At 34.8% G+C, this 243,793-nt stretch overlaps 11 protein-coding genes across 24 annotated transcripts; 8 read left to right on the forward strand and 3 right to left on the reverse strand.

Annotated features, from left to right (window-relative positions):
• Positions 1–54,702: 54,702 nt before the first annotated feature.
• LOC120633900 (peptide chain release factor 1-like, mitochondrial) lies at positions 54,703–57,562 on the forward strand. The gene is made up of 4 exons (XM_039904295.1): positions 54,703–55,285; positions 55,404–55,646; positions 56,053–56,189; positions 56,708–57,562. The coding sequence occupies exons 1-4, from the start codon at positions 54,703–54,705 to the stop codon at positions 56,942–56,944; spliced, it is 1,200 nt and encodes a 399-aa protein (XP_039760229.1). The 3' UTR covers positions 56,945–57,562.
• A 103-nt stretch (positions 57,563–57,665) lies between these two features.
• LOC120628524 (voltage-dependent calcium channel subunit alpha-2/delta-3) lies at positions 57,666–72,779 on the reverse strand. 10 transcript variants are annotated; one of them, XM_039896919.1, is made up of 28 exons: positions 72,460–72,779; positions 72,080–72,161; positions 71,631–72,006; positions 71,419–71,550; positions 71,072–71,331; positions 70,763–70,909; positions 70,524–70,637; positions 69,627–69,809; positions 69,403–69,537; positions 69,131–69,223; positions 68,543–68,599; positions 67,851–67,877; positions 67,010–67,090; positions 66,685–66,759; positions 66,508–66,612; positions 66,223–66,294; positions 65,865–66,070; positions 65,459–65,613; positions 65,102–65,161; positions 64,576–64,669; positions 63,217–63,318; positions 62,433–62,700; positions 62,215–62,340; positions 62,006–62,131; positions 61,595–61,706; positions 60,924–60,941; positions 59,805–60,205; positions 57,666–59,044 (listed from the first exon to the last, which is right to left on the reverse strand). In XM_039896919.1, the coding sequence occupies exons 1-28, from the start codon at positions 72,570–72,572 to the stop codon at positions 58,943–58,945; spliced, it is 3,822 nt and encodes a 1,273-aa protein (XP_039752853.1). In that variant the 5' UTR covers positions 72,573–72,779; the 3' UTR covers positions 57,666–58,942. The 10 variants fall into 10 exon arrangements, with proteins under 10 accessions (XP_039752853.1, XP_039752843.1, XP_039752925.1 ...); XM_039896909.1 differs by having other exon boundaries at positions 70,518–70,637; XM_039896991.1 differs by lacking the exon at positions 70,524–70,637.
• Positions 72,780–74,035: 1,256 nt separating this feature from the next.
• On the reverse strand, positions 74,036–94,285 carry LOC120633851 (voltage-dependent calcium channel subunit alpha-2/delta-3). The gene is made up of 19 exons (XM_039904224.1): positions 93,647–94,285; positions 91,492–91,573; positions 90,432–90,542; positions 89,473–89,734; positions 88,591–89,114; positions 87,108–87,333; positions 86,194–86,330; positions 84,414–84,452; positions 79,115–79,261; positions 78,168–78,242; positions 77,800–77,981; positions 77,494–77,697; positions 77,272–77,426; positions 76,468–76,738; positions 76,028–76,322; positions 75,380–75,640; positions 75,112–75,235; positions 74,551–75,002; positions 74,036–74,183 (listed from the first exon to the last, which is right to left on the reverse strand). The coding sequence occupies exons 1-19, from the start codon at positions 93,721–93,723 to the stop codon at positions 74,076–74,078; spliced, it is 3,732 nt and encodes a 1,243-aa protein (XP_039760158.1). The 5' UTR covers positions 93,724–94,285; the 3' UTR covers positions 74,036–74,075.
• A 17,013-nt stretch (positions 94,286–111,298) lies between these two features.
• Positions 111,299–139,298, forward strand: LOC120632904 (protein rolling stone-like). Of its 3 annotated transcripts, XM_039902942.1 has the most exons (7): positions 114,869–115,020; positions 117,267–117,341; positions 127,107–127,257; positions 127,851–128,062; positions 131,374–131,514; positions 132,935–133,162; positions 137,179–139,298. In XM_039902942.1, the coding sequence occupies exons 1-7, from the start codon at positions 114,996–114,998 to the stop codon at positions 137,328–137,330; spliced, it is 984 nt and encodes a 327-aa protein (XP_039758876.1). In that variant the 5' UTR covers positions 114,869–114,995; the 3' UTR covers positions 137,331–139,298. The 3 variants fall into 3 exon arrangements, with proteins under 3 accessions (XP_039758883.1, XP_039758876.1, XP_039758890.1); XM_039902949.1 differs by lacking the exons at positions 114,869–115,020; positions 117,267–117,341 and adding an exon at positions 111,299–111,460; XM_039902956.1 differs by lacking the exon at positions 117,267–117,341 and having other exon boundaries at positions 114,870–115,020.
• A 6,878-nt stretch (positions 139,299–146,176) lies between these two features.
• Positions 146,177–173,972, forward strand: LOC120632259 (protein rolling stone-like). Its single transcript, XM_039902084.1, has 5 exons — positions 146,177–146,310; positions 155,273–155,670; positions 163,206–163,313; positions 163,879–164,074; positions 171,334–173,972. Exons 2-5 carry the CDS (start codon positions 155,358–155,360, stop codon positions 171,527–171,529), a joined length of 813 nt encoding a protein of 270 aa, XP_039758018.1. The 5' UTR covers positions 146,177–146,310; positions 155,273–155,357; the 3' UTR covers positions 171,530–173,972.
• A 3,779-nt stretch (positions 173,973–177,751) lies between these two features.
• LOC120633126 (protein rolling stone-like) lies at positions 177,752–180,675 on the forward strand. The gene is made up of 4 exons (XM_039903241.1): positions 177,752–178,129; positions 178,534–178,647; positions 179,679–179,865; positions 180,465–180,675. Exons 1-4 carry the CDS (start codon positions 177,817–177,819, stop codon positions 180,646–180,648), a joined length of 798 nt encoding a protein of 265 aa, XP_039759175.1. The 5' UTR covers positions 177,752–177,816; the 3' UTR covers positions 180,649–180,675.
• A 4,283-nt stretch (positions 180,676–184,958) lies between these two features.
• Positions 184,959–192,594, forward strand: LOC120630762. Its single transcript, XM_039900058.1, has 9 exons — positions 184,959–185,317; positions 186,056–186,166; positions 186,494–186,683; positions 187,119–187,334; positions 188,552–188,640; positions 189,066–189,410; positions 189,806–189,916; positions 190,876–191,065; positions 192,375–192,594. Exons 1-9 carry the CDS (start codon positions 185,002–185,004, stop codon positions 192,592–192,594), a joined length of 1,788 nt encoding a protein of 595 aa, XP_039755992.1. The 5' UTR covers positions 184,959–185,001.
• Positions 192,595–198,406: 5,812 nt separating this feature from the next.
• On the forward strand, positions 198,407–212,870 carry LOC120631145 (protein rolling stone-like). 3 transcript variants are annotated; one of them, XM_039900605.1, is made up of 5 exons: positions 198,407–198,540; positions 198,678–199,165; positions 202,889–202,999; positions 206,196–206,385; positions 209,948–212,870. In XM_039900605.1, exons 2-5 carry the CDS (start codon positions 198,871–198,873, stop codon positions 210,165–210,167), a joined length of 816 nt encoding a protein of 271 aa, XP_039756539.1. In that variant the 5' UTR covers positions 198,407–198,540; positions 198,678–198,870; the 3' UTR covers positions 210,168–212,870. The 3 variants fall into 3 exon arrangements, with proteins under 3 accessions (XP_039756539.1, XP_039756530.1, XP_039756547.1); XM_039900613.1 differs by having other exon boundaries at positions 198,436–198,465; XM_039900596.1 differs by having other exon boundaries at positions 198,407–199,165.
• Positions 212,871–219,522: 6,652 nt separating this feature from the next.
• On the reverse strand, positions 219,523–232,334 carry LOC120634750 (zinc finger E-box-binding homeobox 1-like). The gene is made up of 13 exons (XM_039905526.1): positions 231,992–232,334; positions 231,507–231,881; positions 230,272–230,339; positions 230,084–230,195; positions 229,818–229,996; positions 229,258–229,493; positions 228,064–228,256; positions 227,202–227,385; positions 225,623–225,765; positions 224,501–224,755; positions 222,967–223,058; positions 221,633–221,771; positions 219,523–220,213 (listed from the first exon to the last, which is right to left on the reverse strand). Exons 2-13 carry the CDS (start codon positions 231,832–231,834, stop codon positions 220,139–220,141), a joined length of 2,004 nt encoding a protein of 667 aa, XP_039761460.1. The 5' UTR covers positions 231,835–231,881; positions 231,992–232,334; the 3' UTR covers positions 219,523–220,138.
• A 680-nt stretch (positions 232,335–233,014) lies between these two features.
• Positions 233,015–235,964, forward strand: LOC120634082. Its single transcript, XM_039904477.1, has 5 exons — positions 233,015–233,462; positions 233,955–234,137; positions 234,445–234,769; positions 235,000–235,261; positions 235,661–235,964. Exons 1-5 carry the CDS (start codon positions 233,355–233,357, stop codon positions 235,935–235,937), a joined length of 1,155 nt encoding a protein of 384 aa, XP_039760411.1. The 5' UTR covers positions 233,015–233,354; the 3' UTR covers positions 235,938–235,964.
• A 1,639-nt stretch (positions 235,965–237,603) lies between these two features.
• On the forward strand, positions 237,604–241,774 carry LOC120634091 (lipid droplet-associated hydrolase). The gene is made up of 2 exons (XM_039904486.1): positions 237,604–238,569; positions 239,195–241,774. The coding sequence occupies exons 1-2, from the start codon at positions 238,389–238,391 to the stop codon at positions 239,896–239,898; spliced, it is 885 nt and encodes a 294-aa protein (XP_039760420.1). The 5' UTR covers positions 237,604–238,388; the 3' UTR covers positions 239,899–241,774.
• Positions 241,775–243,793: the final 2,019 nt, after the last annotated feature.

The raw sequence follows: 243,793 nt of genomic DNA on the forward strand, positions 1-243,793 counted from the left end.
ATTTGGGACCTAACAAACGAATTATCGCTACAAGTACTTAATTACATAATTTTTGGTCGGGCCGGGAGGGTATAAATAACCTCTCAACTGTTTTATCATGTGAAGTATAAACTTAAAGCAATGCGTGGAGAACACAGTAGAGTACCAATGTATCTACAATTCAGTGATACATTTTAAAGGCCCCAACTAACTACGACATAAAAGTTATTTCAGAACTATGTAATAGTAACCATCAATGAGTTGCAACGTTATGGGTATCAAGCACCGATACAATCTCCCAAATATTAAACTAATATTTAGGCAACGCTTTGCCCGAAGCCGCCTCATTTGAATAAGGTACAGTTTCACTCTATACAGCTCTATGCCGTAGGTCCTTCCTTTTTTTTTACAACTGAAATACAAAGAAATAAAACTTTGATGTCGTAGTTTTTTAATTCCAAAGTTCCAATGTTGAATTTTAAGACCCTAAATTCCTTTGAACCGCATTAGGCATCAGAGAAGCATTAGATCTGAGAATTTGTCTGTTTGGCGGTATCCCATCCCACTTCTGATATGGAAACACCATTGAATGTGCAAACGAAATCTTGAATAATTCAATTTAGCCAGTGATTTTTATCAGCATTTAGCTGGTGCCTTCAATGAAATGCCTAATGGATCAAAAACAATATTTATATATTTTTTTCAAGTAAAACTCTTATTTCTTTAGAACAACGCACACGATACGATAGACGTTCCATTATATAAAATATTGAATATAAACTTAAAATATGATCCATTTACATAAAACTCAATTTATGAACCTTGCGTAAGCCAGAAAAATTATTGTAATGAACTCTTCAAAAATCATATATTTCGAAATAAATGCGATTTTTTTACACAATTGCTTGATTTTTTTTTTTGACATTCTCTTAGTACCTCACACAATGTACCTAACAGGTCTACGAATTCACAATCACACAAACAACATTTTTTTTTTTTGTTTGTATAATTTGCTATTTTCTATTATGAGTAGATACCTCATGTATGTGAATTATTGTAAGAGCAGTGTGACCAGAGAATACTAGGGTAGGGAAAAATTAGAAAAAATAATCACAGCCAAGGAAACGGAGCTTAAGTCGGTCGGGTGTAGCTGTAAATATCATAATCATAACCCATTAGTCGGTTAATGCTATGTCTCTGCGGCAACCTTTGAGCGAGGTTTATTACGTCGCTATTAATTGAGAACGGCCTAAGAATTAATACCGAAATAAAATGTTTGGTATCGGAGGCCCACGCGGGCCATAAGGTCTTTCAGCCTGCTAATATTAGGAACTAAAAGTTTTATGAATTTTTTTCCTGTAAAGTTTACATAGTTTTCGGTAAGCAAACTTTGAAGATAATGTGGGACGATAATGCATACAACTATTCCAAATTTCATGTCATATCTTGGCATGCAGCTTTATTACCTACTGAAGCGTAGGTATAAGATTATTAAGTTAAAGCACCGTCCTCGGAGGAAAAATATTTTACGTCTATCTCCAGAATGGAAGCTTTCTCTATGCAAAATTTTGTCGAAACAATTTTGCTGTGCCTACATAATTTTAAAATTACCTTTATGTACGGTACGGTCTTTATAAGAATCTATATACAGAAGAAGAATTAATTTCTTCTGCTGGCCCTGCTATGGAGCTGTTATGGTGTTATGTTATGGTGGGTGTAACAACCAAAAATTAACCCCGCTAAGTTTTTTGTGGGCTCTTCTTAGATCCACGACAAACCTTAGCCTTATGTTTAAGTTAGCGAACAAAGTTATCACCATCCCCTACCTAAATAAAGAAATTTTGAAATTCAAAAATATACTAGAACTTAGATCGACTAACCTTAACGATTAATGTCTTCTTCATCTTCAAGTAGTTCTGAATGTTTTACGTCACAATATCAAATAGCGGACCAGGATTGCTTAGGTATGCAATTTACACAATATCTACTTCAGTATAGCTATATGATTTATATAGCTCAATAGGAAATTAGTTATTCTAACTTTTCACGGTGATTTTATAAATGCCACAATTAAAGAAATTTTTCTTTAATTTTCCACACTTTTTGATAGTTTTTAACCTGGTGAAATTTGACGCAGAAATAGTTTGCATCCCAGAGATTATTGTACCGCACTTACTTTCCCGGAGTACCAGAGTAACATTTTCGGGCATAAAAAAATATTTGGTCCTATCCTATGCACAGCTTCACAGTTAAGTCATTTTTGGCGATATTTTGCATAGATATACTTGCAACAGGGACGGGTAAGATACTTTTTATGCCGTGAAAACTAACGGGTCCCGCGAGATTTTCTTTAGACCGAAATAAACGTTGACGAATTTACAGGCTGCATAAGTTAAGAATATTGGAAACTGATTATATGCGTGACACATACGCTAAATAGGTTCTAGTTGATGAGTTTCAGTGTACAAGAGGCGTCGCGAACGAGTCCGCCCCATTCTGCTGAGCCAATCGGATGCATCTGAGCTGTCTCCGCGGATCAGCACGAGAGCGGCGGCCGATGCGAAACGGGGTGACGCTGGGTGCAAGCTATAAAAGAAAAGCGATAAAGCTGTATCCCACCCAACAGACAAGTGTGTGTACAAAGTTTGATGTCGTAAATTCTTCTAGGTAGACAGTCTTCTTAGCTGGGCTGATACTCGCAGGTAAGACTGTGATATTATATCACTAGCAATATACAGTAATAATTGTGAATGCAACTGACTCCTTTCATCGCGGAAAGATCGAAGCAGCTAAAACAAAAATAAACATGATTAGTGTACAGTGTTTTATTAATTTCGAAATTGGTGAAACGAAACGTACATGCTAATATTTTTAGTATGGACAAAATAAGTAACTTCTTAAAGGCCTTTCGTTCTGTTTAGAGACTTTACGTCAATGCGTGTGGCCCCTATTGTGATGCTTGGCGCCCTTGCGTTGTATGCGATGTGGGTAACCCACTGGCTGCTATGCCGCCGCCTCTATAATGAACATTTCGGACAGATTTTACTTATATACATGTCACTTTAAATTTTACAACTACTTCAACTTTTGTCTAATTGTGAAACTAATAATATAGTCGTTCTTAGAAGGTTCCAATTTTAGTTCTTTGGTTAATCTAATTGCAGCGTCACGTTAATAGTGCCAAAATGACGGCAATCATTTGGAGATAAAAACAAAGTGACAGCAGCCTGTCCTGTGGTAGAAATAGAGGATATTTGCTCAGGGTGTTGACTCGTCAGGAAATAACGCTCGCGTCGTGCTCTTGTTTGCTACCTGGATTTGCGGGTTGTCACGCTGGTGAGGACTTACCTCGAGAGCTACTACGATCAGTCCCGTAATCTTGTGAGTAACGGTAGTATATCGTGGAGGTAAGCGCTATGTGTGGAGTTCGGGTTGTCAAGGTTGCGGAACCAAAATATCTTAAGCTTTTCCCAGAAACTGAAAAATTTATGGTACAAGATGTAAGATTAGAGCGATGACGACGGTTACGAAATCAAATGTGAATAAACGTGCTTTAATGCTCTGCTTATAATATTTCTATTGAAATACAGAATTATTATTTTACGTACACCCATAGATGTCAGCATTTATACATATCGCCATCTAGCCCTAAAGTAAGCGTAGCTTGGTATGGTACGGGTACCAAGATAGCTAATGAATATTTTTCTGAATATAATACACATAAATACTTATAATATATAGATATATTATATAAATCATATATATATATATATATTTATTTTAATGTACCTATAATCAAGATGAGAAATAGAAAGCCCGAAGGACACTTTAGATCTATTTGGTAGGCAGTTGCGTGCACTGGGTTTCTAACCAGGGTATGCATACGGCAGGGAAATTGCATAAAATGGAAAAAATCCTTCTCCTTTACGAGTTATATATAAATTTGAGGGTAGGCAGTGTTTTTACGAATGTATGAAGTGCACGCCACTGTCGGTAGATCTGTATCAGATCTGTATTACAAAGCGGCGGGTATTCGCGGTAGTGAGATAAAATAGTGCCATGTCCTTTTCCCGCGGTTGTAGTACGAGGCGACGAAGACGGTAACGAAAAACGCCCCCAACGGAAGGCCTCTAGACCAGTAGTGGGCTGTTATAGGCTATATTAGAGTTATCGAAGGAAATAATCCATAGATCGTACTTTCGGAAATACACTCGTATCTTGAATACCGATAGTTATTTCGCTTATCGCTATTACCATAGCCCCGGGATAGCGCACCGCTTTCATAATCCAATTAAGAATAATTGTCGATAAACTGACAGCTCGGATATCGATTTATGTGGTGATATTTTAGGATCGTTAATAAATTTATGCTTGTTCTTGGCGTTGCTGTTTGATTGCACGCCATGTTTCCATTAACTTTATTCGATCCGCACTTCAAATGAACTGACGTATCGACTGCTTATGTCACAATAGTTATTAATGTTTGATAGTAACATTTATTTAACACTTATACCTATTAAAAAAATACGACTATTTAAAATAAATAATAGCAGATAAACTTATATTTATTATATTATATAGTTTCTTGATTGTTTTGTAGAGAAACTTATAAGATTTAAGTATTAGACATGTATTAACAAACATGTAGTTTCTTTGCTTGTTATATTTATAGATTTACTAATAAAACCATCCCCGTTCGTAAGACGGTGAAATGGGAATTGAAAGATTGTACAAAAACCCTTCTGTATTTAAAGCTCATGGAATTCATTTTTATAAAAAGGTAGGTCCCTTTTTGAGTGTAGGTCAGAGAAAGAGCTTAACTGTAATCCATCCCAAAAAAGATAAAATGCATAAAAGTCTTCCTTTTTGAAATCTGGATTTATATTCCTACATAATTCTAAATAGATCTGTGTTTTTGTGAGCAACCCTTAAATGAGTGCTTGTATGAGATTACCAAGTTTTCAGATCAGTAGTTTATGAACAGATCGAACGGTTCTGGGTAGCAAGTACCCTAATCGGAGTAAAGATGACGTTAAGTGTGAAATTATCATCATCATCATATCAACTGACAGACGTCCACTGCTGGACGTAGGTCTTTATTAGGGAGTTCCAAATTCCACGGTTCTGTGCCGCTTGGATCCAGAGGCTAACTGCGGAGCGCTTAATGTCGTCTGTCCACCTCGTTGGGAGTCGACCAACGCTGCGCTTACCAGTTCGGGATTGTCATTCCAGCAACTTGGGACCCCAACTTCCATCCTATCTCCGAATTATAGCCCATTGCCACTTCAGCTACGCGACTCGTTGAGCTATGTCGGTAACTCCGGTACTTCTACGAATCTCCATATTTCTGATTAGATCGCGTAGAGATACTCCGAGCATAGCACTCTCAATCGCCCACTGAGTGACTCTGAGCCTTCTTATGAGGCCCATGGTCAACGACCATGTTTCAGAACCATATGTCATCACTGGCAAAGTGGCAACACGCACTGTTCGAAGACTTTCGTCTTCAGGCACTGATGGATTTTTGACCAAAAACGTGAACTAACACGAAAAGATAAATCATACATGATGCGAGAGATTTTGAATATATGTTTACCTATTACCAAATGTTAGGACCCACGTAAAATTCTGAAAACCAGTTGTCCAATACATATTCCGCAAAGAAATATGGCGCACAGCTCTATTGATTTCGCGGCACACTGAGCTTGAGTTACGAGGCGCGACGTTGCGGTGAGCGCCGATTTATTAGTTACCGCGTCGCATCGGGGCGATCCAATTCCATTACATTTTTATCCCCGTATTTCATTGTGACAAATTCCGGACTTGCAGATGCGGGTATGCTGGCTTGCGACATGAAATATTTGCTTTGATTTTTTTTTGTCGTAACCGCAATCCATTGTTTACGGTCATTTTATTATGCCGGCGCTATAATTTATTGCGTTGTTTGACCAACCGATCAACATACTCAGTTGGTTGATGCGGTTTACACTTGCATTGAGGATATAAACACAATACTTAACGGTACCTGCACTTTTTTCCTTTATTATACAAAAAAGACATACCTTACTAACTAACCTTATAAGCAAAAACAGACAGAATGAGAAGCTTCAAGTGACTCTCGCGCAATGATACCAATTCAGTAAGAGTAGTGGCATCCCTTTTACAACTATTTTATCTGTTGAAAACGATGGCACTAATTTTAGAACTAAAAATTTTGGGATTTGTAACAAGTATTTACTAATTTATGTATAGTTCCTTGAAATAGTATTTATATAAATGTATTGATTTTAGGAATAAGTTTTTGAACAGTGTTTTTTTATTACTTACCATCGGATTATCCTCTCCTCTTCCTTTGAAAAAAACCTTTGGAAATGGGAATGATAATCATCATTATTACCGGTCGGTTAACTCATTACCGGTCCTTTACAAGGTAAAGGTCTCTTTTCAGAATGAGAATGGATTAAGGCTTTATTCCACCAATCTGGCCAAGTACGGATTGGTGGTCTTCACACGGAATTTGTAAAACCCTCACAAACACATTATGTAGAACCCTCGGGTTTCCCTGCGATGTTTTCCTTCACCATTGAATTGTTAGATGTACGTATCAGGGATCGAATTCAGTACCCCCAAAGGACAGCTGAAGTATTACCAAGTAAGCTATCACCGACTTTATAGTCCTAGTTTAATAATTCATCGATAGAGCAAATAAGCTATGCGTATCACCCAGTCACATTAGAGAAGTAATTTCAGTTGTATGACACGGTTATTAAACCTTTATTTACTACATTGTTGTCTGTTATAAATGTACGCATTTTGTCATGCGGGAAGAGCTGTCACAATAAACATTATTTCATTTTATTTTATGATTTTGTAACGCGCCGTGAAGCGAGTCTGGCGTTTCGGAAAAAGCTATTGTACAATGACAAAGATTCACAAAGTTTTACCGCTTTAATAAAAGGGTAAATGGGCCTGTATGATCCGCCTAATGTTTCGTTACTAATTGTTTTGAGGTTTTATCTCCCTAGAATATTGAATAGAAAGCATAAAAATAGAGGGCAAGTGAAAAATTTCAGATTTATAATATAAATCAAGATCTCTTAGGGACGACAATGGTGCCGAATCTGCTATACACATATCATCAAACTAAACGGTTAAAACAATGTTTTGTTGTAGAAAAAAATACCAGCCCGGAGTTAGGACAATGGCACTGTCAATCTCCGTGCCTATGGGAGCACGTTAAGGTGCAGGGGTTTCGATTCAAAAATCGCCTCACGTAATCAATGGATACTCCTTACCAATCAGACATTACTTTTAAACTGGTAAGTTTGGGTAACTTCCTCGTTTGTCTAGTGGTTAGCTCGTTCAACTACGGATCACGAGGTCCTGGGTTCGAATCCCGGGTCGGGCCAAATTATATTATAAGGTGTAGGGTGTTTTCTATTAAATAATTTACGTCACCAACCTGCAGTTAACCAACACGGAGGAAGTTGGCTTCCGGTTTTTTTTTCGGTTGAAGTGAAGCCTTCGCTTCCGGTTTTTATCAGTAAATTGTGGTCAGTTAATCCGTATTGGTCGTTAAAGCCCACCAACTCGCATTGGAGCAGCTTGGTGGATCTATGCTCTAAAGCCGTCTCATTTATGAGAAACGAGGCCTGTGGCCTACAGTGCGAAGTTAAAAGGCAGCGGAGGATGATGATTATAACGTTTGCGTTCGTCTATAACTGCTTTGGCAACACTTTGATATTTCCCGACGAACTTTTATGTTGTGTGTATAATTTTCCAATGAAAATATATAGTAAAAATTCTAATAACGTTTTCGGTGAGACTGTGAAATCGATCACTAGGAATTTCGAAGACGAAGCGTGAACCCATAAACACATTCAGTACTCCCGTCGCATGATAGAAACCAATAAAAACCGTAAATACAAGATGATCCGGAATAACAACAGTATTCAAATTTCCGATTCGACGCGGATTTAAACAAAAACGTTCTATTTAATAGTAGATGTTCGTGGTGCTTTCGAGTAGGGTAACCATGAGCCGTGAGTTTTGAAAATGGTATTTTTATATGAAATCGGACAGAGGGTACTTTTTCGAAAATTTTTATTAGGGAACCGGTTCCGTGGGTTCACGAACGGAGAGAAGCAAAAGATAATGTTTAGGCCGGGATTTCAAAAACCTGACAAAACGCTAACGAAACCGCAGGCAACACTTCTGTAAGATGTATTTATGTGTGAAATAAATTGTTTCTGATTGATTTTGTGTTCAAAAAGTCACAAAAGTAAAGTATTTAGTTTTTGATAACGCTTATTGAATAGAGGACACAAAAAAGTAGATTGTACAGTGAATACGATGAATTTGCTATATTCTCGGGTAAACAAAGTCACGTAGGATATAACTGTGACAATTGACGTTATAGTCATTATAGACTTTAATTAAACAAGTCTGTATCTTTTATAAGATAAGCCGTTGACTCAAGCATAGTGAGTAGGACTGCCCCGCAAAGGGACTTATAATGGGAATATGGAGTCTCTACGTAGTTTGGGGTAAGCTTCTCGAATCGAGACGCGTGCTCGGACGAACTCGCCGGAACGAGTTCCGGTTACTTTAGTAGAGATATCGTGTTAGTAATTTCGATCGTTCGATCTAGCTCGGACAATCACTCGCGTGCCCAACGTCCACTTCGGTAATCAACGATTAACGAAGTGGACGGGAGTGTTCGTTTGAAATTTTTATATCGTTTTTGTAAGTAATTATAGTAAACTATTGTTTTCTCTTGTGTTTGAAAAATACATAAAAATATAATTCTGAATTTCAGATTAAAACCGTCTGGACAGATACCTATAGAAATACGTATCAAAACAAAAACAACAATGTATTTATATTGTTTATGAATACGCATTTTCTTTGCACTAATCGGTATTAAGTACCTCTTCTGAACCTGCACACCTTTTCTACAAAACATTATAAACAATAGTTAAAGAAATGTTTGCTTCTTCTACTCCGCTAATAAAGTTTGCCAGATGTGTTTTTGTAATCTATAGGTAGGTAGTTTTTTATAATGATATGCCGATATTAAACCCTATCATAATCGATTAGTGTATTTATTTTTATTGTATTTATCGCAAATCGTTTCGTAAACTTTAAACTCCATGAAATCGTAACACACAGTGACTCAGTAAATAATATTTAACATACCATCTATATAAACGTGTGCATATTACAATACTATACCGAATGCCTGCGACTTCGTCGAAAGTAAAAAGTTATCCCGCATAGCTTTATGCCGGAACAGTTTTCATACCAACTTCACCCCATTCTCCCATTTTACCCCCTTAGCGGAGGTTTTATGAAAAACACTTTTTTAACTGACCTTTTCAATCTGTCTGCTCTTTCTTTATTGAATCCGTCAGTGACGTTTCGCTTACATACATTGATTTAATAAGTTACGTATTTTTAAACTCGCCGCTTTCATATAGTCGTATCTAGATTTTATAAATATGTGCTATCATTAGAATATAGCTACCAAGTGACCCCAGTCAGTAGGAGAGCATGCGTTGTAGGTACATTAATAATAACAGAATTAAGAACATACAGAAGAGACCGTGTACACGACTAATATTGAAACATCAAAAAACCACTCCATTTTAGAGTTGCTTCACATACCATTTAGCAGTTCAAAGTAATTATTTTACCTCTGTTGTTCTAAACGTTTACCATAAAATTGGAAAATGAGATAAAGTTAGGGGTGTAAAGTAGGACTTGCGCGGGGCGTTTTCACTGTTTTTCGACACAATGCGCAGCATACAAAAATGGCTGAATGAGGATTCTGTACGTTCTTAATTCTGTGATAATAACATCATTACATACGTTTTGTAGGTAAAACTTTCATATTGGGGGCCGAGCTTTTATGTTAGAAATTGAACAATTGCTGATTGTTGACATATGCTTGTCGGTGGAAAGTACATAACATTAGCAAATCAAAACTATTTACACTAATATTATAAATGCGAAAGTGTGCTTGTCGGTTTGGTTGTCCTTACTTTACGCCTCAACTGAGCCAACTAAATCAGAAAGCGGAGGGTTAAATAGGTTACTTTTTATCCCAGGGAAACAAACGGTTCCCGCGGGATTTGCAAAAAAACGGTGATAAACGCGGACGAAGAACGCGGTAATCTAGTAATATTATAAATTCGAAAGTGCGTTTGCTTATCCGTCCTTTACTCCCTATATGAGGCTTAGCGATACTACATACTTTAATTCTTTTTAGATCTACAACTAAATTTAATGCCACATCAAAAAACAAAATCCAACGCAGACGAAGTCGCGGGCAACAGCTAGTAAGTAATAAAAGTTTCAAAAACAATCAACTTTAGTATCAATTCAGTTAATACCGGTGCCAGTGGTAAGAACTTCGGCTTCGCTTTCGGGGGTCCGAGTTCAAATCCCAGCACGCACCTCTAACTTATGTAAATTATGTGCGTTTTAAGTAATTAAAATATCACTTGCTTTAACGGTGAAGGAAACTATCGTGAGGAAACCTACATGCCTGAGAATCCTCCATAATGTTCTCAAGGAGTGTGAAGTGTACCAATCTGCACTGGGCTAGCGTGGTGGACGGCCACAACCCTTCTTATTGTGGGAGGAGACCCGAGCCCTGTAGTGTGTCGTTAATGATAATAGATTCAGTAAGGCATGCATCCTAAACTCTTTTTTTTGTTTGAGTAGAAAAAGAACCTTTATGAACACAATGCTCACGCAATCAACTACGATACTAATTGAAAATCAAAATTAATCAATCAACATACCAAGTCCATACAAATAAAATCAATATTACAAACAACGCGACCCGTGTGGTAGGTTTAATAATAAATATTTAAAGAGCTTTGGTAGCAGGTGCTGTATGCCCTACCACAAAACCAACTCGAATAAGCACTTATAGTGTTAGGTTGGCCAAGATTGTTTTTTGAAGAAAACTTATTTCCTTAGCTTTCTAGTTAGATTAAATTTCATACATAGAATATATTAGTTAAAATCTTTTAGTATATCAATTATGACAATTTTTTTGTAGTTTTTGCTGTTCGATAGCAGTAGTAGTAACCTCACAAATGTATTGATGATGATGTATTATTGTAGTGGGTTATTCAGGGACATATCTTTAGGTTGCTCTGGCAGGCTATGTATGTAATAAAGATCAGCTAAACGGTCTTCATTGAGCAAGTTATTAAATAAATATACTACGACAATACACACATCGCCATCTAGCCCCAAAGTAAGCGTAGCTTGTGTTATGGGTACTAAGATAGCTGTTGAATATTTTTATGAATATAATACATAAATACTTATAATATACATATAAACACCCAGACACTGAAAAACATTCATGCTCATCACACAAACATTTTACAGTTGTGGGAATCGAACCCACGGCCTTGTACTCAGAAAGCAGGGTCGCTGCAAACTGCGCCAATCGCCCGTCAAAATGACGGTACCCTTACATGTCCTCACTGTGCACGCATATTTAGTGCTAAAATAGGGTACTTAAGTCACATTAGGGCGCATATAATTTAACATAAAAAATAAAAAAAACCAGCTGAACCAGGCAGCTCAGAGCTGTTGTCGCACGCGGCAGTGAATCAATAATGATGATGATGATGAATGACAATGTTGTACATATAAACATATACAATATATCTTAATATATATAAATCTCCTGTCACGATGTTTGTCCGCGATGGACTCCTAAACTACTAAACCAATTTTAAATTAAATTGGCACACCGTGAGCAGTCTGCTCCAACTTAAGAGATAGGATAGCTTCGATCTTTAATTATAGTCGCAATTTTATTTTATTGCAAATTATTTGTCTTTAATTAATTGACAGTCACATGTTATACATATATATACTACTATACTCATTTAAGGCTTAACGATAATGAATACTTTAAAAACAAAATCAAACGCAGACGAAGTCGCGGGCAACAGCTAGTTGTATATAAATTATGCGAATTATACTGTATATTGACAATATATGATGCGAATCAAATGGCGAAAATTTTCTATTTGCATCATCTCTCTTCCTAGATGTCTGAGAAATTAAAACGCCCTGTTCAAGTCTGTGGATAGCCATATTTGCCCACTAATCCACTATGTAATCCACTATTCAAGAAACTGCGAGCATTTGATTGGCCTAAAATTTAGCATTCCCTACTATGCACCTAAGTGACAATGAAATTAACAATAGACCTTATAAGTTTCAGTAGCCTTCCCCTTTAAAGAGTTTCCAAGGAAGGTCTCCCGGAGAGACAACCACTCCATAGAAAGCCTTGTTGTGCAGGCCAAGATAGAAGGCACTAGAGCACGCGGTAGGTCACCCATGCGATGGACCGATCAGATCAAATCTTCAGTGGGAGGTCCCTTGCATGAGTGTACCAGACTATTTGCAAATAGGGAGAAGTGGAGAATGATCGTGAGGCGAGTAACAACTGCCACAAACAATGCCCCACCGCGATGACCATGACCACTTTGGTAGTATGTATGGCTACGACAAAGAAGAAGAAGGAAGGCCAGAGAAGACTGATGAGGTTTCAGTTGCCGTCCCCTTTTAAGAGTTTCCAAGGAAGGCACGTACCAGGGAAGACTGGCGATGGATAATCAAGTGTAGTGGCACACTTAAATCAAGACCACAACTGCTTTAACAAGAGCGGACCGACTGCGAAGAAGTAGTGACAATTTAACCATGAAGCTGGTCTGATAATGCATTAAAGAAGACATATTAGGACTCCCGTTATAGATAAAGTTGACCCACGGAGTTGATTGGAAAGATAATAATTCAGCTTACAGATGGTTGTCAGTGACTGATGAGGAACAGCAAAGCATTTTTAGAGACTTATGCCCGTTTTCACTAACGAAGAATAAGGCAATGCCTAAATAAGTTACGCCTAATTTAACGAGATTCTTAGGCATACATCAACCTTTCACCACTAGTTATCACCTTAGAGTTAGTGATTTTTTTTTTCTGGACCCATCGCCTAAATCATTGGGCATTCCATTTAGGTGATGAATGGGTTTAGTAAAGACGGGCATTAGATACAATAAAAATCATGATTACTAAATAATAAGTAATGTTTAAAACCATCGTAGAATTCTATAAAATAAATTCACAACTCAAATTTTTATCATATTATTTAATACGTAAACAGGGCCGAGCGCGGAACTCTAAAAGCCATTCTCCGCATTTGATACAGCAACCCGGCAATTTAAAAATTAATTCCATCACATTTCATCCGACACAGGTTTGTATTTCCACGACACCGCAACAGCTGATTAAGTGTAAAACAATCCTGCGCCCGCGCATTCGTTTCACAAGCCTAATCAACAACAATTTTTCATCATTGAGATTATTTTAAAACGATGACAGGTCGTTTTATAATCGTATTATTGAGTAGTAGTTGTAAGAGTTATTTGTGACAGAGCACGTCCATTACGAATTAAGTACTACGGCCATGCTTATTTCTGCCGCATTGCTGTGTTCCGGTCTGAAGGGCGTGGTGGCCGGAGTAACAGGCACATGAATCTTAACATCTACGCCTCAGGTCGATGGACACAATCATTACTATAAAAACATAATTTAGTATATTTTAACGTAGGTACTGACATATTGCTGCGGTTTGGTCGTGCGGTGATAGCCTAGTGGGTTTCCCTTCGTGGAGACCGAGTTCGTGCCCCGGCACGCACCACTAACTTTTCGGAGTTATGTGCGTTTTTAATTTAAGCAATTTAAACATCTTTTGCTTTAAACGGTGAAGGAGAAAATCGTTAGGAAACCTATATGCCAGAGTTCGCGTTCTCAAGCTCATGTGAAGTTTACCTATCCACACTACCAGCTTGGTAGACTAGGTACGGTCTAACCCATTTTGAGAGCAGACCCGTGCACTGCAGTGGGCCGGTAATGGATTGACGATGAAATAAATAATAAATAAATATCCTACGAGAATACACACATCGGCATCTAGCCCCAAAGAAAGCGTAGCTTGTGTTATGTATACTAAGATGACTGATGAATATTTTTTTGTATAATTTATATAATATACAGATTAACACCCAGACACTGAAAAACATTTCATGTTCATCACACAAACATTTTCCAGTTGCGGGAATCGAACTCACAGCGTTGGACTCAGAAAGCAGGATCGCTGCCCACTGCGCCAATCGGCCGGCAAATAGTTGCCGATATAACCGTTTTAAACAAATATGAAGTGACCGTGACATCCGAAACCTGACTCTTGCCTTTCGATCTGAAAAATCAAAAATTATTTATCAAATATTTTGTGTTTGTAAGTTTTTATGTTTATTTCAATCACATCAAGTTTAGTGTAAATCTGTAATTTTATATTCACGAGGCTTTTTGACATAACTTAAAAAATTTACAACTCGTTATAAAGTCAGATTTACTTTACTCCGATTTTAACTGGATAAGTGGAGCTCTATACTGTAAATAAAACTGTGCTCGCAGCTGGGCCTCTGATATACGTTTTCTATGGGACCGCGGGATATAGCAAGTTTAAATCTACCGCGCTTCTTCAATTACTGAACAATTCAAAAGTTCCATCATCATAAATTAAATTGTTATTAGAGAGTGGGTAATCTACAATAATAATTTTATGTTTGAATGTTTGTGAAATTTGTATTATTTTTGAATATTTGGTTATTGTTATTATTTGAGTTGTTAATTTTGAAACGAACTTCGAAATGTTAAAGGTGCGTGCCGGAAAAAATGATTTACCTACTACTTAAGGTAAGGTACAAGTATAACTCATGTGGTAGCTTTATTCTTCATGTGTTTTGATGCAACAAAGATTCATCTCTAGCAAAAACATTTAGCGATGCTTGTTTTTGTTTTGGTTGGTAGTCTGTGTGATGCGACGTGGTTGTTTTCTGTATTCATAACATTTCTACTCACTTTAAGTTGGTATGTATTCGGCTAAGACAATTTTAATGTGGGCAAGAGGTACAAAAAAGTACAAAGTTATTCCGATGGATCAAATATTTCATCTTCTAATTCGGAATGGTGCTTAACATTCCCAACCCCGATACCCACTAGCCTCATGCCATTCGTCGTGGTCCCCATTAGGTAACCAATCAGTACAGCGTGTCTAAGATACTGTTCACGTTAGATTAACACCAGTCGACGTGATGCGAGGGTCAAGGACACCGCAAAGCACCAGTGATGGCCCATAAATTACATAATTTTATTGGTTCCAATCAAGTATGGTCTCGATTAAAAAAAATGTATCGACGCCGAATTCGGATTTTTATTGATTGCCACGCTCGATTCTGTTTTGAGTAGATTTTTTTTGTTTTGAGTTTGGGGCCCTAAATGTGGGTTTTTGTTATGAACGGGTCACTCTTAAAATGTTAATGTAAAGATATGTATATTAACTTACAAACACATTCATTTTCGCCAAACAAAACAGGGTTTAGCAAGGAAGGATTTTGGCACCTTAATCACGTTGACCGATTGGCACTTGGGAAAAATCCAAGAATATTTTGGATGGAAATTCTACTGCCTCAGCTGCTTGTAGCCAGCGACTCCTTGCAATTATATCATATTGTCCGATCTGTATTGGGCTACCACTCCAGCACCTTGAAACCCTAATCCAATTGACAGAACCCTAAGCTACATGCGATTATAGGAATATCATCATCATCATGGACCTCAGAATGACAAGGGTTGGCAGTAGTCCACCAGACTGTCCAATTGTGGATTGGTTTAATTCCCACATCTTTTAGAACAATTATGAAGTACTCTCAGGCATGCTGGTTTCATAACGATGTTTTCCTACGATGTTGAATTAAGTGATATTTAGTTGCTAAAAACGCTAAGAAAAGTGCGTTTCGGGTATCGAAAGGGAGACCGAAGACAGACCGAGATATTAAATCCTTACATATGAAATTAGCGTATTGTATCGGAAGAACATAAAGTTTTTTTTTTTTAATATTACATATTTATTTAACCAAAGTAGGTATGTACCTTTGCACATTTGCCATCTCATAGGTACTTCATTGACCTCTTTACTAAAAAAAACATTCGGACGGGATTCAATAAATATTTGAAGGCGCTTTGGACTGCTCCATCGGTGTTGAATTTTTCCCCTTGCAAGAAGCTATTCTAATTACGAAAAAATGGTAATCTGATGGAGCAAGGTCCGAAAAGTAAGGTGGATGTCTTAGACATTTCAATTTCATTCCAATAAGAATCTCCTCTAATTTGGTAGAAATGTTGTGCAGTGGTCTAGCGTTGTCCTGAAGCAGCAGAGCGATTACTCGTAAATAGCGCGATATTGGAAGTTTTCCATTTTGTAAGCTGAGTGACGCAAAGAAGAAACCAAAAGAGGAAAAAACAAATGAGTTAAGGTTGACATTTGAAATTAGGAATCCTAACCGACGTGGAGATATTTGAAATCAAAGTGGCCAGTGCCAATTTTATAAGTAAGGACCTAATATTAATCGTAATATATTGCACATACAATAAGCTCTCGCTCGCGCTCTACGACTTATAAAGAGGAAGGAGAAATAGTAGTCAATATCTAAAAATATCTAATATCATTGAACAAATATAAATAAACATTGGCCAAATCAAACATTTGCGCAATAGGTTGGTATATTTATCAACATAAATTACTTTAAATAAATTAAATTTGACGAAACAAATTGGAAACATCTTAATAAATCAGGTTGTCGAAATTAGCATACAAATTACATTAATTCGTGTTAGGTATTAAATATAAGCTTCAACCGGAGATGAAATAGTTGTGTTTCACGCCATCTTTGCGAGGTGAATTGGGTCGTTTTTATAAACGTGATGTGAAAATATAAATAAGTGGTTGTTGCTCGCGACTCGACTGCTTTGGTTTCTACTTTTTAACTTTAGATTTTTTTTCTTCTACTACAAGTTAGCCATTGACTGCAATGCCCCCTGGTGGTAAGTTACGATGCAGTCTAAGATGGTAGCCGGTTAAGGAGTATGTCAGTTACATTCAACCCATACCTCATAATCGGTTTCTACGCGACATCGTAACGAAACGCTAAATCGCTTAGCGGCAAACTACATTACTTTAACAAACGCATTGCCACATTTAAAAAAAATTATAGAAAACAGACAACATTATAATAAAAAGTGTTGCATTTACTCGTTACTGAGAAACCATTGTTAATAGCTTTGCTAATTCTTAAATGCTCGACTACTACCCGCTGCTATTTTAAGCTTTGTTATAAATTCGTATTCAATAATATGGTTTTACGTTAATTAATACATGTACCTTCATGTGGTAATTAACGTAAAAACAACCTTTACAAAGCGATAATGAAAAACAGCTGTTACATTTCAATTACGGATCGCAATTATCATGTGCTTTCAATGGTGAAGGTTAGCATCGAGCATCGAATCTAGCAACACATGAAACCGACAATCAACCGTAACAATAGGCCACAACGGAAGCGTTCGAAGTGCTAATTCGAAAAATACAAACCACATAGTAATCAGCAAAAAGACGCTCTTCCGAGTTGGCGATGAAATGACTACGAACCTACAATTAGTGGCTAAGGCAAAATGGCTGCTTATAATATCCGCTTGACCACTTTAACTCAACCCTCTAAAAACGCGACGATACGAACAGAAGCGTGCAAATGAGGACAATTTGAATTTAATAAGGGGTCTCGTATGCTAGTTGCGTACTCACCCCCCCAAGTTACGTAGTGCGTGTGTGTTAATTTAATTTTCTACTTGCAGTAATTGCACGGCCGGGACAGGCGGGCCGCTTGCACGACAAAGTAAAGTGCTATTTGTATATTAAAAGTACATATTTGCATGAGCTCACTGCTCCGCAAATGTTATACCTCGCTGTGTCCTACTTGCTTAATGCACTCTTCAAATTGCAAACTGCGAGTGAACATGCCAGCTTGACCTAAGAACTATTACTGTGAAAGTTTTAAGGGTTTTTTTTAAGTATTAAAGTTACTTGTTTGCCTATTTTACCTACTAAAATGTTATTGTAGAGATTTAAAAGTATTTCAGATTTTGTAATTATCTATACCTACTTATTACTTATAATAAAACTGTAACTAGAAGATTTCTGTACATTTCCGATTTTGTGGATAGTTTCGATTTTTATTTATTTTTTGGATTGGTAGTAACGATTATGGCTATATAACATCACGCTTGGACCAATGGCTACTATCGTTAATGATAAATGTTGCAAAAACTACAAAAAATATCCTTTTTGAGAGATTCTGATGCGTGCGATGCGTGAACGGTAAACGTTACGCCAAACGACGGAAGTACGTAGGTACTAAGTATATCGGAATTGTCGAAACTGTTGTTTCTTTAAAGTTCTATAAAACTGTCCGCGACAAGTCGACTCATTCGCTGACGAAGGCGTGCGGGTCCGCTAGTTACAAAATAATATTGTATTTGTTATTGTCCACCAATCCGCACTGGGCCAGCGTGATGGACTTCGGGCTTAATCCTTTCTCATTGTGGGAGGAGACCCTGTAGTGGGTCGGTAATGGGTTGATATGATGAATATTGTATTTATTGGTTTAAGTTAAGGGAAGCCGTGATAGCCCAGTGGGTAGCACTACGACTTCACTTTCGGGGGGACGAGTTCGAACCCAGCACGCTACTCTAACTTTTTAAGTTATGTGGGTTTTATACAAAATTTAAAATTACACTTGCTTCAACGATGAAGGAAAACATCGTCAGAAAACCTGCATGCCTGAGATTTCTATATAATGGTCTCAAAGGTGCGTGGAGTCTAGTAATCCGCACTGGGCCAGCAACTACGTTTAAAATGAGTTTGTTTTTGTCAGTGACGCTTTAACACCCTAACCGCTCAACCTATCGTCATGCAATTTTGCATACGAGTTGTGAGTGGTACAGAAAAAGTCGCATAGCACATTTCATTCAGAAGATGAGTAATGTTCATTTAGCATGGAAAGAAAAGCTTTCAGAAAAGGGCGAAACTGATTAACAAAATCTACCACAACACGAGCAACGCCGCGGTAAAAAAATAGTAATCTATAAACAAACTGTGTAATAATTTTTCTAATTTGTCAAATATTAATTAGAGACATCTGTGTGGTCTTTTTTAATCGAGGTTTTTCGAAGAATTTTATTTTGATTAGCATAAAAACACATCTAAATAAAAAAATTCTTCTCAATCGCTACAGCCATGTCCGAGATAGAGAGATAAAGAGATAAATTTGAATACGATCAGAAGTCATGTAAATAAAAAATCAAGAGTGACCGAAATTAACACTTTATGCCATCTGCATTAGCATTATGATTTTTTCCCACAAAAATCGCGACTTTTTACTTAATAACCTAAACCGAAAATTTAAGAAGCAAAACCTGCTTAATTCAAAACTTGATCCAAATATTTAGAGCCTTTTTCAAGATCCACGAAATGCATTATATATACAGGAATAACTAGTTTCAATCGTAGTAATGTTGAAATACTTGATACCTAATCAGCAGACTACAAAGTACCTTTAAAACACCAGGTTCAGTAACGGTAAACTATTCTATCCGGATTGAAAACCGAACTTTGGTACATCATATCAATCCATTACCAATGGATATAAAATTAGATTCATACAAAGCCGCACAAATTCGTTGTTTGCTGTTGACGTTGGTGCATAAATCACTTGGAAACTATTCAATGCTTCGATTGCATGAAAGGACGTAAAGCATATTGGTTTTGAAAGCAAATAAAGTAAAACAGCGCATCGCGCGCGGTCCCACAATGGACACAATTGGTCCGAGCCGACATAATCTTTTCCTCATTAATAACCTCTCTTCACACGTTTAGTGTTAACATGACAAATGCGGTCGGCACAAAGCGGCCGATCGCCGCGGGGCGTCCCAATGCGCACCCGATTTTCATTTTCGTTTTGCCACACAGATAGATAGGCAAACCGTATTGTTGCCGCATCATTTGTCTATTGCCTAGTATATTGTCTAGACTATTGTTCAGAAACCATCTACGATAATAAGATAAGGTAAAAACAATCCTATTTAAGATCTAGCTTTCCCATCTTCGGTGAATAATGTAGGTTTTTGATATGCTGTCACTTTTTGCAGTGTTAAAAAGGTAACATGAAAAATTTAGGATATCCGACACATTTGTTTGCTTGGAAAAAAATCTGAAAACCTTAAAAAGCAATAAAAGTGGCGTAATGTCTTCTTACGAGTACATATATACCGGTGAATTCTATTATCCTGGTAGACTCGATAACCCTTTTTAATATTTCTTTAAAAAGAGGTCCCAGAGTCTCTCTCAAATAAAATGACCTTTAACCTAAAAGCTAAAAGTAAGAATAAACAAAACGCAATTTCTTTTATATATTTTGAATAGGACTGCATACCTATCTAGCACATAATTGATCGAAGGTGTCGGTAATATTCTGCGCAAAAGCGATTCAGTAAAATTCCATAAGTCTCCTATCTTATAGACTGCATCGACACACGAGTAGGTACGATAGATCGTAAACAGCACTCACTTGTTGCTGAATAAAAATAAGACAGTTATATTACAGTTATATATACAGTGTGCGCCGCCACCAGTGTAAGAAAATTATAATATTAATATTCTAATCTACTTTTTAGTGTTAGAATATGCATAAGCTATAAAACAAATTGCGTAATAATTTTTAAAATATAAAAGTATGAAGCTTAATATTTATAGTTAACATCTAAAAATGTAGTTAAAACATAATGAAATACGAGTTGTATGACTTCGAAAGCGGGACGTTCGGAAAAACAGTAGATAATAATTATTGTATGGATTCATTTAATTTTTTATGAGTGTTTTTTGACTAATAAACCGCTCGGTTTACGAGGCTTTCATGAAGCAATTACCAGCAGGGGTCTATCCCAGAGCGAGGTGTAATGCTATAAAATCATAAACTGAGCCTTCAAGCACAGGTGTGCCACTAACTTTACCCAAACTATTCGTTAAACGAATCTCTTGATTAAAACTTATTCCATTGCCGGTCCAATGGGAAACCTCTCCGCCGTTTTACTTAATAAGTCAGTAATATGTATCATCTAAACTGATTTTATGTTGGGTCCATTTAGGTATCCAGTTAGTTTCTTACACAGTAGTTATGCGGTATCGTTTACAAATTTATTGTCTAAAATTCTGGGAACATTGTCTTCACTCATTGAGGTTTGTTGTAAAAGCTCCCAATTATGCAATAAAGTTTTTTTGTTTTATTTCGGATGACTTGTAAACTTTACTGTGTAGGCAATAAATATGTTTAACTAATCTTAGAATAAATAAATGACTGTACCTCGATAACAAATTAATATTTAACTTATTTATTTTATAATTACAGACTAAGCATATTTTCTTAGATTTTTTATTTTATAAGTGCTTTAGGGCCTACAGAATGGGTTAGTTAGCTTTCCAGCAGGTCTTTGCAAAATGCTGTTGCTACTGCCGCGAATCCTGCTCATCAAAGATGCAGCTCTCTTCCTCATTATACCATAAAAGTCATAATGATTTGCTTTATATCATGCTTCATAATTCTAATACAAAATATTTTATACTTTTCCAAAAAGATAAATCAGTATGAAATTTTTGTTAACTGTCGGAAACTAATATTCTTAAAATATTATTAATAAGTAAATGCCTTAAACGTGGCATAACGTTGGAATAGTTTTGTAGTGCTTCGACACAGTTTAACTGACCACTCAATAGACAGCGCGTTCCAAACACGTCGTTAGGACGTAAAGAAAGGAGAAACACACAAAGACACTTACGCGTTTCAAACATTAGTTCAATAGACATAAATGAAAGAGTCTGATACCTATGTATAATCATTCCTATTTGAAACAAGTGAATCACGAAATGCGAACAATTGAAACGTATTAATGCATCGTATAAATACAGAACGAGGTTCGGTGTAAAGAGGCATACAAACGGATCTAGTATTTCGTGATGGGGGCGTGGTTATTGCGTATTAATGCGCCTTGTTTGTAGGATTCATATGTGTTGTGATTTTTCCGGACTAATCTCTATATAGTATTAAGCAAACTCGATGTGCGCCTCGGCCTGTTTATCCTCTAACTCCTCCCAAACCACACATTTAGATGCGGTTTTCGCCATCATTCAGATAATTTTGCACATATGGGTCATACATAACTAAGACTGATTATTATAATAGCAAAAATCAATAAAGTTTCCAAAACATTGCGTAAATGGAGTAAGTTTTGTAAGTAGAATAGAAGAATAACTTTCAACCATCGTAAAGTTGTAAAGTAAAAAAATATAATGTACTAGAAAATTTTAGTTTTATGCAAAAAAACCCTAAAAAAAACCCCCGCAATTTCATCATCTCAATTAATATAGATAATTATTGTTCTTTACAGTAATATCATTCTGATACTTCAGAAAGAAACATAGGTTAAAGCAACCGTAAAAAAATCACGGACCAGAATCAGCCATCCTTGTTGTTAGTTGTTGTTAACAAATAATAAATAAATTATATTTTAGCCACGGCTTCGCAAATGTGGTTATTTGAAAAATTTTTGCCTGGAGGATAAAAACAACCATGAATACAGTGCAGTGCACTAATTCAAGACGCTTGTGTTTACACAAAACACAACTTCACAAGACCAGACCACTTCCATTAAAATGTGTAGCCTATGTTATTCTCCGTCCATTCAACTAACTCTTTGACCAAAATCAAGTCGACTGTTTGCTGAGCAGGACTTAAAGGGGGAAAAAACTAGTGTTGCCCAAATTCAGTCTTGGTCTTGCAGTCTTGGTCTTGTTCTTGCGTTTTTGCAAGACCAAGACCAAGAACAAGACCGCGTATTTTTAGCAAGACCAAGACCAAGACTGACCGTGCAAGACTTGAGCAAGAACAAGACATAGCCTGCAAGACTCTTGCGTCTTGCAGCTAGGACTTAGCGCTATTTCACGGAGTAGTTAGGTGTAACAGTTCGGTGTATAGGTAGGTGTATAGGTAGGTAGGTACGCTTAGGAATTCTATGAGACGCAAAAAACTATATCAAAGAATATGAAAAACTGGACCTATGCGCATTACGACTAATACCATAAACATAGCGAATAAAAAAATATCTATTAAAATCAAACTGAGTGCATGCATAGTTATGTTTTAACCATCGGCACTTTGATAATGCGGCATCAAAGGTTTTGTACTTACTTCTCAAAGAAATTTGCCGCTTTTCGGAAGTACATGGTTATGATACACGCGCCGGCGGCTTCTTTTGAAATCTAAAACAATCGTTGCCGCCGCGCCGAAATCATAACATTTGACACTATTCATGCAAAATAATTTCGAATTTTAAGAGTACCTACAGGTGTTCCAAAGAATAAATAAGTTTCAGAGTGCTTAGAATGAAAATGAATACATTATACTGATCACGCAAGTAGTATTATGATTAGGATAAAATGGTGAGGATAGGTAGTAGATGTCATAATAATTCATTCTAGTAAGTAATTATAATATTGATTACTTATATGCTTTTAAACTAATTACTTAGGTACTATTATTGTACATTTAGTCATTATATTTCTTAAGTTTTTACAAGAAAAAATAGCAAAAAAGTGTTCGAATATCTCTGAGAGAGATGATGAGAGTAAGTATTTACTAGCTGTGCCCGCGACTCCACGAGGAATAGTAACTTTGGAGGTATAGTGACGTTCAGGATTTATTTATTTATTTTAAAACTTCTGTCATCAAACATACAAACGAACTCTTCAGCTTTATAATATTAGTATAGATGCACGCCAAAACATTCACTTATATGTAAAGAATAGTGATTGGCACTAATTCTTTACATATATTTTATTCACGGGTCGCGTCTGTACAAGTAGGTAATATTTAGTGTGTGTTTGTACGCCGCACGCGGCATCGTTCGATTTGCGGCGGCATCCTTTTCATAGAGCCGGCACGTGGCGAGGCGGCGCGGTAAAAAGCAAGGAAACGTACTATAAATGAAGAAATTATTTTAATTCCAGTCATTTCCAATTGAGCTGTGCTTTGATTCTAACTTAATAATTGTTTTTACTAATTCTCGTTGTTTTCTAAAAACGTATCACGTGTACAATTTAATATGAGTGACGAAGATTCAAATTATTCTAGTCCGAGTAACGAGAGTTTGAGTCACAGATCTAAAAGACCCAAAAGCAAATTTGAGGAGTTTTTCGAAATAATTCATGCATCCCAAACTGCCTTGTGTAAATTGTGCCAACATAAAAAGATTGAAATAAAAATGAAAAACAGAAACACTTCAGGCTTAAGGAAACATCTAATGTCTTTCCACAAAAAGGAATCAGAAATATTTCTTCCTGTTAAACCAAAATTAAGTGGAGATATCACAAGCTTTTTAGTAACCGCTGGAAGAAGTGGACAGGTAAGAATATTTTTTTAACAGTTAAAAGAATTTTAACTCCGCGTAGCTATTCATGCGATACTTTCAAAAACGCCATTAACTTACGTAAGTATTTTTGAGTTAGTGGTGTTTTCATCTAGGGGTGCGACATATTAAGTATGTAATTATCGTCTTAAATATTTTTTATAAACACCCATATTTTCATTTAATCGGCCAGTAACAACTAAGTACTTTATTTTGGTAAATTACAGTACAGTGCAACCTTAATATAACAAATATCAATTTAATGATTTTCTCGATTTAACAACAACAAACCTCCTCCTCTTATACGCTCAAACCTAGTATGTTTTAAATAATAACACAAGATTTATTGTTTTGTTTCAGTCGGAAAACAGCAGTGACAACATCACGACAGCTACAGTTGATTGGGTGGTGAAAAAATATCTTCCCTTCTCATTTTTCGATGACGAAGCTACACAAGTATATTTTCGACGTATTTGCCCTAATATGGTGTTTCCTAAAAGGTCTACACTTAGAAGGAAAGTCAAAGAGCGATTTGAAGAGCTCCAATTGAATCTCAAGGAACGACTTCAACCATTATCATCTAAAATGTCGTTTACCATTGATGGGTGGACGTCAATTGCTGGTAGGAGTTACTACGGGGTTACTATTCATTATATAGACAACGAATGGAAGTATCGATCTGTAGTTCTTGATTTTATACCATCACGCGGTCGACATACTGGGGAAGATATTGCAACGATTTTCCATGAATGTTTATTGGAATATGGCATAATTGATAAAATACAAGGTATCACGGTCGACAACGCAACTGCAAATACCAAATTTATGTATGAACTGGGCAAACAGCTGCCGCCACACTTTGATTCAGACAATCAACATTTCCGGTGCTTTGCTCACATTTTAAACCTTGGTGTACAAGATTTATTAAAGACCTTAGCATTACACTGTGAGTCTGACACTAACGCGCAAGATCAGCAGTACGAAGACTATGCAGACGAAACTGAGGATGAGGAAGATAAAGAATCTGCACCAAATATTGCTGACTCGCGTACATCTGTAACAAAGTTACGCAGTATTTCCAGTAAAATAAAAAGAAGTGAGATAGTGAAGAAGAAGTTTCAGTCTGCTTGTGAAGCAGCTGGCGTGCCATCAAATCTAAATGCTATTCTTGACTGTCCAACGAGATGGAATTCCACACATGATATGATTGGATTTGGTTTAAAAGTGAGAGCGGGCATTGACATATTGTGCAGTTCTGTCACCGAATTGAATGATTTTCAAATCACAGCTAATGAATGGCAGGTACTCGAAAAATTACATAAATTTCTAATAAACTTTAAACTTTTAAGTACAAAACTTGGTGGAGACAAATATGTTACGTTACCGCTAGTCATTGTATCATTTAATCTCTTGCTAGATAAAATTGAATCCATGGTAAAACAGTTAGATGAGAAACCTAATCGATCTGAAGTGGATGAAAGGCTCATTCTAGCTTTCCAAGCAGCTCGAGACAAAATGCTTAAACATTACAAGAAGAGCAACTGGATTTATTGTACTTCTTTAATTTTAGACCCAAGGCATAAGGCTCAGACTTTTGACCTGACAATGTGGGGGAAGCAACTTAAAACAGAAAGTCTGCGCAAGTTCAATGAACTTTATGAAGAATATAAAAGTCTACACTCACTGAACAAATCTCTGGAATTACCAGAAAAAGACAATAAAGTATGTGATGAAGATGAAGACGTAATAGACTTTGATAAACTCTATGAATGTCCCTCGACGTCATCTGGATCTTGTCTTCAAGGCTTAGTGATAGACGAGTTGGAGGAGTACCTGAGAAAACCAAGAACTGCCAGCTCGGAAGACATTTTAGATTGGTGGAGGACGCATGAGACAGAGTATCCGATTTTATCGAAAATGGCCCGTGATTTTCTCTCAATACCTGCAACTTCAGTACCTGCTGAGAGGTTATTTTCTAAAGCATCATTAGTAATTAGAAAACATAGAAATAGGTTAAGTGATGAGTCAGCCAGATGGTTACTTTGTATTAATTCTTGGTCAAAAGAATTGATATAAAGTATCATAACCTAATGATAAAGCTGTTGATTTGTGTTGTATTTTATTTTTTATTCAAATAAATGATAAATCGTAAAACTCTTTTATTAAATTTCTTATAAGTTGAGGGTTCAATCTCTTTCTAGACAGATAAGTATTGTTCTTTAAAATACAGTCAAGTTATTGTAATTAATTTGTTTTTTTACATGTTTTAGCAAATGTAAGCTTATAAATCAAAAATATTTATTAAGAAACAGTTACTTCCATGGAAAACGACATATAGGTCAGTTGATTTTTCGAATTTCTTATCAAATCTTCAGTTATTTATTAATCTGCTTGATCTTTACTATGGCTATGTTAATTCAAGCTCACAATGTTCCAATTCTAATACGTTTTTCTAAGATTTAAAGTAAACTTTAATAAATAGTAATAGACTAATAGGTAATTGCAAGACTTGCAAGACTCTTGCTGCAAGACCAAGACCAAGACCAAGACTGGGAGCGCAAGACCAAAACCAAGACCAAGACCAGGTGTATTGGCGCAAGACCAAGACCAAGACTGGCTAAGTCTCGTCTTGTTCTTGCATTTGGGCAACACTAGAAAAAACGCACTTTGACATTTATAAAATTAGGATTCTATTATCAAAGGCAGTAACTTCACTCTTTTCGTCTAATTTATACCAGTACGAATATTACCTACATACAAAAAAGTTGTTTGATGGTAACCCTACAATAACATGATAAGTATCTCTGCTTTGAGTTGTGCCGATGCATTGTGCGCCGCCGCGGCCGCGAGAAAAGTAATCCTTAATAGACAATGAGCCGCGTTTAAGCTTTATTTATGTAACGAAGACTTGCAAAACAGTAATTTTCTCTGTAGAACAGTTAATACTAATAAATCTTTAATCACCATCATTATCATCCGCAGCCTATTAACGTCACTGCTGGGCGCATGCCACGTCTCTCATAGGAGAGAAGGTTTTAGACCATATCTGCTCCTGTAAGGTGATAAAGTGATAATAACCGGGACCGATGCCTTTACGTGCTCTCCGAGGCACGGGGCCTCACACGCCAACGTCCCAACTCACGGCTAATACACAATACCTTATATAATATGGCTCGACCAGAGATTCGAAACCAAAACCTCTTAATCCATAGTGAAACATTCTAACCACTAGATCAACGAGGCAGTTAATCTTCAATAGTTTTTAATGAAAAAAATCTTTATTCATACTAATTTGTGAACATTATTCCATAATAGAAACTGAGCAGCTTTTAAGCTTTATATATGTACAGTTGCAAAACAGTAGTTCTCTCTTGTAGTACGGTTAATACTAACAATTATTAATACTAATAATTAGACGGCCGACTGGCGCAGTGGGCAGCGAACCTGCTTTCTGAGTCGTGGCCGTGGGTTTGATTCCCACAACTGGAAAATGTTTGTGTGATGAACATGAATGTTTTTCAGTGTCTGGGTGTTTATCTGTATATTATAAGTATTTCTGTGTATTATATTCATAACAATATTAATCAGCTGTATTAGTACCCATAACACAAGCTACGCTTACTTTGGGGCTAGGTGGCGATGTGTGTACTGTCTTTATTTATTTTATTCTTCCTTACATTTTAAGTACAACATCTTCATTCATTAAGCTTTTCACAAGCATCTGTGAAACGTAAATACAAATTCATTGGCATTATTGTGAAAATGAGATTGAGATTAACATTAAACTAAAGCTACAACGGTTCAGACGCGCCCTGGTCTAAGAAGAAGCCCACAAAAACTTAGCCGGGTTTTTTTTTGTTAACACCATCTCACAGTCAGTTCTTGGGAGACATCTCAAGGATTTCATTTAGAAAGTAATTTGTTTTAAAACATTATAAAATTTCTCTTGAATGAATGTAGCTTAATATTGTCAATTAAAATGAAATATCATTTTTTTATTTTTGTTTTCGTTGACATTTATTTTTCTTACCAATCACAATCAACAAAATAAATACTTAGTCCACTGCTGGACTAAATGCCTCTCCTAACGGGAGAGTTTTCTCAAAATCAGATCTGCCAAGAATTTTGAATAGAAAAAGAAGAAACACATTTTTTTTATGATTTTACATCCAAATTTACAGTCAATACAAAACCTCAAAATACATACATAGTAAGTAACATAATCTTAACAGTAAACAATATCGTTAACATATTTCATTTCAATACATTTATGAACCCTACTAGGTGTTGGGTTCACTTTTAACGGAGTTAAGAGGTTTTTAACGTCATCTCAACAATAGCCAGGGTAACAATGATCACAAAGGGTTATGCGAATCACGATGACTGTAAGCGGCGATCGCTTGCCAAAGAGAGTTTGAATCGATAACTTTGAGACGATTGTTTAGATCGCCTAATAATCATTCGTTTTGTAGCACCGCCGAGTTGATGTCGATAAATTAGCCGGTGAGTTGCGCTAATCGCACTACAACACAAATATTTAATAACAATCCAAGTTCCTCCGACTCCACTTATCTGGATAGCGGGCGCAGCGAAAAATATGGAGCCACTTTCACCTCGTTTTTCCTCACCTATAAGTATAAACTATTTTCTAATTATTTAGTAAAAGTGGTAAAAGTAAGTAGTGCAACATAACTTATTTAAATTACTTTAATTACTAAACTTATTTAGATTCGAACCTTATAGGCTCAGTCTAGCAATAATAATTAATAGTTCAAAATAACTAAAAAACACGCGTGCTATGAAAAAAATATATATGTTTATACATATTTATAAAAGCGTGTTTTTTTAGTTTCTCTTAAATTATTATTTTTATTAGAGCTAAATTAATCTGAAACCCATTCACCATCAAATTTGTTAATCAGACCGTTTGATGAGTGTCAAAATCAAGTCCAAAGTAGTTGGTTTCAAACATACAAACAAACATACAAGCGAAGCTAAAAAAGGCTTGCAAAAAGTATGTAAGAAATAATGGCAGCGTTTTGCGTACCATGCCTGTAAATAAACATTTTGGCGCCATACATTTTTCCATACAACCTATATCTCAGTATCTCATATTTGTTTATAAATACTTAAATTAAATTTATTAAGTAGTTCCTAATACATATTTTTGCACTTACTTAAACAAGCCAAACTGAATGAAAGTTACTTAAAATTTGAAATTAACATTTTAGTTTAAATAAAATATTAGATAGCCCAATACTTACTCTTTCCCAACAAGGATCTCTACTTGTTAGTTGTTGTGGTAGAGAAATATTATAGTTAGAAAGGGTTTAATGACTGCTCATAACTAATTTTTTGTTAACATAAATCGTAAAAGTTTAAACCCCCAAATCTGAATATCGATCTCATCAATAATTCCCCCAATTATTTCTTAATTGCAATATAAACAAGAACGCTCATTAAAACTTTAACATCAAACGACTCTATAGATTTTTCTATCCAAATTATCGCTGCACGATTGTTAAACATTATTACGTCGGATGTTGTTTAATAGAAACAAAAATATCTGTCGGCGCGCCTCGTGTTTGATCTCGAGGTGTTCGTCCGTCGAACGCGATCAGCCTTCTCTCAACGTATAATCAAAAGTGCCTTGGGCCACCTCTACTATGCAACCTATATAATCGCTGTAGCACGCATTCATTGCTTCTTTCATTCGGGTGGGGCTTAGCGACGGAAAATACTAAATTGCGAGAGAAAAACATTTTGCAAAACCATATCGTTTGTATTTAATAAAGTTTCGTTTATATTGCAATATCGGTTTCTTTAAATATTTTGATAGCCGTAGAATAAATAATCAATAGACCAAAACAATTGTATTACAATAAAAATGAGTGAAATTGAGTGTTTCGAATTTTATAGACTCAGCAACTTTCGTATGTACGTATTTATCAATGGGCTTAAATTTTCCTTCACGTCCTTCCTCTTTAGCCTAACATTTACATCATACCTTATATGTTAATGTTAGGCTATAGAAAAAGAACTAGAAATAACACAAGACTGCAATTCTGCGTTGTAAAGTTAAAATCCCTTTAGGATGCTTCAGTAACCTGGTTGGATACAGTCTTATATCCCGGGAGCGTATTTTCTAAACGATGATATTTAATAATTATTTATCAAAGCAATTATTAAATATCATCCTGTATATATCTATTGTCTGAGTTTAGCTGTGCTTGAACACACTAAAAATTGACCACCGAAATATAGTTCCAGTGACAATAAAATACGAAATAAATGCTCAGCAATGTATATCGTGAAGAATGAAGCGTACGTCTATTATCGATCAAAAGGCGGTCAGTTGAAAAAAGCGGCCGGCACCGGCTGACGAAGCCTCTCATTTGGCCCCCATTTGTCGGCCATTTCGGTACACCGATCATAAATGGATCCCGCTCCAGGTCACGTGAGCCTCCCTGGAAATTTGAAAAATCACACTCAGGCGCGTGAAATTGTAAATGTTCCTTTGCAGTTTATATGTTTGCGAATTTGCTTTTATAACGCGCTGAAGTATTGGAAGAAAGTAAAATGAAACCTCAGTAGACATATCCTCATCAGCCTACCTTTGCGGTGGTTATATTTTCTTTGTTTAAATTATATTTAATAAAATATAGATTTATTTACAAAAAAAAACTACATTCTAAACCAATAAAAAACTTGCCTGAAGTTTTATGCTTTATGAATATTTTAAGATTAACCTTTTAATTGGTCAATTGTATTTGACAAAACTCACAATCCAAGGAGTGATAAGTTACATTCAGTAGATTAAGATTAGATTACCCACTTTCATACTGAAATCCCGCTGAGCTGTAGGGAGTATGATGGTCCTTTCTAATAAAACTCTAAGACATCGTCACAACGTCTTTGATCGTCGTACTGCATTTACCGGAATATGGCTGATTTCCCACTTAAAATCATTAAGAGAGTTCCGATTTACATCACGATAAAGATCACTTAAAATGAACGTTAACCGCTAAATACGTTAAGCTTATTGTTCTTAACACGGGCCGATCACCGTCGCACCGACAACGGGCCATGAAATCCGCCTTGTGTTTTGCCCGCGGCCGGTTGTATATCAATTGTTTTGAAGGGGAATCCTTCAAAAATTACACACTTCGCACTCAAGCTTCGAGCGCAGTCTAGTGGTAGTGATTTATTTATTTCACTTAAAAGGCATCGTAAATACAAGCTTTAACGTCGTGTTAAGCCGGCGCGAGCAAAGATCAATTTATGCGACTAATTGCCTTAAACGCCGACTAAAATTTTTTTTTTTTTCGGTGTGGGTAGGTTGAATAGTAAACATCTAAAGTATTAGTGTCCTCTGTTTTTAAGCATTTTTAAGTATTTTTACAGTAATTAAACACTTATTTCACCTCTAAATGCTTTAATAATTACCTGCATCATTCGGCACAATTATTTCCCCTCACTTTTAACATCAAATAACAATAATAATGGATTTACACAGTCAACTAGCAAAAGGCATGGATGACATTGCAAAAATGGTTGAAGAGAGAATGAACCGTTTTGACAAAGCACTAGCACAACAATCTGGAGCAAAACCCACTGGTAATGTGAACAATTTCAATGATCTTGCTTCATTGGCCGCCGACTATGCTGATTTTAAGTCCATGGTATGCAACTCTCTATCAATGCTGCAACAGCAATTGAAGCTCCTTCTGCTGGGGTTTGACAACCATGAAGCGGACTCACGCAGAAAGATTCTTCTATTTCATGGCATCCCTGAAGACAACAGCGAGCAGTTGGATAACAAGATAATCTCTATACTCAGAGACCAATTAAAGTTAACCAGTGTGGATCACATGTGTGTTGATGTTTGTCATCGTTTAGGCATGAAGAAAGATAAGCCCAGGCCCATTCTTGTTCGATTTACTGGTTTAAAGAGCAGAAATGCTGTGTGGATCTCTAAGACGGCTCTTAAGGGTTCAGGTATAACGATTTCAGAGTTTCTAACTAAGCCGAGGCAAGAAGTATTCATCTCTGCCAGGAAACACTTCGGCTTGAGAAGTTGCTGGACTGCTGATGGCACCATCATTATAGCGTTGCCAGATAAAACTCGGGCGAAAATCGTTTCCATGTCGGAGCTGGACTTGCTGAGAGTTAAATATCCCTCTGTTCTGCAATCTTCACAGGAACAGAAGACCACAAGAGTGCGTCGTAATGTTAAAACATTGGCTAAGTGAAGTTTTTGCCTGTGATTGTTAGTGATATTTTAACTCAGCCGGGTTATCGCCACTAGGCATCGGCATCCACTTTTTTGTATTGACTATGATTTTGACGGTATTTTAATTATTAATAGTGTTAGTTTAATTGTTGTTGCCACTTTTATAAAAATAGTTTACTCTGACATTGTTCCACAATTGGTTGTCAGTGTCGCTGTCGCGAATCGTCTGTCATCTGTCAGTTATTTAATAATATTGTCAAGCAGTGTTCAGCATGTTTTCCAATGAGGATATAAACACTGATGATTCTTACATGTTGCGTTACGGATTGTTACTTGCTGTGTTAGTTGTAATTAAAAGTATTATTGTTTTCCTTGATGATCTCCTTCTAAATGTGCCAGTGAATGTGGGTAAGTTGTTTTTGATAAAGTTTGTTTTATTATTATTGTATTTATTTTTGATATTAACTGGTTTACCTATAATTATATTTTTTATTAGAGTATTTTGATAATAATATATATCTTTATATATTTATTTTTATTATTAATATTATTATTACTTTTCTTTTATTTAGCATCTTACTATGTGTGATATACTGTCGGCCTATGATGACGAATATTTTTCATGCTCTTCCTCTGATGAGTTCCAAAGTGTCACGAGCAATTTATCTTCTGATGATAGCTTCTCCCTTGATCGTAAACTAAACTCAATTTTTATTTCTGATTCACGCTGTCTTAATTTTGTTCATATAAATGCACAAAGCATTCCAGCTCATTACTCTGATTTTCTGGCATCTTTTAGCGGCGTCCTGGTTGATGGCATTCTCGTCTCGGAGTCCTGGTTGAAACCATCTCTTTCCTCTGAACTTTTTACTCTACCCGATTTTACACTGATACGCAACGATCGAACTGGCAAAGGAGGTGGCGGTGTTTGCATCTATCTCCGAAACAATCTACCTTTTAAAGTTATTAGTCGATCCCCATCTGCTTACTCTGGTAGTCTAGAGCATCTTTTTCTCGAAATCTGTGTTCATAACTCCAATCTTCTTCTAGGTGTGGTATATATCCCTTCTTCTACTATCAACTATTTCGTTTCGTTTGAACAGCTCCTAGAAAATCTTACTCCTTCGTACACTGACATTATCATAATGGGTGACTTTAATACGTGTCTCCTAAAGAATGATAGTAGGTCTCAAAAATTAAGATCGTTAGTGTCTTCTATCAACTTAGATATCCTTCCTCTCTCAGAAACTCACTTCCCACCTAACTTTGATCCCTCTCTTCTTGATCTGATAATTAGCTCCAACCCTCAGAAGGTTCTTGCACACGGACAGCTCACCGCACCTTTCTCCTATCATGATCTTCTGTTTCTTCGCTATAATTTGCATTCTCCAAAACGAAAGCATAAGGTTATTTTGCAGCGTAATTTCAAGAAAATCAATATTGAACAGCTAAATAAAGATGCGTCGAATATTGATTGGACTAGTGTATACGAGGCTACAGATATCAATGTCAAAGTCAAACTTTTTGCTTCAATTCTTATCGGTTTATTTGACAGTCATGCTCCAGTTAGACCTGTTACTATTAAGCACTTACCAGCACCCTGGCTCACTGACACAATCAAGAAGTTGATGGCTAAGCGTAATAAAGCTAAGGCAAAATGCAAGAAAGATCCGACGGTTGAAAACGTTGCTTCCTATAAAAGGTTGCGTAATCTATGCAACAGGATGTGTAGAGATGCAAAGCGCCGCTATATTCACTCTTCAATTGAAAACTCTTCTACTACTGAGAAATGGAGATTTCTTAAGTCCTTAGGTGTGGGTAAATTTCGAAACACGTCTAATATTCCATTTGACCTAAATGCACTAAATACTCATTTTTCTACTCCTCCTGTTACGCTTTCTGATTCAAAAAAAAATTTAACTCTACAGAAATTATCCAATTTCACCCCATCTTTGTGCGAATCTTTTAGTTTCCATGAAATCACAGAGAGCGTCGTTAAGAAGAGCATTCTTTCTATCTCAACTAAAGCTATTGGAAGCGATGGCCTGAGCCGTGACATGTTAGTTCTTGTGGTGGATCATATAGTGCCTATAATCTCCCACATTCTAAATTTCTCCCTGGCCTATGAGATCTTCCCTACTGACTGGAAAATGGCTCATGTCATTCCTTTACCAAAATCTCCTAATCCAAATTCTTTTTCACAGTTTCGGCCTATTTCAATTCTACCTATACTTTCAAAAGTCATTGAGAATGCTGTATTTATACAACTGTCTTCTTTCCTTTTCACTAATAATCTTTTAAGTCCCTTTCAATCAGGTTTCCGTCCTTCCCATAGTACAGTTACTGCACTACTTAAAGTCACTGACGACATTCGGTTTGCTATGGACAACAAACAGCTTACTGTTATTACGTTGTTGGATTTTAGTAATGCGTTTAACTCAGTGGACTTTGATATACTCCTTGGTATTCTTCGCTCTCTTAACATATCGCCTTCTGTGATTAACTGGTTTCACTCTTATCTTCATGGACGCCAGCAGAGAATTCGCACGGAAGAGGCAGTTTCTGACTGGGCTGACCTCTCCGCTGGTGTTCCTCAAGGTGGCGTGCTTTCTCCTCTTCTTTTCACAGTCTTCATTAACGAAATTACAAAAATTCTTACTTCTCACTACCATCTTTACGCTGATGATTTGCAGCTTTATAGGCATGCAACTTTAACGGATCTGGACGCTGCAATTTTTGCTATTAACGAGGATCTGAATGCAATTAAAGACTGGGCCGAATCGTTCGGCCTACTAGTTAACCCTAATAAGTCACAGGCTATGATCATTGGTAGTAGACAGCTAAGGAGTCGTGTGACTTTTAATGATTTGCCTCCGATTTCTTATAACGGTATACCAATTGTGTATTCGTGCACTTCAAAAAATCTAGGACTTATAATTGACAGTAATTTAACTTGGTCAGCTCATATAAACCAGGTAAGTAAACGTATGCACTATGTCGTTCACTCATTGAGGAGGCTGCAGAATTTTCTTCCGCTTCATACCAAAATTATGTTGGCCCAATCTTTATTGCTACCAATACTTGATTACGCCGACGTCTGCTATTTGGATGCCACTGAAGAGCTACTTGACAAACTTGAAAGACTTCAGAATTTGTGCATTCGCTTTATCTTCGGATTGCGCAAATTCGATCACGTTTCTGATTTTCGTCGTCAATTAAAGTGGCTGCCAATTCGTTTTCGCCGGAATGTGCATATTTTAACTGTCCTTTACAACATCCTATATAATTCTTCTTCTCCTGGATATTTGTGTGAGCGTATAAAGCTATGTCTTCCGCCTACGAGACCCTTGCGGTCTTGCGTGTCAAAAAATCCTCTTGATGTCCCCTCATATAATACTATTTTCTTCCAGAAATCTTTCTCCGTCCACGCTACACACCTTTGGAACTTACTACCAGAACATATTAGACACTGCCGATCGGTGCACTCTTTTAAACACAATGTAAAGGAGCATTATCTATCGTTGTCATAGTATATTTATAGTATATTTATCACTGTTTACTTATTATAGATATATATTTATATTTATATTATATAAATATTTATTATATTATTTTTATGTATTTTGTATATATAGTATATTCGAATGTTATTGTATTAGTATGTAGAATTTTGTTATTATTTAGATATATTAAATATACTTAGTAGTTATGAAATATATTGTACCTTTATTTGACCTATACCACAATTAAATCATCTTACTCACATCCTGGGGTAGCTGGAAGAGATCTCTTATAGAGATAAGCTTTCCTTTGTACACTTCATGTATCTTATGTTCACAATCACAATTTATGGTACATAAATAATAAATAAATAAAATAAATAAATAAAATTCTGCAAGTCATTTCTAATCTACATAACTGAGACTATTAATAATTGTTTTAAGACAAACAGGGAGAAATTATGAGGTATCCTATATAATTAGGAGCATCGTGCACCTTGCTATGTAACTGGACCGGAAGGGTGTAGATCCTTGCGCGTGGTAAAAAGGGTTGATGGACAAGATCAAATATTCTGTAGTAGTATACACTCCGAAATATATCGTGTAAAAATGACAATACGTAGGCAACATTGCGCTGATGTTTTTTCGGAGGTTTTATTTGGCTAGGTCGTATGTATCAAGCTGGTACATGCCAGCCCTATCTACACACTACTTAATGCGCGATCCAAGCTGAGCTTGGTTTATAATGAAGAGCTGTTACGGAGTTAGTACCGCTTGATGTTATTCAGATATATTGTATTTTATTATTCCTAGTACTTTCCTTACATTAGATAGTTATTCTCAGTGCATGCAATCAAGCTTTCGCAAATATTATACAAACCAGACTTCCGACAATGGATCTGTACCTACTCATATTTTTTGTTGGTAAAGGTTTTTAATTTGAACAAATTTACACTTTTATCGTCAGTATGGTCTCTGAAGACAATAGAATCCGTTTTTGCCTGATGCGGCGGGCGTTTATAGCGCTCTCTCAGACTTGTCGGCGCGGACACGATCAGAGCGAGACAGAGCTTTTATCGAGAGAGAGATGGAGCTTCGGATCAGAAATGGCTGAAGTTGAAGTGCGATTCGAGATTTAAAATTTTAGCAGAAAGAAGAAGAAGGTTTAATATAACATTTTCTTAGTAAGAAGTTAAATGAATGTGGACTGTGTTTCATTATCATGATTTAACATATCGTCCACAGCCTATAGCGTTAGCATCCCACTGCTGGACGGATGTCTGCGCTCATAGGGCAAAAGAATTATTTTTGAGATATCAACATTCAGTTTAGATTGGGAGCTAAACACCGTTTAAAAATAAAGTCAAAACCATAATTAGGTTTTGAAATTGATCTGCTGATAAGTAAACGATTTCATAAAAGTTAACAAAAGTCAGGCTGGCAAGTGGCAATTCCTTCATCCATCATACATAGATAAGAAGAGGGAAAGCTAGTTTATATAATTATGTTGTACATACTTAAAGATCACAGATCTAGAATACAAATCTATAACCTCAAATGTTATGAATGCGAAAGTGTAAATGGCTCGGCTTGAAAACTAATCTTGTCAGCATTTTGCATAGAGATAATGCGCATGGAGACAGAAATGAAAATACTTTTCATATCTCGTGTTCGGAAAATTGGCGTTGTTTATCGAAATTGCGGTTGGAAAACACCTCATTACTTTACCGCCGGTGTTGAAGTGGTTCAATACAGTGAAACTAAAATATTTACGAGTATACAAAATAATTTAAGACACAATATTGTCATTTTAGCATAGATACTAGAGATCTAGTGTGGCCAGAAATAAAAAAAATAATATTTCTGTTTCTAGACTTTTTTCCAAGCTAAAACAGGAATCAAAAGATTGACTTTTTTTAGTACTAAGTCTTCAATGCATACGGACAAAAGACCAGAAGAGTCAACCTGCCCAGTAGAAGAAGGAAAAGAGAGAGATGACTTTAGGAGGTCAAATTATTACTGAAACAAATGTGATGAACGGATGCTTTGAAACATTTGTTATAGTAATAATCCTATAAATAATATATTTAAAAACCTTTAAACGCCAAAATGTATCTTTTTCTATTGTATACATTTGAATCGACCTTAAGGTCATTTGAATAGTATAGCTTTCTTACTGGAGAAAGGCATATGAACCACACGGCATCTTCTCAAGCCCACGGGAAATCAGGAAGTCTAAGCGAACTAAATCTCGGGCATCAGCTTAAATCACCCTGAGGAACACATCAGATGTAATTGATTGATGATTTATACGTTATCAGGTTTGTGACCTGAATACGTGTAAATCATGGAACTAATTTTCAGGCAGGCACTGCTGGAGAAACGCGGTCCCGGTATTTCCTTTAATTTTAGGACAAATTTTAATTTTATCGCGAATGAAGTTGCGGGCAACAGCTAGTATTGTTATACGACGGAATAGGCTGTATGGTCAATCATCATCGCCTGTCCTGAAGCCTAGAGGGGACGAGACAAAAAAACAGAAAATATTGTACGAAGTAGCGCGACGAAATAAGAGTGAAATCTTTTTAAGGAATATTTTAGTATGTTCAACTCTGGAATACACCTCGTTTTCGCCCTCAAACTCGGGTGTTTTCTATTATCTCGAAAAATCGGCAATAGCTATTTTAAAGATATAAACAATTATTATTCCCAAGTCTCTAGTTACAAAGAACCAAACAGACGAAGATGCTTTCTATAAACATAGAGAAAAGAGAAGATAATCTCGAACTCGAGCCATTAAACTATACGTCGTCGGCCTAATGAAAAACGGATTAATGCGGCTTATGTTAACCTAAACGGAGCTTTAGATGGTTATTCCCTCCAAATGAGCTTCTTGTGAATTAACGCTTACGCTTGACATGATGGATGAGATTTGAGAATTTGTTTGATTAGTTGCGGGAAGGATGGCTGTTATTATATTTTGAGACGGTAATAGCCTTTTTGCCTCAACTTAAGAGGCTAATACACTATTATAAAACCATAAGACAGGTTTTTATATCTATTTAAGATCTTTTAACAAGATAAAGTTTGCAAACTATATCGATTGCAACTTATGAATTATGGTTTATAAAACTCAAACCTCAGTCTATAGAAATAAAAAAAAAGTAGAAATATGAAAAAAAACTAACTGAGGTCTGCAGTGGTGAACAAGTCATAAGGTGGCTTTGTTAGGACGATATTTGGTCTAAAAATACGAATGTTCCTGTTCTGGTTTTGGTCCTGAAAAATGGTTAAGTTCCTTGAAAATACGATGGTTTTCCAGGACCAAAAGTAGCCTATGTCACTCTCCGTCTTTTTGACTAGCTCTATGCAAAGAATCAAATCGATTAGTTGCATAGTGACAACGTACAATCAAACAAATAAACACGCTTTTGTTTTTGTCGAACTTACTTAGTCCATCATCAACCAATTTGGCAGATTACATATTCAAAGTCATTGCAGATAGTTCCATCATCATTCATCAATTACCAATTTGGTACATAACATATTTAAAGACACAATTGCAGATAGTTTCATCATCATTCATCACTTACCAATTTGGTAGATAAGATATTCGAAGACACAATTTTAGATAGTTCCATCATCATTCATCACTTACCAATTTGGTAGATTACATATTCAAAGACACAATTACAGATAGTTCCATCATCACTCATCGCTTACCATTTTGGTAGATTACATATTCAAAGACAAAATTGCAGATAGTTCCATCATCATTCATTTTTTACCAATGTGGTAGATTACATATTTAAAGACCCAATTGCAGATAGTTCCATCATCATTCATTCCTTACCAATTTGGTAGATAAGATATTCGAAGACACAATTTTAGATAGTTCCATCAGCATTCATCACTTACCAATTTGGTAGATAAGATATTCGAAGACACAATTTTAGATAGTTCCATCATCATTCATCGCTTACCAATTTGGTAGATTACATATTCAAAGACATAATTTCAGATACATAGTTCCATCGTCACTCATCGCTTACCATTTTGGTAGATTACATATTCAAAGACACAATTGCAGATAGTTCCATCATCATTCATCTTTTACCAATTTGGTAGATTACATATTTAAAGACACAATTGCAGATAGTTCCATCATCATTCATCCCTTACCAATTTGGTGGTTTACATATTCAAAGACATAATTTCAGATACATAGTTCCATCGTCACTCATCGCTTACCATTTTGGTAGATTACATATTCAAAGACACAATTGCAGATAGTTCCATCATCATTCATCCCTTACCAATTTGGTAGATTACATATTCAAAGACACAATTGCAGATAGTTCCATCATCATTCATCTTTTACCAATTTGGTTGTTTAAATATTCAAAGACACAATTCATAGTCAAAAAATCTATGCTATCACTGCCTACTATAAAATGAAATCTTTAATAGATAGGTACATATTGTATAAGTATTTGGAAGACAGTAACAAAGAGATTTATTTTTTACCTATACCTATATCTAGTTGAGTATATTATTTTACGTTGTATATTTTATTTGTAGCCAATGATTTGTAGGTTGAAGATATTAGGGTACTTGTTACTGTAATTTAAAATGGATTGAGTGTGGAATAACACTTATGACAAGTGCCAATTTACTTATCCGTCTGCAAGAATTTATCTCAAATTATTACGCTATTTATTAGTACCTATCGACAAGTGTACCTAGGTTGTGTGACACACAACGATTTAGTCAAATTTGGTAATATTGCGTTAAATTGGTCCAAACGACGTTTGTTTGGTTTAGTTCACATTGCATTGTACCTAATGAAAATACCGTACCAGCTGAACCTATAGGGTAGGATCTGATCGTCCTCTTGGATCAAATTTGATTAAATTCCATCAGATTGGACCCAATTAGGCTTGATTCATGATTGTGTCCGATTACTCCCCAAGTGTGCCCAAAGTTTTACTTTTATAGCTCATAATAGGTGAAAATACCTAATTGTTATATATTTTAATTAGTTTTTAGTTTATGTATACAAAATCATTAATTTTATATCTTACTAAACTGGTCAATGTTATTAAAATCTTTATGGTTAAATGAAATTTCTTACAAGTAAGCAAAACAAGTATCGCCATCTGTTATTAAGTAGAAGAATCTTGAGTGGATAACCGCATGTGTGAAATTGTACACTTCATTGCTAGGAACTAAGTTACAAAATTATAAAACAAAATTTGTAAGAAACTTCAATTAGGGCAGAAGTTTATTTAATAAATTGTCTAGGGAAGGTATTTAACCTTTGCAGCTAAGTTTTTTTTTGCTTTGCGCAGGTTCTTAGGTATCAAACTTTATGGCCGCCTTAAAATGAGCTTACGCATAGTTCTGGGAGATCAAAAAGAGTGGTTTGCAGGCTATTTAACCGAACTGTAATTAGTTTACGTGTAGTTCCGGGCTATAGCCGGTATAAAGTCTGTTTTTTTTTGTCTCTTTGTATGAGTACTTGCTTGTTGATTAAATTGTTTTTCTGATTTTTTTAATGATATTATAATAAATACGTATATAAATACTAGGACGAGCTGAAGGAAAGTTTAAATAAAAAATATGAGTAGATAAACGACAGTAAAATAGACATTATTTTTCATCACGCGGAGGGTTGGGGTCATTGTGTCCTTTACCTATTTATAATATAGGGTCCCACGTCACTACATCTGAATCCATACTTAAATATCGATATCCAGCATAACATCTGTTCGAAGTAGGAACAACATAAAGTACGTAAAAAAAAAATCATTTTCTGCCAAAGGTAACAAAAATAACTTTTCACCACGGCATTGCATGGCACTTCGATATAGAATGCCAAATTTTCCTGCTGACGTACTCAGCACGCAGCATCCTTAGGTAGCGCAGCGGCATCTGTGGCAAAATTCGGCACGGGCCAAGACGGCACGGCACAAACGCGACCGTTTCTAAGCGAATGGACTATCGTGCACACTAAAATCGGATTTATATATATATATATATATAATATTTAAATACTAGAACAAGCTAGATATATGTTTACAAACTAGATCGCTGCTAGTTCTTAACAATACCGCCATGTAAATTATTAAAATAACAATGACTTTTCGTTACATCAACCAATATTAATTTTGTTTGATTCAGTCACAAAGGCATACAACAGTCAACCGCATAGGTGGGTACCGAGAAGGTAGCTATCACAATCGTAATTAAAGACGGGTAAATGCTGCTTTCAAACCATTCACACGGCGAATAAAGAGAAAATTTAATCAAAATCAATTTGCTACGTAGCTATTCACTGGAACCCCTTTTTAGCCCCCAACTTGACAATATGCTGAGTCGCGTTACGGAGACTTCTCGCCTCTTTGCGACACCGTAATCGAAGGGGACGTTCCGCGTTTGTCATTCTACCCCATGCAAAACAAGGTAGAGTAAAGTTAACCCTATTTCTTTGTAAGTAAAGCTTAAAATACCTTGTGAATGAATTTGCAAGCATCATAAATTTTATGGCACTTTAATACAGCCGTAACAACATAATAATAATAGGGTAAATGTTTTGGTAAGCCATAAATAAATGGAATTACGTTTCGCTGCGGGGAGACAAATTTGGCGACATGAATGACTCCGGGAAACTTTGATAGTGATTAAAGTCCTGCTTAGGCTATGATTTATCTTTTTTTATTATAAAAGTAAGGTTATTGTAGTCTAGTGTTCACTAGTTAATTTTCTTTTTGAAACTCAAAAATGACGATGATGAGATATCAATACCGTTTATTAGGGAAGGTTAAACTAAATTTGCAGATTATAACAAATATAAAGAAAAAAGATAAAAAAGCAATACCTAGATATTTATTTAGTTTACTGTCAAAAGGGATCATGCCATCATTCGCAAAACACATTTTTTTAAAGAAGGTAAATTCTATAGGTTAGCAGGAAATAACAAAACATTGGACATGCAAACTATTTTGCATATGCCAGCCAGTAAAATCATTATATTACCTACCTACCCATGCAATGAAAACAATTTATGCAAGTTTCGTGTTTAGGACGCAGACCGTAGAATTTCGTGTACTTACCTATCAGCCACAAAATAAACATTTGACTATTAAATTCCGTTTAAAGAAGAAAACTTACCGATTGTCCCTCCATTTGCATTGCTCAGAAAAATATTAAATTAAATCTATAGATGAAACAGAATAGCGACAGGCCATACTTTGCGAAAGTACTCGTAGGTAAGTGAAAAAATATGCCTTGTAAAGTCATCATCCGAGCGTGCAGATTGTATTTCGTAGGACCTGTTTAGTATTGCTTATGAAACTGCTTCTTTTCTTAGTATAATGGCTTTGAACGTGCATAGAGCCCAAATATTTTGCCAACGTCACGTTAAGGGAGAATACACTACTAGAGGCTTGGAGCATTATATATATACATAGTTTGGTGGGAATAAAGAGTTTTGAGAGCAGTAATATTTTAAGTTTTGTTTCGGCACATAATTTGATTGCCATATTAAAATTGTGTTTCCTATTATTACCAAAGGTTTTAGCGAAATAAAGGATAATATCAATTAAATTTAAATTTAAAAACTCTCGACACATAATGCATTTTCATTTAATACCGGTACTAAGGGAGATATGAAAAAAAATTGTGATCCGCCATTTTGTGGCCATATAGCACCGATTTTCATCAAACATAGGGACATTTCCGACTAATTCAAAATTCAAATTGATTCATCCGTTCGGGAACTACGATGCCACAGACAGACACACACAGACACACATACACCCACACACAGACACGTCAAACTTATAACAGCCCCTTCTCATTGTGGAGACCCGTGCCCTGTATTGGGCCGGTTATTGGTCGATATGATGATGATGATGATGATTAGATGACAGAAAAATTATCGGAAAAATGTTATCATCAGCTATTATAGACAGGTCACTAGACATGAATACAATACACTTTGCAAGTTAAGTAAGTTCAACAAAAACAATCAAGCCGTTTACTCGCTCGGCTAATGGGCTATTAACCTGAGCTAGCCCAGAGCCCTACACGCGAGCAATTTCAGATAAGAAACACACTGTGGACAGGTTATTTGCACTGTACGCGTAAACTAAGTTAAGTATTGCCATTTTTTTGCAAGTTTAATGTTCTTTTAATCAACTTGCTGCGTTGCTTTTTAATAGTGTAAGTGGTCAGTTGATTAATGCGGAACTACTTGTAGTCACAAAAAAATAGGTCTAACTTTGTAAGCAAATATAGATTCTCGCTAAGCTATATCTCTAATGGTAATATACCAAAAAAACTAATTTGATTATTTTCAAGGCGGAGGGAATATATTTATCTACTTCTATAGTATAACTAGTGGTCCCTCGCGACGTCGTCCGCGTAAAAGTCAACCTTAAAAGATAGACATGCTGTCGCCTGTACCAGGCTTTTTTAGAACTTATAAAGGGAGAAACTTTTTTATGCGTGATTTTATCGAAACTTTAACCGTTTACGCAGCGCACGTGGCGTAAGCTAAGTGGCCGATTTTGAAACATTCTTTATTGGTCCTATGCTCCTTTTAGTCTTAGCGTGATGATATATACTCTATAGCCTTCCTCGATAGAAAGAGTTTATCAAATCAGACTCGTACCTGAATAAATCAGCCGTTTAGTTGCAGTATAGGTAAATAACCTAGATACCGACTGCAGCGCCATCTTTCGGGCTGATTTGTGAATCTAAACCATCCAGGATGCCACCCAAACGCTTAAAAAATAATTCATTGAAATCGGTCCAGCCGTTTAGGAGGAGTTCAGTGACATACACACGCACAGAAGAATTATATATATAAAGATATTATGACCCATTTAAAATTACGCATATTAGGATATATATTTATTTACAAGCTACTCTTATTGTACGGTATAGGAACAGAAATTCATAAGATGAATCCTCCTGTCACTGGCAATAAATCATTGCACTCATGAATCATGAACCAATTCTCAACAAAAGTTTTTTTTCCTTTACTGTTGAACAAAGTGATATTTTAATTACTTAAAACGCACATAGTTTGAAAAGAGAAGTGCGTTTTAGGATTCGAACTCGGCCCCCGTGAAAGTGAAGTTGAGCTCCTACCCACTGGGCTATCACCGATTCACATGCTAGGCACAAAAAGGTTTTTCTTAATTCTAAATTTTCAGATATTTCGCATAATATGTTCATAATGTTACATCAGCCCTATATAGGTACATAATAAATACTATAATAGGAAATTATAATAAATTACAGACACGTATATTATTATGTTGTTTAATACTTATCAACAGTAACTTGTAAGTTAATGCAATTCTCTTAAGCACATACATAAATCTAACGAGACCCTAACAAGTAATAAATTTCTACACAAAGTGTAAAGTAGTGTAAGAGGTGATATTGCGCAAACGTGTGATATTTATTTAAGTGGCAAAGTAAAGCGGAATGGGCTGAGTGCGAACGAGCACTCTGCGGAAATGGTCCACGACTAATGTGGTACCCCACTGCCCGCTGAATATCTGCCTGCTAAATTAACCTGGATTTGCCTTCCAGTGGTTTTTTTTGCTTTTCTCTTTGTTTAATCCATGAGAATTTTGAGGATAGCTCAGACTGTTTTTTTAAAGTTATGAGTTAGTGAGGCTAGATTGCACGCCTCATAAGCGAAGCGTTGAGGTGGGTATTACTGTCAATTTACGCACACCGAGTGATTCTCCAACTTTTTAAATATCTTTTTATTATTTAAAGTAATTAAAAAGTTGTTTAAAAAAGGTCTGTCTTGGACGTCCGTGTATCTGTATGTGCGGATCCCGTATCTAGTGGTCACGATAACGAGCGCAATACTTTACTTATCGAGTTTTTATAGGCTTCAGTATTTTGAGGAATACAAGCCTATTACTTTTCACGGTATTATTAGATGTAGTTTAATTATTATTTAAAAATAATCTTAATTTTATTGTAACGAATGAGATTATGAGGCGTGCACTTTTGGATTTTCCAACTATTTTAGATAGTTAGCTAGGCAGATGTAGGATGCCTATTGTGGATCATATAGTTACTCCCCTACCGTCAAAGACGTGCAACTAATGCCTGTTTTAACTAACGTCGAACAAGGCAATGCCAAAATACATAAAGCCTAATCTAAGGAGATTTCTAGGCATACATCAACTGTTCACCAATAGTCTCCTAAGAGTTGGTAAACGTTTTTTTTTGAAGTTATATGTACTTCTTTTGGCGCGTTAGGGGAAAATGATGAGAGTAAATTTAAAAGATGCGCGCGCGTCACAAAAAACCTACGTCCTGAAATTAGCTATAAGGTTTGACAGTGTAAAACCTTATAGCTAATTGTTTTGTGTGTCTCAAATTATATATACATAAGTAAACACACGTTTTTTTTTCTACAGACAGCCTAAATCATAAAATATTCGACTAAGGCGATGCCTAGATTCAGTGAAAACGGGCATACGTTATTAAGCGTTTATGTAAGTACTTATGCGGTTACGGGGTTTAATACAACTGCCCCTCACGGCTCATAGGCTAGCCTGTTACCATCTCAGACTGCATAATGATTTACCAAAAGGTGAGAACTTGTAGATGCATAAAAATCATATTCTATACTGAGCACAGTATGATTTTTATTACCTCCTTTCCATTTTATTGCAGGAGAGTAAACTAAGCGAGCCAATATTTGCGGGATACGGACGGGTGTTTCCATTACTCCCAGGAAATGGTCCGCAACCCTCTACACTCTACAAGATTAAGGACTCCGAGCAGGAATTATCGCTCGGGTCCATTTTGCTAGTATTTCGTTTATGAATAGGTATAAATATTAAAGTATTAACTTTGGCTTTAAATAACTATGAACGTGAAAATGCACAATGCAAAAGCTAGTAAGCTGTCACAGATTCATGTACCGAAACAAATGAATTACGTCATTTTGTCAATTATTAAATATTTCCCTTTGTTTCTTCTCATTTGATTTATTTTTCTCTGATATTTTTCCTTTTTATCTTATGTACTTAGGTACTTACGCTAAGCAATAATCCATTATTGAGTATCGTAAGTACTTATGTTATATCTTTAAATATTTCTTCTCCTACCTAATCTTTCATATTTGTCTATTTAGACACGAGTGAAATTTGTTTAGATAGAAACCATTTTCTCTGCTATTTCTATAGCGATTTTCCTTTTTTGTAGCTATGCACAAGCCCCAATGTTATTTATATAAAAAACGGTAGCAAAATTTTACTTTATAGTTTAATAGGTAAAATTTCGATAGCTTGTCGACAATGAGCAGGTGCCTTGCACTTAACATAAGAGACCTAAAGTTGTAGCATAATCAGGAATACTTTTAAAGATACCTAGTGTAAACTAACACTGGATTACAAAGGTTTGCCAGCAGACTGGTAATTAGTTATTCCATTAGCCCTCGCAAGAAGTATAATTTCTCTTGTACTTATTTTGAAAAAATAAATCACTATCCGTGATTGCCTACTTGTCAAAACGATAGCATGGTTGGCTTTCATGTATAAAGACATTTTTAATCGACTTGTAAGCTCTTTCAGACTGACAAGACAAATTTACTCATTAATGTGACTGTAACATGTTAGTAAGGTGGATACTAAAGGCACGTCCACTTGTGTCGGCGACGATACGACGTATAAGACAGGACTGACGTTCAGTCTAAATTTTATAAAACCCTGTTATAAACTTACCACTGAACAAAATAAAAGTCTAATCATATTTCTTTCCATGTTCAATGAAGGTTACACTTTTGTACGGCAAAAGAAACTTACGCGGCTTTACATACTAACCTAATGTTATATACATTAGGTTAGTAGTAGTAGTAAATTAGTAGTTAAGTAACTACTAATATACTTTACCGATTCAAATTTTCTTTAAAAAATACTATAAATCTATATTATATATTGTTATTGAACAGTGACTTTTTACGAGATAATGCATCGTTTCATCTGAAGGTACACGCATTTTTTAGAGTAATTACTGTTTGTGTGTATTGTTATCACTCTTGTTTCAGAAATTATTTTAATCCTTATTCTATAGACTTAAAGGTATGTTATAATAAAGCGGACAAATCTGTCAAAATCTGTTTTGTGTGTTGAATTTGGCGCCAACTCAAAAATGCAATAAACATTTTCTGTACCACATAACATCGGCAAGAATTTTTTTCTAATAAGCTAAAGTAACAGTTTAAGTTGGTAATGAGTTTTCGTGGAAACACACCCTCGTAGCTTTAGATTTAAGTTGGCGAACGAAGTTATCACCATCCCGTTACAATTATGTAAACAAATATGAATGAACGCTTCATAAGTGCCTGTGATAGGCCTATCGCCTACATGAATAAAGAAATATTGAATTCGAATTTTGAATTTTGAATTTTCAGGAATAGGTCTCATGACTCTAATAGTCTTATGAACTCGCCCTTAGCATCAATTCGCTTATAATTATGTTGCATTAGCCGCCATTACAGCATATAAGACGCTATCAATTCAATTCAATGCCGTTTGAGCAAACGAGCGGATAGACAACGAAGCTACCGTGTCATTTGCTATTCTATGTTACGAGTGTTTAACAAGCTGAGCCCGCTACTTTAGTTTCTTTTTAATTAAAGTCATTTTAGTCTGATATAATGGAAAGTAATGTTAAGTGATGGTATCTAAGATTGAAACGCGCTAATCTAGAAGGTTTACCCCTTCTAGATTAGCTTATTGTCATGGCATTTATTAGTGTTGGAAAAGAGCAACTGCTGAGTTAATTTTCGACTTCTCGTCAGTAGAATCTGCCTTCCGAACCGGTGGTAGAGTCAATACAAACTGACATACTCGACGTTTCAAAAGTGCTTAAATTAGGCCCACTGGAAATAAATGAATTTTGAATTTGAATTATATAATTTATTCACACCCTTATATATTCTGAAATTATAAATATCCAAATTGACTCTGCCGGGGCTCGAACCTTGGACCTCCCACATACAAGACCACAGCGCTCACCACTGCGACAGGAAGGTCGAACGTTAGCTTAGTCACCAATGGCAAAGAAGCGGTCGACGCACTGGATTTGACAACCAACACACCCTCACATACAGTGGCGTGCATAGAGGGTATGCACAGGGTATGCAGATGGTATAAAATGAAGAAAACGTCCAGTAAGAGTTATAAATACTTAAAAGTAATTAGTTAACTCTTACAATGCCTATCCTTAAGTTTTTTGTAACTCGTACTGGAGATTTTCTTCATTTTATATCATCTGCATACTCTGTGCATACCTTCTATGTACGCCACTGCTCACATACACCCTTGATTTTTCTAAACCTAAGGTTGCCTTGCAGATATCAGTTCTAAGCGATAAGGCCGCCTTTTATATCCTGCCTCTGTCCTTGTTGTTCTACTCTTCTTTTGTTTTTTCAACTTATAGTATGCAAATAAAGGGTATAAATAAATAATAAATGATAACATAAGAAATTTATGTAAAAATATTCAAAGCATTGATCCCTTCATGTGGTGACTACGAAGGGCTATTTTCATAGACGCCATAAGCCCTTTTTTAAACTACTGAATTTCATCATCCAGGTCTACCGACAATGTGTTCCGATTAGGTAACACACGTAACGCCTGCACAGTATCTACGCCAGCGAAAATTATTGCTCCGATTTCTGACGTCATACTCAGTCCGAAACATCGTCTTAAGCCGAGGTCTGACCAAGTGGTCGTCGTCCCCCATTCCTCCCCGATCGCGTTGAGCCATGGAGCTCAAGTCCAGGCGAACTTCACAGTCGCCACTATCCCCCGGTGATGCAGCAGCAGTTGCAACCCTTAAGGTGGTTATCAGCTACGATCCTTCCGAAATAAGAGTCAAGGGCAGAATCTGCCTCTGAGAAGTCCGGGCTGGCAGCCGGTCTCGTAGCCCGCAACCCCGATTAATCTAGGCCAATTGGAGAAGACCCGAATGTAACTGTCCATATTAGATATACAAACACATTATTTTAACAGGTTCACTGTATATAGTTACGTGTTCTGTGAATGTGATGTATCGATTTTGTTACGGTCTTTAAATAGCCCCGGGGGTTCGAACTTGATAATGCCTGTGATAAACGACAGCTACGGGTACCTATGTGAATATATAATGTTCTAAAAATATAAGTATGAATCCATACTAACCATATTACTTTAGGGCAAGATGGCGATTTGGTATTGTCGTAGTAGATTTATTTATTTATTTATTTCCACACGTTATAACCAGCCAACGCTAAAACAAAATCAAAATAAATTAACTCATCTTGTCTGTTACCTTTTCCCGCTTAAACCGCAAAGCGATATTTCGATATAATTTGGCTATGAGATTGATTGCACCCAGAAGTCGGACAAAGACTAAGTACTTATTTTTATCCCAGAAAAGAGTTCCCTCGACTTTTTTTTTAAACTTTAGCGCAAACAAAATTGCAGGCTGTGTTGAGGGCATCGGCTTTTCTTCAATATATTTTAGTACTTAGGTGTTTAACTTAAATACACAACTTTAAATCTGGTTAGGTATAGAATGGCAATGTGTACATAGCAGTGCCTTTATATTGGAGATTCTGCCATCTAATATCAGCTGTCCCATAACATAGTAACAAGGGGATCAAAAGCACCGATTTGACATAGAATTAACACGATTTTTTACATTATACCCTTAAGTACATACTTTTGGGTACCCTCGAGTATGAGAATACAGTTGTCACTACCCGTCCTCTTCTCGCGGGCGCTGTACGAGGTGACTATGTAAATATAAAGAAGAAGGGGCAACCGACGCCCCCGCCCCCGAAGTCGAGCCTAGGCGTCAACGTCATAAGAATGTCATTTATGACCCTGACGATCAAATAACTACCGACAATGTGTCCAACAGCGTCTTCGCCGGCGAAAACGAGGGCCCCGAATTCTGACGTCATCCGGACGTGGATCCTTACCACGGTCACGGGGGCGTTCGGACTAAACAATGATTAGTCCAAAAGTCCACCAACACTCAGATTAACGTTGAACCGAGCCGAGATCCGAGCCCTCGCAGGAGGCACCCTCGAGTCGACCTCTCCCACATCCCCCCTGATGTCGTCGAGCCCTGGGACTTCTTCTCATTGCGAGCTTTCGCGGTCGCCCCACTCCCCCAGTGACGCCGTAGCAACCTTTCAGGTGGTTATCGGCAAGTGTCCATCCGAAAATCGAATCGAATCGCTCTCTCTGTGCTACCACTACCATTTACTGCGATCTCGAACACGACAGCTTTACGCAAAGTATTACTATGGTACATAAAAAGAAAGGAAGCGATGTGGAAATTAAAGACAACAATGGCAGTCCGTCCGTCCGTTCGTCATTAGCACGCGAGACTGAAGCAAAACGCAAAAATTACGTCCTTGCGGTCTACCAACGTTTCCATTGTACTCCTACCTTTGTTCCTACTAATAATTTCATTAGGTAGATAATAAGAAATGTTGTAGGTATGTAGGTACCTATACAGGTAGCCGAAGGGTATGCAAGTATTACTTCCTAAAGGTATATAAGGTAGTAGGTACGTCATATAACTCGATACTAGACCAACCAGGCAAATCATACGATTTGTATCGGATAGGAATAAAGACAAATAAAATGTCCTACTCGTTTAGGACATACCTATGACATGACTATGAGAATGGGTTCAACAGCTTTAAGTTACCGAGTTGGCGACCTATTTAACAAACTTACAAAGTATCAATTATATCGATCATGTAAGTAGACCTATGTGGACATTATTATCTGTATTTTATAAGTATTTGTGTACTTATATTATTCATAAAATTCGGGCTTGGGGCTGGATGTGTTTATTGTTGTAGTATATTTATTTATTATATATTTATTATTGCATTCGATTTTGTGCTACCTAATCCTTAGGACAGATCTTCACTGAAACAATGAGTATTAGATGAGATACGTATTTTTTTTTCTATTGAGCTAAGTAACTTAAATGCTTTTACTCCCGAAGACTGAAAGTATCATCATCTTATAATCTAACTAACGTATTTTTGGCTTTTCGTTCATACAAAATTGCTCAATAATTATTATAAAGCGGTATTTAAAATATCGAATTGACTTTTCAGCTGTTAGCGTGTAGGTAGGCAATTGTGGTCGATGTGGTAAACGTCGAAAGAAATGCTGCAATTGTAATACCGCTACCATTATACTTAATTCACTTTCCTGTTACATTTGACACAGAATTAGTCTGTCATTAGTTCCATGCAACGGAAAGGTTATTCAATTACTTAATATGTAATACAGGACCTACTTTGTAGTAGGTATAAAGCGAAAAACGACGGCTGAGATCAGAAATAAGAATGTCCGTCAAGTAATACCATTAAAAAATCTTTGGTATCAGACCAAACACTCCGCCATCGTCAGTACCAACGATACCTTAAGTCTGAATATCACAGGGACAGTGACAGGGGGGGTTTTAGCCGGTAAAAGTCCGGCACTACCTAGCGCTGCGGGTGTCCATGAGGATTTCCCCTCCTGTGTAGAAAAAAAAAAAAAAAAAAAGACCAAACACTCCACCATCGTCAGTACCAACGATACCTTAAGTCTGAATATCACAGGGGTTGTCCCACACGAGTTCTTAAGGCGCCTTCAGAATCACTGGCTTTGTTTAGCTGCTGCGCACAAATCGATTAAAGCCATCTGGAATACTGCATTAGCATACCTACTCGGGCATTCAATGCTCTTTACTTCCAATTGACTAGGGTGATAGCATACTCTTTGAGGAAAGAGTTCAAATTTTAAAATTCGCAGGCTCGTCAAACGTAGCAATATCAGTTCATTTTTTTTTACATACTTTAACGGTACCTTTGTTAAACTATTATAACCTGCTTGATGGAAGAAGTATTTTTATTTAATTATTTTCCTTAGCTTGGAACTTGTGACTCTTGCACCGACATTTGTGTTTTCACACGGTCGGCTCTCCCGTGTTGCATGGCATTTGAAAGCAGCCTGAATTTGTTAGGGAATTTAATTACCTTTTTAATTTATCTATTTTAGCTAAAGTAAGGAAAATTCGTGGGTTAATTTTGTCTTCAAATTCTTGTAAGTATAAATGAATCGGCTACTATTCAAAGATTTCGAAAAGTAAACGTATTGTAAAATCAAACTAGGTAGTTCAATTATACCTAATTTTGAATTATTTAGTTTTAGCATGCTTCGTTTAAAAAGTTATGATGAATTTGAATTTCAAATTTGTTTAACCAAGCTTTTTTGTTACACTATAACAACTGTGCAGAAAAGAAATGTAAATATTTTTCTGACCTAGGTCGATACATACTTTCAGTTTTTATATAGACGGTTTTTTATATCGATAACATCAGAGAGCAGACCATTAGAATTTTAAAGTGAGCACCCCCTGCCGATCACATGGACTCCATAGCCTACTTTTTCCGTAGTCCGATCCTCCACTCTTTTTTTTTATAAATAGCCATTTGGGCTATTTATAAAAAAAAAACAGTCTGTCAGTCAATCTAGTTAAGTCGCTATATAACGATGTCAAATATTACGAAGAACGTACAAGTAGATACTTCAAAAACAAGTCTTATTATCATATAAAATAGGAAAGAATGTCTCTGAAGAAATGTATCAAATGACGCTCGGAAAGTAGCAACGTTTCTCCATAAACTGCAAGAAATCTATACCAATTAATAAAATATACAATAGTTTCAAATTGTTTTAAATTTGTAGGTAGGTACCTATAAATTGAACAATTGGCTCCAACTAAATTTCATTTAATTACCTAAAACAATGCCAATCTTCAAAGCAGCAGGACAAAACACCTAGGACAACAACAACTCACATGAAAATCTCTTTAGGGAGATTTACATCAAGAGTTATCAAAACGAAATCAGATTCGATATTTAAAAAAAAATGCGTGCGTTATGGGTTTAAATTTTATTATGTTAAATTAGAAACAATATAAGTTACGACATCTACATTTTGTTTACCATTCTAGGCTAAACTAAAAGAAAGGCTATTCACTACTAGGTGGCGTTATAAAAGAAGGTAATAAAGATAAATACTCACTACTAGATGGTGCTTTAGCCAACCATTAATAATATTTACTGCAAACAGGAGATTAACGAACAGGAACAGGCGCAGATAATGAATGTGTAAATAAGTAACATTTAAAATAGTGTATTTTATTATTATTATTACGGTCCTTTCTAAAAAAACGACGTGACGAAAACCAAAGGGAAATAACTACGATATACCCAAGACAAGAAATTTGAATCGTCTATGGTATAATTCTCTAGCTCCCTATTGTGTCAAAGTCACTGAAGCCGTCGTTCAAATATGAAATAAATATAATGTCAATTACGTAAATTTTGAATTTGAGGTTTATGAATTTATGTTTTGAATTTTCCGGCGTTCCAAATTGAGAAAAACTGAAGTTAGTAAAAAAATCACCTATAATAATAATTATAATATGTCTTTACCAAGATTCACATTAATACGTTCTGTATCCAAGTTGGAAAAATTGATTTTTCGGCGATATTCAGCACAGAATACTATTAACCTATCTGATCAAGCGGTGCAAAGATATTTAAATCATTTGATTCTGGAACATGCCAATTTGGAAACAAAACCACGCAGGAATTTTGAAGAAGCGAGGAGGCTTCAAGAAATAAAACCCATAGTCCTTGCGCTGGAGCAGCGCATAACTCTTTTCGACAGCATAGACTCGCTGAAGGACTTAAATAAGCGTGAAGGGCAAGATGAAGAGATAAAGAAAATGATTAAGGAGGAGGCGCAAATATATTTAAAACGTTTGAAAGAAGTTGATGGTGAACTACAGTCAATACTGCTAGAGCCATTTTTAACACAAGGTGGAGTGCTGGTTGAGGTAACAGCAGGAGCTGGAGGGCAAGAAGCTATGCTCTTTGCGAGAGAGCTTCTTGAGATGTACCAGTCATATTGTGAATATAAAGATTGGGAGGTGGATGTTGCATCCATAGAGAAATCTGATCTTGGGGGAATAAGAAAGGCTTCCTTGCTTGTAAAGGGACTAGGTAAGTTGCTTAATTTTATTTCCCTTCTCCCATTTTATTTGGGATTGAGCAAACTCTGTGAAGTTGTTATATAAACAACAATAAGTAAGTTGAATAAACATTTGCCATTATTATGCAGGTGCCCCTGAACTGATGAGAATGGAAGCTGGAGTACATCGTGTCCAAAGAATACCTGTGACAGAGAAGGGGGGCCGCATTCATACAAGCACAATATCAGTGGCCGTACTACCTCAGCCCACAGATGTAGAATTGAATATACCTGAGCGAGACTTGAGTATTGAAACTAAAAGGGCCAGTGGTGCCGGAGGCCAGCATGTGAATACCACTGACAGTGCTGTACGCATCATCCATATACCAACAGGTACTATTTGTGACACCAAAATGTTATTACTATATAAATTTAATTCTTTAGGTATCTACTATCTACTTACAGTTGTATTCAAACATTGATTTGCTAGTCATCCGAAATTTGCTACCAAATATTGAAATCTGCATGTTTCTATGTGCAGAATTCAATATCAGACAGTTTTCATATTGACAGTATCAGCCTATCCGCAGAACAGGCAGGTACAGTAGACTATCTGTGCAAAGCACTGTTCACAGCAAACTTCTGCAAAAACATAAAGTTTGAATCTGACCATACTTAACTAAATGTAAACAATATTGAAATATTTTTTTTTAATAAAATGTTAATTTGAAGAATACTATTCAAGTTACTGAATAATGTTTTGAAGATTGTGGAAAAAATATTTCGTATTTAATTACAGGGACAGCGGTAGAGTGCCAGGAGGGTAGATCACAGATAAAGAACAAGGAAATTGCTATGCAGAAATTACGTACACTATTGCTACAGAAACAGCTAGATGAGCAGTCTTCAAAAATTAATAGTGAGAGAAAATCACAGGTAATAAGGCTATTTCAGATCACCTTTGATCATTACTTTATAATTTATAGGGTGAATTTTCAAGTGTCATAAGAGCCAAATCTGAATTTGAAAGGCTATTCCTTATAAGTTTGGATTTGGCCCATAAAACACAAAAAATAATCAAACAATTAAACAAACTGTTTTTGGTCAAACCCATTGTCAAATAGGAAATGAACTGATCATTCTCAAATATCTGAAAGGATCTTTATAGAACCATGTGAAGAACATGTTGCTTTCAAACAGAAAAAAACTATGACAGTCATACACAACACAGCTCTTTTTACATTGTGGTCTATAAATTTACAGCAAGCTAAAACAAAAGCATTTTTTTTAAAAAAGAACAATTATATTTTTCCTTCATTAAAAATAATAATATCCAATGTGTTGTTGTTTATTGTAAATGATTTATTTATAAGATGATTAATTATTAACATTTTATTAAAATTTCCAGTTGAAGGAAAGACAACATAGAAATAAATGTCCTTTATTGCTTTCAGGTAGGCCAGAGCAATAGAAATGAGAAGATAAGAACATACAACTACCCTCAAGACAGAGTAACCGAGCATAGAGAAGGAGGTGGGACAACTCACAGCTTGAAGATCTTCATGCAAGGAGGCGAGCCCCTAGAACAACTGCAGGAGTCTCTTCTTCGACAGCATAAATATAAGGCCATTATGACTGAGATTAATGATTTCATTGTTAAATACAAAGCTGAAAATATTGGAAAGAGCTAACAGGTTAAAAAAAAAAGTATTAGTATACATTATGACTAAAAATTGGTGTTTTAATTAACTACTTCTTTTTAAGTTGATTAATAATGGGCAAGATTAAATACATTGACCATTGCCAAACTATGTAACATAAAAGAATTGGAATATTGGATTGGATTGTCTTTAAATATTCTTTAATTCTAAGCGACTGAACCGCCTAGATTCTTGGATGTCACTGAAGATGTGATTACTCTTTTAAGTTGTAATACACGGAAGTCACGGAAAAGAACATTAATGTTGTCAGTTCTTTTGTTTATTTTCAGTGAGTTCTTTTAACGTCACACAACGTTAGGCTTAAAGTATGAGATTTTTATGGTCACATTGGAAACATGCGTAGAAGCTTCGCTAGCTGTAGAAATGTGAAGAAAATTAAGCTTTCAAATAATATAAAGTCGAGTTTACTCTAACAGGTTCTCTTTCTGTCTGGTTTTAGATGTTTTGTTATGTTTGTACAACTGTCTTAAGATTTTAAAGTTGTACAAACATAACAAGAGTAAGTTTAAAGCTGTATAAATTAATGCTACAAATAATACATCAAAATATTGTTATGAATTATTATAGTTCCAAATAAAACACTATAAAAATACAATAAATATTTATTTTGTACCACAATTTTTGTAAAGGAAAGTGAAATCGATTTAAATATTTAAAATTCACAATATATTTTAAAACTTTTATATTTTTTACAACCTAATATATTATGAGATTCAAAATACTAAACACTGAGAATTATTAATTCCTTAAACTTAGTTACAACCTAAGGGTAGGTAAAACATTAGGTATTCTTTTAAAAAAAAACAAAATAAAGTATTTATTTGACTCACTAATCTCGAAAATGGTAAGACTGACTTGATCTCTTTCCGATTTGGTCAAGAATTTTTAATAATTAAAAAAAGAGCTGTAAAAAGAGCACGGGAAATATTGTAAGAAGGACAGTACTTTTAAATCTGACAATTTAATTTAATTCGAAAATTTTTGTTGTAGGAGCCGACTTGGCACCTTAAAATTCAAAATTCATTTATTTCAAGTAGGCCTAGTTTATAAGCATTTTTGAAACGTTAAGTTATATAATATTTTAAATAAATAGGTTCCTACATTGTAATTTTAAGTTGTAAGGAATTCCAAACAATAAACCTACGTAAGTAGATAGATAAAATTCTGACTGATATGATTTAAATATGACGCTGTTCGTATTTAATAAAGCCTTTACGGCTAAGTTCAAACCCGACTTGACGTAATAAATGTATCTATATTTTGTAGTTGAATACTACCTGTCACGTAAAAAGAGAACGGTTGTACAAAGTATAATTTTAACAAATAATAATGAATAAATGTGACTATAGGTATTAATAATTTCTAGTGTGATCATGATCATCATCAGACTATGAATGTCCCACTGCTGGGCATAAACCTGAGGGTTCTCGTAACCCCCTCAGGCTTATGCCTTAAGGCCTTGTAACGAACGGCTTTAACGATTATTATAAAATGTTAATGATAATTAACCAGGACTGTAAACCAATTACTTAATTCCGGTGCAGATAATTTCCTTACAAAAAATCCAATACCTAACAATCGTTAGCCAAATCCCAACCCGGGATTCTTATCTGATCGGCACAAAATTAATGAAAGTATTAGACTGATGAGGCTGTAGCGTAATAAACATAAAATTTAGGTATATTATACAAAACAATAGGTAAGGTGCATTCACATGCAATTGTATTACCCAACGCACTCTTTTCACGTGACACCTACAATACACAATTATTTGATGCTTATAACATAGCTGATATGTGATATGACATGTATTTTTTCCACTAAAATTATAAGATAACACTACAAAGAAACAAAATTAAACGTTTTCTCCACAAAAATAACATCAATTAAACTATTGCAAATATTTAACAGTTAGGTACTGGTAACAATTTTTTTTGGGCACAATAGATAGATATTTTTGGCTAAGTTTTAACATTGAAAATATTGAATTAGGAAAACTACACTCAGTGGTATCCATAGGAAGCTCTTGCCAATTAGACTGCAGCGTCCACACATATCGATGTTGCTCTCCTGAAATGTTTAGATCATATATCATCGATCAATCATCAATAGAATATAACAGTCCACTAACTGAACTTAAGACCTCTAACTAACACGCTAAGCACTCGGATTGGTGTTCGCATTAGATGGTAGTTTTAGCAGAGGACGCTGATGCCCGTTCTCTGTTATATTCCCTTATTCGCTTCGTACGATACCCGCAGAAAGAGGCGGGGTGGCGACAGTTTTATCTATCATGTAAAAATAATTCATAAATAAATAATTCCTTATTAATTCTTTCCTTAAATAATAACCTATTCCTTAAGACCCGTTTCGGGTTAAAAAGCAGCCCACTTTCATGTTTTGCATGGATATAGTTATGGGCTCCAGCCTATGAAATATCTCCGTGCACGACAAACCGTTGCTTATTTGCTGTTTAAAAATATCTAGAAATTGACAATAAACTTTTGCATTTCAGTATGTTAATGAATATAAAATATATAATATTTTTATAGTTATTATAATTATTGCAGGACCAAGAAAAAACAAAGCAACACTTTACAGGCCATACAAAGAAGACGGCCTACAAAATGCATCACTATGTCCATCAACCATTGGCGTAGGTGATAAGCCGCAGGTTTGCTCAGGTCATAGGCGATGGTTTTTCACTTAGGTACCATCAGGTGGGTCATTTGCTAGATCCATCCAAAATATACTTAAAAAAATGCTTTGTAACGATGTTCAGTTCTGTAAATGTCCATTATATACGACATAAAATTATGTGTTCAGTTACCTCAGTGTGATTTCGGATGCAAGAATTCGGAGTTTTCCTATACAACGGATGCATGTGCTTCAAGCACGGCAGCGATTCATTGTACTGGACTTCTGTGGCGTCTATCGGGTATATCGGCACATCTTGCTTGGCGCACATCGCATCTACCACCACCAACAACATGTTGGTGTAATTCACCAACTGCGCGTAGAACGGTCGGTCGCACTCTTTCACTGGCTTGTTCAACTTCTCGTCGAGATTCTTGTACTCCAATTGGTACAGATACATCTCCCTGTCACATGGTGTTGGTCTTGTTCTATTTATCAGTACAAGTTTCTCGAAATCTCTTTCCAGCAATCTGGTCGTCGCAGGTTTGGTCATTGTCGGGTCGTCAGTTTCGTCGTTTTCGTATTGATAAGCCCCTGTGTATTATAATATATTTTACTCACATTATCATATTATTTGGGTCAGTACCTACATGCAGATGATTTATAATTTGGAATACTCTTGTCAATTCCTGTTAGATGACAGGGATGCAACTGATTGAGATAATTTTTACACGAGTTCACTGAATCCTAAATATGGAGGTATATATGCAAAAGACAATATTAACTTATATAAAAGAGTTGAATAAAAATATTAATGTACATACTATTTATACAAGAAATATATACGCCAAACAGATAAATATCATGAAAGACGTAAAGCTTAAAGAAGAAAATTATTTAGCAGGATAAAAACGTCGCGGTATACATGCCATAAAACGTAAGTTAAAGAAAATAATATGGCAGAAGTTAATAATAATCAAAATAAAATGAATATAAACTTTTGTTTAAGATCAGTTTAGAAAACAATTTAATACTATTAGCGCCTAAAGAGTAGCACATACATTTGGCAAAAAGCATACCAGATTTTCGGCATATCATGCACGTTAACAACATAAACCACTCCCGCAACTATAAAAATCAATAGATCAAATCCAAAAAATTCCGTGGATAAAGGACTTCAAATATGTTTGTGACAGAAAAGTATGAATCATGCGCATTCCAATTCTGTATCTACGGGTCAACATTAATGTAACAAAGAATTTTATAAAATCCTTCTGTGCCAGACTCTACTGTGTTCGATCTATAAACTCACCAGTGGTTGAAACAAACTCTGAAAATAAGATGGAGTCGTTACTACTGTCATAAAACATTTGGCTACATCCAATTGATGACTCCATGAGATAATTTTGATGTTGCTATGAACTAAAGGAATCCCGAGTTAAGTTTAGACCACTCGCATGCATTTTGATCCTAATTGTGCGACAGTGACTTGAAATTGGGTGAGAAGTCGGAAGTTAGCAAAGAGAAAGATTTCAACTATACCTAAAGCTTCACATTTAACATCAATATAATTTTTCTTATTCTTATGTTGTATTCTGTATTTTCATTCCTTATTTTGATTCCATACAATTATTTTTTAAGCTTTTAACGTCAAAGTAACTGATAAATTCATACGACGAGGAAATTTTTTGCCAGAAAATCTTTATACATGTAGTTTGAATAATGTCGAGTTAGCAGCACACAACAAATAGTATTATTTTGAAACAACATAGAGTTTTACAAAGTTGCAACGCCCGTTGTCATGCAACATTATACAGTTCATGCTGACAACGTTGAGAGCAACATCAATGTGCGAATACTTCTTAATATACTAACTGAAGACGTCTTGTCTATTCAACATTTATTGATTATGCAACGAGAATGCAACGGTAACTATAGATGGTACATTGAATATTGTAGGCGATAATGGAGCATGAAACATACCGTAGTCGAATGTATAGCTCGAAGCTTGAGCTAAACTGAGAGCAATCGAGTTGTAAAACCAAACCGACGTGGCGATGAGCCATACCATAATCAGACGCAAATTTTCAAGTGGCTGAAATTATTAAAATTTGGAATTACACTTTTAATTTTTGTAGTCCATTAAATCTTTTGTAAAGGAGAATACCCATTTGGAGACCCACGCCCGACATGTCAGAGACGAAATGGATGGACAAGAATTGCTATGTGATACTTCGCCTGTATAAAAACACAAGGCTTATTATGTTAGCCACTGATATTGTATATACAAATTTACATATTGTTTGTTGATCTTTCTTGTAGGGTCTGGGTGTCTTTCCATGTGTTATGAGCATTCTCCTTTCAGTTTCTCGTTAAAAATAACTTGAACTTTACGGTCAGGATCATAGATGCAGGATTCGTAATCTTCTTCTCCCTAAAGCAGACAGCTTGATAATCTATAATGTGAACTGTTTTAAAAACTTCTTCTTCCACAAGTTTCATCATAATATCTGGTCGTACCTGCAATATAATCATAAAGATAGAACCGTAAGATATTTAATTCTTACTTACGCTTACTCTCATACTTTTATTGTTTTACTTACTTTGCCAAAGAACTGCCCTGTTTGACTGCTATCTTCACTTACGATTATCCAACCATTACTATCAACTAAATAACAGTCCCAATTGTCTGTAACGTTGCACGTTATACATTCCTTGCTGTGCTCGCACTGAGAATTAAAGAAGGATGTAATTTTTAGAGAGACAGTTAATGTTAAAAAAGAAGGAGAAACTAAGCGACTAGTAGCAAAACTATACGAACGTTTGAAGTTATATTCTGGAACCACTCAGCAAGACGCTCGTGTTTGAACTGAAATCCAACAACTGCTGCTGGCGCTTTTCGATGGCCATCTCCGTGGAATACGGCGTGTGCAGCCGTCACCATAGCATTGCTAACATTGAGAGGAAATTTTTCCGTGCTTAATTCCACACTATATACAAAACTAAGCGGATCTACATAGTGTTGTTCGACGGCGCGTCGATACCAAACTTCATCTATTGCTCGAGGCCATTGTTTGCCGAACTCATTCCTGGACAAACGAGAAATAATATATATATATATATATATATATATATATATATATTAATATTATAAATGGATAAGTATGTATGTTGATTTGTTACTTATGTTCGGCCCTACCATTTTACCGATTTTGGCGGTCTCTAAATCTGGCACAGAGATAGCTTGCATACTGAGATGGATGTTGATTATTTTTAATCCTGGAACATTTGTTATGTATCTGTTGCCTATGTTCGGCTGAACAGCTGAACCGCGGCGGAATTCGGCACAAAGCTAGCTTGCATCCTGATACCTTCATGGTATACCCAGTTTTATTCTGGGGAATTAAAGGATTGCGATGGGATTTAGAGCATTTTTCGTCAGATGTCAGTGTTTGTGCAAGTAAGCGATATTTCGCTTTTATGAATAGGTATATATTAAAAACGGCTGATTACACAAGGGATAAATGCGGGAAAAGCTAGTCAGCTTATGATTCTAGAAGTGGATGTGCTTTCGCGAAAAGGCGATATTCTTTTACAGATCTTACTTGTCATCGTGGTCCTTAGGAGGATGTGTTTCCCATCTTGTGAGGCCACTGTGTGTAGCAAGGAACGCGGTGATGAAACCAAAACGTTGAATGAACTCCGCCCTACGACCAAACACACGTATTGGTAGGTAATATACAAACTTTATTTAAAAATTAAAAAAAATATCTAGGTAAAATTTAAGTGTTATTTAGTTAAAGTAAAAGTGTCCTATCGGTTTTTTCCTTCACCGTTAAAATATCCATAACCCCGAAAAGGTAGATCGGGCCGGGATCAAGCTCGGTTACCCCGAAAGGTATGCTTTAGTCTTATACATGAGGCTAATACCGCTTTATTTAAAGGCCCTTTGCCATATTTTTATATTTGTGTGCAGAGTTATACTTAAATAGAAGACAAATAGTTTGCTATTTACACCGGTATTTAAACACAAGATTATCGATCTTTTTATCAAAGAAAAGGATCTAATCTAAGTAACGGATGCTCGTTAGACATGATAAAGATGGTATAGATGGTTCCCGAAACCTGTGCTTTAGTGTGGTTGTCAACATTGGTAACCTTTTAAGGTCTTCTCGAATCAACTGATGGTGTAAAAAGACTAGTTGTAGGGTTAACTACACAGTACTAGTAACTTACTTATTCCACTTGCTGCATTACAAATTAGGTACACATCCATATAAAAACCACACAACTTACAATCCTTGGAAGCATGTAATATGGACATGATAATATCTTTTAATATGGAACCCTGGAAGCACATCCTTTCTCATATGTGAGTGGAAAAAAGAGCTTAGAGCCACCACGACACTGTTCCATTCCAAAGTGATTTAAATACTTGCTTTAAATAGATTATCAAGACCTTCTATTTATTTAGTTTTTGAACCATTTATGTAAAGTTTAAATATGGTGTATGAAATGCCTTTTTGTTCAAATTGCAGGTAACATTTTCTGTTACTGAAAACTTCGCACGGGTTAAATTAAATTTTTAAAATGCAATCGGATAGTGAGACATTTATTTTGAAGCAGTATTAAGAGACATATTTTATACCAACAAAAACTCCTTTGAGAAATAATATATACAGATGTATCCATTTGAAATACTTTACCTCGGCAACAATCCAATCACTTTTGTTAAGGGGCTATCCAGGCAGATAGGTAGTAACATAAAATATTATGCATAATGAGTTTTTTTTAAATCATCAATACATCTTTATTTCTTAAATTAATAATGGTAGGCAATAGTTACTTTGGCCAAGGTTTTAATAACACGATATGTAACATTTAATAGAATAATTCTATGAACTCCTTCAAACTTGTTATTTATAAAAGTTCTTATTTGTAAGTAGTAAAACAAGTGCACTCACGCTTTCTCATCTGTCGCAGACTCCGAAATACTCTTGTTAAACCACGCTGTGTTCCTGGCATCGTACACTAATGCCTGCATTAGTCCGTGATCGCCTGAATACCAAATAAAAATAAAATTAACTATGAAATTGATAAGACGGTCCAAGCTTGTATATTACGAGTTTCGTTTCGAAATTTTCTTGGCAACTTTAGACCTGAAATCTTGCTGTCTTAAATTTGCGACGCGCCGCGTTAAGCGAATATACTCATGCATTAAGTCTCCGGAGGAGCTCGAATCATCATCATCATCATCATTGTGGTCCACATTCACATCCACAGCCTTAGTGTAGGAGTGAAGATGTTGACTAAGTATACACCGACCTTCAATATTATCATCCCATTTACCGGTCCACTACAGTAAACCCTACAATAACACACGCTAACTAAGTGCGGCTTGGTAGACTTCACACTAAGCAAATATTTAGCGGTATCCTCAAAAACTTAGATTCCAGCCCAACATGTGTCCAGCTCAATTCGGATACTTACAATAATATTCATTTCGTGGCGTGACGTTTGGTGCCTTGTTTCTTTCTCTCACTTCTGATCCTAAAAATAATAAAATTATTTAGTCTCCAGTATCTATATGTCGTCAACATCTGCTGTTACAAAGTTTATTGTATTAATTTCGCGGGAAAGGTTCTTCCGTGCCTTTCCAGGTTAAAAAATATTCTTTGCCTATCTCAAGGACACGCAAGCTACTTCAAGGCTGTCCAAAACTTTGAGACTACTGTCAACATCTAAGTTGTCACAATTGTTCGCAATCTTAACATCAGTTTTGAGTAATTTAGTTTTATGTATTTATTCTGGTTTAAAATACTACTGCGGGGTAAAAATAATGTTTACCTTCGTTATGTTTCTCGTGTCCCTTGTTCTTATGGTGTTCGGGCGGGCGCGGTTTGGCCGGCCAGCGCCAACCGGGCTTCGCCACTCTTTCTAGGAAATATGACAGCTCTTCCTCGGGAGAGGAAAATGTGCGTTCATAGTGACGGCAGTATAGCCTGCAAAGAAAGGTGTATTAGGTAATTATAGATAAGTTTATTAGATAATCACTAGTCCGCCTGCCACTTTGCCTCGTGATGATAAAGGCCATTAACTGCAAAATCCTTTACCAATTCAAAATGTAGGTACTAATTGTACTCAAACAATACGAATCTTAAATTAAATAATAAAATAATATCTCATCGAAAATTTTCATAGTGATCGAGATTTCATGTGTCTTGGATACAGATAATTTAATCATATTGCTTACCAATCCGGATGTACACTCCATTTCTCTGACAAATACTGTCTAGCGGATATGTTTTTAGACGTCAAAGACAGACGGTGGATGTCGTCTGTTGGTGGTGGTGTGATCCGATGGCGACCATAATTTTCAGGAATGGAAACAACAAGTGTGAATTGTGAATCGCTGATGCCGGTCCAAAAATAGTGCCTTTTGCCTCGAGACACTCGTTTCTGAAAAATGATAAATATTAATTGTGCTAGTCAGCAGCGTTGATCAATTCATTAATCTTGGCGAAGTCGTCGGTTTCTATCTAATAGTTGTTCAGCATAATTTATTTATTCTGTTAAAAAAATAATGTTATTTCTTAAATAAAGCAACTCACCATATCCTCCATATGATACTTAACATTCATGATTTTATTCCCAGTTTTCTGATCGATTATCTCTTTTCGGAGCTGCAATAAAAAATAGAAAAATACAATCCGATACAAATTTTGCCAAGTTTATCCAGTGTTCTCTTAACGCGTACATTCAGGATAATCTAGAATTATTATATTAATTAAGTTAAAAATTAGTTTAGTAACATAAAAAGTATGTTTAATACTAACAAATTGAGCCTATAAGATGCTAGAAATAAAATTAGGATTATTATTATTGTTACCGCTTACCGCTGTCAGTTCTTTGCTGAAGTTCCTTGGGCTCCGTTCATCGTCAAAAAGTTCAACTTCAATCATATCAACGCTGTTGTAACTTGGTTTTAATATCTGCTGAAACTGCAAATGTAACATGTGTCAGTAAATGAGTTAAGTTTAAAAAAACATACTCACATAACGTTTTATACTCACCACAGGCCTCAAATCCGGATGTATTAAAATATATCCATTATTTGTTACCATGAAGGCGTAACCATTTACCCCAATCTGTACAACATAAAATGTTTGATTTGTTATTGTTCGAAGATCATATTGTATTTAAAGTGAACTTTACATTACTCATCGTTAGTATTTAAATACTTATTCATTTTACTGCATTTAATCAACTATACCTACCACTCAGCAATGTTGTACGACTACCTATAGCAATGTACGAGTATATAAAAATTTCAAAACATAATTAAATTTCTAGATTAAGGCTGGGTAATTCTTACGCAAAGCATATTGTCCAATTTACCTTATACGGTGTCATCAATGCTTGTATTTCTGACAGAGGAACATCTGTGCCTGCGACTCCCAATAATCTAGCGATACGCATCTGTAAACGTTTAACAACTGCTTTGTAAAATAACCGGTATTTTTTTTTACAAATTTATAATATAGAGCTTATTATTATATAGGAAACAATTCATAAAAATCCAAGAAAAGTTGCTACACATCCAAAAATGGTATCGTATGGTTATTATATATTAAAAAATATACTTCAATGCATAAAATATAATGTTATGATACTACTAGACCCATTTAGGTATTTTTATCATTAATGTCTACTGAATAATCCAAAATGTTTAAAAGTTTGCTTATCTCTAGCAAATATTAATTTCGTCTAGCATCTACGCCCCGTTAGGTATAAATATGCTTACGAACTACTTGATTTGAAGATTTCTAATAAATTATTCTTCATTACAGGTTCTAGCATTCTACACAATCAAAAATTACTGTATAAGTATATTTCATCAAAAACACTACACTTTTAAACTAAAACCCACTACGTTCTAGATGGGCTGGTAGTTGGTAACCTTTCCGGTCCATTGTAAGAATCTGTTGACATTGCAAATTATTAATCATATAATAGATATATGAACTAATTTTATTTTTACTTTCAGTAGTAGATTTCAAAACGATACTTCTCGTGAATAATGGTCTTTCTGATATCTGCAACTTGTTTTCGAACATTTCATTACACCGGGTTAAACATATGTTTCTCATTTTGGTCACAATAAGTTCTAGTTTTCATAAGGCTTACATCACCAATCATTCGTCATCAATCAAGCAAGTCTAAGAGAGCGTGTGCCTACCTCCTTTTGGCCGTTCTCCTCTACGGACTGCGATTGGTTGTTGACGTACGAATGCAATAAAATTAACAACATATAGGTAAATGCATTGTAACAACCTGCACTAATTAAATATCTCCTCTATAAATGAGAAAACTTATATTTACACTAAAATATATTTAGTATATCAAAAGTTTTGTCATTCTTAGAAACAGTACATTGAACTTAGTAAATACTCAAGTAACAAAAGCCCCATTCGTCTCTCGTGGCGGGCTGCATAAAACTTTGAATGAAAAATATTTACATTTACTGTCATAATACAAGTCAATCTTTAAAAATGTCTCTACAAAGACATCACTAAAATCAGGCAAAAATACTTTGTATCGATTAGATAGTGTGCGTAATATAGATGATAATTCTTGCACAAAAGTAGTAACCTTGATAGAAAAGTTAATTCATAACACCCTATTGGTCTACACCTACTATCTAGTAGAAAACTACTATACTACGGTAAGCCAAAAGGGTTAAACAACACATTATTCGGTCAGTAGCGACCGAGACCGCGATGCGGTCACATCTATCGAGGACAGATGCATCGCTAACGGGGCCAAATAAGAATTTACCGTTACTGAAATCCAAAAACTAAATCTTATAAAATGTCTTTTATCTTGCAAAAACTTTACATTAAAATCGTCAAAATTTTCTAAGTGTAGTACCTCTTTTGTAACTGATACCCAGTAAGCTTCATTTATCAGTACATTCTCTGTGATGTTCTGAGGGGAAACCATCAAACAAAACTGAATATTATTAAAAAGGTAGTTGAATATGAAACATACAAATCATGAAGAAGAAATATAATGGTCACAGAAATTGTGTATAACAGTAAAAGGATAGCTTACGTCCAATCATAAAATATGTAGAAGGAAACGTAACAATCTGTAAAAATCTCCATTAATAAAATCTTTCTCGGTCATGCATGAAAGAATTTTAAATTTAGAAAAGTTGGTTTACAGTCAAGTTGTATTGAAAAAGAGACTTATCATCTGTTCAAGGCTAAAATTTAAATTAGTCCTATAGGGTATAATCTAAAACCTCAACCATGAGATTAGATTAGGCCTACACGATATTTTGAATCCCCAAGAATGTCACTAAGCGCGACCATCTAAGTCTGTCCGTAGATCTAATTTTTCAATATTCACCGAAATTTACTTTAACAATGACTAGGCTCTTTTTCTATATAAGACAGTGTTTGAAGGGACAAGTAGAATCAAATTAATGGCTTAAAGATACAAACGGGAACGTACCTCGTTATGTCGTAAATCGTATACAGGCATTGACACAGAAGTCATCAATTGATATTGCGAATTCCCGAGCTCACTATACTGACCCTGTTTCATCTGAAAATCAAATTAAAACTTTAGATCAAATGTCAATTTAAATTTTAGCTGATAGACTTATTTATTTGTTGAAGAAATCTAAAAGTAAATTGATATATGTCTTCAGCTTGTTTCTATGTTTTATGAACTTTTTTACAACTAAGGGAGAATAGATTATCGTACGATTGATGTATTCTGACCTGCGTTATTTTCCATCTCCTATTTTGTTCCTGTTCGGAATTGAAGAGTACCTTGTCACGTCGTTGGCTCATAAACCTTTCCTTTTGCTCTGCTCTCTCGCGTTGTTCCCACAAGTAATCTGCAACTTTTGGATCCTAGAAATTGTATAGCATAATAATGTTCTTCACTTAGCAAAACAACAAACATTATTTGAATTTAGTAACTAATTATGTCAACATATTACCGTAACATTTGCATAAACAGGAGTCCACACAACTGGATGCTTCTCTCGCTGCAACACCAGCGGTCTTGCGAGCACGTTGACATGTTCCAATACTCTCTCCCGAACTTCTGCCAGCGTGCTCAGGTGCACATAGAACCCTCTGTTTGCACACGCCATCCACTTCACTTCTCTCACATCCGCCACCTGTTACAACCTCATAAGATATTATGATACCCTAAACAACGTGGTCAGAGTGCTCGTTTCTATATAAGAGTGATATGATGTCCGTGTGGCAGCCTTGTGGATAAGCGCCAAATAAAAGGCTACATTTTTCTTGTTGCTAAACGAGTAATATTTCTATATACTAAAAGCCATAAATTAAATAAGTAGTAAACTATTTAAAATAATTCTCCTCTTTTTATAAGAAATAAAGGCAATATTAAATTAAATCATATATTAAGCACTTATCTGATCCTAAGAATTGAATAAATCTATACAATTTTATCTAATGTTACAAAAAGAATAAAAAGTTTCGAACATACCCCAAAAATCTACTTTACTGCTTCGTCGTAATAGGAATAAGGAACATTTCAAACCACACGTGCAAAAATCAGAAGCAGAAGCTAAGTAGTCAAAAGAAATCGATATATTAAAACGTAAATTACACACACAAAAAATTGTAAATACATAATTATAAAAACTACAAAATATACTTTAAAAGCCGTAAGATAAGCTATACAAATGGAAGATGGTATTTGGACATATATAACTGGTACAGACATGCTTGACTGGTAGAAATAGAAGAAAGAAGAGTACCACATTCAGGGTGTACTGGTAGAAGGTACGACAAGGAAGGCATTATGCAGGTCGCACAATGACTACAACACACAGTAATACCTGGAATGGTACTACCTTTACCTCGCGACCTATCAGGTACGTAAACACCCGCACCGGGGTATCATACTTCCAGTTGTATTTCTCGAACAATTCTTTGTAATTATATGGAACGCCATCGGTTACCAACATTATAGCCTGACAAGAAAAACATTTGCTTGACACATTTATATAGACTAATGAAATGCTGCATTTTTGTATGATTTATTAGATAGATATCATTTTATTTATGCTTATCTCATTCATACTATCAACATCGGTACCTGATTACAGTTGGCTCCACCGCTGTTATTTCTATAAATTTCAAGAAGTTCAAACGCTTTGGTCAGTGCAGCTGAAAAGTTCGCTATTTCCATAGTTTCAAAATTGTCTAAACCTAGTTTCAACTCTCGGAGATTTGCAAGTGTTGCCTGAAACAAGTGTGCAAATAAATAAGCTCAAATAATTAAATTGAAAGAATTTTAGTTAATGTTAATACAAGCATTTATTTTTCTGTTCAACGAATCGAATATTATTATCTGGCATATTAGAATGTTTTTTTTTATAATTCCCAATGTTGTCGGACTACTTACTTGGACAAGAGAATCTTCAAAACAAGGAACAATTTCTTCAACAGTATCAGCAAAGGTCATAACACTAACAAAATCGTTATTGCCAAGAGTGTCTAAAATGTTTGTTACTACATGTTTAGCTATATCTCTTCTTTGTCCAGTCATAGAACCACTTCGATCGACCAAAATAACAACATCTTTCGGACTTGCAGCTGCCTCCATGTACCAGGCTCTAGTTCTACAATCATATATGTCTACAGGATCTGCTCGCCATTTCATCGCTGTAATATGTTTTTTTAACATTTAAAAAAATATTTCCCACATTTTAAAAACCAATTAACGTATTAAAAGTACTAAAACAATCTCACCTGGGTAATGTCTCATGAATCCCGTCGAACTACCAAAATACTGCCAAGATAATGTCGGATCGCTTTGGTAATTATTGATAAAATGTGTATCTAAACCTTCTGACCAGTGAATCCCTTTAATAACTTCCGGAGCTGTAACAATGTTCTCTGTCAATATGGATCGCAAATATCTCATACAAATAAAGTTTATTTTCTATAAGGTACCTACTAACCCCAAGCGTAAACATTTGTCGGCACGTGAACGCTACTAAAATTAGTATTAACAGGTATATGAGAAAAGTGATGATTCTGTTGCAAATGCATATTCTTCGATGCCGGTCGGTTTATCCAATTTTCCATAGTGAAATCAGGCTCCGGTGTTGTAGTCAGTGACATATCATCATACAAGTCTTCCATTTCCTTGCTGTTAAAAAACTGAAAATCTTCGTTGACGGGTTCATTTTGTTTGTCAAAAGCCATATTTTCAGCCGCTTCCACTATTCTTTTGACTGCACTGATTTTGAGTTCCATCATCGCTCGTATGTCATCTGCCATGCTCTGTACCAATTTCTCACCGTCTCTAGACTCGATTTGCGCAGACTTGAAACTCTAAAAACACGTATGTTTGTTTGATTAACCTTGAACATAACTATTAATAATATAATGGGTAAAACATTCTTACATCTTGTACTTCTTTTTTTCTGGTAATAAATTCTCCAAAGTGATAAAGTTCAGTCCCAAGCTTAACTGCCCAGGCTTGTACCCTACGAAATGATTTAAAAAATAGATAAATGTATTTGTGTCGCTAAAAGCGTGTCTTACATATATGTAATTAGTATTCGTTAAATATTTTAATACGGTAATAATTTAAGCATTAGCAGATTTTAACTCAAACAGAAATTATATAATATGAATAAGATCATTTAAATATTTCTTGTTATTCTTTCTAATTTCTTGTAGTTCTAATCATTAAGAGAGAGTGCATTATTATAAAATGTTAATTAGATTAAAAATACCTACAAAACTAATATAATTTTTGTTCAATATACTATAGGAACTTACGTATTAAAGGATATTTTACTAGGTACGTCATATTGTATACTGGACGAGCAATCCCTGGAATCCAGGGACAAAAGAATCACGAATAAAGCAGAAACGCAAACACGGTAGCACATTAGAAACACTTAATCCGATTCGCCCACCTACTTCACTGTTTACTTTTAATACACCTTCATATTAGAATATCTTAATGGACACGAATTGATTAAATATTTTAGGGGATTTTGTCACGGATATGTTCCCTTGTTCTCGTTAGCACTCGACATTGATAACGGTGGAGGTGTGCGCAGTCGTGATGAGGCCGGGCATGCGCCTTGCTCCTGTTGCGCGGACATACTGTAGCCTTAGTACAATATTTGCTCGCTCGAAAGTTTTCGCATATCATTCTTTATCGTCAAACTAAAAATTACGTATTACAAATCGTGTTAGAGTCGCAAATCCTTTACTTCTGATTTTTATTTTACAAACGTGCTGTCAAAAGCCCCTGTTTGAGAATCGTAGGCAAATTTGATTTTTAAAACCATGTGAAATAAGATCAATTTTACTGCGATGGTCCATCATTTCCATGCTCGAAATCGACTCATTGATTGCGATTGAGCAAATCTTGTACTAAGCCTACTAGTACGTTCTGAATTGGATTGCTTTCGAGATATTATGAGCGATGGTTGTGTGAACACTACTTGTAGTTTCGTTTCAAATGCAGAGCGCATCGATTCGTCCATGTTTTCTCTGGGTCATTGTGTCAAAGGGGCATGCGTGGGGCATGCACATTAAAATATCGATACTAAATGCCTGCTTTATGCAAAGATTTACTTTATTTTTTGCATGTGAAATTTAAAAACGTTTTTATGTTTAATATTTTGTTTAAAATAGGTTTTAATTTGAATTGATAGTAACAGAAAAAATAAAACGACATTACCAACCTATATACTATTGTAGGTACCTTATGTACTTTATACAATAGAATCAGGCTTATAGTATTGTTCTACATATTCGTTTGTTTATTTGTTTGTTTTTCTTCAGGTTGCATTGTTTTACAAACAGTTTAATAGACCGAGACCAATCAAACACATACGTATTGGATAGAAGCAGGCGTTACTTTGCGGAAATCCATGATATATTTTCAAAATTAAGCTTAATTTGCTATACTCCGCGAAAAGCAGGAGAATCTGTGTGGTGTAATTTATAATTTCTTCAATCCTTATACCCCACACCAAACAGATCTTCGGCAATATACCCTCTACGCACGTTTCGCTCCGAAACCGGAGCATCATCAGGAGATGTTGACTTTACAATGAATAATTGTAATTATTCATTGTAAAGTCAACATCTCGGAGCGAAACGTGCGTAGAGGGTATATTGCCGAAGATCTGTTTGGTGTGGGGTATAAGGATTGAAGAAATTATAAATTACACCACACAGATTCTCCTGCTTTTCGCGGAGTATAGCAAATTAAGCTTAATTTTGATAACAAACACATACGTGTAATATAAATGGTATTAAAATAAATAATCACAATGAAGGAAAAATATATTTATTGTGAAAGTAAGAAAGGTACAAATCTACCTATGGGACGAAATATATAATTTGTAATTTACAATAAATAACTTTTATTTTTATCATAAGTCTAGCTTTGACATTAACAACGCTAATAGGATCATACATATTTGTGTTAAAATATAAGGTCTCGTAAGGCTTCCTATACCGCATTCCGTTATGTTTCTTTCCTGAAAACAAAGATATATTTTAACACCGGCGGCATATGTTCAAAATATGGGCTTCCTACCATCGCGTATTATTTGCAGTATTATTTTAAATTGACAGTTTATATGGCAAATCTTGACTTCCTAAAAATTAAGATTAATTCAATAGTTCTTAACAGTGTGTAAAGTCTACTCCGCACTTGGCCAGCGTGGTAGACTAAGACCTAAAATCTTCTAATTCTGGGAGGAGACCCGTGCCCTGTAGTGGGTAATGGGTTGTTGTTGATAATGATGATAATTCTAAAACAAATCGGCATCAATATCATTATAATACTGCTCTAAGCGATGGCAGTATGCCCATAGAACAGCCCAATTGTATCAGTAAAAATACCTTATCATGATAAGTATAACATCCTTCCAAAGGTCTACGGGGCAACCGTCCTAAATCCAATTTATGGCAAGGCTCACTACTTTTCCGTGATGCAGGGGTGGGTATTGGTTCGACTTTTGGTGGCTCCTTGCAGCCTTCGTACGTCAACGTCCCTTTTTCAACTACCACCAATAAAAGATTTGTTTTTGTCACCAGGGCAGCCCAATATTGTGGATGGCAGTCCCCTCCATCTTCACCATTTACAACGAGATACAATCCTGTCGAATCTAAGAAGTACGATTGATTCAAGATGTACAATGTGATGCTATGATCGCAAGAGAACACTTTCTCTTTTTCCGGTTCCTTTCCTCCTTTTGGTTCAGTTTCGTTAATGCCAGGTGGAAAATTTGTGGTAGTACTCTCGTAGAAATCTGTTTCACTTTCTATGTCAGAAAACTCGTGGTCATCTGTCACTGTAAAATGTAAAAAATGTTACACACGGTCATTTTAGATTTTATGTACCAAGCTTTTATGTAAAATGAGGGTTCATTTGAGGTAAATTCTTCTCGTGTACCTACTTACCGTAATTGTACACGTTCTGCAAACTCGCTGCGTAAGTATAGTCATTCCAATTTAATATATTAAATAATCCTAAAAAGGCCTCAAATAACAACCATTTGAAAAAATTCGATGCAAGACGTAACGGCTGAAATGAAAGATTAAAAATAATTAGTTTACGATTTGATTAATGCTACAAATCGAAACTAAAATCACTGCATAGATTGAAGAAATTAGTGAGATTTCATCATTGCTTCTCATTTTTTGTACTAAAAGTATTTGGTTTACGTACTGTATCTATAGAGAAACCACAATTCGATTCTGAAACTCCTCGAATACTATCAGGGCATAAAGCTTGATAGTTAAAGACTTCCGTGTATTCAAAAACTTTCTTGTCGACGAAGGATTGCATGACTTGCTGGGTATGTTTGCCTTGCCCCACGGATCCGAAGAACTGGCCCACATCTTTACCCTCTCTGCTCATTACTACGTATCCCGAGCTGTCTATGAGATAACAGTCGTAGTTACTGTTCTCGTCACATTTTAACTCGCCCTGAAATTTTATGTTTGTATAGTAACAGCTAATGTCCCGTGCTGATATATTTAGCTTAGCGATTGTCGACTGGTAAGAACTGCTAAGCATCATATATCTATCTAATAAAATCGAACCCATTATATCTTCCGAAACAAGCATATCTATTATGTTTCTTGCTGAAGGAACTATTACGAGTAATCTTCTTCAGCTAGAAACACTTTATAACAGAAAAATATAGGATAATTTTTGTCATCATCATATCCACCAAGTACCGGCCCACTGGTGGACTTATATGACTAATATATAAGGGAAAATATATTCACGTAAATCTTTTAGGCTTCCTCATTCCAATCGCTGGGCCAACACAATTTTAAATCTTTGCTATATAAAACTGGTATGTCATACCTCGGTGCTTTCCGTCATTTTAAAAAATAAGTCTTGAAAGTTATTAAATATAAACTGGAAGCCAACCACCGCCGCTGGGGTCATCGAGTCTCCATCTTTATAGAAAATAGCATAACTAGCCGTAACAATAATATCGCCGTCTTTATTAGCAACAGTTGGGCGTGATTTAATAATTTTATCTAGCACAGGGAGTTTCGTGGCTATCACTAGCGACTCTGTATCTATCATGTGTTGCAAAACGGCAGCTTTGTACCACGTCTCTTCAATCGCATTATAGTGCAAATCACCAAAAACCCTGGAAAGAAAGAAAGCAGTAAGGTCGTAAAGTCTTTGTTCGAAATAACCTGGAACTTCACACATTTGAAAAGTCGCTTATCGCTGTGTTTCACTAAACTTTAGTTCAATACTCAAAAAATTAAGAAAAATAAAAAAGTACTTACTCGCCAGTATAATCCTTGTTCCTGTTGCCTTCCTTATCCACCTTTTCATTTTTAGAATCATCAAAGATATAATGCCATCTAGTTAAGCCACTAGACGTGGCGATAAAACGCACTTTCACATTGTATTTTTCAGCTAAACTCTTTTCCTCGTCAGTGCTTTCCCATGTTCTAAAGTATGGAGTTGAGAGCTTTGCGTCAAAAACTAGTTGTTTTACTAAATCTTCGTTACAATAGTATTCATCTTTACCCAGAGGCGTCGTGCTGCAATGCTCTGTAAAGAATCAATTTATTTACAAATATCAATAAATAATAATAATAATAAATACTGTATACATAATAAATATTGCAGCTGCCGAATCTGCTCAAATGCTTAAGCACCGTAAATACTCTGTTATTTTTAATGACTACGTTTTTACGGATCTTGCGTTTGAGACTCGGGCCCATGGTCTTCGGACACGAAAAATTTTACTACATACCTTTACCCATAAATTGTTCCTTACGTCTGGAGACCCAAGAACTGACGCTAATTTAGACCAACGGCTATGTCTAGCAATTCAAAGAGGTAATAGCGCCAGCATTTTGGATACCATGCCCCTAAGTGAACAGTTAGACGGCTTATATTTATTGTAAATATAAATTTTAGTTTTTAATTTTTATTTCCCTAGAAAAATATATTTTTCGTTGGTTCATTAATAAACAATGAAACTCCTATAAAGAATATAACCAAATAAATGCTCGATGTCTCAAATATATTATGTTTGACTGATCACTTTAAATTTCTTGTGATGTGTAATAAATACTTACCGCTAACATTAAATTCAACGCTTTGTGTTTGTTCTCCATATTGTTTTTTAGTTATATCTATTTCGTTTCTGGATATATTTACTAGGAATTTAAAAATTTCAATCTCTGCGTTTTGTGATTCATGTCCTTCTAAATAATGGTATTTGCAGTACACCCTGAAACAAGCCATAAGATTACCTTGAGGAACTCTCAAAATAAAATTTATTGCTACTACCTCCTTACCAGTCAGGATGAACCCTGTAAGCAAAATCGAAGTATGTAGTGACATTAACACCGATAAGCTCTTGTCCTTGTTTCGCCTCTAGAGGATTGTCTTTTAGCATGAGTTCTGTATCCCCATATCCCATGGGTAACGATATACCCATTGAAAACGGAGTGCCTTCCAGTTTATTGAAGAAATAGTCGTGTTTTACCCGAGCGATCCTCCTGAAAGCAGAAAACGCAATACTTTTAGTATTATTTTATTATGGAATCATGCAATTTTTACTTTTTTCTTTCTATTTTTCTTCTAGAAATAATTTAACTTACCTCATACTATCATATTGATAGAGAACCTCAACTTCTGTCATACTGCCATCACTTCCATTGACCAAATTTTCTCTCAACTCTTTAATCTTGTCTCCTAGCTCTCTGGGTCCTTTTCCGTCATCCACTTGCTCCACTTCAACGAAATCGACACTATTGTAGTTCTTTTGCAGATCATTGTTGATCTAAAAGAAAAGTATCGTGAACTCATGTAACTACTTGGATATACTGCTGATGGTCTTACGTGGTTTATATTTAGCACTAAGAATTACACTATATTAAGTATATATATAACAAAAAATCTTGTGGAAAGACTAATGAAAAGATAAAGTAACCTTCAAACAATTTAACTACTAAAGAATAGTACTTACGGTAGTTATTAGCAATGGGTGTAGCAGCAAGTATCCATTATTGCTCACAATAAACGAATATCCATTAACACCAAGCTATAATGAAATAGAAATATTTATTACTTAACCTTTTTATTAAGTCAAGATAAAATTAATCAACACTAAGTCGCAAGAACGTAAGTAGTTGACATAAAAGCAAATGTACTTTTGAATTTGAAAACTAATAATAATAGCTTTATTGACGTGCAGAGTTTTTGTATACAATAGATTGAAGAAATAGAAAGCCATATTAGTTTGATCTGTTTCTTGTGCCTAAATTAGGTTTCGTCGTACTATATAACGATGTTGACCGTATAGGTTAACAGTGTAAGCCTTCGTTGGATTTGCCTCGATCAGTACTTGATACTCGATCAGATCAGATATCTCTTTAGTGTTCCTCTGCTTTTCACTTTGGGAGGAAATTAAATGTAAATGTCCATAAAATCATCATATCATCTTCATATATCCTATTTACACAACATTAACCTCGTGGTTGTATTAAATGTCGATGTTTAATGTAAGTAACCGTCTTTACCACAGACATTCTTATTTTTTTTCATATTCAAATTATTATACTATATTTTGGTAAAATTATATTTTTTGCATTTTCGTTTACAAGATCATGAGAAGTGAAAACTTTCGCCGGAGAGTTGCAGGTTCAAATCCTGCTGATTCCGAAATGTTTATATGCGTTTTATAAATATGATTTAAAAATAAATATACTGACACAAATCGCCATCTAGTACTAAGATGTTTAATTTATATAAAATGTGTGTGTGCAATAAAGACTTAAAAACAAACAAAAAACATTTTCCAGTTGTGGGAATCGAACCCAAAGCCTCTCATCCCTGTCACGCAGAAAGCAGAGTCGCTGCCCACTGCGCCAATCGGCTGTCCCAATACTTGTAAAATCTGCATATAATGATCACCTGATGCGGTTGTGCGAGCTTCGCTATACTATCTATAGGCACATCAGTGCCGGCGACTCCCAAAAGTAACGCGTTACTGCGAAATTCATCGGACTTGTAGTCAAATGCAGGTATCGCCACTGACGTTACCAGCTTATCTTCGTCCGGCTGAAAATATTAATTAATTAATAAATAATTTGTATTTAGGTTAATTATTTAAAAGTTATAATTGACGGACAGAGCAGATGGGCCATCTGATGGTACGCGGAAAACCATACTAGTCTATAGACAGCAATTCGCAGCGCATGCAATGAACTCTCCATACAAACCACCCTGCGGCCTTCAATCTGCGGGGTAGGTTTTAATACTCATGTGCCTGTTATACCATTGGCAACCAACCCTTTCTGACCTAAACACAGCATTGCTACCTGGTGGCGTAATAAGCATAGCGGCAGTATGTAGGTATATGCCCGGAGGAACTCAGTCACAAAAAGCTACTATAACTATTTACTTCTCTATGGGGCTTCTCTAAAATATATGCTTGAGGAAAACTAGTATATAATGTTCAGTTGTGTGCATTGGGTTTCTTACCAGGGTATGCATACACCAGGAAAATTGCATAAAACGGCACAAATTCTCCTCCTGTTCGAGTTATATATCAATGTTAGGGTATGCAGGGCTTTTGTGCAGGTATGGAGTGCGCGCCACTGATAATGTTTCAAGGGTACTAGCACTAAGTAAGGATAGTCAAACAGAGTTCCGACGAAGATGTCTAGACCGACATTGCTCTCTCGGTAAGTGCAGAGCGAGACAGTAGCCATGCTTGCCCTAGTGGTAAGTGACCTATATTCACTGTCGCGACACGGTCTAGACGGATGTCATTTCGGCAATAACCACGAGAACAAAGGAATGCTGGATCTCTTTTTACTGTGGTACTAAATTGTTTAAAAAGTGTCTCAATGTACAATGTAACAACTTAAGTTTAAAGTGAGGGTATTAGAAACATACATTAAGTACTTCTTGAAGTTATTACGATTTTCATTCACCTAGTCGATTGCAATTGCTTTCAAATAAAAGTAGTCACACGGTTTATTTTATTTGAAAGCCTGAATAAAATATATACATTATGGAATTAAATGCCAAAAAAATATATTCAGGGTGATAATTTAAGATGCATCAATATATTTTTACATAAATTATTGCAACCTGTGGTTAATTTGATCTGTCAATACACTTAAAAAAAAAAAGTCAAAACCTGCTTTAAAAGAAAATCATTATTCGACTGCGCCAAAAACAAAAAGCGATTTTCGTTTTTGGTTACAAAGTCTGAAAGTGTATTATGGATCGAAATTACTCGCTGCCTAATTATAGTACATATAAGTTAAGATGCCACAAAATATACAAAATATCCAATTTTCTTATTTCTTTTTCAATAGACTCCGTAATAACGGGGCGTTTCTTTGTTTATGAATAACAAAGAAAGCTCTGTTTTACCCTCTGGGTATGGAAGCGTATCAATAATTCAGGGAGTGTAGAAAGAAAGCATCTTGTCCTAATCCAAAGGTTGTCTGGCAGAAAAAAAAAAAAATTTACCCGTCTAAGTTTGTTGTGGGCTCCTCTTAGACCAGGGCGCGTTTGGAACCCACGTAGCTTTAGGTTTAAGTTGGCGAACGAAGTTATCACCATTCCCTTACAATTATGTAAACATTTATGTATGAACTCTTTATAAGGCCTTTTATAAGGCCTGATAATAAGGCTACATGAATAAAGAAATTTTGAATTTGAATTTGAATTTGAATCGCTACTAAGCGATAAGGCCGCCTTTTGTATTCCTTCTGTCTTTGTATTTCTATTGTGTTTTTTTATTTTCCTAATTTCATAGTCGTGTACAAATAAAGAGTTAAATAAATAATAAATAATAATAAAAGAGGCTTTTTTTTGTTTTTTTTTATAGTATGTAATAATTGACGGTGCTGTCAGATGGCCCATTTTATGGTAAGTGGAAACCATCGCCTATAAACAGAGCAAGACTACGCAGAGTGCAATAAACACGTCCTGCTAAGGGCTGTCCTGTGTCCATTACTAACTCGAGGCGAAGATTAGTGGATGTAAGGGATTGTGCCTGTAATTACACCGGCAACCACGGCCTTCAGACCGCAACAAACATGGCGGTACTTCCCCGGAAGACCTCTGTCACAAAAAGCTGTTCTACTACTACTTACGCGTTACGCGTAAGTAGTAGTAAATTTGAATTTGAATTTGAAAGTTAACAGGCCGCATTAGGGCTTGCGCACACAATTTAGACGCGTCGTATCGCTATGCATTGCTAAAATCCTGTGGCCTTAGATCGTAAAATTCGTTCGATTAGCGTCTGCCATGAGATCAGATGAGACACATGAAATTGTAGCGTGAGAAAATCCCTGCTAAAGGTATATATATGCCCAATGTGAAATGATGATGATGAAATAATACAAGTATTAAAGGACTCTAACAGACGGATCGTTGAAACAAATGCAAACTCAAAAGTGAATTCTTAGTGCGTCATAATTGGTTTGCAGTTTGCAACATAAACTGTTCCAAAACTGATATTTTGCAGGTGGTGTGCGGTTCTAATGCATACCGTGTAACACTTAGCCTATAGTGGTTAGGACTTTTTTCACTTTCGGGGTGCTAAGTTTGAATCCCAGCACGCACCCCGCACTTTTCTAGGTTATGTTCGTTTCTATTACTAATTAAAGTAGCTTCAAACGGTAAAGGAAAACATCATGAGGATACGTGTATGCTTGACAGTTCCCCATAACGTTCCTAAAGACGTGCGGAGTCTACCAATCCGCACTGGGCCAGCGTGATGGACTACGGCCTAGACCCATAATTGTGGAGACCTGGACTCTGTAGTGGGTTGGTAATGATATGATAATGGTAAGACATCCACTTCACTCTAGGACGGAATAAAAAATAGTTATCTACTTTTTATATTAAAAAGTTGAAACAGAGAAACCACAAGTTTTTTCAGCATTCTCTTTTATCAACTGTAATTATGAAAAGCTCGTACCGCGATGAGGGGATGAGGGCCACTCGGCGCATTTTGCCGTTTTCTTTTTATGAGGAGCACGTGTCTAGAAATAATTGGATTCGCACTCAGGAAGCGCTTCTTTGTTGTTACATCAATTCAAACTTCAGACAATTTTTTCAGGGTTTCCTTTTTAACCCCCGACGCTAAAAGAGACTGTCTCTTTGTAAATATAGATGTGTTCCGGTGACATCAAAAGGTTAAAACTTTTTTTTTCTTTATTTTTGAGAGCGAAATTCCTACGATGTGAAGAAGAACGAGATGCAGCCATTATAGCCAGGTTTATCCAATTCAAATAGGTACGCGTCATTTCAGCGCCGTAATGCTCTTTTATATCGCTTAGTAAGCTGATAAATTCATGTATATCATTCATAATCATTTTAATTAGGAGGTATTTAAGAAGATACACTTCTATCACACTATACAAAAAATCTTGAAGAATTAAGTACTCTAATCCCCTATGTATTTTGGACTTTTTTATAACTATAACCAAAATAAATACAAAGTTTTATTCATACGAAACTTCATCCACTATTTTCTCAGAATTAAAAAAAACATTTCTTATTACGCGCAAACGGCCGATTGTTTCCTTTCAGTAGTCATTCAGAACAAAGATTTTTATAGTTATAAATTAGAACAGAACCTCAACCTTGGGTTTGTGTACCGAAAACTTCAAATGAAACCTAACATCGATGTAAGGTTTGTTTTTTGAAAATTTATAGTCTTGCGGGAGGCTTCGGCCGTGACTGACTACCTAAGAAATTTAGCGTTCTGGTACGACGATGCGTAGAAACTAATTACGGGTATGCAGTCAAAGATTACGGGCTAGCTTGTTAATAGTTACCTTATGTAACTAATAACAGGCTAGCCCGTAAGCATCATGGACTGCATACCCTGCATACTGCATCTTCACTTACTACCAGGTGATAATACAGTCAAGGACTAGCTCCTAGAGGAATAAAGGAATTAAAAAAAACTTATACTGTTATAGCAACACTAATAAATAATGTTATTACCAACGAGTTGCAATTAAAGTTGATTAGCACATAAAAGTTATTTAGTTAAAAGCTACTGTGCAACTTCAGCTTTACAGCTTTAAGGCTCTGCGCAAACATAGACACTTTAAAGTTATCGACACGGCATTCTATTAGAGGAATTTTGATTCCTGTGACCCGTAAAGGGGACAAGGTCGCTGGTTGCTACTGATGGACACTGGTAGCAGTATGATTTTCTTTCTTCGAGTTCTTTTTTCTGAATTTCTTAGCTCGATAGATTTATAATTAATCACCGACTGTATGTTTACTCGTACTAATGCATGTAAACAAAGTATTGTTGCTAGTGTGAAAACAACATTTAGCTTCGTATTGCTAACAGCAATCACTCCTTGAATAGGAATGTGTTTAAACGAAACAAGTGGACACCAATTCCCTGAATAATAAACTTTGTTTAATGGTACTATAGTTATACAATCGTTTGTCTTCTTTAGATTGTCCAGTTCCCGGTAACAGAAAGAGTACAATCGGTATATAACTATTCACGCGCTATACAAAGTTTACTAATACAAGTTTTTATACGTCTGCATAGCTAATTGTTCATTTCATATTGACTTGTTGAAATGTAAATATTCAAAGATAGGCAACTGTGGTAGTAGAAGAGATTATTATGACAGTGCTCGTCGGAGAAAAATATCCGACATGCTTCTTTATGCAGCATTCAAAATTGCTTTGTTCCGGTCTAAAGGGCGAAGTTGCTTGTGTAGTTAAAGGCATATGAGGCTTAAAAGCGCATGATGGCGGCACTTTGTAAGACGTGCGACCTTGCGAGGCTTTGTTCAGTTCATAGGCAATGGTTTTACACTTATCATGTCGTGCGACTTCTACTCGGTACGTCAATTACTACTACAAAGAACACATACACACCAGACATGATAATTACACAATATGACTAACTCTTAACATATTAACTAAGGCTTAACTATACGTACGAGAGCACAAAACAATAGAATAAAATATTACGAAAATTCAGCTTAATTTGCTATACTCCGCGAAAAGCAGGAGACTCCCGTGACGTAATTCATAATTTCTTCAATACTTATACTCCATACTAAACAGAAATCTGTTAAACAGAAAAAAAAACAAACCTTTCTGTTCGGTGTGGATAATGTATCATGAAATTGCGCAAAGTAACCCCCGGTTCTATATGTACTAATAGAATAAAAAAAAATACAGCGTGTATAATTTTTAAACGTACCTTGTTGACATCTTTGCTCACATTCCACGTTTTTGTTCTCTGTTGACAAATAATTAAAAATTATTATTTGGACATGTTAATGGATAGACCGGATTGGTTTTAGTCTTAAATTGTTTATATGAATGTTAACACAGAGGATTTATCTAATCCCATAACTGGATGAAAAATACTATAATGAAGATGAGTTCTCACTAACCACGGCCATGAGTCTAAGTGCATTGCAGGCCTCATGGCAGATATTATATAAAATTAAATAAAATTCACAGTATATAAAGAGTTGATAAAAACACTTATAAGTTGACCTAAGTAGATTGTAGTAAAATAATATTAAGTCACTGTACGTATTGTTCGTAGGTAGCCTTGCTACACGTGTCTACGTCGTAGACTCTAAGCATAAATTATCAATGTATACTCTTATTTTTCTAACTTATCTTATTTTGTACACATTTTTGTTACCTTTTATTTTAAAGTATTTTGTTAAAATAGAAGTAGAGACTTCCAATTGAAGTATCATCAAAAAAAAAATTGGTATTAAGTAAAAAATTAACTTCTGTCTCCAAAACTCATTACATTTACATGGAACCATTAAATCATTTAAAACTCATTTAATTAACACACTTTTACCTTAACCTTAGAAGTCGGTTAAAAAGTGTTTATAATATTAAATTAACTTTATTTCTATAACTACACGATGAAAACATCCAAACTTTCATCATGCCTACAAAGAAACAATCCAGATATTCAATAAATACTTCTCGAATTACAGAATGTTATTTACTCGCAAACTTCGTCTCGAAATTAATAGGAAAAGCAATAAGAATTTACCATTGCTAAAGTGAAGTAGGTACATATTGATCCAGCTATTAACCTTGTTTTAAACAAGTTTACTAAACTTCGCGTAACGGTATGAGTAGGTACAAAACCGTATTCATTATTCAAACACACACAAGTCATTCCCTACTACTTCATGTATGAAGTAGTTGGCTTTTACGTATTTACTTAAGGACACGTGAACGAGAATAAGCTTATTTTTAAACAAATTTGCCGCTTTTTTGGGAGTAAAAATGGTTCACGTTTTGTTGAAAACAATTGTAAAATAAAAAAATGTAACTTGAAATCAACATTGAAACAAACCTAAAAATTCCGATAGGGTGGAAAAAGTAATGAATGTCAGACATTAATATACTTAATAATTGGACTATATTTTTACGGGAAAACAATTCAAGAAAATAATGACTATATCCGGCGTTCAATGAAAAATATAACAAGCCATTCCCGTTATTTTTAGTATCGATACAGGTTTCTATTAACCCCAACGCATAAAGGTTGTTGTAAGTTTATTTCAAAGAAATGTTTTAATAACTAATGAGAAATGAAATAACAGTATGTATTTATACAAGTTTGCAGTCCCAGTATTTTAGTTAGTAAAGTTATCATGATATTAAACTTACTCCGCAATTGTAAAGTAGCTATTAATTTTCAGATTTTGAATAATCGTGCTATCCTTTTCCAAAAAGAACATTGTGAAAAGAATGGTAATAATTTAGATCTGCAACTCTCGTTTAGGTTAGAATCTTGTGTAGGTACAACTAAATTGGTACTACTATACAATAAGCCTGTATCCGTCTGTACTAAACTACAACAGTAGGTTGACCAAAATGGGTCAACCTACTGTTTTAGTTTAGTATAAGGAAGAGCATAGATAAATGTGTTTTAATTAGAGTTAAATGTGCGATCAAAGTTCAACGAATAGAACGAATATAAAACATAGAAACTTTACCGTGTGGTCGATGTTCGCATGTGTCCAAGTAGGTGGTGGGTTTTTTCCTTCTAGAATCATTGGGCGAGCGATCACGTTGATGTATTTCAGCACCTGCTGCTGCACCTCCTCTACCGAGTGAATGTGTACGAAGTAACCTAAAGTAAACAAAACAAATTGATTAGCCCACTTAATTACTATGCCTTATTTAACAGATGGATAGGAGTAGCTCATCATAATCAGCGCATTAAAATCCCACTGCTGAAAATAGAGTGATTTAAAATCTTCGGTTGTAACACCTGATCCATAGAAGCGGCGAGGCGGCACTTATGGTGTATGTAAAATTCACGTTAAGAGTAGCAGGTTCTTATATAAGAAAGATAAAGTTTTTGCACGCGGAATTATGAAAATGTACACGACCGGGAAAGACAGAGGTATGCAAAGGTAATATTGGTTAACAAAAGTAATTAATGATTTAGTAGTGGAAGCTGCGCAATATACAAAGTAAAATAATATATAAGGGAGACCTCTCTTTATCTATACAAGCACCTTTTTATCTAAATATTAATATGTAAAGCAAAAACTTTGTTTTAACAACAATTGCGCGGGCGGAGAAGTATAAAAAGTACATTAAATCAATAAAAAAAAACATTTAACACACTACCATGTATTTGAAACACACACGTCAAACATACTCGTTTTGAATATTTTCTTGGATTATAATTTGTTTGAAAAAAAATGAGACAAATTAACAGTGTAGCCTTGGCACAATCTGTGACAGTAGAACCTTAACAATGTGCAAACTTATAATAAAAATGAATTATGCTCCTCACCAACAAATTAAAAATATCAGATTACTCAACATCATTGTCATTCTCAGCTAAATAATATCCCACTGCTGGGAAAGTTATGTGCATAGAAACATAGGAACTTACCTCTATTGAGGCACGCCATCCACTGTATTTCACGGACATTAGTCACCTCTTTTCCAATGAGGTAAGTGAAAACTCTTACTGGTATATACGTCTTATTATCGACAACTTCTCTATTATGTTCCTCAAACACCTCCGTCAGATTGCCTGGCACATAATCTGTTATGAGCATCACGAGCTGGTTGCAACCTTGTGTACTACTCACGTTACACTGCTTCCTCTCCCTCTCCTAAGATAAGGACGCAGGAAAAATGTGTAGAGATGAAATCCCGTATGATGATTGAAAGTACACAAACTTAATTTATTCAGATCATGTGATTTCAAAGATAAACAAGGAAACTAAACATATTCCAATCCGAAAAGGGAAATCTAAATAGCATACGCAGTGCTTTATGCAGTGCAGAAAAAGGAAATAGAACGTCGCACAAACAACCACCATGAGTGTATAAAATGTCCTCCCTACGAACTTCTCAGTGTGTTTCTGGCAACTTCAGCAAAAACACTGTACTTATGCTCATAAATAACCACAAAGGAGCCAATAAAGAAGAGCTTTTTATTTTTAGATAAGATACAACAATAACCAAACAACGGAGAACTTCTGTTTAGATTTTTTCGGTATTATCACTTACTCCTCCGTTAATTTACCAATCCCATTTCATAGTCAATCCAGGTGACTATGAAATGGGATTGGTAAATTAATTGCATGAAAACGAAAATATGTATTTTAATCCTTGACAATAAAAATTCTAATCGTGCCTACTTGGCTGACTTCCAAAAAAGGAGGAGGTTTTCAATTTGGTTGTATTTTTTTCAAAACATTTAAAATATACATAATTTCAACGCAGGGATATAACTTTACCAACCCTACGACCAGAAAATAAACTCTATGGTAAAAAAATGTGTAGTATCTTTTTTATCCTTCGTATCTCAAAAGCCTTACTTATTCGCATTTCAATGTACCTTTAGACAAGGACTAAGTGTAAAATCTGATTAAAGAGCTGAAGAGCGAAATCTCACTTTGCGAGATAATTAAAGCAATTACCTAAGTAAGATAAATCCTTGATTGAGTACGGCAATTAATTGCTGGGGGAAACAAGTCTTTCGACGTTGTCACTCTGCTAATAGCGGGCGCTGATTAAAATGTAGATGAGTTTTTATTTTTAGCATTCCGTTGGAAACACAAAACTAAAGCTACTCAAAAAATATGACTTATGAAATATGGTATGAGAGCCATATACTACTACTATGATATGATTGAGACTCTTAATTTTGTTAAGACACTACATATATTGTGGCCAGTGGCCCATTTTGTTGGAAACAAATGTCTTAGTTAAACTGAATTGGCCGGTTTCAAAGTAGTGCCATCCTTTTCAGATGTTCTTTTTATACAAGGATAGCAGTATTTTTAGACTTTTTAATTGAGTTTAGTCAAGGAAATTGTGTACAACAGATACGGCACATCATAAAAGCTACATTCTTTACTCACCTCTTTTAGTGTCTTGAAGGCTTTAATATAGGCAGTCGTTAGATTAGCATTGCCTTCTAACACAACTTTTGGTTTTTTCCCGTCATCCATTGGTTCAAGGGCATCTGTTATAGTCGCCACGTTCTCCGGTGTCGCCTGAACCAAGCCTTTGAAACAGTCTACGACTTCCAAAGTCGTCGCATTGAACTTATAGACGTTAACATAATCATTATTTGATAAAGTGGCTAAAAGAGCGTCTAAAGTCCTCCTAGCCACGTAGTTCTTAAAACCTGTCATAGACCCAGAAACATCGAAAAGGACAATCACGTCCTTGGAACATGTAGCTGCTTCTATATACCAAGACTTGACTCTACAGTCATAAGTGTCAACTCCCTTCTTTTTCCATGGCATTCCTGGGTAAAAACGCAATACACCGTGTGAACTACCAAAATACTGCCAGACAAGTGACGGATCAGATTTGTAATTATTTATGAATACTTCATCTAACTGTTTCGACCATAATATTGCGTTTAATGCAGCAGTCTCTGAAAAACAGAATATTTTGGTGTAAGTCATTAATTCCGCTTGCTTAAGTGTTGAGCAGATATCATAAATATTTATCTAAATATTAAAAATGGAAAAGAGTGTCTGCACTTCACAACAGCAATCTTGCCAGAATGTATGGCATAATCCCGGAAATAAATGAAAACCATTACTTACCTCGGGATTCAAAACAATAACTACACTTTTTTATCGCATGGTAATAACGAAATAAAAGTCAAGTGCATAACAATTATGTTAGTAGGGTTGTGTTCTATTGTATTATTACTTTAATGCCAATGCCACGGACCAACTAAGAATACTCCAAAAAGATTATTCAAGAAAATGACATTGTAATATTACCTTGATAGTAAATATTTGTCGGTACATGAATACAGCTTGTGCTTGTATTAACATTTATATCATAAAAATGGGAGTCCTTTTCCAGTGACACCTCGGTGTAGTGCGAATTATTTTCTGCAAATTTAGGTATATTCTCGCTTCCCTCGATTTTATGTTTGCTTTCATTATAAAACTGCGAGTATTTTGCGGAACAATATTTGTATGTTGTGTTGTTATCGAACTCAAAATCTGCCGCAAGTCGTTCAGCTGTTGCATGAATACACTGCGAATTAATAATAAAAAATAATAATAAGTTTATTTCAATCACAGTAAATTAATATGCTATAATAAATAAATAATAATAAACAAATATACTACGACAATACACACACCGCCATTTAGCCCCAAAGTAAGCGTAGCTTGTGTTATGGGTGCTAAGATGACTAATGAATATTTTTTTATTATGAATAATATAGAAAAATACTTATAAAATACATATAAACACCCAGACACTGAAAAACATTCCTGTTCATCACACAAACATTTTCCAGTAGTAGGAATCGAACACACGGCCTTTGTCCCAGAAAGCAGGGTCGCTGCTCACTGCGCCAATTGGTCATCAATAATGCAAGACGGAGTCGTAAAAAAATCTTAATAATAAACTTGAAATAAAATAAATCTTAAAGATTTTTATAATAATAAAAACAAGTTTAATACATAACATATTCAATGTATTGTTAGATAAATATTTATAATATATATATCAAGTAAACAAATAATATACATCTAATATGTATTTATTTTATATAATCTATCTACCTTCAGCATATCATCAGGAGATGTTGACATTACAAAGTACGATGCCAAACATTTTAGATCTTCTAATAAGTATGGCAAATAAAGCTTAAAAGTTCTTTATAATATAATATGAACTTCCGAGAACTAACGCCTGTGTCTATATAACAAAAAAAACTAAATACCTTAACGGCATTGATTTTTCTTGTAAGCATTGTACTGACGGAGCGCAGTGATGAGTCCAAAATTTGCTTGCCATCTTTCTTCTTAACACTTGCGTTCATTTGCTTATATTTCTGTAAGTATTGAATTATTTTTATTATTTCTTTTAATAATTGAACATCATATGAGTAATGGTAAATTATTAACCTTGTCAATAAGCAGGAGGAGGTACCTTTAGAGTCTGAATAAAGTTCAATATTTTAATAATCAAATGACGTAGTCAACTTTTACGGTAATATGTAAAAGTTTTAAATGTAGGTACTTGTTTGTTGTTATATCATAATGATTATTATGAATTGCAATCGCATTTATATCAATTTGGTCAAAGCTTTTCACAACCGTAGCTATATTATTGAAAGTTTCACAAATTTTTTTTTATAAAATAAAATAATTATTGATTGCCGTTGTGTAAAAAAGTAAATACAGCTATAAATGTAACGAAAGGGTTTCCTACCCGTCGTTACCAAACAAAACAATAATCGTTCAAATTATTGTATCGCCATCGTTACTTTATTAATTGATAAAGTGTCGTTGAGTCGCATCAGTTAAACTATGTGACAGATTTTGTCATATTTGTTAGATCTATTTAAAAGGGTTCTTTTTAAAATAATATTTTTTAAAATGTCAACTTCAGAGAACACGAGTTGGCAAGTTATTACAAAGAAAGTGAAATTTAAATATCAAAATAATAAAACAATGATCGATAAATATAACAAATTTTGTACGCCAATATTTACATAACGACTATACGAGAAATATATCAACAAAAAAACTAATTTTAATGATTTGTTTTAGAGGTAGAAGTTGGAGGCTATTTACGTTTAATACGCAGGGGACAGATATTAGTAGAAAAAAATATATGAAACAAAAAAGAACACAAAAATATGCACACACGCAGTATTTTAAGATGCGTGTAACGATTCGGCAGTTACTTCGAGTCGGCCAGTAAACCCATTACTCCAGAACGAATGCATAAGGTTGAATAGCTCTAAAAATAAACAAATGTTAGTAATCTGTACTTACAATTCTGATTTGGTCTGATTTCGTCAATGATTCGCTAAGCCGCCATAACTCTTCTCCCAAAGTTCTTGCCCATATTTTTACCCTAGCAAAAACAATTTTCCAATACATAATTGTTCAGAACTCATCTAATTTAATCTAAAGCTATTATATACAAAAAACTTTTGCAGAGTAGTAGATATAAATATGGATTTTCATCCAATTAGGACCGGAGCCCTAATATAATAAAAGATAATCTTATTTACGATACAACACTGCTTAATTACATCCTGTCGTAAGTTCGGTTTAGTAAGAGTAAGTATGTGATACATTTAATATGAGTGTATATTGTGTATACCTACAGTGTATATACCTACCTTGCACACATGAAATGGAAAACTTCTTGTTATTTATTAGGTCTGTTTAATAAACATGGAAAAGTAGGTCTGTTAATTATTAAGACAATTTTCACAATTGTTTTTTAACCACAGTAAACTGTTTCGTTAGTTTATTATTACGTTTGATTGTCGATACATATATAATATATATGTATGTATTTATAATAAAACTATAACTGCACATATGTTGTACATTAAAATGATTAATTGTAGTTTTTTTAGTAACATCGATGTTGGACTAAAAGATTTTTTTTTTTTACTTTTGTCTGTTGAATTGTCTGTTTCAGCGCTTCTAACAAAAACTTCTTAACGGATTTAAATGCAATTTGCTATACCTATAACTGATACTCTAGATCAACATTTTTTTTTATATCGCATAAACAATATGGTTCTTTCGAAATTGAGAATGAAATTTTTTATCAGATTTACACTATAACTCAGTCAAATCTGGATCTATGGTAACAATATTTTTTTTATTACAAAAGTTGTATCATCGATTACAAATAATTTATGTGAAGATCTGTTTAATATGAGCAGATATACATGGCAGAGCTCCTCTGCGAACAGTAGCGAACTCCTCTATTTATACTTAACGATACATAATTTATGCAAACATAACACACACATAAATGTTCTATATCCTTATATATCCGACGAGTATAGATTACGAGTCAACTCAGAAAACGATTTTAGTTCTTATTGTACAATTTCTATTCGTTATTATTTATTGCAGTTGTGATAAAGGGATAACTCTACTACCAACCGTTAAAGTTGGTCGCCCATATACATATTGATTTGAGTCTACTTTGCTTAACCCAACCAATTCACTAAAATGCAATTCTGCTGCTCTGCTAATAGGATCTATAGATTGTCGGCAGTATTTTGACTTAGTTAGTTATTTGCCGATTTTAATGAATGATAATGAATGATTTAAACTCATAAAGTCATCGCTATAATTATTATCAATAATGATTCAGCTGACTATGTTTAAACATCTTCTGACTGCCATACATGATGATGTATGAAGAAGAAAATGTGAAAGTTTGACGAAAACGATAGAAAGCATGAATTTGATCACTTATTCCCAGAAACTACGAGCTCATAAACTGCACCTATAATTGGCTATATAACCTATTTGAGAACTAAATATCTAACCTAACGGTTTCACTTATCACGAAGCCTTGTCACCGTAGCTGAAATCGGTAAGAAGGATTATAATACTCTCTCGTAACAAAGTGATTCTCTCAGGCATAAATTTTGGAACGCCAAGTTTAAGTTTATTTCTGTTTGACGACTGTCCTTGTTACTCGAATGAATATTTATTGCTGAGCTCTCGTACACCGTTTCAAATTCGAATTCAAATTTTTTGAAACATTTAGTCTGTTTGTTTGTAGTTACTCTACCACCGGCTCGGAAGACAAATTCTTCCCAGAAGAACCTGGCAAGGATCTAAGCAGTTGCTCTTTTCCAACATTTGCTTTGATTTTGGTAAATATGTAAATAGATTGGTTAGGTTATTGATAGCAGTAGCGTGCATAGAGGGTATGCACAGGGCATGCAGATGATATAAAATATAGAAAATCTTCGGTACGAGCTATAAATACTTATGGGTAGGCTTTTTATAACTCTTACAATGTTTATCCTTAAGTTTTTGGTAACTCAAAACTTTTCTCATTTTATATCATCTGCATACCCTGTGCATATCTTCTCTGCACGCCACTGATTGATAGATATTTATTTCAAGTTATTCTTGGAACCTAATGAACATAAATAAAGCTTACGTGTCAGATCTCCAAGCAGGTGTAGGTTCTGGCAGAAGAAGCAGAGAAGATAAAACAACAAACTTGTAATACTGCATATTCAGGCGGTGACTCAATCGCACGTAAACTTTCGGAGGTAAAATTTCACGGCCACAGTATAAATTAACAAAGCACAATATTAGTTAATAAGGCACATCGTTGCGTATCTTCGTTGAAGCTTATAATAATCTATTCACCAAATACACCTCTAAACTATATTTAACAACTCTAAAAATGTAAACTCTACAAACCGCACAACTTTTACAGAAATAGAACTATCACATTGAAGTATCGAAAACGTGACAATAAGCTTTCACCGGTGCGAGATAACAAGCAAGGCCACTACGATAGGAAAGCAGATACAAATGTTTACTTTCTCTAACTCGATCGAGGTTATAAATAATCTATTTATTTTTGGAAGAAAAACAGATGTAGGATTTAAAGACGGAACATTTTAGTTTATTTGTGCTATAAATTTCACTAGTAAGCTTATCACAACGCGGTTTACGGGAAGTTTAGTCGGTTCAAGGTAGCGCGAAGTAGTATTTTGCAGCACGTAACTCGGCGCGGAGCCGGCGGAGCGAAGTGGACGCGGCCGCGAGCGACGTTAGTCGCGGCGGACGCACGTGCTGCGTCTATTCTGGGCGGGCGGGCAGCGCTCCGCATCGAGCGGGCATGAAGTAGGTCGCTCACTGTTCCACCGACACACTGCGACTAAACCGATTACACAGTATACAAACATTTCGGTTCACCTATGTTGCTAACAATATCGCGACAGCTGTTTGTGATATAAGAGCAATTCACGTTCTGCACGGTTTTCCTGTATTTACCTTATTTGCAAAAAATGTGGATAGAATCTAGGTTTAATTTTTGTTTTAATAAATTACAATTTCAGTATAACAATTTGTTATTACACTGAAATTATAATATTAATTAATAAAATTATATAAGACAGATTTCCTAGATTTTGAAAATTAGTTGGTTATTGAAAATGATTTTCATTTGTAAAATTTCAATGTTTAAATGAAACGTTTCGCAGGAAGCTTTTGTTTAATTAATCTCTTTCTGTGAAATCGTATTTCGAGACCTTCTTAAATTATTATAACTTACGATGACGAAGTCCCTCAATAATAATGCTTTTATTGCACGTTTTTTTAATGAAATTTCTTGACATCCTTTCGCATTTACAATATTTAACTATAGATTAAAAGTGTAATAAAATGTATTCTTTTTCATGGAGACGGTATGGAAAAATCCGAAACCATAAGTTTAATCTGAGGGGCAACTCACTTGACAAAAAATTACTCGAGAAAGAGACGAGAGAGAATAGTTTCTAATACGATTTTTTTGTATAGTTATGGTATTTTTCCTGGTAATGAAGTTGTTCAACATGACTACCGTAGAATTAACATAACATTGCAGTATAACACGGCCAAAACTTTCAGGCGTTTTATGTTTTGACGATAAAATGTTCGTTGAAATTAATTCTGACGTTGAATGAGTTGTCAGAGAATTTTAAAAGTTCGTTTACAGTGTTCAGTATCAATTAATATTCATGATTCATGCTGTATTTTTAATTTCTGAATCAAAATTACCTACCTGCTAAGTGCTATTGAATGAGGATGATATTGTAAATTTTATCAATCATAGTTTTTAATTCCTTTCGTTCTTAGCCTCGTTCTTAGCGTTCACACTTATAAAGGTTATATACCATTATTAAATAGGAGATTTTTTTTTTAAATAAATATTGTTTTAAGTACTAGACGCATAAATTTTTTTTGCAGTTTATGTAATGAATAAATAAATTAAGTATTACACTTTCATTGTGCATCAAACACAAGTGAAAAAGAAGACAGAGAAGCATTTCTTTCTTGATCTGTGTCCGTAGTAGCGTCTATATAAAGTTAATTTACAATTTTTTTTTCTGTACAGTTACAGAGAAAGGAATTTCATTCATCTACGAGGTCTCGCAGAAACACAAATACAGCAGCGTAAAATTGAAAGAGCTTTTCTTTATACGTACTTCAATTTGTTTCACGGAATTGAGTCGCAGCGTTTAACAAATCTTTATTGAAATCCTCTTCAGGCTAAGTAGGTATTAAAGGGGCCGCTGGTTGTTCTATCTCAAACTAGCTTAGCCCTGCGGTTTCTCCCGGCTTTAACAATGTCATTTTTAATCAATTTGTAGTGACATAAAGATATAATAATGTATGTTTTAGTGGCAGAAAGAAACGCATTTGCTTGACTATTTTTAGGGTTCCATACCCATAGTGTAAAACGGGACCCTGTAACTAAGACTAACTTTCTGTATGTGCAATAAAGACTTTCTAACTAACTAACTAAGACTCTGCTGTCCGTCCATCTGCCTGTCTGGCTGTATCTCATGAACCGTGATAGTAAGACCGTTAACATTTCCACAGACGATGTATTTCTGTTGCCGCTATAACAAAAAATAGTCAAAAACATAATTGACTAATAAAACTTAGTACTAGCGCGGAGTTACTAAAATGGCGATGTTTATCAATGTCCCTGGTTCCGGTTATTATCAGTAACAGATTATAATAATTAGTAGTTAAAGCCCACCAAACCGCATTGGAGTAGCATGATGAGTCGATGCTCCACAACTCTTTATCTTTCGAGCGTGGTCCCTTGTGCCCAGCAAGTGCAGGGTCCCACTGGACCTGCTGATACTAAAAATTCCTTACGATTCTTGGCCAGATCGGGATTTGGACCTAGACCAACGAGGCAGTGAAGTGAAAGCTCATATTCCTGTAATTAAATCGGCAACCGCGCCCTTCAGACCGAAACACAGCAATGCTTCTTGCCGTCAGAAATAACCATGGCGGTAGTAGCTTCTTAATTTTGAACTTTCCCCGACGAGCTCTGTTACATAAAGTTCTACTACTACTACTGAATATACCAAGAAAAGCTTTTTCATTTTAGAAATCCTAACAGCTCAACAACCTATTTACATTTTAAAACAGTTAGGTACATATTAAAACGAGAGCACTGCACCAGACGGATTAAACCCTTATCTCTGGTGGCTAGTAATATTTAAATCTTTAATAGAAATGTACTCCAAGTGCAGATAACATTTATATTCAACGGTTTATTTTTTTTTCAATATTGTATAGATAGATACTTTTAAAAGTTTTCACTTTAGGTAAGTTTAATGAGTGCTCTATTTAAAAGAGAGGCAAAAGTATTATAATCTAATAAATCCCGGGAAAACGACGTAGACAACGTACGCGTACGAATAATCGAGGGTTTTCGCCGTAACCTCGTATTTTTATACAACTTACGACTCAAAGTAGGATTAACTTTGAAGTATTCTGAGTTGTTTTTATCCAATAAATCTACCCCACCCTTCGACCCTTTTATATAATTTTCAAAAGGGTGAACTTTTCATGATTTCAATGTAGTCCCAAATGAACCCAGCCTGATTATTTCAGTATGAGATAATTTACTCCAAATTTTCCTTTTATGGCACTTTCACATATTTTTTTTCATTCTTTGAAAGGTTGATTCGTTTGAATTTACTAAATATCATTAGGAAATGGAAAAGTAATATGAAATATATTGTGTAAATTACTGGCTAAATATATGGTAAATTGGCACGAATCACGTAAGTAGCAAATCGTTTATTTTAAGGAGAACCTTTCTCTTGATAACGAAGTTGTTCGAAAGTCACAGTTTTTTCTCCTTTTAACTTTTAACATTTATATAATGTTATAGTTTATATTTTCGGTAGTTGGCTTACAAAATTACTTACGTGGTATACCCGTAGGGTGCCAACGAAACCCTATTAAGTACGCTGTTTATCTGTCCGTCCGTCCATTGGCGTTGGTCTGTTTATTGGCGGGCGACTACAGTATATCATGAAACATAATAGGTAGAGTTGAAATTTCCACAGAGTGTCTATTTCTACTCCGTCAATAAAACAAAAAAATGGAAAAATAAAAAAAAATAAAAAATTCATGTTAATTAAATAATACGGGAAACGAGTTATGGTGGTTTTAAATTCCTTATGTAGTTACTTATGAAGTTTTTAATATTGCGCCTTGGTACAGAATTATCTTGAGTAAGTCCCACTGGCACCGGTTATAATAAACAATTTAAAAAACCTTATGTATAAATAAAAATCTATTTTAATTTTATGTAGAACACTTGTTTTATATTTCCAGAAATAACAAAAAGACACGGGAGAAAATGGAGAATACCTGTGACCTCGCCTGGATAACACAAAGAGTATCTATCTACTTGAACCTTTAGTATAACCCCTACTCTCTATAGGAATGCTCTACACTGAACAATAGCCCTTAAGCAAAATGTAGAAACCTTTTTTTACATTCATTTAATATTTTATCATGTCCACCGGATAAACGTACCCTAGTCGTCAATACATATTGGACTATTCAAATAAACATATTCGAGTAGGTAAATAGCTTTACCCTCGTATACAAAATATTACTCAGTGAAAAGAAGCAATTTATTAGGGAATAATATATTTAATCCCTGGCAACATCATTATTAATATCGGGTATTCTCGAACAATGAGAAGGGTTTAGGCCGTAGTCCAACACGCTGTCCCAGTGGGAATTGTCGGACTCCACATGTCCACATGTGCAAGTTTCCTCACGATGTTGTTTTCAAATTAAGTGATAATCCCCCCCCCACGACGTGGAATGGTTTGTTATAGCCAGACACTGAGAGTGGCAGCGGACGAATTAAATATTAAATGAACAACAATTTACAGGCTGCTGTGGTTCTGACAGACCCTAACAAGTAATGCCGAGAATTAAATCGATTCCATACTTCCAGAGATTAATCCCTAAGTCCATACAATGGCTTACACAAATGTAAGCCTTTTTTCAATAGGAAACTAGAATGGAATTTTCAATAGGACGGAAGGATTTAAAAGTATTCAGACTTTTGCTCGCCCCCATAACGCGAAACGTTTGAGGGAGCAATCTTCTGCACTTAAATTGCTTCTATTTCATTACTTCTGCATTTATAACAGAATATGAGTACACGAACATCCGCAGAAATCCTCATGCACTCATGTCTACCACATTCATTTTGTTTCGTAATTTAAAAAAAATCGCTTACGTCCAGAAAATGGATGTGCCACATAGCTTCAGAGCTCATTCTACTTTTCCTTCTACCTTTAAATATTCGAAGAAAAAAAAGTTGTTCAAAATGGGAATGCCAAAACATGATTTAAAAATTAAATGAGGGCAGTGAATTTATTTCTTTAACTCTTTTAAATTATTTGTTTAAAGGTAAATACATACGAGTACTTAAATACGACTACTATAATATCTTCTTTTTAATATGTAGCTAATGTTTACCTTAACATGGGATTTCGGCGTCTAATATAAATTCGGGGACATTTCGTATCTATATTAAATTCTTAAGGGCAATAAACCAGCGCACGACAATTTTACGATATGAGGTAGCTTTTCAAACTTATTTTGTATTTTTATCTTTTGTATTTATATGTATCGTTTAATCTTGTATGATTAAACTTTATCTATTTTTTATTATAACTTAATGCATATTTAAACAACCAAACATGAAAAGGTGAATGCTCTCTTCAGCCGCTGTATTTATTTAAACCGATGTTTTAATCTGTCTGTCATTAACCGTCCTACTGTTGGATCAAAGGCCTAACCCAAAGGGAGTTACCCATAAACACCACAATGCGCTTGCAGACGGGTTCGTGACACACAGTAGATAGTAGTAGTAACACAAAGGACACTGCTACCGCTCTGCGATGTATTTCCTAAGTCACCGCATACGACACCCCTGGAAAGAGGATGTCAACTATATTCTGATCACAGCACGGCACCTAACCACAGATTAAATAATACTACAAGTCTATCGTAATGTTTGTATACCGATAGGTACGTCCACGTGTACGTCCTATACTAATCCGCATTTTAATCCACCTATGCCAGTCTTATCAGTATTTTTGAAGTGAAACTTCTTTAGAATCGTTGTGATGTCAAACCGGATGCAACGGAAAAAACGACAGGTTGAGACACAAATACAAAAATATGTAGGATGAAACCGGCAAAGAATGAGACAGAAATATACATACTATTTTATCTGTTTTTTTCCTATTTAAGTTACCAAGGAAACCGAATAATATCCAGATAAAGAAACAAACACATGAATGTATAGGATAGAGTGAGATAGAAAACATTATACATTTTTTTACCTATTCTAGCTACCATGGAAACTAAATAATAAACCTTACATTTATCCTTATAGTTCTGATACTCTACATCCACCTAAATCTCTCGTAGGCTACTTTTCAGAAGTTACACTTCCACCGTGTGTGAATAAATTGCACAGAATTTTTTATATTGTTTTTTTTTTCTGTTGGATTGATGTTCTTGTTTTGCTATAAAACCTTTATGGATATAAAAGCAGATATTGTTTGCTAATATGAAGGAGCATCAGGAGTGAATAGTATATTGTGTGACTTTTAAATCGCATAGCTGCTTGTGATACATGCCCCCAATAGCCCGTACAAGGACAAGACGGTGGTGGGTCACGGCATGGCGTGGGCGGAGGCGCCGCGACGTCGGGTCACCCTCTTTATGGCGCAGAATATTCTAGATTGTGATCGTATATTTAATCGTATCATATATAAAACATTGTTCATAAGCGTTTAAAGTCTTACGCGATTTCTTTAAATATTAATAAATTTGAAGTATCGTTTAAGTTTGTGCGTTACTATTGAACACTAACTACACTACACTAAGGGTTAGTGTAACTTTATTTTCTTTTTTGTTGAACCACAAACTGAATTACACATATTTCATTAATATAAAAAAGACTATCAACCAGTTAAGATCGCAATGGGCAGGATACACATGTTTAAAACATTAATTTTTTTTAAAAAATAGTAGGTGCGATGGCTCTTGGATCAGAAAAGTTCTTGAGTGGAGATCAAGGGCAAGCAAGCGTACGTAGTGTGGGACGACCTCCAGCACGATGGACCGACGACGTAAAAAGAGTGACGGGGATGGATGAAGGCTGCGGGGCCGGGAATGGCCAATGTTCAGCGGGAGACGGCCATCGGCTGAAATGATGAGGATAAAAATAGGCCATAGGCGCTTAGTACACATGTAACTTATAGATGGTAACAGCAAAACCAAAAAAAAAATTCGTACGGCCACAAAAAGATTCAAACACGTATTAACCTAAAAAACTTCATTATAGAGAAAGTAATAATATGTATTTGTTAATTTTGTATGGAGGTTTTAAATTTAATATAAATAATATAAAATTACAGATTTCATTAAGTTGGATGTGACGTTCATTTACATGAAAATTTACAGGTGCCTTCCCTGAAACAATGAGATAAGAAAAAGCGATATATAAAAGATTGTTAAAAAAGATGGAAAACATTTTAACCCATTTTCAAACGGGAGTACATAGTTTGAGGATATGTTCCCGAGTTAAACATGCTACTTTTCATATTGATTGTGAGGAAAAATAATGAGATGAGAAAACGATTTAAAAAATCAGAAATAGATTTCACTCCTTTTCTTCTCGCCACTGCATATAATATTTTATCGGTTTTAGGTACCTATATTTCTTTGAAATTCCGGTAATAGATTGAAGAATTGCTTCGTACTTTAGTGGAACCTGGCGTTAAATTTAACAGGATTGACGGTTTAACCTGATCTCCGAGGCACTTGGGCAGAAATCGCCAAATTCCTAACTCCGGATTGGTACTGAAAATTTCTTATCATCCAATAATTCCTAAACGTTTCCTTGGGAATCGAACGAATTCACCTTGTGATTCACAGTCAAACTTGCTAACCCAAAGAACAAGGAATCAATAATGGTAGCTTAGCAATCGGAAAAATAGAATATTGACTTCGCAATGTGTTGTGTAAGAGGGGAAACTGTGAACCGGGTCAAGTAGGTATGTGTTTACTTTGTTCTTTCACAAAAGCTTTGCGATTCTTTCAAGGAAAAATATTTATAATACGTAAATACTAATATTAATAATTTAAAAGCGTGTTTGTTCGTTTCTTTTTTGTTATCTGTTTTCAGCACCACGACTTGCGACCATGATGAGATTTAGCACATAGGTTTTTTTTAACTTGCATCCTGGAGACAAACAGGATGCAACTCATAACAGTATTCTATACTGTAATGAGGTGACTACTTACAATTTTATAAATTTTTTAAATGCATATAAAAATAACGAAACCGACAAGATTATAATCTACGATTCTCTGGAAAAAAAGTTATAAAATTTATATTACCTCAAAGTGTAGTGTAAATACTAATAAATATTAGAAAATGACTACAGTTTCCATGGATTTTCTTAAACTTAGTAAGACGCAGACAAGTATAGTGTAGTGTTAAGATTATAATACAAATGCGATGGGTGCACCGGAACGTGAAACTTGGTACGTCTTATTTAGGCGATAACTAGTTGCTGCACTCTGAGATCTACTGGATATACTGTATTTTAACATACCTACTTACGTTACGTCAAAGTTAACAAACTGAACTTCGGAGTAACATAACGTCTGTAGATATTTGTATGGAATTGTATATTATTTTGATTCAAGTAATTTAAATATCACTTTCTTTCAACGGTGAATGAAAACATCGTGAGGAAACCTGCATGGCCGAGAGTTCTCCATAATGTTCTTAACGGCGTGTCGAGTCTACCAAGCCCTACTTGAAGAAGAACGTGCATCAGATGAAAACATAATTAAAAGCTTCACATCAAATGGGAAAACAGATCAATGTGAGATCAGCTAGGAATTTAATTCAATTACATAAATTATTTTGAAATTTATTCACTACTAATTAAATCATGAAGACATAACTGTCCTGTTAATAATCCTGAATCCTACATTTTACTGAAAGTCTCACCAGTTTATAATTTATCAAAATATTTGTCTATATTACCTTTCATGAAGGGATAAGCAATCGCTGCCAATCTTCGTAGTGTTCGGAAATCTCGCTAATAAATAATAATGGACTATCAGTTTCAGCAAAGCTATTTATTATAATTTACACTGGTTTTACCCACGCCCCTCGGAGACATGTCGCGCCACGTCGTCACGCCGTCGCGCCCCCTGTTGTCACATAAGTACGTGCACATTTAAAATTCTGATAGTATAACTTACTTAAAAAGTAGCCTATTTCGCGACCCAGCCGGGCCCTACCTAATAATTTAACTATTAATATACTAAGGACTAACATTGGGAATAAAAATAAAAAAATAAAATATTCAAATAGCCTAACCCAATTTTTTTAGCACTATATGCAATTAATCGCGTCAATCAATTACTTTGTGGCTGCGAAAGAATAACTAACAAACTAATAACAGAAAATAGTACAATTTTCACCAAGGCAAGAGAGTGACCGATTACTAACGATGGTTTGAGGCCCGAGGCGTAGCGAAGGGTTAGGCCCATACTCACGCGATATTGGAATCGGTCATTGACATACCTAGGAGGAAACGATTTACAATAAACTACCGCAATAAAATTGCACATGAGATGCATGAGACATCATTAAACCGAAAATAAAAACAATGGCTTATTAAAAATGTTGTTATTGCATACATTGTTTTCCTAATGAATTAATAATATTTCCAAATGTCCCCATTAATTCCGCGACTTTTGGATTAATCTAAAGTAATAATATACACAATTATTTAACCGAATTCAATTAAATTTTATTTGGTTTTATTGTTTTTTATTTGATTTCATCTGTCGGGCTGATTTGTGAATCTAAACCATCCAGGGTGCCACCCAAACGCATTCCAAAAAGTTCATTCAAATACGTCCAGCCGTTTAGGAGGAGTTCAGTGATATTCTAGTTGTATTTAATTTAAGTTAATTGTATAATATTATTATTATTTAAGTAATTTATACATTAAACTTAGCATAGCTTAGCTTGTTAAAATTTAACTTAGCAAGGGCTCTGACAGGGTCTTCGTTCCATCACATAGATTTAAGGTTATTCGTAAGTTCATATCTATCTATTAATGTACATGAAAGGAAGTAAAAAAATTAAAACTGAATACTCAAAAAAAATCCGGCGGTGTTTTTAACTTCTACTAATTGTGTGTGTATGATGATGTTTTATTTTCCACGTAGGTGTAATATAAAACACTATGTAGCATTCGGGTGAAATGCGATTCCATACTCGTGCCTGTTGCCTACGCGTTAGGTCTCAAACTACTAACAACAACTATAAACAACATATTTATCAGCAATGGGGTTATATTGAACGAGACCATATCTACGCTTTTGGCGGGACAGTCTCCCTTTCAAGTTGTCCTTCCCGCTGTCCGCACCGAGAACAAAAAAGTTCTGTTTTCTCAAATGAACTAGACAAGGTATTTAAATTTATCTTCGTTGTGGCTGCAAACAAAAATTTTATTTTCTAAGGAATAGAATAACTTTGGGCCAGCGATAAAAACAAGTAGTATCAAAGTGTAGCATAATTCAAAGCTACTTTGATTCATCATTATCATCATATTAACTCTTTACCGGCCCACTACAGGGCACGGCCCACAATGGGAAGGGTTTAGGCATCGAGCACGCTGGCACAGTTTGGTGTAGATTGGTCACACCAAACTGTGCCAGCACACAAAGGTCACACGCCTTTAAGAATCTTTCAGGCATGCAGGTTTCCTCACGATGTTTTCCTTCTCCGTTGAAGCAAGTGATATAATTGCTTAAAACGCACGTATACATTTGCTGAAATTCTAACTCGGCTCCCCGAATGTGAAGCCAGTGTTCTAACCACTAGACTATCGCCGCTTTCATTATTATTTTGATTACCAAGACTTTAATAATAACAAATCATGTAATGAGAACCATTCCTTCTTGAAACAGATTTTTCTTGCTGACAAGTACAAAACAATTGCTTAAATCTTTAGGGCCTATCTAATAAAAGACTTATATTTTTAACGCCCTGGACTGGCTGTCCTTATACTCGAAATTACAGCTTATTTTTTTTTCCTATCAGAAGTATTAAATTTGACATATACCTACCTGTACGACTCTGTGTTATCAATAAAATGGTGGTACGCTCCAATATGATATCAATCAGTTAGAGACAAAAAAAGTGACAGCAACCTATATAGTGGTAATATTAAGGTCAGTGATGAATCATGTAGTATAACCGTCTTACTTGTATTACTATAGTTCTTCGTTTTTGAACCAATACGCATACGTCCCGATATAGAGAAAAAATAAATAGCCACAGCAGATACCTTACGTAGCGTAGTAAAGTAAGATCCAAGGTATTTTATTACAAAGCATTGATAGGTCTGCGACCGAGTACTTTCAACCGAATGGTTTAATTTAGTAAAAGAGCCTTCTATCCTTGTAATAAAACTGTAACTGGAAGACTTTTTATCGGGGGATGCTTTATAATCGATACTGAGTCCAAAATAGATTTTTAATTAATTTTTGTCTGTCTATCTGTCTGTCTGGACATGAAGTGAATTTAAATCAAATATGGTACAGTGTTAGCTGGTATACCGGGTCAACATATAGGATATTTTTTATCCCGATAAACAATAAGTTTCCTCCGGGAAACGGGATGAAATTTTGTATCAATTTTACTTCATAACTCCGTTAAATTTGAACCGATTTTAATAAAGTGTATACCTACTATCAAGCATGTATTGTCTAATTTTAATGAAGATCTGATAAATATTGTCGGAGATAAAGGACATAACTCTTCGCAGTTACCAGCGAGTCGCAAGGCCTATGATACAACGATCGAATGCATGCGTACCATCTTACTAATTTCGTTCGTTAGGTACTTAAAGTTCGTATGGATGGATGTATGGATTGATGGATGTATGTATGGATACTATGGTTTTCTGTAAATTGGCTGAAATATAACGATGTTTTCTAAAGATGTCATACCGACTTAGAGTTTTACTGGCGTACGCCGCGAAAATGATTGATGGTACATTAAAATAATGTAGCTACTACATGTAGTAATCATGATTATCTACGAAATAATCCGCGAGGCTATATGTCTTACTATTATGGTTAAGTCACAATAACTGCTTTTTCTATAATTTTTCGTTCAAAACACGGGTATAGGTATTCGTAAGATGTCGACATTTATATCATGATATTAATCCTTATCCAACTAAAAAGTTTTATAAATATTAATTTTTACCTTTAACCTGCAAATTCCTTTTTAAATTATTCAAATTGAATCTATCGCTTAGAAGTTGCGACGGGTATCGAATCGCAGATAGCAAGAAAAATGCAGCCGGCCGTCCGGTCGTAAATAACATAGTTTAGAAATAAGACTGGACTTGGTTGGTAGCGTTTTTCAGTTCGTTTCTAGGTTTTTTTAAGATATTTAAACCTCTAATAACCGATTCGGTGCAGACGAAGTTGCGCGGGTCAGCTAGTAATGTATAATTTTAAGGTATATTTTGAAATAGCTCAATAATTGGTTCATCTTATCACATGTTCTTGGCTATATAAATTTAATATGGCTAATATGAAAGCCGATCGAGTTTATTATGAATTGAGCGCCTGTGTAGAAAATCTATAGTTTTTTAAAATATTTTATGCTTTTTAATTATCACTCCAATCTCTTAATTCTGCAGTAAATAAACAAACAATCTAAATTCGACTGTCGGTGCCAAAACTTTGCGTCCAAATGCACTGATGGACTTTTTATAAAAAATAATTAATAAATAAACATACTGCGACAATACTCCCATCGCCATCTAGCCCCAAAGTAAGCGTGTTGTAAGTTGTGTTATGGGTACTACTACTAAGATGACTAATGAATATTACCTATTATATGAATAATATAAATAAATACTTAGAATATACGTATAAACAGTGAAAAAGTTTCAGTGCTGGGTGAAAAAGTTTGGTAATATAAATACATAGTTAAAAAAAATGAATATTCATCAGTCTTAATATTCATCATGTAATATATTCAATATTCCTATGAATAGCACTGTTTGAACTTCTTTTAGAACTTTGCCATACATGAATTTACGGAACGCACGTAGGCGGAATCTCTCAAAAGGAAAAGCCAAGATATTGAAACATTCTTCTTTCATGCGTTTTATAGTGATGATATATTATAATAGCCATCCTCGATAAATGGGCTATCAAACAATAAAATAATTTGTCAAATCGGACCAAGGGTTCTTGAGATCATCGCGTACAAGTAAACAGAAAACCAAACTCTTCAGCTTTATATATAAGAGTATAAGATTAGTAGATTTTCGGTAAAAAAATGTCCCATAATAAAACACCATTTTCATCACAATCCATTCAGAGGTAACAAGATAATTATTGTGATGAAATCTGTCCCATAGAACGCGTTCTTTTTACGGATAACACAGCATATTTCAGTCTGCAGCCGAATTAGAATGTTGCTAAGGATGCAAGAATGAATGAAGTGACCAAAAGATTATGCCGCGTCAATTGAATCGGCTTCATTGGCTCTTTAGGTATACAATGTTCGTCTCAAATCCTTCTTTATGTATTTTACAGTAATAATTGACGGAACAAGTAGATTGGCAATATTGGCAACCAAGGTACACGTCGTACAAAGTGGCACCGTCTGGCGACAGAACTTTGCATGTAGTATTACCCCGGACAAGCTTTGTCATAAATATTTTCGTATTACTAAAAAACTTACCTAGTATATAGTGCTTTTATACATTGATTAAATATGTTAGTTTTATAGCCATTTATTCTCAATAGAAAAAGTTTCACTTAATGAGAAATTAAAATTAACAAAGTGGTAATATATTATCTAGTCATTGTGATAAAAAAACTAGCAGCTTAAACTAAGAACAGCTTTTAGTTTTAAAATAAAATAATAGATGGTGCGTTTATAAAAAAATATTTAAAAGAACTCATGCACAAGATCTCGTTAGGTAGACTATTGCATAGTAGTGCTCCCTCAAAATAGTTTTACTGTCATACTTATTTCTAATCTTGGGTAATCTTAATTTATGCTCTTAAATATGTAACTATTGTTATAGTTTAACAAAATACATGGAAGAAAGCTAAAGAAGGCCAAATTGACAAGTCTAAAAACAGCGCCATATAGTTCATTGTCTTCCTCGAGGAAAAGTATAGCACTTTTTTTAATTGGTCAATATCGTTTAATTTTGAGATTTAGAATAACAAGATTGGCAACCATCGATGGGTTCTGTTCACTTTTGAGATAAGTGGTCCTTGTGCACGACCTGTCCTTTTTCATTTTAATTTATATCTTTGGTACTAAATAAATAAGTAAATGGGTACTAACTACTATTTATTCGTTTATGTCAAAGACACACAAAGTTTGGGATTTAATTTTCTATATTTGTACAAAATTTGTTTCACAGTTTGTATTCCATAACCCGAATCAACAAGGCGAACAGCAAAGGCCTTTTCCCATTAAACATACATAACCTGCCCTTTTCTTTATTACTTGGAAATGGGAAGGAAGAAATGTTGCAAAGACAGGGAACATAGTTAAGAGCGGATGAAAAGTAAAAAAAAAATTTAGAACTTTTCAAATCGTTATATTATATTTCGGAAATCTTGAGTTAATTGTTTTTATAAAAATATGTCAGGATTTTTTTTGGTTGACGTTTTATATACGCGTGAACTAACAATGCGATCTTTGTTAGTGATAGGTGAGACTGACAGCTAAATTCTCTTTCGAACTCCAAAAGTCGGGCAGTTGGTGCCCAAACCATTTATTAACTTGGGTCAACTTTGCTTACTCAGCACTATCGACTAATACACAATTGACGCTGCTTCTAAAACTTTAATAGTTAGGTAGGTAACTAGGTAAGGATCTTGGGACTGCCATTTGTGATTTGTAACCAAAATATACTCGTAGTGCGTGATTGAAACGACCAGAGCCCGAATAGATTAGGCATAAATCATTTTCACACACCAAAGTCGTTTGTCTGTAGTTAACGCGGGTAAAAGCAGGGTACAGTTCAGATACACTAAAATTGTTTCTTCTTTATTTTTTAATTCAATTAACAATTCAATTAAGTTATCTTATTTGCGTTCCAAATGTATCGTAACTAGAATAAATAAGTAATTACTGTCACCTTAAAAGATCAAAGATAAACTCCTATCTTTTAGATTATTAAATTAATATTAAAAAATATATTATTTGCTTGTCTATGATCTATGCTTGTATAATATACTAACATAATTTTTCTATTTTTATTTTTATAGCTGTTTGTTTTCAGAATAAATAAAAACGACATACTAGTAGTAACAACATATTGCCAAAGAAATACACTTTGAATTAACAATATCCTCCGTGGACTAAAAGTGTTTATAAAGTAGGTAGTTTTTATAGAGGGTAACCATACGGTCAGACACAGGTAGCGCGTGGCATAATCGAGGGGTGGGGGTGACTGGGTGCACCTGGCTACCCCTCGTAACCAAATAATGCCTTGTAGTTTCCCCTGGCTTATGTTGCGTTGCGTTTTGGACGAATTTATTGTTATTCTGATACATTTTTTTTCGACCATATTCCTCCTTTTCAGGAGAATCGAGTTCGACCCGCGGCATGCAGTTTTAACTAGAGTTCTGTGCGTTTTTAATTTATGGAAATAATATAACTAGCTTTAACGGTGAAGGAAAACATCGTGAGGAAACCACACCTAAGAGTTCTCCATATTGTTCACAAAAGCGAGTGAGAAGTCTACCATTCCACACTTGGCTAGTGGTGGCCTATGGTCTAAACTCTTCACTTTCGGAGTGGAGACACATGTCCTTTAATGGTTTGCTATTTTCATAGCTTGAGATATACTTAACATTGTGTTAGGATTCTATTCAGAAACTGTTTTAGCTTATTTAACTCAAATTTAAATAAAATGTCACTTCTGTCGCATGGACTAACTAGGTGGGTCGGGGTTTCAGAGGTCCACTCTAATTCTGTTTAAATTTGACGGCCGATTGGCGCAGTGAGCAGCAACCCTGCTTTCTGAGTCCAAGGCCGTGGGTTCGATTCCCACAACTTGAAAATTTTTGTGTGATTAACATGAATGCTTTCGTGTCTGGGTGTTAACTGTATATTATAAGTATTTATGTATATTATTCATAAAAATATTCTTCATTCATCTTAGTATCCATAACACAAGCTACGCATACTTTGAGGCTAGATGGCATTGTGTATTGTCGTAAAAAAAAATTGTAAAGCGTTACGCCATCATAATATCTATATAAAGTTGAAATTTTTAAATTAATCATGTATAATCATCATAATTTTAAAAAAGTGGGTAAATAATTAAACTTTACTTGATATTTGCCAAATAATTTATTAAATTTATTGGCATTTTTACAAATGTGCTAATAAATTCTAATTAAATTAATGAATAGTTTTTAAGAAATAATTCAACATATATTTATTTACAGCGAATACTCATGGCATGGTCTCAGGGGGTCATCATCATGTCGATGGGTATATTGATATAAATACGGCTACATTTTCAATACACTTCTTCGGTCTTGCATTGAGACTCAGACGGCGCAAAGATACCTCATAGTTTCTTAAGTCGCTACCAAGAAGCGAAATTGTGTATTTTTTGAATATCGAATTTGCCTAGACGCTTACAATTGTTATACTTAGCATGTTTTCATTAAAAGTACAGTTTCAAGTGTACGGAGAACGGTGTTATTTCCAATTGTATTTTTATCTGAAGCACATATTAGTAGTAGTAGTAATAAAGGTAAATAAACACACACTTTATACCCATATAGCTAGAGGAAGTAGTACCTACCTACTGTTTTAATAAAAAAGTGCGGAAATGTTTCCGCCTATAAAGCAGGGATTCGCAAACTTTTGTAACATTTCCTTAATATTATTTACTATGTTCACAATTTGAAATCAAAAATTAGCATAATATTTTCTTCGAACCTGAGTGAACGCTGAAACGTTCTAATAATAGCAGATTTTCAATATTATTTGAACTTATTTGATAAACATCGATGTATTAAATCTCATGCGAACTCAACAGTCTGTAAATATAACTTCGATTCAATAAAAGCTTGCCGCTTTTGATAGCGAATTGCGATAGGACTCATCCCCGTCACGTTCAAGTCGTTTCATTTTTTCTTACTGAAAGATAAAGAATATTCTTTCAAGATGTTTTCTTTTACCATTTTTTTTCATAAATAAGTCTTACCCTTGACACAATATGTCCGTATCAAATTTGAAGATGGACTTGTTTTGTTTTTGTTATATTCTTTATTACTGCCCGCCTATCTGACCATCCCTCCTTGGAAAGTTGTAAATATTTTTTTTAAATACATATTAAGTACCTAAACAAATTTCATCCGAAGACTGGAGGCTTAATTAGCTAAAGCATTAAGGCTGCAATAACCAGATAGATGCCAAACCAGATAGTTTATATCCCGTCTTATCTTTTATATATGTTGTTATTCTTCTTCTAATAATAAGGCCTTGTTAACCCGCTATTACGCACGCGCCTATGTACTAAGCCGCTGGATGGCGGTCAAATTAGCTTTTTAATTTTTGTGGTGTTCCAACGCACAGGTTGGAAATCACTGGCCTATTATATTGCCAGCGGGCGGTAGTCGGTCGCAGTGCGGCGTCGGCTAGTGCATATGCACACACGCGCCCGGCTCGCCGCTACCGGGAGGAACATGTGACACTGTGTAAACTGCGCGAACAAATTGTAAACAACACGAAATACCGATTGATATTTAAAAATGTGTAAACATTTAGTGCTCGTTCCCTTGGACTCGTCCGATACAGGTATGTGTGAATCGTAAAATATTTTAATTAGGTTACTCTCCATGATCTAATGACAGGTACTAAGAATTTTTTCGTAGTACCTGCCCAGGTGGTTTTATGTAAATCTTTTTGAAAAAAAATTATATGAATAAATCTTGTCTGTATCCTCACATAAGTACCGTAAATATGTATGAATTTAAAAAAAATTAAGAAGAAAATAATTTTAAATAATAAAAAGGAAATTCTATTACTGAAGAATTATGACAAAATTAACTATTATTAGCAGAATAAATACTACTGCTTACATTATAATTAGTTATAGTGTAGTATGTATATGAGTTAGAGTTTAGACTAAGACTCAGTATTTGTAAGACTATTAATAGCAAATTTAGCACTTACGAACCTAAACCTTTTTCAAAAATTCATTATAGCTATTAAGAGTTATTTTTACTGTACAACGAAGGTGTAGGCGATATAGAACCATATATTTCAGACTTAAAGTTCTTAATAACTAAATAGACTAGGACCTACTTAATTTCGGTTGTTGCTCTCCCACGTAGTTCACTAGGTGAGTATGTCCTAAGTCAGGGATGGCAAACCAATGGCATGCATACCAAGTGGAATGCGAAAATATATTTCAGTTTAAAAATTAATCGAGCTAACTAATCGAAAACATTCATGTATAAAAAAAATATTTTGAAATACTCGCTGAGTCTTGGCAGGTATTTGGTTAAAGTAGTTCATTTTGCTTTCATATTTTGTAAACAAAACATAAAATAATAAGTATTCGGTAGCAATAAAGACTAGTATATTACGTGGCAATGAAACTTAAATCTGACAAAACGATCTTAAATCGCACTGCCTCAGTTACATGAAAGAAAAGAAAAATGTAGAGGAGATAGAGATAAATATGGAGAAAAGAAATTAGAGATTTTAGAATATTAATCCAGAATATAAATCGCGCATGCGCTCTTTGTCACCGTTAGACATCAGATGAACAGCTGAGGTGCCCACCACGCGTTGTGTAATTAAATCAATAATGTTCTTCATGCTGGCATAATAGGCTGATGAAGCTGATGAAGGATAGGACTTCGGCTTCTCTTCCGGGAGGCCCAGTTCGATTTAGCACACACCCCTAACTTTTCTAAGTTATGTGCGTTTGAAGCCATTAATATATCTTGTTTTAATGGTGAAGGAAAACATCGTGAGGAAACCTGCATGCCTGGCCGATCTCCATAATGTTCTCGAAGGTGTGTGGAGTCCACCAATCCGCGCTTGGCCAGCGTGGTGGGTTATGACGTAAATCCTTCTTATTGTGGTAGGAGACGCGAGCCTTGTTGTGGGCTAGTAATGGGTTAATATGATCATCATGTGAACTCATTACCGGCCTGATGCATAAGCTCATGAGTTTAGATAAAGTGCAAAATTCAATGTGACACTTTATAATACCTAATACACTTAATAATACTTTATAGTACCTACTTTATCTTCTATCATCTATATATTATACGAGTATAAAAGAGAAAGTGTGTGGGTATGTTCCGTATAGGCTCCGAAACAGCTGGACCGATTTCAATGAAACTTTCAGGTAATCTCCGGATTGACCTGGCGAGTAATCCTGTAAAGTTTGGTGACGATCGGAGCACACCTATTTTCGAACTGTCACAAACAGCTTTTATTTACTATGATGATATTCTATTGTTGGGTGTACATGGGTGTAGATAATGATCTTCACCCGCTCGAGAAAAGAATAGAAGAGAAGAGAATAGTTTACTGTTTAAATAAAATAAAGCAAAATCTAGTCGGTACGCTAGTAATATATAAGTAAATTTACTTGGTGTACATGGTGTTGCATGCTGCAACTTTTTTTGAAAATTTTTCCTGATGCCTTTCTGATAAGATATAACAAAATATTAAGTACCTATCTAACTCTTATCACTGTAAGAGACATGGATCAGTTATATTAATTAATGAGGTTTCTTTTCAAAATGTCAACTTAATAAAAAAGCCCTACTACCTACCTAAGCTACTTTGACTTTAACCCTATCAAGGGTAAATTGATAGGGATAAAGTCAAAGAAGCGAAATTTAAATGGGACCTATTTCCTTTTCGTATTTTATAGCTTCCCGTAGCGAATGAAAAAAGGAGCTCGTACCTCGATTTAAAAAAGGAACACAATAACTAGCTCCTTCTTTTTAAAGTCCGGAATAGCCTATTATAGCTCTAGCTTTGTAATAATTAATAGGGGCCGCATATTTTTACGCCGGATTCATGGAGTTTATTCTTTCAGGAGCCAGAACATCTCACTGGCTCATATTGAGTATTGATCCAGTTGGTAGAATAATCAATACCTAGTCTAAATACAAGCTACACGTGTCAGCGGATGTATGGACCCCCTCGGGGTAATAACAACTTACTGATTATAACGGTTACCAATTCGCGGTCACACCAATTGTAACAAATCAGAAGCCCATTTGTTTTTATTAGAGCAAATATGCTTATTAATCGATTGTTTGGAAAAATATTTGTAGGAATTGACTGGAGTTGCCGTGCCATTGCCATGAGACCACTTAGCCATGGAAGAATTAATACCAATCGAGGCGGCAAAGCAATAGAGGGTTATTATAGCTTGAGAGCTGGTGACTATACGTACGGCACTTTGGCACGGTCTAATTTTCAAGGTCTTATTTCACTGGGTTATCTGAAGACCTACCAACTACCAGCTACCAACTTTACAAGTTTGTTTCAAAAGTTATAATCAAATTTACCTTTTTGTATATTTCATTCCTCATTTGTTATTCGAAACGGTTTATTCAAAGTAGGAAGCACGTGATTTCCCAAGAAGCTAATCAGTGAAATTTAAAAATAAATTGCTTCGACTGACTGGGATTCATATTAGTTTATGGTCTAAAATATTAATCTGACCCGGTGTTGCTGTTATCACGTGAGTATAAAGTGCAGAAAAACTGTGGTTTTAGCTACAGCAGGACATTTCTCTTAGATGAAAGGATTAAGGCGTTAGAGACAATATAACGTTATAGCGCTGTTTTGCTATTGGATAGAAGCACTTTGCGGAAATCCAAAATATATTATGAAAATTAAGCTTAATTTGCTATACTCCGCGATCAGCATCTTTAAGTCAATGGCAAGTGCCGCAAACAAACGACATGTCAGCAAAAAGACCTTCCCACAAACAATTTTCATAGAGTAAAACACGCTATTCCACTACTACATCCGAGTATTATATCAATTAAGTATGAAAACTCTTGATTAAAGAAGTTTTCCTAGATGGTTGGCCCGACGCTGCACGCTCTTAGACTATGCGCGATATTGACATCCCGGCTCACGCCGCAGTGGGTTTCGGGCTGCGCGCCTGCGCGCTATGACGAATGTCCTCCTCAATTTATAAACAACACGGAGAAATACGAACACTTGCTTTTTTAGAAATACGAATATTTGGAATAACATAATATATGTTGTTGTAGTTGTTGTTGTTTTGTTTCCGATACAGCGCAATTCTAATGAACTTGATAACTGAATAGGTACAATACGAAGGATGAGGTTCCCGAAATTGGATCTGTGTAAGTCTAGATACCTACGTTGTATTGTGTTGCATTGTTTGCTACCGAATAACATTCTTGAAAATATTGTTTTGATTCTTACTAGAACTCATGCACGAAGGTCGTATTTCTTTGGCCAATATCTTTATTTATACCTAGATATTTGTTTACTTAAAAACTGTAGCTTTCCTTCACGACAAACCAAATTGAAAATATGAACAGAGCATCCTTACTTCTATTACTATGTCAGTCAAACATGATACACTGTGAGGTTGCTTATATTTGGTTAACTTTTACTCAAGATACTTACTATAAACGTTGGTTGGCTTTTACTTGTCATAGTTTTCTTTAATATAAATTCAAGCCAACAAGTAGCTCTGAAGCACGTTTCCGTAAAACATCGTAGTGCCTTTCCTACAACTTTATATTAAGGATGATACGAAAACAATATTATTAAATGAACTAGCAGATCAGTTTAATTAACCTAAACACGCAAAAGAACATATCTTAATTCTGAGACTGCACAAATAAATTCAAATATTATAAATCATGTATAAAGAAACCCGACTACGCAAGAATGGCGAAAATTACTATAATTATTACTAACTATCAGCTGCCCGCGACTTCGTCCGCGTTTGTTTTTATTTTTAAAGCATCCCGTAGGAACAGTTCATTTCAGAGATGTCTGGCAGTAGCAGTAGCAGAAAATTGTAGATATTTCTGAATATGCAATGAAACTGAAGTGAGTACATAGGACACACTTTGAAGGATTGAAGGTTAATTTAATGTTACTTTGATTACAGCTTTTATAATTTACAACGAATAGTAGCCGTGAATTATATTAAGAAAGAACATCGTGCTCTTTAGTTCACTCAAATAGTTAAAAATATATACTAAAATTCGATTTCGACGCAACGCACGCCAAGATAACTCTAATGGCAGTTTTTTTTCAGACTTCCTTAAAATATATTGTGATACTTTACCTAATATTACTTTATATACACTACCTAATATTACTGTAAAGTTTTTGTTGTGGAATTTTGCATGAAAGAGTAACAAACATCCATACATTCATCCATCCATCTATCTTTACAATCTGTCGCATTTATAATATTAGTAGGATAGTTATCCTCACGGCTCACAGTTATTTTATTTTCAACGACTTTATTGTACACATAAAGAAGACAGATGTATATATAAAAAATATAGATCGTTTATCATCAATTAGTGGAATACATACATCATACATCATACAGTGGAGTACATCATACATTATGGAACCCTCACTCCGCAGTCAGCGAATCTTACTTGCACATGGCCGTTTTTTACAGCTTCACCTGTATGTATGTTTGTAACGGACTCCTTTGGACTTGATTTTGAACCTCTTCAAATGGTCTGATGTCGTTCAAACTTACAACATATCGAAAACCGATTACAATACACTAATTTGATAAGATTTTGACATTTGACACGAAATTTTGACAATTAAACTAATAATACAGCCATTACAGTGAAAAAAGAATTGTGAAAATCGGTTTAGGAATGGCAGGTCTATGAAGTAAAATCCACATAAACTCTCATTGCATGTCCCGAAAGAACCCTATTATTTTCGGGATTAAAAGTATTTTTTATTTGAATCCAAAGTATAGGCTATAAATGTATTATATTGCATTCAATTCGTTCAGTAGTTTTTGCATGTGGCATGCACAAACCAATAGACATACAGACAAACAAACACAGAGACACATAGACAAAGAGAGAAAACTTCGGGAAATTGCATTTTTATCGGCTTCGCACTCTCGGGTAGCCGTTAAATCAGTTTTATTGATAAGTCCGCCTTTGCACCCTAGCACTAAGTACTGTTACGTTCTATTGCTTATTTCTAACGTGACCCAGTTATCCTATTGCAAAAATATGCAATGTACCTACAGACACGGCTAGTCTACGATTTTATTATATGTATAGATTCTACCTACCAATTACCAACAAAATTAAACTTAGTGGATTCAGTAGGGTTTTTAAAAGGTATCCACAGTATGCGACACACAAAACTCACAACTAATAAAGTCTGCAACACCTTTTTGACACTTTAATTTATTTGTTAGCATTTAACTTATCCCTTGTACGTTTGCGTAGTCGAGTTTTTAAGTTATGTTTTCGTTGCTAATTTGTTTTTGTGATTACAACACCTTAGTATCACTCCCAGAACTTCAATAAATATAGCTCCTAACAGCGACTCATTTATTAAAATCCATCCACCCGTTTAGGTTACAGCCTGCACCAAAGGAATAGACATAAATACATACATCCGAGCAATGTTACCCTCCTTCAAGTGAAATCAGGTAAAATTAAATTTCCATATGATTGTATGTGTCCAACTTCTCTTTATTTTTGATAAGCTTCTCTTAGACTAAGTTAAATGGCAGCATACATAGTAACATATTAAATCAATGCAGCATAAATATAATTTGTAACTTGTAGATTGTCATCAACATCATCATCATGATATCAACACATTGCCGGCCTACTGCGGGGCAAGGGTCTTCTCCCACAATGAGAAAAGGTTACGGCCGTAGTCCATCACGCTGGCCCAGTGCGGATTGGTGGATAATAGTAGATACTTATTAAAAGACAAATTTCTTTAAGAAACCTGTGTAATTCGATTCATTGTAAAGAACTTTAAATAAAAGAACAATTTTTTTTCCAATAATTTAACATAATTTTTACATAAAAAACAGCTCCGCTTTCATCTCCCGCAAGAAAGAAAAATGGTTGTAAATGTTGATATTGGAAAAGAGCAACTAAATTATTGTTGTTTATTTTTATCTGAGTTACCTTTCTTTCTTTATGTTTAGTTTTAATAAAGAGGATTGTACAGCACACCGAAAAGTTGTGAAGACTCATGTAAACATTTTTATCTCTTTTTTGTAAACAAATAAATAATAATAAAACTGCCGAGTTTCTTTCTGGCTCTTCTCGGTTAAATCAGCTCTCCGAACCCGTGTCACTACAAACAGACATACTTGACGTTCTAATAGTGCTTATGAAGTAGGGCTACATAAATAAATCAATTCAGAATTTTAATTTTGAATTTGGAAACAATAATTACTAACTATTTTTTTCACTTTCTAAATTATCAACCACAGGTCACTAGTCAATATAGGTCAAGCCTAACGTCAACCCAGTTCCACTGACACTAGACGTAGACAATAAGAATTAATATTATAAATTATACTTATCAGTATAAGAAAAAAATAAAAGGGTAAAAATTAAAATAGACTTGCCCTACCTAGATTAATTAGAATGACGGAGTAGGCAATACTAAAATCATAAACCAATGAAAGTAGGTAATACATACAGTATTTATGAAAATATTAGATTCGCCTTCTATAGGTCGAAATACGGTTACAAAAAATTTATATCTCCTGATGTAAAGTGAAATCCGTTACTAATATCTGAAATGTAAGAACATTCAATTTTCCACGCATATTGTAATTGAACGAAACAAAAATAATGTGCCCTTGTGGCAATTGAACGAGTTATAAAAAAACGTCCCAATGAATAAAAATTAGTACATCTAGTTTAAGAATTTGGGTCACAAAATTTTTAGAACCTAACATAATATGTTACTCGCCGGAAATATGTAGGAGTTAGGTATATTGCACTAACAATAATCTAACAATTAAATGTTAGGTGGTAAATTAGTAAACTATTTTAATCCTATTACGTACTTACTTCGTTAAAAACTATAGCAATAATTTCAGAGATGAATGGTTCTACAACAGGTAATATTACAAGTTCCATTGTACGTGTGAAAACAAATCTGGTGAAAACCAAAGTTAATAAAACCTAAAAAAATTACTCTATACCAAGAGTAGTACTATTTCCGATGAACTAAATTAGATAAACTAAATACCAACTTAAAAATGTTATAATTACGTAAAAAACAGACCAATGATTAAATTAATTTCCCCAAGAATCTGAAAGGTAGCTCAAAGCAGTTCTCAAAAAACGATCAGTTTTTATCTTGTTGGAGAATTAAAGATCAGCGTTTCAGAAACCGGTGCTGAAACCGTTTGTTGCCAATCAACACGTGCCTATGGATGATGTTTAAAATAAATTGCGAGAATATATAACACACACATCGAGGTCAACAATAATGCTGTACACAACTGTCACGCACTCGTCTATAAAAAACAAACGTTTATTTCGCGAAGCTTTTTAAATCTAGAACACAAAATAATTACCTCATTGTATCTATACACAGTACAACCCAAGTAGCACCAACTGCGCCCTGCGGTGTTACCCGCGGTAAATCAGTCTATAATCTGTACACGTAATTGCAAGAAATTATTAATTCACCACGGGTAATACCGTGGCGTGCAGCTACAAATATAATAAATAAATTTTGTCTACAATCTCTAATTTATTTTAGTTATATTTTTACGTGCATTATTTTTCCGTTCAAAGAAGCAAAGGAGATCGAACAACTTTCCCTTAAATCTCCCTTGGTAAATTCATGTTTCCAGAATCATAAGTAGAAGGACAGAAAATAACATATATTCTCTGTCCTTTCAACTTTGTATATGCCAAAAAAAAAAGACTAGTCTTTCGATACTATGGCGTGAAAAAAGGACGATATTTGGTGTAAAATACGAAAGTTTCTCTCTATATCAACCCTTGAGAAATTGATGTTTTTCCAGGACTAAAGTAGCCTTCACCAATGCACCCCCAATCTGTACTGTCCACCAATCCGCACTGGACCAGCTTGGTGGACTACCCTTCTCATGTGTAGGAGACACGTGCCCTTCAGTGGGTAATGGGTTGATATCATGATGATGATGTAGCCTTTGTTGCTCAACGTTCTTTTAACTATTTCTATGTGTAAAACCAAAATTCAAGTTGATTGATGGCTTAGTTAGGACGTGAAGGAAGAACAAAAAAAATTACACACTTCGCACTTATAATGTTAGTTAGGATTTTGCATAATGTATCAGTTAAAATAAGCTTAGATAGATGCCCAATATGTGGTTCACAAGTAAAATCATTGATTTAATATGTTACTTATTTGTGAGCTTACTAGGTATAATGATCATATTGTATATTAGATCCTAAGTTCATACATACAATTAATTGTCGAATCTATAAAGAAATCCGATGCAAATGATGGGAAAGTTGGATATCTCTTCGTTTATAAATTCACACTGCGTTCTATACTGATAACTGAAAACGATCCAGAATTTGCAACAATACCGCTTTGAAGAGAACAATCTAACGGAAACGTTTACTTTTTAATAATAAGTTTATGAGGACAACAATGTAGCCTTAACCATAACATCAGCAGGCCACAGTGTGTCAACTGAGATACATATCTCAGTTGACACACTGTGGAATGTTATTAAACGGCTTAGAAGTTTATCTATATATAATATGTATTTTTGTGTATTATATTCATAAAAATATTCATCAGCTATTTTAGTACCCACAACATAAGCTACGCTTACTTCAGGGCTAGAGAGCGATGTGTGTAATGTCGTTTATTTATTATTTATTTCAACATGCAAAATATGGATTTTTACAGGTTATTTGGTGGTAACTTTCTACAGTGGCTAGCTAAATCTGGTTCTACTGAGATACAGAATCAGCCTGAAGCTTCTTCATTAGTTTTTTTGGGTTTAAATTGAAAGTTTGTCTGCTTTCAACTTCTGTCGTAGAACAGTTTATTTGCCTTTTATTGATGATTCTATACATGTATTAGGAACAGGTGGTCAATTAGTTGTTTCTTTCTATTAGCAACCGCGCAATTGGTAAGAGCCAATTAAAACCGCAATTCAAACACTATTACTCATTTAGTCATTATACTGTCTGGAGTCTGGACTGGAGGGCCTAAGTTTCTACGTACTTAACCTCAATTTTATTAGAGTACCGATCTCAGTTGAACAACTAATATAATAATCATGTTATTAATAATTTTATCCTTGTCAATTCTAGTACGGAACTCGAACCAGGTGGTCAGTCTGTAGTAATTCAATCATTGCCAAGTGTTAATCCAGGCATTTGTTAGTGTGCAATCACAACAGGTATTAAATCTACGTGTATCAAATATAAAATCATTATCATTTCGTTCAGATTCCATTTCAAAGTCAATTTACTTTATAAGCACTTTTGAAATGTCAAGTCTGTCTTAATGTGATCGACCACCGGTTCGGGTTGCAGATTCCAGCCAGCAAGAAACTCAGCAACTGCTTTATTCTTCTCCAACATCAACAGTTGACCATTTAATAATCCTTGTTCTTCTCAGACTACTTCCAAGCAACTTGGTCACTAAAAAATTCATTAATTGTAAAAAAACCTTGATGTTATAAATGAGTTATGTTTCAAGAACATTAAAAAAATTTCCAACCATATGCATTTATGGTATGTATAAGTATATATGTATGTTTCTTATATTTATTCGTGGAAAATCTACTTTATATGTCAGGATAATTTATGCAACATTAAATACGAGGCTAACTATAAACTCAATTTAGTCCTATGAATTGGAGTTACCTTTTCTAATCATATTACTGCCCTAGATTGGATTTGTATTATTCGATTTGTATTTATTCACTTTTAAACTAAAATGTTAAGGAAATCCTGAAACTAGATAACTTTTAGAAAACCCAATGCGATGAGCTGTTTCCTCTTTTCAGACGTATAGACAGGAAAATCCCTTTTCGAGTTTCCTGCTTCGTCTTCCTGATGATTATAAACACAGTTTTCCTGACCGATTTCGGCCACATCTCCAGAGAGATTTGCTAACTACGAACACACATGCACTCTCTATTCCCTCACTCTTATAGTCCTATATTCAACACGACCGAAAAGATCAAGTGCACAAGCTTAACGTGCTCTCTGAGGAACGAGGATGAATCACCGCCAATTTCCAAACTCCGGGATGGTACCTACCTACTTACTAAGAATATTATGATAAAAACCCTATAAGTACTTTCCGTTATCCTGACCCAGCGATCGATGCCTCATGATCTGCAGTCTAACATAACGAACCCTAGACCCTTCTTAATTATAAAATGAAGCGGAATACTAATATTTCTTGCCTACTTTACTAACTTCGTAGCGCCCTTAATGATTAAGGTGAAGCTTCAGTCCTATCATTGAATAAATAAAAATTGTGCCGCAATTACGACTAGACTAATTGCCCTTTACTGAAGTCGGGTCGTTTACTGAACAATGTCATAACTGAAGCTGGAGCAGGTGGCCAATTGGTAGTATAGTATCTATCGGCAACCGCTCAACAACAAGTGTAACCAATTGACTGCAATTCAAACATTGACATTCACTTGAACTGTCTCGACTCACAATCAACAAGTTATGATAGGCTTTGGGCAACGGTCATTTTTTACCCTTAGAGAGATGAACCACATTTTTAAAAGTCCACTTTTAAAAATGTTTTAACAACAAATGTATCAACACAGTATTTAATCCGCAACTTTGTTGTATAACAGGGTTTTTCGATTTTAGAATAGGTCATGTGACGCAAACATAAATCCTACTCGCATATCATTTTATCCAAAAAAAATAATTACTATATATGCTACTTAATAATCAAGTATCTTTTTCTGTTTGCAGTCATTTAAAACAATCAATAGTTAAGCGATATCAAAGTACCTAGGTAGAGTTCAAAACAACAATATATTTTTAATTTAAAACAGTAGCGATATCTATTAATGGTATTTCTGCATTTAGTGACGATTAGTAGAATTTCCTGATACTCTTTAGGGATTCTACAATTGCGCAATTCTGTATGAGTTTCCGAAATATCACGATCATTTTTGAGGGAACGCTCTTTCATAAACACTAATATAAGAGGAAATATTAACGTTTCCTTTTAATGCACATCCATCTCACTTATTGCGAATTATCACAACTCCTACCATCCGCTCGCCAATGCTGAATCGATTGACACTGGTATTGTGCACATTGTCATCCATTTACACTTAATTCTACGATCTATACAAATATTCAATGGAAGAACTACATAATGCAATATCACAATAGAATGAAGTATGTATGATTCGTGTCGATGTATAATTTCATCACTACGCTTTATTAACCATTGAAGTCTTTCCGCTGTCGATCATTGAACTTTAAACACCAAATTAACAACTATATGAAACTATACGTACTGAAGCATGCAAAGAAGATAAAAGTTGGAGACACTAGTGTAACTGGTAAGTTAAAAATTATAATTATTGCCTACGTACTGTAACAATGTCAAAGTAGCAATCGATCATGCTTAATGTTTGCTCCGACTACCGACACAGGCCTAAGAACTGGTAATTCAGACTGTCAATCGTCTATTATTTCAGCATAGTGTTGGCAAGCCGTAGACATGTATGTATTCATACTACGTTTTGCTTGATTAATAAAATGTAGGTAGATAACTTGTAATGATAGAAAGGTAACAATTGACGAGACAAGTGTGAAAAGTATCGATTTAAATGTAAAACGTATTTACTGTTTTTTGACGTGACAACGTCTTATAATTCGATAGAGCCGGCTGCACGCACGAAAAAACATGACAACATGCGGCGTTACCCTGCACTGAGGCGTTCCATTTAAGACTTGAAGTGCAAGCAAGAGCGCGGAACGAGCGACAAAGAGGCACAATCGGCCTCCGCGCTCAGCAGCGTTCGACATCAGTCTCTCTCTTACTTGAGTGAGCGATGCGTCCGCGTGGATAGCTGCTATACAATAATACATTTACATGTTTTCGTCAAGTATGAAGTGCAGTGAAAAGTAAATGTGGTGTCAATTGTTTATAGCAACGATGATGATAGAAACTATGTACATTGTAAAAACAATTACATAATTGTATTCATGCGTACAAATAAATGTAACTTGATCAATTCAATTGTGATTTCAATCTATTTTCTTTCTATATCCATACAAAATATCTATCAAACAAATAACAATTAAATTTTCTTTTGAAAAATGCAACCATTCCATCAGTATTCTCTTATGACGTTGTCACGTTTAACTATCGTCAGTAAACCGAATTTACAGACAATCAACTTTTTCATCATACACATAGCTCTAAGTCGGAATGCTTATTTGAAAATAATTCGCAAGACACTATTAACAAAAAATCGAAAAATTTATAAATAAATCTAGACATTAAATACACATATTTTAGCAGGCAATTAGCATCGCAGACATGGCGTTGCTAATATTGTGACATGGCACGGCTAGCACTCTTAATTCGACACGCAATTTATTTGGTTAAATCAAGGCTTAAGCATATACAACACATTGCTGTCACGGTTCACTATTTTACCACAATCCCCACATCTAGTCTAAGCGTAGGAAACGATTATCGATATAGAACAAGAGTTACTGAGAAAAATCGTCATTTCAGCTGACAGTCATGAGTCACTAACGAACAAAAGTCGAGGAAGGTTTATCTTTTCATATCACATGTGAGGGAAATTATGCAACTTTAAAGCTTGTTACAAGATACGTCGTTGCATGGTTAACGGCCGATAGACGCAATGGACAGCAACCCTGCTTTCTGAGTCGAAAGCCGTGGGTTCGATTCCCACAACTGGATAATGTTCGTGTGCTGAACATGCAAGTTTTCGGTTAGGTTTGTTAGTGTTTATTTGTATATTATAAGTATTTGTGTTTATTATTCATAAAAGTATTCATCAGTCATCTTAGTACCCAACACAAGTCTATGGACTAAATTCCACGCGGATGGAGTCGAGTAATTAACTACTGATATGAAATGTACGTTTTTAAAACACATCAATGAAATGGTTTCCTTATTACAATCTCTACATTCGTAACGAGAAAGTCTGATTCAAGTAATTACAAGTGTCTTATGAATGCCACGTCGTTGTTTTACAGCCCCATCCGTTGTTATCACTATGACTTTAAATCCAATAAAGCTTTCAATACATGTCTTTATCGATATGCAAAATGTATCTACCATCGGAATTTTGCTTTATGTGAATTACAAAACATACAAGTTCAATATCACTGATGCCATCATAGATGTATATATTCTAACTGGGTCTAGGTTCTAGGGCGAACTTGGAAACATAGTTAAAAGAGAGTACACAATATGACTACTTATTGTTATGTTTTTAACTCAGTGTTGCTTTCTGGTGTAAAGTTGGTATGTTTTTAGAATTATAAAAACGCACATTCATAATAGATAGATATAGATTTTTATTCAGTTTTTCATTCTATAAATAATACGTAGCGTTCTCTATGTATGACGTACAAATGGCGCTATAAATTAAGCCTTTTGTATGAAGACAACAGTCTGTCAACTTATTGTCGTATCCGGGCAGAACAATCATCGTTCCCTTTGATCCAGAATTGATTTAATATGTTAGTATCAGCCAGCCTGTAACAAAAAGTATGTATAATTGCGCAGCGCCGGATTATATGTCAATTAAATTACTAAGAAGGATACAAATCTAAAAATAAACTACTATTAATAGTCAATAGTCAATAGTCAATAGTCAATAGTCAATAGTCATTTATTCATAAATATTAATATTATACGTCACAAAGTAATTATTCAATAATAAATTGTCTCATGCAAATGTATATTATAATTTTATAAATTCATTATAATATTATTCTATAATAACAAATAAGTAAAGTCAATCTTCACAATATTTTACTATCCAAGAATTCATTATAACTGTAGAAAGCCTTCTCGACAAGCCAAGTCTTCAGTTTTTTCCTAAATAAATTATTATTTGGTGCATGGTTAAACAAATATAGTTGATAATAGTTTAATAAAGCAAAATAAAGACGGCTTATATTTATTATAAATATTAATTTTAGTTTGTAATTATTATTTCCATCTATATGTATTATTACTTAAATAAATAAATAAAGCAAGATTGTTATTGGTTTGTAAATGACGATAAACTCAGGAAAATTACTAAATATATAAAAACCAAACCAATACCAATATATACCAAATTATTTCATTCAGTTTTCCCTTTTATGGAATCAAATAAAAACACAGGCAAAGGGAATATAAAAATATGTCACCCCAAGTGGCTAAAACGAAAATCGTTTTGGGTGTCAGTAATTTAACTTCGTTAAATAAGTTTATAGGAGAGCATTTTACGCATTTTAGTAGCTTTGCGACGAACAAACTTTATACTGGATTATGGCAAACCTAATCAATGGGAACATTATTTTACAAAATACTTACAGGTATGTTTTTCATGTAAATATAATCCAAATTTGTATAAATTGTTTCGGTTTGGTTATAAAAAGTTTCAGTTCAATAAACAGTGGGTATATCTAAAATTAAAATGGATATACTAAAAGACTGAAATCATTTGCAAGTTGAACTATAAAACCTACGCAATCAAACAGCCACAGTTTTACATAGATTCTACCACATTACCATCACTATCTCAATCAGAAGAAATTTCCACACGTCAGGACCTTGGACCAGGTGTCTGGCAGTTTCTTGTAATGTCGTATTTCTATCTAGTATGAGTGGTTTACAAATGCTGTTTGTTGTTTATGGGTGTATTTGCTGTGTGTTTCAACACACCCATACATCTGGACTAGCTAGTCCAGAACCTTTGGAACCCGATTTGCCCTGGAGCTATATACACGGAGTATATAGCTACGGGGCCAATGGGCGGCCTTTGTCACTTAAACTTAATAAGTTATCATTATCAATACATTTTCGACCTATTGCAGGGCACAGGTCTCCTATAAAAAGGTTATTAAGAAGGTTAAGGCCATAGCCCTCCAGACTGGCCAACGCTAGACTTCACATAGCTTTGAGAACAGTATTGAGAACTCTCAGGTATGCCAATTTCCTCGCGATGTTTTCCTTCAACGTCAAAGCAAGTGATATTTAATTGCTTAACACGCACATAACTTCTAAAAGCTCGAGGTGCATTACGGGGATAGAGCTCGATCCTGAAATAGGAGGGGGTGCTGGGTGGCGTTCATTCACAGTTTAGTATTAAAAAATTACTGGTGCAACTCTGAAAACTCTTTGAATCCTTGACAAAAGATTTGATACATTTTAATTAAAAGTTTATTTTATTCCCCAGCAATGAAGAAAACGTGTAAGCCGGCAATGCTGGGCAGGATTTGGCAGGCCAGCAGAAGGGCTCTCAACTTGGAGCATTCGCCACCTCATGTGTTTGCCTGTTGCCAATGGCAAGACGGAACACGCCCGGCTACATTTTACCTCGTTTATCGGTGCGAACACTTTTATATGATCCAAGCTATTTTATAATGGACAACAGCAAACCTCCTTTCGCTCTTGTGATTAAGGTTAATACTTTCCAAAGAAACATCCTTTTGTATTATTCTAAGAACTAGAATACCTCAATATCGAATGTAAACAAAATCCATTCAAGCATGAAGAGTGGTCCCATAGGAACCTTGCATTTCTTCTGAACCAATAAACTCTATGCAAAAAATCATTTTGATGTATCGCTTTATTACTGCAAGGAAGGAATGATCGTTCAATAATTTTTCGATTCGTTCTTTAAATATGTAAAGTATATATACTGAAAACTATTAGTAGAGTTTAGTTTTATTGGCTTATAACCAATATTTGGCTTATAACAGAGATTTAGCCATCCTTGCATCCAATTCGTCAAATCTCAAAATTATAGTATCATTTTCCACTAATAACACAATAAAAGAATGGCACTTTAAACTAGTCAACGATATATATTAGAAATTGACACTTCTAATAAACATCGTTATTATTCTTATACTAGCCATCTATCTATCAGCAATCAAACAATTAACATATGTATAATATCCTTTCTAATTGTTTACAGGTGGCTACTATTTCTTACTGTACTTTCAATCGGTATTTCAAGTTTTGCCTGTCAACGTCTACCGCGTCTATATGAAGGACCGAAAGTCGAGTTGAACTACTTCAAATGGTTCATCTATTTCACAAACTGGGGGTACTTGCTCGTCGTGATGCAAGCTGGTCTGGCACTGGCGGTTGTCCATCGTTACAGAAACCATAAAACATTTAATTTACGTAAGTATTATCTGATATAAAGCTAAATATGGGCTCTAAAGAGACACTGGACTGTCACTGTGGTGATTGCAACAGTTTACGATTTGCTGATATTTGTCCTAACATAAAAGGTTGTAATAAACACAATTTACGCAAATATTATTTACTGGTAATAGATATTTATTATATTATTATTAGATGTAATAATAATTTAATAAATTTAAACATAAAGATCGACTTAAAACTAAACAACTATTGTTTATTTTTTACCCTAGAAATCCAATGATAAAAGTAGAAAGGCGGCCGTATATCGCTTTGTATCGATCTTCGCCAGGCAACCTTAGGATTAGGGCAATACGAGCGTTATCAGCCATGAAACCGGTGGTCAAAATAATTAAAATCATACTAGCTATACGTTCGAGGCTAATTATATTATATGTTCTTTAAAATTGCAATTACTCCTGCAATAGTGCGAGGATAAATAATTGAATGCATGGATAGATATATTATTATGATAACACAATTGCTATACCGAAGCTGGTTGGCTTATTATTTGGAACGAGAATATAGAGAAAGAGATCTTTAAAAGTGCACTTAATTCAATGGCTATGTTTGAGCGTATTTAGCGATTAAAGCAATGTCAAGGATTTTTGTGTGATTTCGTATGATAGCATTTCAAAGAATTCCCGACAATCATTCGGAACAATTAACTTGAATTATGAGTCGCGTGTCAACACAATCATCAAATGCTGCTTTTGATACTGTGATCACGTGTGGCAAATATTAAATTAGTGTGTAAAGCGAACTTTCGGATAGCTGTGTAGGCACACAGTTTCCTTTGTAAAAAAATCCTTTGGTCCACGGATTATAAGATTTCAATTATTTTTCTTTATCACTTATATCCCAGATTAGTCCTGATCAGGAAATCAGCCAGTCTTGTCCTGTCCTCTAGGCTTAAGATGAAAACTTTTATAATTTTAAATATTTTATTGCCGCTTGGCAGCTGTTATTATAATTATGGTCATTTGTTTTAGTTCATTTGCTATCAGTCTATATTTTAAACTTATAAACGAAATTTTTCAATTTTCAGAAGGCCAAAAAAAACATAGAGAGTTTACCAATATCGTTCAAAGTAGTAATGTTTTAATATTGTTGATGTTTTATTTAAAAATTTAGGAAGCCAAGGTGTGTCAAACACGTATCATTTCGAAATAATTGTATCTTAATCGGTGGTCAGTTCATAATTGCGCGCGTCTACTCTTTTGGACACTACTGTATTGAATTTAAAAATAAAAGTGCATGTATTAAATGCATAGTAGGCTCTATATAAGAATAGCCAATTCATCATGTCTTTTCTTTCAATTCGTTATTGAATGACCTTTATTTCAACATTCGCAGAGTACCACTATAGTACACTATTTTTATATAATGTCTTTTAGAACATTTAATGGTCATCTTTTATTCATTTGTGTTATAGTTATCCATAAATTATGTAGTTTCATCTAGTCAGTGAACTTCAACAGTGAACTTGATTAGTAAAATAATCGAAATTAGGTATGATATTTTTAATATATTCTTGATTTTAAAAATTCTGATGTAATATTTAAAATCAAGAATATAATAAAATAGCTATTAATTATTGTTTACCTTTCATATTAATAATTAATTATTTCTTTCGCATAATAAAATTTCAAAATAAGTTAACAGTAAACTGACCGTGGGAGTTTCTAAACAATATATTCAATGTGATCATATCAGTTATTGCAACTTTTGTGTATCCGCAAGTATGCGTGACAGTGAATTTCATCCAATGTCATGGCTACAGTTGTATAATAAAATATATTTCATCATTACTTGTCAGTATAGCATTGGTCTCTTGTACTATAAAAGTAAAATAAATATATGACGATTGACGTTACTTACACTTGAAGTCATAGTCGATAGGTGAACAGTACCTTGAAATCTAAAATTCAACATTTATGTAGGTTTTGAGAGTTGGGCGAACATTCTTTGTCTTTCATAGACAATCGCTGAAAACCCCTAACTAAATGTTTTATGATAGGAAATTCTAATTTGACAGTTTATGCCGTAATATTCAAAATTCGGCCGGCATGTCTCAGAGTTCTCCAAACGGTTCTAGAAGGCGTGCAAAGTCTTGTGATTCCCACTTGGCCAGCGTGGACTACTGCTTTAACTCGTCTCATTCTGAGAGAAGACCCGTGCCCTGTGTGAGCCGTAACGCGTTCATAATGATGACTAGATGCCTAGTGTAAGATTTTGTATTCCTTTTGATTCCATATAAATAGAAGTTAACTTTCACGTGATCGAATATGTAAACGTAGGTAAAAAATCACCTCAACTATACGGTTACTCCGAGAGTTTGAATTTAGGCTATTTGACAGCCCTACAATGTGCTGTTGATTGATACAATTTCGCGTCAATTAAACTCCCAGTAAGCGGCCACCCGTCACAATTATCCTTATTGGTTCCTCATTCCTGTACTGACGTCCGAACCGATGCCGTAACAAACGGTAATTGATGTGCCGGCCGCATGTGGGTGACATGTCATCCGGTTAGTTGTTACTATATGAGCTGTATTTTACAACGACCTTAACTAGAAAGAACCTTACTTCGTTATAATCCGCAAGAAATAGAATATCTCTTTGTTACCTACGTACGGCCTCGGACAACGAACTCGTACAAATAAAAATCCATGACATCTTCTTGCTCAAAATCCCTGGCAGAAGTAAGATTAGAACAGTTTGTATCGGTAATTTTAGCATTTGTTACAGTAATTTTATAAAGTGGATAAATATCCAACCTTTTGATAACTATAAATTTATATTTGCCAGATATTTTATTAAATTGATTAGGATTTTACAAAAACAATAATAAATATTTAATAGTTAATACATAGTTTTCAAGAAACAGTTAAAATTATATTTGATTAACAACCAATGTTCATGACATTGAGTTGGTGGGTATTTTGATGTACTCGTGTATACGACTGCATTATCGATGCACCTCGGTCCTACATGGGCTCGAAGGATGCAAAGATAACTCCCGGTGTCTTAGTCGTTTATCACATTACATGGCTCGGAAGTATAACAAAACACAAATAATACAGCAGAGTCGTTTTTTGGTAGTATACCTCCATTTTTTTTTCCGCCAAGCAGCATTATTGCAATTTTTTATTCCGGTCTGAAGGGCGTAAAATACACAACACCACGCCCTTATACCTGAGATTTGTCTATTTATCATATTTTAAATATAAATTGCATATCAAGAACTCGTATTCCTATCCAATATATTAAGTTTATCTGCATTTTTAGCATGCGAAGACGAAGAAATCCCGATGCCACGTAGACAGAGAACTCCCGCACTGTGTCGTGCCTATTGGCTGACGCACACGATCGCGACCGACCTGGCATTCGTCATCACGCTCATTTACTGGACCCTTGTGCACGATCCGAGTAAGTTTTATTGCTGGAGAGATAAAGTCGAGAATTCGACTATATGGGAAACATGATACTCGACTTTATGGGGGAGAAATCAGAGTTGTTTTTAATCCACTACTAGTTAACCCATGACTGCATTCTCACATAATGATGAAGTCTGAAATAGCAGCGGGCCCCAACCCATATCTCCATTACGCAACCAAAGTCTCGTGGCATTGTACCTAAACGCTAAATCGCTTAGTGGCCTCTCACTAGACGAACCAGACGGTTATTTGGTTATCTTACTAAAACCTCACTTAGTAGCAGCTTTAAGTAAATTTTGGGACTTCAGAGGCTCCGGTATCTGCTAAGCATCGATGTCTACCATGCACTTCGACCTTTGGTCTTGTCTTGGGAGAAACCCATCCAATCCAACATTCATGTGCCTCGTCGCAAGGCAGCCTACACCACGTGAAGACGGGGTCACATGGAATATTGAAAAGTGTATAGCCAAAGCCCCATACTCATACCTATATTATAAAATATTCATAAACTCTCGTGTTTCGCTTTAACCGGAATTCTTAACCATATCGATTATCGCGATAAACGTGTTCAAATATTACGTCATATTGTGACGCAGAACGCGAACTCGCAGGTTAAATACGTAACACAGGTGCATTATTTGCGTTAGTATGCAGTTTTTGACATGAAACATTAATTTATTTCTTCTGCCGATTTATTATTAAATTATTTTCATAGGAACCTGCACTTTTTTTTAATTAGTAAGTACCAGAAAAATAATTATAAAGACATCCATAGACAAGGAGACGCATCTGTATGTATACTTATGAGATCTCTTTCCATTACCCTTGGCAGTGGTAGAGATTGATAGGCAATTAAAAATTAGTAGGAAACAGTGCTAGTTACATAAGCAATTGTAATTAAGTAATTGTTTAAAAAATATATAGATACTGTAAACTTACATAGAAATAACAGGATGGAAAGATGCTTAAATCGAAGTTTAAGAGTTCTATCAAGTAAAGAGTTTCATAGGTGCTTTGCAACTTTATTTTTTTTAGATAAAAAGGACTTAAAAATACATATTTTATTACTTACATATACTTATTATGCGCTCTTACAAAGATACATACAATTATTTTTTTTTCCCTTGGTGTACTTCAAGAGTTTATTCATTAATTCATGCACTCTATTGCAACATCGCATGCTAGAATCCGTGAAATAAGAAGAACAAGAGTAACGAGCGAGTCGCGAAGCTAAAGGGGCAATAGGCGTCGCACGTAGTTCGGAGACCCGATGGACGTTGATAGCCCGAGGTAGCGGCTCCCAGCGGCCTAGGACCGTGGTTTTTGGAACTCCCTGCAAAAGAACCTATGTCCAGCAGAGGACTAAAATCGAATCCATTTATGTTAAGTGAGGATTATATTGAAACTTTTAGGAATCCACGAGATCAACACGTTAAACCTGCTAGTACACGGTGGCAATTCACTTGTAATGCTGCTGGAGTTGGCTTTAACAGCGCACCCAGTGCGTGCCGCTCATGCCTTGTTCGGAGCTGGTGCAGGCCTCGCGTATGGCGTCTTCAGCGCGTTTTACTGGGCGGTTGGCGGTACAGATCGAGTTGGGTTGCCAGCCATATACCCGGCACTTGATTGGAATAAACCGGGTAAGTTACTTTACCATGTATGATGTAAGTAGTAATAGAGACAGAGTAAAGCAGAGAGAGAGACCGGAAGAACTTACTATCGGCATGCTTATTTCTGCCACCAATCGGCATTGCTGTGTTCCGGTCTGTAGGGCGTTTTTCGCGTTACCAGGCATTTGATTGGAATAAACCGCATAAGTTACTTAACTATGTAAGTATTAGTACCTACAGCTTTTTGTGACAGAGCTCGTCCGGAGAAGCACTAAGTACCGCCATGCTTATTTTGCAACCACACAGTATTGCTGTAATCCGTTCTGAAGGTGGTTGCCAGTGTAATTATTGGCTCTTGAGGCTTAACACCTACCACCTACCTAGGTTGATTAACACAGGGCGGCACTTTTGTAGGTTATTTTAAGATTTTTATAAAATTGTATTTGCTACGTATAATTCGCGTGCCGACAATTCTACAAAACTGTGTTTATATTCTTTTTTATTTAGGAATAACCTATATTTCACATATTCCATATATGTAAAACAGCATAAATAGTATGAACGTAGCCCTCTGCTACACAATACCAATAGCTGTAGACTTAAGTAAGTTGTAATCGTACTTAAAAGAAAGAAAGAACATTTTACGATTAATTATATGGAGTAGTATTCGTTCTTCAACAATAGAAAATTAAAACTAAACAATATAAAGATTCATGTGAAGAATAAGTAACCTTTATAATAAAGCCATGTTTGAGATAGACCCCGGGACAAAATATACCTGTAGGTAACTCTAAAATCTCAATCTGGTTCCAGCGCCCTCCCAGGGTTCTATTTCAAATGTTAACATTATATTGACAGTCTCTTTTAAAGATATAACAATTATTATCTATAAGACATTGTAATGGAATTGTAGTTGAATAAATAAATATATAAACCTGACCGATTTCAGCGGAGGTGGCCAGAGGTATTTTACAACGACGCGGGAGATTTATTGTCACACACAATTGTGTGCTCAAAAACAAGTGCACTCTCTATTCCCTCAGGCTCATAGTCCGATAGGACAGTAGATCCGACACGACCGGAAAGAGACCAGGCGGGCTTAGCTGTAGGTATCTCTAAAAACAGCTACTTTGGCAGCCCTTTAACTCGAAAATTATCTGAGTTTATTTAAACTATTGACACTTAGCTCTGTTCAAAAAGTCCTTTCCTTGATACGCTATTATTTATTTACTATCCAACAAGCTTATATCACGCAGGTAAAAACCCCTGTTAGCTTTTTATATATACTTACGAGTATACTTATTTTTCTGTGGCCTTGGGCTACATAACATTTAGAGCTACTGTTTTTCATAATTTATAATTGTTATAGCCATGGCGAACAGTAAGAACGTCCAGGGGTATGATACAGTGATGTCAATTAGAACTGGTTAGGTGATGACTTGTCATCGTGATCTCTAACATTATATTTGACATCAATTGATTTAATGAACTTAGGTGCCGCCTCTTTGTGCTATTTATCTAAATATACCTACCAAAAAGGTGTATCAAAACTTACCGAAACCAAAATCATTTCAAAGTATGAATTAAAATTCATAGATATTAACAACCAAGCGGTTCATTGCAAATTACTAGCACTCATCTATTCCTCGCTGAATATTAAATTACGTTAGAAAACAAAACTTTTGATCTGCAGGACTTATTGTTAGACCAGGGAGTTTATGAGACCCTCATAGATTTCGTTTTAAGTTGACGAATGTAGTTATAACCATAGTCTGACTCAAATGGACAAAATATTTGGTGTACATTACATCAGAATAACGGTGGAAATCTATTCTTGCATTGTAACGAAAGTTTTTAACGAAATAACGTCGTAGGAAATAACGAAATAACCTTTGTTAGAATGTATTCTACGGTTTATCACGCAGATTCATACAAAGTAAATCTTCTATCCAATATCCAATACAAAGTAAATGGCATGACAGTTCATCATACCAGCATATAACACTACGTTTTACCAGTAAGATAAAAAGCCAGTTAACTAGCCGCGGCCGAGGCTTTCTCTAATGGACTGCCGCTATACATATGATAATTCCAATGTTAATTAAATTACATCTAGACCAACTGTTTCTTTGAACTACGGAATTTTTAACTTCGGATCATGGATTGGTTTGGTTTTGGTTCTTGCTATCAAAATTATTCTCGGCAAGTAATAGCAGTCTTAGTATAGATAAAAAAAGGCGATTTCCACCCCTTGCGACTGAGAGCACGCGTCATACCAATAAATACCACTTGATAACAACCATCAAACCATTTTGGAGAAGCGTAGAACTAAGCTCTGAAACTGTCACCTATAAGAGAGGCAGGCATCTAAAAGAGAATTTCCAGTTGTGGAACATTACAGGTTGATGGAGTGGCTATATTTTTGGAATAACATGACTAAACTTTTAAGAAACAACTGATATGAAACTGCCAATGGTTAAAATTTCATTATAAACACGTACACCCATACTAGGAAATCATAGTACCTATTGACTATCGAGTTTATTTTTCGCGATAGCTAGCAAATATTTCAATGGTGACGAATGTGATTGTGTTTTGATACACCTGAGCGAGGAGGTTTAATAAAATTTTATTGGTAGGTACAAAAAGTAGATCAAAATGTTTTGTTTCATTATTTCTTAAGAGGGATGTTTTTCATAATTGCAATAGACAGGCAGGCAGGGTTTCCGTTATATCCCTAACAGTAGAGTTACTCAGTGACTTCCTTATTTGCCTGTGACATAATTTATAGAACCTATTTTGACGCCTATTAATAGCATAAAATATTGTTGTTAGATACTCTTTATTTTGGTGAGTTTTCCCAACACGTCATCCATTATTTTTTTCCATAGAGTTACACCTGTTACTTGTTGAGACTTTTCTTTAATTTCGGTAGTGTGCATTATTGTGAACTCATTTTTATTTAACTGAAACATTTATAACATATGTTGTCGTCTACTCATTAGAAAAATCCTCGATGCTACTTAATTCCCTGCTACATATAAAATATATTTTGACGACTACTTTTATTAGAAATTCTCTTTGGTACTTTTTCTGCCACCCGCGTATATCATAAAACTACTTTAGATAATAATCCTGGAACATATACATTTATGCCATCATTTAAAAATGTTAAATGGTCATTATCATTTATTGCTTATGTACGACCAAATGCAGTATTTTTCAGCTTATAACAGAAATCCAATCTCTTTATTCCATTACGATAAATAGTATTGTTTTTAGGTCTAGTTAAAACAGCAAGCCTTTTCAGTCCTCATTACTCCTTATTTGCTTACAACATAAAGAACAAAAATTGACGCCAGCCTATAACAGAAATGGTATTTAACAAATCTATACTAATACTTATAACAAATGCGAAAGTTTGATTGGATGAATGTTTAATATATTAATCACCGAATAGCTGGAACGTTTGATAAAATTTGGCACAGATATAGATTATAGTCTGTAATATTTATTATATATTTTATTTCTTGCAATCAGTAGGTTATATCATATAGTATTATCGGTATGTATACATAGGTGACTTAATGTCCTGAAACTCTTCTGAGTTTGTATGAACATTGGACAATCCTCTAATGTTAATAGCGGCTCGCGGCAGAGGCTAATTTTAACATCGGGAATATGTACGGTTCCTGTAGGATAGATTTGTTTTGGTTTGACAGAGCAAGAGATCGGTTTTGTTGCATAGTGGTCAGAGAATAACAAAAGCATATACCATAGGCGTACTATAGCATGTTGTTGAAGTGTTCATGGTTAACTTTTTTTTTAATATGTACGATTTTTTACACATACCGGGGAACCCTTTTTTTTCTGGGATATAAAGCAGCCTATGTTACTCTCCGTCCTTTCAACTGACTCTATGCAAATAGTCGACTGGTTTCTAAGTTAGCACGTAAAGTAAGACCAAAAAAGACAAACAAACACACTTCGCATATTAGTACCTATGGATTTTGTAGCCTTGACAATAGAAGTCCTTGTTATTACAGGGTCAGCGTTCGGCTTCGTCGCACTCTGCGCAGCAGTGATGATGTTCGCACACGGCGTCGCTACGTGTATTGCCTTCGGACGCAGCAAACTGGCTTTGAGGATAATGCCTGCTCGATCCAGCGCGGACCGATTCACTCTACCCACGCACTGAGCCACGAGGAAACGGATCTAAACTACTGCCCTTAGTATTCCAATGTATGGCAGCACTTGCACTATTCCAAGTCCGTGGATTTTAAACGTTTAAGGGCATTTGATCCGTTAAATTATTCTGCATTTGATAGCGTCCACTGTCCACAAGGTCACGGACTTTGATGGTATTTGATTGGAAACGTGCGAAATTATAGCTTAATTTTAAATTATTATATTTAATGTCGTTTGATGTCGTCTGTCCACCTTGTTGAGGGCCGACCAACGCTGCGTTTGCCGGTGTAGGGTTGCCATTCTAGCACCTTGGGACTCTAACGTTCATCGGCTGTCCGTGCTATGCGCTATCAAACGAGTCTCTAGAAGCCGCTGGAAACAAGCGGCCCAAGGCCGTGGATATTGGAACTCCCTATGGCCAGCAGTGGACGTCTATCGGTTGAAGTAATGATTATGATATTTAATGTGCGATAGATGTTATGTCGTACTTTTGTAAAAATTTTAAAGATGCAAAGAACCGACGATAAATTCTAGGTAGCAAAACGCAACATGTTAAAAAGCATACCTACATCATACTATGCCCGTGTTGTTTATGTTTATTGTGTAATGATGCTTTTAGTATGGTTCCATACTGTTAATTATATTAGAATATTGCCTTAAGCTGTACACAAAACGTATTTTAAGTAAGTTTTAGTAATTGTAGAGCTTTTTGCGTCAGAGTTCGTCCACTTCGCAGGAGGTGTTTCTGTCATGCCTAGCAAAGTGTAGCTCTGTTCATACACGATGGTTTTCCACTTACCATCAGGTGGGCTCTCTGTTTCGTCCATCAATTATTAATTATAAACAAACAAAATAGATGAAACAGTGTGTTAAGTATTTTGCTGATGCTTTAAAATTATGATGCTGGTTGATGCAGAAGTCGGAACTCTCAATACCTTTATATTTTACATTCCTTTCAAGGTAGCTCAGTTAGAAAACCTGGTAAAATAAAAAGTTGATTTATAATAGATAGCAATATAGCAAGGAGACGGTCCAAAAATGTAGTTCTATATGGAGTGAAGTGGCTCGTAGTTCAATGCAGCCAAAAAAAATTTGTTCTCATGTTTCTAAGCTTTTCTTATCTCGATTGCCATAGATTCTAAGTTTCTAACATTAGTGGATTTTTTGTCAAGTTTCAAAGAACTTCTTTATTTATTAATTCTCGTTTTGCATGACAGAATCGACTGTCTCCTTTGGTGTAACGAAAGGGCGACTGTGTAATAAAATGTATAAGATAGGATAATGTTATATAAATGTTGGGTTGAAGCATGTTTCAAAGTAATATATTTCAGATCGTATTTTATAAGCATGCCCTGCTATACCTAAAGGATTAGTTGGCTTACTACTATTGCTTCAAACAGTATTATGTAGTTTAAAAAAACATATTATGTGTCACAAAAATTAGTTTCTAAAACAAAAAAGACAACAAAAAATATTAAAATTATAATGATTTAAGCAGTCCTCAGGTCACAAGGAAAGGTCGAGAAAAAGGATGCTAATGGAATCAGTTTGTGATAGATATGTAATGCATTTATTTATAGTTACTGTATACGTTTTTAACTTAAGGTTGTACTTTACTGAAATTAACGCCAAACGTTTAATGGCCAAAAACTATGTGTACAAAATACCTATCGTTTAGCACTAGAACTTTACTCTAATGAAACCTCTTTTCTCTTGTTGCTTTTCTCAGAAAAATTGTTTTCTTATTTAAGCTACCAAGAGATATCCGACATCCAAAGTTTTGTATACAACGTGTAAATGAAATAATACTTAACTGGCTTTAGAGGTACATAAATTATCTGTGAAACCGGAAACCTAATAATTTTTGAGTAAACCACTGCCATAGTTTTTACGCAAGAAATCAGACATAGCCCTAACAACACATGCAAAATTAACATTAAATTACTACTGACACTTTATTGGGTACGCGTCGCGTAGCGTAGGTACTACACGCGTGTCGGTCCTTTATCTTCAATAGGGTTGTCACAAGAAAACTAAATATGCTTCTTGTGATTTAATATTTTTACAGGATGCTTCTAATGAAATATACTTATGCATCCTTCAACATTATTTCATAATTCGGTTACACTCTGTATATGTAGATTATTCATAATATTTAATCGCATTATTACTCCTAACGGGACAGTTAGACTCCGTGATCATTTTCTTCAAGCCGAATTGAAGATGGATTTATCCATGTTATACCATCTGCCGGTCTACCCTGGTAAAAACCTTTTGAACCTACGTATAGTCCGAGTATTTTCTTAGCAGGGTTAATACCTATTGTGTGGGAGGTTGTGTTTGCATTGTTTTCTTATGTCCAGTATGCCTGTTCAATTTTAGTCATAAATTACTAGACTGATTTTTATCCAGTTCTTTTGAATTACATTGATTACCCATTTATTATCAGAAGCCTATTAATATTCCACATTTGGGTTGTTCACGTGCTCGTGATAATAACCGGGACTGACTTAAAGTGCTCTCCGAGCCACGGCATTTTCCTAACTCCGGTCTGGTAAAGAAAATTTCCATTTATTAGCCCGACTCGGAAATCAATCCCAGAACCTCGTGACCCGTAGTCGAGCACGCTAACCACTAGACCAAAGAGGAAGTCCCATTAGAGACGGTATATAGACTAAAATATAAAACGAAGTAAAATGCAACCCTTAACTACAGTCGTCGACTTTTAAAATTATTAGAAACCCTGCTTCATCTTCAAGTCACAACTTTTTATGTTCCAAAGAACCAGTATTTAGTTAAGTAAAATCCGAAGGCTGTGGCCAATAATATATCAAACCATTATTTAGGTTAACTTAGACGTAAACCTTATGTAAATTAACATAAAAAAACATGAAACCAGTATTAAATACTAAATTTTTATTTGCACAATGCACTTTCTATGTAATCATGTAAATCATTGTAAATTATTGTATCATCGTAAATCATGAAAGCTTTCGATACTTCCGTGTCAGTCATTCATTGTCGTAGGATACACAATATTATTTGTAGTAGGTTAACGAATCATAAACTTACAAATACTAAATGTTGCTCTATTTATGTATTATATACGAATCGTTTATAAGTATGAATGGATGACGGCATTTAGTGGCATGACGTATATCATATTCCCTGTAATTAATGTACGTATTGTTCAAGCTAATTAACGATTAATGCTAATCACATGTTGCGAGCGATCCAAGCCACAACTGCTGAATTTCTGCTGGCTGTTTGATGACGTCTTCAGCAAGCATTATCAGTACCTACCTTCTATTTGCTTTAGCTTCGTGGCGCAATCAGCCACGAAGCTCAAAAGGCAGAGGGAGACAAAATGGGTTGCGTTCTTCGATGTTGAGCGTTCGCCTAGCATCGAAAAAGTGAGGTATGAATTATATTCATTTGATATTGAAATGCATCCTAAGTACATCCTATTTTGCTTCTGCTCTGTAGAAGAATTCCCGACGTCTTTGTCCAGTTTTTTTGCAATCTCAGATAGGAAAGACGGCGGATGGATAGGAAAGTGGGCGATGCGAATGCCAAGTTTTGCTCAGATTTGGTAAGATTGTATTATATTAGGATTAATCCCACTTCTGATTTGTAACATTATTACACTTATCAAAGTATCAAAATAAAAAAAAATGATCTTTCATATAATTAATATATGTATTTGTATGAATATAGTCTTCATTCAAATATAATTTATGTCGGTGGTACGAAGTACTTTCCGTGTTAGCACATAAAAGTAAGGAAAATATTCGCATATATTACCATACCGTAGATCTTTATACCTATTGTGTTTTATACAATTAAAGGCTGCTATTTGAATACCAAAATGTTACTAATATTACAAAAATGGTTAAGTTATTTTTTTTATATTTATTTAGATTTTTCCAATTACATTTATATTTTTACCCAGTATATTCTAGCTGTTTGAAATGAAATTTTATATGTAACTTTTTGAAACTCATAAATGGTGTGTGTAGTTTTGGGTAAGAAACACTGTCCCTATTCTGAAATTTAATCTTTTGGTATACTAAATCGTAATAAAGAATAGCATAAACAATATAAATATTATATAGTAATTTCGAATGCGCATGTGTTATAACTCTTTATAACTTTTATACCTAAAGTAAAAGTTTTGGTAGTGAATTTGGCAATGCCAGTTTCCATATAGTTATAAATGTGCTTTAGGTCCCTACACCTATTTTTGCTGAAACACCTCGTAGAATAGACGTATATTTTTTAATATAACTCAGTGATTGTATGTGATTTGTAGGCATAATTTAATCGTTCCTAGCCTGAATATAAATATTCTGGTAAAACTGTGATGCGATTTTCACGCAAGTAGTATTTTAAATTGCATGTTTAGTTTATAAGTTTGTAATATTCGTAAGTTCGTGTATACTAGCGACCGTGACAGCGACAATTTTTGCTAAGACGATTTGTTCCTACCTCAAGCATAGGTACTTCACCCTTCACACTTTAATATTGTAGCGTTTGTGACTCTAGAGACACAAATTCAATTAGTTTTATAAACTGAAAAAGAAGGCATTCCTTCTATTTCAGTTTATATAATTATTCCTTACTAATATATAAATGCAAAAGTGTGGTTGTTTGTCCTTCCTTCACGCCCGATTTAAATAACTAAACAATCGACTCGATTTAACATAGGTTACTAACTTACTTTTGGTCTTGGCAAAACATTAAAGTCCCAAGAATGGTATTACATGAAATTCGTGCTTCAAACACGTCCAAACAAAACAAACAATTATCTCATTGTTGGCATAATTTTGGAATAAAATACGCTAGTTTTGGTCCTGAAAATATCAAATTCCCAAGGGTGGTTTACAGGAACATTTGTATTCTTACACCGAGCCGCGCAGTGCGCTACCTTCCATGCCGCGGTGTTACCCGCGCTAAATTTGTCTTTACTACACAGTTTTTTTTTATTACAATTACATGCAAAGACTTATTTTTTATTGATCGCAGGCAACACCACTGGATGCAACTAGCTGATTATAAACAGCGGAAATACATACAATAGGCCAAAACTAGAGTTATTTTGAAAAGGCTTACACGTCTATAAACAATCGACACTCATAAAAAGATCACGGCAAACAGAAAAAGTTCACCATCGATGTTACAGTTGTTTGTACACGCTCTAATTAAGATAGCAAAGTCGCACGGATTCGCTAGTTAAGCACCTATATCATTGAAAGCAATACTTTTGTATGGTATAATTGTATTTTAGTTAGATAGTTCTAAAATGTATACCTTGTATGAAATGTATTGGAATAATGAACTGGTACAAATTTTTAGCAGAAACTTGAATGTAATAAATGTATTTCGTATATCATTCTGATTGAATAGTAATAATATAATTATTATGATAATTTATCGTGATAATAGAAATAATTTCCTCATGATGAAGTGTTTCATTTTATTGGTGACTAATTTCTGCCCCGACTTTGTCTGCCTGGACTTAAGAAATCTGGTCGCCCTCCGAGTGATCTAGAATGAAAGGTATATTTAAATATTTATTTTAAAGCATCAAAACTCATAACCAAGTTTGTTTGTAAATATATTGGTCTAGTGGAATCCCGTCGCCGTGGCTAGTTTATACCTTACAAATAAAGAAATCCCGTAAAACCCGATATGGGCTTAATATAAATAAAAGGTTAGCCCGCTACTATCTTCATCACCACGTAGTAATATTGCAGTCAAGAGCTGAATTGGCGTCCCCCAGCGGAAGGAATTAAAAAAAGCTATTTTATTACTACCTAACTATTAAGGACTTTATTTAGGACGTAGTACTAACTCGTAAAATCCCCCGGCCTGAACATATTTTTAGAGGATTTTAAGGTATAGATATTTATCATTGACGCCTTACAAGAAAACAAGGCAATTGTACGAATAATACATTCACTAATCATAAAAGCAGGCGAATAAAAGTGTTACTGCGTCCTTATCTGTTGTCTACTAAATAATACCATCACACTATTACGTTTTCATTTCCTTGTTTTGGTTTGCCAGTTTGGTGCCTTTCTGAAGTAAAATGTAGATTTCGAAAAGACAACGAGGTAGACAAAATTTAGTATATTAGGATTTTGCTATCGATCAAATAAGAATTATAATATAATATTGAAAGCAACTAACTACAGGTATGCAGGTTTCCTCACGATTTTTTCCTTCACCATTTAATCAAGCTATATTTAATTGCTTAAAACGCACATTACTCCGAAAAATTAGAGGTGTGCTAGGCCATCACACCAGTGTGGTCATCACTCATCGTTTTCCAAAAAAACACTAAAAGTTTTAAATTTTTTTTAGTATTTTTTTACAGCTTTATGATTATTTTATCTCTGTTCACATCATTACATCGACTGGGTGGCTCATTTTTGTATAAATCTAAACCGTTTTTCCCAAGATATCTATTTTAAATAATTCATAAATAATCCGGTTTTCCTTTATTTTATTACGAACGATTTACAAAAAGATGTAATAAAAATCATATTTTTGTAAGAACTCGGATTTTATGTTAATGGATTAAATATTCTTGACTGTTACAACCAGTTCTGAAAATAATAAGAATTTTTCATCTTTTTTCTTAGCTGATTACGAGGAATAATTATTATTAACTTGTAGATACTCTCTATTTTATTGTAGTAAAAGAAAAACCGCTTTGCAACCATCCGATCAAAGGCTTATCAAAATAAACTATCCCAAAATAAAAACCTAGTACCAATCGACTGAACAATGAGCCTGTGTCTCAACAAGAGGTTGTGCGAGATTACTCAATAAGTGTGGGAGTCTTAAGGCTGACCACACATTGGGTACCTACTCGTTATTGTGCCAAGAGCTTTAATCGCTTCAAAAGCTTCAATCGCTTAAAGTTTCCTATGCTTCTTTAACTTGTCAAAGAAAAGTCTATAATACGTCATGTTATGATTGCTTACCTGGATTAGCCTAGCAGTGGTTAGCCAGTTCCACAGCTGAGAGCCTCAGAATTTCTGGGGCCGTGACAAAGGTAATAAATGGTCTTGTTTTGCTTTCAAGAAATTCGCAAGACCATAACTAAGTAAGCAATTTGGCGCTTTCCACCTTTGTAGTCTCTGAGATCGCATTAAATCGTCGTGTCCGCTTCTTATCACTAGCTGTGCCCAGTAAATTGAAATAAATAATGATAATTGCGATCATGATCCGCATTTTTGAAACCCTCGGAAATCCTAATAGCTCATTAGAGTCGTCGCTCAGGCGAACACATTTCATTTAAACATTCGCGAATAGTGCACCATTAAATTAATATTACTTTAAATTGCAATTTTAATTTTAATTTTAATTTTGATTTGAATTTAATATGAGTTATTTATTTTCTTATCATAGTCTTGTATATGGGTAACCCCCGACCTGCATTTTTTTATATTTTACTAGCGGCTTCGCTCGGATGCAATACTGCATGTGGGGCAGTTTGGAGTGATTAATAATGATTAAGATAAGACGCGCGTTTTTCATAGGCACATTATTTAATTTCTTGACTTTTGTCTTCTATAATATGCACGTGTACTGCATATAAACCATCCTTTAGATTTACTCAATCTATTAATAAAAAATGCATTAAAATCCATTGCGACGTTTAAAAGATCCAAGCGTTCAAAAAAATGGAGTGACTTGGTTTTGCACTATGTAAAGATTTTGACTCCTTGAGCCAATTAAAAATGGATTGTGACAACTAAATAGTTGTTCAGGCGATAGCAGCTAATGTGCGGCCAGTCTCAGCCGGCATCGGAATGAGTGGCGATGCGTGAAGGCGATACTTTTCTCGCGCACCTTGAAACCACGGTAGGCGCACACGCATGCACTGTTTCGCAGGGCTGCTCCAGTTACTCCGAGCCGTTACAGCGGCACCTTGAACTTGGTTATGTAATAATAAGTATAATAATTTGATAAAATAGTTTAACGTGTGTTATAAAGTAAACCAACTTTTAATCACTTTACGCTAAAAGTATGATTTAAAATTATAAAAAAACAACTACCTTGAAATAGATTAAAAATACACAATAAAAAGAGACTTTTTTTTACGTAAGTGTAGTAAAGAAAGAGACTGGAGAATATATATGTTTTTTTTATTCCACTACATTACTTGTAGTGAAATAAAGAAAACCCCTAGCTCTTTACTGACATCTGCAACTGTCAAAGATAGTAGCGGGCTTACCTGTTTGGGCTTTGGCACCCTGACATTTTACCAAAACTCCAAACTTTTAAACCGCAGGGCTTTATCGATAGACTGGTAACTAGGCACAGCTGAAGCTTCCCACAAGACAATACTAGAGCTAATTCGGAAGCTATGAAATCCCAAATTACCTCGACCTTGAAGACAACAGCGCTCACAATTATGCCATGGAGGTCTTCACAAACAAGATCTACAATGGCTTTACTTACGTCTAGGTACCGTATCACTTCTCTTTCTCCACTAACATTATAAATTCCAATGGTTTTACTGTTTTTAATTTAAAATAAATTGAAACGTGTGTTATAATTACAAATCTTAACACGTACTAAGTCGAGAGAATAATTATTCGATCAGAATACGTAATAACATCCGGCCCTGGTTGACAGCCCTGATATCGCATCTGCTAAATCTTCGGTTCAGCATACGCTATACAGTGCGCGTAGTAAATCTGTTAAACCGCAGTCGCACGCTGTTAGTGCGGGCGGCGCGGGCGCGCGCTTTATATTCTTTATTAATTAAATAAAAAGTTATATAAACTTAAAATATATAATAATTATTCAAATAAAATTTAATTTTATTAATGTGTCAAAATTAAATTATTGCACAGTAGCTGCGTGCTTTCTTTTGAAATAAAATAAATTCAATTTTTGAGCAGTTTATGATTGAAAATAACTTTGGATTTTGTTCATCTAGAAAGACTTACAGCTGCAGCTGTAATAAAATGGTAAGCATAAATAAGAATACAGCAATATTTTAATATATTATTCGATACTAGCTGTTGTCCGCGTTATTTTGGGTTTTAAAGAATCCTGCAGGAAGGCTTTATTTTCCTGGGATAAAATGTATCTGTGCCCGTAAATATTAGAGTAGGAGAGTATTAGGATATTGCAGGAGTATTGTCTGTGTCATCGACCATCGTAAAGCTGAAACCGCTCGTAAGATTTTAATTCGGTTTTCTGCATAACATAATATCTACGTATCACTCACTTTTGGGCATTGTCTTAGAAGTGGTTTTACGCCGCAAGGGCTATAAGCAAGCAGTAGAGTTTTCATTTTTATCTGTATTAGCATATTCCTGAAAATCCTGAACTGCTTATGATTGAGCTATTCGAAATTATATTTTAAAGATTTTAGACTACATATTCTCATAATATATTCACTTGTTTAACACATGATTACGATGTATAAATTGCGTCACGTAAAAAAAGTAACGTCTACTACCGTACTATGGGTACTAACGTACTATGGGTTATTTATTATATCACATTCCTTGCCAAACCTGTCCAAATATTACATTAATGTCTTATTTTTTTATGGCGATCAAAAATGTCCCGAAATCAGTATTCAGTTACGCTTATATACTTATTAATTTGAGTAAACTTAATTAGCCGGTTCACCCGCTTTTGAGCAGCATGGAGCATATACACTCCGTTTTTCTGACTTGTCTTATAATGTAAACAATCTTTTTAATACTTTTTAGTGTAAAGTTTAAAATATAAAAGAAACAAGTATGATAACATATTAAAAAGCAACAAGATAAAAAGAGATTTTCTTTGTTTAGTTTGTGTTAGCGTAAAGATTGTTTACATTATAAGACAGGTAAGCAAAAGTAGACTTTAAGCTCTTCCATATTATGAGATAGTACCCTATGCCCAGCATTGGGTATTGCAAACTAATTGTGATGAATCATGATAGATATACACAATATAATCGCTTTATTCGCACGTATTCGCATATAACTACTCGTATTTATATTTATTTTCCACTGCGCCTGGCCAACGTCAATACTCTTTTTACGTTACACTGACGTGACCTTTTAAAGTCTATTTTATTTACATTTTATTGCAGTTATTGTATATTACGTAAACTTAATATGTACTTAAGCGTATTTTTACTGTACCTCAAGGTCGGCGGAAAATGCTCAAGGGTAATAAGTTTGTTTTGTACCCAGTATCTACTGATTGCATAAAAATCGTTAATTGAATTAATTATACCGTTCTGTGTAGTTCGATGTTGTTAACGCTAGAGCAGCCGTTCACAAGGCAATCTATCCTAGGGTCGGAAATTAATTAATTATATTTTATTATTTTTAAAAAGTTCAACATTAAAGTACCAAAGTAATAAGCTCTAAATTCAATTGCAAAAATAAATACATTTACAGTTGATTATTTGTTATAAAATAAATATTAGAAAGTGAAGAACTCGAGCTGATTCGTGTTTTGAAAAGGTTTACCCCAAATACAAAGGTGTTCGGGTGCATGGAGCACCACTTGCTGATAACAAATAAGAGCCTATTAGACCTTTTTAACTAATAAATGTGTTAGAATGATAAATTTCGACCATATGCAATACTCTGACAAGACTTCATGTTCGTCTACCTACACAATAATGTATTGTGTGCTGTATATTAAGCAAATATATAGATGAAATCTATGCACTCGCAGCTACCGATATTTCAGCATTTCGAAAGGATAACGAATCCAAGTAATTTCTTCAGATCATATGATTTTCTGATCTGAAAAATTTTAGTAACAAGTTAGTTAGTTTCTTTTTTGGCAATTTCTCATTTATTTTTTATGACCACTCTATCTAATACAATTAAACAACTCCATAAAAATAAGAAAATCAATCTCTGTATTTCGAGTGAACGGAGACCTCAAAGCTTTTTATCTGCATTAAAATATAGTAAAAATATATTTTACTACGTGGTGCTTACGTAAGAAAACGTTGGTACTTCAGTTGATTAGTAGGTATCAAATATAGTCTAGCGAATTAAACTGAAATTAGCACTGGAAATTAATAATATAACTTTACAATGGACCTATATATTTTTTTTTGATAAATGCTGAAGAGTTCCTACTAAATCAAAAACTTTAGTTAAATTTTTTACCCCCGACGCCAGAACGACGGGATGTTATAAGTTTGACGTTTCTGTGTTTGTGTCTATCTGACGCATCGAATTTCTCGAACGGATGAACCGATTTTGTTTTTTTTTTTGGTTTTGAAGACACCTTGTAATAACTAGTCGGGAGTGTTCTTAGCTGTGTTTGATAGAAATGGGTCCGAGATGGCTGCTGCCAGAAAATGGTGGATTGAATATTTAACATCCTTAATATAGGTTTCAAATGAAAGTGCTTGACTAGTACAATAATGTAGATTCTATTATAAGTCGGGGGTTTTTAAATTTTATTAGTAAATAAATTTTAGAAAAAAACTAAATTCCATTCCTATACCTACTTTACTTTTTAATTTATTGTCGAATAAAAAACCTCCAGCCAGCGGACAATGGGTACAAGTTTTGTAATGAATAATAAGATAACTGTAATTTTTTGTTCATTAGGTTTGTTTTCCCACGGAGCTGTGCAAAGTAGGTACTCTTTTCATGGAATACAAGCTAACATATAGATCAAATATCATGATCAGTTCTGTTGTGAATTGATAATAAACAGATATAACTACCGATGGAACCTCAGACTGGGTGACACAATAATCTATTTCCTTCTCCCTTCATCCGAATATTTTTTCCTTAAAATTTCGCACTTAATTTTATAAAACAGCGCGCAAACTTCTTATGGATATGAATTGATCATAGGTAATAAATCGCAATACATTTAAAAGCAATAATAGTAAAAAAAATCGCCACGAAGTAATCTAGAATAGAACAGAATGTAATATGTAGTTACTACAAATAGCTGACATTTCACCAGTAGATTATAAATAATTCCTGGCAAGCGGCCGAATCTAACCTATATCTATCTATTAGGTACCCATTTTAGAATTACATCCACAAATAGTCGTCGAAACAAATATACAGCGAACTCTACATCGCTATCCTTTGCAATAGGTACATTTATAGATAAGTGTGCTATGGAGCGAGCTGAGTTAGAAGTGTCTTCTCGGGAGAGAATTCGGAACGAGAAATTTAATAACCATCTTGAGGTACCCAGCACCAATTAAAAATCTCACTTGAGCGGTGAAGGAAAGCATCGGGAGGAAACTTGCATGCCTGAAAGTTCTCCATAATGTTCTCAAAGGCGTGTCCACCAATCCACACTGGGCCAGCTTGGTGGGCTACGGTCTAAACCCCGGTAATGGGTTGATATGACGATGATGATGACTTTAGGGACAAGGGAAATATATATGAGAAAAGTTGACTAATAACTTTTATCATTATGAGTTGTTACACAATTAAAATATTCTTTAAAAAAAAATTATCTCTAAAGGGGGGAAAGTTGTATTTCTGCCTTTTTAAGATGTTCTTAATAAATAGTTTTAAATAAGGATATTGCTGAGTATCTATACATCTTATTGTTTTAATATGACAATAACGTAGCTATAGTAATATATCAAGCTATGTAAAAACATTAACGCGATTAAAACCGCCTTAGGTACTCATACATTTTGACGTTAAGCAACCTCAACAATCAAATGTTTTCTTAGCTATTCTAATAATGTTTCCCAGGTTCCAAATAACACCAAATGTCGCTCTGCTAGTAGGCACATAACTTAGACAATGAATGAATGACTAATAACTAGCTCGGGTATATATATACCCGATAAAATAAAATAAAATATAATTTTATTTATTAATTAGTTTGGTCATCCAAAGTTACGATATTATGTAATGCTTCCCATAGACAGCAATATGTGGGAACACAGTAAAGCACTAATTTATTGCATAAAAAAATATAACTGCGATCTTTTTACACTTAACACCCACTTATAATACCTTAAGGGTTTAGTGTCAACTATTTTATTATTAGAGCATCGTGGTGGGTCTACGACAAACCATTATGACAAAAGGCCAGTGCCCAGTGTTGGGAGTTCAATGGGTTAAGGATGATGGAAAATTTTGGCTTGGCAGCCGACAGCGAAAACTGACGCTACACCACTCATTGTTTACATAACCTATCTTTAGCTATCCTAATAATAAAGCTGAATTGTTATTTAAGAACGCTCTTAAATCAGGAACTAACGAATCGGTTTTCTTGTTGTTTTCATAAAAACGATTCTGCAATCTTACTTGTAGTAAATGATGATGCATCCTTAGATGGTAGCGGGCTATACTAATAGAGGTACTCGTATAGCAGTCACATTAAACTCATACCCATAAACGGCGTATTGGAACGCTAAATCGCTTGGCTTCGTTGGTAGGTTACCACCAGACCATACCATAGAGAATTCAGAAATAATCAATGCCCTAATTGACCCGCCGGGGATCGAACCTGGGACCTCACAGCAATCATCAATGCACATTTTTTCACCAGCCTCTCGCCAGCCTCTCGCCAGCCTCGCCTCTATCTTAAGAAAGGTTAGTTAATCTTAAAATCACTCAACATGACCTTAGGAACCGAACATAAACAAAAACAAAGTCAAAAAGAACGCGAAGCGAAATCGATATAAAAGTGCAGTAGGCGATGTGACGCGGTGAGTCGGGAGCGGAAGGTGGTTAAATAAATAATCCTATTAACTTTAAATTAAGTGGCGCGTGAAAACGCGGGGCACAGCTAGTTCATTAAAGCAATTAGTTAAAGCATTTCCAAATTATTCCCAGCACTTACACCATCACAGAGTAATGAACTCATTGCAGAACATCCTCGCAACCCTCAAGTCAGTTTTATAACGCATTTCCCTCGATTTCTATGACCGTGATTAAATTACCTAAACACAGTTTATATTTTGCATTGCACGCAACTTGTTTAAACGAGGGAAACGTAATGGAAAACAATTTAAATAAATCTCATCAATGCAATTTTCTCAATCGCTCAACTGATAAACGGATATCCTATACAATCAAGTTACTGATATATAATAATATAGTTACCAATTTGTTAAATCAAATTATAAAATTCATTCGGCATTAGGCATACCTTTTCTTACCTACTGGGTAATAGCAGATGAAGCGATTTCCTTTTCTTAAAAGCAAGCTACAGTCAATGAGTCCTCAGTCAATGCGTCGTCTTGCTATTAGTTTTATACTTTATACGTTAAATGGCCACATTCAGACATAAAAACATACTATTATTATACTCATGCCGATATTTTATAAAGGAATCCGGCATGTTTAAATGTCTCTAATGTAATTAACAAAGAACTTTCATACAACCTTGAAACCTCCATTTCATCCCCTCAGGGCTGGATTGGTACAAAGTCAAAGTCAAAGTCAAATATTTCTTTATTCAAATAGGCACATAGAAGGCACTTTTGATACGTACATTACATGTAAAATATGACATAGAAGTGAGTTGATGGCGGTAACTACATTCGTCAGCTTAAAACTATAGCTTTCTTTTTATTCCACTACAAGTTAGCCCTTGATTGCAATCTCACCTGGCGGTAAGCGATGATGCAGACTAATATAATAGCGGGCTAACCTGTTAGAGAGTATGGTAGTCATACCCCTAATTGGTTTCTACGCGACATCGCACCGGAACAATAAATCGCTTAGCGGCACGTCTTTGTCGGTAGGGTGGTAACTAGCCTCCGACCGGACAAACGAGAGTTCCAAATTTTTGTTTTGTTTTTTTTATAAAATAATCTTCTTTAATGTTAACTAAATGCATTAAACTAAAAATTGCAATTTTTTTTATATCCAGTTTCACCACCTTTGAAAGGTGGTATTCATAAATCTTCTACAGGAAGTTTTTGACTGCTTGTTTTCGTGTCTCTAACTTCAAAAACATAGGATTTGTAAACAACCATCCCACCCACAACCCTTGGAATAGAATGTTTCAATGTTTATAAAATATTAAAAAGTACTGTTTATTTTATAAAAAAAATGGACTTGTATGTAATTTAATGTCGACTTCGTGAACTTATTTTATTATTTCTTTGAAATGTAATGTTTGTACCTTGTTTAAACATTTTTATCGTTTACTATTCAACCCTAATAAAAGTAATTCCTATTAAAAGTAATGCTCGGTCGTGTTGATTAAATGGATTGGCGACACGAGGCCTCCCGTCCCATTTCTATAATAATTTCGTTCTGTAATTTCATTGTAAACTAGGTAGTTGAACTTGAAACTAATTGTTTAAATCTTTCCAGTTATCGCGTGTTTATTTTTATTATTGATCTCTCAGAACGTAACTTTAAAATTACCAACAATGGCGTGACACAAGGTTTTTAGTGTTTATGAACCTTACTCAGGAAAACGATTGATGTAGTGCGGTGGCGAAAAATACTGTATTATTGGAGGGTAATATAATTTTTTTTTAATAATAATAGTAATAACAAAGGCCAAATCTCGCGGGACCTGTTGTCCTTTCCTGTTAGTAAAATATTAACGTCTCTATATTCACTTTTATACTTTTATATTATTTCCAATTGTAGTTTAACCCTTATCGCCAACCCTTAGTGGATGTTTTACACCTAGGATGAATCTGCGTTGAATTTTTCTCTGTAACCTATTTCAACCGAAAGTAACAAAAATCGTTTCACGTAATCATTCTTTTACATAGATAAACAATAAAATTTAACGGAGAGCCGCTAAAATCCCATCACAATCAATTGAGCCTTTCCAAAGATTAGCTCGAAAACAAACATTTAATTTAAACAAGAAGTTTGGTAAGATGCTAATATACTTGGTAACAAATTATTTTTATTTCCTAATTTATAGAGACACGGTTACCTATAGGCTGAATTATTTATAGATGAAATGAAATGATTTATGAAATCATCAATCATGTATATAAAATTTTAATTTAACTGATGTAACCTCGACATTAAAAAATTATAAATACCTTATTAGTGAAAGGATCATGGCAAATCATAGGTAGGACGGACTTATAACAGAACGTAAATGTAGGGTCTTCACTGGTTGGGGACAATAGAGGGTCACGGTTGTGCCCCTAAGGTATCATCTTGGGTATAGATCTGGTATATATACTATGATAAGTAGCTTTAGTTTTAAGGTCGTAACCTTTTTTATAAGTTCTAACCTAATAAATAAATAATAAATAAATATACTACGACAATACACACATCGCCACCTAGCCCCAAAGTAAGCGTAGCTTGTGTTATGGGTACTAAGATGACTGATGGATATTTTTATGAATTATATATACATAAATACTTAGAAAATACATATAAACGCCCAGACACTGAAAAACACTTAATGCTCATCACACAAACATTTTCCAGTTGTGGGAATCGAACCCACGGCCTTGGACTCAGAAAGCAGGGTCGCTGCCCACTGCGCCAGTCGGCATATAATAAAGCCATACCCATCATCTCACTGCCATATACTTACACATTTTGATGTAAGAGTCATCTATGTGCCTTGAATAGCGAAATATTTGACTTTGACTGTGATTTACCGTGAATGATTAAAGTGTTTCTCTTAATGCCACACTATGCAGAGCTATTTCGCCTGCTGCATCGTTCAAATCTTCTCAAATGCGCCTATTTGTAATGGCGATTATTTTAAGAAAGTCAACCAATTTCCAAAAAAAGAGATTTATTAATTTATTTTTCTACTCACTCAATCCCTCTTGCTATTCACCTTCATCACATATTGGCAGTAATGTGCACTTCATGCAAGCACAAAAGCACTGTCTACGCTATTTTTTTACATAACTTTTATAAAAGAAGGGTTTTTTTTCACTATGCCGAACCTAGCCAACCACCATCAACGCATATTGGCAGGCTCCGGGATCTCCGAGAAAAATAAGGATACCTCACTTATTGAACAGGTATCAGGGGAAAATTGTTCCCGGTACTACAGCTTCTGCTACAGCTAGCAGCTGTCTTCCCACTTTCGTTCTTCAATTGCACCTGCGAGTTAAAGGTCGTGCAAGTATTAAGTAAGGAACTCAAAAACATAACGTCATTGGTTGGGCCATAAAGTGATACTACACTCAGTTCAACTGACAGTATTATGGTCATGTGATTAGTATTCACTTATTATGTTCATAACTTACTGTCTTGAATAAATCATCATTCTTCTTAGTCGATTGTACCTACTATTTTTAACGTCTTGTCAATTTATTAACAAATACATAAAGCCATACGGAGTGAGTAAGTTAATTGATGTAAAAGTAAGTATCGCCGTCCACCTTAGTGATTTTATTTATCTTCTTTATTTGTGCACTGCAAGCAGTTAAGGACAAAAATAAAACACGTAAAACTTGCTTGCCTTGAGGAATAAATTGAATTATTGATTTTCTACATGTCATTTTCAAGTTTAATTTAATTTAGTTATAACAGAACTAGTTAGCACCTTTATAGAATACGAAAATCGGCTTTATCACTAATATGAATGGTGGTCACTCAAATTGAGGGTTAAGAAAAACGGACTGCAGGTGGTGTAGAAATTAAACAAATATACGGTATAATATTTAAATACTTACGCCAGATAAATGACGCGTGAGACAAAGAAAATTTAATTTAGAAGTGCAGGCGAAATTGTAGTCAAATGCTAGTCTTGCGGTCGGGACTTGGCGAGTCTAGACGTCGGGTCGCGACTATACTAAAAGCAACTTACTGATAGGTTAAATCATTTCTCACGGTCGTTCACACAAAATACATGTATACTTTTTAGCCAAACTCAAAACAATTGGGTTAAGGCTAAATAACTGAATTATTTTGTCATTAAGGCTCTACCTTAAAATAATTTTAATCGCACCATTCGACAAGGACTTTGAGATTAGATTAAGATGAGATATAATGTTACGCAATTTGTTCACAGAGTCATTGTACGCATGGGAGAATAACCACAAGAATAACCCAAAAGTGAGCAAAACGGAACGAAGTGCAGAACGTATTTATTGAAAATGGCGAAATTTGAAAAATGGAAGGAAGAAGCGCCCGCAAATTGTTACGCATGCTGTACAGCTGCTTTGAAAGAAGAGAATGAGACAGCAGAACTTTTCGGAAGGTCTTGGCGAGGAAGGTTGTCACCGTTGTTCTGGCGAGTGCCAATATTCATATGGTCTGTAGCCATTATCACCTGGTCAACGGCGTACTTCTGGGGACCTCGGGAAATGTTTTTGCTGTACATGACGCATTGGGGCCTGATTCTCATTTTCCTCGAGTCGCTTTTCGGCATCATCGTTACTGTTAAGAAAACACGAGGCAGTTTACCTGGTAAGTTGACCTAGCCTAGATCTTGTAATTATAGATAAGTAACAATAATGGACCGTATTTAAAGATTTTAAAATAATGACAGTGTATAGTCAGTACATATTTGAAAATTTAATGTACGTTCATAAAAACATGTCTAAATTTAAGAAAAAATGTGACTGCAATAATTTAAACATTAGAAGTAAGAATAAACTTACAGTGCAATATACTAGGTTACATAAAATTCATAATTCGTTTAAAGGAAATTGCATACAATTCTACAATAAACTACCAATTGTCATCTTGGAGATGTCTCTTAAAAAGTTCAAAGTTTGTATTAAACGTAAGCTTATAGAAAAGTCCTATTATAGTATAAAGGACTACGAAAACGATAAAAAAGCTTGGGTGTAAATTATTGCTCTAACCAGGTTGCTCTTCTAATAATTTAAAATGACATTGTGAGATGGTGATAACAAAAAAAAAAAACACCCGGCTAAGTTTGTTGTGGGCTTCTTCTTAGACCAGGACGCGTTTGGAACCCTCGTAGCTTTAGTTTTAAGTTTACGAATGTGGTTATCGCCATCATCTCACTACCGTGTGGTTCTTATGTACGCATCAAAAGTGCCACCTGTGGGCCTACTTGAATAAAGATATTTTTGACTTGACTTTGACTTGACTTAGTATACAGGTCTTAAATACGAGGTACCTAGTAAAGCATGTTAAATGTGAAACATGAATAATGCTTTCAGTATTCGAGTTCTGCAGGCAAGTTTCTTTTAATTAATAGCAACCACATATAGAGCAGGCTCTTGCTAGCAACAACATTTATTGCAAAACGTAAATAGCCAATGCTCCCATTCTGCTAACAAAATTAATGCTATTGGCACATGTTGACATCAATCCCGGCAGCTACTGCCGTGTATGAACTAATTCGTGTGTAACCCACACACGAATTAGTTCATCTTCTTCCAAAAATACTATTCCATTGACATCACAATTTAATTTCTACATAATCAACTTTACAGACAGACGACAGATAGTAAAATCCAGCAAAAAATAAAATGTTTACATGTCGAGAGTAAGAAAAAAATATATACCGTCTTTGAATGCTTCATATATTTTGTATATCTAAATTTCCGAGGAATTAAATAATAAATAAAAAGTGTTACAAAGTCTGTACACTGAACTACTGAAGGCACAACACTGGAGTACAACCAGCTCGGCCTTCTAGGTTAATTTCTTGACGAGACGAAGAAGTCTTATCCTGCAGAGACAGCGCAAAGATTTGTCCTATGTTGTATCCGACTGAATTTTTTGTTCAATCGAGTCAGTAGAATAGTTACGTATCAGTAGATAATTGAAATAAATAAACCTTTATCATCATCAATCATTAATTTTCAAATATTTACCAAAAACAAAACAAGAAAACAACAACAAAACAAAAAACCCTTGCTTTATACCTCCAAACAATTAAGCATTATGGTCAAAGGGTCACTCACCTCAGTGTTTAAACATAAAGGAAATTAGGAACTTCAACGCTGATTTTGCGTTAACCTAATTTAAATCAGTATCTATTTAAAATATTGTATCATACATAGCTAGCAAGTTTTTAATTATTATCGAATCATTTTGATTCATCTGTATGTGAACAAAGGTTACTTTTATAATAAAAGGATAACGCTACGATAATTATTTAATTAATTCTTAAAACAATACGATTTTATTAGTTTTTATAGCTTAGCAAATAATAAGTTATAAAATTCTTATAAGCGCTGATAACGCAGTGGGTTGGAGTTCGACTCCCAGCACCTATAACTTTACTAAGTTATGCACGTTTTCAGTAATTCAATATCACTTGCTTGCACGGTGAAGGAAAACATAGTGAGGAAACCTGCATGCCTGAGAGTTCTACATAATGTTCTCAAAGGTATGTGGAGTCCACCAATCTGAACTGGGCCACACTGGCCCAGTTCAGATTGGTGGCAGCCTTGACCCCTTCTCATTGTGGGAGGAGACCCGTGCCCTGTAGTGGGCCGGTAATGGGTTGATATGATCATGGTGATGATGAAACTTATTATGAACTGTTTAAACATGGATAAGGGCAATACAAAAACGCCTGCCATTTATCGGAGCAATGCGGAATAACATAAACTCAAAGTAAGAAACTACGTCAAACAACTGATGCGGACGTAGGTACGTGACTTGAATGTTAAGATCGGCCTCGCAGTCCGTAAAGATGCAAGGTCTGTGACTGACCGTTTATCAATCCGTGACGATAGAAATACGCTCTGCCTCTACCGCACAGATATTTCGGCAACTGTCCCATCTCCTATTATCAATCTCCCATCAGATGTGTTTCCCCCAAAATACAATCTAGGGCTATTCAAGGGGCGGATAAACAAACTACTTAAAAACCGGCAACGCATCGGGAGCTCCTTTTGATACTGTGATACTGCAGATGATTATGGGCGGCGGTGATCACTTAACATAAGGTGACCCACTTGCTCGTTTGCCCGCTATTAATAAGAGAAAAAAAAGTTAAGTGTTAGAGGAATGCAAATTAATGCAAAGGGCACAGGACTCCTTTCTTATAAGAAGGTAGGAAACATTAAGCACACACCCTCGCTGCAAAATGCAGGAAGCTTTTAGGAAGTTAGTGATAAAAACGAGACCGAAAGATTTGTATATTTTATACTCCGTGGCAAGGATGCCAAGAGAGGAAGATGCTCTTTGAAATAAATTCACAATAATATTGTATGGAAGGTATTCTTTATTTTATCTTAAAATTCTAATGGTGGCAGAGTCACTACTACAAACTATAAGACTTGACATTTCCAAAGTACTTTTATTAGGCATACTTGAAGAAATGGATTAAATTTGAATAAATTGCTCAGAAAACCTTACTGGAAATTTGCTAGTTTTTTTTTTATTAAGTCAGAAATACGGTTAGGGGCCATCCATAAAGTACGTCACACGTTAATGGGGAGGGAGGGTATCATCAATACTTTTGTGACGTCACATGTTAAAATTTAAAATACTAAAACGCAAAGTTTGGATGTGAATTAAAAATTTAAAAAATTTACGAACTTGATCTATATTTATTAATAATTTAGCATTCTCGCTATGCGATAATCTCTCATGCAACGTCATTTAACTTCTAGAGCGGTGTTGTAATGCAAGTGAGGCACTCAAATTCACGAGAATTTTGATCGGTAACGATTTAAATAGTTTTTTATCTTTAATTAATATAATTAATAGTTTATTATTTTCTAACTAGTCGTTTCTTTTTTCGGTTTTATAAAATGTTGGATTTTATGTTGATTTTATTAGATTATTATTTAATAAAAATAAGTAAAAAATGAAAATAGCTGTTTTCTCTCGATTATTTTTAAATACATACATAAATTTAAAAAATGTGTGACGTCACATCAGGAGGGGGGGGGGGGGGTTATAAAAATGTGACAACCTGTGACAAGGACGGGGGGAGGGGTTCAAAAGTCCTAAAATTCGTGTGACGTACTTTATGGATGGCCCCTTATGAACAAAATAGTTGTCTTTTCTTTTCGATGTCAAATTAATAGTTTATGTTGTTCGAAACTCATTTTGGAATACTCAGCATCTTTTTTGAATTAATTATTGTTATTCGGAATAAAGAAAGCTAATATTATCTTTTAATAAAAAACTCTCTATCCCCTATTTTTGTCTATTTATGATTATTTATGAACCTGATGAGCGATCAGTCCTAAACAATAAGTTTGTATATCTGTTAGCAAAAAGGACAATAAAACATAATGATAGTTAAAATCTAAAACCGTAATTGCCCTATAGAATCGAGAGATTTAAATCGCAACATCAATTTTAATGCAATTATGTTACATTGCAACACCAAAACCAGTAATTATGAGAATGTCAGAGACTGGCTGACCGTGAAAATGGTAGCACGTTTGAACAACACGTTTTTTTCGAATACATAATAAATAATCAGATAGTTACCTATCTGAGTCGATCTCGAATAAGAAATCAATAAAAGTTTTAATTTATAAAAGTTTGACTAATTATATTAATTAGTAATGGCTTTTCTTTATGCTGGACGACCACATTTGATGATAAGTCCTTATATTGAAAATACTAAAAGCCTTTATTAGATACATTATGCTCTTTTATCATCATCATTGCACTATTTTATTTATAGTATTAATTGATGGGTCAAGCAGATAGTAACAGGGGAAACCATCCCAACAGACCAACACTTCACAGGGCGTGCAAGCAACACTTCCTACAAAGTACAGCTATAAAAATGAAAAATATGATAATACAAACACAAAACACCGCATCTTGCGGCAAGAGTCATGAGTGACCTAGATATGAGTTACCTAGCGAAAATCGATTGATGTAAGGTAAATGGATGCCTAGGAATCTTCTTCGATTATGCGTTACTTAGCCTATTATTATTGTGCCTCTGTTGGGCAGAGGTCTTCTTTAAATAGAGTAAGCCGACCCAATGCAGGTCGACAGTCTTTGGTATACTGCGTGGTCATAAGAAAATGTAGGGGATCGTAACGGAGGACACTACTTTGTTTATGTTATAACACGCACGTTTTTAGTCCAGTGAGGTATCGTTATTTTAATACATTGAATTTATGTCTGTATCATAGATGAATTTTGCGAAGGTTCCTAGTTATATTGTCCCGTTTGCGGCCTTAGGCACAAGGGAGGGTTGTAACTGATGAAGTTTAAAATTGTAGTCCAGGGTCGATAATTTTTAAAACCAAAAAAAATCATAATAGGATGAAACCCATTAGAAAAGGAGGGAAATATGATAAAAATGAAAGGAAAAATAATTTACGGGCGATCTGAGGTTGGGAAGGGGAGTTTTTAAGGGTAAAAAGCGGTTTTTCTCGATTTCCGGCAAAACTAAAAGTCCTATCGAAAAAAGTCAAATGGAAAAGTTGTAGATAATAAAAAGATCTAAAACTTTTGTATTTACACTTTTTTCACATAACCTCAAAATTTATGTGAAAAATTCAAAAATACCACGAAACTTCTCCACGAAATACCTTTTGATGGGCTACAATTTTTCGTAGGTATATATATAATTTATCTCAAAATAGTTATAAATAAGCATCTACGCATATAATTTAAAGAAAATTAGACAACTTTCTCCAAATATTGTAGATGTCTTATTAAATATTAATTTAATTAACTTATTTGTTTGTTAATTATAGTACTATATTTTTATTTGCAATTTTTTTGTTATCAACGTCACAAGTAATCTAACGTTTTTCGAGTAATTAAAGTCTAAATTTTAATAAATAGCTCAAAATTATTTATAATAATTAAAAAAAAAAGATTTACCATAGTAACATATATTTTTTTTTTCACCACCGGAAAGTAGAGATTTCAACAAACAGAAACCACACCAACTTTTTGGAAAAAGCTGATATTTTGACGGGTGAATTTTCGATTGAAAATTAGGGTGTTTTTTCGATATTAATTCAAAATAAGGAGAAAAAATAAATATTTTTAATTAAATAAATTACAGCGTATTTGGGACATAAAAAGGTAAGTTTTCACAAAATTTCGTTAAAAAAAAAATTTTTTTGTAAAAATAAAAATAAAAAACCAAAAACTTTGTTTTTTGAATTTTTCACATAAATTTTGAGGTTATGTGAAAAAAGTGTAAATACAAAAGTTTTAGATCTTTTTATTATCTACAACTTTTCGATTTGACTTTTTTCGATAGGACTTTTAGTTTTGCCGGAAATCGAGAAAAACCGTTTTTTACCCTTAAAAACTCACCCCCATCCCCTTCCCAACCTCAGATCACCCGTAAATTATTTTTCCTTTCATTTTTATCATATTTCCCTCCTTTTCTAATGGGTTTCATTCTATTATAATTTTTATTCGCTTTTCATTATTTTTAAAGGCTTCTACCCTGGTCTATTGAATGAATGAATGAATATACTTTGATTGCAAACCACAAAAAATACATAAAAAAAGAAAAGTATAACAAAACAACAAATACAATTTGGCGGCCTTTTCGCCTAATTTGGATTGTACGTTTTTTTTTTAAATTTTTTATTTTTGTTAACAAATAGTCAACCAGCGTATACTTTGAATTTGAAAGTATTATACCAGTTTATTATAGTGTGTTAATCTTTTTGGCATGACAAAAGTAAAGAGCATGAAGCCAAGAATTTTATTGAAAAAAAAAAGTTCTATGAAAACATTAAAAGCGAATAAAACGTGGGTGACAGTTAGTTTTAAATTTCAAGATAGTGTTTGTTAAACGCCGCTTTATAAGTTCTCTCGATCAAGGTAAAGAGCACCTTGTCCTTGCGTACGCGTAAACTTGGAATGTTTTCGGCTTTAAAATGACGAAACACGTAAGGCCTCCATTAAAATAATATACTTAACATAAACAAACCCAAGTTCGATGACGTTATTTACTATTCTGAATTGGCTACTTTCCTCTCCATTTATAGCTGACATCGGAAGGAAATTTACCTATATTATAAGATTTTAGTGATTAAGAAAAAAAAATTATCTGAGTAAAGTTTTTCAGTAGGTATTTGTTGAAATAAGGCAAGTGCTAGGAATTCATCGCTGATGTAAGCTGAGAAAATACAGATGACTTGGTTAGAATACGAATGGAAAAAAGCCGGCCAACCGACCATTATTAAGAAAAACGAATGTCAATATCGAAAAAATAATTGTTGTATGGGAGCCCCTTAAATTTTAATTCTATTCTGATTTTAGTATTTGATGTTATAGCGGCAACAGAAAGTCATCTACTGTAAAAATTTCAACTCTCTAACTATTCATTCATTCATGGTTCATGAGATACAGCCTGGTGACAAACAGACAGACGGATGGATAGTCTTACTTAGTCTATTTACTTACTATACTTACTTACTATAGTCTTACGTAGTATAGTCTTATTAGGGTCTCGTTTTACCCTTTGAGTACGAAACCCTAAAAACTGCGTAGTATTGTCCGGATCTTTTAACGACCTTCTTGGCGCATTCGTATGTGCTGCGGTCCTATAAGTGAAGGTCAAGGGTTCTCTGGTGGGGGATTTTGGAACCCTAATTGGGAATTTAAAATTTCTAAATTTTCTTAGGTCTGGTCTAACTATGGCCGTTGCTAGTGACCACCCTTTTTTTGATTATGGGGAGGAAATCTTCTGGTGGGATACTAAGCTTCCTTGGGGAAAAGATGGAGTTATGTGGGATTCTTACCCACAAAAACCCCCTCAGTGGCAACCCTCAAATTGGGAAGCCGCGGGATCTGGGAGCCCCGGGATCTAATTACCACCTTACCGACAAAGACGTGCCGCCAAGCGATTTAGCGTTCCGGTACGATGCCGCGTAGAATCCGATTGGGGTGGCAAACCCCAAACTGATTAGCCCACTAAAGCTGAATTATTACTAACTTACTAACTAAATCTAATGTTGTCTCTACGATAAAAACCTAAACAACTTGGGTTGAAAATTATTGTACTTCTTTTTATAATGTTTAATGAGTATGTATAATAAATAAAGTACATTATATTACAGATGATAAAGGGCTGCCTTGGTACGTCAGAACCTACTGGGTGTTGTACAATATCACTGTACCGGTCGCTTTCCTCGTCACGCTCTTCTACTGGGCTGTCTTAAGAGCTCGTACGTATCTCGAATTGTTAATTAGTATACCTTTGTTTCCTATACACTTAAGTTCATGACCTTTTAGCTTAGCGGTGATAGATGCGGCCTTATACATGAGAGAGCCAAGATTCAGCTGAAATCGAAGTATTGGAATGTGAGGTGTATCTTAAGATTTAACGTACTAAATTGATTACCGACAAAGACGTGCCGCTAAGCGACTTAGCGTTCCGGTACGATGTCGTGTAGAAACCGATTAAGTGTATTGGTTTAATTACTGCCATCCTCCCTTACAGGTTAGCCCGCTTCCATCTTAGACTGCCTGCACTTACCACATGGTGAGATTGGAGTCTTTTTTTACGAATAAAAATGACCTCATTCAAGAAAATCGATTACCAATCAATTCTTATAGAATTTTTGTTACATAAGTATCTGTCCACCAACCCACACTTGGCCGGGGTTTGTAGACAATGGCTTAAACCCATCCCGTATTTGGAGGAGACCCGTTTTAGTTAGTGGACCGCTATAATATGTTATTATTATCAATGATTAGTATCTCAATAAATATTTGTGTTCATCTTCATAGCGGGAAAGAAAATCAACTACGCCCCAAATCCGATACTAGACATAATGCTGCACGGAGTCAACTCGGGGCTTATGTTCGTGGAACTGGTGTTGTCTGCGCACCCAAGCCGCTTGCTCCACGTCATGCAGCCGCTGTACTTCTCACTGGCGTATCTTCTCTTCAGCGTCGCGTATTATATTTCTGGAGGACTTGACCCGTAAGTCTACATTACCCATTAAGTTCAGGTTATGTCAAACCAGCTGACGCCCGCGGCTCCTTACGCGGTTCTTTTGTTTTTCGTGAATCCTGCGGAAACCGTTCATTTTCCCGGGATAAAAAGCAGCCTTTTTGTTATCCAGGGTATAATCTATCTCCATTCCAAAATTCAAACAAATTGGTTTAGTAGTATTTGCATAAAAGAGTAACAAACATTCAACCATCCATCCGACCATCCATACAAACGTTTGCATTTATAATAAGTAGGATTGTAATTTTTTTCCATAGTAACAGTTTAGTTCAGTTTTTTCCATAGTAACAGTAGAACAGAACCTGGGTCGATCCGTGGCAGGGGCAACTTCGGAATTTATAATTTCTGAATTTGCTCGTCTGGTACAGAGGGAGGCTTCGGCAATAGCTGTTTACCACCCTGCCAACAACTTTCCGCCCAAGCGATTTAACTCCCCGTTACGATGTCGCGCAAAAACCTTTTAGGTTAATATAACTGCCGTATCCCTAACAGGTTAGCCCGCTACCATCTTAGGCATCATAACTTACCACCAGGCGAGATTGCAGTCAAAAGCTAACTTGTAGTGGAACAAAATTTATAAAAAAGATATCCTTCTAAATATTTTTGATCTAAGTTCGATTGACCTACTAAATACCAGCAAGAAAATGTAGGTGCCCATGACTTAATATTTCGTAGTATTTAAAATACAGGTTGCAACATCAAAACCTACTTTAGACTTGTTCTTAGGACAAAATGCTCGCAAATATACTTAGGTCGGAAATAAAAATTTGCATGCAAAATTGCATCCGATCGACCCAAGCTCACATCGCAAGATCTCTGATACAGATTTCTATTAGGCACGGCAACTTAAGGCAATGGATGTGGGAGAAAAACAAATACTTTCTAATGTGATAAACAGCGGAAGCTGTGATAGCCCCGTGGTTAGGACTTTAGGTTCACTTTCGGGGGCATAGTTCGAATTCCAGCACGCACCCCCGACTTTTCTAGGTACGCAGTTTTAATTAATTAAAATATCACTTGCTTCAACGTTGAAGGAAAAATTGTCTGCATGCATAAGAGTTCTCCATAATGTTGTCAACGGCCTGGTGAAGTTCACCAATCCGCACTATGCCAACGTGATGGACTGCTTTACCCTTCTCATTGTGGGTGGGTTGATATGATGAATATGATAAATGCGAAAGTATGGTTTTTTGTTTGTGTCTCTTTCCTTCACTAAGCATCCAATCAACCTTATTTTCGGCATAGAGTTACGTAGTTGAAACGACGGAGAGTAACATACGCTTCTTTTTCTCCCAAGAAAACCAGCGGTCGTTTTTAGTAGGTATTTTTTTTAAGTTAACTTACCCTGGGATTTTATAAAACAGCCATATTTCCGAAGCTACGTAACTAAACCGATTTTGGGGAAATTATGCATAGGGATAGCTTGCATACAGGAGGCAGTGGAAATTATAAAGAGGAGGTCGAGGGCAACAAAATATAGCATGAAACCTAAAAATAACACTAATTAGTTAATTTATAATGGACATTGGGCAACGAAGCTACTGCATATCTTAAAACTATTAAAAAAAATCAATATTTTACTTAAGCACATAGATGTCTGGCATTTATTTACTTGCTAATTATCTAGCAACCTCTTGCGACAAACATTAAACTATTTGTAGGTCAAACTGTATAGTTACTAAGTGCGTTTAAAGGACTACCACGTGATTTAAGTAGGTTCTTAGAAACAAAACGTAGGCAATTAATGTGTGTGTGTTTAAAATGAGGATATAATATGGAAGTTTATTACTTAATTACAACTCTCGTGACGAGCAATTTGTATCAATGAAATATGTTTAGGTACCTCCCTGAGAGCCTGACGTAGAGGTCTTTTAACAGAGAGGTCATAGGCTCAAGCCCCAGCGTGGCTAATAACAAATGTATTATTTCTTAATTTGATGGTGGTCTGTTGGACGGTGTCGGCCGTGGCTAGTACCACCGCATCGAAAAAAACTGGCCACTAAGCGATTCCGGTACGATGATGTTTAGACACTGATTAGGTGTATGGTTTAATACAACTGCCGTACGCCTAACAGTGAAGCCCGCTAACTCTTTAGACTGCATCATCACTTGATTGCAGTCAAGGCACATCTTTAAATAAATAAATTAATAAGCCATTTAATCCCAAGTAACAAATTAAACAACGAATTACAAAAAATAAATAAATAAAGAAATCTAAGTAATAAACATGTTATTAGTTAGTTGGGCACATCTTTAGTCGAATAAAATAGGTAGCCAGTCGAGGTTGTCAGTGCCCCACTTAATGATTTTAAAAACAAAACTTAGAACTAAAAACCTTTTAATAGACCTTTTTAACACGGACTCTACCTCTGTTTCCTTCAAAATTATTTTGATTCTTTAAGAATTTAGAAGAGAAAAAAGAAGCTTTTACGCCTAATTAGCGTAACCGACTAATAAAACAATTTCCCATATTATTTTTATTGAAATATTTTTTAAATCTTTTGGAGATTTTTTTTTGTTATTACGCTAATTCGGCGGTAAAGGCTCGATATAATTATTTTTTTAAACCAGTATAGGTACTCAAAAGCATTAAATATATCAAGTATAATCATCATCATTCTCAGCCTATAAACAATTTATACCAAAAACCGAGAAACTAGCGGTCCGTCTACGAACGTACTAACTATTCGATCAACAATGTTATCTCATTTAACTCAAGGATCTTTATTTTCGTTCGCAAGTATGTACAAAATGCCCCATTGAAAATGAATGTTTCTTTGCATTTGCGATGTTTACCTGTACCGAACTGTAAATACAAATGCGATAACAGACTACACTTCACTATTCTGCTTTACAGCGTAGTTTGCGTATTTAGTACGCACGATCTAACTTGGCCGTTCTGAAGAGATATTCTGGTACAATGTAGTACTCTTATACCACCTAAGTAAATGACACAATTATTGAATTTATAAAAAGTATCTCAATATATCAAAGTCACTTGTGACTTATTTCAGTCTGGACAACTAATGAACCCCACACACGTGCCAATTTTTGTCAATAGTGGAGGCTTTGGCCGTGGCTAGTTACCCCCTTGCCGACAAAGACGTGCCGCTAAGCGATTTAGTCTTCCGGTTCGATGTCGCGTAGAAACCGATTAGGGGTATGACTACCTTACTCCCTAACAGGTTAGCCCACTACCACCTTAGACTGCATCATCACTTACCACCAGGTGAGATTGCAGTCAAGGTCTGACTTGTAGTGGAATAAAAAAAATTGTGTGCAGGGCGCGTATTGAAGAATTATTGAGTATTGGTAAAAAATGTTGTCAACATTTATATCGACTATAATATTGTCTGTGTGTGTGGGGAGTTTAGGTTCGCCCGTTACGTAGCTACGTCTCATTGTTTTTGTTTGAACATCTAGCCTAGCAGACTTAAACCATGATGCAGTGAAACATCAGATTTTCAATTCAAGAGACCTCTTGTACCTACATTGCCTTTTGCCTTCCACGGTTTCATTTGTTGTTTGTTGTTCGGCGTAAAGCATGGCTTATCCAGTTCCGATATCTCTCCAAAAGTCAAGCTCTTCATAAACAAGCAAAGATTTATTAGAAAGTTGTAGCTTTTTATTATGGAATAGATATTACAATTTCTGCAGTTTCCCAATTTGGCTCCGTAGGCTGTATGAACGACCGTGTCGAAATTAATAAATAGCATGCTTTACTGCAGTTTTCTATATTATTTTTCATCCTTCTTCAAGGGCACTCTAGCAAAAACGGTCACAAGATGTTTAGTTACAAGCTGTTTACATAAATAATGTATCTCTTTGACAGTAGATACGTAAACGAAAACCTTGTTGGTATTTGAATGTTTGAATCGTCTTTATTTGTATAAATTCAAACGGACAAGTATACCTGTAAACGATTTATTGTCTTGCCTAACTTTATAGTCAATTCAACTATTCGTGTACGAGTACATTTTGCGACTTGTAGTGATATTTTTGAAAGCATCATTATGATCATCGTGCATGTCAGATTAAAACTAATGTTATGAAGCTGTAGAAGAATACCACAACAACCTTAGCCAAGTATTTTTTTTATGATAACAATCACAGTGCCAACTTGCTTATTTTTATGCAGTTTACCGGCACTACACACTAAACAAAAACCTTGCATCCGTAGTCATGAATAAAGAAAAATTTATTACAGAGTAAAATAGGTACTGAAAGAAAGAAAGAGTTGTACAATTTATTTACCAGTTATATAGTTTAGTAAGTGAAATGATAACGAAAAGTCCGTAGGTAAGTACTATTAAGTATTCATAGTCAAGTGTAAAAGTAATAATACCTTATACTTTTGTGATATCTAAAACTCGCAAAATTTGCCTACAGTCATCAATATCCATTTTTTATGAAAGATATTTTCTCCGGTTTTTCCAAGGAGGACCAAATACCAACATAGGGCAAGTTTACCGTAAAAAATGCAAAAAGCAAAATAACAAGTCTATTATTAAGATTGAAGACGGGCAAGAATACCAAGACATCTCAAAGCTTTAGAAAGAACGTCAAATAGTAACATATTTAATCATCATCTAAACAATAAAATGCCTGAATTGATTGTAAACAACAATGACCTTAACCTATAGATTGAAGGCATATGGAATTAGATTGCACAATTTCGTTGCAAAACCGACACAAATTGGACGTACGACCTACTCATATTAAACATTAATAACTTCTACGTCCCGTTTTTGACCTTTACACAAATATTTTATTAGGGCTGTCGACTTAGGTAAATTAAAAAACGTGGGTCTGGAAAATGAATTATGCGAATGTGTTTTCTAAAGTATTAGAAAATACATTTGCATTCGGAGTACCTAATATTAACATTTAAAAAAAGAGTTGTAATAAATGCTTTGCAAATAACAATACATATTACTTTACGTTTATTATTTCCAATTAACGATTACATACTAGTACCTACATTAATCAAAACTTTTTTTTTTTAATGTTTTTTTTATTGAGACAACTTTTCGCACGATATTTATCTGAACTATAAAAAGCGTGATTCTTGTTCGTAAGTAAATAAATGGAAAAAAATATTAAAATTATATTCATTGCCCCAACTCTGCTTTGTGTTCGTTATCGTGTCTTAATTACAGCCACTATTAAAGTATAAAAAACAGTCTTATATTGCTTTAAGGAAAAGTCGACGAGGCCATGATTTATTTTATTTTATATTACCTTATAACAAGGTTAAATAGAGGAAATATGTTATTGGCGATTAAACCACCTACCGTGATATAGGTAGGTAAATTTATTTAAAATATAACACTTACCTATCACGAGACACTGATCAATCTTTCGTTTTTATTTTTCAAGCCTTTTTAGAGCAGAATATATTTCTTAATCTATATAAAATTTTGAATACATAAATATTATAGTTTGACACTAAGCTAAAGTTAAATATATTTTATGATACAGACAACCCTAAGCGATATCGTTAGAATAATGTTTCTATCTGCTGGAGCTATTATTAAACGAAAATCGATTGAATACAAAAACGTAGACCTATGTAGCAAAAAGGAATCTCACAATATATTATTTTTCAACAACAATTATTAATCTAGCGTATATAAATAACGAACTATTTAACCTATAAGTTTCTTCATTTTAACTTTTACGTCTACTTGGGTTTAGGCAAAACGTATAAAATATAATCCAATGAGTCTTTTAGATAAATTTCAATTTCAATCTGTCTCTGCATTTCATGAGCTCAAAGGGTTTTATCATTGTAAGAAGGTTTATTTTATTAATCTTGGTAATTTTATTTAGAAGCTATTCACAAACATGATCAGCAAATAGTATTTAAATATAATCATATCGACATATTACCGGCCCACCACAGGGCACGGGTCTCCTCCCACAATGAGAAGGGGGTAATTAAAATTGTATTTAATATTGTATTAATGTAATCGTATTTTTTGATCAGTCATGACAATATTCACAATTTACTAATTCCCGGGGATTGAAACCGGGACCTCTTAGCAACAGTACTACAGCGCTCACAACCACTGCGCTGGCGAGGCCGACCAAAATTACAATAAAAAAATTCCCTATTTTCTGAGATCAGAAAACGACTCTAAGAAAAATACTACTTAGTTTGAAGATAGAGGCGACCTTAAATAGTACCTACTAGGACTAATATAATAATAATAATAATAATAATAATAAGTCAAGGCGAAAAATATAATCTCATTATAAGACTATTGCATACTAATGCGACAAGTCATTGACTGTTCATCACGCTCCGTATGACATCATTCAGTTAGGGCCAAATATTAGATAATTATAATTTATACCCGTAACCTTTTTTACATAGGTACTTCTTTTATCCATAGTTTTTCAATTCAGGACGCTCCTCGGATTTTATGTATTTCGTTTTCAAGCTAGACATATAAGTAACCCGTCAGTTACCATCCCACAGGAAGTCTTCTCTCAGGAATTGTGCATTTTTTCAGGACAAAAGTAGCCCGTGTTACTTTTTGTCACATAAACTATGTATCTGCAAAAAAATACGTCAATCGGTTGATATGTTCTTGCGTTCTTTTTTTAATATAAGAAGGAATATTTCAAATCTAATATTAAAAAAAGTAATCTTGATAATCGTAGCAAATATTATATTTTCTACGATTACCAAGACCGTTGCCTAAGCGCGCACTCTTTTTCTTTTGTTTTTATTATAATAAAGGTTAGCCGTTGACTGCAATCTCATCTGGTGGTAATTGATGATAGTAGATGGTACAGTCTAATTTGGTAACGGGCTAAACTTTTAGGGGGTGTGGCAGCGATATTAAACCCCTACCCGTAATCAGTTTCTTTGCGACTTCGAACCGGAACGCTAAACTTTACGGTACATCTTTGTCGGTAGGGTGGTAACTAGCCACGACCAAAGCCTCCATACCTGACCCGAGAAAAATTCAGAAATTATAAATTCCAAAGTTACCCCTGCTGGGAATCGAAACCGGGACCTCCCACTTAAAACCACAGCGCTCACCACTGTGCCAGGGAGGTCGTCAAAAATTCACTTCAAGTTGATGCATAAGAAAATCCAATATCTAAATTTTTGCCCTGACCCAAAGATTAAGCCTAGAAGCTCCTACTCCGTAGTGAAGCATGCTTGACCAAAGAGGCATTTACTAAATATAATATAAATATTTGTTTTATTTCAGATGGGGCAATGCATTTATTTACCCAGTTATCAACTGGGCTAAACCGATACAGACACTTGTTGTGGTGACCTTGACTGCTCTTTTCCTGGCTTTAATGCACATTCTCACGGTGGGCATAGCCACAGCCCGCGACTTCATCGTCAGAAGATGGCTTAAAGACAAAAGTGGAGAGTACAATGATGGCTTCGAAGCCTAACCACGCTATTTACATGTTAGTGAATGGTATTTTCTAGACATTACCAACTATAATTGAAATAGTGAGTTCTTAACGTCGAATATACTATTAGGACGAGAAATTATTGCAATAATAATCTCACCGAATTTACTACCATTCTCCAGCGAAAACAGCTCCGTCGCTACAGCCCCAGGAGAGTACTGGAGAGTACAATGATGCTTTTCAGCTTATTCACACTCAGATCATTTGGTTATTTACAACAAATATAAGCTAGTATAATAGTACGGACGCCAATTTAAGAACAAAAAGAATAAAAAGAATTACTTGTATCTGTCGAACCTATCCCAGAAACTTTACAATCTAATGATTTAAGGAGCAATGACTGCAGATTGGTTTGAAAATGGTCAAAACTTACCCAATAGTTCGAGGCCTAAGGAAAAGATGATCATGAACATTAAGTCTGAGTTCGACAATGATTCAAAATATTATCAATTAACAAAACTGGTTGAGATTTAGCTGGAAGCACATTCTTCGTGCCTTAAAACTCAAACTCAACTTTACATATTAACGTTGTTATACACTTTGTATTCTTATGAATCTTTATATAATAAAGTTTCATTAGAATAAAACGATTAGAAGAAGGACAGACTCACTGAATATTGAATTATGGAAATAAGGCAACGATGCTCTTATGGAAGATAAACTACTAACGATAGTAACCCAAGGACGTTAAGTTACTAAAATAGTTCTTGAATTTATTGGAGCGTTGAAAAAATACCTACTTAAACTGAGCTCGCTGGAAATCTTAGAATGTTAAAAAAGATTTATAAAGATAAAGTTATTTGCCGATATCGATATGTCACAAATATTTATTCGCTCACTCTACAGATAGCTAATCATTTTGTTTGATTTACATGATTCTAGACACATAAAGTGAAACCTTTTTATTGTTGGTTGGTTGATTGGCCTAAGCTATGTCTGATGAAAGCATGGATTTGAATCATACCATTGATATTTATATTACTTCTTATAATTGGCTAATAAAATTAAAATTGGATAAATTAATTAAATAAAAATGTAGTGACATGGTAACTTCGAACCGATTGTCATTCAGAATTCCTATCTGACTCGTCGAGAACTTATAACTTCTGATATGTATTGTTTGGGCTCGATAGAAACGTGTTAATGCAGCGCACAAAGACGCACAACAGAAATTTAATGCAGTCAAGGGTTTCTTGATTATAATTATTATTATGATTGAAACTACAGCACACCCAATTGGCTTCGGAATATTGCATTCAAAAGCACATTCTTTTTAAAGTTCAAATTAATTGTGAAATGGTGACCGACGGGTAATACCTATCAGCAATGAACTTTATCGAATAATAAAAATAAACAAGCTGTACAAAGAAACCAGTACCAATGTATAGTTGAAACCTGTCTACTTAGGTACTTGTTCGTATCGGACTTATTATTTTGAAAATGTATAGTGCTTAGGTTTATACTTTATTAATGGACTTATAACAAATACTGTGATTCTAGTGTAGATTTTTAATTATTGTAGTGCGTGTTAGTTATAAAATAATAATATTGCTTTATTATATATAAAATCTTGGGTGTTGGATTTGACCACAGAAGATTTTTTTTTATGTTTTGTAGATATAACTGGTGATAATGGTATGATATCTACTTTGTTCCGCCACGATATGGCCATGTTTGACGCTATTACATAAAGACTCAATTGTATAGTGCAACCAACTTATATGTGATGGGACGAATAAAGGACCTTCATGTAACAAAGTCTTCTTATCACCAGCACTGCTACCCGCTAATAAAATTGAACAAGATGAGGATGATGACTCGGACATTACGGACTGATACGAAAATACTTCAGCGCGAGGAGGCTAGCTCATCGCCCAAAGCACGAAAGTTTCAGATACGACTCCAAAATGACCTTTAGGCAAAATAAACTCTATAACACAGTAAATAAATACACTTAAGCAGTATGGCAACTAGGCGCGAGGTTAAAGAGCAATTTATGTCAATTTAACAAGCTTTTTTTACCTCAGCTAGTTAGTACAATTATTTAGCTAATGTATTTATTGAGCCTACTATTGCTGCTTTTTAAAATATTATATTATAAAAATATTAGGTTATACAAAGGCCAACAACAGCTGGCGAAGACTTATTTCCCTAAACATCTCCAATATACAGTTGGTAAATATACGGCACGCAAAAACGCCGACGAGATCCTTCACACATATGTTGACGGTACTGTTAGGTCATTATGGCACTGTAAATGCAATTAGCAAATATTTTATGAAGAGATGTCATATTTGATGTAGCAAAATGCATTTTCCACGTGATTTTGATATCAATAGTAAACAGAAAATTGTGTTTGTGCAAGATAATTATTAAGATAAAAATAATAATTTTATAATATCAATTTGACAACTGGTTTAATTTGTTAAACAAAAGAAAAACTGCTGAAAAGAGCAACTGCTGAGTTTCTTGCCGGCTTCTTCTCTGTAGAATCTGCCTTCCGAACCGGTGGTAGAGTCACTACACACGGACAGACTTGACGTTTCAAAAGTGCTTGTATTAGGCCTACTTGAAATAAATGAATTTTGAATTTTGAATTTTGAATTTATACAGCTAATTCAAATTGTGTTTGGGGTTCATACAGCTTTGCGATTGGGATTTAAAAAATGGATAATATTAATCTCATCCATCACTGCTATCCATATCGATACGTAAGAGTAGGGAAGATAGAATAAAACTAGATACTAAATTAAATTTTTCATCTGATGATTTTGGATTAGATTGATTATTTATATTAATTCGGGACGTTAGTCTCCGATTTGAATGAAGTTAAGTGACGATTATTTGATTACTGAAGTAGCATATTAGGAGATATTTTTATGTAGAATTCAATGTTTTTTACATGATTACTCATTTCTTGTTCTATTTTTTTTGTTAAAAAACATAAGTTATGACTTAAAGGACAGTTTAACTCAATACGAATTCGCCTGTAACGATCAATGACCAATTGTATATAAATTAACGATGCATAAACAACCTCAGAAAATCGCACTCCGTGGATAAGATTTTTCGTCAACATCCTCGCATTTCTATGTTTTTGGTACCTGCTCTTTTCAGTTTGATAATTCTTATGATTTTCCAACCAAGATGTCTATTGGTGCAGCCCAGTGGTAGTTTGGCCTAGTAGACCTTATCATACTGATGTTTGCAATATCCTAAGTCAGTAATAAGACATATTTATTCCAACTGATACAATATTTTAGAATAAGCAAATTTTATGTATTATGATTTTTGAATAAGTATGAAACATGTATTTTTCTTGTAAATGTTTATACATATTAAACAATTCCTAGTGATAAAGTATAATTTCTTTCAATTCTTTATACTTATTATTCTCTTAGAATTCTATTTAGAATTAAGTACACAGGAACACTTACTTTAACGTAAATTATGTGCAAAAGACGGCCTTATTACTAAATGCGATCTCTTCCAGGCTACCTTAACTAATGGAATAAGGCAATGAAAGACGGGAAATCGCAATTCTTTAAAAAATATATACATAAATAATAAAATAAAATAATAAATGTAATAATATATATAAATTTATGTATATGCATAAATACACATACATATAATATTAACATGTTTATAGTGACAAATAGTGCCTCCTTACACGACTTTTAAAAATCGAAAATTTTTGTAATACCTACCTCTGAATTTTACTTAACATGGGGAGGCCCGGATTGGGTCTATTTGAGTTAGTATTGTACCTACTACAATTTCTGTGTATTTCTTTGTACCTACGGTATATTTTTAAATTGATCTAAGTAAACTACCAGGCTAACTTTCATCCCAGTCTGCATCTTCGCTTACCACCCGTACGGTTGTACTGTTTTAAGTAAAAGTTATTAAAGAATGAAAAAATTATTAATTTGGTTGATGGATTATTATTTCCTCGTCCTCAGTATTTTATTTTTTATTTGACAAACAAGTTGCTCATTGTTATTGTCTGTTTTATCTATAGGTTCTTTATCACATTCTTTTTTTAAATTTAAAATGATCGCAGCCGAAAAACTTACTGATTACCTACCGTAACTGTACCTACGTAAAATCGTAGGATTTTTGGTACGTAATGAAAAAATAAAGCTGAATTCGTTGGTAGGCCGTCTACGGTGCGCCTACAGAATAATTGGAGTACAGCTTAATGTTACCTATGGTGTAAAGATAAGTATGCTATCCTAATAAACTCCTACTGGATTAAGTCAGTTTACTGAATCGTTGAAACAGTATTCTAGCTTTGCGTCTGTATAAAGCATATTCAAGATCACGTTTAACCAAAAATAATATCATTTTCACGTTTCTACAGTTGATAATAAAAAACAAACATAGTAACAGCAAGCTGCAAACAAGGGTAACCAATCATTAATCTTTGAAAATGAATCACTTGATGAACACACTGAAAAATATAGTTAGCGGCTGGTACAGGATACTTAATCTACCTACGCTTATGAATGGGACTATGGTATACGTTTGTTCCTAAATGTACTTCTATCATACAAGACTCCCACCACTTCACTACCCGCGGATGTCGTATGAAGCGATTGCATATTTCGGAAGGCAGTTCGGAAGGCGGATTCTACCGAGAAGAAGCCGGCAGGAAACTCAGCAGTTGCTCTTTTCCTACATTAACAATTTACATTTTACATTAATTTTTCTATCTTGTGAGAGATGAATGCGGAGCCGGATGCTTCCAAGCAACCATGTGTTTCCATGTGTTTTAACATATTCTTTAAACTTCTGCATTGGTAGGTCAAAAATACCGTAGGAATCATATTATAAAAGCGTATACTCAGTCCCACAAATGACTTCTGTACCTTTCGCAGACGATATGCATCTATAACATGATCACCAACCCGTCTGCCCAGCGTGGTAAGTATGGGCCAACTCCTCCTTGGGACAGGCCTTTAGTCCAGCAGTTTACTTTTATAGGCTATTAATGTGATAACAAATAAAGTAATAAAATACGCAAAGAAAACATTCAAAAGATATAATCATAATATCAATATCATCTACACCATTTTTTTGAATGTATATCATCACATTCATTTACTACAGTATAATGATAAATATATGTTGTCATAATTATTGGTATCTACGTGAGTCAATATCAGCTATGCCAATAAATAATCAGGAAGCATTCGGTCCGAATTTGAAGGTATCTATTTAAATTATTAGAAGACCTATAAATTGTTTTGTATGTTTTTATTTCCAATATCTTTTCCAAAACTAAAATTTGGATTTCTATCTCATGTATGAAAGCTACGAGAATATGTGTGCGCATAAATAATTATCATTGAAGTGGTTAGGCCGAGCACAGGAAACGAACAGACAGACAGGCACAGTTCCGCATTCATATATTCGTATGGAGGTTTGTGCCAACTGAGATTGTTTCAAGATTGAAGTATTGCTAATGTTCTCGTATTTATAGTGTATTTATCAAAATATCCACCGATACAATGTCATGAATATACTCTGCAAATCAAAAATATTTGAAAATGAAATGGAAATTATTATCAGCAGATTACACATAAAACACATAAATACACATAAAACGCTTAGGCTGGGGCATTATTTTAAGGGTAGTATTATTACCCCCTGTGTCAGAAGACGCCACCCTTCCATAACAAGAATTATTCATAAAAACGGGGGTAGGTATACAAACAAAAAATAATTTGTGATGATATTCGAAATAATAGACCTGTTACATAGAAGAATAAAAGTTAACTAAAAAATAAAAAATTATAAAAATGCAAATCAAAAGTTTAATTAATGACCCATTTAACAAATTCACCGTTACAATTGATTACTCTTACAATAATAATCTTGTATTTTATCAATTTACATCAAGGATTATAATACACTTCACTGTATTGAAATTGCCGAGAATTGTCAGTTATCGAATTGTATTCGGGTTTGATTTGTACAGCGATTAGTCTATTTATAAGTTTCATTGTAATATTATCAATAAAAATTCATAAGAAATATATTACAAAACCCAAATTTTCGTAGGCAAAGTAGTACGGAATAACTTGTTCGTAAAAACAGTCCATCGCATCGATCGCAAATCTTATCAGTTATAGCAGCAGATAAGTTATGTACAATTCGTACATGTATAATTATAACTGACAAGTCCCGGCAACCTCAACACGGACAGTGTACAGTGAAGTGTATAACTACCAAGAGTATATATAATCGAGTTATTTAAAATGGGTGCAATAAAGAACTATTTTAAACAGCAGTTCCAATCTAGTATGTGGACGTTAAAATATGAATCATCATCTGATTTCTACTTAAGCTGCTTCCAAAGAGGTGCTTCGCCCTTACCTTTACTGTTCATAAGAGGGTTCCTATTCTTAGGCGGGTTAAGCATTATCCTAGCATCGATTATACTAACTTCATCATACGGTGCTGGAGCGTATTGGCCAATATATTTAACCCATTGGGGTCTTGTGTTTATAACAGTAGCATGTGGCTTTGGATGTGCAATATGCTATACGGCGTACACCCAAGGATCGATCGGTGAGTATAATACGAAAAGTTATATTTTATTTTGTAAAATTAATAACCGGGGTTGATTATATCTTATTTTTTCATTAATTACTTTTTTATTAACTTCGTTGTCCATCCGAGTTTATAACGGTTTTTTACAAATCCCGTGGGAACAGTTTGTTTTCGCTGGGATAACAAAATAATGGAATAAGTAGCCTATGTTACTCTCCGTTCTTTCAACTAATTGAATCCAAAAATCCAGTTGATTGGTTGCTTAACAACCTAATTGGTTGTTAAGAAAGGACAAACAAACAAAAATACTTTCGCATTTTTAACATTAGTAAGGATTGTACGACCTTAGTATGTATGATCATAAGACTAACTTAAATTTGAACTTTATTTAAAAAATTGTATTTATTTATTATATTTTACAGATGACGCTTTTGAGCTGCCATGGTACGTCAAGGTTTATTGGGTTTCGTATAATATAGCGATTCCATTAGCGTTCTTCATCACCATTTTCTATTGGGTGTTCTTGGCTAACGCAAGTAAGTTGTTATTTCATGAAAGTATTTAGGTATCATAAAGATAGTAAATAATGAATAGGTACTATGATAAAATGTATCCAGACCAATAAATATTCATAAATTGGGTATAATAACAGAAATTTATTAAGGTTGACAAGCTCAAGAAAAACAAGTAGGGTAATGCAATTTATTTTATGATTCATAAATAAGTTTTGTGAAATGTTAACTGACGCCGCGCTGCCAAATTAGAAATTGATAAAAATTGCATCAAATTACTTGCTACACTCGTAATCTGGATTAATATTTATTAACCCTTATTTCTTAACTTCTTATTCCAATATAAGATTATATCATTCCTCAAAAGTTAATAAATCGTATAAATTTACGTCTTGAATTAATTTTTTTTTCTCTATCCTATATTGATTTTCTTTTTTTTTATTCTTATCAATCTTAAGAATATTTATCTTATTTTATTTTTCTCTTTAGTGTATAAATTTATGTATTGTTTATTGTAATTGCGATTTCCCGTCTCTCATATATATTCCTATCGTTAAGGTTACCTGGCAGAGATCACTTTTAGTGATAAGGTCGCCTTTTGCTTCTAATTTTTTTTAAAGTATATTTTTAATTTATCCTTTTCTACGCAATAAAGAAGTTAAATAAATGTTATATTAGAAATACATAAAGCAGCACTATTAGCAAAATATTATTATTGTTATCCGAGAGCCTATTCATAATTTTCTAAATTATATATAGTTAAAAAATATAAAAACATGTCACAAAAAACAGACCCATGTAGCTGGTGACCAATGAACTTAATTTAAACCCAAAAGACATCCCTTGGCTTGCAAACAAAGAGACAAATGGCACCAGATTTTTGAGTGCCTCGTCTATGGGTGAATATTAAGATGGCGAAAATTTTAAGCCCATTTATTAGTACTACGACAATTGTTATTAACTTATTCACTTTCATAAAAATAATTACTAAGGTACTCAGTTTTATTTCATGGTAGGAAGTACAAATAAATAGGAATATCATTTTTATTCACCAGCTCAAGACTTCGCCGTTAACTTTGTTCTGGACATCTTCATTCACGCCGTGAACAGTGTCCTAGTGCTAATTCTTCTGCTCACTGCTCGTCATCCCACCAACGCACTGCACTTCTACTTCCTCATCGTGTTGTCCGTTATCTATATTATATTTACCGTAATATATTATGTTGGTGGAGGCACTGATCCGTAAGTTATTGGCTATTGACGTTACATTTAATTTATCACTTTTTTAACCATCTTTTATTCTTGATTATAGTTATCCTTTGGGCTCAATATTCATTATTAATTAAAAACTGTCAGATATCTACAAATTCATATTCGAAAATGTTTTATTTATGTAGATCTTATCACAGGCATTTATGAAGCGTTTATACATTTAACATTAAAGTTAGGTGGCGGTCATAAATATATTAGTCAACTTAAAACTAAAGCTAGGAGGGTTCCAAATGCTACAAAGAGCCCTGGTCTAAGATGAGCCCACAACAAACTTAGTCAGGTTTTTTTTTTGTTATAACCATGAAATAATCAAAAACCTTTAACGATATGTTATGGCATAAAGTTTATTTCTTTTACGTGATATTTTACAAGTTTTATTATTCGATTGTGGTAAGCACAGCTTTAAGTGCTAAGATTTTAGAAAGGCCTTAAAGCACTTGAATCCATGTCCGTAAAATATAACATACGCGATTTGTCCAAAAAATAAAACCATCAACTATAAGCTCTATAGCTAAATCATGACTTTATTAATTATAGCAGTAAATTTTAATTGTTTTTATTTTTTACAGGTTCGGAAACGTGTTCATTTATCCGGTTTTGGATTGGTCGAATCCGGGGCCGTCGGTTGTAATGATGATTATTTCAATTGTTATGGTCACTATAATACATTTCATCACAGTATTGCTCACTCTCGCAAGAGATGCCCTCGGCCGATCTTGCCAAAATAACAATGAATTCAGCCTCGCCTATTGATATACTCTTATAATATTCACATTAGTATTCTGGTGTTACTCAAATAATTGTAAGTACATACTATATTAAGTATATACTAATTAATGTTAGTAATTACTAAATTTTAATCTTTATCAATTTTTTGTACAGTGAATATTTCTTTATTCAAATAGGCACATATATGGCACTTTTGATGCGATATATGTACCTATTTGAATTACATTACATGTAAAATATAACATAGAATTGAGTTTATGGCGATAACTAAATTCGTCAACTTTAAACTAAAGCTACGAGGATTCCAAACGCGCCCTGGTCTAAGAAGTCCACAGCAAACTTAGCCAGGTTTTTTTTTTGTTATCACCATGTCACTTAATACTAAATAAAAAGCAACCTGGTTAGAGCCATAATTTACACCCAAGCATTTTTATCGTTGACGTAGTCCTTAATACTATAATAGGAACTATAATAGGCAAGGCAAAATGATGTACGTTCAGTTCAGCCAGTTCATCAGTTTGTCTGTAGTTGCCAGATGATTTTTATGTTACCCAGCACTGCAGAAATTATTTCTATTCCGTATTTCCCAAGTAACAAAGGTGTTAGTCAAATCTTGTTCAAATATTATACACTATATATATAACTTAATAGATTGTTGAATAATGAACACTATACTGAAACTAAATGATTAAGAGTAAGGGGCTACTTAAAATTGATTGTTTGTTTAATTGAATGGATTGTGCAGCGTTGATAGCAATGGGAAGGAGCTCGACTTCACTTTCGTAGGGCCGAGTTCGAATCCCAGCACGCACCTCCAACTTTTCTAAGTTATGTTAGTTTTAAGTAATTAAAATATCACTTGCTTCAACGGTGAATGTAAACCTGCATGCCTTTGAGTTCTACATAATGTTCTGAAAGGTGTGTGGAGTCCATCAATCCGCATTGGGCCAGCGTGGTGGACTACGGCCTTAAACGCTTCTCATTGTAGCAGTAGGCCCGTGCCCAGTAGTGGGCCGGTAATGGGTTGATATGATGATGATGTCTGTTTAATGTTTGAACGGGATAAGAGATTATTTAAGAGGATCTTTTTTATTTCAATGCGCATGATACCGCGTGACCTAGCTAATTAGTTGAACAGTTATTTAAATATAGCTGCTGGTTGGGTTATATAATTACGTGACTACCTTATATTTCCTAATTACTTCGTACAGTACAAGTTGTAGGTACGAATAGGTAGGTACGAATGATAGGATAAGATTATTTTATTTATTAATAAGAGAATTTATATAACTTTAGTACTAGTCTACGCGTTTTGCACATCCCTCTTACAAAATAACGGTTTTGTAAATATTTATTATTTTTATCTGTGACTATTATCTATTATTTATACTTGAGTGGTAGTTATATGTACTAAAAAAAATCATAAATAATTGCGTTACATTACGCGACAATTTTATTTATTTTAGTCACCCCTTGTTTATCTTATACTTATTTATATTTCTTGTGTGCGTGTGTATGCAGTGGCGTGCACTCCATACATGCACAAAATCACTGCATACCCTAACATTGATATATAACTCGTATAGGAGGAGAATTTGTACCGTTTTATGCAATTTTACTGGTGTATGCATACCCTGGTAAGAAACCCAGTGCACGTCACTGTGTGTATGTCACTGAACTCCTCCTAAACGGCTGGACCGATTTGAATGATTTTTTTTGGTAAACGTTTGGGTGGCACCCTGGATGGTTTAGATTCACAAATTAGCCCGACAGATGGCGCTGGGGTCCGCTAGTTATAATAAATAATATGATGGCAATAAAAAATAACTTTTATCTATATTATGGTTATGAACATAAAACCTATAAAAAAGGCAATTTTGTTGTTATGCACTGCGCGGCAATAATATTTGGTATATTTATTTATTTATTAATGTTTACCTATATGTATGTAAATACAAAAGAAAAAAAAAAGTTGCACCCAATTATGGATGGGTCAAATAATTGAATACTCTTTTTATTCTGATTGCTCATCTTTCATAAGGAGCAGAGTCATTTTATTTTAAATTATAATTAGAGATTCTTCTAACATTCATACAAACAACTTAACTGTTAACTTTATAACATTCACCGATTTCTCTTGGTTTTACTAATCCTAAGTTTGCCTAGAAGAGATCAGTACTAAGCGATAAGGCCGCCTTTTGTATCCAACTTTTTAAGTTAACTTCTCGTTGTGTCCATTGTTTTTTTCTTTTTGTGGTTTACAAATAAAGTGTATAAATAAATAATAAATTACATTGTATATGAATAACAATGTTGACCTACTTAATTTAGATCAATTATTGTTAAGAGCAATGAAAAATAATGGTTCTGGATAAAAGCAGATATTTTCGTAGGAGAGATTCTGTAATCAAAGAATCACATACTTACAAAAATATGCCTGCTCGAATTCTCCTGATAACAAATTTAGTATCATACATACCTACTTATTTATAGATATAGCTGCCTCGTAAGTCCAGTGGTTAGCGTATTCAACGACGGATCACGAGGTCCTGGGTTCGATTCCCGGGTTGGGCCAAAATTTACAGATATTGTTTCTAACTGTAAAGAAATCGTCGTTTCCAGCCCTGAGTTCGGAAATAATCGTTGTTCCACCCCTTTAACTTTGGAAACCACTCGGTCTCGCTTCTTGTCAAAATCATGCGATTTGTGAAAGAATACCAACGGCGTGAAGAAATTCCTAAAATCCCACTGTCCTATAAGAGATAAGGCTAGTTAATATCCAGCAGTTTTCTTACTGCTGATTTTTTATAGTCTGATGATGACGATCATGAATGTTGAAAAAATCAATAAATCTCGTTTTGCAATTTATTACAAAAACACTTGCTATTGTTTTATTTTTGATGACTGAGTGATCTATTTATTTCATAGTGAACTATACCACGGAACTATAACTTAGCAATAAATATCAATTGTACCTTATCCTAGGTCATTGTGCATCAAATTAAGGTCTCACAGAGTATCTGTCATTACGACTAAGGCAAACCGAAGTTGAGTGATGTACTCGCCGGTAATGTTGTTGACCCGACACAGATAATAAACGATCATGAGAATAAAGAGAATGAGAATTCAGTGAATCTAAACTACACTAATGTTTATGTCCATTCCAATCCAGAAGCTTAAAGACGTTATCCAACGCAGCGGTAAACAGCATCGGGGAGATTACATCTCCCTGACACACTCCTCGCTGCTATTTGATTGGCTCGTAGACCTTAGTATAGTCCTGTATACGAACTGACAAAGTGGCGTTTTTGTACAAACACTAAACTAACTAACCTGTTGAAATGAGATGACATGTTGGAATTCACAATTGCAATCATTAAAATAACAAATCCACAATTGGATACATCACATAATTTGAATGGGATGGGACAATATGGCAAACTGCTACATACCCACTGGTAATAATGATAAGTATACCTACTACTATATACCTTTCGAGGTTATTCAGTGACCTCGAACATTTTACACAAAGTCCTCATAATATATTGATGTGATTATCACAACAGGAGGTAACTACAAGTATGTAACATTAATAATGTTTAAGAATAAATGGACTTTTGTGACATTTGTAATTAAGTATTTTTTTACTACATAGGGTTAGTGAACAAAGGGAGCTACGTAATAATCTTGGGGCAGCCCTACCTAGAGTTCCCTATCTACATAATGATTTTTCATTATTATGTAGCTATCAACATAACGATTTTTCATAATAGATACTATGGTGATAAACTCTAGGTAGGGCTGTCCCAAACTTATTACGTAGATCTCTATTTTGAGTTTGGAGCTCTATAGCTCTCATGCATATTACTAACCATAAGATCGTTAATAAAAGTTTCAAGATTAATATTTATTACGGCCCGACAGTGCGGAAGCAACTTTGAGGAGAGAAAATACGCATTTGAGCATGGTGTATTCTAACTGTATGTATATCTGCTCTTTCCAATAAAAGAAGAGGTCGGTGCCGCAGAGCTGGACATTAAATAAGCAGATGATGATGATTATGATGAGCACGATGAAACGAAATATGGATTTCCTATCCTACCTGTGCAGCAGTAATACAAATACCACGCGAAAGGACAAAGCCGCGTCCAACCTGAATACTTAGCGGCGTTCAAGATTTCGTCCAGCTTGCAAAAAATCATATAAAGCGCACCTTGGAACAAGAGCCGCACACACTGGACGCAATTTGGAAGCCGTGGGTCGGCTTAGCCTTTATGTCAATCATCGCCTACATACTATCTAGTTGGTTGATTGTCCCGCTGAGCATCAGGAAGGCCACGCTAACGTCAATTCACCTATAGTGTGCCATTGGTAACCATGAATGCCATCATAAAATACTTTAAGCAAGAATGCACATTGTATATGTTAGGTTTGGAACACCCAAACCCTTCAGATTTTTACATAAGCGTTTGGCAAAAGTCCCGTTCCACGGTCCCACTTTTACTATGGAGGGCATTGCTTTTAATAATATCATTGGCTATAATAATTACCTCATTCTCTTGTTACATAACAAGCGCGTTTTCTGTTGGATATTGGTTTATTTATTTGACTCATTGGGGCTTAGTGCTATTGGTTGCATCCACTGGATTTGGAGTTGCAACTTCCGCAAGTGTTTATTTCTATGGACCACTCAGTAAGTATCTTTGCGTAAATGGTATTAGTACCTTTACTCGGTTGTGCTTTTAAGGTATTATGTAGGCAATTCGAAAACACAATACCACTAGTCCGTAGAGTTGTAAGTACCGACTGTCATTTTTAGTAATATAAGCGTGTTCATTAATCGTAGTAATATAAGCGTGTTCATTAATCAATACATCTTCGGGTCCCTTCTCGAGTGTAAGGATCCACATACCACACTAGTATCACAACGTACTATTCCAAAAGCTAGATGACTACTGACCTACTTGAATCTAACCTTTGATCTGCCGGTGGTATCCATCTAACTAATGAGGATTTTGTTCAGAGCTGGACTACGAACTCGACAGAAATAAATAGCGACTGGTGTCGAGCAGCAGCGACGCCGGTATCTGCGATGCACCGGCACCATGACCAACCATCGGCACAGCGTGGTCTTTATGGTTATTTACTTCTCATGCACAGCGGTGCAACACTGAAATTAGATGCTTAATAATATAAGCTTCATAACGTTCTTACTTTTTTAAGAAAATAACTTACGAGACAAATTTTTTTTCGTGTACAACATAAAATATCGTTTGTCGACATAAAATAAATAGGTTATTTTTTGTTCTATCAATTTATATTTTATTATATAGGTAATTTAAAGCGTTTGTATTTTAGTAAATCCTTCAAATAATATATATAAGTACTTTAATGTGGTTTATATACATTTATGCCATATTTTGTTTAACAGGCGCTGATTTAAAGCTGCCTTGGTACGTGAAAACATTCTGGGTGCTTCATAACGTTTCCGTTCCTGTGGCTTTTCTCATCACTATATTCTACTGGACCGTGCTTTATGATGGTGACATATATTAACTAATCAACAATTGAATTACTATTATATTAGAATAAGTTCTAGAGACTAAAATCTGCGCCATGGCGATAAAGTGAATCTCATTCCTAAAAAAAACTTGAAATAGTTAGAATAGAACCTACTTCATGGAAGATTCAAGCTAAATCTCATAATAAACATGGGACTAAGAAAATTTGTAAATATTGCTGGGCGCCTCAGAAACTAACTTGACTGTAAAGCTGTTAGGTTTTTGTTCTTTGTTGAAAATTTTGCACAGTAGTTAGGAAAGCATGAGGATACAAAATTTTCTTTTATCGTTTTTATTGCGTTCCCCAGCTGATTTTCAAGAAGAGATGGACCGTCGTCTCAACATAGCAGTGCACGCAGTCAACACGCTAATAATGTTGCTAATGTTGCTGAGCTCGTCCCACCCCACCCGCTTCCTACACATGATACATCCGTTCCTCTTCGCACTGACCTACATGGTCTTTGGCATCATTTATTACCACGCTGGGGGGATAAATCAGTAAGTACCTAACTTAAAAAATGTTGGCACTTTGTGGTTTTGTTCACGATAATCCGTTTATGTTTGCATAGAAAGCTGGCATGCAATGTTTTTAATAGAATGCTAAAAATTCAATTATTTCGTTTTGTGGATGACTTGACCAGGCCATGACATGACCAGCGTACTACACATTCCATCGCAGCGTTTTAGCGTTTCGGTACGATGCTTCCAAAACTGACTAGAAGTATGGTCGCCAAACAGGCCACACGCCACACAGGCTAATCCGCCACTATTTTAGACAACATCATCGTAGGTTGACGAAAAACCATTTCTAGAATCAAAGTTAGATTAGGAATACTAAACTTGTTTGACTCCACAGCCCAATACTACGAGTATTGGCCTGTGGAGCTACACTGAATACTGCGTTGCTATACTGATTAAGACTCTTCTTTTCAGATTGGGAGACCGATGGATATATGCTGTGGTGAACTGGAGCGAGCCCGGTCCAACAATTTTAGTAGTATTTGTGACAGGTCTTCTGCTCATTAGCCTGCACCTTGTCACGATAGGCTTGTCTGTAGCACGGGATGCTCTTGCCAAACGCATAATACGGCACCCCGTCACTGTAGATTTAGACGAGAATGGTGATCTTCGCTCACGGACCTCGAATTCGTGATAGTTTTCGGCCATTAAAATATATACCTACACTGACCATAATCGCCCATTCATTATATCATAGATCTCATCAAGAACACAAATTATATTAGTGGAGTACCGAGTATCAGTTTGCTTAGTAGCGTAACACTTCGTTTCCACACTTAAAAAAAACTGGACTTTCTTTCTTTCTTTTTTCTTAGTTCAACGATTAAGCGTACTTAATCGTTGAACTAAGAAAAAAGAAAGAAAGAAAGTCCAGTTTTTACGTACTATTATTTCTTGTCGGCATCTCCTGTGACCAATTTATGCCCGTTAAAACCTACAAAGATGGTCATCCTTCCATTTCCTGTCTTGTCAACGTTGCTTAACCAGCTCAATTGACTGATATTTGGTCTGCTGCAGAGCTAGTCATCTCTCAATAACTTGCAGTATTTTTGTGATAGGAAATGAAAAGAATGTCAGATAGAACCATTAGTTGTTGTCAGGGGTGCTGATTGGATGTTTCAAACGATGAATGATTGAAGCTCATAAAGTTATATCGTACTCGCACATCTTAGTCGATCATAAAGTAACCAGATCAGTATCTTTACTATCTTTACTATAAACCGTTTGTTTGTTGGTCGGGAAGTATCAGTAGGTACATTTAAAATTCCGCTTTTATTGAGGAGTGTGTAGACTACGCTACGACTTGTAGCTGATGCTAATGAAATCGCATAGCTATCCCGTTATAGAAGTTTCTATTAATTTGGTAAAGATATAATAATCGAATTGTTTTTTATTTCTGTTATTCTAGTAACAAATGATTACCTAAAAATAAAGTCAAATCATTTACTATTTGTATTTTCACTATACAGCTCCTTAAAAACCTAAAGTTCGTACCTGAAACTATCGGATAGTCTGAAATAATTTCATATCCGTGACCGTGTCTTACAATCATGGACTCACAGGCTATTAAAATGTATTTATAAATTTTAAAATGCATATAAAAATTTTTGGAACCGACAGGATTTGAACCTGCGGCTCTGTGGCAATCGCGGCCTGAGCGCTTTCTCCAATTAAGCTACGGCTCTCAAATTGATAATTCCTCCAAGTGTAGGTAAAAACACTAATAAAAATTATAAAAATATTAAAATGTAATTAAACGAAATTGGAAATAATTATTACCTACTGTACAATTCTGGTTAATATAGTCTCGATAGTGGATGATTAACCGAAAAATATTTTCTAATTAGATATCGATCAAAAACCTATAACAGTAGGCTATGCACAAGATTTTCTCGATCGCAAGGAGTCGATTTCGAGTATGGAAATAATGGACCATGTAAAATGGATTTTATTGTAATGTTTTAGAGCTCAAATTTGCGTGCAATTCTTAAACTTGGGCTTTTGACAGAACGTTTGTAAAACAAAAATCAGGAGTACAGGATTTGCGATTGTATCACGATTTTCATTGAGTCCATTTTAGTGTGACGATACAGAGTCTGAAATGCGAAATTGCGAGCGAGCAAATCTTGTACTAAGGCTTCAGTCTATCGAGTGCTATACGTCAATAATTATATGTTTACGTAATATATGTAGCATATTTGGTACAATTTTACGCAACTCCTTTAAAAATAAATCAAAAAACACATATACCGGATAAGATTCGGAACCGTTAACTAGATTACAATTTGGCATTGATAAGAATATTGAGTCACAAGATAATGCAATACTAGGTGATACGTTAACTGATAACCCCTTATCCAGGTGTTGATGTTAGTATGCCAGTAGTAACCATGAGTGCCATCATAAAATATTTTAAGCAAGAATGCAAGTTGCTTATGCTAGGTTTGGAGCATCCGAAACCTTCGGATTTTTATACAAGCGTTTGGCAAAACACGCGTTCCTCGGTCCCACTTTTAATATGGAGAGTGTTACTTTTCTTAACATCAGTGGGGATTGTAATTACCTCATTTTCTTTTTACATTATAAGCCCATTTTCTGCGGGTTATTGGTTTATTTATTTAACACACTGGGGCCTGTCATTGATGATTGCATCCACTGGGTTTGCAGTTGCAACTTCCGCACGTGTTTATCTCTATGGACCAATCAGTAAGTGATTTTAATCATTTTCTCTAATGTTGTATTCTATATCATTTAAATCTTATTGATCATACGTAGTATACGAGTATTTAATGTGTTGAAGGTGCCTAAACACTTCATGTGAACAATTGTATTAAATCAAAACAGTAAATAATGAACTTACATAAAAATATTTTCTGTTTATCTCTTCAAAGAATTTTTAAAGAAAAGATGCTGCATTTCTTTCCACCGCTGAGGCGCTAGGACGAAAATAAAAAGAACACTGTATAGAAAGATTATGTATCTAATACTTTTTGTTAAAGGTGTTACATTGGTACAAATTTGTTAGTAGTATATTACTGACGCCTCCAAAAATATATGTATACTTTTTAATATACATGATTGATGCTATATATTTTTAACAGGCGCTGACTTAAATCTGCCTTGGTACGTGAAAACTTTCTGGGTGCTTCATAACGTTTCCGTTCCTGTTGCCTTCCTCATCACTGTGTTCTACTGGACCTTACTATATAATGGTAAATTATATTGAAATCCTTTTTTTTTAATTAAAGTCCCTAGTATTTATTTTAAGTTTGGAAGCCATACTTAACAGCATAAGTTTTATTTAATTTCAAAAAACTACAAGCAAGCGTAACTATAATATTCATCTTACTACTGTAAAAAAGGCTGATTGGCGCAGTTTGCAGCGACCCTGCTTCCTGAGTCCAAGTCCGTGGGTTCGTTTTCCAAAACTAGAAAATGTTTGTGTGATGAGCATGAATGTTTTTCAGTGTCTGGGTGTTTATTATATAATAAGTATTTTTGTATATGATTCATAAAAATGTGTGCGTTGTCGTAGGATATAAGTTATTATTATTATTATTATTATAAAAAAGGCAGGCCTCAAATATAAAAACTGCGTACTATAATTATTTATAATAAACTCCAAAGAACTCCAAAGATCCCCTTAGGTCCCGTTGGACTAAACCTAGCTTTACCATAATTTTGTATCAATTTTATTTAAAACAGCCGATTGGAATTTTTGTCTATATAATTAATCTCTAATAATGACGACACACAAAGATCCCCGGATCGGGCCAATCAATAGTGTTGGGTTTTTCTATCAAGAAATTCTTGGTACCAGCCCGGAGTTTGGAAAATGGCGGTGATTCACACGTGCCTCGAAAAGGACGTTAGGCTGTTTGTCCCGTGCCCATCTCTTTCTGGTTGTGTCGGAGCTGCCTATCGGATTGTGATTGTGATTGTGAAGAAATGGAGTGTGCACCTGTATATGCGCACACGCTTGTGCACTGTAATAAGTATCTCCCGCGTTTTTAAAAATCTCTCTGTAGACTGACTACCGTGCCCAAAGACGCTCAGGGAGACTGTTGTTGTGTTTAGGTCTAGATTCTAGAAGCATTTTTTTCAGGCATTCGTAAAAAGATTATGGGACCTTGTTGCATATATATTTTTAATGTCATATTGCATCTTTCAGTTGATTTCCAAGAAGAGATGGACCGTGGCTTGGACATAGCGGTGCATGCAGTAAACACGCTCATAATGATGCTAATGCTAATGAGCTCGTCCCACCCCACTCGTTTCCTACACATGATTCATCCTTTCCTCTTTGCCCTCACTTACGTGGTCTTCAGCGCTGTTTATTACCTCGCCGGGGGGATAAATCCGTAAGTACATAACTATGAACTAACAAACATTGGTCAGGCGTTGTAAAGCGGTGATAGCCTAGTGGTTAGGACTTCGGCTACTATATAAAAATAAAGTAATAGATTGTAAAAACTAATATATATAACATGCAAAAAATTACTAAAATAAAAGTAAATATATACTATTAAAAGTTATGTATTCTATGAAGAGATGCCTCTTATATTAAGTTCCACACGCCACGATCCTGTACGTCTTGTATCCAGCAGCTCCCTGTGTCACGTTGGATGTAGTCTATCTACCTTATGAGGGGTCTACCAACGCTGCGTTTTACGGTGTGAAGTCGACACATGCATTTAGTAAACTGCACCTATATTGGATCGATAGCTATGTTCTTTTACGCCTTTGGTTGCCTGCGGAAGATCGCTATGTGGTGATAATGCCACAGAATTAAGATAATACAGAACGCTCATTCATTATTGCATGCAGTGCATTGTCTCCAAATACAGTGAACACGTCTCGTTTCGTGGAATGATGCTAGTTCACAATTTTTCCCTATTTTAAGGTAAACGTTTGGAACATTAGAGACGAAATAATTACTGTCGACTGATAAATGGAAGTGACTTAATTATTTTTCAAAAAACACTACTAAAGTGGAGTGGTTTTGATGCTTCAATAGTAGTCGTGTACACGGTTTCTGTATTTTCTTAATTCTGTGGTCATCCACAGAATACAGGCCACCAAATTTGACCCTATATCTAACAAGTTCTATGTATTCCCTTTTTCTGCTATTTTTGGTGTACAATAAAAGTGTATTGTATTGTATCAGCCTCCAGATTCAAATCTACGGAACTTCCGCAATAGGATTATTATAAAAAACAAAGGTCTAGGCTTTCTTTGTTAATAGTTAGCTATACAGCTATACAAGAACATCAGAACAACAGTTTCAATCGTAATAGAATACGATAAGATGTCCTTGTGGTTTTAATCACGATCAGACGTTTATATTTGCATGAAACGCTCACATGCAATGCCGGTACCTCAGAATGCAGTATGCTAAAATATTATTGCAATTTGTATAGACACGATGGACGTAGAACAATGGAGATTAAGTCGATCTATTTAGCGCATCACTACGATACTACTAAATGATATTTCCTCAAATACCTATTTCAACCATTGATCTAAGCGTTAGTTTGTTTAACTTAAATTTGGATGTGGATGGATTATTGAGATCGTGAATAATCCATCCACAGTAAATCAAGAATTCATGCAAAGTAACGCTTGCTTCTATTTAATGAAATGGGCTTAATTTAAACTCTTCTATTTCAGACTGGGAGACCCGTGGATATATCCAGTAGTAAACTGGAGCGACCCTGGCCCCACCATTTTAGTGGTGTTTGTGACAGGCCTGCTCCTAGTGAGCCTGCACTTCATCACGATCGGCCTGTCTGCAGCCCGGGATGCTCTTGCTAACCGCATCATACGCCCGTCCGTCACTGTCCATTTAGACGAGAATGTGGCTCTACGCACGCAGACCGCAAATACGTGATAGAATTCGCCTTATAAAAAAACCAACGTATAAGCCAATGTACTTACACTGATCATGTCCAGCCCTTCAGTATTTTTGTTCATAACGGGGACACAAGATATTAGTGGAATATGTAGGTACCTAGTATTTGTTTGCTCAATTCGGCAACACGTTGTTTGCATACTAGAATAAATAATAAATGTTTGGTAATTTATCACAATACTGGTGCTTATTACCAACGATTACGAGTCACGCAAAATTAAGGTAAGGACGGGCGTGAAAACAAAAGCAATCTTATACGTACGTTACTTATGAAAATGTGTATGGTTGTCCTAATCCTAACTGATATTATAAATGCTTGTTACACTTTCACGCCTAAGCTTTTCAATCAGTCTTCAAGTGCACATAAATAAAGCAAGCATTTTGGAGATAATCAAAGGATTTTTTTCTCGTGAAAACAAACAGTTACCGCGGGATTTTGATAAAATGATAATGAGCAAACGAGGTCGCAGGCAGTTAGTCTTATAAATAAAATTTGTAAAACTGTCCACAATATTAGGTAAATCCTTAATTTAAAACTTTACATGGACGCCTTCTAAAGTAATTATTTATAGGCCTTACTGGGCCTTGATACGAAAAAACTAACAGTGTGCTTATTAAAAGCAAAAATGTTGTATAGTTTTTTCAAGGGTGTATTATAGTAGTGTAGTTTAGTTTCTAGGCTATTTTAATTTTGTAATAAAAATCGAAACAAAATGTACGACTTTCATTCATTCTTACTACTAGCACTTACCAGTAACTAATAATAGTATCATAGTAGGAACCTACCTCTACCTATATAGCATAGTGTTTATTTCAGATAAAGGAGGTTCATGCACGTAAAATCACCAAGGCAAGAAAGTGACCGCTGACTAACGAGGATGTAGTTTGTACATCTTTTGGTTGGTCTTGTTACATTTTGATCCCATCATATCTAACGTAAAACTAGCTGCCTGTCTGCAGTTAGTATGAAAATGTGAACAATTGGTTTCCTACTTAGCTTTTAATACTTTGTGTCCCCATTATCGCGTAATTTGACCTTAATCCTACCCTAAAACCACTGAAAAGGGTAAGGGAGAAGAAAGATGATAATTTTTAAAATGAACCAGATAGCGCACTTTATTCAAACTCTTTAGGACTTCCTCTCTCATTCTCTCATTCTCCCTTAACCTTCAGTAAAGCGGTGATAGCCCAGTGGGTAGGCCTTCGGCTTCATTTTCGGGGGGCTGAGTGCGGATCCCAACCTCTAACATTTCGAAGTTATGTGCGTTTTAAACAATTAAAATATCACTTGCTTGAAAAATTGGCATGGTATCTTCATTCCCCTGAGGAAGATGATACAACTCTGCCTCGGGGCAATGAAGATACAAACAGATGTGCATGAAATGTCTTGCATGACTTCACGTCATCCATGTCAAGCAAGTCACTTTTTGACTTTTAATAAAATTCAAATTATAAAATATCTTAGTATAAAACATAATTAGAGCTTATTTATTATACCTAATTAAGTAGGCACCTACCTAGAAGTTACGGATCACAAAGTGGACCGTTTTTTATTCATTTTTTAGTTAGGTATTTAAGAATGTACTTACGTGAATATTTGTAAGTTATTACTGAATTTTATATCCATTTAACAGGTCAGTGCGAAATTGGTTAGTAAGGTTAGGCAAGGTTCCTTGCTGGCTGGATGATTCCTAGCATGGCTGAAACTTAGCTCAAGTCTATAAATCTATTAGGGAGCTGCATCCTGGCCATACCCCTTTCATTTAGATCAAGGTACCAATTCATCAAATAGATTTCTGTAGCCAAAGTCACGCTTTAAACGAACTAATTACAACGGTATACCTACGGTTTTAATAGACCTTATTCTGAAAGTTGCATGGTAGCGAATTATTAGCTAACAAGTGCATATTAATTAATCTAATAGGCTTTTGATATGGGCCAATTAATGTTTAACCTTATTTTCATTACGTCTATGTTACTATAACATCATTAATTGAACCAATTCATATTATCAGCTACTTGTAAACTAAGCGGAATATCCGACCGTAACAAGTCATCTTTCTCATTGGAAACTTCGTTGGCGTGGGGATAAGATTATAGACCAACCACATTGTTCCAATACTGGTTGGCGGACTATTAAACCACAATCAAACCGATGCTTAGTGACGCCCGATGTCTAGTTTCGTAACTATGGGCCTCAAAAGCCATTTTTTTTAATTCGAGCTGGTTCCTACTGAGGATTTCTTGACGTAAAACAATGATTTTTTATTCCGCGGTAAGTTCCTAAGCTCTTGACGGCATTCTCACTCGGTGATAATGCTGTCTATGATACCGGGCTACCTTGTACCTGTCCGGGAATAGTAGTTATATTAAACACAGAGAATAGAGATACCCCTAATCGCCAGCAGCCGATAGCATGGTAACTAGCCACAGCCGAAGCCCACCGACCAGACAAATTAGGTAAAGTACAGGATAGTAGTAATTTCGTACATTTTCTTAATAAACTTTAAGTAACTTTAATATCAACAAAAAAAAAGGAATTGGTACCTACACAAGGATCAAAATTTTAATAAACGATAATAATAAAGTAGCAGGTCCCCCAGTGTCCTAGTGTCCCCATTAAAATAAACCAAATAGCGCACTTTATTCAAACTCACAAAAATACTGACTTCTTCTCTCTCTCTTTATTATTATTAAACTCTTTATTTGTATACCACAACATTAACATATTTAAAATATAACAAAAACAGAAACATCGAAAGAAGCAGTAATACAAAAGGCGGCCTTATCGCTTAATAGCGATCTCTGCCAGGCAACCTTAGAATTAAGAAAAAAAGAAGAGGAGAATAGACTGCTGGTGGTACAAATATTAAAATACATACATGCAAATAACTACATGCTAATACATAAACTAGTGTACACAAATAGATAAAAAGTAAATAATATAATAAATAAATAAATATAAAAATAAACTAATATATATAATAACAACTCTTACATAATTAAATACTTTAACATACAATAAATGAGTAAGTATATACATACTATTAAAAGTCGTTAACAATATAATGGGCCTTAACTGCTCTTTTAAATATCGCCAGTGATTTGGATCGTCGTATGCTCAATGGAAGCGCATTCCACAATTCCACAGCTCGTACGCTAAACGAACGCTTATAAAATTTTGTCCTATGATAAGGCATACACAGCGTCAGCGCACGGCACGATCTTAAACCAGCTCACCAAGAAAAGTGAACTTCTCTTTTAAATACGAGGGAGTATTTAGATGAAATAACGCACAGTACAGAAGAGAAAGTACATGCATATCCCGGCGACGACGAATAGGAAGCCACTTGAGTTTTTGTCGAAATTCGGAAACATGGTCATATTTGCGAAGGCCAAATATGAACCGAATAGCAAGATTTTGAAGACGCTCAAGTTTATTAAGCTGATCCTCGGTCAGATTAAGAAAGCTTGCATCCGCATAATCGAGAATAGATAGAAAGAGAGAATGTGCTAGCGTAACTTTGGTCGGAATTGGAAGAAATGATTGCAGCCTTCGCAACGAGCTCATTGCCACAAACACTTTCTGACTTAGCTCTTTGACATGCACTGTCCATGACAATTCCCGGTCGAGGTATACACCAAGATCTTTAACAGAGTCACAAAAAGGAATAGCGATGCCATTATAAATAACAGAAGGAATGCTCAGCCAATCAACCCTCGCGATCATTCCTGAGCTACCAATAACGATAGCTTTTGATTTTGCAGGATTGACCTTTAGCCCATATTGCCTGCTCCACTCAGAAATTGCAGCCATATCATTATTTATAGCTGCAACAGCAGAACCAAGATTTTGAAGGGTAGATGAGCGATATATTTGGATATCATCTGCATACATGTGATAGAGAGAAGAGATGTTTTGAGTAATAGAGTTAATAAAAATAGAAAAAAGTAAAGGAGATAACACGCCACCCTGAGGTACCCCAGCCGCAACATCACACCAAGACGAAAAGGACTCGTCAATCTGAATGCGCTGTCGACGGCCATTGAGGTAACTCCGAAACCAGTCTATTACTGATGGAGATATGTTAATAGAGCGTAAAAGACTAAGCAAGATGTCAAAGTCAACTGTATTAAAGGCTTCTTATTCTCCCTTAACCTTCAGTAAAGCGGTGATAGCACAGTGGGTAGACCTTCGGCTTCACTTAAAACACTTAAAACACAGTGAACATATAACAATTCAGCGGTCCTATCGCTACATAGTTTTTAGTACATTTATGTTGTACTTAGTAGCAGAGCTTTTTGTGACAACTTGTCCGGGGTAGTTCCTACTAAGCTAAGCAGCATAGCATATAAATCCGGTCTTAATGGGGTGGTTGCCGGTATAACAGGCACATGAGGTCTCAAATATTTTGTGCATACCCTGTGCAGTGTTGCACTGTTTATAGACTATGATTTTGCACTTAGCATCAGGTAAGGCAGGGGCCATTTGCTTGGTCCATCAAGCAGTGGCGTGCATAGAGGATATGCACAGGGTATTCAGATGATATAAAATGAAGAAAATCTCCAGTACGAATTATAAAACACTTAAGGATAGGCATTGTAAGAGTTATAAAAAGCCTGCCCTTAAGTATTTATAACTCGAACTGGAGATTTTCTTCATTTTATATCATCTGCATACCCTGTGCATACCCTCTATGCACGCCACTGCCATCAAGGTATAATAATCACACTTTACACCAAAGAGTAGGCAAAAGTTTATTGACATAAATAGAAAAGTTGGGTAAAAGTGACTTTATCCTCTGAAGGCTCTGACCTCTTTTGTTGCCAATATAATCTAACAATGATAAGTCTTAATATAGTAAACTTGTTTTTGATCACTTAATTAATATGTAAACATAAACATACATGCAATATGTTAAATATGCAAGAAGGGGTTCTTGCATATTTAACATATTATTTATAATGATCAAAAAACATCTTGTTATTTTAACATTATCACATCTTGCACATTGTCACATAATATTCGCATTAATAAAACCAGTTATCAATTATTTTTAAGTACATCTGCTTCCTCATAATTATAATGAACTATTCGAGTCTTCAGTTATTTATTTATTTATTTATTAGGTTCACCAACAGATTATACACTGAAACAAGCTTAGGAACTACAAAGTTGACTACTATCAATACAAATCGATCTCCTTCCAACTCAAAACGTCTCCTTTTTTATTCAATCAAAATATCCGACTCAACTACAATAAATTACCCAATAGCGTCCTAAAACTAGTAATTATTATATTATAAATAGGTACTAATAGTATTTTGAGAAACAGAATCATTGGTCACACAGTTTTAATTAAAGTTCTCACAATTAAATACAAAAAACTAAATTGTGAGTATTTCAATTGATAAGTATTTCAAAAAGTACTTATAAAACTTTTTTTTGCAAGGTCCAATACTCAAAAAACAGAAAAACTAATAGAATAAATTAAACTTCCTGATATAACTCTAGAAATAAGAAATATTTAACCTTGTTGACATTTATATATTGAAAAAATTCAATTTAAGAAAAAAAAGAAGATTTTATTACGAGGACATAAGACATTCTATATTCCGTTACCCTTGCATAGTAAATACCTCATACGAATCGCATTTTTTTAAATTCTTGGCATCCCTCTGAGCTTATTTGCCAACGTGATTGCAAAGACAATATCTTGACATTGAGGCTTGAGAACCAGTTTGAATCTACGAAACAGCTGATTACATAAAGCAGCACAGTTTACGCAAGTGCACCGCCGAGAGCGGCTGCCGACGCAGTCACCCGTCTCTTTAGTCTCGCCGTCGACCGTTCGTGTTTGGATTCGCACCTTTGTTATCAAACATAAACCACATTCGCGATCGTGATATCTAACCAAAACATAAGTAAAACAACCACAAATCCTACCAGAATATTCTTTAACCTTATATACCACACTCGATTTCATCGCTCACACGGTCGACTGCGAGCAGAAAAGTTTCTGGATTTAAAAATATAGGTTATATTTTGTTGTAATACTTAGATGGTTGATCATTGGTTAGCGATAATGATACTTTATCGATAACGAATCTGATTAACTCTCAACAAGATCTCACTCTTACCTGGTGTGTGTTACAAAATTGTTATCAAAACAGACGTATCTTACGTTTGTTCGAAATTCAGTGAACGGTTTATGGGAAATGCTTATTACTGGGAGTGTTTGATAGGGTCGTAAAATGGTGAAATGTTTTAGGAAGAGCTTTTCGCTTTCCGATTTGTGGGTGACGTCTCACGAAAGGTTGTCAGACTTTTACCTCACGTCATGGCAACGTGGAGATTCAGCAGTGCCGATGCTGGTGCTGCGGATGCTCTTAGCTGTGATCACAATGAGCATCTTCGTGTGGTCTATTGCCACTTCTCCTACTCCATATTGGCTCATCTACCTGACGAACTGGGGTCTGCTGCTGGTGACTCTGTTGACGCTTTCTGCCACCCTAGTATCGCTCTTAGCTGTTTGCCAACGGATACCTGGTTAGTTAAATTTTATTACTTATGTAGATGTAATATTAATATCTTAGTTTTTAACTTCCTGTGCCGCGTTGGTCTGTTGGTTGGTTTCTTTAACTACAGATCACGAGTTTCTAGGTTCGATTCCCTGATCGGGCCAAGAATTGGCAGGTGTGTACTGAAAATATTTTCTGTTGGGTAATTTGTGATGACCTACCCGTGCCTCGGAGATCGATCCCGGTTATTATAACTTATATGTGATGTGGCATAGTCTTAATTATTCCTCTCTTCTATGAGAGACCCCTGGCCTGTGCCTGAAAGTATCAGTAAAACGTAATAAGCGACATCTCTCATTCGATAGATCTAGTTGGATTATCTACGCTGCTCTAACACAGAATATCGGGCTGTTAGGTAGATTAAGAATGGAAAAACAGAAGTTAACTCAAAACACAATTATAAAAATATCTCTACATATTCCATATTGATTATGCCAAGAAAATTCTTAGTAGTGAGCATTTATTACAAAACCATTAAACCTATCAATCATAAATATAAAATCAATTATGTAGGTAGGTATTTACTTAGCTATTAATGGTGCTGTTTACGATTAAATACCTGAATGTTAGCATTTTTATTCAATCACTCCACAGAATTTAATGCATATTATTTCGTTGATATGATAGGGAAAAACAATTTCGTTAAAGCTACGAATTGTATAAACGTTTTTTTTTTAATTCAGATTTCATTGGAAATCTTAATATTTTCAGTCAGTCAGTTCGAATATCGAAAATAAAGCGCGACATCAGAATCCATTGTTGTCTTTTTTTTTATTGTAAGGTTTTTTTCAATCCTTAGTTTTCTTCAATTGACTGTCGCTAGGTAACGCAGTATTTAGATACTATTATGAAACTATTTTACACTGGATACAAGGAACAAGGCGGATAAACAAAATAAATACGATTTACGAGAAAATTGTGTTTATGTAGTTACTTAAATAATTAAAATTTGTTTATGGGTGAATAGTAATATTGATGGTGATTGTATTCCAACAAATTTATGGGAAGAAGTATAAAGTGTAAAATGTTCTATTAAACACAATCAGCCAATCAAATCCGTTAATCTCTTATGTTGCTGTCGGCTAAACACGTGTAATGACTCATACTTACAGGTACATAACTGAAGTAAACTTAAATAAATAAGATAAAGAAAATATGAATTTAGCGACAGGGCCGACATAGTTCAATACTACTCTGAGAAACTAAGTACAGATAATCTTAAATTACTTATAATTCATAATAACCTAAGTAGGTAAATTACTTTTACTAAAACATTTTACTTTTAATGGACTGAAAAACGAACGACCAAAAACCATGATTTCTTTCGAAAGTTTTATAAAAATCCAAAAAACCGACGTATACGTAATGTACACGATTCAATTCGAAATAAGAACAAAAGTTATGTTAAATATTATGCTTTAGTAAATATCTTTTCATTTTTGGTGCAAGCATCTCAAATTTTTAGTCTCCCTTTTTCCTCACTTTCCGTTTCATTTCTAAAAAGAGCTTGGATTTCCCAGAGGCAATCGTGTTCTCGGTATTTTTTCCTGTTTCAATTTTATCTCCAATTATTTTTGGCTGAATGGTTTGGGTTTTTTAGACCAGTAATAAAATATTTAAAGTCTTGAAGCCTTGTTTAAATACCTTATGTCTATTTCCAAAGCTCAATATGAAATAATATGTTCGAAGTGGGACATTCGCAGACTTAAATCACAATGAAATAATAACTAACCTCTTTCCTATACTAATAATAAACCTATTTTTTTTAATGTGCTTTATCAGGAGCTACAAGTCAAGATTTCATAGTGCTTTGTGCATGATATGATAGGGGAAAGCACAATTCTCTGCTATTATTATACTAACTGTTTGCCGCGTTCTTTGTTCGCATTTATTACTGTTTTTTTACAAATCCTATGGGAAACGTTTGTTAACCTGGGATAAAAGTAGAAAACCTTTGTTATTCTCCAAACTTCCAAATATCACTATGCCAAAAATTGACTAGTTGATTGGTTTTTTAGTTAGGTTACGAAAATAACAAACAAACACACTTTCGCATTTATAATAAGTAGTAGTCAGGGTTATTATCATGCGGAAAACGAAGTCGGTAATAGAGAGGTCGGGCTATGCGACGCGGTGGTTCGGAGTATACTGTGAATAAAACTATGTATTGAAAATAAAAAAATATTATAAGTAAGCGAGAAATGTCAGGATCGAGCTTACATGTATTTACTTACGTGAAATATTTACTATTGAATGGGAACGAAAACATCAATAGACGCAATGTTTACGTTACGCTGAATGCTAGCAAAGACCTTTGTCTGGCCGAGCTTGCTAATCGTCGCATAATGTACTGTAAACAGCGTTTTGTTCTCGTTCTTTTCACGCGTCTGTTCGCTCGATTACTATGCAAGCACCACTCGTCGATTGCCGTCACACGTTGGCCCACATGCCTCGTACACGTTATGACATAATATTACTACAGACGCTGCCGCTTACGTAGTAACCGTGTCACATTCCCATTAATAAACGTAGATATTGTTCATGCAATAGTATTTTCTTGTAAATTTTAATGAAATATTGCTCGTCCTTAATACCTAACCACGGGTTAAGGAAAAGTGTATACCTAAATAATTATATACTATGTTCTTTCATATTTACCCTAATTTAAAAATTTCGATCCCCCATTTTGACCTTATAGAGCAATCACGTGCAATTAAAAGAAATAGCTATGTTTTTCCTGTAATGTAATATATTATTATTTGACGGCCGATTGGCGCAGTGAGCAGCGACCCAGCTTTCTGAGACCATGGCCGTGGGTTCCAGCCCCACAACTGGAAAATGTTTTTGTGATGAACATGAATGTTTTTCAGTGTCTGGGTGTTTATGTGTATTTTATAAGTATGAATATTATTCATAAAATTATTCATCAGTCATCGTAGTTCCCCTACACAAGCTACGCTTACTTTGGGGCTAGATGGCGATGTGTGAATTGTCGTAGTATATTTATTTATATATTTATAACCCAACTTCGGAAATAAAAGGTTTTTAGACAAAAAAACTAAAATGGTTGTAGAAACAAGAATAAAACGGGAGACTCGAAATTTCAACATTTCGACAACTGCCTTATTACTAGATCTTCTTCTTTGTCTTGGATAATATCCTAATTCATTTGGAGTTAGCCCTCTTAGTATTCCTGCGCCACACCCAACGGTTGTGGGTTGTCTTTTCTGTTGTGTTGCTCGCTATTATGTCATTTTTAATTGTTTGTAGCCAGGTTATTCACTAAAAGAGTCATGAATATCCGTCCCACATACTCATGACTCTTTTAGTGACATGATCGTAACAGCGTGGCTTTCGGTTAGTTCTTTGTGTATTTTAGCGACTTCAAAAGTGCCTTTTTCATCGGCATCTTAACTGATTAACGCCCACTACACGTGTCACTACATGGGGATAATGTGGACATCCATAACTATATCTCGATATGATTGTTCTGCCTGTTTGTTGCGACTAACTGCGACTCATTTGATCCATCCAATGTTAATATTGCCTTTGATACCATATAAATCGTAATTAACTTGCACGCGATCGAATAAGTAAATTGAAATTGGTAGAAAACCTCCTTGGCACTCTGCTGGCGAGGTTCTCCGGTCCATCATTAATAGGTAAACCTAAACAAGTGATAATATTTCAGATGGAGGTCCCTTGCCGTGGTACGTGAGCATGTACTGGTTGTTCTACAACACAACGATCACCGTTGCGATCATCATTACCGGCCTCTACTGGATCTTGCTCTACAATCCTGGTTTGTACTCCTTACAAATTTAGAACTACCCCATTAAAATTTTCGAACATAATATTTCGTACCATAATATTAAAATGTAATAGTACAAGGCTTTCATAAAATACCTAAGTTTTTTTAAATATTTTTACAGATGTGCTTTAAAGGAGCAATTCTTGTATATATATATATAACTGGAATCTCGGAATCGGCTTCAACGATTTTCATGAAATTTAATATACAGGGGTTTCGGGTGCGATAAATCGATCTAGCTAGGATTCATTTTTAGAAAATGTCATTTTGATTGTGTTTTCCGGTAATAACCGATTTGCTGCAACGAAGTTGCACGGGTCAGCTAATTTACATTAAAATTACAATAGAAATTTAACGTGTTATGATGCATTTCAATTTTCAATGTAAGTAATAATTATTTAACATTGCTAATATCTAAATAGCGGCTTCCCTTTCGTGTGGACCTACTTAGTTCGATCCCCGGCACACACTTCTAACTTTTTGAGTTATGTGCGTTTTTTAACGGGAGTTTTCATAACGCTCTCATATGCGCGTGAGATCTACCAATGGCCACTTGGCCAGCACGTCGCGCGTCGTGGTGAAGTACGTACTGCCTTCTCATTCTGAGAGGCGACCCGTGCTTTATAGTGCCCTGGTAATGTGTTGATATGATGAATATTTTAAAGTCTCTTAGAAGCTATTCCACGCTTCCGAGTTTTCAAATTTTATTCTAAGAATGCAGGAAGCTTGAGAATTTGTAATACGACATGTGCCCCTATGTCATTGATATTCGATATACGGGAGTAGTCAAAATAACAACTACTCGTAAGTAGATTAAGTTGATTATCTAAAACCAGGCCCGTTAAAAATACCACCATGGAAGATCGGTTAGTTTTAATAGTACCTAATACAATTTTTTTTTTGCAATCTTTGATGCATTCTAGCAATTATCGTGTTCATTATAAATTAAACCATACCAATACCTACAGTAGTGGTGCGGGCTCAAGCCAACAGACAAACAGAAAAAAAAAAATAAGTTGCTTTATTACCTTCTATTGCTTATCTCTAACATCCCCCAGTTATCTTTTTGCAATATTTTTTTACATATATGGAACTGCATAAGTAACTTACTATTAATAGTTATTTTAATCTCATTTAGCAGTAAGTAGGTACTCAGCACCTTAAGTGCCTGCCTATATATATATATATTGGGTAAGTTCCTATTTACCAAAATGAGCGGATTTATATATTGTTTTTAATATTGTCACTCAATGAGATAGACAATTAGCCATGATTATTCCGTAATAGATTAATTATATATTCTTTTAATACATTTTAATAGTGTAAAACAATGCGTACTTATCTACCTATTTATACGCGTCAAACGTGTCTACTACGGTCCGTACGGGACCGTCCGTGCGGACCTCCGAGATGTGCGGACATCATTATGAAACGTTTATAGTTCTTCCGCTCCTTGTACGCACTACCCACACGGAAAGTTGGAAACTATTTAAAAATAATTAAACAGTTCACGATTATTAATCTTTAAATACCTTATTTATTTCATTTGTTTTACATTAATCACTACTAATATAGTAAATTCGAACATGTGTTTGTTGGTCTGTTTATCTGTCCTTCGCGCCCTAATTAAGCATCCAATCAACTGATTTTTGGCACAGAGTTTGTTAAAAGGATGGAGAGTAACACAAGTTAATTTTATTCCGTAATAAACGCGGACGAAGTTAGTTATAATAAAGAAACATGAAAAAATAAACTGATTCAGAGGTTCAGGAAGACTAATACCTAGTCTTCCGAAACCTCTAAATCAGTGCGCCACCAATGTATACCTACTGTGGGGGAACAGTGGTCTAAAAAAATCTTATAAGTGTAAGTTTGTTACAATGTAGCGCTCTAAAGACAAATGGAGTAGGCCAGTTTTAATGAGTTTTGCAGCAACAAACGAGAACGCGAACCTAGGTAGATCATGTAAGTCCACTTCTTCTTACCTGACTTTGTAATAGATCTTGTAATTACTTGTGCAAAGTACCTATGATTTACCTACATTTAAAAAAAATCTTATTTTATAAAAACAGTGATACTACCATAACAAATAATGTTATATGTAGTATAATTTGAGTTTTATATAACGAAAAACTTGGCTTGGCATTACATAAATCTTGCTATAAACTATTACTGATATATAGCTCTATGAGATGAACGTCACAAAAAGAGCAAGGGTGCAGACGCTCTCGCCTCCAGAGTACTACTCACATGACATACTTCGGTACATCCACCTTAGATCGCAAGTACAGGGCCCCGAGTAGCTTTTATATAATTACGTATCAGTCTCTCCCAAATCAATCAAAAATTCAATAAAAAAATGTTTTTAGTTTTTTCACAATTAATTATTATTCAAGAAAAAAGCATGCACTGCAAACAAACAAACTTCTGTTAAAAATTTTTTTTTTACGCATAATACTTTTATGCCTAATAACAAACATTATTAATTTTCATTATTTTCCATTAAGTGTATATAAGTGATCCACGTCACAGATGAGTCTTAGGACGACCTTATTCAAAGGTGGTAGTTAGCAAACTCATCTCATAAATTGCTGCATATAAATTGCATTTCCCAAAATGAGGTTCAAACTAAATAATATCTTAGTGCCATTAAATATAGCAATATAATAAACCACCAATCCGCACTGGGCCAGCGTGATGGACTACGACCTAAACCCTTCTCACTGTAGGAGGAAACCCTTGCCTTTAGTGGGCCGGTAATAGGTTGATATGATGATTTAATCTAGCTCTTCACATCTATAGATATGTTACACTTGACCATATTTCAGACTGAATGGTACAGTGGATGTACAATATTTAGTAAAATTTACTCGACCGATATAATTTCAATTCAATGTTAACTCTAACGCAATTTTCTTGTAAGATTTTCTTAAATATTTAATTTAATTTTGGAATGAAATAAAAATTCTATCGATTAGCTATTAGTTACTTTGGATATGTTTAATTTCATTAAGCAACTAAAATTAGCAAAAAAAAGAGAGCGGTAATGGAAAATTTTCAGATGGTTTCAGAACGTTGCAAACTAAACGCTAGATGGTGCAGCGTGCTGCGTTTAGTTTGCAACGTTCTGAAACCAAATCAGGGAGGTCCTGATTTTATTGTCCGACCGAACTTTATCTTTTTATAGAACAAGAAGAGGAAGATGATGGATTCTGGTTGGACCTGGCAACGCACGGCTTCAACTCGTGCGTTGCGTTTGTCGAAATTGTGATGTCGCGGACTCCACTTCGGCTGCTTCATATATACCAGCCCCTCGGTGTGGGTCTGTGGTACGCAGCCTTCTCCGGGATATATTACGCGGCCGGCGGTACCGATGGGTAACTGTGTTTCCATTCTTGATCTTCACATAGTATAAAATAAATTCGCTCCCGCTCTTTGAACGCTTAGATATTTTACCCTATGCAACGGATTTGAATACCTACAGTTTTTAGCAATGTAAAGAGTAATCAAGAGGAAGTAAACATGCATATTATGTTAGTGCCAAGAAACAATAGTATATTGCATGCGTACAGATAACTCGTGTGTGAGTGGGGTGTGTTCCCCTTACCGAGTTGAACATAATACTTTTCATATTGATCGTAAGGAAAAGAATGATCTGAAAAAACAATATAAAATATTTCAGAAAATATTTCACTTCTTTTTCACTTCATGCAATATTCGTTGTTTTTATACTTGTCCTCTTCAGGCTTCAGGACAGGAAAGCAACGATCATTGACTATATAACCTATTCAGTCTTATAACAATATTTTTTTTGTCTGTTCTTACATTGCAGCAATTTTTATTTTTACTGCGCTAAATAGTTTAAAATTCACGAAAAAGCTATACTCAAGAGGATATATTTAAAGGTGTCATTGCGTTGTATTTTATTTGAAGTTTTAATATGATGTGTGATTATTTTTTTTGCTAGTTCCAAATATTGTCCAGTAATTATGCACTAAGTAGGTAGATCTATAGAAACTAAAGTCTACTCTTTTTTGTCAGGCTATTCTGGCTATTGTATTTATTAATAATCTTCCCACTAAGTACATTTTTAAAATTTTAAGGTAAATTATTATGATTTTATTTTGCAACTTTAATTGTGTTAGTCTGATACATCATCGGCCTACGTTTATACGAAAAAATATATACGACTGAATAGGCTGTATGGTCAATGATCTTTGCCTGTTCGGAAGGGTACAAATCAAAAAACAACAACAACAAAAAAGATTGAATATTTTTTTTTGCATTTCATACAGTATGGAGGCTGAGCAAATACGTAAAAGCATCGAGGGTCGAGTAGTAGATGAAGGATTGTACTTTTGGGAAAAATGTACTTATCAAAAGTTGTATTCAGCGACCGTTATTTGATTAAGCTGTTAAGTCACAGAAAACTGCCTCGTTGATCTCGTGATTGACATTATTGAATACGTTGCTTAAGGACCTGGGTCGATTCACGCCCATTACTATAAGTAGGTCAACATTACATTCGACGATATAGCATGCATCAAAAGTCCATTCCGTAGCTTCTCGGACTTCTTCTGGAACTCTGCACCCCGAAAGTGTCCCCTTACCAGTATGCTATCACCACCTAGTACGGTAACCTAAAAACGAATGGCTTACGCTTGACTAACAAAGTAACTAACACTTAACATAAGTAATAGTTCAAGCCGGACCTGGTGACTAGTAGTTACAATTTCCGCGTCACATAATTTTGTCAAGGTGATAACATGGCGAAACAGCACCCGTAGTACAGATTTAACCGCTCCCAATCACAGAGTCGTTTTCGAGTAAGGAAATACGTGAACATCGGAGTAAAATGGATCTTTTTGCATTGGATTAAAGTACAAATTTGTCTGCAACTCTTAAACTGAGGGTTGGACTGAACTTTTGTAAAACAAAAATCAGACGTACAGGATTTGCAACTGTAATATGAGTGCTATTAAATCCATTTTACTTTGACCTAAAAACGACTCCTCGATTGTGATCGAGCAAATCTTGTACTAAGGCAAAACCAGAGGCCAGTATGAGACGGTAGAGGTAATGACACACATGTTCAGCAGGAAAGCATGCTATTATTGAGCAATCGAGGCAGTTATGATATACGAGTAGGTAAATATTGTTCTGACAAATGATTTCAACATCAGATTTATACTGAATACTAATAGGTATTACAAAGAGGAAAGATTTTATTTTTAATAATTTATTTTTGTGGGTAATGGACTGACACAAAAACTATTTAATCAATTTAAAATATTTACCTTATTTATGGAAAGTAACATACCTAGGTTATAATATTTAATCACAGTGATCATAAGATTTCAGTCTGAAATAATCTTAATTGTAAAGAAAGCGTGCGAAAACTACCGCGTCTGTTTAAATTTTTAAAAATCATGATTAATAACGTATTTATTTATATCATGTAATTATGAGCTGGAGCAGTTGGTATCGTTCATGTCTGCCTATTTTTACGGTCGAGCGTAAAATCAAGTTTTTATTTTCATTATATTCTAACAAGCGCATCAACATAGCTCCAAATATAGATATAGGTAGGTAACAGTTTTCACATTAATGAAGAACTTTAGTTCAGCAACTTTAAGGTCCCAGAACTACCAGATTTACAAGAAATAGCTGCGCAAAGTCTTCATTGCTGCGTTGACAATTATAACATGAGCTGATTTACATTTAAGGTCGAATTGAGTCACGAATAACTATGGCAACTGAAAAAAGAATAATGCCCTAGATTATATTAAAACAATAATTCACACACACGTGTAAATGGGATGTTAATTAGATACAATTATTTATTTTTTAGTTTTTTTAATGTGGAAACTGAAATAATGTGCTACCTACTGAAAATTATAATCTTTTCTTTAAATGTAGTATTGGTGATAATTTCTATAGGTAGTGTCCATGTAGTGTAAATAACACGATCCTTTTCATTACGTCCTATTAGATTAAGACACGTTTTCGTTATCTAAATTCTAATATCAAAATGGTTTTACAGCTTTTAGATACTTCAGTAATTTACAGTTGCAATAAATCTACTTCTTTATCTTTCCTTATTATTTTTCCGAATAAAAATCTAAAAATTCATAGCTCTTATGATATCAAATTTTCGCCTGGTTAGTTAAATAAGAATAAAAAATAAATAGTAGTTCTTTAAAAATAAAATCCGAACTATACCGCTGGTACTATGGTAGGTAATAATCGACGGACCAACCAAATGGTAAATTGATAACCATAGCTTATATACAGAACGACACCTAAGTAGTTTACTCTGTGCTCGTATTAAATGCCGTTCTGTGTCCATCAACCTGAGGCGTAGGGGTTAAGCCTCATCTGCATGTAAATAGACCGTACCACAGCTTTGGAACAATGCTGCTTACTGTCAAAAATAACCATGGTGGTAATACGGACGAGACCGTCACAAAAAGCTGTATGTACCACAGAACAAAAATACTAAAAGTATTAAAAACTATTAAAAACTTAAGCTTTTCCCATACATAATCGCCCAGTCTCCTTTGTTCTTTGAAAGGGCCAAAAATCTACACAAATCTACAACGAGCAAGGCCCTACGGCTTTGCTCGTTGTAGATTTACCGTATTTACCTAATGACAAGTTTGCTTGGAAGCATCCGGCTCCGCTTTCATCTCTCACAAGATAGAAAAATGAATGTTAAAATGTAAAATGTAAATTTTTGATGTTGGAAAAGAGCAACTGCTGAGTTTCTTGCCGGCTTCTTCTCGGTAGAATCTGCCTTCAAAACCGGTGGTAGAGTCACTACACACGGGCAGACTTGACGTTTCAAAAGTGCTTGTATTAGGCCTACTTGAAATAAATGAATTTAGAATTTAATACGGTAACGGTAGGACTAAATAGTACCTACTGTTGATATTTCAGGATGGGAAATCCTTTCATCTACGAAATACTGGACTGGCGGCAAGCAGGGCGTGCCAGCATCATTGTAGCAGTTTCAGCCGCTAGCCTCATCGTCGTGTACGCCCTACTGTGGGGCGTAACTCTTTGTAGGGACAGGGTATCAACATCTCTGATTCGTACTACGAGTTTAGAACTGCCCTTCGTACCTCCAGACCGACACTCGCCAAGTGGGATGGTGTGACCTCAAGATATAATATAGTTATTATTTTTCATTATACATGTGTTGAGTCATGCACTTCTTAGTAAAAAATGCTACTTCAAGCTAATTAAAGTCAGTAAGGGATTGGTTCCTGCACCTCTGTCTAATATAAAAGTAATAGGAACACTACCTATTTATGTACAACGCTTTGCGAAATGCATTAAGTATTATTAGTCGCATTGCAAAACAAAAAGACTCGGGAACACACCTCAACCTATGCCATTTATTTTAATATTTTCAATATTTTTCTTCAAACTGTTAAATTTTGAACAAAAGTGGGATGGTGTGTCTTGAAGACATTTTATAGTTCTATTTTTTTATAAGTATGTGAATTTAGAAGAAATGTCAAAAAAGCTACTCGAAGCTATTTGTTACATTTTAAAAAACAAGTCTGTTCAAGCGCGCGGCAGACATGTCGTTTTATGAAGACCTCCCTAGTTCAATGGTGAGCGCATTTGAGGTCTTGAGGTCTCGAATTCTATCCTCGGCGATAAGATAGTTTAGTAAGAAGGCAATATACCGACTCCATATATCATAGGAGATGGACAAGAAAAATTTATAGCCTATACTACCTTCGAAAACACAGATGTTTTTTTTTATAACAAGTACCTAATATCTAGCATGCATACGTTAATAATATACATTGTCCTAAACTACTACGAGAAAAATACTGTGTGAGGTGTACAACATTGAAAAGTTTTAACTGTTTTACGTGTAAGTATACACATAACTTTTTTAAGTAGGTAGAATGTAAATCTCTTATAAGATAGGGAATTCAATCACCTATCTTATAAGAGTTGCTTTTTTATTTTATAAGGAAATTGGAAATATGCAGGCTTTATATTGTAGTAGGTAAGTGGTGTAGTACTTATAACGGAAATACGAATTTATACCTACGCTTAGGTACTTAATGCAATATTATTTCTAAGGTTTTTGAAGGGTATTGTGACTTACACTTCATACTAAGTGGAAATGATAAGTTTACGCAGGCGATCTTATTTTATTTTTCGAGATAATTATATAGGTCAAACATTACAAAATTTTATAATTTACATATTACAAAATTCCTTGAGCAAAAAACACCTGAGCCAGGATTGTCCAAAAAACTAAATGATCAACAAAGAACACCCACAAAATAACATAAAATCCTTTAAAAAAATTACACTCGGGTCATTTAATACTAGGTAACCCTTGTCTAGACTTTACGTCTTCTTTAGAATCAGAAATCATAATCTTAGAATCACAAAAATACAAACATTAGATACCTACCTACATATTCAATTAAACTTGATTTAGTTCACACAATAGTAATAATAGGTACTAAGACACTCATTATTATCAGTTGGTGCTCATAAATTCAAACAGTTTAAAACACATAATAAAGAAATACAAACAAAGCAAAACGTATGAAACAATAGTAAATAGTACCTATATATCTATATGTAAGTAATTATAAATATTTGCCACATCAAATTAATGACAGATTTTTATGACATTTAAATTCAAGCTAATTAAAATGTAGTTTTTTTATCTTTGTTATTTTGGCCTCCAGACGAACGAAAACAAGGTAGGTACCTACACAGAAAATAATCGCCTGATGAAACTTAGCAATACGACCAGTATTTTATGTGTTAATGAAATGTTAAACACTATTATTAAGCAATTTAAACCAACGAATTAGCTAAGTTAGCTTATCTACTTTTTTGAAATACCTACTCTTTATTACATAATTACCTATTCCATATATAAACATATATATCTAAGTACCAATAATTCACGTAGCATTTAAGATCAATTTTTACTTTCGATATTCAATTTTAATCAATAGGTTAAAATTGACACCTCATTTATTAAAATCGGCTCAATTGAGGAACACGCCACAGTAAATATATAAGCTAAATAAACTGTGCGGACGCCACGTTACACTGTTTATACAAACATTAATCTTATTAAATTGATACATTTGCCTCTATAACTGGCTCACTACTACCTTTCTCAGTTAATCGAATAGGTACTTAAAATAATTTTATTTTGTCTTTTTGGACCTATTTTATAATAGTTGAATGAAATGTGAGTTGTCTTGTTATTATGTTTACCTACATATCATATAGTCAGTGGCGTGCATTGAGGGTATGCACAGGGTATGCACTAAACGAGCAGATGATATAAAATTAAAAAAATCTCCGATACTAGTAATTAAAACTTAAGGAGCGGAATTGTAAAAATTATAAAATGCCTTCCATTAAGCTTTTAATAACTCGTACTGGAAATTTTCTTGATTTTATATTATCTGCATACCCTCTATGCACGCCACTGCATATAGTAGTATTGTATAGACCTATCTATATTCTATATACCCAGTACAATAAATAGCCCGCATGCATTTATCGCAGAACAATAAAGACTGTCTTTTAAAATAGTGTTGATATCAACACTACCACTTATATATATTACACGCAGTTCTCATACAGGATATTCAAATATGGATGCGCGTGAGATATTTTACTCGTATAACCTAAACCATCGTTCAATTTTTGATTCTATTGAAATTGTAAACACGAATGGTGAAAATAACTCGAAACCTTGTATATTGTATGTATACATTGTAAGTTTCCCCCTTATACTATATTCCAAATAAAACTGTGTATTTGTTTTTCTTTTTTAATATAACTGATGTTGTTTTTTTTACTTGTTTTATTACAATTATTGTACCTACCTGCATATCCTGATGACATTGGGACAAGCACCATTGTCGAATAATTGAAAAGTTAAGATACTTTTGGCAGGTCCACCAACAAATATAATTAGAGCTGTAAGGTAATGTAGATAAGATCCATTTTACTCTGATGTACAAGTATTTCGATACTTGAAAACGACTCATCGAGTTAATCTGGCACTAACCCATCGCCTATAAACAGAAAAATTAAACTATATCACAGGTGAAGTATAAAAAATAAAAGATATATTATTATCCAAAAAACATTTATTCCTATAATATAGCAAAATTTGCATAAACACAAAGCAATCGATTGCAATATAACTAATAACAAAACTAAATAATGATATGTGACTAATTTTAGATTGACTTAGCGATGTTACTGTGCGATGCAATTGTAAGTATAACATTATCCAAAAACATAAAAATAAAACATATACTTAGGCAACATAATAAAAGTTCATTTGTATAAATATAATTTAGAATTTCTCATTAGGAGCTCCCTACTTGCTCGGACTTTTTAAATAAAACACACGGTCCAAAAATTTGTGGCATTGCTGGATGTTAATAGTATATTTAGAAAATTTTAATTCTTTTTTAGTTGTTCAGTTACAATAATTCATTTTATTATTTCTTTATAACGACTGCAAGACTCGTTTCTTTCAAGAAGGCCTAAATGTGAGCACTTTTGAAACGTCAAGTCTGTCTGTTTGTACTTGTAGTGACCAACAGAACTCACTTAAGTTAACTTTGATGTGAGTTTTATCAAACACTTCAAACAACACTTTCGTAACATACACTTGCATTTCAATGCTTCAATTTTAATCGAGTTGTTGTCGAGCCAATACGGTGTGGGGCATTGTATTATTGTATCAATCATACTTGAAGGGTGCCATTTTGCAGGTTGAATAATATTCCCTTTTACCTAATCTTTACTTTTGTCTACTTTTTGGTATAATTTATACAAGCCACGCATAGCCTATTCTTTCTTTGACTTTGATTACGAATATTTTGAGGTTAAGATGTTTAAGATAAGTTTTGATCCTTTTAGCACCCCTATTCAAGCTATGAGATGGGCGTTGTATAGCACGTACCCTAAATGTTGAAGATACGAAGTTCATTCTTGAAAATATATTTAAAGTTTGTCAGCTTATATCAAAGCACCCCTTCAGATTATCTACTGCTTTTCAGGCCATGGCAGTTTGATGAAGTTACTAGTAAATTAAAATAGCTGTCAATTGACAAATTTTGACGATGAAATGACTATTTTAAACCTTAAAATACGATGAAGAATCCTCGTTTTCAATGAGAAAATATTAAGTATACACAACGTCAATTTAAGCATTACTTAGTACTAATTAATACATTTTTATATGACTTTTTTTAAGAAAACCGCAAATAGGGAGCTTTATATAAAATAATTTTCAAAAAATTATAATTTTTAACAAAACTTTAATTTTGGGACAACAGTCTCAAAAAATAAGCATCTCATCATATTATGTTTAAATATCCAAAATATATTTTTTTTTTATGTACAATATAATTATTAACTAGGCGACTACGTAAATTTATGAAACTTAATCTAACAGGCGTTGCTTAGCTTAATCCTAGGACGTTTCGAGTGTTTCGTGACATGACAACCCTATACTTATATAACCTATATTATAACCTTAATAACAATTTATAGCATTAATAATAGTATTATAGGCAAATATTGGAATCGTCTAATTACCACGTCGAAATAACAATATTATAATGCATTAGAGAGATCTTCCTTTAACTACAAGTTTTAAAGGCACCGATCACCACATACATATACGTAAATCCGCATTCATCCCTAATAATTAACACACATCATACATCAATGTAGCCGTTCGCATCTTCGTTTCTGATCCGCACCGCTAGGATCTGGAATGTCCTTCTAGCTTCCATTTTCCCTAGTGCCTTCAGTACGAGTACCTTCAAATCAAGAGTGAATACGCATCTTCAAGGCAAGCGCGCTCCATCTTAGGCTGCATCATCGCTTACCATCAGGTGTGATTGCAGTCAAGCGCTCGTCTATAAACATTATAAAAAAAAAGAAAAGAAAAGAAAAAAAAAAAGCACATTTAAAACCTGTGTGCAACTGACCGCACGGCGTAACCTGACATTAAATCCGTTTGGTTTTATTATCTATTACCTACGTCACCTTAGAAGACGGCATGAACTGGATCTAGCATTTTAGTATTCCGTGAATACTGCAACACAAAGTTGCGTAGGTATGTGACGTTTGACCGGGACAGAACGGGACGAATTATTTTTTAGTTTGTATTAAGTTTCTGTATCCGTTTTCAATGTCTATAATTGTGGTCAGAGTCGGTTCATCTATTTATTAATTTTATTCTACGGTTTGAATTTTGAGCTATGTTTTTGTAAATAAAATAAAAATAATGCTGGAATGGTATACCATAACGGTCGCAGTATTCTACGCAAAGAAAACTGTTTTATATTTAACCAGTTTCAAGAAACAATTGATATGATATTAGATACAGTTTTTATCTTTTAACCAGAATATACGGAGTTGATTTATTTTTCAAAGAATCTAGAAATTTATAACAACTCTTTGACATAATCAAAGATATCAAAATATCGTAATGATAAATCCTTGATTTCTTTACCGTCCATTTACTTTGGTTAAATCGAAACAAATGCAAAACAATAAACTATCGGTATCTGTAGTAAAGATCCTGCGATTAACCGCTATCATTTGATTATTCCGAAAAATTGTTTTCTAAGAAAAATACTATTTTAGCTTAACAGTAGGATTAGCAGTTTATTATAAGGTTTGTGCATTCCACTTAAAATGAAATTGAAAGGAAAATTACGAAAGTATTCGTAAACTTTTTCTTACGATTAAGGTCGGTTGACAATTCAAAATCAGTCAAATTTTGACCAGAAATATTAGTCATCCTTAGGATAAATTTCATCCTGAGAAAAGGGTTCCCTGCGGGATTTTTAAAAACACAAAATAAACGCTGACAAAGTCGCGGACAACGGCTAGAGAATAAATAGGGAATGTCGATTAATCGCTAAACGATTATTCGCAAAATCACTAATCTATAAATATATCTGTGCTATAAGTTAAGTAAAACGCACCAGTAGTCATGTCATTATCACCAACCATCCCATCCCTATAACAACCCTTACTTAAACAACTAAACATAAAATTAACTAAGATTAACTATAACAGTATTGTACATACTACATATCAAAATTGTTATCACAAACATTAGGAGTCTATGTCTATATAGTCTACATCCAACAAAACATAACCAATAATTTAAAAGGCATGTAGAGATCATTAATTTCTTGGCATCCTCAAGCAAGAAGTACGATTTTTAGCCTAAATAGTTATTTTTATACTTATATATTCGACTGAAGTAACTAGTTTAAAGTACAATAGTAGAGTCTTGCAATAATATATTATTTTTGCCAAAACGCCGCAGTGTGTGACTATATTAATTTTAACAGGAAATACAATTTTAAAAAATCTTTGACCATAGATTTGTTTTGTTATTACTTTTTCTGTGATATTTATCTTTTTACTCATAACAATAATTAATATGATATTTGTGAAGTTTAATAATTGACAACTTATAAAAAACTTTTATAAAAAACTTATAAATAAAACCTGTGTATTTTGGGGTTCACACTTTAAAAATCACCCAATCTAGACAAGGAAAACGAAAAGTTTTAATATATATTTCTTTCAACTCTTATAAATGATTAGCAAGACCTTTCATGATGAAAAATTGCTAAGCGTTATTATGATACAAAATGACTATTAATCGATAAAAATAAATAGGTGCCTAGACCTCTTTTAAACTTACTTTCGTCTAACATAATATATTTAATTTATTAATTATTCATAAATGTATGTAAACATTCAAAATGTTGTCAACAAACTATAACTGAGAATTTCGTAACGAATTCATTTAGCTATAATTATTGTTCTTTGCGTTTTAGTCTTTGTTATATGCCGTCCCTTAAAAAAGTAATATTCTTAACTATGAATTAATTTAAATAAGAAAAGTAAACCTTACACTTGCTATGCTAAATATTTTATTGCACCACAAAATTCATAATACATTATTTTCGTATATTATATGCACAGTCCTTTGTACTTTTAATTAATAACATGTATATAATTTTGAACATATATTGCCTATTCTTTTTAAAATTTATTACCGCACGCCAAAAACGTTCCAAATTGCATAATATTCAAAAATTTATCTAAAACGAACGAGTTCAAAAAATATTATAAAAAAATATTTCAAGACCCTTGCGTTTCCAAAAATCTTTAACTGACAGGTGCTTTAAGTTAAAACAAATTCAAGCAATATTTCGCCGATATAAGGACACTTAAGAAGCTCCGTGCCGTAAACACGAACAGCCTTATTTACATTACTCTGCCTACCATAATAAGGTAGCCCTGGTAAGACACGTCTCCATACCAAAGTTTTTGATGATGAAGCAATGTACGTGGTACGAGGTAACGGCAACATTAGTTGCAACGGCATGCTGAAAGAGACTACGGCATGCGACGGCATGCCATGGATCCCTGGTGTGCACTACCCCTTAGAATGCCGCGGGATGTCAAGGTACCCAATAAGCCACTAACATCATCAGTATGCGCTAGCCAGTCGCAAGATCCCCTGGTGTATACTCGCCCCAATTGTTTTAAATCCCAAGCGTAAGCTAGGTATCGCTGTATCTAAACAAACAATATAAAAAACATATACCTATAGTAAGTTTCCATACAATTTGCCATAAAACTAAAACATATGAATTTTATGACTCTTGGACGTAAAATATAAAGACAATAGATATTTTTATATGTTGTTTAGATTCAATTTAGATAGTGCTAAGATAAAATAAATAAATAAAATAATCAATATAAGAATAATTTGGCTAAACTTTTGTATGGAGATACGTCCGCCAAGGATCACCTTAATGCTAACTCAGTCACAGTCTAAACACTAAAAAACCAATATTGTGATGTATTTAGTTTGAGTAAAGTTGTACTAGAAGAACAATACTGCTTTCTCTAAGCTACAATTCTTGTTAACAAGATAGAGTTTAACTTTATACAACGAACATTCAGCCTAATTTTCGCGACAATTAGATTTTTGAGTTTTACAAATTTAGGATGATAGTTCTGGCGCAGCTCACGTCCGAAGAGTTTTATATTTTTTTCCGGTATAATACATCTCTTAATTGATGGAATTGTTCACTTAGTGAATGCCACGCATAATAAAAAACAACCACAGAATATTTTAACTATGTTATCATTGTTTTTAAAAATTAAACTTATCCTACTTATATTATAAATGTGAAAGTGTGGATGTTTGTTACTCAATCACAAAAAAACGGCAGAACGGATTTGACATGCATGTAGCCTTTGACATGGAAAGGAACATAGGCTACCTTTTATACCGATTCCTTAAGTAGTCCCCGAGGGAAAATTGAAAATTGTTTAAGAGCTAAGCTGAGGGCAGACAGCTTTGAAATTTGGCATGTCAACTATGCTATGGAAAAGGACATGTACTTTTTATATCGATCTCTCAAATAGTTCCCGTGGTAATTAAAAATTGTTAAGTACGAAGCTTTAGAAATAATTCTGAGGTCCATGCGGTCGCGGGCAGAAGCTAGTTTGTTATAAAGAGAATGATCTCTTATGCAAATATTTCATGAAAAAAAGTTATTTGTCTAATAACTTATAATGTTAGTACACACTAGTATGGATACCGTGAGCTTTCAAAAGTATCATCCGAAATATGTCAACCAGATCCTCCGGAATTAGCTATCTATGTATATTATACGCTCAAACACCGAACCATCCACAATAATGAATTAACAACGCACAAATATTGCAAAGAATTAGTTTAACGTCCATTAAAAATTATGGACTTTCGCTGAGCAACGCATTCCATTTTCTTTAAAGCGCAAGTTTACATAAATAACATTTTAATTATACTACATAACGCGTAAATTTATATCTCATAGATATATCGCTCACTCGATTGTTCTCTTAACTTTAGTTCACAATAGACCTAACCTAACCTAACCTAACAAAAATTTTGGCTGCCCTTCATTTATGTTTTGTAGACAATGCTCGTTTTCAAAAAAACTATGAATCGCCGAATGATTTAGGAGATTTTTATGAAAAAAAAACTGACCAACTCTTGGGTGATAACTATTGGTAAAATGTATGCCTAGGTATTTCCTTAGATTAGACGTTACTTATGCTTTTAAGCAATAAGGCCGCCTATTGTACCTTTTCTCCTTTATTTAAATTGTTTTTTTTTAATGCTTGTTTTTTATTTTGGTGTACAATAAAATGTATTTCATTCATTCTTTCATTCATTCATTCATTCATTTCATTTCATTTCACTTATGATGATATTGCCTTGTTCGTTGTTAGTGAAAACGGGCATTTTTGTTTTTATGAACAAAGTATTGTTTCCTAATTATGTATCTAAACAGAGGCGTGGTTTTTCTACAAGTATGATAGTCCATCCCTGGAATTAAATGGATTCTTGCATTTTGTTTTGCTTTATTTAACCTAGTCGAGATCCCGTGTCGAGTCGTGTCGTGCAATCTGCTATAATAATTATCAAAAGCAAAACGAGTTGACGATATTAAATATCCCCCGACCAATTATCATAATTCGTAACTCATCTAGAGATATTGGTTTTCGAATTTTGAATTTGATTTATTCTCGGCAAACTAGATTACCTTTGGATTAGGATTGGTTAGTATACAAAATAATTAGGTATATGAGTGAGCAAGCTACAGTGTTAAGGTATTTCATATGATTCTTATGATAAAAGTTCGCAAAGTTAAGACTCAAACTTGAAGCCCGAAACATCGGCGAGAGTTTTAATAGAGTCTCGCATAATTCTTACGTTTATTATTCGACTTTACAAGCTAATAGTTAAAAGTCACAAGAAATAAAGAAGGTGTAGAGAGTACTCTCTTAATACCGGGCACTGAGAGAAATATTGCCACCCAGTCAGGCAGACTATTCTTTGCCGTTTTAATCGCACAGTGCCTTTAAATATTTTCATAGCATCGACATAACATTTTACGAGCAAATATATTGAAACTCATTATAAGGCTATCAGCTACAAGTATAACTCGTAGTGATGTAAAGGTGTAACAAAATAGATTTTACTTAAAACAGTCTTGAGTATGACTACACGAGCTCTTCGCCGCTCAGAAGGAACACGCGGAAAGACGACTCGTCCACCGCGTCAGTGTACAATTCCTCCTGCAACACATAAATATTTGGAATGGAATTCAGTCGCGAGTCGTAAACGCTTTCGTTATCCTATTAGTTTCATCCACTATATGCATTGGTGCATTTGTTGTGCTGAATGAGATAACCTAGCGATTTTTCTAGCCAGATTCAACACAAATAAAATTAAATAGTTCAAACAAACTAAAAAAACACGCTTGGTATAAAAAACTAAACTAATTTCTTTCTTTTAGTTTATTCATAATAGCGTTTTTTTTTTGTTTTTCTTGATCTATTATTTTTATTAGAGCAAAATTAATCAGTAACCCATCCACCATTAAAGAGATAAAATATTTTTTTTTTATTCAGTGTGCCCGTCTCTCGAAATGCAAGTTCTAATTATTATTTAAAACAGGCCATAAAAAAGTAATAGCTAACGCCCTCTACCATCTAGTAGCTTAATGTTTTCTGTGGAATTTGTTAGGTACGCGAACGCCATAGGTTTTTTACATTTGGGTCTAGATGGCGCTGTAGTAATTAGTAAAAAATCTTATTTTTTATAGTGAAAATTGGAATAATCTTTTCAGATTAGTGTATTGTCATCGGTCCTCGATATGTCTACAAAGTTTGAAAGAAATCTGACCGTTTAAAGTGGGTCAAAATCGCGCCCAAAGAAGTCGGTTACAAACAAACATACAAGTGAAGCTAATATAAAGCGTGTAAAAATACAAAAAACATTGTATAAAACAGTTAATACACACAAAACTAAAAGGAATTAATGTTTAAGACGGCCTCACGCAAGACACTGCTGGCACCATTGAATGACAATTGCTCGCCAGTCGGCCAGTAAAACCCGTCTCTGCCACTGTAGGTAACAGATTACCTTTACTACTGTGGTGGAAATTGTGGACATTACCCTACCAATTGTCACATTCTACGTGGCAAGGCTGCCTTATATTAGGCCGTACGAAATAATTTATTATTAACAATGTCAAATTTAAATATTTGAACACTCTCGATAACTTTTTTTTTGTTTATAACTTCCCTTGCTTAACCAAGAAAGCGGAAGGATATTTCAAAAACTTTATGTCTGTATAACTTCGCCCTACGCTAGTCAGCTGTCAGAATCTGTTAAGATTAGATTTTTTATGCTAAATAAATGATATTTGAACGCTGAAGACTCTCCCGGTGTTTACGCTTGATGTACTTCATCAAGCTTATAGCTTTTAAACTTCGCAACGGATTTTAGCCATAGATAAAGTTATTCAAATGGACGTCCATACGTTGTTAACATACATATTAAGAAAAAGCACAAAAATTCAAAGATTTTTAATGTGGTGTAACAAACATATTAGTGACTCCAAATTGCTCCATCGTAGTACAGCTACATTTTACCCATGCAGGGCAAAGGCAGGGCACGTCGCTAATGATGTATATACTTAAACCACGTACCTGGTCAAAATGCACGGAGGGCGCGTCGAGTAACAGATCTGCGTCCAGCGTGAGAGCATCTGTTCGAGCCACGCTCACCTCGCCCTCGCCTTCGCCCTCACCCTCGCCCTCCGACACGCGCGCGCACTGCGCCATCTGCCTACAAAATACACCCGACTATATTAAACATTAAACTTGTATTTAACTTTGCTGTGTGGTGACAACGAATCAGAATGCAGTTATCCCGCGGGTGTCGTACGAGGTGACTAACGGAATATAATAGAGAAGGGGAACCGGCGTGGTCTGGGCACTACTACTTTCTACTACGATCACCAACAGGACTTTTATAGGCTACTAACGTACCCAGCCCGCTTCGCCGAGCTAGATTTTGCTTTATTTTATTTAAACAATAAACTTACATCATTAAATTTTTAATTTAAGTCTCATAATATATTAAATCATTTATTTCTCTCCGTATTCATTCTCTTCTATTCTCTTCTCGAGCGGGTGAAGATCAAATTCAAATTCATTTATTTCAAGTAGGCCTACTTTATAAGCACTTTCGTTATCGATCATTATCTCACGATCATTATCTACTCCCAACAATAGAATACATCATAGTAAATAAAAGCTGTATTTGACAGTTTGACAGTTTGACAGTTCAAAAATAGGACTGCTCCTATCGTCACCAAACTTTACAGGATTACTCGCCAGGTCAATCCGGAGATTCCCTGAAAGTTTCATTGAAATCGGTCCAGCCGTTTCGGAGCCTATACGGAACATACCGTACACAGTCATACACACTTTCTCTTTTATATATCTAGATAGATAGATTGATTGAATGATTAAATGATTGAATGATTGATTGATTGGATGTAACAAATGCTGCTAAGATCCCTAATAATTAAAATCCAAATTCAAAATTCAAATTCAAAACTTCTTTATTCATGTAGGCCAATCACAGGCACTTATGAAGCGTACATACATATAATATGTTTACATAATTGTAAGTGGATGGTGATAACTTCGTTCGCCAACTTAAACCTAAAGCTACAAGGGTTCCAAACGCGCCCTGGTCTAAGAAGAGCCCACAACAAACTTAGCCGGGTAAATCTCCAAAAAATATACACATAAATTTCCCAAACATTCCCCGAAGTTAACAAAATGGAATTAGAAATGTCATGGTTTTTAAATTTATTCTCAATGGTTTTACTATTCTGAAAAATTTCCCACGCTTTTGTTTGTGCCGGTGATCTGTCGGATTATCAGATCCGATTTTCACGATTGTAATCCCTAATCGAGTACCTATTCCTGAACGAAAAAAAGAAAAAAAATAGCAGATTGTTTTAACTTACTCGCTATCTTCATTGTGCAGTACATTTCCATGAAGGAAGAGATCACTTCTCACTGTGTATATATTGCTTTCAGACCCCTCTGACTGTTCCACCTGCGGTAAATTTAGTTATTCTTATATTCTTATAACACTTGATGTATTTCTTACAGACCATACAACACAGCAACGCCATTCAGTGTATAAAGCCAGTTTAATACTGCAATTATTTTCATAATTTGTAATGTACTCGAAACTGGTACAAAACCAACCAAGTTTTTGTTTGGTTATTAAAAGGCGAAAAGTTCAATATGAAGCCGGCAGAAGTGCTTGCGCTCTTGTACTGGGGAAACCTGTATCACCATATGCCATATACACTAAACGTGTCGGTTGTAAATAACTCGCTATATATCGCTATCCTTTTCTTGGACATGGTAAATTCTTCTCTTGGACATGGTAAATTGTGAATAGGGTAGCATTATTCGTAGACCAAACGATTTCGTTAGAAATATTTGTATAAAACTCAGCCACAATCAGTAGTAAAACTCAATCACAAGAGAATATACTTCACTTAAAATACCGGTACATATTTAAAAGTCTGTCCTGTTTTAAAACGTAAACCATTTATGGGAGTAGAAAAAGTCTTGTATGCAATTGTTGATAGCACAACAGTTGCATAAATAACTATTCCGAATAAAATTTTTATTGTCAAAAGTTTATTTTTTAAGTTGGAACTTATATATTTTTAACTATCCTTAGTAATATTAAAAATGCGACAGTGTGTTTGTTTTTTGTCCTTCCTTCAGTCGCGAACTATGCAATAAATCAACTCGATTTTTGGTATGGAGTTAGTTGAAAGGACGGAGAGTAATATAAGCTAATTTTGATTACGGGAAAACAAACGATTCTCACGGATTTATAAAAAAACGAGGAGAAAGAACGCGTGCAACAGCTTGCTTAATAGTAGAATGTTCAACAAGGGGGTAAAGCAATGTCTTACGTTAAGGAGGCCGGGATGAATCCCAAGCAAACAACGATTTTTTTTACAATCTATACTCTATGGTTCTTCACAGACCGTGGTGAGTGATAGGAACATACGTTAGAACGAGGTAGCAATATAAGAATGAACTGATTTTATTCAGATACGCAGAGCGCGAAGTTCCTTATCATAAAATTGAAATTATTATTTGAATTTTATGATTTAAATTTTCCTAATCCTAAGGTTGCCTGGCAGAAATCGCTACTTAGCAATAAGGCCGCCTTTTGTATCCTACTTCATTGTTGAAGTGTTTGTTCTTTTTTTGTTTTTCTGAATGATGTGGTATACAAATGAAGAGTATACATAAATAAATAAATAATAAAAGCCCCTAGGGACTCGAGTTCAACATTACTTACCCACTAATCCATGCTAAGGATGTATTGACGTACTTAAGCTTTCAATAATAGATTATGTAATAATGCATTGTCAAGCGATTAGTGTGAAAAACAAACTTAAAAGATATTTTCGACTAGTAAGTAATGTAAAGTTTATTAAGAAAAAAAGGTGTTAAGGTACGTACTGGCATATCTTCCTCTAGCACGTACTCGTCACTGGGCTGGAAATGCTGGGCACGCGTCGGTAGCGGCCACGTGCAGTGCGTGCGTGCGGAGTGCCCCTCCTCTACGTCACCTACTTCCTCCGACTCCCCTGTCTCCTCTACTTCTTCCACTTCCTCTATCTCACCCATCTCCTCTTGCAGCACCCCTTCAATGGTATCCTCGTCTACGGTTGCGTGCTCGATCTCAGTGGCCTCACTCGGCTCCAATAAACTTACCTGACGAATGAATGAATATAAACTTTACTCTATCGCCCACTGAGTAATTCTGAGCCTTCTTATGAGGCCCATAGTTAACGACCATGTTTTTGAACCATAGTCATGACCCATGACCCAGTTCAGAAACTTCTTAGTGACCTCAAATTACGAAATTGGTTAGAATCTCAAAATCAATGCTTATTCAGATAGTTCGAGTGCTTCAAATATTTGGAAAGATTATATCATGAATCCAAGCTCTTTATACAGCCCTGATTTTATAAGACTCTTACGAAGATTGAGAAGGACAAAATCTGTTTTCATACCATTCATTTCATAATACTTGTGATCTTACAAGAATTGACAAAAAATTGCTTTAGTAACACTATTTTCCATTATTTTGGAAAATTCAAGAGAAAAAGGACAATTTTATATCATCATCATCATATCAACCCATTACCGACCCACTACAGGATACGAGTCTCCTCCCACAATGAGAAGGGGTTAAGGCCACAACGCTGGCTCAAAAAACCAAGAAATGTTAGAGGTGCGTGCTGGGATTCCAACTCCAAAAATTAAGTCGAAGCCCTACCCACTGGGCTAACGCCGCGTCTGTCAATTCTATAATTTATATTTATTTATTTTTATACTACAACAAAGCACACATCGCCATCTAGCCCCAAAGTAAGCATAGCTTGTGTTATGGGTAGATGACACTGAAAAACATTCATGCTCATCACACAAACATTTTCCAGTTGTGGGAAAAACCCACGGCCTTGGACTCAGAAAGCAGGGTCGCTGGAAACTGAGCCAATCGGCCGACACATTATCGTTTGTATAAATATATATATATAATAAATATCGTTTATACAAGACAGATAATTTATTTACCATGAACATTTTATCGGATTTAACTCTCGTTATCTCTTGGTTGTCGGCATTCGTAACAGCCGCAGATGGGACGCTCTCGTCTTTATGTACCTTCTTCATGTGCATGTAGAGTGAGCTCATGTTCGTGAAACTCTGCTCGCAATCTAAAAATATTATTAGTGTATATTCAGTTTGTACTTTACATGCTTAACAGCTCTTAGGGCATAGTGTAATATTGTCTAACTATTCGATAGCGTGAACGCTAACTACGATTTGTATGGAATCGAAAGAGCTATGTGTACTGTATCCAGTTCTGTAATTATTTTAATAGGTCCCAGGTTCAATTCCCGGCAGGGCCAATTTGGGAATTTATAATTTCTGTATTTTCTCTGGTCCGGTCTTGTGGGAGGCTTTCGCCGTGGCTAGTTACCATCCTACCGACAAAGACGTACCGCTAAGCGATTTAGTGTTCCGGTGCTATGCCGTTTAGGGCGTTTGTTAGAGCTAATAAGTTAGCCCGCTACCATCTTAGACTGCATCATCACTCACCACCAGGTGAGATAGCAGTCAAGGGCTAAGTTGTAGTGGAATACAAAAATTCAACAATTCAGGTTGATATTAAGCGTGCAGTGTAATAAACACTTGCCATTTAGCTCGGCAGGTTATTCTTCGTAGCACACGAAAATAGAAACGTGGGTATACCGCCCGAATCTTGCGATCGATGAGTTGATGAGGTTTAGAGGAACGGTGTGGAATTCATGATACCGCATGGTTCTTGCACTGCGTCAATGGTCGTTATTTTATACTGTACGAAATCAGATGCGGTTGATTAGGTGAAGGGTGTGGAATCCGTTATACCGCATGGTTCGTTTCTCTTGCACTGAAGAAAGCGAAGATGGATCAGTGTCACAACTGCGTCAGGGGTCGTTATTTTATACTGTACGAAATCAGATGCGGTTGTTTAGGAGAAGGGTGTGGAGTCCGTGATACCGCATGGTTCGTTTCTCTTGCACTGAAGAAAGCGAAGATGGATCAGTGTCACAACTGCGTCAGGGGTCGTTATTTTATACTGTACGAAATCAGATGCGGTTGTTTAGGAGAAGGGTGTGGAGTCCGTGATACCGCATGGTTCGTTTCTCTTGCACTGAAGAAAGCGAAGATGGATCAGTGTCACAACTGCGTCAGTGGTCGTTATTTTATACTGTACGAAATCAGATGCGGTTGTTTAGGAGAAGGGTGTGGAGTCCGTGATACCGCATGGTTCGTTTTTCTTGCACTGAAGAAAGCGAAGATGGATCAGTGTCACAACTGCGTCAGTGGTCGTTATTTTATACTGTACGAAATCAGATGCGGTTGTTTAGGAGAAGGGTGTGGAGTCCGTGATACCGCATGGTTCGTTTCTCTTGCACTGAAGAAAGCGAAGATGGATCAGTGTCACAACTGCGTCAGTGGTCGTTATTTTATACTGTACGTAATCGCTGTCGCTCACGAATTGATCGGTCTATAGTCACAGGAGAAAATGCCTCCGAGCCATGTTAAATAGTCTAGATAGTCATAGAATGAATCATTCGTCAAGCAATGTCAAGGAATGAATGAATACCTTCATTTGGGCAGGCGTGCTTGGCGCGCCGCTTGGGTGCTGAGTGCCGCTGTGCGTGATCTCGCAGGTGCTCCCGGCGCAGGAAGGCACGGCCGCACGCCGAGCACGCGTGCCGCCGCTCGCCCGTGTGCCGCCGCGCGTGCCGCAGTAACTTACTCGCCGTGCGGAACGACCAGCCGCAGTTCTAGAACGGACCATTTCTACTTCATCCACCATACCGATAAATCATTAGTTGCCATGTCAGAATTGGCGCTCATTCGATATCATATAAACCGTATGTAACTTTCACGTGACCGAATAAGTAACTGAGCTCTCTGTTTTGTATTCGTTCTCAAAGGCGTGTGAAGTTAGTAACATCTGCATATTGTCTGCGAAAGGTGCAGAAATCATTTGTGGGATTGAGTATACGCTTTTATAACATGATTCCTAAAATAATTTTGGACCTACCAATGCATAAGTTTAAAGAATGTGTTAAAATACATTTATTACAGCGAGGTTACTATACAACTGATGAGTTTCGTAATGACAAGATTGCTTGGAAGCATCCGGCTCCGCTTTCATCTCTCACAAGATAGAAAAATGAATTTTATAATTTAATAAATTGTTGATATTGGAAAAGAGCAACTGCTGAGTTTCTTGTCGGCTTCTTCTCGGTAGAATCTGCCTTCGGAACCGGTGGTAGAGTCACTACACACAGACAGACTTGACGTTTCAAAAGTGATTATATTAGACCTACTTGAAATAAATGAATTTTGAATTTTGAAGTCCACCAATTTGCACTAGCCCAGCGTGGTGGTCCAAGGCGTCAATCCTCCTCATTCTGAGAGGAGACCCGGTTGATAAAGATTAGTACAAGACTGACCGGGAAGCGGCACGGGTAGGGGCGGTCGCCGGTATGTGCTCGCGCATGCTCGCGCAGGCGGCACGGCTGGCGGAACACGCGCTCGCAACCCGGCCACGGGCACGCCAGCTCGGCGCGGCCCGGCGCCACGTGCGCGCGAGCGTGCGCGCGCAGCCCCGACGCCCAGAAGAAGCGCCGACTGCACTCGGGGCAGCTAGACACAGTATACAACAGTTATGAAGAACAATCCAAGGTTTAGACTAATTTTTCAGTAAATCTAGTAAATGCTGAAATCGGGTCCCTAATGGTTGGAATGCTACGCAGAGATAAAAAACCATTCACCAGCTGTTAGATGATGACTAACGATGTTAGGCGCCATATAAAGTTACGACACCGATTCGGCGGTGCTTAATGTATCAGCAACTCGTAAACTAACACTTGAAAGATGAATAAAATATAAATTTTAACCTTAAATCTATATATATCTGTATATATATCAACACTCTTGGCTCTATACAGTTATCTTGCTGTTAGTCCTGTCTCCAAAGGTTGCCTGTAAGAGATTGCTTGCAGCAATAAAGCCGCCTTTGCATGTTTACATTGTTTACTGTATACCTACTCCTTACTGATTCTCTTCCTGTATGTTTTACGTGCGAAGTGTTTCTTCTTCTTCTACTTCTTCTTTGATTAGGCGTTACTTACTTAAACATTGCCTTGTTAAACGTTAGTGAAGACGTACACAAGAAACGTAATAATTAACAAATTAAGAAATCCCCGACATTCAATATTATTCCACTAGTCCAACCCTTTCATTCAATACCCATAGCTATTGGCCAATTAATTATAGTTGCGTCGGATATTTTGATTGGGTAATACAATAATTATAAATTTAAAATACTCCCGTGTCAAAGTGAAAAAGAACAAGCGGGCCGAGGTCTAGTTTTAGAAAGCCGCGAAAGTCTAAGAAAGCATTGACTGGTCAATGCTGAGTTCGTATAAAATATGTTTAACATTTTTGTAACCTGCCACGCTTTATCATTTCTGAATTTTCTCACATTTCAGCCATGGCTAGAACCAGTAAGCGATAAGGACAAATTAGGGGTATGGTTTTAATAAAACTGCCATACCCCTTACAGGTTAGCTTGCTACCGTGCCCCTCAATTATTTTTGCCATCCGTTTAAATAAAGTAATAAGAATTTGAAAAATTTATCCACCTGTAAAGTGCCTCATCAATTGTATGGTCTTCATTCAAATGTTTCATGAGTTCTTCCCTAATATTAAAAATTCTCCCGCATGGCTCTTCATCACCATTTTCATGGATCCGTTTAACTGGACATTCTACATTTATCTGCCTTTGTGGCTTTGCAGTGTTATCCTTGCTATGTACACTCATATGTTTTTTTAATATCTGTTTGCTCCGGTATTCTTTATTGCAGTCAGGTATATCACACTAAAAAATTATATAATAATTAGAAAATAGTTGCTCTATGAGGCACCTTTCTTTTAAGGTTATCTATCAAAAAAAAAGATACAAACAAAAATTTAGCAATATGGGTGTTTGGATACACCCATATTGCTAATTTTTTTTTATGAGTTAGACAATGTATCGTTTTGGTGTTGACTGGAGTTCCACAGGTAAAAGACTATAAAGAGTAATACCAGTTTGAATTCAAAAGGGTTCTGAAAACCCTTTTTAGAGGAACTAGTTTCAGTATTATTTATTTATTTGGATATGAATATAAGAGTGTCCATAATAAAATAAAAGATTATTTACCTTAAATTTAGGAGATAAGTTGATTATAGGTTTAATAGACAGTGTTTGCGAGTAATTTACTGGAGTGAGATTGTCATTCTGCAATATTGTAGGCTCTGATGATTGTTCAGATTGTGGTGTCAATGTTACAACTGGATTTTTTTCGGCATATCCTAGCAATCCTGGCTCAGTGTCAACAACTAAAAGATCACACAAAATAAAATGGATGACTTTCCCACAGAAATGGACCAATATTGGTTAAACATGGTTCAAAACTTCATACTTACTTTGTTTAATTATAATGGTTTCAGGATCTTGAATAAAGTTGAAACACCACTTATGTTTTCCCTGCTTTTCTATATCTTTGTTTGTGTCTCTTTCAAATACCATATTTTCATTCTGTACAGGAAGTGCTACATATTTATATTTTGTCATATTACTTAAATACCAAAAAAATTACAAAAAGTTAACATACCTGATTTATCAAATCACCTAATAAAAATGGTTCCTCATTTACAGTTTGATTTTGGCTAAGTTCAATGTCTGAAAGAAAATACATATTAGACAAAAGAAAAAAGCTGTTCTTCATTTCTACACCCAAAATTCAAATTCAAAATTCAAAATTCATTTATTTCAAGTAGGCCTAATATAAGCACTTTTGAAACGTCAAGTCTGTCTGTTTGTAGTGATTCTACCACCGGTTCGGAAGGCAGATTCTACTGAGAAGAAGCCGGCAAGAAACTCAGCAGAAGCCGGCAAGAAACTCAACTCCTACTGAAGGGCTGCAATTTAATAAGGAATTCTAAACAGATATCCAGGAAATCCATTAAGAAGCCTATTAGTGTCCCCAAGAAGCTGTGATAGCCTAGTGGTAAAGGTTTTAGCCTGGTTATGGCCATGTCCCCAGCATGCAACTCTGACCTTCCAGAATTATGTGCTTTTGTTAATTTGAGCAATTTAAATAGCACTTGCTTTAACAGTGAAGGAAAACATTGTGAGGAAACCTGCATGCCAGAGAGTTCTTTGTAACATTCTCAAAGGTGTTTGAAGTCTACTGCCCTGCACTTAGCTAGTCTAGTGGACTAAGGCAAAAGCCTTTTCCATTCTTGCCATGTAGTGAGACCTTTATGGGATAATGATGATGATTCTTAAAAACAAAGATGATATTAGAAACAAAACCCAATAGCTAAGAATTTTTAACTAGACCTTTGAATCAAATCCAGGGCCTATCCAGGTTATAAAGTAGTACAAGGACAATGGCCATTATACAGTAGACAACCTTCCTAACCCGAGTGAGACTTGGTTGTCTAAAGATGAGTCTATTAGTATTCCAAATGTTTATGTTTATGTTTATTATGTCCATTTTTTTAATTATGTAGAGATATATATTTTTTTGGGATATTTAAAAATGCATTGTAATAAAATTTTCAATGTAGTAGTAATGTTTTGTTAGTGTAGTTTTTTCTACAAACTTAGAAGAAGGTGAGAGATAAATAGTTTGAAAAGATATTTATCTTGTTACGCCAAAGTATAGCTTCTAACACATGCACATAAGTATACACCCCTTTTTAGTCTACAAATAAATAATGTCATCTAAAGAATGATATGCTTCATTATAACAACCAATTACTGGCCAAATACACAGCATAGGTCTCCCCCCTTCCCACAATGAGACGGGTGAACAATATGCTTAATATTCAATTATCTTACCATTTTGTTGGCTGGTATTAAAATATATTAAACTGTTATTAACATAAACATTATCTCTGCTATCTTGAGTATTGCATGTAGCCTCATCATCTACTTTATGTTCTGATTTATCTATAGGATAAACATGGTTGGCATAGTTCGTAGTTTTGTGTTCTTCTAGTTGATTCTTTTTTGGATCAAGAACAAAAGATGAGGTCAGAAGAGATTGTATATCTTGAGATTCAGGCTTGCCTAATGTGTGAACTAAACACTTATTGAGCACAGGCTTTTTACGTAGGATGTTGGGTTTTGGTTTTTTCTTAGACTTCATATCGTGAGACACAAACATGATTGAAATCTTTCATTTATTAGATTAACAGTACAAGATCTAGCAACCTGTAATAATAAATTTGTAATATTTTTAACAGGTAATATATTGTTTACATATACATCTATTGTCTATATGTTTAAATCTTTATCAAGTAAGAGTTTGACACCGCACTCACCCTAAAAAAAAGCGCACTAAGCGCATACAATTCGTTTAAAAGGGACGAATAAACTTTTTATTGACAGCAGAATAATTATGATTCTAAGGCAATTCAACACTTTTCGGATAGTTTATATATCTATTTTATCACGCCTGAATCAAACACACGACATCATCTTAAATTAAACTGTTAAATCAACGCTAAGAACCTAAATTATTATGGAAATACATGGCTAATTTTGAAAACACTCATTTCAATTATTTTCTCAACAAAACAATACCTTATTAGGTACCTACTCTGAAACCAAAATCTCAAAACATTTTACCACAGAGTCGACATAGCACTATAGCATAAAACCTAAGAACAGAGTACCTACGGGCCACTGGCCAGTAATGCTAAGAACAATGATAAAATAAATGCACACCACAGATCATAGTAAGTTTTTATTTGAACTATTTAATACCAGTGTAACGATCGCACTCGGATAATATAGCACTACGTTTATGGCTGGCCGCAGACCCTCGCTTTCCGTATGCGAGTAAACAAATGCGTAATTTAAATTTGGTTTTTCGTTAGACTAACACTAGTGCAGCGCAGACTTCTGTACGAAAAGTACAAGCGATGTGACAAAGTCAAAACAAAGTGTTATTTTCAATTGCATTTCTGTTAAAAATGAAACATTGTTGGTATTGGGTGCATCCATTAAAAACCCATTGAGCCCGTATTGTCCGTCGAGAGTTACAAGCACATCCATATAAATTGTTTTTTCGACATGACATAAATGCAATCGATACGAATGCGTTGTATGCGTAACAAATTTCAATTATAAGTCCGAAAGAGCGGCGTGGGCGCTTGAGAATGGACATTTTCGAACGAGTGTGCCACAATCAAATTGTATAGCAGCGCTGCATTCCGCATGGGTTTTTTCTAAACAGTTTACCCGAACGCGCGGGCTTGCAGCGGTATTCCAAAAAAAGTGAATATATTGTGCTGCAATTAATGCATTTTATATTGATTCTATGCATTCGGATGTTCAAATACAGCATTTGCGGCAAGCCTTACTCGGCGAGCGTGTGCGAACATTAGAAAAAGCAAGCAACAGTAGAGACCACAGATAAAAAGTACTGAAAACCTCAGATTAATAAAAAAATGAGAATCTTATCCTACCAGATAAACCTAACCTAATGCTGTATGGCCAATGATCTTGATGGGGACAACAAAAACAACTAACCTTATTTTCAACTCCTAACTCATAGTATAGTTTTTAGTCATAATATACAATATATTAATTTAGTTGTAAATGCCGCGTTGTTGTGATCAATATTAATACTTTATATTTCGAAATTCCACACCAAATAATTTATTTTTTACAATTGCCATCATGGAAGAGCAATTTAGTATTGTTGAAGATATAACTGACCCCTCATTAATGGAAAATATTCTATCGCGCTTAGACGAAATTCAATTGGAAGATGAGGAATTTATGCAGGTATTTGTACTATATACTGTGGTATGAAATAAGTATATTTACTCTATTGAAATATATATCCATGCACGTTCAAAGATTTTCTATTTAACAGTAACAGTTTTAAAATCTGTTTGAAACCTTAACCTAAAGAAATAGTTATAAATCGTGTACACGAAGTGATTTATACATATATCGTGTAAGGACTTAACAAAGCGCATTTAATCACATTTATACATAAGTTGTTTTAAAGGCTTGTCAGTACATTCACTTATTATGCTTCATATAATAAAATTTTATGGTTGAACATTAAACTCAAGAACTACAAGTGTGGACATACATAATTTTTGCCTTCCAGAGCCTACTTATTAAGAAGCAGTACATAACGTTTTAAATTATTACAGGCAAACCACCTGGTTATGCAGATAATATACACTATACATAAAACTTGTTTGTAATGATGAAATTAAAGTTCCAATGTAAAGCACTATAATTTTGTCATTGTTTAATTTTCAGATACTATTGAGCAAGCAAAATGAAATGGTTGTAACATGGGATCAGCCTTGGTATCAAATGGCTAACTGTCTCACTAGACCTTTAGATCAAAGTAATTGCAAAGAAACAGCTATGTTTCGAACAGATGCTATATGTTCAGATGAAAGTAAAAAAATACATAAAAACTGGAAGAAATTTCAGAAGGTAAGCTATGCTACTACTGATATTATAAATGTAATAACTTGTTTCACACAACAACTAAACAAACTAAAAGGATTAATTTTGGAAATCCATGGTTGCCACCAGATTTATGTAAAACTGAATGTATCATTGATAATTATATAGCTATAGCTAATTGATATTTATAGAGCTGAGATGCATATGGCTGTTTTAAAAAAATTATGTGTACAGACTTCACTGCAGATAACACCTACAGGAGCAGCTCATAATCGCTTGGTATCCATTAAAAAGTAATTTACTAAAATATACATAATATACTTGCTGATTTTAGAACTTTGATGTTCCAAATAAACCAATATGTCTTGCAAGATGGAAAAACAAGGAGAAATGTCGCAGCCCTTCAACACCTGAAGAATTTGTAAGAAGATTCGTTATATCCTTCTTAGCGCGGGGCCTAGAGAGAAATCTTTATCAAGTACACAAACATTTTTTAAACCGTTATGGTAGCCTAAATAAGGGTAAATACTTGAAATATGAAGAAAATGCAATGGAAGTGTGTCTTTATCATTGCCCCAAGAATGCAGTTATATATTTGTCAGCAGTTTTAAGTCGTGAGCCTAGAGGAATTTATAAAAGACTGTGGCAAATGTTTAATGGTAAAACTGCATACTTTTTATCATTACTGATGCATAATATTGTTTTACTTTGACTTTGACATTGACTTTTAACTTTAAGTTAGCCCAAAATAAACTTGCTATGTTCTTAGTGTTACACCAAATTTTATTTGTTTCATGATTTTGAAATGTGTAACAGCCAATTTTATTTGTGTGCTTGATTTTCGAATTTCTTAACAGAAGCTTAAAATGCAATAATTTTATTGTTATAGGGAAACCTGAGAGAAAAAAGTTAAAATGGACATTGCAGTTAGCAACAAAATTTTTAAAACTACTAATGGAACACAGTGGTGAAACTGTAGTTGATAATCTAAAACAAAAGAAATTTGAGAAGTCAGTTTGGTTAAAACTCGAAGGAGATATAGGTCAGCAGTATATATATCTGCAACAGTTTTGGCAAGATGAACTTCATGTCCAATTGTTTGTGAAGGCCGATGTAAAGATTAATAAATTAAGGAGGAAAGTTTTTAAAACGTGAGTACTAAATGTGTTTTCAGCATTAGTGGACCATGCCTCATGGAATAACATTGTCCTATAGCAGCGTTTCCATCATCCAATAAAGCATAAGAAGGCACCTTTAAAGGTTTCAGCAGCAGACAGGCTGCTGGCAATGATGGGTCAAAACCTTTCAATGGATGGGTCAAAGTTTTTGATACATATATTGAATTAAATAGCTTAAATAAGATTTTGTTTGTCAAACAGTTAATAAGCTTATGGATTGTTAATTAAGACAATGAGAACAAGAGATTTTAATTGAATAGCCTATAAAGAAACATAACTATTTATTTATTATAGTGATAACTTGTGTACACAAGTAAGCAGAAGTACTGCTTTATTTATTTGTGTTTACATAGTTACATTTTATTATTTCAGATTGAGACTTTATCCGTATAAAGTGTGGACTGATATTCGATGGAAAGAAGTAGCTAAACATTTTGCAGATGGGTTTAGCCATCGCTTTTTATACAAAATATGTTATTTCTTAGTCTTCAAATCAATCAACAAATTACGAACACATCCACTTGAAGAAGTGATAATTCATGGAATTGAAAAGTCAAAATTGGTTCCCAACAAAAGACTAAAAACTTTGGTTTTCAATGAAAATAAGGAATTAGAAATTATTAAGTATTCTAATAAAATGCTATATTAATTTGGAAATAAAATGTTTTAATATCTATGTCAAATCTATTTTATATCTATGTCATCACATAAAAAGGTAGTTAGAACACATCCACTCAAAGTAATATTATTTAAATCATAGAAAAGAAAAGCTCATACTAAAAACTAGTTTAGAAAGCAAATTAGAAATTATTATCTGTAGTTATACTGAGATTTATTTGTCCTTAAATATCATGTGTGTCTTGTTAATAGCACCCTCACCTGTTTCACCGCCCACATTCCTCAGGTTACTGGTGTTTTGCTCACTTCAATTAACTTATTTGTTTGGAGATTGAATATTTTATGTGATGGATTTGATAATACATCTACCTAAACATACAAAAAACTAGATACATAATTGCCAACTAGACACCATTCCTTCTTACACACCATTTTCTCTTGAAAAAAGTTCTCTGTCTATCATACCTTGTCATTAAACCATACAAAATAATATTGTCTAAGTAACTAACATAGCTAACTGAAACTGAGGAAGATACTAACACCACTCAAAAGTAAAAAAGAACCCTACCTATTTTAGGCTATTGCTTTATCATTAAGTATAATAAAAAATATTTTATAGTATGATGCATGTATGTAGGCTTCCTGTTCTCACTGCTGAAAATTATCAAGAGGGTATGTCAGTGCATGTATAAAACACCTCTATCTCACACTGAAAAAGCAAAGCAATAGTGTGTGATGCATATTAAATCAATGGTGTGAGATATCTGCCTACTTGAACCACACAATGTAGCATATAACAAAAACACTATTATAATAATCATGTCTGAGTTAACTAAATTTGCCTATTTGCAACTTACAAGACAACTCTTAAGAAACAAATAGTTTGCTTGTATATCTTTATATAATAAAAAATTAATTAACCAAATCAAAGTTGCATCACCAGCAAGGTCTTCTATAGATTTAATACAAAATAAATCATGCTTATTCATTACTCCCTTTTTCAGAATTGGCATAGGATGTTGCTGATCTAGATGGGAAAGTTTGTTTTCTTTTAAACTGTATGATGATTCAATTTTAGATGCCAAAGTTTTAGTAGGGTTGATCCACTTAAACTGTATAGCATCAAAACGGCTCTCTATCTGGTATGCAGGTGTTGCAGGAACCTCATAATAATCCACTGAAATTAGAAAATATACTTAAGTTAAACTGACAATGTGAATGCATTACTTAGTAAATCGAGTGTAACTCACTTGGTAGTTCATCATCACTTTCTAATAACTCTTCTATTTTGTACATTTTTAATTCAGTGTTATCCATGTCTAATCTAGCTAATCTTTATTCATAGGTTTGTACAATTGAGTGTTGACAGCTGTACGTATATCGCAGCTGTGCGGCACGTATGAATATGAATAATATGGATACTATGTTAGTCTTACACGCAAAAAGTGCAAAAACTATTTAACCAACTTGACTGAATTTTAGAATGGAGATAGATTATACCCTGGATTAAAATATAGGCTGCGTTTTATCCCGGAAAAATGTACGGTTTCAGCAGAATTCATGAAAAACCAAAAAACCGCGTACGAAGCCGCAGGCAACAGCGGGTATGAATAATATTAAAGAATTGTAGAACGGAGCCAGTATTAATTATCTATCCTTAAACAAAAATAATTGCAGCCTGCAGTGTATTTAAATCACTGAACTATTTATTTAGTATTTACTGGACTGTGCCTTGAACTCACTGACACTTGACAGTCCGACATTTATTTTGTTTATTCTTTCTATGGAGGTTTCCCGTTGGGAAAAGGCTAAGGTATATCACCTTATAGCCATGTCTTGAGTGTTGTTTTATTAGATTGTAAGGCATAAAGCCATGTCTTCAGTAGAGTGATTTTTCTATTTCGGACAATTCAAATGTTTTCAATTTTGTAAGTGCGCGGATAATCTTTGGTGGTTTATAAATCTCTGATAATGATGAGTCTGATAGTTCTGACATCTGCGGATAATTTTTATTTACCTGTCAAGTCAACACAGATACTGGACCTAAATGTGATTGATATAATATGTTTGTAATTTAATTTTTATGATGTTCTTGTTAGTTCAAAATAAGTAGAAGTTGGAACGTAATGCTAACTTAGTGGGAAACTTAATTCTCCTTGTAAATGAATGTTGCGCTTATTTAATTTTCACATCTTATCGATTGAAAATCTTGAAGTTACGAATGTACCTAATAATTTAATTAGTTTTCCAGTAAGATATTTTTTCCTGACCTTTGGTAAGAGGAAAAAGTGTTAAAAATGTATCTCACTAGTCACTACTGTCATAAATTTTATTGTATGGAATGTTAGAATGTGGAAATTGAAAGTTACGGAAAGCAGAAGAACTACAACAGTATAACTAGTAACAGCTACTGTATTATTATTGAAAAAAAGAAAGTCTTGCCCGGTACATCCTGTACAATTGTTACGATCAGACTACGAAAATGAAAAGACTTTATATAAGACTTAATGGTGTTCAAACGCCTCTGATAACTTGGGGTGATCCAATATCTAACAATGAGAATGTAATTATTTGCATAACAGGAAATCCTGGAATATCAGATTTTTATATTGAATTTGCTTCAGAACTATTTAAAAGTATGTCAATTCCTATTTGTGTTATTGGTAAGTTCTTTCAAGATATATAGTCATAGTGAAAAAGTTTAAGAAAATATAATTTTTCAAATTGATTCATCTCTGAGGAATCATGTTGTAACTTTTGGTAGTAAATGTGCCAAATTTAGATTATTTATCAATATTATAAAGTTAATTAGCCCTTACAAAAATTTTTTACCAGTGTTATTTCCTGACATTGATTTAATATGTTATTACTTTTTCCTAAAAATTTTTTTGACGGGTGAAATTTTGATGAATTAATTCCATAAACACAACAGTTGAAGGGGCTTCAAAAATTTGGCATTAATTAATTTAGTTTCAGTAAATTTAAAGTTAAATAAATAAATAAAATAAATATACTATGACAATACACACATCGCCAACTAGCCCCAAAGTAAGCGTAGCTTGTGTTATGGGTACTAAGATGCCTGATGAATATTTTTATGAAATATATAATACATAAATGCTTAGAAAATACATATAAACACCCAGCCACTGAAAAACATTCATGTTCATCACACAAACATATTCCAGTAGTGGGAATCGAACCCACGGCCTTGGGCTCAGAAAGCAGGGTTGCTGCAAACTGCGCCAATCGGCCGTTAAGTTGAACAAAACTTTTTATTATTTCCAGGTCATGCAGGACATGAAGAGAGCCTAGATAAGAAAAACAAATATTTATTCAATCTAAAAGATCAATTAGAACATAAATTAGATTTAATTGAAAACCATATTAACAAAAATAGTAAAATACATCTCATTGGCCATTCCATTGGTGCCTGGATGATTATAGAACTTATCCATAAGCAAAGTAACTTGATTGACAGAGTTTCCTCTATAAATTTATTGTTTCCTACAATACAAAAGATGGCACTATCGAGAAATGGAAAATATGTAAATAATGTGCTGAGAAAGATTTATAAGATTATACTGTTTTTAAGTACATTATTTTATTTACTACCTAAATATGTGCTGTTTTACATTATAGGTATATACATATGGATAAAATCTATACCTTCTAAATTTAGTTCTGCAATTATAAAAATATTGAATCCAGACGTAGTGGAAAATATTTTCTACTTGGCATTTAATGAAATGGACACGGTACTATCACTAAATACTGAAAGCATACAGAAAATTAAGCATTTAACTAATGTTGTTTATGCTAGAAATGATGGCTGGGCTCCAGTGGAATATATTGAAGATTTAAAGCAATTCACACCACAGCTACAAATTAGGGAAGCTTTTAACGTTGAGCATGCATTTGTTTTAAAATCATCTGTGGAAGTAGCAAGTATAGTAGCAGATTTTATTAATACCAAAAAAAACATATCTTAGCTTCAAATATTCTTCATGCTTCATTAGGCATTGAATATTATTCCTTACAAAGATTCATTTAGATTAATTTTATAAACAAGACAATCTTGTGTGTTTAAACCAAGCCCTTTAAAACTATGCGTTCATATACAATATGAACGCATAGTTTAGAGGAAAAATTAAAATACCTATGTACAGGTTGAGAGGAGATTTAGTTCTATTAGCAAGGTGGCCACCTGGAAAATATTAAGAATAATTTACGTGCCTATTGAGACCGATAATTATGTTAGGACGTTTGTCAACGTGGGTGAAACCGCGGCGAACAATTATATTTTTTTTTCTATCACCATAATAAATCTGTTGCTTCTTTGAGCATGTGTTGACATTGTGTCCCAGCGAACACCAAAAAGTAACGAGCTTTTTAAATATTAATAATTGAGTGCATTCCTCGCTTATAGAGCAGCTGTGATAGACTGGTTAAACCTACGGCTTCACTTTCGGGTTGCAGAGTTGCGCACAACTTTTCTAAGATTTGATGTGTGTACTAAGCTATGAAAATATCACTCGTGAAGGAAAACATCGTGAGGAAACCAGCATGTCTCAGTGTTCTCTACAATTTTCTCAAAGGCATGTGAAGCTACCAATCCTCACTGGGCCTAAACCCTTCTCATTGTGGAAGAAGACCCGTGCCTAGTAGGGGGCCGGTTATGAGTTTTTGAAATTGGCAGTATAAATGAATAGTTAAGTGTTTTATTACACTTCATCTTTCAAATTTCTGGAAACACTGCAAACTATTTTGACGCTATGCCACGTTTAATAATAAGGCATCTTGTGTTTAGACTAAAGCAGGTTCAGTAACTAGGGTATGTTAGTAAGGGTTACCACGATGGTGGTAATGACAAATGATAAAAATAAAAATAAAATATTAGATATGTGCACTTAAATTTATTGAAACCATATAATTATATTTATTATATATTTTGATGGAATTTTATTATTACACTGTCAACATTAAGGGGCCACGTAAATTACTTAAATTTACCGTTAAATCTGCGCGTTAGATGAGGCTGGATAGATTAAGCAAAATTTATGCATACTTATGCTGATCCACATTGCCTTTTAATTACTATCGAATTACGTCCATTTTCCATATTCAATCCATCCGTAATCTTTTACTTAGAACGTTGTCATAGTCAAAAAATATCCATTGAATTTGTAACAAATAATAACTTTATCAACAGATTACAGATAGATTGAATATAGAAAACGGTCGTTATCAGACTTGGACTACCACGCAGATTGAACGGTAGCTTGAACTTGTGAAAGCCCCTAATACATAACCATTTGTGAAAACAGCACCTTTACATAACTACACCACAATAATTTACATAGAGTTGCAGTTAACACAGATGGCACGACCGATTTTGGTATCATCTATATTATTTTTATTCAAAATTATAATGGATTAACATTTTTCAGAACTTCCAAGTTTTATTCATCAATGTACCATAAATTAAGATGTCTTAAATAAGTAAGTACCAGATAAAGAACGAACAAATATGAGTATATCATGTAACAATGGCACTAAATTAGGAATAATAGCACTGGAAAATATGAACAGGAATCTTTAAAAGATGAATAGTAATAAAAAGTTCAATATATTATATGAGCATAATAATTTTTTTATGGTTAAGTTAGATTGGATATGAATAAATGTTTACAACGGTCTATGTTTTTTTTTTAAATTAAAGTCGTATTGTCTATCTAGTACCTATTAAATAAGCTGTAAAGTGTCAACGACCACGATTGGTTTCGCCAAAAAAAATACTTTTATGATAAACTTCATTCTGTAACATTACATTCCATTATTTAATAAAATTATTTTTTAATGAAATTATGTATTATTGTTTAATTTAATAGAATTAGTCGCTGGAGAAGCCCTAGATTTCAGGTATAATTAAAAATAAGATTCGGTTTCGGCTAAAAATCATGTTTGGATACTACTTAATTTTACAAATAAACTTCACATTTATAATAATAAACATGGATGCAAGATTATACAATGCATTTTTAATTTAATCTTTTATACATGAAGATTATTATTTCTTACTAACAACAGGTAAAACAATATGAAGTAATGAATATTTTTTTTGTCGAAAGTACAGTTTAGAGTTACTTTTTCGTAGATAACGAAAGCGTTTAGAATGTTGACTTATGACTGAAAAAATGGTATAGATAGCTCTGCATGGTTCAAGCAAACAGTTCTCACAAAAATGCGCTAACAAGACTGCGATGGTTGTCTAAATTGACCTGCATTTACGGCCGCATCCCGCTTGTTGCTCACCCCAAGTTTTACAGCGAGATCTGGAATTATTCTTACTGCTGCACTTACGCACGCCCAATCTAATTGAACCCCACTGAAATAACTCATTACTGGCTGCGCAGATATACTTTTAAGGAATGTAATGGTGACATGTTGTGTACATAGTAGTACTGTGAACTAATAGATGGGAAAACGAGGATTTACTATGAAGCACATGCAGAAATTAATGTTTTAATGTATTACTAGTAAACTACAATTATTGTGAATGCTTTAAGTTGTTGATCGGATAGTGAAGAGAGGATGTCCATGTTCGATATTAAAAAATCACGGTGTACCTATATGTAATTGTAAGATTACTTTAGTGATAGATATGAGTAAAGGCCGGTTAATGGCCGAAACAATTTATATCATCCACGTGCTTTATATTACCCACTTAAAATGTATCATAGCCTCAAAGCGACATAATAAAGGTAAGTTTTTTTTGATAAATAATAAGAATTTATTACATTTAATCTCATTTTTCTAACTCGATACCTATCTATCTGTAACTAAAAGATTAAGTATTGTTTTGTGTAAGTACATTTTTACACACGTTTACAGGTTGAGCTTTAGAGACGCATCGGAAATTTCATAGTTATCCTTACCGTTGCAGCTATACCAAAACAGGTCCGATTACCTTGTTGAACTTTTTAGAACATTAAAGTTTTTTTTTTTCTAAAAATAAATTCGTCTTCCAACATTTCGTCAGCGGACGATGCTAGTCTCTAAAGCTCATATTTAAAACACAAAAAAAAACCAACATCCTATTACCTAGACTTGTGTCCAGACCATAGTTTATAAAAAAAAAAAGTAATTCATAACGATATTTTTTACGTACCTACCTAGTTAGTGTCTACGACCGCCATGCATTTGACATTCAGCGAAAGGACAGAATTGGAACCCAATCGGGGGAGAAGCAAGAGCTTTTGACTCGAGGGAACTATGGATAGATTGCAAAATTAGTGATTATAAAAGCAATTGTCGCATCGCAATTGTCAGTCAATCCGAAGGAATTGCGATCGTCACATTATAGTTGTCATTTTACGACTCCCTGACGAAGCGCAACGCGTTGATAAAGTATCAGGAGTTTTAAAAGTATCAATTTGATCATAAAAATCGGCATTTGAATGGTCAAATGACAGGACGTGTCCGGGATTCACAAGATATGATTAAAAAATCATAAAAATACTTATTAAAATATAAGCACAGATCTTAAAATCTATTTTAATTTAGTACTAAAATAAAGCTAAAATTGGTCTCCTATTTATAAATTAAAATAATTTAGATTCAAATGAAACGTTACGTGTTCGCCAAAAATTTAAATGCGGAAATAATGAAAACCAATTAATCCATGAATAAAAAGACGCGTTAAGTGCTATAGAAACTATAAGTGGTCGGTTGTGCACAAATCTGTACTAAACTGTAGGTCATAAAGAATTATCATCCTTTTCACAATGTTCCGTAAGAAAAAGGATTGGATAAGTTTCTCTTTTGAGGTTGCCCCTACTTCTGGAGTTGGCCCTGCTAGCACTAAATATCTTCGATCACATTTGA

Source organism: Pararge aegeria, chromosome 2 (assembly GCF_905163445.1).
Source record: "Pararge aegeria chromosome 2, ilParAegt1.1, whole genome shotgun sequence".
Taxonomy (NCBI): Eukaryota; Metazoa; Arthropoda; class Insecta; order Lepidoptera; family Nymphalidae; genus Pararge; species Pararge aegeria.

Bases quoted from the DNA above. Each gene is read 5' to 3' on its own strand.
- LOC120634750 (XM_039905526.1), bottom strand. From the start codon at position 231,834: ATGTTTGTGTCTCACGATATGAAGTCTAAGAAAAAACCAAAACCCAAC. The intron at 228,257-229,257 runs GTGGATAAATTT...TACTGTGTCTAG, and splicing joins ATTGATGAGGCACTTTACAG to CTGCCCCGAGTGCAGTCGGC. The intron at 221,772-222,966 runs GTAAGTTAAAAC...TGTATTTTGTAG, and splicing joins CTGCACAATGAAGATAGCGA to GCAGATGGCGCAGTGCGCGC.
- LOC120633900 (XM_039904295.1), top strand. From the start codon at position 54,703: ATGTCTTTACCAAGATTCACATTAATACGTTCTGTATCCAAGTTGGAA. The intron at 55,647-56,052 runs GTACTATTTGTG...ATTTAATTACAG, and splicing joins CATCATCCATATACCAACAG to GGACAGCGGTAGAGTGCCAG. The intron at 56,190-56,707 runs GTAATAAGGCTA...TATTGCTTTCAG, and splicing joins ATAGTGAGAGAAAATCACAG to GTAGGCCAGAGCAATAGAAA.
- LOC120634082 (XM_039904477.1), top strand. From the start codon at position 233,355: ATGGAAGAGCAATTTAGTATTGTTGAAGATATAACTGACCCCTCATTA. The intron at 234,138-234,444 runs GTAAGCTATGCT...TGCTGATTTTAG, and splicing joins ACTGGAAGAAATTTCAGAAG to AACTTTGATGTTCCAAATAA. The intron at 235,262-235,660 runs GTGAGTACTAAA...TTATTATTTCAG, and splicing joins AGGAGGAAAGTTTTTAAAAC to ATTGAGACTTTATCCGTATA.
- LOC120634091 (XM_039904486.1), top strand. From the start codon at position 238,389: ATGAAAAGACTTTATATAAGACTTAATGGTGTTCAAACGCCTCTGATA. The intron at 238,570-239,194 runs GTAAGTTCTTTC...TATTATTTCCAG, and splicing joins AATTCCTATTTGTGTTATTG to GTCATGCAGGACATGAAGAG.
- LOC120632904 (XM_039902942.1), top strand. From the start codon at position 114,996: ATGAGGTTCCCGAAATTGGATCTGT. The intron at 131,515-132,934 runs GTAAGTTTTATT...TGAAACTTTTAG, and splicing joins GACCCTTGTGCACGATCCGA to GAATCCACGAGATCAACACG. The intron at 133,163-137,178 runs GTAAGTTACTTT...TTGTTATTACAG, and splicing joins ACTTGATTGGAATAAACCGG to GGTCAGCGTTCGGCTTCGTC.
- LOC120633126 (XM_039903241.1), top strand. From the start codon at position 177,817: ATGGGTGCAATAAAGAACTATTTTAAACAGCAGTTCCAATCTAGTATG. The intron at 178,130-178,533 runs GTGAGTATAATA...TATATTTTACAG, and splicing joins GTACACCCAAGGATCGATCG to ATGACGCTTTTGAGCTGCCA. The intron at 179,866-180,464 runs GTAAGTTATTGG...TATTTTTTACAG, and splicing joins GTTGGTGGAGGCACTGATCC to GTTCGGAAACGTGTTCATTT.
- LOC120631145 (XM_039900596.1), top strand. From the start codon at position 198,871: ATGGTGAAATGTTTTAGGAAGAGCTTTTCGCTTTCCGATTTGTGGGTG. The intron at 199,166-202,888 runs GTTAGTTAAATT...ATAATATTTCAG, and splicing joins TGTTTGCCAACGGATACCTG to ATGGAGGTCCCTTGCCGTGG. The intron at 206,386-209,947 runs GTAACTGTGTTT...TTGATATTTCAG, and splicing joins GCGGCCGGCGGTACCGATGG to GATGGGAAATCCTTTCATCT.
- LOC120632259 (XM_039902084.1), top strand. From the start codon at position 155,358: ATGGCGAAATTTGAAAAATGGAAGGAAGAAGCGCCCGCAAATTGTTAC. The intron at 163,314-163,878 runs GTACGTATCTCG...TCATCTTCATAG, and splicing joins CTGGGCTGTCTTAAGAGCTC to CGGGAAAGAAAATCAACTAC. The intron at 164,075-171,333 runs GTAAGTCTACAT...GTTTTATTTCAG, and splicing joins ATTTCTGGAGGACTTGACCC to ATGGGGCAATGCATTTATTT.
- LOC120628524 (XM_039896909.1), bottom strand. From the start codon at position 72,572: ATGTGCTACCGTGTTTGCGTTTCTGCTTTATTCGTGATTCTTTTGTCC. The intron at 71,551-71,630 runs GTTAGTAGGTAC...ACATTGTTACAG, and splicing joins GACAAATGTTTACGCTTGGG to CTCCGGAAGTTATTAAAGGG. The intron at 61,707-62,005 runs GTAAAGTTCAAG...TAATAATTTCAG, and splicing joins CTGCATCTATGATCCTGACC to CCACTTGAAAATTTGCGTCT.
- LOC120630762 (XM_039900058.1), top strand. From the start codon at position 185,002: ATGAATGCCATCATAAAATACTTTAAGCAAGAATGCACATTGTATATG. The intron at 186,167-186,493 runs GTGACATATATT...TGCGTTCCCCAG, and splicing joins CTGGACCGTGCTTTATGATG to CTGATTTTCAAGAAGAGATG. The intron at 186,684-187,118 runs GTAAGTACCTAA...TCTTCTTTTCAG, and splicing joins CACGCTGGGGGGATAAATCA to ATTGGGAGACCGATGGATAT.
- LOC120633851 (XM_039904224.1), bottom strand. From the start codon at position 93,723: ATGCAGTATTACAAGTTTGTTGTTTTATCTTCTCTGCTTCTTCTGCCA. The intron at 90,543-91,491 runs GTAAGTACAGAT...CAATACTTACAG, and splicing joins AATCAGACCAAATCAGAATT to AAATATAAGCAAATGAACGC. The intron at 78,243-79,114 runs GTGATCATTATA...ATTTCATTATAG, and splicing joins AGCTCGCACAACCGCATCAG to CTTGGTGTTAATGGATATTC.